General features: G+C 58.7%; 2 protein-coding genes across 33 annotated transcripts; one reads left to right on the top strand and one right to left on the bottom strand.

Moving 5' to 3' along the window:
• Positions 1 to 10,534: 10,534 nt before the first annotated feature.
• Positions 10,535 to 152,742, bottom strand: ABLIM2 (actin binding LIM protein family member 2). 25 transcript variants are annotated; one of them, XM_073238021.1, is made up of 22 exons: positions 129,787 to 129,911; positions 113,390 to 113,533; positions 104,010 to 104,193; positions 98,586 to 98,701; positions 92,671 to 92,797; positions 89,154 to 89,247; positions 79,067 to 79,154; positions 76,073 to 76,131; positions 68,045 to 68,122; positions 60,982 to 61,128; positions 58,806 to 58,838; positions 57,169 to 57,289; positions 55,405 to 55,503; positions 49,907 to 50,008; positions 49,398 to 49,451; positions 42,136 to 42,188; positions 41,280 to 41,421; positions 30,473 to 30,534; positions 24,744 to 24,798; positions 23,349 to 23,356; positions 23,062 to 23,142; positions 10,535 to 12,364 (listed from the first exon to the last, which is right to left on the bottom strand). In XM_073238021.1, the coding sequence occupies exons 1-22, from the start codon at positions 129,908 to 129,910 to the stop codon at positions 12,251 to 12,253; spliced, it is 2,085 nt and encodes a 694-aa protein (XP_073094122.1). In that variant the 5' UTR covers position 129,911; the 3' UTR covers positions 10,535 to 12,250. The 25 variants fall into 25 exon arrangements, 24 of the variants coding, with proteins under 24 accessions (XP_073094122.1, XP_073094105.1, XP_073094100.1 ...); XM_073238004.1 differs by lacking the exons at positions 10,535 to 12,364; positions 129,787 to 129,911 and adding exons at positions 43,148 to 43,267; positions 152,593 to 152,742 and having other exon boundaries at positions 23,237 to 23,356; XM_073237999.1 differs by lacking the exon at positions 10,535 to 12,364 and adding an exon at positions 43,148 to 43,267 and having other exon boundaries at positions 23,237 to 23,356.
• A 15,490-nt stretch (positions 152,743 to 168,232) lies between these two features.
• SH3TC1 (SH3 domain and tetratricopeptide repeats 1) lies at positions 168,233 to 215,293 on the top strand. 8 transcript variants are annotated; one of them, XM_017641969.3, is made up of 18 exons: positions 168,233 to 168,390; positions 188,139 to 188,323; positions 191,820 to 191,891; positions 194,163 to 194,290; positions 195,411 to 195,516; positions 196,322 to 196,468; positions 197,131 to 197,317; positions 198,115 to 198,191; positions 199,004 to 199,199; positions 200,924 to 201,057; positions 202,629 to 202,670; positions 204,410 to 206,074; positions 207,338 to 207,518; positions 208,585 to 208,735; positions 209,696 to 209,818; positions 210,526 to 210,676; positions 211,585 to 211,781; positions 214,918 to 215,293. In XM_017641969.3, the coding sequence occupies exons 2-18, from the start codon at positions 188,152 to 188,154 to the stop codon at positions 215,173 to 215,175; spliced, it is 3,987 nt and encodes a 1,328-aa protein (XP_017497458.3). In that variant the 5' UTR covers positions 168,233 to 168,390; positions 188,139 to 188,151; the 3' UTR covers positions 215,176 to 215,293. The 8 variants fall into 8 exon arrangements, with proteins under 8 accessions (XP_017497458.3, XP_017497463.3, XP_036848494.2 ...); XM_036992599.2 differs by lacking the exon at positions 168,233 to 168,390 and adding an exon at positions 181,743 to 181,901 and having other exon boundaries at positions 211,585 to 211,810; positions 214,918 to 215,056; XM_017641970.3 differs by lacking the exon at positions 168,233 to 168,390 and adding an exon at positions 181,744 to 181,901.
• The last annotated feature ends 16,044 nt before the right edge of the window (positions 215,294 to 231,337 follow it).

The raw sequence follows: 231,337 nt of genomic DNA, 5'->3' as shown, positions 1-231,337 counted from the left end.
TTGGGGATGTCCTCAGGGGTGAGGGAAGCAAAATCTCAGGAAGTGACATTCCTACAAAGGATGCCAACTCCCTGCTGTGGACGCATGCATGTGCTGCCCTCTACCTGGCACTTTTCTCCCTGTGCCTGGCCATTCCTACTGACCCTTCAAGTCTCTCCCTAAATGTTCACCTTCCCCAGAAAGGCTTTGTCACCCCACCACCACCAAGCACAACTGTGGCAGACACTCCCTGAGGGGGCCTCCCAATGAGTCATGCCCTGTACAATCCCCCGACACTTTAGTGCGAGGAGACCATGACAGCAGCTAGCCAATAGAATGTGACCGAGGAGATGGGATGTCATAGTCATGTTATATTACATAAAAATTCATCCTAACAGATGAGAGAGAGGTTCTGCTTAGACGCTTTGAAGAAGTCACCTGCCATGCTATAGAAGCCCACCTGGCACATAGAGATCACCTCCAGTTTTCTGGGTCCCTGGTCAGGCAAACCCACAGAAGTGAATTCTGGGATCGACCTGAATGAGTCAGAAGTGGATTCTTCCCCAGTTGAGCCTCCAGGTAAGGATGCAGCACAGTCAAAACATGGAGCGAAGGATGGTGAGCCCAGAGCAGAGACCTATCTGAGGTGAGCCAAATTCCAACTCATGGAAACTGAGTTAAAATGTGTGCACTGAGTTAAGCTGTTACATTTGTTGTTCTCATGAAACAATAAAAACTAATAAAAGGTCCCCTGGCCAATACACATGTAAATAGCACCTCCACCTCTTTCTGGTATTCATCACAATTATATATTTTTGTTTAAAATCTCTCTCTTGCCACAGGCATAAAAGCCCCATGAGAACAAAAGTGGAGCCTGTCTTGCTCATGTCTGTTCTCCAAATGCCCAGCACAGTTTTGTTCTATGGCAATTGGTCTGAGGTGGACCAGTCAGTCAGCTGGTTGGCTGACCCTACTGTCCTCCCCAGCCCCCTTTTCCCTGGCCATACTCCATTATAGACACACAATTCTTTTCTTACCCTCCCAGATTCCCTTAGAGCCTGGTGTGGCCATGTGACATCGTCCTGGCCAGTGAGACATAGTGGAAGTTGGCTGAAAGGTTTCCAGCAGTGCTGTCCTGGAGCCAGTTTGGGCCAGATCAAGAGAGCTGATTGTTCATTGTTCAGGAATTTCATGAGTCAGGTGTTACACAGTCATTACTTGAAATTTAAATTATATAAACTTACAATTAAGAGCTATATTTAAAACAAAGACAGTAAGTACTCAAAAATCATTGCTTCTTAGTTATTTTACTACAGTTCACAATTATCGGTGCTATTCAGGATTTTATATCTAATGTACCTGTGTGATAGAAATGCTATGTAATGGTGCTACTGGTGTCTCTTCCCATATCCACAGACAGCAGTCATGTTGGTAGCTTGAAATTAGATGTAGGAGAATTTATTCCACAGATATTGGCAACTGCTACAAGTCAGGACTTTCTTCCTTGGTTCCGTCCTCCAGAACACCCCTAATTGAAGATTTACCAGGACACCACTGGTTTCGAGGAAGATTTTCCTCTCTAGAAAAAGCTAATAGTGATTTTTCTCAGCAGCAAGGATCATTACCTTGAACACACGTGTGATATCTGGAGCTGTAACAGCTACCTTACAACTATGAACCAAGTCAGAGTCAGAGCAATTCTGACCCTTCCATCTTTGAGCCACTGAGTCAAATTAGGAATCATCTACCTCCAGATTCTCTATTAGGTAGGAAAAACAAATGCCTTATTAGTATAAGCCACTGTCAATTTTTCTGGTACTTATAGAATTTGTGGACGATGCATATAGGCATTCAGTGAATGTTTGTCAAATTAAACTCAACCTCACTCTCTTTCCTCATTGGTGGTCATCCAGTCTGGCTTGTCAACTAACAAGAAACGCCACACAATGAACCAGTCCAAGCACAGTTTCACAGCTCTGATTAGCAGAAAGTTTTCCCTATAAGCAACTGGAATTTGAGGACCTCTTGGAAGCTCAGAAAATAAGTCAAATCCCTCTTTGCCGCCACATTCCTTCTGATATAGAGAAAGTGCTCATTCAGTGGGAAAATAAATCAGGGTTTATTGATCCACAAAGTTGGACAACACCCTTTCCTGAACTAGTTTGTTAATGTGAAGGGCTACTTGGTGGGGTTAGTGATCTGAGACCTCTTCCCTTACTTTTCCACTAACAGGTCTCTTGAGGAAAAAAATTAATTATAAGCTATTTATATGCCAAGGTAAGCTGTATTTCCATGACACTTTTGACACAGTCTTCCTAGATTCTGGGGCCTAAAGGGAGCAAAGATCATCTATGGCAACTGGGTACATGTGGGGAATCTGGGCTCAGTTTAGGATATGATGTCAGTTCAGTGAAAGCCCACAGGGCTGTGCATTAGTCATCTATTGCTATGCGACAAATCACTCTAAAACCTAGTAGCTTAAAACAATTGTCATTTAGTATCTCACAGTTTTTATGTGGGTCAGCAATCGAGCACACTTTAATTGAATGCCTCTGGCTCAAAGCCTCTCATAAGGCTGCAGCGAAACTGGTGGCTGGGGTTGGGGTCTCATGCAAAGGGTTGAGTGATGGGTGCTCTGTTTCCAAGCTCCCTCAGGTAGCTGTTTGCAGGACACAGTTCCTCTGGCTCCTGGCACCCCCACAGTTGCTTACTGTGTGAACCTACACAGGGCAGCTTATAACCGGTAGCTGACTTTCCCCAGAGCAAGTGAGGAAGAGAATAACACAGACAGAAGCCACACATTTTTTTGTCACCCAACATCAGAGGTGATATTCCATCACTTTCACTGTCTTCTATGAGACGCAAGTCAGCAAGTCCAGCCCACACTCACGGGGAGTGCACCACACAAGGGTGGGGGTACCAGGAAGCAAGGGGCTCACTGGGGGGCATCTCAGAGGCTGCCTACCACAGCTACTGAAAGCCAAAGATTAAAAAAAAATCTTAAAAGCAGCCACAAAATATAATAGCCATTATCATATTCTGGGGGATAACAAGAATTACAGATGACTTCTTACCTGAAATAATGGAAGTGAAAAAACAATGCGATGACAGACTAATAATGTTGAAAGAAAGAACAAAACAGTTGGTCCATCTCTTTCAAAACCTACAACCACTTATGTACACCATCTTCAGTTTCCTTCATACACATGGAATATTAGGGAAAGAACCACTTCCGAGCTAGCCTCAAACGTGTCATTCCCCTGCTCTGTTTGGTGCCTTTGCAAAACACTCGTCTGTCAGGTTAATATGGTGGTGGGGTGCTTCCTGGAGAAAGCATAAATGTGAGGGTAAAAATAATAATCTTTGGAAACCCATTTCTAACACCTGTATGACCTTGTCAAATCTCTGAGCTTCTTTGATCCTCAGTAGGCACAACAGTAAAATATGTATCATATCTACCATGCTGAATTTTTTTGATAATTAAATGAGATAATATATGTTAATTGCCTAGCACCTAGAAGGTGCAAATTCCTTTCCTGCTCAAGCCCCCACCCAGGAAACTCCGACTCATTCTTCCAGACCCAGCTCAAATGTCACATCCTCTGTGAAGGGGTCTCAGCTCCCCAGGAAGACATCCTTACCTCCTCCACGATCTCACTGATGCCTGAACAACCCACCCTATATTATGATAGTTAACACCCCGCACTATCATGATCTAGTTCCAGATGTGTCTCCTATGCAGCAGTGAGCTCCTCCAGGGCAGGGCATGTTTGAGTCATACTCATCTCCCTGGTACCCACAGGGCACCCGGCTTCATGGTATGTGCTTGATGGATATTAGTTATTTGGTTGGAAACAATCTAGGGTTAAAACGAGGTGTCCAGACCTTGCACTTATACGGAGCATATTTCTACCCCAAAGTAAGCAGCATCTCAGCCTTCCTTTCCTCCTTCTTTCCTGTCACCATGGAAGAAGGGACTTCCACTCCCCCAAGAGTGACGCAATCGTCCCCACCACTGACCACTGCATAGAACAGCACCCTCTGGTCACTCGCCCCCCTTCTCTTGTTTAACGTTTCTGCCTTCATTTGTCCCCCCCCGACACACGTATTGTCTGCTTGCTTTACCACCTCAGAGAGAAAACAACTTTCAGATTTTTATCTATCTTCTTCCCAGAGCTGGGGGCCTGGGGCCTGGGCCACAGTTGATCAATTTTAAGAGTGATGAGTATAGGGATGTGATGGCCTTGCCCCAGAAGTGAAAGGGGGGCCCTCCCCACTCCCCATCCATAATAGGACTCTTCGGCCTATGGGAGAATATTTGAATCCAGAGAATGACCACGACCTCCAGCTGAAAGGCTGTCCTTCTGTCTTCTTTTCTAGGGGGAAGCATCTTGGAAGGTTCGTGGGACTACAAGGCCTTTGGTGCAGAGAGGGGACTGGGCCGTTCTGGCAGGCGGTGGGGGACCGGGGTGGCCTGGTCTCCAGAGGGCTTAGGACTTTGAGGGAGGATCCTACCTGGCTGGCAATACTTGGGGGACAGTACAGAAGTCTCCTCAAACACAGGGGGCCTCGCCATGCTGGGGGAAATGACTGCAAGCTGGCAAAGAGCTGGGGGAAGCATGCTCACCCTTGCAGCCCGGCAGGGGCCTGGAGCTAGAGGCTCAGGGCCGCTGGAAGAAGGCTGCCTCAAGTGAGGAGGGGCCAGAGGGGGCCTGGGGAGGAGGTCAATGGGTGTGGTGACTTCAGACACCGGACGGAGGCCTCCAGAGGGTCTCAGGAGAGAGCTGCAGGTCCCCACGTCCCCACGTCCTTCTGAGAGAAAGAGCTCTGTTGCCAGCACTTCTGGGACCATCAGTGGGGCTGCTCCCATGAGAAGAGGTCCCGCTGAATGACAGGAGCCACAGCCGACTGCCCACCCGCCCACGCCCCATGGCCCTGGACAGCGGTCAGATTCCATTTGCTCCTGATAAGGCCAGAGCAGTGGGGTGGCTCCAAGAACAGCATCTTTCTACCCCCAGCAGGTGAGGCAAGGGGTGAGGCAGGTCCCCAGAAGCAGACCTGGAAACCAGGACTGGGGACACGTTGTTTAAGTGGGACGGGTCCCAGGGAGCACCTGGCAGGGAAGGGAAGATCCAGGGAAGTAAGGCAAGGAGCTGAGGGAGTATGTCCATGAGCAGGCGGCTGCTGTGGGCAGCGGGGGCTCAGTCCCAGCAGCAGTGACCTCAGAGCTGCCCCACCGATGGGGGCCGACCCGGGAGCCGTACTGGTTGAGGGTGACTCCCTGACGTTCCCCATCCTCCGGCCTTTGCCCACGCCGTGTCCTTGGCCTGTGTTGCCTGCTGCACCCTTCCTCACCCTGGCCCTCACCGTGGCTTCCTGCTTATCCCTCTGGCCTCAGCGCCAATGGGACCTGGTGGGGGAAGCCTTCCCAGACACCACCAGCTCCCGGGGAGGCTCCTCCCCACGTGTGCCCACCATGTTCTGGCATCTCCACCTGCGCTGCCATAGCCTCTTCCTTCGACTGCCTTGCATCAGTCAGCTCAGCGCACGTAACAAAACACCGCCGCCTGGGGGCTTCAACAATGTCAATTTACTCCCTGTAGTTCTGGAGGTTGTGAAGTCCGAGGTCACAATGCCAGCAAATCTGGTTCCTGGTGAGAGCTCTGTGTGTGACCTGCACACGGCCCCTTCCTGCTGCGTCTTCATCTGGCCTCAGGCGTGTGCAAGGAGACTTTCATCCTCTTCTTATGAGGCACCAGCCCCTCGGATTAGGGACCCACCCTCATGACCTCACTTAGCCTTAATTACCTTCTTATAGGCCCCAACTCTGAGGGCAGCCGCCTTGGCAGGGTGGGTAGGGCTGTCACACGGGAATTGGGAGGGACACAGTTCAGTCCGAACACCTCTCGTCCGTGGGTTCACGGCCAGTTCTTGTGGTCAGGACAGTGTCTTCTTCATCTGCTTGGTCATGCCCAGCTCAGTAAGTATTTGTTGATGAATGGGGTTATCTAGACGGAAGGAAGTGTGGAAAGAGTTTGGGGAGGGCGTTAGGGTCGTGGAAGTCTTTACAGAGAAGATGGCATCTCAGGTGGGTATTGAAAGATGAGTAGGAGTTTCCTAGAAAGAGAGGCAGAGGAAAGAGCCTCTTCCAAGGGCATGGTGTTGGGGAGGGAGGCAAGCAGATGCTGCTCCAGAGGGAAGGAAGAGTCTGGGGGGGGGATCGGTGGCTAAGTGACACCCAGGACAGAGTCAGGGAACAGGCCAGAGAGGGCCCCCCAGGGCGGCCCGCCGGCGGGGCACGGCTCAGTCAAGTGTGCACCACAGAGTGCTGTGACCTGCCGAGCGCAGGATGGACCAGAGGGAGTGCCGCGGCACGTGCACATCAGAAGAGAGAGACTTTCAGGGTGTTGGGGCAGGAAGAGATGTTAGGCGGCCGGGCTTGCCCAGCGGAGCCATCAGAGAAGATGTGGGATGCTCCTCGGGCCTCACAATTCAGGCAGCAGAAAATGAAGCCTCTATTATTCATGGAGCCCAGTTCAGTAATAGCCTGGCAGCCCCGGTGGTCACCAGGGAGGCATCGATCACCTCTCTCATTTAATTTGCCAGAAGTGGTCTCACACCAGGGACATGCCCCTCTCAGCCTGTGGCACAGGAACCATGCCAGCTCCTGGATCAGGCAGCGTGGGGGGCTTGGTCATCTGACACCAGGGTTTCTCCCACTCTTAAAGGTGGGGGTTAGGGAAAGGGAGGCAGTGGGCAAGGGGCCCTAGCTTCTGGAATGATCCAGCTTTCACCTGTGTAATACATGGGCTTCTACTCTGGAGGGGCAGCCCGGGAACCAGGAAGAACAGCAGCAAGGAGCCAAGTAGAATGGAAAAATGGGGTGAGGGAGGGGCCTCGAAAGGAGCCGAACAGAGCTGGGATGACTGCGTTGGAGGAGGGAGGGGAGAGGTGGGCGGCGGGGAGGAGCACCCCCCAGGGCCGGCTGGGCCTCAGGGCAGCAGGACACTAGCTCCCACCTCCACCCGAGGCTGCACAATGGGGCGCACTCAGCGCCCTTGGGGCTGGCGGCCATCCGGGGACCCTCACAAACTCAAGTGACCCGAAGCAGCCTCAGTACCACCCAGCCAGGCCTCCCCACCTGGGATACTGCCCTCCACTGTCCACCCTGATCGGCATGGTGGTGCGCGTCCCACGCTGTCCTGGAGCACAGGTGTCCAGCTTTGTCCTGGTGGCCGACTTGGGGAGGGGGTGGTCCCTTTCCTCTTGTATGTGGGAGGGGCAGCCATGTGGGCCACAGCCAGATCCCTCTAGCCCTCCCACCTGCCCCTCCTGTTCCCCGGGAGGAGCCTAGGTCCGAGTTCGGTGTGGGGTCAGAGGCGGGCCATCCTTACAGATTCTCCTCATCTAAACAACACTGAGCAGTGTCCTCTGATGCGGTTGTCCCTGAAGCTCTGCGTCCCGGGGTTTGTGGTCTGGACGCGGCTCTGGACCCTTATCCCTTTCCTCATGTTGGTTCTCGACTGGCCTGGAACCCAGAGGGGAAGTGGGGTGGGCCTAAGGGGAGCCCAGACCACCGCCCAGAGAGCCCGGCCACTTAGGTGCCCGCCTTGCAGGTGACTCGGACCCTCCAGCCCCACCTCCTTCCCTGCTCACGCTTCTCCTCTCCACCCCGTGGCCTCTGCTGGCTCATGGCTCAGGCTGGGTGTGCCCACCCTCCTGACGACTAGAGTGTCTCACAGTCCAGCTCCTGAGAGAATTCTGGTTGGGTGGACGATCTCCAGAACAAAGCATCTCAGGTGGGCTGAGCCATTGCATGGGGTCACCAGGGAGTCTGCTTTGCAGATGCTCAGGCGCATCTTTAGTCCAATCATGACCTGTGCCTGGGGCAGTAGGCCATGGGTAGAATGATTTATGGGTAAAGCACCTTCAGGAAGGATACAAGACATAGCAAAGACTCGGGTGGATAGGGAGCCCGTGCAGGGCCTGCAGGCAGATGGGCATTGATAATAAGTGACAGGCTCACCTACAGGGGATGGGAGCCCAGGACATGAGGGCCTTTAAGCAACTCCCAGGATGAATCAGCAAAGGCACTGGGAGCTGAATGTGGGGCCAGGAGAACGATAGTGAGGCTTAGCTCAGAATTGGGAGTGCCCCCCAACAGTGCTGGCCTCCCCTCCCCTCGGACACATGGGTGCTCGTGCTTCCCAGACCCCTTTGCAGTTGGGCGGCGTCATGCGACTAGTTCTGGCCTTTCCCTCTCGTTCAGAGTAGGGAATTCTGAGGCTTTGCGTTGAGATTTAGGGAGCTGAGGACGCACAGCTACCCTGGGCAGAAGGGTCCAGCAAGGAGGCCTCTGTTTCTGCCATCTCCCTGCCCTGTTTGTCCCAGGGTTCCTGACACAGGCCTGAGCTGGGGCCAATTTGGAAGGCCAGTGCCACTGGCACGCTCTAAGGCCGGCATGGAGAACTGAGCCACACACACTTGGATTGGGGCTTTGGGGTGGACAGGTCCTGGGCACCGGAAGTTCAGGTGGCACACATAAGCCTGGAGGACAGGCACACTCCATCAGCCTGACAGTGCCAGGCGAAGGTGGGTGCCCAGCAGGTGTGCTCTAAACTGACCCTATACAGGGATCCCCCACTTTTTGAAAGTTGTGTACGCCACTTCACTTTTACAAAAGGACTACATTAATACTCGTTTTAGTTAACCAAAAGAAACCAGAGGATTTTCACTTTTACAAAGAAGGTCCGAAGGAGGAAGACCGTAGCGTCCAGTGCGGGTTTTGCAGCAAACCTTTACAGAAGCCGCGCACACCCGGGCAGGGAGAGCGGCCCGCCAAGCTCCTTCCCCAGGAGCCACGCTCAGTGTCAAGCTGCCAGAGCTTGGGTTTGTCTGGTGGTGGGGGAGTCAATGGCCAGAGAGAGGATCTGCTGACCCAGGAGAAGTAGGGGGCATGGAGGGCATTTCCTGAGGCGTCAGCAGAGGGAGAACTGCCGAGCCCAACTGTGAAGGGGGCAGAGGGCCTCGCTTTGAGCAGAAACAGGGGCTGGGAGGACAGAACATGGGTGGAAGCCCAAGGTCTGCTGCCTAAGGAACTCAGGAAGAACCTGCATGGTGGTGATGTGGGACAGACACCAGGGCCTGCGTGGAGGGCCGCAGAGGGCAGCTGCTGGAGTGTGGCAGGATCCGATCAATGCTTTCAAAGCATCACTCGGGTTGGTGGGTGGGAAATAGCCCATCCAGACGGGAGGGTGGGTCCAGGGGCTGGCCAGCTGTGCACCTGTGTCCCAGGGGCCTTGCTGATAGAGCCACCACCCTCTCTTGGCATTTTTGGTCTGGAAAATTCCATGACAGTGTCTGCAGAGGTGGAGAGATGCAGAGAGGTGCTTAGCAGAGGAACCAGGATTTCTGGCTGGTCATCCTTGGGGTTCGGGGAAGTGGGGCTGGTTTCTGACTTGCATAACTGGGTGTATATACAGCTGTGCCATTTACTAAGTTGCAGATCGGGTGCATGTGGACAGGCTTCCCAGGAGGACCCCAAGGTTCACAAGTCATTAATGTAACATTAGAGGTTGCTATGGGCTGAATGTGACCTCCAAATTCATATGTGGAAGCCCTACCCCCACTGTGAGGGTTTGGAGATGGGGCCCTGGCAGATGACTAGGTCATAAGGGGGCCCTCAGGATGGGGTCAGCGCTCTCATAAGAAGGTGAGACAGACGAGAGGTGACCTGTCCCTGCCACTGTGAGGACCCGAGAGAGGGCAGTTTCTCTAAGCCAGGATGTGGGCTCTCACCAGAACCCGACATGCCGGCACCTTGACCCTGGACTTGCAGACTCCGGAACTGTGAGAAGGAAGCGCCTGCTGTCTAAGCCCCCCTCGGTGTATCGTACTTGGTTGCAGCTGCCCGAGCAGACTAAAACAGACGTCATGAACCACTGAATCCCAGGGCAGCCCTGCTGATTGTAGGCGGGACAGACAGGGCCAGGGGGTGGGGCAGGGGAGCCTCCCACGGGAGAGCCCAGCGGGCACGCTCCTCCCTCAGCCGCGTGCTTCAGCCATGCCCAGCTACTGGCTTTCGAGCTGCGCCCCCTCGGAGGGTTTGCTCCTGCTGTTCCCGCAGACAGAATGCCCTTCCCTCCCCTAGCTTCTTCCTCCCCTGGCCCTGGGGACACGTCCTCATCTGCCAACACTTGGTTTGGGCCTGCCCTGCCCTCTAGGGTTCATTTTGGGACCCTGCTTCGGGCCCTCTCCAAAGGCAGTGGTCTGTCTCACTGTCACTGTCTCTCTGCTGGCTGGTGTCCCCAACCTGACCGCGGCTCCTGCCCTCACACCTCCCTCCCTGCCGTTGGCACCGGGGCCTGGCTGAGCTGTGCTTCCAAGCAAGCAGGGCTGCCTCTGAGAGGGTGTCCACGCTCCACATGCCAGCATGGGGCCTGCCCCACCAGCATCGCCCCTGCTCTGGGCACACATCTGGCGCTGTCACTTTTGGGGGACGCTCTCCCCAGGTGCTATCTGCAGAAATGACACACGTTTATAAGAAGTGGCTTCGTACTTTCACAAGTGATAATACATCATCCTTTATTTTTCCAGGCTTCCCTGGGATCTGACACGACATTGCGCTAATGAGAAAATGGGGGTTTCCAGTTGCTCAGGCTCAGATTGCTAAAAGGAAGGAAGCATATTAGGTGCTAAAAATTCCCCTTCCCTGGCCAAGCTGGGCTGCTGAGAAGCTGGGTGTGCACTGGGACTTGGCATGTTATGGGGCTGGAAGGAAACTGAGTAACATCTACTCACAGGTGGGAACACCCAGGACAGACAAAGGGATGCAGCCCCAGGGAAGGCTGGGAAACAAACAGCGGTGACACCTTTGCAGTGTTTCATCTGCCTCAGCGCATTTTACAAACATTCTGTGACCCGCATCAGACTTTAACCCACGCCTGATAATAGACACAGCTGCCCCTCGGCAGGGACCAGCCAGCCTTCTGCGGTGGGACACTCTGCTAGCTTCGCAGATCAGAAGAGGGTGGTGTCTCCTCTTCTTCTCTCTGCGAGTGTCTGGGTGTCCATCTCAGGACCATGCATGGACATGGCTCCTGGGCACGTTTGTGTTTTGGTGTGGGAAAGGCGGCGCCCCCAGCTACGCCACAAAGGGCACACCAAAGCTACGTCAGGCATCAGGCTGGGTGCGTGGGGATCCTTTATTCCGGGGCCCCAACCGTCAGAGGACGGTATTTTCTCTCTGAGACTTGGGAAGTAACAGTGAGGAAGATGGTAGTGGCTCTACTTCACGCATACTTGCAAACAGCGTCAGGTAGGGGGTCTGCTTTTAAACATACCTGTGTGACAGGTAAAAAAGAAAAAGAGCAAAAGCAAACGAGGAATCCTCTGTATCAGGAACACACCGGGAACCCAGACCGCACAGACGCGGACAGTGGGCAGTAAGGCTGGAGGCGCTCCCTTCAGCGAGACTGTAAAAGTAAGCTCTTCATATATGTCATCTTATGTTTAAGTAGGCTATGCTTTTTAATAAAATAAAAATTTCTGTGTTATTTTAAAGATATCATCTAGGCATCTAAGGGATGATTTGGAAGAAAATGCAGCGCATGGAGGGCCCTGAGGAAGGTGCCCTGTCAGGTGGACATTCGTCCCTAAGAACAGACTCGTCACCGATGGCTGCAAAAGTCGTGCCCCCCACACTTGGTGCAGCCCTGACGGCTCCACAGCACCCTCCCTGCCCTGGTGTGCAGGCATGTGCTGTGTGCAATGCTATGCCACCCAGGGCCAGTGGGTGGGTGGGGAAGGGACACTGGGACCCATGTGCCCATCCACCCATGATTGTGTCAGCATTTGTCATTGACAAGCCACCTCAAATCTCAAGTCCTGGTCACCTCTGTGCCCCAAGGACCTAGTGCGGGGACCAGGGCACTGAACAGAGCCTGGAAGATGGGCTGGGGGTACGTAAATGTTCCTCAGTCTCCTGGGACAGCTACTCTGCAGCATCTCACTGACGCCAAGCCACAGCAGGAAGGGAGCAGTGCAGCACAAGGCCGTCGGGGCCCCAGCTACGGGCAGGAGTGCTGCTGGCAGAGACCGCACCTGCCGCGGGACCACCTCCCGCCCCGGCCCAGCCCTCCCCAGGCGCCCACTGCCCACCCTGTGGCCGCAGAGGAGCCAGAGCCAGGTGCAACAGGAGGGGCGGGCACGGTTCCCACCAGGTGTCCACAGTTTGCTGCGGTTGCACATGGGGTCAGGCACACGGCAGCCATCAAAACAACAGAGCTTTCTTCTTGAGGTCATTCCTCTTCCAGAGCGCAAGGCGGTCGAACTCTTCCGTGCTCATCCCAAACACTTCCTGGAACTCCGCAGGCGACAGGTGTCTCTAGAAACGGAAGGAAACAGCAGAGGGGGCGCAGATGGCAACCTCGCAGCATGGCTGCAGCGCCTCCAGGTCGGCCCTCCACGTGGCCCGGGGCAGGGTCACCGCCGGGATGCGATGGCCTCCTGCAGCACGCCAGGCCCTCCGGTTCCCCAGATGCCCTCCGCATCCCCCTCACTCCCACTTTGCACCCGACCTAACTAAGCCCAGAAGAGACCCTCTGGGACCCGCAACGACCAGCAGCCGGGCTGGGGCAGAGCCCTGCCTCCTGACACTACACAGGCATCTTCCACTGCAGGCTCAGCTCACTAACTGCCCAGGACTGGGACTTCTGCCTGCCTAGGAGCATCTGAGGTTTCAGCAGATTTGCACATATTCACATCTATTGCTTCATTTAAATCCACGGCCACCATTTACAAGCAGGATGGTTTATGATGCCCCATTTCACAGATGAGGAAGTGGAGGGGTGGAAAGTGAGCAGAGAAGGCAGGCAGGGCCCAGGCCTGAGTTCACACCTTTCCTCTTGCCCAGCGTCTGCCGTGTGGTCATGAGTTAGTCTCTCCAAGCCCCTCTCCTCTCCTGGGACACAGTGCAGAGGCTGCACAGTGGGAGGCCGCAGGCACAGATGTCAGGGCCTCTGGGATGCCGGGGCCTCAGCCTCCTCACCTGTATGATGGGATCTTTCTAGTGTCTGCTGGCTGGAGTCGTGGGGATGACCACGCCAGGGCCGGTCAGCACTCAGGGCCGGGCCTGCCATGGGAGGGCAGCAGGTGCTGACCACAGTAACTAGGCTCTGGGCTGGAGCCGCCTCCACGGACCCTCCTCTAGTCCTTCAAGATGGGGCTGGAACAGGCACCAGCACCCGTGCCCACCAAGCCTTCTCAGGGAGGGTGCGGCCTTCCCCCGCTGCCGGGCAGCTGCTCTCCTCTGCTTGGCCTGGGGGGCGCCGAGGAGAGGAGGGAAAGGAGGTGGGTCTGTGGCACGAGGGGTCGGAGGACCTGGTTCAAATCTCCTGTCTGCCCCCTACTTACAAGGTGTGGCCTCTGTGCAGCTGTGTGGAAACTAGCTGGGCACTGCCTCCATAAGTTCAGGGCAACCTCATGCCCCAGAAATCCCAGCCCAGGCAGAACGGAGAGAACCGAAAACAGGGACTCAAACAGATACTCGCTCTGCCACACTCACAGCAGCGTTATTCACAACGGCACCAACGCAGAAACAACCCGCCCGTCCATCAGAGGATCAGCGGATCCGCAAATTGTGGTGGGTCCATGCAATAGAATGTCATTCAGCCACAAAAAGTGGTGAAATTCTGATGTTTTCTACAGTGCAGGTAAGCCCTGGAAACATGATGCAGAGTGGAAGATGCCAGCCACAGAAGGCCACATGCTATGTGACACCGTTTACAGGAAACATCCAGATCAGGTCAATCCATAGGGACTAACACAGATGGTGTCACCAGGGGTGGGAAGTGACTGCCAGTGGGTTTGGGGTCTCCTCTGGGGAGGTGAGAATGCTCTGGAACTAGACCAAGTAGGTGGTTGCCCTACATCGTGAATGTCCTAAATGCCACTGAATTGTATACTTTTAAATGGTTAAAATTGTGAATTCTATTTTATGTGAATTTTCCAACACAGAAAAGATTCTTGCAAAAAAAAAAACCTGTGGTTTCCTTGACTTCAAAACAAAACTACTCAAATACAGGTTTGTGATGATCAAGGGAGAAAATGAAGACATTCGGTAAACTGTGGAAAGTACACACAGCAATCACTACCATTTGTGTCTTTCACAAAAATCACCAGATCTGGGTGGCATCATGGGGTTCTGGAGCCCAGTGACTGGCATGATCTGGAGGAGGGAACCCCCGAGACCCCTGAGTCTCTTGCTGAGTCACTGAAGGCCCTGCTAATCGAATCGGGGCCTGGAGTCCTCAGCACACACGGACACGCACACCCCAAGCTAGTCTCTGCCAGGAAGAGGCCATCAGCTGCCTGCTGCCGTCCTGACCGTGCAAACAGGAAGAGGATCCTGGTCCTGCCGGTAATGGACGGTTCACCTACGGGACGCTGCCCTGGGCTTCCTGGTGCGCTCAGGCATCCACAGCCCAGCCCACAGAGCTTCAGACTGACCATCAGACAACAGCCCCCCTTCAGGAACTGAACCCGTCTCCCCAGTTACTGCGGATGGGCCAAGGCTCTGAGAGGGGGAGCTAGGAGGAGGATTGCTTCTGTCATTCAACTTAAACTGGTCGTGAGCCAGGACGGGCCAGAGGTGCAGGGTCCCTGGGGTGGGTGGAGTGGTGAGCAGGTGTGCCGGGGCGGAGCAGGAGCAGAAACCAGTGTGCGGGCTCCCTCACGGCCGGGCAGGGGGAGGGCTGGGGAAAGGCGCCCACAGGAGGTGGCAGAGAGTGGGAGGGCCCCCTCCCCTGAGAGGGACCCCCCCCCCAGCGAGACAGATCAGGCCCCAGGCGCTCCAGCACTCCCAGCCTGGGGTCAGGTGTTAAAGGGCCTCCAGGTTTGGCCATTCAAAAAAGGCAGGAGACTGGGGAGGGGACAATAACCACCATGCACTGCAAGCTGGGAAGGAGAGTAGGTGCCTGGGGGCCCCCCAGGGATGCCAGGGGACAATGGCAGCTAGGCAGCTGCCTCCAGGCTCCCCTTTGTGCCAGGAAGGGACTGCAGGGCTGTGGGGCTCTCCAGGGCCGGCATGGCCCTGGCTCTGCAGTCCCGTGCGGCAGATACTCCACCCTCAGGACCAAGGTGCACTGGCAGTTGAGACTGAAAAGCTGCATGGAAATCCAGGGCCAAGGGCCATGGGCACGCCCAAGCACAGGGACTCCTACATGGGAAACGTGGAGGGGCACCGGGAGGGGTGGAGGAGCTGGTCTGGAGCCTGCAGACAGGCCGTCAGTGTCCAGTGTCTGAGCACAGCCAGACCCAGCAAGGTGCTGACCGTCCTGGGAAGGCAACAGGGCCGGACCTGCAGCTTGATTCAAGGCTAGCCCTCTCCTTTTCTGCTTTGTGTGGGGTCTACAGAGCCCTGCTTAGGTTTGGGTAGGGAGGGCCAGAGGCCAGCCCCTGGGACCCTCCTGATGCCCCCTGGTCCTGTGTTCCTGCTGCACACAGGAATGCACCCCGACCCCCTTACCCCCTGCCCCATGCAAAAGTTCTTTTTGCTCCCTGCGTGCTTGCCATAGCGGGTGGGATGGGGCGGGACACAGTGGCCCCTGTTCCTTGAAGGCTCGCCAGGAGGAGGGGCGGCCCCACCCGCAGATACCTTCCAAGGCCAGACACAGCTGAACTTCCTGAAGCGCAGGAAGGAAGCCCCGGGCGTGGGGCCTTCGCGGGAGGTGGGCTGGCCTCATTCCGGGACAGCCTCACTCCTGGGGCACACCGGTCCCCCAAGGAGAGCCCTGGGAGGAGGCCCTTGGTGAGGCCCGGCAGGGGCCCCACATGCTTCAATGTGGGTCTGCTGCATGGAAGCTCCAGGGCAGCGCCGTACAAAGACCTCTGTCTGCTCAGACATAGGGGTTGCGGCCCTGCCTCCTCCCTGCCCAGCTGAGCCGAGTGACATGACCTCAGTTTCTGTGTCTATGGAACAGGACTAAGCATGCCTGTGACTTCCCCTGTTCTTCCTGTGCTGGAGAGCCGGCCCCTCCTCGTCCACCAAGGTTAAGACCTACCCACTCCTCAGACCTGGGATTGGGTCTTAGCTCCTCCAGGAAGCCCCTCCTGACTGCGCCCCTCTCCCCAGACTCCCGGAGCCCTCAAGGCTCCTTTCCATGGTGTAAATTCTCACAAGCTGCCAGCAAGATGTCCTTGGGTGCAGAGCTGGGAAGAGGTGCCCCGGAGCGCACCGGGAGGCTGGTTCTCCCATAAGGATACAGCAGATGTTTATGGCCTTGAGAACAGATTGTAGTAACAGGTAGAAGGGAGTTGGGAAGGGTGAGTTTTCCATATTTATTATCTTTGCTTTAAATATAACTTTTTTCAGTGTAAGTTTACATAATTTGGTCTTCAGTAATGTCTGGGCTTAACACAGGAGCAGGTCCAGCTGCCAGTGAACTCTAAGCAAGCTGTATTATAGGGGTTCCCTCAACGAGCCCGCAGGGCAGGGATGGGGACCCACTGGACCTGTGCACAGGAGCCAACAGGGGTGCTAGAGGGGACGTGGGTGGGCTGCAGGATTTCTGGGGAGAAGCGATGTGGAGGGCTGGCCTCCATGCCTGCTCCCAGGCCCTCCTGTACTTCCTGTGGGGCTCCAGCCGCTGGGGCACAGACCCACCCAGACCACCCCCACCCTTTAGAGTCTAGCTGGTGGGGAGCCACATCAGAAAGCAATTCATTCCGTTTGAGCTTCTGGGACCTGGGAGGCCTGGGAAGGCTTGGCCAACACCCTGTGATGCCTTTTATTGTAAAGCATTAACGGGATTTCCGCCAGCATCTTACAGCCTTAAGGTCGTTTCTGAGAGGAATGAATCTCTGACTTTGTCACCTGGGTCAAAGCAAAGGTCACCCAAAGACACAGCTCAGCAGTGACTAACCTCCAGCTTACAGCAAAAACTCGTAAAAGGATCAGTAGCCGACAGCCAAGAGGTGCCCGCGCAGGGCTGGGCAGCATGCTAGCTTCGCTCCATAGGGAGAGGAGGGCGGTGAGCGTGCAAGGCGCCCGGTGCTTGTGCAGTTAGCTCCTCTCTGCAGAGGCTGCAGACTGAGCCGTGGGCAGCGGCACATGCTGGCTGGAGGTCAAGGACTCCTCCGAAGGGCCGCAGCCTGCTGTGTGCCACCTGGGCCTTCAGGTGGGCAGGTGCCCTGGAGGAAGACCCCCACCTCTCGGTCCTGAGGCCCGGCCATCCAAGCTTCTGGTGGCAGAAACCCCAGCCCTTGGAGACATAGTTGGAGTGACCCCACCTCGGTAGAAACATACACTTGCATACACCTGGCCTCCAGGGTCCGGAAGCCCCACGGACACCCCAAGGCCCATGTGGGGACCCTGCTTAGGAACCCAAACCCCACTGCTCTTCTACGCTGACCGGGACAGCTACTGGTTCGAGGGGCTTTACCTCATCTGCCACCCTGTCCTGCCCTGAGAGCCTCCTTCCCATTTTACAGCCTGAGAAACCCAGGCTTGAGGAGGTCATGTGCCTCGGCTGAGGCCCCACGTCTGGAAAGCCATGGGGCTGGGCCCGGGAGCCAGGCTGGGGGGCCAGAGAGCCCTCGCAGGGCCCCTGCCACCTCCACTCAGCAGGGCCGCCCCACCCTGGCCCGGCACCCCCACACGGAGGCCTGCCCCAGCGGCCTCCCCGAGGGCCCTCACCTCAGCAAGTTCGGGGGGATCCTCAGATGCCCACCCTCTTCATCTGCCCGGCCCGCCCACCACTGCCAGGCCCGCTGCCCCAGTGGGGGCTAACTGGTGGGGCTTGGGCCCCAGACTTGCTAAGCCCGTGACTCCTGGGTCAGCGATGGGCCACTTTCCTCCCGAGGACGGGGTTCTGTGGCCTGGCTCTGCACGCACACCACTTCAGCCTGTGGGGGGCCGACCCCCCTGCAGAGGTGAGGCCCACTTAGCAGCAGGACCCTGGCATCACTGTCATGGCAGCATCGCCAGAATGACAACAGCCACTGCCGTTGGCAGAGTGCTGGCAGAGCTCTCCATGCAGCCACTCAGCCTGTCCTGAAGCCTGCGGGGTGGGGAGGGGACAGGGCCCATGAGGCCAAGTGACATGGTGTCAGGCGGCTGGATCCCCGTGTTCAGGTCACTGCACGCCTGTCCATCTCTCCTACCCTCACTAGGCTCCATGGGAGGAGGGGGTGGTGTTCCGGAACCTTCCAGGGTCTTTGCCACCCCGGGGACTGCAATGCTCTTTTCTCCACTCACACAGTGGCTCCTCTTCACCCTACAGGTCTCAGCTCGAATGTCCCCTCCTCCAGGGGCCCCTCCTGGATTGCCCTAGCTAAGTAGCGCCCTGCTGAGCTTGTCACCACCAACCTGTGTGACTCTCAGCTCCATGAGGGTGGATGCCAGCCTGTTTGCTCACCCAGGACTCCCACCCTCCCATCGGGATAATCCATGTTGTCTGTGTGCATCCCCAAATCTAAATCTGTGCTACCTCCCAGCCTCATCCCCCTCCAACTGTGCTGATCCCACCTGCCAGCCCTGCTCTCGATTTCCTGCCCATCGTCCACCCCTGCAATCCCTGCCATGTGGCCTGGCCTCCAAGGACTGCTCACGTTTGTCCTCTGTGCCTCTGCCCAAGACCCTAGGGTCCTGGGTTCTGGAGCAGACTGTCTCTCAGAGCCGGGCACGTGGCTGGGAACTTGCACCGGCTGGGTGAGCTTAAGCAAAGATGATTCTTTATCTTCAGGGTCCTCATTGTTCAGGCACATTCCGACGTGGACACTTACTGCTTGGGCAAACTCAGGCGTGCGTTTAGCCGCAGGGTCTGGGAACCACAGTCTGCTAGGAGAAACCACTGCCGCACCCCACTCCCAGTCAGCCCTGCCCCCCTGAGCACGCAGAGCACCCGGGAACTCGCAGGGTGCTGAACCGAGGGGGTCCTCTGGGTGAGCCCACACACTGTCACCAGGCCTCAGGGGAACAAGAAGCTCCTCTCTGCCTTTGCTGTGCACGGGCAGTTCAGCCGAGCCAGGCCATTTGGCCAACCACTAGTCCAGGAGCTGCCGTGAAGGCGGCTCACATCTACAATTCTTAACTTTAAGGAAAGATTACCTCAATAGTGGGGGCTTGGAGGCTCAGTACATTGGAGGGCTTAGGAGCAAACGCTGAGGTTTCCAGAGAGGAAGGCCTGCCTCAAGGAGTCGGCTCCTGCCTGGGTCTCCAGCCTGCCGGCCTGCCCCACGGATTTCAGACTTACCAACCCCCCCAGTTATGTGAGCCAGTTCCTTAAAATAAACCTCTTAATATACATCTATGTCTGTCTACCTGCTTCCCTATTTATCTCCTATTGGTTGTGTTTCTCCAGAAGACCCCGGCTGATACACTCTCTAGCCTAAGGAGTGGAATTTCCCCGTGCGTACATGGGGAAGCTGGGGACGGAAGAGGGGCTAGAGATTCCCTTTACAGACTGTGATTAGCCTGGGAAGACAGCATAGAACAGCGGCTCAGCAATGTCTCACAGGCCGCAGGCCTGGGACTGTCCCCTGGCTTCCCTGCCTCCGAGGCCTCCTCTGCTACAATCCCAGTGCCCTGTGCAAACCACGTGTGCTGACACATCCAGTGCTTGGAGAGGCTTGCACACAGTCAGGCAGGGTACATACTAGTTCAATAAACCAGACCTGATAAATCCTCAGACGTCCTACTTAGCCCAGTACTGGCATCATGAAGAGATCTCCGTGACCCTGTGGCTCAGCCTCGTGGCTGACGCTGCCTGTGCCCACACCAGCTCTCTCCAAGTCCCTGGCCACTGGGTGTGGCCACTCCATAGCCCCTGGCCCTGAGGAAGCTTTCTCTAGTCCGCAGACGCCCACATGGCTCTCCCAGAGCAGTTAAGGAGGTGGATGAAATAATGGAATTGCACACAAACACTGTGCCTGCCTGGGGCTCGCTCACTGGAGGGGCTCAGTGGCTACTGAACAGCTAAATAAATGCTCAACCACCCAGCAAGACGGACAGGGCAATGCCATTTGACAGCTGAGGACTCAGGCGCAGAGTGGCTGAGAAACTTGCCCACATCACATGGCCAGACATCACAGAGACGGATTCACACCCAGCTCTGCAGTTTGCTTTTCCTGGGTTTCTCTTCCTACCTGCCATCCCTCACCTTACATGTATCCGTCACACATACACACATGTGCATGCACACACACGCACGCACAGCACCCAATTAATTTTTACCCATTTTTAAATGCTCACAGACCCACATTCCTCCCTTGAGAGCTCTCCTCTTAGTGTAAAATTATACACGTTCATTTGGTTGCCAGCTGATGATGTCTGTCTCCATCAGGCTGAGCCTGGGAGGGCAGAGTTCATGCTGGTTTTTGCTCATGATGCATCCCCAGGACCCAGCTCGGTGCCCGGCACATATACAAATGAACGAAAGACTCAGGTAAGACCTTGGCAATCAGGATGGATGACAGGCCTTGAGCATCCGACAGAGCAGTCCTCCCAGGCCCTGGCCCTATGGAGCCATGACAGGCACCACCGAACATCCGCTCAAACCCACCCTGTCCTCTTGTCAGCTCACAGCAGACCAGCCTGCCTCGCGTGGGGCTTTGTAATGGGACTGAGCTCTAGCCACAGGGCATGAGGCACACAGTGTCTGCCCCTCCCTGGCCTGGCCTTCTGGACCCTCCCAGGTGTGGAACAAGGACACGGGACTACCATACAGCCATTTAAAAGGACAGGCAGATCCACATTAACTGTCATGGAAAATGTTCACATTAGATTTAAAAGAAAAAAGCAGATGTCAAACAGCATAAACCCCGTACGCCTACTTACTCAAAACAGGATTCATTTATCTCTGGGTATTTGTGCAAAATCAGATTTCCAGAAGCATGCACCCCACTTAGTGCTTACTTCTGTTAGCTCCGTGGGGGAATTCCGTGTGATGTTTATGCTCTTCATGTTTTTCTGGAGTTTTGCAAGAGTTATGAATTGTTTTCATATTAAAAATAAAGCACTCTCCCCTGAAATAAAAACCTCAGGGGCCCTTCCTCTCCTGCTGGGCCATGCCCCTCCTAAACCACCCCTGGCTCACATCCCAGCTCCAGCCCCAGAGAATGTGGGATGTGCCCCACGAGCGCTGACACTTTCATTTGCCCCCCGGCGTCACTGAGATGGAGGAAGAGAACGGTCACGGGAGACACCGCCCTGGGCGGGAGACTCCGTGACGAAGCCCATCACCAGTCATTAGAGAGCTTTTTTAGAAGGAAATATTTACATGTCTTAACACTTCATTTTTGCACATTTCATTCCGTATTGTGGCAAAAAGCGAGGGAGTCATTCACAGGGCACCCCGGCCCCAAGAGGGAAGCAGCAGGTCCCAACGGGCTCCCCGCCCCGGGCCGCCACTGCGCCAGGAGCCCCAGCGTCTTGTTCTGAGCTCCCGCCCACAGGGCCTGCACCCTTCAGGGCAGAAGATGCAAAAGGGGCCCTCTGCGCAGGGCCACTGGAAGTGCCCTGTGGTACAGCTGCCACATGGCCGCTGGGGACATGACTACCTAACTCACAGGATTCGACTTTGGCAGGAGCCCAGGAGAGCGTGCCCTGCGAGAGTGGGGACTGTCACATGCGAGGCTGCCCAGGACCTGTCTCCCGGACCTTGGGGCAGGCGCCCCAAAGCGTGAGGCAGCCCTGCTTGGTTCTGGGCCTGCTCTGTGGCCCACGGCCTCAGACTGCTTCCGTTCCCCTGGGCTCACACACCGGCTTCCCGGCCAGCACCTGCTGCTCCTGCCACACGGCCCGCACGCATCCTGACTGGTCAGGACTTCCTGCGGTCGTTCCTCTTCTGCGGGGTGAGGTCTCAATGCCCAACTCAACTGCCAGCCTCCCAAGCAGAGGCCTTGTGCCACTGGGCTCGGAGGCCCTTTGCGGGCAGCTGAGACCACCTGAGCTGAATGGATCTGGGGCAGCTCAGAGGAGGAGCTGCGCTGCACAGAGACGCCAAGCGTCCACCTGCAGGGCAGTATGGAGCTGAGGCCGGGGAGCGGCACGGTCCAGTCAGCCCCCAGAGCTCGTGCTCGGGTCTCCCCTTGAGGCCCTTACTCAGAAGTCCCTTGGCCTGGGAGACCCTTCCATGCTCCCCCTTCCCGGCTGGCGAGAGTCCTGTCCCTCTTCAGGACCAGCTCACTGCTTCCTCCCACCCCTACCCCCCACCCTGGCACTACCTGCCTGGGCCTCCTTCTGTCCCATCTGGGACAGCAGCTCTCGATAGATCTGCCCTGCCTCTGTTCCCACTTCCTCCTGGCAGCCCTCCTGAGCCCGAGGTCATGGCTGCTGCCCCTTGGCTACATCCGTGCCTCGCCTGCTCCCTTCCCAGCAGCCACCTGAGCCACCGCCCCCCTAGGCAGTCTGGCAGGCTCTGGCACCAGCTGGACTCACTATGCCTGGGATGCTCCTGGGGCATGGATGGGGCAGGGGGGCCCTGGGCCTTCAGGAGCCTCCGACACCCTCGCCCAGGGAAACAGTCACTGAAAGGCAGTAAAGCATTCACCATGGCGCTCAGGAGGTGAGCCATTGACTGGCCACTGAGTGCTTCGTCGTGACTGTAAGAACTAAGTATGGCATGTCGGCCACTGGGCCCTCGGCTGACAGCAGGCGCACAGTGAAGGTCTTCCAGTGCACACACACCCAAATACCTTCTTGGTGCTGGCGTCCTGTTGGGTCTTTCAAACACACACTTGCTTTGCACAGATCAGGTTATTGTTCTGTGTCAGTGAGAATGTGGTCAAACAAGGGGTTGTGAATGGTGACGATTTTCTCAGTATCGGGACTTAGTGTAAGAACAGACTTACACCCTCACTTAGGCCGCTCCTGCCCCGAGCCACGGCAGCCCGGCCGCTTTGCTGAAGCACAGCATCGCACTCTCGGGTGGAAACAAGGCGAGTCCTGCCTCTGAGCCCAACACTGGGCCCCGCGCTGTCCCCCACGGGGACACTCAGCAGAGCTGAGGCTGACACTGTGAAAGACGCACATGCACAGATCAGGTGCTGAGACGGATCCCCCGCCCCCAGAGCTCTTCTTACCTCCAGCCTTGTCCGGTCCACATCTTTGGGCAGTTTCACACGAATTCGGTTTGTGACAATGAGGGCATCATAAGGATAGATCTGTTGGGACAAGAGACCACACGCTCACCGTGGGAAGCAAGCGTGTGCTGCCATGAAGGAGCCGAGCCCAGGCCATCCGTGGAGAGGTACATACTTGCACTGGCAGCTGACACACACATTCATAGGGAAGCACAACAGAAGGAACTTTCAACCTGAGCAGGTACATACGGCGTGGAGGTCAGCGCGGGAGTGGGTGGCCCTCTTACCTTGTATTCTGTAAGAGAGAGCGGAGACATGGGTGGCTGTTTAGAAAGCACAAGAACGGTCCCAAAGGTGGAAGCCATCCCAGCCGGGTGCACCCCTCCCGCACCCCTGCTGTCAGTGGGCAGGGCTTCCCTCCTGTCCCCTCTGCTGCCTGCAATGGGGCTGCCGCAGGAGGGGCTCTAGGGGGCTCCAGGGGGAAAGAGCAGGACGCATGGTCAGGAGGCTGGAGGCCAGACTGGGAGCCGGACGCAGCACTACATTCCTTGGCTGGGGTTCTATCTCTGCTAGAGGTCTTGGCTGCCCTGAGGAAGCTGTCTGCCTTGGTTTACCCACCTGTGATGTGGGCACCCGGGCAGACATTCTGGGGGGCGCTGTGGAGATTGGCACCTTCATTGGGGTCTAACCCCACGTCTCTTACTGTCTTATTGGCTTAACTCTTTAGCTCTTCCTTTTAAATGAATGAGCTCTGCATGTTAACGTTTAAAAGATTTTCCTTCCAGATTAAAATTGTCTTGTTAAAAAACAGAACCATACGGAGAGGAGGACTTCCATGCAGAACCCACAGAAAGCGGAGTCTCGGAGCCGCGAGCTGGTCCAGGGAGGGAGAGCTGTGAGGGGCCTGAGGGATGGGGGGCTGGTCCCTGAATGTCCCTACGGACCGTGCAGGATCCTGGACATCACCGCTCTGAGCCTGGGGACTTGGCGACACCCTGATGCTCTTATATCCGGTGTGCACCCGCCCAGGAAGCAGGCTCCCCGGCATACTCAGGGGAATGGGGTGGTGAGCAAGCACTGACTGGCATGGCACAGCCTCAGGGCTGGCAGAGCCCTGATCAAGCGCTTGCTATGTGACTAGGGTCATTCCACTGTACCACCCTCCCAGTGGGCAACCTCCTGCTTTGGAGCCTAGAGGCCACACAGTCAGCAAGGGTGGGACATAGGATCTGACCCCACCTATTCAGCTCGGATCCCAGGGGCTTCTTGCTCATGATGCTGCCTCCCTTATTATAGCCAGAAATTTAACACTGGGTGTTCAGGGGTGGCTTCTGCCCTGGCAGGGGACAGCGATAAAACACAGATCTCTTCCCCAAGCGACCTGGAGCGACGAACACGTCAGGACAGGTTGGCTGTGCTCAAGGATGGGAGAGAGGGAGCCTATGGGGTAGGGGTAGGGGAGCAGGAGAAGTAGGAGGGAGGGAGGGAGAAGGGGAGCCTCCGGCGAGCTGGTCCTTGACAGACAAGGTGGGGAGAGGGGCACCCCCAGACCCCCCACTCCACGATGCTTAGAGCGTTTCGCCTTCTGGCCCCGGAGCAGGGGGATGCCAGAGTGAGACTGTGGGAACGTGTTAATGACCCCTGCCCCAGCCAGAGACCACGGGGGTCCCTGCTCCTTGTACCTCGCGTGCCCCAGCTGGCATCCAGGTCTGCTCCACAAGGGGCCAGATTGGCATTCTGGAAGAGAAAGAGAGAGGGCGGCAGGAGGCGGGTTGCAGGGGGGCAGGCAGTCAGGTGTCTCCTGCACAGCCTGGGTGGGGAGGCGTGCTCAGCATCACCGGCCTCCGAGGACACCTGGTTCTGGGTACCCACACTTGCTGGGACTCGTGGACTTCACCCTGGGCACCTGACACCTTCCAGGTTTCCACTGACCCTGACTGTCCAGGAACGTCCTACTCGCCTTTAAGATGGGCTCCTGGGTGCCTGGTCCCTCAGCCCTGTGGCTGGCACGGACCCAGCAGGCAGCTTGTTAGGTATGGGACCCAAGCGCGGTGTGAGGCCATCCCACGGGCAGGTGCTTGGGTGGGCCAGGGTCTGTCCAGCTTCTGACACAGGGCCCAGCATGTCATGAGCACCCCATACAGAGAGGCTGTGCCCGAGGATGACTTTCAGGTGGCGACATGCTGAGTGGACATGGATCTGAGCCCCACCCTGTCTCAGGTGCCTCCCTCGCCTGTTCACAGCATTCACAGCAAACGCCACTGTGTTAGTGCATCACAACTATTAATGTCTGGAATTCTCTTTCTCTTCTGCCTCCCTGAATAGAATAAAGTCATCCTGCAAACCTCTAGGGAGGGCCTGGGTCCCAAAGGCCCGTGCTGAGCCCCTGCAGGGGTTAGCTGCCCCATACCTCTACCCTCCAACTCCTGCACCTGGTGTTGGCACCAGGAACCAGGCCTTGTTGCAGCCGTGCCTCCGCTGCCCAGAGTGGGCCAGGCCCCTTGAGGGAAACGCTTTATTCACGCCTGTATTCTCAGCGCCTGGCCCAGGGGCCCACATAGGTGCTGCGCTCCTGGAAGCACTTCCAACACTGGGCCCAGGGATTAAACTTCAAGGGAGAGAGCTCTGCAGTCAAAGGGGGATCACGTCCTTCACCCTTAGTTTTGTTATGGGGAAAAGTGCTTTCAGCGCTGATTTATGGCCGCAGGTGTTAAGTGAGGAGCTGGTTGTAGTCCTGGAGAGTATGGGGGCAGAGAAAGGCCTCAGAAATAATGGAGCCCAAAGTCCTGCATCCTGAATAGGGGAAACTGAGGTCTGGAGAGGAGCCAGGACTGGGGGATGACTCGGGTAAGCACATGGTGGAAGGTCGGAGCCAATCTTTCTTTCAACTTCTGGTATTTGATCATCATGGACTTTTTTTTTTTTTGCATTACTTTGAATTTTTAAAAGCATTGCACCAAAATGTTCTCTATCTTGATTTTGAGCCTTTTGGTAAGTGCCCCCCTCGCCTCTCCTAGTCCCAGGCCTGGAGCCCTGAGCCAAGTGTCTTCGCAGCCACCCACCAATGCTTCACACACAGCCTTCACCCCTCACTTCACAGAATTCGCCTTAGGGGTTTTCAGCAGCAGTTTGTGGAGACACTTGCTCAGGACATGTCCTGAGTGCGCCAGAGTGCCCAGGGGCACTCGTCTGGTCGGGGAGCCTCCTCCTGTACCAACCAAGGCCAACCTGCCATCCACTGGCCATCGCCCACCTGGTCTGTATGTGAAGGAGAAATGTTGCCCCCTAGTGTCGACTGTCCTGCATCACAGGCCATCAAAACTCCCAGGCCCCCACCACCACCCTGGGTAAGCGGGAAACCAGCTTCCTCTGGTCAGCCAGACAAGACAAAATGCAGACTCCCAGGAGAGAGGGTGGGGCATCTTCCAGGTGGGGAGGGGGAGCTCTGGGTCAGTCCAGAGGAGGCAAAGAGCAGTCCACTCCTGGCCTTCTAGGTGCCAAGTAGGGCTGAGATCTTCAAGACCTCTGTGGTGCAAGGGAGCCTCGGATTACTGCCTCCGTGAGTGGGCGGAAAGGAAAGCTAAGTGGTCAGGGGATGCCCACAAAGGCAGTGCCAACAGGCACATCCCCGATGTTCCCCCTGCAGGTCTCAACAGAGACACCAGAGAATCTAAAGCAACCAATTATTTACTTCTTCCATTTGTTTGGCATTATTATGTGTTATATGCCAGCTACTCTACAGACACATTCTACAGTTTTCACTGCAACCCTAGAAGGTGGGCATTATTATCACCATTTTATGGATGAGGCTTAGCAAGGTTAAGCAACTTGCCTAAGATCACACAGCTAATACACAGAGCTGTAAACATTTTAACTGATGTGTTTCAGTTTTTAAAAACTGTACTGGAATTGCTAATAGTAGGAATGAAATTGTGGCCATTCATCACTGGCCATTGTTCTTTTTTCGCTAAGATCACATTGGAATGGAACGTGCTGCCTCACTCAGTGGCCAGGGATGTGGCAGGAAGAAGGGGTGGGAAGCTGCTGTTGTGATGATCACCCATGTGGGAGCCATGCTATAGAGCTCATGGGAAGATTTCATGTTTCAAGTGTTATTTGTCTTCACAATAACCTTAAGAGGTAAGGATAATTTTTAAAAATCTAGGAAACTGAGACTCAGAAAATATAAGTGTCCTGCTCAAAGACACAGACCCCGTTGGTGGCAGAGGAGGGATTTGAACTCAGGCTGACTGATGCTAATGCACATTCTTTCCAGCATTACTGTTGGAAAATATCAGGCTTCTTTAATTTTTAAAGGTTTTCTTTGTAGTCACATATGTAAACATTCTTTCAAATGCAATATGGACATGTGAAAACCTGATTCAAAAGATACGCATTTTCCTCATATACCTATTAAGTTAAGTTTGCTGTTTGCACTGTTCAATTGCTTTGTATACTTTTCATTATTTATTTTCATTAGATCTATATATCTGGTTTCAAAAGGCTCATATTCAAATTGCCGACCACATTTGTTGTATTTTATCATGGTCTCTGGCATTGCCATGTTGTTTGGTGCTTTTAAATTTATTAATGCTATACCTGCTTTATAACTCATGTTATCATGAACTAGTGTCTCCTCTTTATAATCTGACACTCTTTGTCTTCTAGTAGAAGAATTCAGTCTGTTCATATAGCATCAGGGGTTTTCACAACGGGACTCCTTCCAGGGGGCTAGCACAAGGCTCTGTCAGTGGCCAGTGGTCATTCTCTTAACAGACCAGGTGACAAACAAAGGATTAATACTGCCACTGCCTCATCCACAGGAAAGCAACACCTTGTTTAATCCATAGAGAGGTGGGAGCATCTACTTGAGTCAGGCTCTGTGGCAAGCTGGTTATCAGGACATTTTAACAAGTTCTGGGATGTACGGTGCTGGCCCCTTGTGATAAATTCCTCCTAGAGCAAGAGCCAGGAAAGCCTCTGCCTCCCCGGTGAGCTGGTTTCCTTCCTTTGGCCGATGAGAACCACACACCCGGTCCTGCTCGCCTCTGCCCCAGCTATCAGGAAGCTCAGAGCTACGCTTCGCGGGTTTTCTCATGCAACATTCTCCGTCTCTGATGCACTTATTCCCCCCCAGTTTCCTGCTCTCCTCCTTTGGGATTTGGTGGTGATGGGTTTTTTATTTCATTACATCTGTGCTTTTACTTTAGGCCACATAGACTCCTTTTTGGAAGTAGAAACAAACCAAGAAGCAATTTAAGAAGTGATCTGGGAGCTCTGCAGGCCACAGGTGAGAACGGGCAGGCACAGGCTCACTGGGGACCTCCAGGGTGGAGAGCAAAAGTCCAGGCGCAGAGGACAGTCACACTGAAACAGGCCGGCCATTGGAAAGGTCAGTTACCTGGCCTTCCCACTGAGAAAGAGGCATGGAACGACACAAGCATCTTAGAAAGAGTGAAAGAAAAATAGGAGGGAACCTTCACAAGGAGAAGAATCCCAAAGCAAATTCACCAGTGAGATTCCCCAGCCTCCCACGTGAGCGAGGTGAGGGGCTGACGTCTTCCCAGGATGATGAATTCTGTCCAGATCAGCTCCCAAAGCCTGTGCAGAAGTGTGCACGGACTTTCTAACACCCACCTCCCACCCCTTAGGCTAGCAGGAGAAGCGTTCATCCACAGAGAAACAGCTCCTAATTCTGCAGAGCTAGAGATTCTGCCCTAACTGGTTCTAGGAGAGGGAATGAAGATGTGTCCCTGCCAGGACACCTCGCCCAGCTGTTTCCAGACTCTGCCAGAGGGCAGAGCATCTGGAGGCCATGGCCTTCTCTGCAGGCGCTGAAGGGCCTCAACCCATGCCATTCCAGCATGTGAATCAGGAGGAGGACTTCCCTAGAGGACACACAACCCAGGCACCAGTGATGCAGGACTAGAAATGGAGATTTTCCCTTAACTGTCTTTCACACATTGAAGAAAAATCCCAGGACTTGATGAGGGCTGGAAAGCCTTGGCATGGTCCAGCCTCATGGACCACTGCCCTCATAGCCCTCGGAGTCAGAAAACAGCTGTCCCAGGTGAGCAGAGAACACTCTAGATGGTTTTCCCACTGCCCTCAGGACCCCTGAGTCCTGTAGACATTGTCCTGCTTGCCCCCTCACCCCTACAGCTATCCATGGAAGATGAGGGGTGGAGAAATCCTTAGAAGACAAGTCACAGAGGCATGGCACATGCATGCTCCCCGACTCAGCCCATTTGGTGTGGGAAGAGTGGTTAGTGGGACGGGGTTGGGGTTCATGAGAGCCAAACCATGCAGAGGCACCGGGGTCCAGGACAGACACGGCAGCCAGCCAGCCAGAGCCCAGAGCGCGGAGCACACCGGCTTCTGGTGGCAGTGTCCCTGTCCTTACATGTGCCCTTGTTGCCTGGGCTCTGATAGGTGCGCTGCCCTTGGGGAAGCTGTAGGAGGCTGTCCCGCATGTTACACACTTATCGCCAAGACCACTGCCGCGCAACCAAAGGGGGGCTCCGCCTCTGGGGCTTTTCTGGAGGTGTGGATGCCCTCAGTTCACGGCAAACTCCCTTGACCTGGGAAGAGGCTGCCTGGCCGTGGCGGGTCTACAGGAGCTGTGGGTGGGGGAGGGGCAGGGGGCCCTGGCGTTGTCACGGCCACCCCGCCCAGGGCCCAGGGTCCTCACTGGAGCCCGACCGAAGCTGTGTGAAGAGGGACACAAATGGGCAGCTCTCCATCAGGGCCTGGCCCCGCTTGGGAGATAAGTCAGGCACCAAACTATCTGGGCTCACATTTGGATTCCCAGGTCAGGAAAATGTGGGTGAGAAGGTCCCATCAGCCTTCATCTGGGGCAGCCAGAGAAAGCCAGCCGCTCTCTACAGACGCCGACAAGCAAGGCACTCCTGGCGCCCTCAGTGGTGATGACGGGACAGCCACGACCGCAGGCAGTGATGACGCCGCTCCTGGTGGCAGTGGGGACAATCCTAACAGTGAGGGGCCGATGGCACCCCAGGGAAGAACTGGGTTCTTGGCTCACATTGCTCCTCGAACACACCTATCTTTAGGGTCCTTAGTAGGTCACGGAACAAGGACGGAGGTCAGGAGGGGCCTTACAGAGGATGTGCCTATTCCAGGTGGCACCCTTCTCCCCTGCCACACACACAGGTCTCCGTGGGGGACCAGCGCAGGGCAGGAGGAAGGGGTTGCCCAGTTCTGGTCTGGCTCTGGTCTGCAGAAGCACAGGGTGGCCAGGCAGCCCCTGGGTGGAGCCGCAGGCAGAGGCAGGCGGGCGAGCAGGGTCCCCTGGGGACCCCTCCTGTGGGGGGCCAAGCTTTGGGAACCGCGCTCGGGCTCACAGCAGCCGCTGGTTAGTACACTGTGTGCTAGGGAGGCGTCGAGTACCTACCCGGTGGTCCAAGCCATTCTTTCCATGTCCTGGGAGAGGGTCAGATTTGGAATAGGGGAATCCTGAAACAGACACAGCACAGCTCTGTCAATCACGAAGGCAGGCTCGGCCAGGCGCCGTAGGAAGGGCTTGGCCCAGGCTGGTGGGGCTAGGTAGGGGACACACGGAGGGACCCTACAATCACGCCCCACCTCAGTCATGACCGCTGTCCCCAGGGCACTGACTGAGGAAGAGGCCAGGAGTGGGGTGACGTCCCTGGCCTCACCTATGACACCAGGAACCCCACTGGGCCTGCCCCTGCCCTGGGCACTGTGTTCCCTGACAGCCTCAGGCCCTGGCATCATCTGTTGCCCAGGCCAAGCTCGTCACCTGACAGGGCTGGAGAGCTGGGGGCAGAGTCAGGAAGGGACCCCTGTGCTCATCAGCTCTGCCCATTTCACAGACGGGGACTGTGGCCCAAGACGAGGGACCTGCCCAAGGTCACCCAGCCTGGGGATGCAAGAAGCAGCCTCCTGACATACAGTCCTGAGGTCCCTCCTAATGCACACACAGAGCCAGGCACCCTGGGGGACAGGAGGCTGCTGGGTTGGAAATCTGAGGACCCTCTGTGGGGACACAGCAGTTCCTTGTCAGCCAAAGATGCTGGAGCACTGGTTCTCAAAGTGGGTTCCTGACTAGCAGCACTGGTCTCACCTGGAACTTGCTGGAGAAGATTCTCAGACTCTACCGAGAGCTACTGCACCGGAATTCCGGGACTGGGGTCCAGGGCCCTGGGTTCTTAGAAGCTCTCCAGAATGTGCGGGTGGACGAAGGCTCTTGGGCATCAGGAACGGCAATGCCCCCACGTCCATCCTTAACCTGAAGAATAACCTTGGCCTTAATCTGGAGCCAGTGGTTCTCCAACTGGACACAATGTAGTCCTGGACTGTCCTTAAAGTCCCCTTGCTTGGGGTGCCACTACTGGTCTCAGGGTCCCACTTCACACGTGGTGTCTTAGAGATTTCTTCGACCTACCTTGAGCACCCATATCAGATGGTATCATAACTTACGCTTCAACCATCAAATGTGGTTTAAGAAATTCACGAAAAGGAGGTAGTCTGTTACATGCACCCCATTTTTACCCAGTCTGATGTTTTTTCCCTTCTGAGGTTCCAAGCTTGTTTCTCTCATCATCTCCTTTCTGTTTAGAAAACTTAGAGCAATTCTTTGGAGAATGCAAGTGAGAACTGCTCTTAGCCTTCCTCTGTCTGAGGATGTCTTCATTTCCCTTTCTTCCTGAAGGATATTTTCACCCAATATAGAATTCACTTCAACAGCAATTTTCTTTCAGCACAAGAAAAACATGTCACTTCTTTCTGGCCCCTGTGGTTTCTGATGAGAAATCCTGTCATTCCGATCAGTGTTCCCCGGTTGGCAGCCTGTCGCGACCCTTGGCTGCTTTCAAGAGCTTTTCCCCTCTGTCTTTAGATTTTAGAAGTTTGATTCCAATGTGTGTTGAAGTGGATTGCTTTGGACTTATTGGGGTTCACTCGGTTTCTTGAAGCTGTAAGTTCACGTCTTTTACCAAATTTGTTGAGTGTTTGCCATGATCTCTGAACACATCTTGAGACCCCCCCTTTTCCTTCTCTCCTCCTGGGACTCCAGAGGTACGATAGCGCCCCACAGTCTCTGAGGCTCTGTTGGTTTTTTCCTGCCATTTTTGTCTCCATGGTTTGGTTGGACAATTTTTGTCATTCTATCATCAAATTCAGTGATTCCCCTGTCATATTCTGCTATTCTGTTAGTGAACTGGTCCACTGAATATTTTTTATTTTGGTTATTTTTCAGTTCTGTAATTTCCATTTCATCATCTTTATAACTCCCATTTCTTTGGGGAGATTTTTCTTTTTTTCTCTTGTGGTTGTTTCAAGAGTATTTGTAATTGTTTGTTAAGGCATGTTTATGATGGCTGCCTCACAAGTCCTTGTCAGGAAACTCCAACATCTGATTCTTCTCACTGTTGTATCTGTTGTCTTCTCTCATTCAAACTGCTCTTGTCATGGTTCTTGGTGTGAGGAGTGATTCTCTTCTGTGTCTCCTGGACATTTTGGATATTATGTGGGAAGACTCTGGATCCTCGTGAGGTCTTCTGTTTTAGCAGCCACCACCTGTTCAGGTTTAGCATGTAGGGCTTGGCGTATCATGGGCTGCAGTTCTGATAACAACTTAGTTTTCAGGATGCCTGTTGAAGCGCCCTCCTGTCTGCCGGGTCCCCTGGAGCTGCCGGTGCTGCCTGGAGCGGATGTGCTTCTGTGCCTGCTCTGTGCCCCGAGGCTGGGGAGGGAGACACTGGCCATGGACAGAGGGGTTTCCCCAGGCCCGATCTTCAGGCTGCTGAGGGCCAGTGGGCCTCCTGTTGGATGTCTGCTCATGTGGCCAAGGGAGGGAAACTTCTACCTGGTCACTCTGTGTCACGGCATGGGAGGTAGGAGGCATGGGGTCCTGTGTTTTCCTCACGTCTCGGGGTCCTTAGCCAACCCACCTTCCTCTCTCCACCCTTCAGAGTTCTGTGATTGTCTGATGCATCATTTACAGTTTTTTAAGTTGTATGTACTTAGTGGGGAAGAGCAGAGAGAGAGGAATCTCCACCAACTCATCCTTAGGCTGCCATCTAGACCCATTAAAATTGGCCTCTCTTGGGGCAGGACTAGCCATCAGTAGATTTTAGGGATTCCAGTGATCCCAAATGCCAGGGTTAAGAACCACCAGTTTAACAATTCCCTTTACAGTCAGAGATTTTACTTGACCTTCACAAGCCTATTTTACAGGTGAGGAAGTTGAGGCCTGATGAGATTAAGTGATCCACCCATACAAGGTCTAACAGTTACTCATGAAGAGGATGAGACAAGAGCCCAGGGTTCTGGTTTTGGGAACCACTAACCCAGTCTGCTTTGGCAGCTATGCCCTAGGTGGGTTTGCAGGCATGGTTTGTCTACAGACCTTTGTGTCAGATGGCACTAGATGGCCTTAAGAGTGTGTGCATTAGAGAGAGAAAGCACACGGGGGGAAGGGGGTGTGCTGGGCCCGGGACAAGATGGCAACTGGGTAATCATGACCTCAAGTCTCATCAGGCCCTGTAAGCAATGGACACACACCCCCTCCTTCTGTCCACACTCAGTCTACCCAGGCTCCCCTGCCACCTGCTCCCAGAAACCCCCTGTGACAACCTTGAGCTGGCATTCCATCAGAACTGCTCTTGGGGCCATGAGCATGGTCTCTTGGGTCCGAACCTCTTCTGGGCTGGCTCGTCAGGGGTTAGACTGCCTGCTGCATGTGCACGGAAAGGCCCCTTGCGAGTGGACAATGCTGCACACAGCTGAAGACGTGTGGCTCATCATGACAGCGTCCAGGGGCACCTTGTGGGCAGATGGGCGGTCAGCAGTCCCAGGGGAAGATCTCAGTTTTACCAGAGCCATGGCTGGTTTTCAGTTTGCTGATGCACAGATAAATAACTTGGCCCTGTACAGGTTTGGGTCCCCTATCTGAGCCTCAAGGTCCCCGTGTGAGGAGGTAGAAAGCTGAAACCCCCTTCAGCCCCCGCAACTGTGAAACGGAGGCCCCTGGGTGGCTGAGCTTCAGGCCGCAGAAGCTAGTGAGAGGGGCTGCCAAGGGCTCACCATGGCCAGGCGTGCTTGCTGTTGGCCGTGTCCTGCTGTGACAGCGCCCAGGGGTCAGGCCACAGGATGCAGAGACGCCCACATGTGACCCCAAAGCCCAGATGCTTCCTGCTAGGAGGACCGGACCATCTCTACTTTGACAGGTGAGATGATTTCTCACAGAGAGAAGCTCGCTATTCTGCCTGAGGTCACACAGCAAGTGGCGAGCTGGGGTCAGGCCTGGAGGGACCAGCACCCTTTGTTCCCCTCCTGGACACTGTCGCTGACTTGTGTTAGTCCCAGCCACACTTGCCTTCCCCAAGCCCCAGCCCCCACCCCGCTAACAGGAGCAGGGCTGGATCCCACGAGAAGAAAGGGCTCTGCCCAGGGGAGACCTGGCCCCCCGCCGCTCTGACAAGCACACACCGAGAAGCTGCTGTGGGCACATGGGTAGGCAAGGTGGGTCCCCACTGGCCCCTGCTCCCCAGGAGCTGCTGGGCAGCGGGGAAGAAAGGCCGCAGGGCTGGGGGAGGGGAGACAGAGCATCCAGTTGTGGGGGGGTGTCTCCAGACTCCAAGGCAGAGTGGGAGGGGGACACAGGAGGCCCTCTCAGCTCTTTTCCACGAGCACCCGAGGGACCTGAGCTCTGCCCATGGCCTGTGGCCCTGCCCACTAATCGGAGGCCACACCCCATCCCGTCCCAGGGCGGGCATGTGTGCACGCCGGACCCAGCGGACACAAGGAGGTCTGCTCAAAGCGGAGTCCCCGGCCAGTCCCCAGGGAGTGGCAGCGGGCTCTGTGGAGCCTCACTCTCGCACCTGGGGGCGGTCTGTCCCAGTGAGGGCCCAACAGCGGCCTCTCCTGGGTCCAGTTCTGACACCCAGAGTGCCTGCCACCCTCTACAGGGGCAGGACATGAGCAGGGGCAGAGAATGCTCTCTCCTCCCAGCTAGAGACCAAGTCCCTGTGGAGAGGCCTGGCTGGTCATTTGCACGCAGCAGAGTCTGCGCCAGGGGACCTCCCAGCCACCTGCTGGAGGCCTTCCAGCAGCCCCGGGGCCTTCCCCCTGCAGGCCCTGGCCGCCCCCTTCGGGCTCCCCAGCCTCTCCCCTCGCCCCGGCTCTCTCCCTCCCTGGTGGCCCCTCTGGTTTTCCTCCCGCCTGAAGTGGCGCTGTCCCCACCTGCCCCCTCCCCCCTTTGCTCCGGTGTCTGGCAGAGATGGGAAACGAGGCAGACAGAGAGGAAGTGCGGTGGGGCCGGAGAAGCACGCCTGACCACCGGGCACACATGGGGGGACAGCCGGGTCTCAGGCCGCCCTGCGCTCTCCTGGGCTCCCAGCCCGCCCGCCGCCTCTGGGCAGCTCCCGACTCCACAGTAAGAGCCACCTTCCTTCCCGTCTCTGAATTAAGGTGCCTCTGCCCTCCTGAGCCAGAGGACCCGGGTGAGCCCTGATGCCATCCCCCGCGCCCATCCTCCCTAACCGCTCACGTAAGGTCCCGCTGGGCAGTCGAGGCCTCCCGTTCGTTTCCGCATTCCGCAGCCCCTTCTCCCTGGCTGGGGGCCGCCGGCCTGATTTCTACGAGGCTGCACGCCCTTCCTCAGACAGGCAAGATGGACGCCCCATCTCTCCGCTCACAGCCCTGCCCTGCTGACCCGGTCCTGGCCGACAGAGCACACGTGTCCGAGCATCGTGCAGGCACAGCTCAGCTCTGGCCAGAGCCTCTCCCGCCACCGCACTGGCTTCCCGAACGGCCACCTGCTTCCTGGTGCAGAATCGTGCTGCTTGGAAGCGCCCCCGCCCCTACACCCCTCCCACCCGCACACCCCCGAGGATGCTCCTCTGGGTACCTCGCAGGCGCTCGGGACACCGCCCTAGGATCCCCCCCCCCGCCCCCCCCCGATCTGTACTCCCCTGGGACATCTCCACCCACGAAACCTCCCTTGGACATTCCCCAAGGGCACCCCTCGGGACACCCTCCCCTAGACCCTGCTGGACATCCCCCAATGAACCCCCGGGACACCCCGCCCTCAACATACCCCCAGGAGCCCCTCCCCCAGCCTGGACGACAGCGATAACCTCCTACCGCCTTCCCTGCCCCCGCTCAGACCTGTTGCAGCGTAGATGGCAGTGCAAGGCTCTGCTGGGAGCCCCTTAGGACTGGCCTTCCGCTCGGAGGCCAGGCTGGAGCCTCCCAGGGCTTGTGCTCCGTGACCCCACACATCCCAGCCTTCACCCTTCTGCACAGGCCCGGGTGCAGCCACATTTCTGTCCTTGTGAGGAACAGCCCCAAATATCAGTATGTTCAAGCCTGCACCCCTTCAAGTCTCACTCAGGCCTGGCCTTCCTTCCCGGACGTTTGTGAGCTGGCCCCCAGCCGTCCTGCACTCCTGGCCCCCTGGGCCCCAGGCCTCCTGGCCCCCAGGCCTCCTGGCCCCCATCCCTCCTGACCACCTGGCCCCCAGCCGTCCTGCCCTCCTGGCTCCCCAGCTCTCCTGCCCTCCTGCCCTCCTGGCCCCCTGGGCCCTCAGCCCTCCTGACACCCTGGCCCCCAGCCCTCCTGGCCCCCTGGGCCCTCAGCCCACCTGGCCCCCTGGGCCCTCAGCCCTCCTGACCCCCTGGGCCCTCAGCCCTCCTGACACCCTGGGCCCTCAGCCCTCCTGCCCTCCTGGCCCCCAGCCTCCTGACCCCCTGGGCCCTCAGCCCTCCTGACACCCTGGCCCCCAGCCCTCCTGCCCTCCTGGCCCCCAGCCCTCCTGACCCCCTGGGCCCTCAGCCCTCCTGACCCCCTGGGCCCTCAGCCCTCCTGCCCTCCTGGCCCCCAGCCTCCTGACCCCCTGGGCCCTCAGCCCTCCTGACACCCTGGCCCCCAGCCCTCCTGCCCTCCTGGCCCCCAGCCCTCCTGACCCCCTGGGCCCTCAGCCCTCCTGACCCCCTGGGCCCTCAGCCCTCCTGCCCTCCTGGCCCTCAGCCCTCCTGATCCCCTGGGCCCCCAGCCCTCCTGAGCCCCTGGGCCCTCAGCCCTCCTGACCCCCTGGGCCCCCAGCCCTCCTGACCCCCTGGGCCCTCAGCCCTCCTGACCCCCTGGCCCCCAGCCCTCCTGGCCCCCTGGCCCCTGGCCTGCTGGGCGACAATGCAACTGACTCAGCCTCTGCCTATGTCCCTGCCCCACTACACCGAGGGAGCCTCAGGGCAGGGGTGCTGGGTGCTTGGCTCTCTGCCCCCACCCCGGCGCACAGAGTGGGTGTGCAGGCACATGGACTGCTGGTTGAGGGCTGGGCAGGCTGTGCCCTCTCCGCGGGCCTTGCCTCGCCTACTGTGAGTGAAGAAATAGCAGAGGAGCACCAGGGCCAGGAGAGGCCATTTCTGACCAGGCCTCACCCTCACACCTGGGAGACACTGGGGAGACCCAGAGGCAGTCCTGTTCCTGGCCCCAGACCAGGCCCCCGGGCAGCAGTGGGCAGCGAGCGGGCACAGCCTGTAACATCAGTCGTGGGAGTTCACAGGGAGGGACACACAGGCAACAGGACGTCTAGCTATAGCAGGGGTGGGGGCGCAGCCAGCGCCTGGGGCCACCCGTCTGTGCTGCTCAGTCCCACCCCACAGGCTGCCTCGCTGGACTGCAGCCCCCCATTCCTCCCATGTGCTGGGATTTGAGGACACGGCCCTTTCTAGGTATCATTGCATCCTCTGGGCAGGGTCTCCAGTAGCTGCAGGTTGTCTTATGTTGACACACCTCTGGCCACCCAGAAGGGGACGTGGGAGTTCTCCAAAGAGGAGACAGGACCTGAGGTGCAGACGGAACCCAGAGCAGCAGCGGGCTGGCCTACAGCTGGGGGGACCCCCATCACCTCGTATTCTTCTGAGGGGAGCCTGTCTCATCCCATGAGGCTCAAGACCCTCTTCTTTGGAACAAAAACTCAATGCCACCCCTTTCCTGCGCAGAAGTCAGGTTCGTCCGCAGCCTGACCTACTCCACATGCCATCCAGACAATGCCCCGCGTGTACCCTCAGGGAAAACAGTGCCTGTCAGCAAATGCCCATTCAACAGGACCCTCTTTGGAGAGGGTGGCAGTGCCCACTCAGAACCACTGCCACGGAGGAGAGGGATGTTACACAGGTTTGTCACCGCTGCTAGTCACCTGCCTCTTGGCTGGGGAGTGGGGGCTGGGCTGTATGCATCACCACCTCTCTGCTGCCTAGCACCATATCCAGCACATAGTAGGTGCTCAATAAATGCTTAGTGGTAGGATGGAATAATGACTGAATGATGAATTCAGTCCCAGGTGAGACATGCTGAAGGTGTCATGAGAGGGTGGGGTGGTGATGGTCCGTGAACCCACGGAGGACCCAGCGGTGGCAGGGCATGCATGCGCTCACTCCCGTAGGCACCTGCCTCCTGGCTTCCCATGTGCTTCTCCACAGCAGTGGCTGCTCTTGTGCTCTTGGTCTCCCCCTTGGCACCCCACACAGTGTCTGGCACACAGAGGGTGCTCAATAAATACCCGTTGAATTTAATGCAATTCAATTCAACAAACATTTATTGAGTGCCCACTGTGTTGACTGTCAACAATCCTGCCTCCTTGGAGGCACTACAGATGGACGCCCCAGGGAAGCAGGCAGCACACCTGGCCGTGTGCAAATGCCTTGTTCAGTAACAGCTGTTTGCAAATGGAACAGGTGTTGAAGGCCTCACGTTTGGGGGCTACATGGTGAGGTTTGAAAGAACCCCAAGGGAAGAGGGTACAGAACCCTCAGTTTATGAGCATTGCCAGTCCCACCCAGATTTCTCAGGAGGCTGGCAGAGAGCAAGGCAGCTGGGTCCTTGCCTCTGTGTCCAAGCTCACAGGGAACTGTGGCAACGTCATCAGGACAGAAATAAAGGCCCAGGGCAATGGTTAGACCCGGGGTCTGCCCCTGCGGAGGAGCTGCCGCCAGAGCACCAGCACACAGAGAGGGCGCAAGGGGCGTCACAGGCCTGGCAGCCAGGTGTCAGCCCAGGGAAGGTCACACTCACATGCACACGGCTTCTAGTTTGGAGGAATCTCCCTGGTAGGAGCGTGGGTTCCTGGCTCAGGCCACCCAATTCCTGCCAGCCAGGTGCGCCCTGGGTGAGGCAGCCCCATCTCCATCCATGCCCACACGCATAGCCTGGGTCATGCAGACGGTGGCAGGGGGCGTCCTGACAACGGGCCCTCGTGGGGGTGTGACGGGCCGATCAAAACCGCGGGCACAGCCTCGGGGCCTCACAGGGTCTGCCACCCATGGGGCACCTGGGACAAGCTCAGGGCACCCGGCCCAGCACACACATGTGCAGGTGACATGAGGAAGCAGCACACACATGTGCAGGTGACATGACCAGTCACATGGCAGGTCAGCCGCACGGCGAGGTCCCCAAGGGGGCCCATCTTCTCCCTGGGCTTCTCCCCTCACAGCACCCCCTCCTTCTTCAGCGTGAGCCACAGGCAGGCCACCAACAGAAGCAGTGATCCCTGGGGGCAGAAGGGGCCTCCTCTGAGGAGCGCCCAGGGTGGGCATGAGCCTGGCACCAGCCTTGCAAAGGAAGGTGCGCCCATCACCCAGCAAGGGAGGACGGAGCTGGAGAAGACCTCCCGGATGCCAGGCCCTCGTTCCCTGAGAGCTCGTGGGCACTGATGCCCCCAAGGCCTGGCAGGGCTGCTGGGCGCTACTGGGCATCTGCTACAGGTGCTCACCACCTTCCAAACACAACTGCTGTTAGGAGAAAGGGGTGTAAAGCAGCAAGGCCCACAGCCCAGGCCATGGCCCAGGGCCCCTGCACAAGCCCTTCCTGCACCCTGGGGGTAGTGGGAGCCTGGGAGCAGGGGGGACAGGCCGCCGCCGTCGGGGAGGAGCCGGCCCGCTGTCCTGAGACCAGCCCTGCAGCCCTGCCACTGCCCACGGGCGGGTCAGGCAGCCCGTGTCCCTTGCAGAGCAGAGCCCCTCTGGGAAGAGCACGCTGCCATCTTGGACGACACTTTGTGGATGCCGCTGGCTAGGCCTTCCCATGGTGGCAGCACCGCGCACTGCCCAGGGGCCCTGCCTTTAGAGACCTGTGTCCTGGGGGGCCGGAGGCGTGGTGGGTACAGACACCTCGTCTACTTGCAAAGCTCACACACGAAACCACACCTTTTCTTGGTTTAGAATCCTTCTTTAACAAATGACAATTTCCAAGCTCCTTCACTGTCTCCTCTCCCAACAGAACACTCTCAGCTTCCATTTGTAAGACAGTTTACAGCAATGAGAATGACGACGATGACTGGCAGTCTGCTGAGCAGGGCCCGGGCCGAGTGCTGGCTGCATACACGTGTCCCTAAACGACCTGGCCAGACAGCCAGCCAGAACAAGGCCCGGCGACAGGGGTTACTGCCTGGAGACACTCCGCCAGTCAGTAGGGCACCCAGATTGGACTCGGGTCCGACCCATGGCACAGCCAGCCTCCTTCCTCCACGTCTCACCCACGTCCATCCTGTCTTGGCCTCTGCTTCCAAGCCAAGCCTCCGGTTTGCCCGCAGAATGCCACCACAGCCTGCTGAGCCCCAGCGCCGCGGCCAGGATCTACTGAGTGCATCTGACCACAGCTGGCTGTTTGCACCGGCACTTTATAGCCTCTGGACATACAGACCATTACCTGGAGTTCGGCCCTACATCTGAAGGTCGCTCCTAGGTCAGGTGTCAGGACCCCCAGGGTCAGGCAGACATCATCTCTGGGTCCCATGTGCCCTAAGGTATAAAGTCCTGACCCCTGGTTCCTTGCTCAGGGTGAGCCCAGGGTGACGATGCTCTGTCGGCAGCTCCGAGTCTGGACTCCCCCCGGACCATGCTCACGTCCGCTCTGGAGGGAAACAGGCCCTCAACGTTCAGTCTGGCAGCCTGGAAGCCCTTCCTCCCAAAGACTCAGGAGGCTGATCTGGCCAATGCTGCCCTGGAGAGTTCTGGAGGTACGCTGGCATAGCCCCTTTGCAGGGCATGAGCTGGTGAACAGCAGACAGAGGGGATCAGCAGAGAGCAAGAGGCGCCCCCTCCTGCCTTGATCTTGGATGTTCTTTAACGGGCAAGGCTTAGGTCTCAGGGGATTGGCTCAAAGTTGTGGGGCCCCGTTGTTTTGTGGCTTTTTTTTGCCACATTTACAGCACCTTGCTCAAAAGAACCACTCACGTGAGTAAAAGTTGTCCCCTTGCATTGATTGGAGAGGGTCTCTGTCGGTGCCGCTACTGTGGGACAAAGACTGGCTGTCCAGGTCTGGAGAGTTAGTCCTAGTGTCTGCGTCCCCCTTCAGAATCAGCCAGCTGGTCTTCTGCTGAGGAAAAAAAAGTCATGTGAATTCTGGGCATCTACAATGGCATAGCCCCATTTTACAGATGAAGAGGTCAGAGGCCAAATGGCTTCCCACAGTGAGAGCCTGGTGAGCCAGCCTTGGGCTCTTCCCACACATGGAGCCTCCTAAAAGACAAGCAAAGCGGGCCGCGGCTCTGGAGCCAGCAGGCAGACTCGCCCCCGGGCCAAGGGCTGCCCACAGCCTGCTTTCATAATCAAGTGTTACGGGAACACAGCCCGGCCCATTCCTCCCTGCACCCTCTCCGGTTGCTTTCCAAGTGGAGGAGCTGCATCAGACGCCATACGGCTCCCAAAGCCTAAAGCTTTACTCTCTGGCCCTTTATGGAAATTGTCTGCCAAGCCTGTTCTAGACAATCAGCCCAGATGCCCCAGGAAGGGTCTTTATCTCCCTTTCGTCCTGGACATCCCCTCAGTCACAGAGCTTAGCCAGGTCACACGGGCACACACAAGGACAGTGGTGGTGGATTCTGGTGACAGAGGCGCTGGTCCTAAATGTCACAAGGAGGTGGGTGGAATCAGCTCTCATGTTTGGTCCCTGTTCCACGGCGCCTCGCAGGACCCCTAAGGAGCAGAATGTAAGGGGAGGAGCCTGACGTTTCAAACTGGAGAAACCCCCGCAAAACATGACTTCCTTCTGAACTGGGCCGTTCTAAGCAAGGGCTGTCCCCAGGATTACCTTCCTGTTATCTGGGTCGAAACTTCCATCCTCCCCGTCTGATCGCCTGGCGGCTGGAAGGGAAAAGGTCAGTTTGTCAGGGCGACTTGCCATTTACTCTGAGTTTCTGCATCGTCCCACTTTCAGGCATGCGCAGAAATGGAAGCCGTTACAGAGACAGCCAGCACCACACGTGTGTTTTCAGGGCTGAGGAAGAAGACAGGCCGGGGAAGCCTCCCACAGGAACACTGCCTGGGGATCAGCTGTGCATCCTGCACGTGACAGTCCCACAGTCCAGAGAGGTGTATGAAGTCACCTCCTTCAAGTTCCAGCCAAGCCCCCAGCAGAGTGATGGAGTCATGTGTTTAGACGCAGGCATGTGACATTTTGAAGAACACACTTTGCAGCTTCTAAGTTCGAGTCACAGAAGGTCTTTGTCACCCAGCCTCCTGTGTCACACTCAGCTAGGTGCTTCCAGACATTCTTGCTTATCTACCCACACAACCCATTTCACAGAGCAGGAAATAGAGGCCCAGAGAGGACATGCCTTGCTCAAGATCACAGGTGAGTGGGCGGCAGAGGCTGGCATTGGTACCCAGGGGGTCTGTCTCCAGAGCACTTCCAGTCTGCCCACCCCACGGCCTGCCACTCACAAAGCACAAACGGCTGGTGAGTCTCCACTGGAAAAGCCCATGAAGGGCCATGATGGGTACAACACACAACCAGAGACGGACTCTGTGGGGCCGAGCAGGCAAACGCTCATTCACCCAGCATTCTACCTGGAGCTGAGTAACAATGTGCCTGCATTCTCTGCTGGCTGTTTTTGGAGGGGGTGCCACCCAGCTGGGCTGGTATTATCTCCAAATAACTATCATCGAATGAATCATGGAATGGCATGCTTCCAATTCAGTATGTCCTGTGTTAACACACTGACCCCATGTGCGGGACAATTAAAGGAAAATGCCCAGGGTGTGGCCCCACCCACCACAGAGACCGAGGCCAAAGTAAGATACATCAAGGGGGGGCTCCTTACCTGCAGCCTGTGGGGGGCTCGGACCTTCTAGCCTTCCGGAGCACCCTGCCTTGTGCACCACCAGAGACAAGACTGACATCAGGCCCGAGAGCTTGGAAATTGGGGATTGGGCTACAGGACCTTGACAAGATGAGGCCACAATTGAAGACCGTTCTGGATACACTGACATTTTGTTACAACCCGACAGCATATGCTTCTCCCTCCTCCAGCAGAGAGAGAGATTTTCATTGTCAAAACAAAAGCCTTGTTCTCTGCATCCACAGAGGCAAATGAATGGTGAGCCTGCCCAAGGAGCTGGAAGGGGAGAGGTGGAGGGCCGGGGGCTCAGAGGCAAGTGCATGCCTGTAAATGTGGGCGCTCTTGTTGTCCAGACGCTGGCTGTGACCGGGCATGACTCGTGGTGGCTGCCCAGCAGCCCTGGGGACTATCAGGCATTGGCTACTTGGAGCTCTGAGGTCACTGCCATGGTCCAGCCCAGAGAAGGCCTGCAGGGGTGGCTCTGCTGGCACGAGAAAGTGCGCCACATCACAGAGCAGTTCTGGGAAGCCCAGAATGATCCACCACACTTGGGCTAAGTTACAAGCGCAAAACAACTAAGTGGCCCCAAACACAAGGCTCTCCGGAATGTTAAGTCCCAGCCTTTGGAGTTCAGGCCACAGGGACCAGAAGCCATCCTAGGCTCAAGGGCTTCATGCAGCCATAGACAACAGGTGGGCCGGACACACGCTGACCGCAGAGCTACCTCAGGGCTCCAGAAACAGCCCCACCATCTGACGGGGGGATTTTCTACGATGGTTTAGCAAACGCAACCAACTGTACCATACGTGCACAACTTAGCCAGATGCAAACCAAGGGCTTTCCCAGCCCACAAAACACATAATAGGTTCTCTCGAGAAATGAGACCACAGCAGGAAATGGAGCAATGTGGCACTTGGTGTTATTAGCAGTTGGCCTCCTTAGCAGCTCTGAGCCTCGGTTTCCTGATCTGTAAAATGGGTGAATGATGCCCACTCCTTCAAGTTTTGATAACATGAGATAACTTATCATAGATTCTGTAACATATCAGGGAGTTCAAATATGAAAAATTGGGAATAAGAAAGAGATTAAATTCGAGGCTACTTTGTAGCTTGCTATTTCAGAGTGTCCAGAAAAGAGAGATCAATTCAGAACCAGAAAAATCGAGTTGACTGTGATGTCTTTCCTATCACATGAGGCAGTTTCTTCCAAGCCCTGGAATATATTTGCCATGAGGAACCCTCTTGGGAAAGGCTAATGTCCTGTTCTTTGTGTCCCTGAGGGAACCTCTGTTAGAAGGGTCCTGCTGAGAGTGGGAGGTCTCTAATCTCCTTTCTGGGTACACGGCCAGCCTGCCTTCCCTCCTTCCCACACCCCATCTTATAATTCATTCGTATCTGAACATTGATGCCTTCATGTATGCATTCCTTTACCCATTTATCCATTTCCATTCATTTATTCATCCATCCCTTTAACTACCCCTGCATCTCTCCACTTCTTTCCTTATCCATCATCCATCCACCATCCAGTCATCAGCTCATCTTGCCGTTTATCCATCCAGCTATCCACCCAATGACCCACCCGTTCATCTGTCCCTTCCAGTGCACCCCTGCGCCCATTCATGCTTGCAGCCTCATGCACCTGTTCCTTCCTCCACCTACCCTCCCTTCTCCATTTAGTCTTTCGGCCTTTCATGATCTGGTGCCCAGTGTGCACACCTATTGTGTGGGATGCAGAGAAGCCTGCATCCCACAATACGAACTGGTCTTTCAGAAGCTCACAGGCTGGGCAGTGAGGCAGACAGGTGGATCAGATAGTTTCTGTACACATCACAGGGGCTTTGAGAGGACAGCAAGGTCAGCATAGCGGGCCTCCCCCAAAGGCGCATGTGATGAGCGCTTACTGGATACCCACTCGAGTGATCACCCAGCATCTGAAACTCCTCATCGGGCAGGCCCTGGGCAGAAGGCTCCATGAACATCTGCTAAGTGTGTTAATAGATAATAGATGCTATGAGCCCTCATTTTCCAGATGAAGAACCTCAGGCCACAGAGCTGCTACTTTGAGGCGTGTATGGTCCGAGCCTAAAGCCTGAGCTGGCATCACTTCACCCTCCTTGTCAATGTGTGGATTGTGAGACGCAGGCCTGTACCACGACTGCCTCCCACCACCATGCCCTGGGCACAAGCCTGTGCCCGGGAAGAGCTGATAGCGGACACGGAAGGGCAAAGCCTGCACCCGATGTGCCTTTGTCCCCCTCTGGGGCCCAAGGCGGCGACCTGCAGACCGCAGGGACACAGAGCTGGCGAATGAGGCGGACACGGCGCTGCCCTTGGCTTCTGAGGGAGGCCCCAGCAGCTCCTTGGTTGGTATTAACGCACCGACAGCTCTGACCTCCAAAGGTGCCTGGGCCCGCAGAGCTGTCAGGTGAGTGTGTGTGAGTGTACGTGAGGGACATGTCAGTGTGCACCGAGAACATGCCCACTGGAAGCTGGAAACCTGGGTTTAAGCCATGCTTGGCCTCTCACCAATTTCTTGGCCTGTGGCAAGTCCACTAGAATGTCAGGTCCACGGGGTCAAGGCTGTTGGTGACCCACGTACCCCCAGCACTGGGACAGGGCCCAGCACACAGTGGCTCCTCAAAGCCCTCCCGGGATCAATTAACGCAAGGCTCTTCACCTCAACACGGGGCTTCCTCACCTGTTACGGGCCACGATATCTGCTCACTTGTTACATCAGGACTAACAGTGACCCCCGAGCACAAAGGAGCAGGGCCTGGGGCTCACAGCCCTCTGGCAGGCGGGCCTCCCTTCCCGCCTTGCCTGCACCTGGGGCGGCCTCGGCCCTTCTCTGGCCTCAGAGGTCAAGTAGGTGTGTCTTTCCTTCACCCAGGCAGTTGCTCCGAAGCCTGGAGGGCACTGGCCTTGCACTCCCCTGTACTCCCCACCTGGGGGACTGGGTTGGAGGCATCTCCGTGAGAGTGGGGGGTCTCTAATGTTCTTTCTGGACACAGGGCCTGGCTGCCTTCCCATTCCTCCTGCCCCCGGGGAGGACCCCAAAACCAAACGGACTCAGCCACATGACAGTGGAATCCTAGAGAGACAAGTGAGAAATGATTGATTCTCGTTTTAGGCCATGACCAAAGAAATAACAACGAGGGGTGCCCCACGGGGTCCTGTCTGCTTTGGGTGGGCAGCCCTAGGAAGGAGAGGGCAGGCCCGAGTGTCTGCCTGTTGCAGTGGGCAGCAGGGCCCAGGGAGCTGAGGAACACCATCTCTTGCCTGCCAGGCTGGTGCCCGGCTCGCATGGCCTCTGAGGGCTCACGCCTGCTTAGACGAAACAACATTTGGTGAAACACAAGTTCTGCCCCTGCACCTGGACATCTACCTGGGAAATTTGGGGGAGGCGATGTTTTCCTCTGCAACTCATTTTAACCAGCGTAACGGCTGTGCAAAGGCCGCTCCCTCGCAGGCTCTGCCAACAGAAAGCAACAGTGTGGCCTCGCCGGACCCGCTCGGAACCCCGAGAGCATGGCAGCCTTCAGCCCCACGCCCTGGAGGAGCAGAAAAGCATTCGCTGCCCAGCTGCAGCTGGGAGCAGAGCGGCTGTGGCTGGAATCGGTCGCCGTGCAGAAGGGATGGAGTCTAACACTGAGCGCTTCCGGCCGTCGAGGCCCCACCAACATCCGCCCAAACCTTCCGGGTCCTCCCAGCCTGTCCTGCTTTTCACACCTGCTTCTGTCTCTGCAGGGAAGGGGCCCCTGACTGCTCCCCTTTCTTTTTATTTTCCATTCATTTCTTCTCTTTATTTTTAAAAGTCATGAACTCACAAGTGAGGACAGTTGGCACTCCCAGTACAGGAAGACACCACTGGGCGCTTCAGGCTGGGGGTGGAGGTGGGCGGGCCTTCTGTGAAGTGAGCTTGGCCATTGCCTGGCTGCGTTCCTGGCCTCGCCCGAGAAGCCTCATCGGTGACGATGCCAGCCTCGGGGTGTGCCAAATGCAACAAGCCGCCGTCTACCCCACGTGGGGCAATGACGGATCCTGGATGCGAACCATCCTCATCCTCAACACCAAGCTTGCCCACCACGGGCCCCGCTGCCCTGGCTGCCCTCACAGCTGCAGGCTCATTTCCCAAAAGTGGCTAATTTCTAAAAAAATTGCTATGAGTTGGAAATGGAGAGTTAAAAACTAAATACGTTAATTTAAAAAGTATAATTTTTTAACTCACTGAACATATTAAGCTTGATTAAATGATCCCTAACCTGGTACCATCTGCCGGAGTTTCAGGGGAGTCTGGAGATAAAGGGGCCACCTTCTGACGCCTGAGCCGGGCTCCTCTCTCCCCCTGGGTGAACGGATGTTCACTTTGCTGGGATACGGGTGACGTTGGAATGCACACACCCGTGCATGCGCACGCACACACACATGTGCACACACACACACACACACACACACCTGGCAGGATATCCTTTACCTGGATGGGGGAATGTCTTGTAAAATCAACACATCTCATATATGGAAACCACATGCGTCCTAACACAGCCATTATTTTCTGAGGTTTTCTAAGGACATCTGGCCAAGAACAGTGCACACCACATGCTGAACCCTCAGTTAAGGGCCCATCTACGTTCACAAAGGGACAGATATAATCCATGTTTATCCCTGGATTGTCCCGAATGCATGGCAGACAGCAAGTACTCTCTAAAGTTTATTTCATAAAAAAATCAATATGCCCCATTTTAGAGATGACAGATGGGTGTCGGTCACTGCTCGAGGCTCAGGCAAAAAGGAAGTCAGTTGCCTTTGGATAGGGAAGGACTCCATGTCCAGATTAAAATCCTCGACAGCAGCAACAAGATTCTCACTGGTGACAGAGAGATCGATCACGCACTGGACAATTCCGTCAGAGGACATGACGTAGGAAGCGCTTTGTCTGAGATCTGGCTACACACCAGTGAGCAATTTCATAATCTGATTTCCTACCTCTCCCCTTTCTAAGGGGCCGACCCTCTTATACTGCATGTAAATGACATGTTTAAGGTTAATAAAAGGCCAAGCTAGTCAATCACATGTGTGGGATGTGCACAGGACACATAGCCTTCCATGCAGGCTTGACCACGGTGCTGGGGTGGAGTGTGAGCTGACATGCTGCTCCTTCCTCAGCTGGGCCTCAGTTTCCCCGCTTGCAATACAAGTGAGCTGTCCTGGGTGACCTCTAAGGGCCCTGGAGGCCAACCGGCTCACCCCTCTCTGATCCCCCAGGAAGATCTGTGTTCTAAGCCTCTGTGGCTGAGAGGCAATGGTAAGGCAGAGCCTTCTGGAAACCTGAGAGTTTTAACAGTTTTTTTCTTTCTTGGGAAGATGAAGAAATATACAAAGCAAAGGATCTACTGCAATCAAGCAGAAAATAAAAAGCCTGTTGTCAGCACAGCTAGACCACTGATCTGTCAGTGAGGCATAGAGGACACACCTCTGCCGCACTCCGCCGAGCAGTGCCCAGGCGGTTTTCTTCGGGTACATCTGCACAGAACTTTAAATACGGGGATCCCTCTTCCTGTTTCTCTAGCAATTTGATGGGGATCCCCACCATGTGTACAGCACTTTACAGTTCAAAACGTGTGTCCACGCTCATTGCCGCATCAGGTCCTCACAACCAGCCAGGGAAACAGGCAGAGTGGAGGGGTTGGTCCTATTTTGCAGATGAGGAAACAGAGGCTCAGGATGGTGAAGCAACATGCCCCGAATCACCCAGAAGTTCTCTAAAGACCAGAGGGGAGGCGGAGCCCCCTGCCCCCTGTGCACCTGTCCGGGGCAGACTCGGGTGCAGCAGAGGCGGGAGGTCGCCTCCGAGAGGAAAAAGGCAGAGAGACCCTCTCGGCACCGATTTACGAATGCAAGAAATCTGTGTGACTGAAGGCCACATGGCTCCTCCTGTCACAGAAATCCCCCAAATACGGAGCTTAAATGCTCACAAAGGAATCAATGACTACTTCTGGTCTGTTCTGTATCCTAGTCTTCAGGCCGGGTCAGCCTGGGTCCAGCAGCCTCTGTCCCTAACCAGCCGTGCGGCCGTCGGCCCGGCTGCTCCCTTCACAGTGTGGGAACCAGCGCCTCTGGGGCGCCTTCCCCGCCGCGATCAGAGCACAGGGAAAGGAGGAGAAGAAGCGTCCAGAAGCTAACGGCATTGACAGGCATGCAGGCAAAACACAGCAGCAGAGGGGGTCCCACGGTACCGTGCTGTTTGTAGATGGGGGGTTTCCTATAGATGTTGTCTTTTACGCCAGTGTCTGGGGAGGAGAAAGAAAAAGAGGAGAGAGCAGCAGAGTGAGGGAGCCCGTCGTGATGGCCTCCCTTCTACAGCCTTTTTCACAGCAGCAATCCATCCCCGGACTTAGAAGCTCCAGAAAGGACCTGGCACCCCATGAGCAACCGATGCCCAGGCACCACACCTCTGCCAGGCCTGGCCCAGCGCAGACAGACGCCCATCGGAAGGGGACAGAGGGGGCGGATGGCCCCTCCAGGAAGCACAGCCTTCCCCAGGAGGGCGAAACCGTCTCTCTGCTGCCTGCGGGGCTTTGGGGGAAACTCAAACACATGCCTGTACGGGGATGTGCAAACCCCCCTGCTCATTTTTAAAGAATCTCAGGGTTTGCAAGGGGGAGTGGCGGGGGAATGGAGAGGCTCAGGAATCATGCCACCCCCGCCCAGGCAAGGCAGCCTCTCTGCGCACTCAGGTGCCTACCTGGGACATGGAAGTGGCGAGGAGCCTGCTGGTAGGTGGAGGGGGGCGGCTTGCTGTCCGAGAGCACGGAGAGGCTGGGGGTGCTCCGGCCACTTTCACTGCCTCCAGACGGAAGAGCACAGAGCAGAGAGAAGGGGGAAGGGGAAAGCAGAGTATTTCAAGCATGAAAGCTATTCCCAGGGAGCCCATCTCCCCGCCTGGGGGAGCCCCCCAGCCCCGCTGCCCAGGGAAGGGACTGTGGCCTCCACGGACTTTTCCAACTGAGCCCTATGACTTGGGAATCCAACCTCGTGTGAACCCTTCCCATGCCCCGCGGCAAAGAAGGGCAGTGTCGAGAGTGAAATGCTTGCCAGCTCCGGGCACGTATGAGGAAGGCTGGCCAGGCCTTCTGGGCGAGCCCCCCTCTCCCGGGGGTGCAGAGCTGGTCTGCTGCTCTGCCCTGGCAAAACACAAAGCCACCAAAACTAAGGCCTTGCTTCCTGAGTATTCTTGATAAAAAGATGCTGCTTTCTTAGAAAACCCACAAATACCCACTGAGAATAGGATTCAAGTGCCAGAATTCATCAAAACTGTCCTTAAAAGCCATGGAATAAAATTTTACAAACTACAGAATAAGAGAAAGTCAGTGTCAATCAGCTGCCACGTTCCTGAATAAAGCTTTTTATTTGGCAAGCTAAAGAAAATCCTCTGGTTCTGGCTTCAATTCCTTTTCCCATCTGGATTTATAATTTCTGTTTTGCAAACAAGGTTGGATTAGCAAGTCACGGATTTCGATGGCTGTGGGTACCCAGTGGCCTCCCCAGCCCCCACACACCCACCTAAGGAATGATACACACAGGACGCAATGGGCACCGGACAGTTTGGGTGATGTGACACAGCTCATTTTCGCAAGACACACCTCAGGTGTGGGCATTTCCTCTCCTGTTAGCTTCGGGAAGCCCCCCACTTAGGTGCCACTTGACAAAGGAAAATGGGCTCTCCTGACTCAGGATGACCCCCTCTGAGATGCAGCTGCCCACAGCAGCCCCCCTGAGGTGACAGTAATGAGACAGCATGTCCCCAGTGGGAGAGCATGGAGCTGGGCCTGGAAGTGGACCAGCCAGGGACTGCAGGGTGGGCTGATGAGGAAGGTGTCGGAGATGTGGGCCAGAGCGCTGGTGGGCTCAGCTCTTGCAGCCCACACCGGGCTGAGGCCACAGAGGGGCTGCTGACTCCAGCATCTTCCTAAGCCCAGGGTCCAGGTCACCTGTCGGCACTGAAGGACCTGCAGGTAGGGGACTGTCACCCTCACCGCGTGAACCCTGCTTTTCCCTTTGACAGCCCTCCAGTGTAGCAGAGAGCTTTCAGGAATTCCATGCCAGAAGAAGGGCTTTAAAAAAATGCATCCATACCAACTCTAGAACAGTCTAGGGCCGCGCACTTGGGGCATCATCACTATGTCAGGGTGCTCTCGGCACGGCCCATGGGTCCGAGAGGTAGCAAGCAGCTCATTTCTTTCTGCCTAGAATTCACTGGCCCTCATCCACCTGGCTTCCACCCAGGGGGCTGCAACTTCTGTTGAACACACTGCAGAACTCCTGACCCACTGACCCCGAGCCGACGGAGCAATGTCCTCCTACATCACAGGCAAGACTCTGTGTGTGTGTGCCTGTGACTTAGTCACCTTAGTCCCAGCCCCAAACTCCCCTGCTCACATTCTTCCTCCAGCCCCCACCCTTCCACACCTGCAGCCCGCTTTCCAATCCTCCCCACTTGTCCAGACCCCTCCTGGGTCAAGGCTGAGGTAAAAAGCCTTCCTGAGGGACACAGCCCACACTACCACTCACTTGCTGGACTCACCCTGCTTGTCCATGGTGTCACTTTGTCATAAGAAAACACAGTTAACACGGACCCCTCACAGGCCACTTGGAGTGCCCTGCCCACAGCGGCTCACAGAGTGCCCACGTCGGCCCTGCAGGGCTCCACCGCTGCGGCCGCCTCCTACGGGTCGGCCGGGGCTGGGAGGCACAGGGTCAGCACCCCGGAGAGGCTCGGCACGCTGCCCAGAGGCCCTGGCCACTGCCTGGGGGCCGGCGTCCCCTGAGGGCCTCAGCAGTAAAGGCCGCAAACTGCTGATGTCACCAGGGGTATGAGAAAACCCGAGGAGAGGCTGTCTGTGGATGACCCCGAAAAGGCACAGAGGCCCTGCTCATGCGGCTTGTGCTTCTCCGGGAGGCCGTCTGGGTTGGAGGTCAGCCTCCAGCCTCCCTGGGGAAAGGAGCTTCCAGCCTCCTTCACTGAGAGAGTGCATGGGAAGCCCTCAGCCTTTATAAAGGCTTCCTGCTAACAATTAGATGACTGGCTCCTTTTAGGCAGTGCAGAGCTTCCCCCGTGGGACGCTCCACGGCCACACTGCATCCCACGCTGGTAGGACCTTGATGCCACACCAGATTTGGATTTCATTTTGCCTGATGACCTTTTCCGTCCTGGCCCCATCCAGGACACCATCCAGCCGCCACGTGTCCCCAGGCCCTCCGGGCTGGGGGCCCCTCAGCCCGCCCTTGCTCTGCATGACCCTGGCAGGGTCTGAGGGTCTGTCAGGTGCCTGGTAGGATGTCCCCACGCTGGGGTTTGTCCGAACACTTCTCGAGGTCAGACAGGAATCACGGGCTCTTGGGAGGATGAGCACAGAGGTGAGTGTCCTTCTCTGGGCACAGCATGGGCACCGGTCATCACACGGCCTGCCGCCGTGCTGCCGGCCTCGACTCCCTGGCCGGAGTCCCGTTTGCCAGATTTCTCCCCCGTGAGGCCCCTCCTTCGCCTCCCATGCTGGCCTCCTCGGGGGGCGCTGCCCGCCCAGCCCAGGCCTTCGAGGGGAGGTAGGCTTCCCTCCTCGGGGACAGAGGACCTGCGCAAGTCACTGGGATCTCCTCTCTGTGGGAGCTTCGTCACTTCGCCCGCTTGTTTATCTGCTCGCTTACTGGGATCAGCATGAACTGGGGTTTGTTTTATGCTCTGGTTTACAGTCGGTACCACGTTGCTCATGTTACTGTTCCGCTGCCCGCTCTGCCTTGGGGGGCACTCCCCCTGCTGGGTCTTTCTGTGGTGCCGGGAAGCAGGGCCGGCTCTCAGCCCTGGGCAAGGGCCTGTTAGGATGACGACCGAGATGTCCACTAGTTTCACCTGTGCCACTCACTGCCCCATGCCACCCGAGCCACCAGCCACAACCACCCTGAGACATTAGGGCCAGATGAAGGGGCTCCCTTGCTGTGGCCTTGAGGGGACCCAGGGCCCAGTGTTGTGGCCCATGAACGAGGCCCGACTCGGCTCTGCCCCACGGAGCCTTGCCACCTCAGGCCAGCACCCCCTCTGAGCCTGGGTCTCCTCTCGGGGGGTTCTGGAAAGAGGCTGGGTGCTTGCAAGGTCACCAATGGCCCTGGAAGTCAGCCAGGGGGGAAGAGTGGGGGAGCTGGGGTCCCCTGCATCTGTCACCAGAGAGGAGGATGGGGGGTCTTTGTCTAACTGGTCGCTAAAGTGCAGGCAGGGACAAGGGCATGTGAAACATCAAAGTGGTTGGCCAGAGCTCGTATCCACCCAGGAGATCACACTGGGCACTGGGCCCCTGCCCCGGGGGTGCCCGATGACAGGCTACAACAGTTTCTAAACCCCATTTTGGCAGGGGGATGCAGCCTGTCTTTAGGGTCCTCCCTCACATGGGAAGGGGCCACGCCTCCTGCACAAGGGCAGCAGGCGGCCTTTCCCTTGGCTCCCTCCGCTGGCTGCCCTGGAGCAGGCATGCTGCAGGCCTGAGGCCACCACCCAAGGCCTGGCCCTTGACTGAGGACCTGCCCTGGCCTTGAGTCCCCTGGGAGTGGAGGGCGGAGACTCAGATGGACAGAGAAGAAGAGGGTCCCGGGGTCTGCTCTGCCCCAGGCCCCAGCCTGGGCTGGTCTCGGCTGAGAGGGCTCCCTACGCAGTCGGCCCAGATTGCCCAGGCCCTCTGGGGGGTGAGGGTAGATAGTAGCACCGTGGTGTTCCCCCCCTGTCTCCACCAGAGAACCCAGGCCCGACAGCCTCCCAAAGCAGGGTCCTGGCGGCAGGAGGTCAGCCCCCTCAGTGACCTGCTGGGACTCCCGCTCCACCTTGTGGTGAGTCTTCCGCCCTGCCCCAGGTGAGGGCTCACCAGGCCACATGATGCCCATGTGCCCACGGGTGTGTGCAAGGCCCTGCCGGCTGCTCCCCGACCTTGGGTTCCGCTGCTTTTCCAAAGATCAGTACGTCAGGAAGAGACATGAACTATAAGGGCAGGTCCATGGAGAGGCGAGGAACGAGGTCCTGTCAATCGGGGGACCCCCCTCGTGCACTGACAGGCACGGCACAGCCAGCCAGGTGATGGTGACATGCATGAGAGAGACGTAACAGTCCCAGCGGCCTTGCTGGGGACTACGGAAGGCTGGGATAGCCCAGCTGAGCTTGCCCCGCCTGGTCCCCTTGGGCTGGAAGCTTCTTCCAAGACGTCCTCCCCTTAGCCATTGTAAGGAACAGGGAACTGACTGCATCTTGCTGGGGATCAGCAAGAACATCGCCGCTGCCCCCTCTGATGCCCAGCTGTCTTTCTGTGCTGTGTCAGTCAGCTAGGGCCACGTAACAAGGACGGCAGATGGGGGCCTAAACACAGAGACCTGCCCCTCACAGTTCTGGAGGCCGCAAGTCCACGGCCGGGTCTGGCAGGGTTCGGTCTCTGGCAGGACCCTCCTCCCGGCTTGCGAACAGCTGCCCCGGCCTCGCGCGGCCTCCCCTCTGAGAGCGCACACGGGGATCTTCTGCTGTCTTTCCCTCTTCCTATAAGGCCACCAATCTTTTCAGGTCAGGACCCACCTTTATGATTTCATGTAACTAATAACCTACAGGCCCTGTCTCCAAATAGCCACACTGGTGGTCAGAGCTTCAACGTAGGACCTCTGGGGGACACGACTCAGAACGTAGCACACGGGAAAACGGGCTTGGCTGCTCTCCTGGTGCGATTCCCCGCACACACGTGTGCACGGCTGCGGGTGGTGGGCAGGTCTGCACGCTGGGAGGAGGCAGGAGTGGGAACCACGTACAGTGTGCTTCCTGCCCCTGCCACCATGGGCCTGAGGCCCTGGGCAGGTCCTGGCCTCCTCTGGGCCTTAGCTTACTTCCAATAATGGCTGCCAGCAGGCCCTGCACCCCACAGAGCTCACGTGGGAAGTACAACATGATGACTTAGGAAAGGCACTCGGAACAAAGCCCAAGGGTGGGTGTTGGGTGAACCCCTCTCCTGGCTGCTCACTCCTTTACAGAAAGGGTCACTAAGTTTTCCTCCCAGGAACATTTACACATCAACAGAAGGGCTGGGCTCACAAGACACACAGCAAGGGGCATGGGCATAAGACATGGGGCTCGGGGAAGCCATGCGGCCGACACAGGACAGCAAGACACAGACGCGCAGCTGGATGCCCTGCGAGCACCGCAGCCCACAGCACTGCATGCCTTACCTCGGAAGTAGGGGATGTAATGATGTCTGAACACGGATGTAGGGCTTGGGTGTTGGGACAGGGACAGGCAGCTACTGGTACCAACACTCACAGTACCAGCTGCGGGGCAACAGAGAGCACGTCAGAGTCTGCCCACGTGGCAGACTGGCCACAGAGCCACAAAACATTCCTAGGCCCCACTCTGCTAGGAACATTTCTGCTTCCCCTCTCGGGGAAGGCGCCCCTTTCTGAGGCACCTGGAGAGGTGTCACCAGACATGCACCAACCCGTCTGCTCCAGGCTCAGGGCAAGGACGCCGGGCCCTCGGGGGACAGGGTGGCAGTCCACCTGTCTGGGCGGCAATCGCTGGCCCCCTAAGCCCTGGGCATGCGGGGAGCTTCCTGGGATCAAGGAGCCAGGAGAAGAGGAGCTGGCCAGGTGGACAAGCCCAGGGGACCCAGATGCAGTGGTCAGAGCCCAAGGAAGGGGCCCTGGGAGGGCACGCGTGGGGCTGACCTCCTTCCTCCCGACTCGCTCGGCCACCTGCTTGCCTTGCTCACTACTCGCTCACCCGCCCGCTCACTCACCCACTGCTCACTCACTCACCCGCCTGCTCACTCACCCACCCACCACTCACTCACCTGCCCACTCACTCACCCACTCACCGCTCACTCACCCACCCACTCACTCACCCACTCACTCACCCACTCACTCACCCACCGCTCACCCACCCACTCACTCACCCACCCACTATTCACTCAGTCACCACTCACTCACTCACCCACCCACCGCTCACTCACCCACCGCTCACTCACTCACCCGCCCGCTCACCGGCTCACTCACTCACCGACTCACTCACTCACTCGCTCACCCACTCGCTCACCCACTCACTCACCCACCCACTCGCTCACTCACTCGCTCACCCACTCACTCACCCACTCCACTCACCCCTCCACTTTCCAAACACCTGTTGAGCAGGATGCACCAGGTGCATTGCAGGGAGTCAATGAAAATGACTTTTCAATCAAACAAGCCTTGATTTTCCCACAAAGCCTGCAGACGTAGGAGCTGGGGTCTGTGGATGTGAAATGGAAGCATGCGGTGGCCGGAGGGAGGGCAGCTTGGAAGAGTCCCTCTGAAAGGCCGCGTCTGTGTGGGACAGCCCCACGGCTCTGACACACCGAGGGCACCAAGGGGTTCCACAAGCTAAGGGAGTGCGCTACGCAGCTGCGTGCCAGGCGGGACAAGGAGGAACAGGGCAGAGAGGCCCCCTGGGGCTGTGCCCTGCTGGGAGGGGCGGGCAGGGGCCTTGCACCGCTCTTTGCGTAGGGCCGGCTGTCTTTGGGGCCACCCACCCAGCTACAGGTGGAGTGACAATGACATTCTGACTCTTTTTTGGCCATAGGTTTTGGCTTCACTGTTCAAAGCTTCCCGGGCCCCGCCAGCTGGGACCTGACTGGCTGCTGGTCTCCTGCCATTTTCCTCTTCTCTCATCCTGGCCTCTCTCGCCGCTGAAACATGACCCAGATCTGAGCACCATGCTGCCCTGGGTTCTCAGGAGGCCCCTCTACCCAACAGACAAGCCGGCCGCCTCTGCAGTTAACCAGCCCACCAGACATGAACGGGCCTGTCCCTGTGTCCCTAAACAGACAGGCTCCCCATCACCCACTGGCAATCCCACCCCCGTCAGTCATTTTTCTAGTTGGATGGATAAGACACAGATTCATAAGAGGAAATCAACAAGAAATACAGCTTTCGGGGAAGAGAAGCCTGGAGGCTAAGTACCTGGACGGCTGTAGTGCTGCGGCGACCGTGAGGTCGGGGTGTACCGGCCGAGGCTGACTGACCCGGTGGAGCTGGGGCTGGAGGTCCGGCACTGCTTGCAGGAGCGGTCATCCTGGTCCCCCTGGGAGGAAGACGGCCTGATGAACGCCGAGCGGGAGCAGTGCCCACCCCCCAGCCTCCACTCGGCATCTGCTCCCCTGACCCAAGGCTCACTCAACATGCCCCGTCATGAAACCCCCCGCCCATGCCAGGGCACATCTGAGGAGCCAGATGGGGCCTGGCCTGGTGCTGACACCCCCTGGCCAGAGCATGGTCCCCACGCCTGCCGGGTACCCAGGCAGTGTTCCTGCCGCACGCCCCCCATCGGCCCCTCCTTCGATCCACTCCTGCCCAAGCCTTCCCGGCCCAGGGCTCCTTGTGACACAGTCTGAGAACCACTGAGATTCTGCACTCTCCCCCAGCCTCCATCAGGGATCCCAGGTATGGGAGGTAGGAAGGCCCCCCTCCCAGGCCTGGAAGCCCAGGTGAGTCAGACCCACAGCAGTGACAACACGGACTCCATTCAAGCAGGATGGGCGGCTGCTTGGAGCGGTCAGAGCAGGCAGCAGGTGGCATGAGATGGCACAGCTCCACGGCATGGGGGATAGCAGGCTGCCAGGCCTGCCCCAGTTTGGCAAGCTGGCCTGTGTTGTGACAGAGCCCAGCCCAGCATCCCGCTGGGGGGCGGACACTGCTGCTCTGACCCCAAGGCCAGCCTGGGGGCTGGAAGTGCGAGAGTCTGGGCCTGGTGTTCATGGCTCCGCGGCTGTCTGGGCTTCCCCTCCGTCTCCTAGGGCTTGCTCCTCAGCCGCGCTGGCGGAGCCACTGTCCTTAAAGCCCGCCTGTGCACCACACCGCACTTTGCTCAGGGCAGCCCACCTGCTGATGTCACAGCTGCCAGGTCCCCAAGCCCCTCTGGCCTACGCCACCCACAGGGATGGGCACGCTCTCTCTAGGGGCGGCTGTCCAGTCTCCATCTCTAGGTGTCCTTGCACAGCCCCGCTGGCCAGTTTACACCCGACAGGTGTCCTGTCTTCTCACTCAGCCTGTCTGTAGGGCTCCCAGCCACGTGCAGGCTTAGAAGCTCAGCGCTAGTGGGCCACTTGCCCCATCTGGTTGTTCCTGGAGTCTGATGGGCAGCTATCTACATCACTGATAAAGTCTGACAAGTAGGAAAAAGAGCAGACTGCTAATTATTAATGCTACCTGATGGAGAAATGTTTTGGGTGTGTTTATCCACAAGGAGCAGGTGCTCCCCATACGTCCTGCTTGGAGGTATACAAGGTGGGCCCAGGTTAACCCAGGCTCTTTGATCCTTTCTCTAAAGGAAGCCATGACTCAGACCTCCAGAGACCTGCATCCCAGGGGTTCACAACTGCAGGCCGGTAGATGCACTAAGGAAGCATGCAGATGAGACACGATTATAAAAATAACCAACTCAGAGAAGCACACCCCAAGCCCCAGGGGCCTGTGGCCCCAGACCCTATGGTTAAGTGTCACAAGGCCCTGCTGGGGTGCCTGGTGATTATTTTTATAACCCAGGGGGCAGCACCATGAGCAAACAGGAGTGGGTTGGGGCCAGGGGGCATGGTGGTTACCTCAGTCGGCGTTGGCGAGAACAACCGAGGGGACTGTGGACACAACACAGAGGGGCCCGTTAGTGCTGGGCACTACGGCGGGAGAAGAGACGTGCTGGGCCCACACACGTGGCAGGGCCTCCCCCAAATCGGACACAGGATGCTGAAGGCCTCTTCTTGGAGAAAGATGGCCACTGGCACCCGAGAAAGAGGCTCCGGACAGCTTCAGGACCTGACTGCGGGTGGCCCACCCTGACGCCTCCTGCTCTCCCATGAAGGTGTTTTTCCAAGAGGAAGAGGGTCAGTCAGCGCGTGGGGGGGTGACATCCTGCAAGCCCACTACCCCAGCTTTCCCTGGGAGAGACAGGGAAGGGTCCCAGGGCAAGAGGGCCTTGGGTTTGGGGTGAGGGCTAGCTCTGCCGGGGCTGGCATTGGGGCCTGGGGAGCGGTGACCTGCCTCTCAAGCCATGCACCTCCTGTTACAGCGCCCCCCGCAGACATATCGCCAAGACTCAGCGGAGCCATTGCTGGCGAAGGGGCTCTGGAGACCGAGCCTGTCTGCCCCCCACACCCCGACAGGTACGTGGATGCTGGGAAGGTTCCGGAGGAGCCTGGGGGTCCAGGAAGCTTTCTCATGCTCATCTCCCTCTCCTGAGAATGGAAAGGGGAAGGTGTCCCCCATGTCACAGAAGGGGACACTGAGGCTCAGAAAGGTGAAGCCACACCTCTGTGCCTCCAGCACCTGCTCTTTTCTCTGCTAGATTCCATCACTGGGGGTAAATCGCTGGAAGGCCGTGGTCCTGAGAAGCAGGTGGCAGTGTCCAGCCTGAGGCCAGCGTCTGCCAGCTCAGTGCCCTGGCCCACCATCCTGGCACTTCCCAGTCCCTGCTCCCCTTGCCCACAGAAGGCCCCCACGGAGACCGCCACCAAACAGGCTCCCGCTGGGTGTGGCGGGGCCTGGGGAGGGGAGAGCCCTCGGGATCCCGTGAGATGTGGGCAGAAGAGGACCTCTGGGGCGTGGCAGGAGCTGGCATGGAGGCAGCCATGACCAGGGACAGCCACCTGGCCAGTCCCAGCTCTGCCCGGGGAGGTGCACAGCTCTGGGCCCCGCATGGCCTCCCAGCCGTGCCTTCTCACCTGTGTCCTGGGACAACCACTCCCAGCCTGCGGCCACCAGACATGGGCAAACAAAGTCCTGAGGGCAGGCCTGAGGGATGGCTGGGGACCAAGACCCCCTGGACACTCATCAGCTCTGCAAGGTGACCGCTGAGAATCTCTGTGCCCTGGGCTGCCCTGTGCCTAGGCAGGAGGTCTCAGAGTGGGCACTGACCAGGAACACACAGCCCTCACTTCCCACCACACCTCCCGCGGGACAGGAATCGACTGCGGTACACAAACGATGCACCATTGGAGGGGTGTGGCCTTGGAGACCCAGCTCAGGCTCCGCCCATGGGTGTGCCACGCTGCGCCGTGTTCACGTGCTGGCTGACATCCACGTGAGCATGGAAGCAGGACCGAGGGTGGCAACACCATGCACCCCCAGGTACACATGGCCCTTCCCAGCCCAGGGCCAGTGACATTCACAGAGGCCCTGCACACAATCCCCACAAGCCAGTCTGCACAGGTAATCACGGGCTCCTTCCAGGGTGGCTGGCCCATAGCCAGGAATACCGGGGCGGAGGGGGAACCTGGCCAGCCCTCTAGATCCGGCTCCATGTGTTAGAAGAAACCTGAGTGGGGTGAAGGAAGCAGCTTGCTGGCTGCTGAGCAGGGGATGCAGGGCCCTTCCCCCCTTCCTTGCCCTGCCCTTGGGCTCTGTAGCTGTGCCTGCAATGGGGGTCGCAGGTCAGCCGAGCCAGGGGGGCTTGCCCACACCCCGCCTGGAGCAAGGGGCCCTCGGCTCAGCCTCACTTCTGGAGAATCAAGCAGGATGGCCCAGGGGCAGGGGTGTGAAGGGAGGAGTCCTACCCTAGGGGAGTGCCTGTGCTGAGCCACTGTGCACAGCACACATCCTCCCGCATGGCCTGCTACCTGCGAGGGCTGGGCCAGAGCGGGCCCTAAAGGGGGCGTGCAGAAGGTTATCTGAGGGGAGGAAAAGTGGCCGAGGGTCCCAGACAGGCTGGAAGTGAGCAGGACCCGTGTGGCAGGCATGCCACCCACCCTGGGGCAGTGCTCTGGGGCCGCAGGCAGGCCATACCTCGCTGCAGCTCTGCCTGTCTGCCGCCGAGTGGCTGACGTAGGGCGAGTAGGAGATCATGTCGGGGCGGTCGATGTTATAGATGGCCTTGCTTTTAGGAAGGGCAGCCAAGTCTCTGTAGTCGAGGACCTCATCGCCCAGCTTCGCCTGGGAGGGGAGAGCAGCAGAGTCTGTTAGACCCACACCCCCACCACAGCGGCCCCAGACCCAGCGGCAGAAGGCACCCGGGGGGCCCTGTGGAGGGCGGTGGAGTCGTAGCACCCCGGAGCCAAGTCTGAGCAAGGCAGAGAGAAGGGGGCGAAGGCCTGGGGGCAGGGGTGCCTCGTGGTCAGACAGGCATAGTCCTGTGGGGCGGCCACGGAACAGCCACGTGGTCCTGAGGCCGTGTCTGCCCTGAGCTTTGACCTCCCTCTCTACAGAGGGAGGGGAATGGTCACAGAGGCTGGCTCTGGGGTCACAGAGCGGGAGCCTGTGAAGGGCTGGGCACAGAGTTGGCATGGTGACACTCAGCTTGTGGCATAAACACACACACGTATTTATGTGTACATACAAACACACACACACACACATGCATACACACATTTGCATACACAGGCACACATGCATGCAAATGCATGGATACAAACGCATGCCTAAACATACTCATATACATACATGTATGCATACACATAAGCACAACACAACCATTGTGAATACATGTAAACACACAACACATGCAACTATACCCATACATATACACATGCAAACACAAATACCTACATGTGTACACACACAAATTCATGTGCTCACGCATATAAAACACATGCATACATATGTATGCATACAAATTTACACATGGATGCACACAAATATATACTGTATACAAACACATAAAACACACGTGTCCATTTACACTAAATGCACACACATGTAAATGGCATACACATGCACACATACAAATGCACGCACAGGGCATACATACAGGTGTGCATACATGCGATGCCCAATATACACACATGCACTGCACACACACATGTGCTCACATACACACATGGGTATGTATGCACAAAGAAGGTGCTTAAGACTGGAGGTGTACACACTTGCACACTCACAAGTACCACTGCACACTAACACATGCTGGCAAACACCCTTGTACAACTGGTCGTGCACATTTGCAGGAATACCCCACACACATTCACACTCCTACACCCCCCACCCACTCTTTCTCACACACAGTCACACCTACACTCCCACACCCACCCATGCTAGTGCTCACACCCACCTATACCCACACGTTTGCCCATACACATTTATACACTCACACCTAATGCTCACATATACACACTCCCACGCACTGGCACACACATACACACACACAATCACAGCCACACAAACTGGTACATGCTCACACACACCCATACCCACACACTGGCACACATGCTCACACACACACTTCAGCACTTTTGAGCACTTCCAATATGGCAGAGAAGCACCTGATGTTTGGCAGGTCTACTGGAAGGTGACCAAGGAGGGACACAGGACTCCTGGGCACCAGAAAGCTCACTCGTGTGATGCTTCGGCACAGGGAGCACTGCACCGGCTCAGGTGAGGCCCGCCTGGCCACCAGCTCCCCTGCCTTACCTGCGCTGCCCCACCAGCCCCTCCACTGCAGCCTCAGGGCCTACCTGTGGGCAGTGGTGGCTCAGACAGGCCCCAGAGCCTCGCAGCCAAACTGGAGCCTGGGGGGAACCACCCACGCAGCTCTCAGCTGGCACAGTGGAGACGAGGTCCATCCCCCAGTACCAGCCTCAGTGCCTGCTTGGGCTGCACTGGGTGGCCCAGTCTAGGATCTCCAGGGACCACACACAAGTGCATCCCCAGCACCAAGTACAACAGCTCCTGGCAGGGTGGATGCCAAGGCTCCTGTCCTTCCTGGAGTGGACACGCATGGCACCTCCTTTCCCCTCCATGTGCCCCTCTGAGCAGCAATCTCAGGCTGGCATTGCCAGCCCAGGTCAATCATGCTGGCCGCCTCACCCGGCTCCAGCCCAGGCCTGGAGCCCCTCATCTGAACCCAACTCCCGCATCATTGGGTCAGGGTCAGTGTGGGCCCTGCCCTCCTCTCTGGCTGGCTCTTTGCAGCCCCACATGGCACGTTTCAGGCCTTCACTGCCAACATCTAGATCACGAAACCGCCTCCTGGGGCCTTCCTGCCAGCACTGTCTGTTGGCAAACTTCACCAGCTGCAGCTGCAGACATGATGTGAGCTCTTTCCTGGGACAGTGCGGGGCTGAGCCCTTTATTACCTGCTCACCAGCACTCACAGTGAGCCCGGGAAGGGGGCATTCACAGGAACTCCACTTTACCGACAAACCAGAGCCCAGAGAGGGTGGGGAATTTGCTCAGAGTCACACAGAGAGGGGGTACACAGGGTAGGAAGAGCCCCAGGCTATCTTCTCTGACTCCAGACCAAGCTCCCCACCACCCTCTCCTCTCTGCCAGGGCCATGTGGCTCCAGCTCAAACCTTCCAACAGCCCCTTCTGGGATGAGACATGCAAGCCCAAACTTAGCCTTGATGTCCTCAGCCTGTTCACCCTAAGGTGTCTCCTCCCTGTGCCCCAAGTGTGCCAGGCTCAGCCCCCACACTCCAGCTTTCCTGCATCCTCCAGGGCCCAGCAGCCCCAGCCTGCCTCTTCCAGGAAACTTTGCCTTATCACCCAACTTCAAGGCTCTCAGTCACTGGGTGCTCATGGGGCGAACCCTGCTATTTGCGATCTAGGTTGAGAGAGTGAGTGCCTGATGCCTCAGACCTGTAGCTGCTGTCTTTGAAACCCTGGGCCATGGTTGAATCCCAAGTCTGCCATGATGGCCCACCGGTCAGAATTTTTGAGCTGCTTCTCTCTGCCTTCAGGGGAAATCTGAACGTCAGCCCTGGGGATTTGGCCCCCGTGCATCTGCTATCCTAGTCCCCCCCTCTACCAATGCCACCTGCCACGCCGAACTCCTTATAGCTTCCCAGTCATGCAGAGCCCGAGGGTTTCACACATGCCCTTCCCAGGCCTCTTTGCCTGGCTCATCCTCTGTCCTTCCAGACTCAGCCCAGGCCCCCTTTCCAGATGTCCCTGCTTCACCCCTACCATCCGGGCGGGCTGCTTCTCTCCTGTACGTAAAGCACATGTGCCGATCGTGGCCCACGTCTCCCCTGCCCCTGGACTGGCAGCTCTTGCAGTCTGGGACCCCGTTTGATCTTCATGGAGTCCCTCTGCCTAACACCACGCTCAGCACAGCCATGGTCCTTGGAGCGCACTTGACCAGTTGAATTAAAATCAATCAGGCCTTTGCCAAGTTAGGTGGACCCTCTGGGCCTCCCTTCCCTCCTGTAAAACGGGAAGGCCACCTGCTTGCCCACCTGCAGGATTTCATGCAGATCACGTGAAGGGCCCCATAAGGTGACGCTGGGATGTAGGGTTGCAGAGGCTTGAGGCCACAGGTCACCAGCCTCACTGCAGTCACAGCACCCACCTGCCCGCCGCATTCTCAGCCCCCCAGCGCACGGGTCAGCAGGGCTGGCCCTGCCCTGGGTTACGCCCTGACAGCGGGGGTCAGGTAGGCAGCCTGGCGATGCCGGTTGCTGCTGCTGCAGAAAGAGGCCTGCGCCCACCCCACACAGGCGCCTAAGTGGCCCTGTTTCGGGCTTCTCACATCTGTCCCTTTGGCACGGCTCACAGATCCACTTCCTCCCATGCCACCTCCCTGGGGTGGTTGCCGGGACAACAGGCTGTGCTCTCCAACCGGCAGAAGGCCGCTGACTACCTGTGTACATGTCCCCTCCTGCATTTCTCTCTCCTATACTCAGTCCAGCATAATAAATAATAACAATAATGTGGCCACATATGACGCTACAGTTACAGTATAATCCTGCCAATGACAACCTGTTGCAGTCAAACAATGCTGTTCCTATGCTCGGCCCACTGCTGCTTTATTGTCATGGTGACAAAGGTCACAAAACAATGCAGTGTGACTTCATTTTGTTAAAAAATATACACACAGGGAAGAGACCTACGGGGCACACTCCAAACTATCAACAGCGGCTACTCTGGCTGGAAGGATAGCACATGTATTCATTTTCTCCTCTGCTTAGATCACTGTTTTTTTCCCAATAAATGTGAAGTACTTTTGTAATAAGTAAAAAAGGCAGTAAAAAGACTGCTTTCCAAACCCCACGATTTGTTGGGCACCTCCTAGTGCACGTTTTATGCTGGATACTAAGGATACTAAGCTGCACGAGGCAGGCCCCCACTCACCAGGAGCTCCCAGCCCACCGTGGATGGATTCCGTTCCATCCCCAGATATCGGGGGCGCATCTCTTGCTGACAGGGCAGTGGGCGGACGGGGGCACTGCATTTGAGGACAACCATCCCTCAGTGGGCAGGGTGCCACATCCTTTGGAGCACGCCGGGCTGGCGTCAGGGGGGGCACCACCCTCCTGAGGTCCTGTGTGTGCCCGGCACTGAGCAAGGAACCAGACACACAGTGGGGTGACAATGACGCCAGCAGAGAGATGAAAGGAAGAGCAGGCCAGGAGCCCTGAGACGAGAGGGCTTGCTTCACCAGACCCGCACCTCCCGGGGAATGGACGCCCGCGGATGTGCACTGCTGACTGGTGCTGGTCTGAGGGGCACAGCCAGGCGCTCTGGCCTATGGCCAGGCTGGGTGCTGGCCGCCCGTGTTGGAGCTGGACGCACCTGCCCCTGGACGGTGACGCACTCAAGTCTGCTCTGCTCTGAGCTGCATCTGAGGGGCGGGGGCGGCGACGCTGTCAGCTTGGGGGAGGCAGCAGGTGTGCTCCTCTGGGCCCCGTGTATCAAAGCCCCTCCACGTGTCAGACTAAGAACCGGCAGCTGAGATTCGGGAGACGGGATCAAACCGGTCTGCAAAGGCTTCTGCTTAAAGCTGGGGTGCAGCTTCTGCGTCTGGATTTGCTGAACAAGAAGTTTCTTTAAACTGAGACAGTGCATCCAATTGCAGCCTGCCTCAGTGGGACGCCCACGTGGCTGGTGGGCAACTTCTACTTCGGTGGGAGGCACATGCAGCTGGGGTAAACTTCATTGCCCACCGACATTCTGGGCCATTCCTTGGCAACCTGGTGCTCAGGGTCAGCCTGAGGGGAGGGACGCCCCCTGACGTGACCAAGGGATGAAGCCCTTGGCTGTGCCTAGAACTGCCTGGGGGAAGGAGGGACCCACCACAGCTGGTTTTCAGCACTGAGCAGATGGCTTCCCTGGAAAGGACCCAAGCTTTGTGGGGATGGAGACCTAGCCCCGGAGCCCAGCTGTACCACTTACTGTCCCATTAAAGTGACCGTGACAGCAGACACCAGTGTCACTGCTCACTGCACAGTCACTACAGCACCTAAGCACTTTACAAGCACCAGTTGGTTTAAAAAATAACAATTCATATTTAGTGACCAATTATGTCAACAGCAGCAGCCACCACCTGTGGAGCACCAACCTTGCTGGGCCCTGTGCCTAGCGCCTTACAGACATTAACTCGTTTAAGTGACAATAGTCGTAGTTATTGTTGTTCATGGCAATGACGGCATTACGGACTGCATTGTGTCCCCAGAAGTCCGTATTTCAAGGCTCTAACTCTCAGCACCTCAGAATGCGGCCGTATTTGGAGAAGGGTCCTTTACAAAGGTGATTAAGATAAAATGAAGTTCTTGGGGTGGGTTGTGATCCAATCTGACTGGTGTCCTTATAAGAAGAGGGGACTGGGCAACAGACACGCAGAAGGACAACCATGTGAGGACGCAGGGAACACAGCCATCTACACAGCAGGAGAGAGGCCTAATTAAAAACCTACTCTCCTGACCCCTCGTCTTGGACGTCTGGCCTCCAGACTGTGAGGAACACATTTCTGGGGTTTAAACCACCCATGTGTGGTACTCTGCTGGCGGCCCAGCAGACAAACCCAGACGTAGGAACGGCAGCCACAGTGAGCTTCCCAGGGCCTCCCGCGCCTAGGGCTGCACTCAGGCCGCCCGCGTGCCCCTCTGCAGCCATGGACGCAGGTGCTAGGGGCCTCCTATGGCACAGAAGAGCTCCAGGAGGCTCAGAGGGGCCACCTTGTCACCCAAGAGCACAGCGGGCCCACGACTTCACACTCCCCTTCTAAGCCTCCAAGCACCCACCCTCTGGGGGCTGTGCGGCCACTCACCCCCCAGACTTGTGACAGTCCCACTGCCCCAAGACTAGAGCCCTTGTTATTGTCACCAACAGAATGGGTCAGGAGTGCCTTTGCGGCCATCTAGCACAGTAGATTCAGGGCTGAAAAGAAGTGTCTAGAAAGGCAAATATAACCCCCACTGGGTTATAGAAAACTGAGACCCTGGCCAGGCAGGAGGGGTGGGAAGGGTAACATCCCCAGGTCACCAGCTGTTCCTCCCAGTGGCCGAGATACACCGTCCAGAGCTGGTCCTCTCCCCCCATCCCCACTTTGAGCCTTGGGGCTCTTTGTCAGACAATGAATTTTGGTACTTACACAAGTAAATTAGCAAATGAAAATAAAAATAACCCCCATTCCCAGTGCTACCACTCAGAGATAATTGCTAATTAACAATGGATTAAAATGTCCCTGGTCATTTCTATCCTTGTATGCATGTGGGCCTGCACACACACATGTGCATGCACACGTACACACACACAGCACTTGTACACACACCCACACACATGCACTCCTTTTATTGACAATGGGATCACATAACATACATCAGCCCTAACATTTTTCTAGAAACACGTTAGGGACACTTTCCATGGGAACAGGCACGGATCTACACTGTTATTCACAATGCCCGCCCAGTGCTGCATGTGCTCAAGTACTGTTTATTTAGCTCTAGCTGCTGGTCCATGTCGAGGGCTCCAAGACGCCCTCATAAAATCTGTACCGATCTCCATGCGCAGGGGTGAGAGCACGCTGGCCCCTGGAGGACTCCCCGGCCCCCCCAAGGGCTGAGCAATAGCCCCAGGCCCATGTGCCCTCCCCACTGCCCGTCTCCCCTTTTCATAGAAAGAACCAACTTACATAAATCACGCGGCTCGGAGACCCTGAGGTGCTTGAAGCAGGGACAGAAATGATGCTTTCGGAGGAGGTCCTGGTCTCCTGCGAGAGGAGGAGAGGATGGGAGAGTGAAGGGAGGACTATCAGCGCTGAGAACTCCCAGGGGCGGTCGCCACAAGCCACGCTCCACCTGGCTCACAGGATATTGTATTTTATTCGCAGGTTGAAAGTATTTTTGAAATGAACATGCAGGCTTGAATGAACCACTGGAAGAGCTATAACCAGATGGACACAGCAGGCGACACTGGCTACACGCACAGCAGTGACTGGCCGGAAAAGCTCCCCCTGCCGCGAGGCTTCCACATCATGGAAATCGTGGTTTTTGGAGGATCAGAGCGGTCACGCATCTTCAAATGATCCTGCGGCTTCGACAGCAGACGCCGTCTCTCCCACCCAGAATTTGCTGCTCAGAGATGTAATTTTCCACTGGAATATGGGGGGTGTAGCAGCTCCTTCTGCCAGCCTGGTCCTCTGTTGTCAGGCTTGGCAGGGGTCACATCTGTGACGTGCTTCTCCAACACCTGCTGTTTGGGGCCCCTCCTGCCCCCTTCCCTCCCCAACCACATCTCCTGCCCCCCACGAGGTGACAGATCCTCTGGCCACCTGTGTCCTCCGGTCCCCCATGTCAGGCCTGCCCCGTCTCTGCGTGGACACACTCCTATAGTCAGCATGACACCAGCAAGGACGGGACGACTCCGGGGCCAGACATGAGGCCACATGGAGCAGCAGAAGGGACAAACCTGAAAGGCCTAGGGGGCGGCACCCAGGTAAACCTGATCGGAAACCCGGTTCTGCGTCTAGAACGGACAGAGAAGAGGCAGAGGGCGTGACGGTCCTTGGGCAGCTCCTCACTCGCCCCTGGTCAGCACTGGCCTGGCCCTTCTCAATACCCCCTTAGCCTAAGTGCCCTGGCATCCTCTGGGGCTGAGTTTGGGGTTGCCGCCTCCACCTGGAGGCCCGCCTTGCTTCCCAGAGCCTCGCAGCCCCACACATGCTCACTGGACGGGGCGTCGACTCAGGGACCTGCCTGTGCCCTCAGCCTGGCCCCTGGTGCAGTCCTGAGTCAGCCACCCCTGGGGAAGATAAGTGTCACATGCTGCTGGCAGAGGAGATGACGCTACTCTAACGGCAGGTAACACACAGTCTGCTTTTCTCTCTCTCCCTGGGACTAGGTCACCTATTTTACCAGCCAACGATGATGTACAGATACATTTTATAAATTTGAAATGTCCATTGAGTCTCACGTTCTTTCTCTATAAAATGGAAAAACCTCCTGAAAGACTCTTTGCATTTCCAAAGATTCACTCGGAGATACAGCCTGTTAGGTGCTCAGCACTGATAAATCATCCTTTTATTTCAGTTCAAACTGGGCTGGTGACAGGAAGCCCCTTCTTTGCAAAGCAGACTATCAGCAGGCGTTTTAAAAACAAAGTTCCTAAGTGAGATCTGCGCAGAGGCAGGAGAACCGGCCCTCAGGCCCTGGGGAGGAGGCTCAGGCCCAGCGGGGCAGCGGCCCGGGGGGGCACCCAGGTCATCACCAGCGCCAATGGGACCGAGGGCCCTCAGCTGCTCTGCAGCATCCCTGGGTTTGTTCTGGCTCATTTAAGGCACCCGAGCAAGCAGCTGGTGGCTGCATGACCCGCCCTCTCTGTGCCCAGTCCCCAGCTCTGTGGAAAGGGGCACAGGGGCAGAGCGCCTCCTAGGCCCCTGAGCCCAGACAGGAGGGGGCTGCATCGAGGTCATTTCCCATAGGGTCAGGAGACAGGCTTTCTCTCACTTTCCCAATACCCAGACTCCAATTTGCCCAAAGGAGCCATACAGTCGGACTCAATACCCAGTTGTGTTGTCTGGGGCCTTGTCACACCCTCAGAGACAGAAGGCACCAGGCCACATGCCCAGCCCAGCCCTACCTCACAGCCTGGCCCTGCGGAAGCCTGTCTTTTAACAAGGACCAGGGTGTCTGGTTCTCACTGAGGTCACACTCAAGTCACATCAACACCATGGGCAGGGGGGCAGACAACCACTCCTTCCCATGCTAAAGCTGAGGCTCAGAGAGGCCTCCTGATTCGTCCAAGGTCACAGAGCTGAGGCGGCAGAGCCAGGCCCCAGAGTAAGCCTTGCCCAACCACCCTCGGCTGCCGCTGAGAAGGTTGTTAGGACATTCTTGCTCACATGTCTCTGCGTTTGGGCCTCTTGGGCATCTCCCCAAGCCTGTTATCTCCCTACTCAGAGGCCTGCTGAACACAGGCCCACTCGCTCCTTCCCAGAGGTAGCCACAGGGAGCAGCTTGGACCTCTGTGCCTGGGGTGGTGGGGTGGGCAGGACATTGCCTCTTGAAACCATGGAAACCTGCAGCCTGAGAGACCAGCCCCTAGTCCAGGCTCCCTCCCTCCCACCTCGTCACCGTCTCTGGCCATCTTCACCTCCAAGGAGCTGCTCCCCAGCCCCTCAGCAGGCAAGGGGCTGCCCCTTCTCACGGCTCTGAAATCCACGTCCAACCTGTGCACATCACTGGCTCCTTGGACCAGGACCCTGAATGCGAACAGGGCTGGCCCCGTGACACTTGCACACCACTGCCCAAGCCAGCTCCAGGAAGCCGGCCCCTGCCCACGCCGGCCCCCAGGCCCATCCAGCGGCCCATCCCTCTCTGTTCTGGGCAGGGCACTCTGCAATTTGGAGCCTGTCCATTCCATGTCTGTCTCCCCACCAGATGAGGGGGAGCTCCTCCAGGGAGGGAACCCGCCAGCCTTACTCACCTCTGGTCCCCAGCATCCAGCCTGCAAGGCACACAGTAAGTGATCAGTGTCTGTGTGCTGGATGACCACACGCTTCAGTGCGTAAGGATGTACCGCGATGGGCAGTTAGGGCCACAGCCTTCGCTGTCCCTGTCCTGGGGAGCGCCCGTCCCGGGGCTGGGGGGCTCCAACAGCCAAGAAATGAGCAGCCCCCGAGCTGGCCTCTCTTGCTGGATGGAGGCAACTCAGAGGCAGGGATGGAGCTGGCTCCCCGGGGGTCCTAGAGCCCACCCTGGGCCTGGCACGCAGGGGCACTTGCTAACTGACAGTCACTGGCCAGGTAATGGGGAGTCAGCCCTAGTCTGGGGCCTGCTTCGCGTCAGTACCCTCACCACCTGTGCTGCGCTCCTCAGGGGCTGGGGCCCACCCAGCTCACCCGGAGCTGACCCAGAGCCCACCTGCCCAGCTGGCCTGCCCAGCTGACTGGGGCTGGTGGGTTCAGCTGTCTTCCTGCCCCCCAGGCCAGGAGCAGCCAGCCTGGCGAGGAGAGCTATCTGTCTTCAAGGGAACCCGAGTGCCCAGGAAACGGCCTGTGCCAGCCCCATCCTCTCACCGCCTGGCCCGGCCCAGCCCAGGGTTTGTTCTATTTCTCAGGCAGAAAGAGACAGAGAGGCTTTGAGGGGCTGGGGTGGGGCTGGGACATGGCAGGGTGAAATGAGAGACAGGCAGGGGCTGGATCCCGTCAAGGGCATGGAGGGGCAGCCCCAAGCCAAGCCAGCCCCAGGGGGCAGCGCTGAGGGGACGGCTGTTCTCCGGCTGCCAGCTCAGCCCCGGAGCTTCTGTGGACACAGCCCAGGGAGCCCATCCCGGTGTGCGGCCCCGGGGAATGAGCTTCTCCTGCCTGGCCTGCCTATGTCCAGCACTCAGAAGGCCTCCCTTCTGCCAGGCCCGTGGCCCTCGGTCATCACAGGCCGGCTGTAGGCTGAGGGCAGAGCTCAGCTGCCTGCAGGTCCGGGGTCAGCTCCACAGCAGGCCCAGAACCCAGGAGCCAGCACTGGCCATCTGACTAGTCCCTGAGCAGGCGCCCATGGTCCCAGGTCCCCCTTTCCAGCCCTGGTCAGTCTCAGGTGGTGGGCCGATCCACCCGCACGCGCAGGTGTGGTCCGGAGGCCCTGGCGTGCGGGCTCCCTCCATCAGGCAGCACCCTGTGGCAGACCTTGGGGATGGGGCAGGGGGTCCCACAGACAAAGGTCAGGACCCTGTGCTCACTTCAGGGTCATGGATCGTGGCTGTGAGAGGGCAGGGGTGCTGTCGGGCTGCGCTCTGAGGCCCTGGGGAGCATGGGACAGATCACAGTGTGAACTGTGCGCAGTGTGAGAGCTCGATGGACAGCCCCCGTGTACCCGCCGCCTGGGGACACTGGCCACACACATGACAGACGGTGCACTCTGCCACCAGTCAGCAGACTGACGTCCTCAAGGACACCCACATCTGACCCCTCAGGCCCGTGAACGTGTCACCGTGTGTGGTCAAAGGGACTTTGGCAGATGGGATCAAGGAGCTTGAGACCGGAGTGGCCTGGCATGGTCAGGGCAGGCCCCTATCATTGCAGGGTCCTCAAGAGGAGGAGGGAGGGGGTTGGGGTGGTGTGGCGTGGGAGGGGCCTGAGCCGCGTGGGGCCACGAGCAGGAACGCAAGTGCGCCGGACACCAGAAAGGCCTGCGGGAACACAGCCCCGCCTGCCCGTTTTAGACCCTGACCTCCTCGGGAGCTGTAAGCTCAGGCTTTTAATTTGTGGTCATTCGTTACAGCGGCCACAGGAAATGAACGCAGCCCCAGCTTCCTCCCAGGCCTCTGCATCCCTGGGGCTGGGGGGACTGGCGGGGGATCTGTCCCCTTCCTCGCCTCTGCACACCCCCAGGCACAGGGCCCCGAGTGGGGACGCTGCCAGGCGAAGGCAGCAGCAACCCCAGCACTGAGCAGCGGGCGGGGGAGAGGAGCCTGGGTGGGCTGCTTCCACCCCTAGCCCCTGGGTTCTGTGATTCAAATGACAGTTCTGGGAATTCAGCCAGAATGGTGATGGCTGTCACCTGTGGCACTCGCGGAGTGTGGACCTAGCCACTGCAGCCCCAGAGGCCCTCCCCAGGACATAGGGCTTTGCCCCTCGCTTCCTTCTGCTCAATCATCAGGCCCTCAGCCTCTCTGCCACCCAGAACTGCCATTTGAGACTGAGAGGACCCTAGGGTGACAGAGGAGCAGCTGCAGGCAGTGACCCTGACAGGCAGCCAGCCCAAGGTCCCAGCAGCCACAGACCTGCCCCAGGCCCCAGGACCTTCACAGGGGGACTATTCCCAGCACAGCAGCCCCTGCTGCTTCCGGTGCCCTGGAGCAGGGACCCTGGCCCTCTAGCCCTTCGGGGAGCCCTCCCTCTCCACCCCCAGGCCTGAGGCTCGAACAGCGGCCATGCAAAGGTCTGTGCCCACCAGTGCTTGACACGGGGTCTCCAGGCTGAAAAGGCCTCGTCTTTTTGGGCATCAAAGGTGATCATATGAACCTAGATTAAATCAGAGGCCCCTGTGGACACTTGGATTGGACCCCAAGCAAAGCAGCCGGCACCATCGTAAAATACAGAAAACAAGATCACAAATGGAAGGAGGCGCTTGCCCTGAAGGGAGCACTGGGACGCACAGGGTGACATTCCAGCCCAGCCTCGTGGCCATGGAAAGGGCCTGAGCAATAGTGCACCCAATGCAAGAGGCTGTGGGGGCCAGGGGAGGCCTGGGGGCACGAAGGGGATGCCTGTCCCCCATGGACCAGGGTCCCTTTCCCCGTCCCTGTGGCCATCAGACATGACGTGCACGTGTGTCCACCATTCCCTCCTCTACCAGGGGCATCTTGGGGCAGGACTCATGACTGTCACCTCTGTGCCCCAAGAACAGGGCTTGGCACTGCCAGACCCATGGTGATGGTTGGCCAAGCGAGCAGTGGGGATGCCCAGGGAGTGGAGCATGAAAGCGGGGTTTTCAAACCCACCCAAAGAAATGGGGGACCTTCCTCGGCTGGGCTCTTTCAGAACAGGACTGACAGGTTTGCTGAACTGGGTGGGTCCCCCACCCTGAGGGCACAGGGATGAGGAGGCTCTCTACCAGCCAGCGCCCCTGCCTGGCTCAGAGGCCGGAGTCCATGGGCCTCCATCCAGCCCCACCAGAAATTCTAAAACCCTAAGCACACACAGCGTCTGGGGCTTCTGGGGAAGTGGTCAGTGGGGGCTGGCTGACCAGCTGTGCCCACACTGCAGGGCTAAGGGTGAGGGGGCTCCTGGGGCCCCCAGTCAGAGGAAAGTATGCTGCAAAGGCATAGCGCGGCCCCCAAGCCCCCCCCCACCATGGCGCAGAACTCGCCTGCACCCAAGTCCCTCTCACACCTGGCTGCTCTGCTCTGTCCCCTCCAGGCGGACACTTGCGCATGAGGGTCTTCAGGGCCCCCTGCAAACTGCCTCATGGTAGCCTGTTCCAGGGCGGCGGGGACGCCGGGAACACCCTGTGTGTGGGGGGGAGCAGAAGGCGGGAGTCGCTGTGGTCCTGGGGCTGCACAAGGCCTGAAGGGGTGTCCTGTGGGTCCCATAACACTGGCCCCACAGGGCTCTGCCCCCTCTGCATTGTCCTGGGGCCCAAAGGTCACAGCTCCTGGTGGGGTCCTGCTGAGGCAGTGCCTGCACAGGGTCTGGCACACATGATGCCTGGCAAAGCAAAGTGGCAGAGACATCCCCTCCGAAGGTCTCTGGTTCCCCAGGCTGCAGGTCACCCCTAGATGCCTTAGTGCAATGGTGCAACTAACAGTCAAATCTCTGTCATGTGCTGGGAGCCCAGCCAGGAGCCAGAAACTCGGAACAGAGGGCGCCTTCGCCCAGGCTCCAGGTGAAGCAAAGCCCACGGAGCTGGTGGGACCCCGAGGGATGCGGGGTGCAGGTGAGCTGTGAGCACAGAGGAGTGAGCCCTTTACCTGGCCGGGGCGGGAGGGTGTGGGGCAGGGGGGCAGTCAGCAAAGTCTTCAGCAGTTATGATCAATCTTAAAAGACCTGAAGTAAGAGTTTGCTGGGATGCAAGGGGACGCGAAGGTGTTCCCCGGAATAGGAACAGCATTTGCGGAAGTGCACGCTGCTGGGCAAGACACAGCAGCTGGGGGCATGGGGAGGGGCGAGGGGGCAGAGGGAGGAGCTCCTCCCCCGCTCACTGGGCAGCCCCCCAGCCTCCCCTGAGCTCCTGGCGCTTGCTGGCTCAGGCACAGGGACAGCAATGAGGAGGCAGGTGTGGACCTTGCCCTCCTGGGCCGACATTCCAGAGAGACGCAGAAATGGATGCCTAATCAAGCAAATGGGGGGCTTGGCACGAGCTGCCCAGCCTGCCCAGACCCTTCCTCCCCAGCCGGCCCATCAGGGCTGGTGCGGGGCCATCTTTCAGGCTCCCACTCATGTGTTCTGGGGGCCTTCCCTGGCCTTCCGGAGCAAAGCGGCTCTGCCCCCTGCTGCCCAACCACGTCCTGCGGGCTTTCTCAGGGCACCTGCCCCTCCAGCCTCATTTGCTTGATTAGGCCTCCATTTCTGCGTCTCTCTGGAATGGTGGCCCAGGAGGGCAAGGCCCACACCTGCCTCCTCACTGCCACCCCTCTGCCTGGCATCCCACTGGGCCTGAGGGGGAAGGCCTGGGACTTGCCTGGAGAGCTCCGGCCTTTGCCTGCATTTTGTGGGGAGATCTCTCACATCTGACAGGACGTGTTGGTTTAAGGAGAGGATTAGTCATACTTGACAGTAGGGGGCGGGGAGGAGGGGACGCGGGCTGGCCACAGCAGGACTGGCCATGGGATCTGGGGTGCTCTTGGGTCATGTCACCTGGAGAATGGAATCAACCATGCAGCAATCAGTTTACAGAGCCCCCAAAATGGTCTGGGGGACTGTTGGGAGACCTGCTAACTTCCAGTTGTCCTTAGCCTTTCTCGGCCATCAGTGTCCACTGGACAAATGAAGATGTCAGCAGGGCCAGGGAAGGAGGCCCCGAGATGCCCCTCGCCCCACCTACCATGTCCCTCGGCTGATCGACTTATTTCCACCTTAATACCCCTGAGGTCTCATGCTGCCTGCCCGCAGCCTGGTGGGACTGCCCCGTGAGCCTGCAGAGGCTGGTGAGCATTCTCTCAACTGTATGACAGTTGCCCAGAACTGTTAAAGAATCCATGGGAGGAAACAGTGAATCCCACTGACCTGGTTTTTGTCTTCAGTTCTGGCTGCTTGTCGACATGCCGGGTGCCAGGTGGAGGAACCTGTGGACAGATTCCCGGGGGAAGGGTTTATAGTGTGACTTCCAGAGATGCAGGGGGAGACACAGGGGTCATGGGGAGTGGGGGGATGGGGGAGCTGGTGGTCCACATGCAGACCCACATCAGCCCACCCATCCCCTGCACCCTGCGCAGGCAGATTGCACGTTTCGTTCCAGGGGGCTCACAGCCCAGTTGGGGGGACATGAAATAATCAGGAAAATGCACCACTGTGAACTAACTGCTCTTCCGGGGGCCTGACTGGGGCAGAGGAACCTGGGAGGGCACCTCGCCCATCCTGGGCAGCCAGATGAGGTTCTCAAGGGAGCGCTGTCTGGTGGCTCCTGGTTCAGATGCAGGAGAGGAGGGCTGTCCTGCGGCGCCCCCTTGCTCCTGCCTGCATGTGGGGGGCACAGCTGGGGCTGGAACTGGGGTGGGGGCAGCCCTGGGGTGTGGGCTTTGGGGGGCTCTTGGCTGGCAGGCCCTTAGGTGTGGGGTGAAGAGCAGGGCCCCCGGCCCCACCCTGTCACTAATTCCCTGGGTCTCTGAGCTTTCCGGTACCACAGTTTCTCCCCCTGCCAGCTCCACCTGGCCACCCACATCAGCAGCTGGAAGGACAGTAGCAAGGTTGCAGGTGCCCTGCAGGCCCTGCCCTTTCCCAGTTCAGACTCCCCAAGCCTCAGACTTCTCCCACCTGCAAACAGGACCAATCATAACGCCCCCGTGCCAGCCCCCTGGGAGGATTTATAAGCTCAAGCTGGCTAATGACAGACTGGAAGGGCTCTGCAGGGGCGGGGCGGGCCCACCAGGGGGCTGTGTCTCTCCCTCTCACCTGCCCCAAAGGGCCTGGCACATAGTAGGGGCTCTGACATATGTCTGGAAGGGAAGAGCTGCATCCCATTTCTGGTCTGAAAGCCTTCTAGGTCAGACGCATTGACACCTGGGAAGAAAGCTTATTACTGCCTCTCAGGGGGAACACATTGGTGCGGGGGGTGGGGGTGGGAGGGATGTATGTGTGTAAGATATTTATTTTTTAAAAATGGATTATGACTACAAAGGTAATAGGTGTTCTTATTAAAAATTAAAGAAACCTTAGAAAGTATAAATAAGAAAATTAAAATCCCCTATAATCTCTTATCTACTAGTATATTTGTATTTTTCATAGATGAGGATCAGGCTGTACATGCAGTTCTGTATCCTGTGAGTTTTGCTCAGAAATGTCTTGGACCTTTCCCCGTATAATTAACTATCCAGCACGTAACCACGAGGGCTGGGTGACGTCCCACTGTGCAGACGGACCAGGATTCACCGTCCGGCCCTTGCTTGCCGGCTCCAGTGTTTTATTTCCGAATGATGTGGTGAGGGCTTTGGGGCACGTAAGTTCTGGCACATTGCTCTTATTTAGTTGAAGATTTCCGATAAATGGAGTCCCGGCTCGAAGGATACGGACATTTTTAAGGCTCTTGTTGCAAACTGGCAATTTCCCAATTTCTGCTGCTACCAGCCGGGTAAGAAACCCAATTTGAATTCTTACGACATTGGGGGCATGCCCTCCTTTTTAAACTTTGTCAACACAATGGGGAAAAAAACAGCACTTAATCACTACTTTAATCTGGGTCTCCCTGATAATTGCCTGCGTCTAATGGAAAGTGTGTCCGGCTGGGGGTGAGCCCATGGTGGGAGTGGTGATGCCAGGGAAGGGCCAGTCCCGCAGCTCAGCAGAAGCCCTGCTCTTTGGAGGTCTGACTGCACAGGATTCACATGCCAAGCAACCCCTTCATGGGGCCCCAGCAACCAGGCAGACCAGACAGGAGGGCTCAGGGTGCCCAGGCAGGGTGGGGTCAGGGCCCCCAAAGAGGCCAGGGGCCTGGGACGCTGGCACTCCTGCCTGGAACTTGAAAGCTTCCCACCTAGTCCCGCTCCTCACTGCGCTGGCTAGGAAATCCGGGGCTGGGACAAGGGACGGGACTGGCTCCGACATCCTACAGAAAGCCACAGCAGGACCCCCTTTAGAAGTGGGGTGCCAGCCTCGGCCCAGAGCCATGAACAGCATCTTGATTCCTGAGACTGGGTCCCCCTCGATGGGGAGCTGCATCCCCACGCTACCCCAGTGCCTCTGTGCTTGGCATCAGGAGGGCCTGAAAGCATTACTTCCAGGGATGGGTGCCTCAGGCAGAGGCACCCCTCCCACCCAGACATCCTAGCAGCAGTGGGAGGGGTGCAAAGGGCCCCTTTCATGGGCTCTGAAGCAATGACTCAAGGAGCAAGAGGGGACAGTGGGGATGAGGTTGAACAGGCTGATGTCACTCCATGAGGGTCGGCCCCAGAAAGGGCAGCCTGTCTGACATGCAGCCCAAGAAAACAGCTGATGAGGTCACTACCCGGCCTGCCTGCAGGACAGCGTGGCCCTCCCAGCCGCCCGGCCCTGTGCAGCTCGCCTCCCGCCCCCGGAGACAGAGACATCGTTGAAAAGAAACTGTGGCTAAAGAGAAGAGGTCTCGGTACCAAAGCCACCCTCCCCTGACCCGTCCCGGGGAAGGTCCCAGCGGCATCGGCTCCCTCTCCCCAGTCCAGGCCCTCACCAGGCCCAGGGGCTCTGCCTCTGCACCGCACTGAGTCTGTTCCAGCAGAACAATAGCCCTGGACTGCTGAAGGTTCTCAGCCTTTATTACTATTTTTATAATTCTTAAAATGCATTCATTAGACAAAAATATTAATACTGAAATCACCTAAAATTACATTGGCTAGCTTAGCAGAATTCTAGATGGTGCAAAGAGAAAAGTCACCCCGAAATATTATTTTCAATATTTCTTCCTGCAACATCTTCCTAACTAGTGAGATAATGCCTGTGACCCAGCAGGTCATCACACCCAGCCCGTGGCAGGGGCCCGAGAGCTCGCCTCCTGCCCACGCGGACTGAGCGGCGCGCCTCTGTTCTTACCTTGAAGATACATTTCCTCGCCTTCCGCAAACATGCGGCCGCATCGCACACACAGCGCACACAGAGGGTGGTAGTGCTTCTCGCCCGCCTGTGGAAAGGACAAAGCAGAGGTGTGGCCACTTCAGGTGCGGACGGAGTCACTTAGCTTTGGGGCATGGCACGGCCCCTGCGGGGTAGGCAGCTGGCACCAGAGGGCGTGCTGTGCAGTGGACAGCCGGCAGCCCTCAGGGCTCAGGACCGGGCCAGGGACGGACCCTGCGCCAGTGCGTGCCCCCAGGCTGTGTGGCGTGCTGAGTGTGACAGCTGGCCTCTGCCTTCTGGGGGCCAAGTCTGGGAGCAGAGACTGGCCGGACGCCCCAACCTCCAGGACACAGGTGTGCCCGCCCAACCCCCGGGATCCCACAGAGTCCCATTCGTCTCTGTATCTGGGGGCGAGGAGAACAGGAACCGGGGAAGGACGGAGTTGACTTTATTTCCCAGGTGGGAGGGCTGGAGGAGTGTGGCGAAAAGTGATTGATCGTTTTCTTACGTATCTCTGTACTGCTGAACGTTCTCAATTAGCATTTACTATTTTTATGATTCTAAAAATCCATTAAATTAGATGAAAATATTAATACTGAAATGAGATAAAATTACATTGGCTGGGTTGGCTTAGTTCTACATGGTACGAAGAGAAAAATCTCCCCAAAATACTGTCTCCAGCATTTCTTCATCGTATTTTTAATCTGGGGGTAGGGAGGGCTGCTGTGGACCCTGACCCCGCATCCCGCTCTTCCTTGAAACAGGGAGAAATGCCATAGTCACTTCCTGCGCATGTACGGGGCTAAACATTCACAACGAGCCTCTCGCCTTTCTTTCCCTTACCACCTGCCACCTGGGGTGCCAACCAGGCCCGAGGTGACCCCTGTGTGTCAGGGACGAAGTCTCTGCATGGCAGCTCCTCTCCTGCATGGCGCCTGAGGTGCCCGCCCACGTCTTGGGGCCAAGAGATTCCTCCAGGGAAGCTCAGGGATGCTGGATCCCCGGTCCGGCCCCAGAACCTCCAGACCTCGGCACGAACGGCTCTCTCTGTCTGCGGTGCCTTCCCACTCCCACCCAGCCACCCGAAGGCTCTTCATCTCAAGTGCCCCCTCCTCTTGGAGGCCTCCCCCGGGTGCTCCCCTCCTCTGGGCCCCCACAGCCGCATTTCACAGGGTGTGGATGACTAGGGGTTGTTCTTCCCCCCAAACAGTGAGCACCGAGGGCAGAGCCTGACACGGGTGTTGCAGGAGCCGCTGGCTGTGGGGATCTGTCCTGGTAGCAGGTTGCATGCAGCACGGGCCCTGACACACTGGGGAAGGCAGCTGCCTCTGACTACTGGCATCTTGATGCCAAGGGCTCGGAGCAGCCCCCTTTTTCCGTGGTGCAGACGGGTCAGAACAGCCCTGTATCTTTAGAAGCAAAACCACCTGTCTTCAATGTGACAGCTGTCGAGGATTGACACATCGAAAACATTGTGACCTCTGGCCTGTCCCCCCGCCCACCTCATGCAGGCCACCCTTCCCACTGGGGAGTGGACACCCCCCATCACCTTCAGCAGCAGAAATTCTGCAATAGACATTTGGGGGAGACCCGTCCTGGAGGGAAAGCAGACCCACCGCCACTGAGTCCCTGCTTCCCTCCCTATGCGAAGTGCCTCCCCGCCTGGCACCCAGCAAACTCCCCCAGCCTCCAAAAATAACTGCAACGTGGTTACCGTTTCCACAGCTCCAGGAAAGAAGCCCTTTCACATACAGACTTGTCCTCACTGAGACAGCCCCATGAGCTACATCTTTCTCCTCATTTTCCATAAGGGGCACAGAGAGGTGGAGGAACCTGACAGAGGTCACACAGCAGGAAGGTGGGGGAGCCAGGATCAGAGCCCAGCGTTTGGCCCCTTGTAGCTTCTCAGCCCCCAGCTGACGGTCTGGCTCTGGGGGGCAGACCCCACCCTCACATGCTCCCCAGCCCCAGGCAATCAACATGGAGGCCACAGTCCACCGGAGGCCACAGTGCACTCCTGGCCCGGCTGTGACCTCAGGAGCAACAGCCTCACTGCTCTGTGTGTCCGGCTTCTCCCACTCACTCTAACTGCTCGGGGCCTGGGGTTGGGGGGCGCGTGAGGATGGGGGTCCACACCCCAAAGCCAGACCACCAGGCTGGAGGCTGAGAAGCTGCAATATTCACATTGTGGAAATCGATCAAGCTGCGAGCGTATGCACCATGCTTACATACCAATGAAAGGTTTCCCACGGGACGGACTAATGACCCAGACATGGAAGCTAAACCACAGAGTGCTTAGAAGACAACGCAGGGGCACATCTTCAGGATCCCAGACCCGGCAGTGGGTTCTTGGGTCCGACACTGAGAGCAGGAGCAACAACAGAAATAGAGACATTTTTTTCTCACAGCAATTAAACTATGTGCATCGAAGAACGCTCTCCAGAAAATGAAACCCTGCGGAATGGGAGAAAATACTTGAAAATCACAGATCTGATAAGGGTTAAGTGCTCCGAATACATACAGAACTCCTACAGCTCAACATCAACAGCAAAGAGGCACACAGTCCGATTAAAAAGTGGGCAAAGGACTTGAATAGACCTTTCTCCAAAAACATGGAGAATGACAAGTGTTGGTGTGGATGTGGAGAAATAGGAACTCCTGCGCACCGGTGGTGGGAACGTAACACGGTGCGGCCATTGTGGGGAATGGTTAGAGCCTCCAAGTGTTGAACACAGTTCCATACGACCAGCAGCTCCACGCCTCAGTACATAAGACTAATGAAGAGAAAGAACTCGAGAAATGGAAACACAGGTCCACCCAAAGAATGTCCATGTACATGAACTTTAGGGCAGCCTTATCCTCAATAGGCAGCGCTGGAAACCACCCAAACGCTCGTCAGTGGGGAGCGGATGAGCAAACCATGGTCTGTCCACATAGTGGAATATTATCCAGCCACGCAAAGGGTTGAAGTGCAGACGTGTGGGGCCCCCGTGATGTCTTGTGTCCTTATGAGACACCAGAACTCTCCACCACGTGAGGACCCGGGGAGAAGGGGGCTGTCAGCAGGCCGGGAAGAGGACCTCCCCAGGACCAAACAGGCTGGCACCTCGATCACGGACATGCAGCCTCCAGGGCCGTGAGAAATGACTATTGTTTATGCCATGCAGTCTGCAGTGTTTCTTACGCCAGCCTGGGCAGATGAGACAGGCTTACAGAGTCAAAGACAAAAGCGTCCTCCCCCTTGGGTCCTCCTGTACCGTCACCGCCATGATCTCTCCCAGCGGCAGCTGCAGCGGGGTTCCATGCATCAGAACACTGCTGTCCCCACCCGCCCCCGCTATTTCAGGGCCTCCCCCAGTTACTGTCCGAGAAGGGACAATGGCGCCTGGAGTTGTCATCCCAGCCACCCCAGCTCCTTGGCCTGGTGGGACTTGAGGTGGCTCAGATCTGAAAAGTACATTAAAAACCCATGAGATTTTGTAGGGCATGGCTTTAAAAAGGTGTCTCGTGCCTTCTGACAAGCGGCTGCACCCTTAATGAGACAGGACAAGGCTCATCAGGGAGGAAGCCTTCAAGGCCGGGAGCAAGAGGTGTTCCTCAGCCGCCACCCAGTCAGAGGGCAGGGTTCTGAGCAGCGCCCTTCAGACCTGCAGGGCGGGCCTGCAGCCGGAGCTGTGGCGTGTCTCTGGGCACCAGACATTCCCTTCCCACCCCTGCACAGAGGAGCTGCAGGCCCTTCCTCGCCTGGCTGGGAGGCACAGGAGCTGCCCTGGGCTGTCGGAGCCTGGCACACGGGAGGCAGGTCTCTGTGCCTCCCTAAAGCCATCTGTGGCTCTGCCACTCACTGGAGAGCTGGCTCCCCGGCCCTCCCACTGTGAGGGAGGGCCACCCGCACACCACACGGGCCCCTGACCCAGGCCCCCGACCCAGGCCAGCAGCTCCCAGTGCGCTCACGGTGTACTCATGGGCCCAATTTGAAGCTTTAGGAACTTCCTTGTTGAATGAGCGGAACCAAACCCAGATCTTAGAAGACGCGACCATCGGAATGCGGTGATGAAACAGATGTGCGGGGCAGCGAATCGAAGCTTTAGCAGGGGCAGCAGGGCTTTGGGGAGTTGGGGGCATCTGGCAGCCAGTGCAGAATGCCAAGGGGCCCTACAACCCAAGACCCCCAAGAGCAAGGCCCTGTGCGGTGTGCAGGCCCCAAGCCCTGGGCCTCACCCCAGAGAGTTTGGGGACATGGATAGTCTGTTTCACCCTTGGGTGCTCAGGCGCATGTCAGCCTGTCAAGGCTCTGAGAAGCCCTGCAGCAGGGATGCCTACTCAGCCCCCTGGCCCTGGCAGCTCACACCCGGATGGCAGGGAGCACCGCTACCCGATGCTGGCATCACAGGCCAGCACTGAAGGGTGAGGACCAGGACTCCCGTCAGCCAGGATGTGACATCAGGCTGAAGGCAGGTCACGGTGCGCGCGTGCCCGTGTGGGTGGGGGGTGGGGGTGCCTGCTGTGTCTCTGCATGCATTTGTGTGTGTGTGTGTGCGTGCACGTGACTTCCACATGCTAACAGTAGTCAGCCTGGGTGATGGCACTGACGAGGGACGCTTTCTTTGGTTTAGTCTCTGGTAAACAGGCATTCCTTCTGAATGTGCTTTTAGATTGACACATTCTGTAAGTTGTTTTACAAAAAGAGAAGCTGGGGCCATGGGAGCCGACCTCACCCATGTCCCAAGGACATGCTTTCAGTTGTCTGGAACATACGGCTCCTGTCCTCCTGGAGGCAGCAGCACCTGCACACAGAGGTAGGCGGCAAATGCCAAAGGAGGAGAGGAGGCGGCTTGGGGGGGTTGGGGCCCTAGGCGTAGGGGTCGGTCTGTCTGAGAGCAGAGCCCCTCCAGGGCAGGCAGGGGCCCCGTGCCTGTCATCTCGGTGACCGCAGCCCCCAGCCCAGGGTGGGGCAGTGTGGGCAGAGGGTCCACAGGTGAGTGGCGGGTGGAGAGGGACAGTGAGACAGGAAGCAGGGAAGTCGGGAGGGAAGGAGGGAGGGAGGGAGGAATTAATGAGCGGTCCCAGAGGGACCCTGGGCTTCTCGTTACCGTGGAGACGGGCAGAAGCACCCATCTGCCCCCAGCATCCCCCCAACCCTCACCTGTGCAGGGGAGCATCCGCTAAAACCGTGAGAATGAGACAGAGAACAAGGTGGGGCGGGGTGGCGGCAAGGACTGGACCAGGGACTCCCCCTGCTCAGCCCCCTCATCCAGCTCTGGTCCATTCGGTCTGGTTACGGGGCCAGCCCCTGGCAGTTCCCAGCCGCCTGCCAGCTCTCCACGTGGCGACTGCATCCAGAGGAGGCAGCACTGCCACAGAACCTCCCCAGGCATCCCCTGCGCCCTCGCCTCGTCCCCCACGCTCCCGGCCGGGCATCTCAGGGACAGCGGGGCAACAGGTACCAAGCCCCTCCCAGGTCTCCACTGGACCCCGAGGCTCTTCCACCTACAACCCAGCATGCAGCAGGCTTTTCAAGACAGATGCACCAAGACACGCAGGATGCAGGAAAAGATGTGGTACAGGATGCCACATACTTAGGAGTAGCTGCGGAAGGGGGAGGGAAAACACTCCATCACCGAATGCACATTTCATGGGCAGGCAGGCAGGCGCTGCTGGTGCCTGGCATTAAGATGGCACTCTGCCCGGCCGCCAGCAGACATGGCACAGACTGAGGGCTCCTGCTGGTGGGGAAGGGGGCCTGGGCTGCTCTCTGACTTGGGCTCTGAGGAGAGCAAAGCCCTGGGGCCGACCAGCATCTTAGCAGGCAAAACATGGTGGGGGGTGATGGGTGCCTTGGGGGTCTCACACCTGGCTGACCTGTCCCTGCTCCCAGCAAGCCTGCCCACCTGAAGCCCAGCATGGCCCCTTTGGGCCCCCCATTAACCCTCAGGAGTGCCTGGCCAGGCTTCCTACCTGCACAGGGTCCTGGCACCAGAGTCCAGTCTGCTGTGCCCCCACAGCCCCTCTCCAGTGCCTGCTCCCAGGACAGGCCGGCTGGAAGGGGGAGGGTGACCGTGGGGATGGACACGCTCAGCTTTCTGCCTGTGGTCTGGGTCTTTCTTCTTCAGCTCCTGCCACCTTCCACCTGCTGCTCCCCCAGGAGCCCTCTGCCCACCCCGCCGGGCAACGGCACGCTCTGGCCAAGCTCAGGCGGTGCCTCCTCGGCGGCAGCTCCCCTTCCACGGAGTGGGGCTCTCTCCGCCCGCCTGCAGCCGCCGCCTCGCCCCTGAGGGGGATGTTCAGAGCTTTGCAGAGGCTGCCGACTCAGCCGCGCCAGGGAGCACGGGGAACTTGCAGACAGAGGCGAAAACAAAAGCATCAATCTTTCCTGGGAGGCCCTTTATTCTCCACCTCAGATAAGGAAGAAAACCCCAGGCCTGGTTTTCTCCTGCTCCTTGCATGTAAGACGGCCCCTTTCTGACGGCAGCCAGCGAGCACCAAGAGGGGCCCCACTCCTAGGCACCAAAGTCCCGAATCCTGCATTTGTCCTGGCCTTACATACCAGACGTGTACACTGCAGACGGGGTCACCCTTGCCCGGCTGACCCCTCAAGGGGAGGCCTGGTGATGGACGAATGACAATAATGAGGACACCCCTGACCCCCACCGGTCACCACAGGGCCAGCACTGAGCTGGGGACACTGCCGGGTCTCGGTGAGGCCCCAAGGTTACCAGAGCGTCCTGTTATCAAGCGCAGGGCTTGCTCAGGGCCAGGAGGGGCAGGGCAGGCAGCGGGCTGGGGCGCGGTGTGTCCCCTGCCTCCGGGATGCAGGGAGCACGGCCGGTGCCCGGACGCAGGCCAGGCTGGACTCGCACCTGGAGCAGCAGCAGCTCCACCTGCCTGAGCCAAGATGTGCCAGTACGGTGATGTGCCAGTACGGTGCTCTGCCCGGCCTGAGGCGCACGCCCTCATCAGGGCACTGTGGCAGGCTGAGCCCTGCCCAGCACACGCTCCCCTGGGGGCACAGGTGCCGGGCGTGGGGCACCAGGTCGTGCCGCTCTCTGAGGGCTCGGGAGGTGTGAGGGGACCACGAGTGTGTGTACAGGTGAGGGGAGGCGTTGGTCGTTCCTGAACTTGGTGCTCGCCTGGCCGAGTTTTAGAGCCACCGACATTGCCGAGGAGAAGCACGGTTCAGAGACACAGGCGTGAGTCGGCAGGTACCTGGAGAGGGGAGAGGCCAGGTGCCGGCCGGGAGGAGCAGGCCCTGCAGCCCCAGCAGACAGCCCGGGAGCACGGTGCGTGGGGCCCTGAGGCTGGGAGGGAAGAGGGCGGGGTGGGCAGCAGAGGGAGGGGCTCGGGCGTGAGGGGGTGGGCCGCACAGAGGGAGACTTGGGCTGTTTAAAAGGTCACGGGGAGGATGCCCTCTGAGAGGGGCATGTGTATGCGGCGGGGGGAGGAAGGGAGGGGGGGGTCTGAGGCTCTGGAGAAGGCGGGAGGGATCTGACCCAGCACAGGTGGGGCCTGGGGGGCAGGGGCAGGGCCCAGCACGGGGGCGGGGCTGTGGGGAAGCCGGGCTGCGCCTGCCGGTGTCAGCAAGGACAGAGAGGGGAAGGGCACATGGACAGCCCGAGGACAGCCCCGAGTCATATCTGTCCCGTTCCCCCTGTCAGGTGGAAGATAAGGTCACCAGTGGGGAGCGAGGGCCGCAGCCTTGGAGTGGGGGGGAGGTCTGGGATAGCCTTTTGGGGGAACAGAGAGAAACACAGTTCGCGTGACAGAGCAGTGTGGCCTGACCCGTGTCTCCTCCGGAAGAACCACCCCTGATATTTACCCCACTGCGGGTACTGGGCGAGGATGCATCTCTGACCACATTCAAAGCATGTGGGTATAAATATTAATATGATCATTACCCAAGAAAATACAAGTCGCTCAGCAGACAAAATGCCCACAGTGTCACTGTGTGGCCCACCCACCAATCAGTCAGGAAACACGACAGGCTGGTAGGTTTAGGAAGGATAACTGAAATATAAGAACTCTGGCTAAAGATGACCAAAAATAAGACCCACCATCACCAGGGATGGAAGGAAGGCAAATCGAAGTGAGAGGCCGTGTTCTCACTTAGGAGGGTGGCACAGGATTTCATAAAGTTCACACCCACTGTGAGAGACGCGACACATCAGAACCCACCGATGAGAATAGCCTTTCTGGAAAGCAATTTCTAAGTTTAAAGAACACTCAAAAAGTTGGTAATTGTTGCCTCAGCTTCTACATTTCTGTGAAGAAATGGTTCTCAAGGAAAATTAGAAATGTAATTTTAAAAAAAGATGTTCATCTCAGTGTTATTTATTGCAGTAATCTGTCCAACAGTAACGGATAGGCTTCACAGATTCTGGAACAGTCCGGTGAGACACCACACACAGTGAAGCGTGCTCACGAGGACGGCCTGAACACTTGTGCCGTGAGAAAGGAGCCTGTCCGGGGCCACACCTGTGCGATTCTGGTCATACGAAATGTCCAGAACAGGGAAGACAGCACACAGACAGGGGGCCACCAAGGCTGGGGTGCAGGGGAGTGAAGGCTGGGCATCAGGTTCTTCTCCAGGTCAAGGCACCCCCTAAGGTGCACGTGGGCCCTTGCACAGGGGAGTGAAGACAGAAGGGCGCCGCATAGCACACTTGTAAAGGGTGAGTGTGAACTGTATTCCAATAAAGCTGCTTTTGAAAAGACCCATAACACAAAAAACAAAAACATGGGACTCTGTTAAATGGGAAACACCATGTGAGAAAATCAGGATGTAAAGCTGTAGAAACAGTTTGCTATCAACGGCGATGACATGGACAGAGACCCTGGGAGGAAACCTCCAAAAGGCTTGGCTAACTATGGCGGCATCAGTAGTGTCCCCACTGCTGTTTGCTGAGCCATGAGCTGTGGCCACATGTGTGCCCAACCTCTCAGCAGAGGAGGGCGGGACCCCACGCGGAGCCTGGGACGGGCCCCAGGTGGCCAGGAGGGCAGCCTGGCAGGACTGCCTCCTGCAATGGGTGTGAGCTGGGCCCCGTACACCGCTGTCCCTGCTGCCTGGGAGTCAATGTAACTTCCAAGAAAGCCCCTCGGCATCCAATGTGCAATTTGAAAGTTGGATTCTGAGCCCCATTACGTGCTGGGTGCTGCTGTGGGCGCGGCAGGGCCAGAGTCCTGGGAAATGCAGGGGTAGGCTTGTCTAGTCCCACCTGCTCCAGGCTGGCCTCCCAGCCTCTGGCCTCCTGGGCTGGGCAGCTGCTCTAGGGAGGAGGATCTTTGAAATGCAAATCTGATGGTATTCCCTGGCTCAAAGCCTTTGTCAAGGACGGAGGGTGGGGTGCGGGCTACAGCCTCACCCGCCCACCTATCCACCCACCCCAGCGGCTGCTCCCACCCTTGGCTGGGCCCCTGCTCTGTCCTTGAAGTCCTCTGGTCACCTGCACCCTCCCCCACAGGCTATGCGCACGCCCAGCGAAGGCCAGGTGGGTGGGGCTTGGTCCTGGGTGTCCCCTGGGATTTATCTTACCGACCGAATGTAGAACGGTGCATAACACACGCTGTTTTCACAAAGGAACACACCACGAACTGCCACGCAGATCAGAAACACACTGCCCGCCCCTCACCCCCCTCACCCCTGCTGCTCGGCCTGCCGGGCGGCCACTCAGGCTCCTGTGGGGGACACGGTCCTGCCTGCCCCACTCAGGACCCAGATTCTCCAGCTGGACACCAAAGGGCTGGGCTGAGGGTCTCGAGTCCTTCCTGAGAGAGAAGGTTATGGGGAGGGTTTCCTGGAGGAGGTGGCACTCACTGAACAGGTGAGGGAGGCTGAGGCAGGCATCCCTGGCAGAGATGGGAGGACGGGGAGGCAAAGGTTCGGGGTGTGGGTTTGTGCACACACACAAATGGGGGACCCCCAGGACCCCTCTGGGTCCCCACAGTAGCTCCCTGCGGGCAGGTCAGCCTCAGGAGGTGGAACAGGACTTGGCTCACAGGGCACAGTGCCCCGCACATGACCCCAGGCCTGCCCGGGCTGGTGCCTACTGCCCACGGGCCGCCTTACCTCCAGCACGTGCCCTGTGATGTACTTCTCACAGGCGTCACAGCGGATGCCAAACTGGGTGTGGTAGTCGGTCTCGCAGTAGGGCAGCCCGTTCCTGCAAAGAGACAGGCAGTCAGGATGGCGGGGGCTCACTGTGAGGACCCCCAGATCCAACAGCCCCTGACATGAGCGAGACCAGGACAAAGGGGAAAGGCCTGCCCCCTCCTACTCCAAATACTGATGCCAGCCTGACAGCTCACAGCACTTCCAGGCTCCGGCACGGCGTCCCCGGCCACGAGCCCCGGGAGAAACATCGTGACGCTCGTACCATTTCACAGGGGGAGAAGCTGAGGCATGGAGGGGGGCCGGCGGGGGAGGGAGGGGCTGGCGGCCGCTTCCAGAGGCTGCGCCAGGCCAGTAAAGCCACGCCTGGGAAATACAAGATGTTTCCAAGACATGGCTCTTCTGGCTCATTCTGTCCCACATTCAAGAACTGGGTGGGAAATAGCCCATTCATTCATCAGGGAGCTTTCTGCTCCTTCCAGCCCGGGGCCGATGTGGGCCTGAAAGACGGTATGACTAAGGTGCCCACGGCAGACGGCGGGCCTGAGGGGTGCGCTGGCGAGGGGTGCACACATCCCAGGTGGCAGGTGTGGTGGGGCGGGGTGCCCCGCATTGTTCCCAGGTGTGGCGACAGAGGCGTCCTGCGCACGAAGGACCAGGAAGGCCACCGGACGATGCGTCCGTTCTCCCCACGAGCATTTACGGTGTGGCCCCAACACGCCAGGTGCTGTTCCTGGTGCTGGGGCACTAGTGACGAGCGAAACATCACCCGGTGTTGCTCCTGAATACTTGGCAGCCTTGGGTGAAGTGCCGAAACACGAAGCTCCAGGAGGGAACCGGGAGGGAGAGCTAGTGTCGGGGCTGCTGACGGCATGCAGTGCAGCTGTGAGGTCTGACGCGGCGCCTGGCAGGGGCTAGGAGCTAATTTAAAAGTGACTGTAGGCATCGCCATGAGGTCAACACAACAGGACAGAAGGCAGTGAGGAGGGGATGGACAGCCCAGAGGGGGTGCAGGGTTTCTGGGTGGCCATGCTCCGTGTGGTGCTGGAGGGCAGCAGGGTGGTGGTGAGCAGACTTGCCACGCCCCCACTCTGTGAGCCTGGGCAGTCACCCAACCTCTCTGAGCCTCAGTCTCCCTGTCAGTAAAATGGGAGAAATAACAGTAAGGTCTAAACAAGAGAACGTGTGGCCAGCTTCTGGCACACAAAGGCACTTGCCAATCCGAGGCTGAGGCCACTGTCATTGCTAGCCACGGCTGTCCCCCTGCCCCAGGCCTGGCCCAGCAGAAGTCGGGTGTGTGGCACTCATGGGGGCACCGGCTACTCCAGGGCATGGCCCCTCCCAGCACTGCTGAGGTTGTTGGGCTAGTCCCAATCTGGTTTTTATTTTCACACAGCACCCAACAGAGGGTAAATTTCTCCAGCTGATGGGAGGCCGGAGCTAAGGGCACCCTCTTTTCTGCAGGAGGCAGGGATGCCTCCAGGAGGGGAAGGTGTGTGGGGTGACCAGGCCCTGGGGCCACGTGGCGGATCAGAGAGAAGGAGCCCTTCCTTAGGAGAGGAAGGTATAAATTGGGCCCTCAGGATCCACTCCCAAATGCCCCCACTCTTCCCCACGTACGGGTGTGTGCGCAGCAAACCCAGGAGTTTCAAAGCTAACGTGTCTATGGCAACCCCTGCGCGCCCCACTCTCAGCTCTGGGTGGCTCGGGAAGCTGCTCAGCCACCTCCACAGTGTGGGTGAGTGGCAGCGCTCTGGGCCCTGGCATGCTGTGTATTTAAAGGGCTCTGTCCCCCCACTGCCTTTGTGTGAGGACATCCCTTTCCTTACATGATGGGCAACAGGCCCTGGCCCGGGTGGGGAGCGGTGGCCAGAAACTCACCCAGCCTGATCCAGCCGGGATGGAGGCTCATCTTGGTTTGGGGACTTGTACTGAAAATGTTTTATTTTGAAATAATTGTACAGTCACATAAGAAACAACACAGAAACACCCACCCAGGTACCCCCAACAGTGATGTTGAGCACAAGTGGAGTCCAGATCAACCAGGACACTGAGACGGGGCTGTCCAGCCACCTGCTTTGGACTCCTCCACGGTGACACGCACTCTGTGTGCCTGTGTGCACGCGTGCGCATGTGCGTGTGTATGTGTTCCTCTTTTTCACTCCACACTGTTTTATTGCATGGAATTTTCTAGCCCACTCAGTTCCTGTAGTGGTTCTGTCCCCTCTGTGGCATGAAGACCTAGACAATCTTTGATGGACGTCATCAAAAAGCCCTGACAGGCAGGAAGGAGCCCGCCCTGTGCTCAGAGAGCCGTTCATCTTCATGCAGCCCTCAACTCTTCCCTGGCCCACGCTGTTGGGAGCTGACCAGTCTCAATGCCCTCATCTCTGGGATTAAATACAGCCCCTGACCCCGCCGCCTCCCAACAAACCAGCTTCTGCTGCTCAGGCTGCGATCTCCCAAGCCTCCCTCACACTGCCTCCTGGGAGCATGTGCTCTAACACCCCGACGCAAAGCAGCCATCACTGGGTCCTGACCACACGTCTGGGGACGCTGTCAGCCAGTGGGACAGCCCGGGGGCTCGGCACTGCATGGGATGCTGTCAGCCAGTGGGACAGCCCGGGGGCCTGGCACTGCACGGGACACTGTCAGCCAGTGGGACAGCCCGGGGGCCCGGCACTGCACGGGACGCTGTCAGCCAGTGGGACAGCCCGGGGGCCTGGCACTGCATGGGATGCTGTCAGCTAGTGGGACAGCCCGGGGGCCTGGCACTGCATGGGACGCTGTCAGCCAGTGGGTGCAGCCTAAGGGCCCGGCACTGCACGGGACACTGTCAGCCAGTGGGTGCAGCCTAAGGGCCCGGCACTGCACGGGACACTGTCAGCCAGTGGGTGCAGCCTAAGGGCCCGGCACTGCACGGGACTCTGTCAGCCAGTGGGACAGCCCGGGGGCCTGGCACTGCATGGGACGCTGTCAGCCAGTGGGTGCAGCCTAAGGCCTGGCACTGCACGGGACATTGTCAGCCAGTGGGTGCAGCCTGAGGGCCCCGCTCTGCAGAAGTGGAAATGTGGAGCTACGCTGCCACCCCTGTGACCACGGAGGTTGGTCAGCCCCCCTTCCCCGCTCCTGACATCAGATGTTGTCCACTTTGCATTCTGCAGGATATCCAGGTGCCAGCAATGGGGACAAATTCAGAGGGAGAGTGGCACCCAGGGGTGGGGGCAGGAGGCATCTGACAAAGTCAGAGATGGAGGTGGTGACATGGCTCCATCGGTCTTCAGACTCAGAGCTGCATGCGGGCTCTGTAAGCGGGGAAGCAAGCCTCGCAGGGGAGGCACCAGGCCGCGGCACAAGCACAGCCGGCTCTGGGCCAGGTTTCCTCGCCTGGCGGCGGGACAGGAGTGGCCAGCAGAAGGCCCATGAGGCAGGCAGAGGGGCTGCACAGAGACGGTTGGCTGCGGCCCCCACTCACCTGCTGATGTACTCCGCAGTCAGCTGCTTCCCGCACGCCTTGCACTTAAAACAGCCCAAATGCCAGTGTTTGTCCAAAGCCAGCAGGGACTGGCCATGTTTGATTTCTGTGCCGCAGCCCGCACAACCTGGAAGACACAGAAATGTGCCACCTCAGAGGGGTCTGAGCTTTCATTCCACTCTCACCACCCCATGGCCCTCCCGTGGCCATCGGGCAGCGTCCAGGACACAGGACACTCAGTCCCCCTGCCTGTGTTCCTGCTCCAGGTCTCAGCCCAGGCCCTGGCCGGCCCCCCACGTCGGCCCCTGGACTCCTCCCCCGGGTGGCTGGTGCTCCCCATCCTGTGGTCCCTGCTCTGACCCTGTGACCTGCCTCCGCACGCCCCCTCTGTTCCTCCCAGCCACACCCATCCCTGCTCAGTGCTTCTGGAGACCCAGGTCCTCGCCTCAGCACCTGCCACCAGGTCCCTCCGGCTGTGGGTGGCCACACTGGGGGATCCCACAGTCCAGGTCACATGTGTGAAGGGTGAGGGTGGAGCAGGCCAGGGAGCCTTTGGGGCACAGAGTGGTAGCACAGCCCGCCTGGGGTATTTGTATGTTCGAATGTGTGTATATGTGTGTCTGTGTGCGCATGAGCATGTCTGTGGGCATGCACGTGAGTGTGTGTCCCTGTGTGTGCCCATGTTGTGTCTGTATATATCTGGGTCCATGTGTGTGTCTGTGTGTGTTGGGGCTGGACAAGGACAGGGCCTTGGGAGCCCCTTGCAAGGTCCTGAAGGGCACAGACGAAGGGGGCATCTGGCGAACGGCCCCATGCCCACAGGGGCCTTGTACAACCCACAGGCCCAGCCGAAGGGCTCATGGGCTGGACAGGGACCCCAGGTTCCAACATGAAGGAGTGGGGCCCAGGGCCTGGCAGGCTTGGCTGCAGATCCCGGCCCCACGCGCAGGCCATGCTGGGCAACGCTTTCCCCGTCGAGCTGGTTTTCTCTCCAGAGGACAGTGGTGACCACATACACGACAGATGCACACAGAGGACTGGGCCACGCCCGCACAGCCAGGCGCCCGCACAGCCAGGCGCCCCGCACAGCCAGGCGCCCGCACAGCCAGGCGCCCCACACAGCCAGGCGCCCCACACAGCCAGGTGCCCCGCACAGCCAGGCGCCCCACACAGCCAGGCGCCCGCACAGCCAGGGCAAAGGGACAGGAGCCGCCTGGCTGCGGAGGAGGCTCAGACGCTGTGACACACGGTTTTGCCCCTCTCCTTGGCAGAGACCAGCATCATATTATCTTAAAAATAAAAAATATTTAAAACCCACAAAACTGTGGGTCAAACTGGCTTCCTAAATCATCACACCTCAAATCCACATGTTCCTTCAGAAAACACCGGAAAACCAGACTCAAGACCCTGGGCTGTGAGCAGCTTCCGCTCATCTCAGGACCCTGGGCCAAGCACGGGCTGAAGCCTTAGCGAATGAATACATGTGTGCGTGAAGGAATGAATGAAGGAGAGAAGGAAGGAAGGAACAGGGGCCAAGAGAAGGCCCTCCCGTTCAAGTTCAGGAGGCAGCCGAGCCCTCCCCAGCCCACCTCCGGTCCCCGCAGGGCAGAGACACGCTCCTGCACCCAGACCCGAGCGGGCAGGCAGCTCGCCGTGAGTGCCTCCGTGCAGAAAGGGGAGGTTCCCGTGGCCGGGATGCCCACCTGGCCCTGGTCGGCTGGCTCACTGCACACATGTGGGCAATGCGTTGTTTCTGACTCTATATAAAGAGCTCTGCCCAGTGCTCTGGGCGACACGATGGCATGGCTGCAAGGCTGCAGGAGAGCAGAGCAGAGGCTGGAGTGGTGGCAGCGCAGAGGACAGAGGCCCAGGGGATGGCTGTGCGGGCAGAGAGGCCCAGAGGCAGAGACCGGCTTGCTGCCTGCAGACTCGCTCTGAGTGAACAGGATTCTAGTGACTGACCTGCCACTGTGGGAATAAAGTTGGGTATAAACCCTTTCACCCCAAGAACATTCTACTGTCATTTCTTTGGTCACATTGAATCCACAGTGAACTTGTCTGGGGCTGAACCCATTGGCAAGACAGCCTCTCAGCACAGGGCAAGCCCCAGGGGTGCCCGGGCAATGCATGGGGACCCTTTTGACTGTCACGCCTCCAGGCAGCCCACACAGAGTCATGGGGGCTGAGTGTCAATCATGCCGAGGCTGAGCAACCCTGCTCTAGGCCGTGGTCTGCATCTCTGTGAACGGGCTAAGGAAGGGAGCACAGAGCGCACAGCGTGGCGCTGCGGTTGGAGGGGAGGCAGGGTAGGCGAGTGTTAGGGACACGGCCCTGGGAGCCAGGCTGCCCCTGCCGTCTGTGTGACTTCAGGAAAGTCACTGGACCTCTTTGTGCCCAAAGAATGGGGACACACTTCATGGGATGATAACAGCACCAACTTCACGCGGTTGTTACAAGCATAAGGAGAGCAAACATCCACGGGCCCAGAGCACGGAGGACACGTTTGATGAATGATGACATGCATGTGGGGCTGAACGCTCTATCACTACAGCTGCCACAGGGGAGGCTGGCAGGAGGCCCAGGGGCACGCAATGGGGGAAGGCCCCTGCTCTCTGCAGGACTCCTGCCCCAAGGGCAGTGTGCCCCCCAGGACAGGAGCCAGAGGCCCCTGAACATGCCCCAGAGGCTGCTGCAGGGCAGGGGGACCGACACCAGCCCGGCGCCTCCCTCAGGGCAGAGTCCCACTGATAGTGACCCCTGACGAGGCCAGAGCACAGCGCCATGCGGGCTGTCATGGGAACAGCAGTGTCTGGACATATCTGGGGCTCAGCATAGCTATGCACACTTGGCAAACAACAGCACAGAATCTTGTGTCACAAACCCTGCTGACTACAGTTGTCAACAAGGGGGATGTCCCAAGGAAGTATGCCCCCATCGCCAAGAGTCAAAGCTGGCATCTGCTCACCCGTACACCCTGGGCCTGATCTGCCGCCACAGCAAGGGGACAGGCTTACGCCTCTTCCCTGGCATGGCCCTTCTAGAAACTTCCACATAGTTTCCTGGTTTCCCCCATGTACTACCTCCTCCAATAGACAAGGTTATCGGGTCTCTGTCTCTGCCTCTCAGCGCTGCGGGACCCAGGATGTACTGGGCAGCCTCTCTGAACCCAGCTGTGAACTCGGGGTGGGGCTGCAGGGCCAGACCAGGTCTAACTGGGTCGGGAGCGGAGGAGGCCTCTGAGTCAAATCTGAGATTGACCTTTGAAAGTGAGGAGCTGACTGAGTTCTGAAACTTGGAAGTGCCTGGCCTGTTCTGGGCTTGGCCTGTGATTTCTCTAAGAGCCCGAGTGGAGCAAGAAGGGCAGCCGCTGGGAGAGAGAAGGGGCCGCTGCTCTGAGCCCTGACTGCAGCGTGGGAGTGGGGAGGCGCCCCGAGAGGGTGGGCTCCAGGGGCTGAGCCACAGTCACTGCACCCCACAAGCTGGACCTCACAAGGTGGCCACTGTACGCACCAGGATGGCTGGTATGGCTGCTGCCCTGCAGAGCCCCATTGCCTCTTTTGACCGGGCAGTCTGGCTGCCTCGCTCCCCAGGTGGCCGTGGGAGGCACAGAAGCTCCAGGGCCTCAGCCCCGGCCTCAGCTCTGGCACACACCAGGGGATGGGGGCCTCCCCTCCTGACCCCGAGGGGCCTCAGCTCCTGGCTCCCATGTGGCCCCAGTTTCCAGCTGTGACCCCATCCTCGCCCTGGCAGGGCTGGGCCCCAGCAGGGGTAGTGCGACGCGATGCCCAGAGAGAGGAGTGTCTCCTGTTACTAAGCAGCAGGCTCAGGGCCAGAGAGGAGAGGGAAGGCCAGGCCTGGACCCGGGCATGTCTCCCACCTAAATAGCCAGCCACTCACTGCGCCCTAGGCAAGGGCAGTGCGCCCCTTCCACCCTAGACACTCTACCGCAGAGGCATCCCCTGCCTGCCCACAGCCATGCAGACCTGCTGCTCAGGCTCATCGCCCAGCATCCCCTGCTGGCCGCCGCACTGCCTCACTCAGCAGCCTTCTGTGGCTCCTCGCTGCCTCCGGGATGCAGTGGGAACCCTTCCGCGTGGCTTTGAGATCTGGCTTCATTGCTGTCCCGTCCCCTCAGCAGCACCCCCGGCCACACACATGGGGCTGGAGACTGCCCCCAGCATGTCGCACATGCGTCCAGGCTTTGCTCCCCGTTCAGGTCTGTAAATGCCCACCTACTGGGACCTGTGTCTCAAGTTCCAGAACACAGGCCACCTCCTCTGAAGGCCTGTGGTCACAGCAGGGCGAGCTCCTCTGCTTTGGAGTTGGCCCAGACCTCAGCCTCACCTCTTCCTAGCTGGACACTGGGCCCAGCACATATCCAACTCCCACCGGACTCAGGGAGCCTCTGCACCTACGTAAGGAGGGGGTCCTGCTGGGCAGGGCTGCCCTGGGGACAAGAGGAGGCAGGAGCTGGGAAGGCCCTGCACACATCTGCATGGGGGCCATGAGCTGGGGATCAAAGTTTAACACTTCCTAAGCACAAAAAAGGTCCTAAGCTGGAGATTGTCACTGCATGCTGTAAGAAGGAGCAGGTTACATTACTAGGCCATCTGGAGGTCAAGGGAGCATTTTTTCTTTAAAAATGCAAATTTTGTATTTTAAAATAATTTATATTTGGAAAAGGCAAACCCTTTTCTCCCATGACACTTTAAAAAAATCTCAAAAAAATCTCATACAATGTCTGTGGTTGGGCATATTTCCCCTTTCAGTCTGGCTGCCAGGAAGCTCTGGACAAGCTGTTCAAACAAACCTCTCCCTTTTTTTATTCTGCTGTATAACTTTTGACTACTAGTCTAGATTTAACTGTAACAGTACTATTTGTGGAGCAAATTCTCAAAAATTCAATGAATCCAGACCTCAGAGGGAGAGGAAGTTTTGAATGACGGACTCTCAGCCGGCCCCCAAAGGGACAGCGTCACCAGCTAGTGCTGCTTCGAGCTTGGCTCCCCCAGGGATAAAGGCTCCACCTCATTTCAGAGAGTAAAAGTATTACCTGCCCCTGAAGCCAAAGCTGACCCTGGGAGGCTGGAGGTGCGATCCCCTCTGTAGGGGCGTCCTAGCTGACAAGGAGGGTAGGAGGAGGGTGTTCAGTAGGGGAGAGGAAATCAACTAGGGGCAAGGGGCCGGCTCTGGAAACCAGCACAGACTGCTCCTTGGTTCTGTGACGTGCGGCCCTGGCACCAGGGAACCAGTGACCGTGGCACACGGGATGGGCTCTGAAAACCTCGCTTCTGCAGCGGCAGGTCCCAGAGTGCTGGGCCCCTGCCCAGTCCCTGCGGTGCCTCTCTGGCCTCGAAGAGCCCCGAGCCTGCCCTCCAGCCCAGGTGGTGACCCTCCAACTGGCAGGTGTTCTGCAGGAGCCACCTCCTGCTGCTTCATCTAAAAGCATGTGCTGAGCACCCACTGCAGACACACCCTGGCCTAGCTCCTGGGCGGTGCAGCAGTTAGCCCGAGAGCCCTGGCCACAGCACCCTGAGTTCAAGGCTTGCTAATGGCTCTCCCACAGGGCTCGGGACCGTCTGCAAGGAGCTACAGGGAGCTGAGTGTGTGCTGCAGGGAGGGGACCAGGAGGAGGCCCGGCTTCCTAGAGGAGGCAGGCTAGAGTGGGCTGAGAGCGGGAGAGGAAGTGGGGTGTGAAAGCAGGAGTGACAATGGGGTGGCTGCTCGGCCTGTGCAAAGGCCCAGGGGCAGGAGTGCCGGGAGATGTCTGTCCCTCTTCCCTCCCTTTCCTTGTCATAAGACTCATTTCTGTCTCCTCTGCTTTGGGTCCCTGCCCCTTGCCCAGCCCCCTCCCAGGCTCTGCAGGCCCACCACCCAGCTCAGCCCCTGCCCCTCTGCCGCTGACACCCACTTACTCCAGAGGCCCTGGGTCAGGCACGCGCTGCCACCCACGGACTTGGGCAGGGAGCACTTCTGGCACATGCATTCCTTCCCGTTGAAGGTCACTCGGTCCCCAGGCGGAAACGGCACCCTGAAACAAGAGAGTGCATTAGCAGCCAGACCACCGTCCGCTGTTCTCTTGGCGGGGAGCCCCCCAAGGTGGCCTGCCACCGCCTCCCCCAGGACTCATGGAGACAAGTGCCATCTCTCCATCCGGGCACTGGTGCATCCCTGCTGTGCAACCTCAGGCAGGTCACTGACAACTTAGCCTCAGTTTCCTCACCGTACAAACAGGCAGAATCGCAGTGTGGGGTGCAGCACAGTGAGGCCGGCCCAGAGCCTGGCATAGGGCAGTCACTCAGCTGGTCCAAACCATGGCCTCCGCTGACCACCCAGGAAGCTTTGTCTGCATCGGTTCTATAGTAATGGCAGCAGCTACCACTTCTAGAACACCTGCTATGTGCCAGGTGACAGGCACTATGACTGATCCCTAAAATGCACACAGGACGTCTGTCCAAATTGGTGTTTGCTTCATATTTTCCCTAAAGGTGCAAAAACTGAAGTTCAGAGAGAATAGTTAACCTGTCCAAGGACACACAGCTGATGCATTTCAGAACCAGAGTCAAAGCAAGACCTGTCTGGCTCCAAAGCTCCATGGCTCACCCACTCGGGCTGTGGAGAAGGCAGTGCCCCTAAACGCATGCCGTGCAGACATCCGGGTCCTGCACGCTGGATCTTGCCTTTACTTAAGAGTTTGGCATGTTGGTCATCACGGATTCTTTTTGCATGGATTTCAATTTTTGAAAATATCATATTAAACTGTCATTTACCTTCACTGAGTTTTTGGCACCCCCTTCAATTCTGTATCTAAAGCGAGTGCCTCACTAGCCACACCCTTGTCTCAGCCCTGATGCAAGGTAAGGTTATTGGGCGGTTTGGGGGACAGGGGGCGGATGGAGGCTGGGTGGGGGCAGCAAAGGCCCAGCCCACGTCCGGCAGCCCCAAGGACTTCTCCTCGGGTGACCGAGAGAGAGGGAAGGCGGCTGCTACCTGGTGAGCTTGGGCCAGGCCACCTGTGAACCAGGGCTGGAAACATGACCTGAGTGTCCTGCCCATGTCCGCCCCTGCCACCTGCTGCCACTGAGCTCCCAGCAGCCCTGGGGCCACCTTTCCTGCCCCAGCTGAGCCTGGCTGGAGAACCTGCCCCCCAAGGCAGTAGCCTGCAGAATTGTCTGGACCAGGACATTCCCTTCCCCTGGTTAGACCATTGCTATCTCCCTTCCGCCTTCTTCAGGGCTGAAAACTATGCCTGGGACCATTGTTAATGAACAGGTCATTGTTAATGAAGAAGGGAGGGCTGGAGTGACCAGATGAATGACAAGGCCGAGCAGGGCCACCTCCCCAGCTTCGCAGCCATCTGATGCCATCTCTGTGTTAACTGTGTTAGTGCTGGGCCCTGCCTGCCTCCCTCTTAGTGTCCTGAAACTGGTCTGGTAATGGAAGTCTTGGGACACAGTGGGAGTCCCACACCACCCCTGGGTGCACACCGAGGACCGCTGACTGTGTGACCCAGAGCAAGTTACTTAACTTCTCTGAGTTCCTGGTTCGCACCTGTAAAATGGGACTAAAAACACCCGTGGCCCAGGATTGCTCCTCATCCTTCCACCCACCCATCCACGGGGCTTACTGTGTGGAAAGCTCTAGCATACTTCTTGGGAACAGGAGGGGTTGAATAAATGGAAGCTATTATTTTGTTCATTCAACTTTATTGAAGTGTGTTTTGATAAATGTACACACTCATGTAACCATCACCACAGTAATGACATGAGACATTTTGTCTGCTGCAGAAGGTTCCCCGCAGCTGTCTACAATCACCCCACCACCTCCACCCCGGCCCCGAGCAACCAGATGGGCATTCTGTCACCACGGATTCGTGTCGCCCTTTCTGGAGCTGCGCACGACTGGAACCACACAGGACGTCATCTTCAGCGTCTCGCTCGGCACCATGTTTCTGAGCTCCACTCACTTCGGTGCACACACCCAAGTACACTCCTGGGGCTGAGCGGGGTTCCATCACACGAGGGGGCACAACTGGTGTTCCGCTCACTGGTGAAGGCTATTTGCATTCTTTGCAGTTTGGGGTTGTTACAAACAAAGCTTCTAAGAATATCTGCGGACAAGTCTTTCTGTAGATGTGTGCCTTCACTTCTCTTGGGTAAATACCAAGAGTGGAATTACTGGGTCGTAAGTTAACTCTGTGTTTAACTATAAAAAGCCACCAAACCGCTTTCCGTAGAGGCCGCCCTGCTTGGCATTCCTGCAAGCAGTGTATGAGAGTTCCCTCTGCTTCGAATCCTCACCAGCACCTGACGTCACCCACCTCTGGTTTCAGCCGTTCTAGTGTGGCCGTCGAACGGTACTTCCATGTACTTTCATTCGCATTCCCCTGATGACTTAACGATGTTAAGCGCTGGTTCACGTGTTTATCGACGGCGCAGTGATGGATGAGAACACTGCGATATTCTTCTGTTTCGTTGTCGGGAATGTTTTTTCTATTGCTGTTTTTCTTCTTTCGATTTCTTATTCCGACTTTTCAGAAGTTTGGTTATGATGGACTTGGAAGGTTTCTGTTGTGTTTATTCTGCTTGTGGTTCATTGAGATTCTTGGATCCACGGTTTACATCAAATTTGGGGATTTTTCAAGCATCATTTCTTCAGTTTTTTTCGGTCTTCTCCTATTCCCTGTCCTCCCATCCCAAGCAAGACAGACGGATTGACCTACATGCCCGGATCACTGGGCCTGTTTTCATGTTCTTCAGCACTTTTCCTCTCTTCGCTTTAGTTCGAAGAGTTCCTGCTGTTCTGTCTTCCTGTTCACTAGTCTTTTCCTCTACAAATACCCAATCTACTGCTGACTCCTGTACAGGAATTTTCAGGTCTAGAAATTCCATTCGGTTTCTTTCCACAGCGCCCATGACACTCCTACTAATGTTCACATTTTCCTTTAAACACTTAAACGCGTTTGTTTCCCTTACTGTCTTAAAGTCGTGATCTGCTAATCTCACCGCTGCTCTCATTTCTGGAACTATCGCTACTGACCGATCTTCCCTGGCTTTGAGTCGCACTTTCCAGCTTCTTTGACCTGTAACATTTGGTAGGACGTTGGACATCGTCATTTATGTTGTTGAATGCTGTCTTTTTTTTATCTTCCTACAAGAGTCGGGCTGTTCTGGGCCCAGGCAGGTCAGCAAGGCCATGTGGAGGCTTGCTCGTGTACTTGCTTAAGGCAGGCTGGCAGCAGCCTCTGCTCTGGGTCTGTTCCGCCCCACTGAGGAGGCACGGCCCTTCTGGTGTCCGCACTGCACACCCGGGTGTTCAGCGGGGGGTCCCCACCCGGCCAGAACCTGGGTGTCTCCCAGCCCTGGGAGCTGTTTAGCCTGCAGCAGCCTGGTCACTCCCTGTCCCACCTCGTGAAATGTCGCGGCTTCCTACTCCGTCAAAGGCTCGACGGCTCCTCTACCCGGCTCTCTGATGTCGCTCTGCGAAGCCCCGTCCCCTCTGACAGGCTGCCCCTGCCTCCCAGGTCACTGTCTCCTGGCGCCGCGAAAGCACCGCTCTCCTGGGTCCCCTCTGCCTGTACTGCGCCGGGGAGCTGCCTCCAGGCCGAGAGCTGGGCTGCAAGGCCCTCCGCACTCCTCTCCTCCGTCTAGTCCTGAGCTGCCTGTTCTCCAAGGCCGGAAAACAGCTGTTCCATACATTTTGTCCAGCTTTTTAGTTGTTTTTAGTGGGTGGTAAGGCCAGTCCCAGTTGCTGCAGCATGACAGAGGTCTCTGCTATTATTTTTAAAATAGCAGATTACCTAGAGATGATCTTTCAAACCAACTGTGATGTGTCAGCCCTTGTCTCTAAGCTACATGCACAGAAATCAAACATTCAAGTAGCCCTTGGGGGAAATCTGACCCCCACACACTGTAATGACCCAGTGACTCTGTCATCAGCAATGTCCCCTGTCACTGTCCTTCTCTCTCAGCAGTCCCCGGACAGCGGCTTTGCTTTCTGACTGGTGCATGTGCTGTAACTACAGACAATGCTTTGGAAACAACACCCAAAAAGTCCCCTTTAAACTGGGTGTGGTGAGACACAGAGAACAGAGTAGAAAATAAACTCTGGGTTTTTTTTATATTCTTTGTTTTTAGAAATGGAACAACCCCCTAGGAGCCATGGGAGGGCGAGAGAGAGGGTACCCACATGGGAAAGCTGCCTCTGGCCTCTGTGCCCAGTGCCCAGAGATGCAGGGCAGAGAAGGGAGCTGCGTATGGCTGCCAGGGGCAGGATCTCAGTCTGTCTCCAGGGATCGTGTGCTGCGCCCCTGCTCTATGCCTGGCACTGGGACAGAGGGCTCAGCCCCAGCCTGTGCCTGCCCGGAGCCCACATCAGGCAGCTCCAGGGCCATGCTGGCACAGTACTGTGCGGGCCCGGGAGCAATGGGACAGGGTGCAGCAGGGGCCATGAGGCCCAGGGGGAGGCACTCTTGTTGCACTGCGGTGCTCCTAGCAGCTGAGCCCTGTGGGGTCTGAGCGGACGATCACCAGGTCACCAGTGCCCGCCCCACGCCTGGCCCGTGTACACTTTTAGAAAAGCCTGGATGAGTGAGTGAATGAACGAGTGGGTGAGTGAAGGAAAGGAGAAAGGAACCAGACCGGACTGTGAAGGTCCTCTCCCCCGGGCTGAGGAGCTTGGGCGCAGAAGGAGCGGCAGCAGAGGGAGGCGGGAACCCTGGTCCAGAGGCCGTGGCGAGACTCCAGGCCGGCAGGTTCCGAGGCCTCAGTGTGGGCAGGGGCTGGGCAGATGCTGGAAAGGAAGGGACCCTGGAAGGCACCCCTAGAAGGGGCTCATGCACCTGGTGGGTTGGGCGGTGGTGTCACCCACAGGCCCAGGGCAAGGGGAGAAAGGGGCAAGGTGTGCAGATGGGATGTGCCGGGATGGCTGAGTGGGTGGGCAGGCAGAGACCGAAGCACGGACCCTGCGGGCACCACTGTGAGGGAAGGAGCCTGAGGGGGATGTGGGCACAGAGAGGAGCTGGCCAAGGGCCCAGAGGAACAGGACAGACACCCTGCCCAGAAGCCACAGGAAGCCATGCGTTGGCGGCCTCAGAACCTGCTGGCCTCTACGACTCCCAGGAAGATGGCCCAGCTCTGTGCTGTGGGCAGGGAAAGGGCCTGCAGGGGCTGGGACTGGATGGCAGCCCTTGGTGCCCAGCCACCCAGTGCCCACCTGCCATTTCTTGGCTGGCACCCTCTCCCTTCCCCGGCTGTGACCCAATGGAGGGAGGGAGGGCGGCCGGGCAGGAGGCAGGCAGTGCCAGGGGTGGAAGTAGGGGACTGGCTGGCCTCACTCACCGGCAGGAGGCACACACGAAGCAGTTGGGGTGGTAGGTCTTGCCCAGGGCTGACACCACCTCACCCTCAATGAACTGGTCGCAGCTGAAGCAGCGGGTCCCGTACAGCCGCTGGTAATCCAACGTGCAGATGTACTCGCCCTGCCGCACGAAGAAGCCGCCCTCGGCCAGGTCACAGCCGCATGCTGGGGAGAGCGCATGGTCAGCAGAGTGGTAACCACCTCCTGGCTCTAACGGGCCCTGGAGGACGCCCCACACCCCACCTCTGACACAGGCCTAGGGGCAAACTCAGGGTGACTCACTGAACCCCTAGGGGGCCAGGCTCCAGACAGACCTGATCTCTGGCGCCTCAGCCTAGAGTTGAGTGGACTGTCTTATGGAAGCTTCCAGAAAGGGTCAACAACTTGGAACAAGCAGCAGCCCGAGCTAAGGGACCAGCGCAGCCTCCCTCTCTCACTGGGGCGCCCCCCGAGCCTCCCTGAGCCACCAGGGACGAGCACTGATGCCCCACACACCTGTCGGCTATGCCAGGTGATGAGGAAGGTGCTGAATACCTGAGCACCTACTATGAGCCAGGCAGTGTGGAGGACAGCTGCATCCCCGCGCTTGCCCCGCCGCGCACAGTGAGGCTTCCTGATCCCCACCCCACCCTGCTGCATCCCCACGTCCTTGATGTCTGTCTCCCACAGTGTGGACAACGCCAGAACCCCTGAGAGGCAGAACTCTGCAGGCACTCGAACACGAGTCCTTTGGTTCCCTGACCCTTAACAACACACGCCTCCTGCCCCAGGACGCTGGGCCTGGAGCCTGGAGGGTAGGAGAACTCAGCTGGCGGGGGACGGGGTGCCTTTCTTCAGGATAGCCTGCCAGTTGGTGTCCAGGCCCCCCGCCTGTTCACCCCATGCACTCCCCACCCAGCCCCAGGGGCCCGTGGGGGCCACACACAGCTTCAGAGGGGGCAGCCTATGCCTGCCCTGGCCGGCCCCAGTCCCTCCCTTCCGGAGGCCCAGAGGACCCCCTGCGGCCCCAGCGCCGGGTCCTTGTGCGTCACAGCCCCCAAGCCAGAGCCCTGAAACACCATGAAGCCCTCAGACAGTTCTGAATCAACACCTTAAAGTCTTCATCAAAACACTAACTGATTACAAAGGAAGTCATTTCTGCTGAATTCTAAGTATTGACCCATTTAAATCCAGCTGCCACGTTGCCCTTCGGCACATCCGCTGGAATGCTGGCACCTAAGCAAGACCGCCAACGTCCACTTACAAAGCCCACAGCCAAGTTCTCAGTAAAGGTGGAAAGTTCACGTGTGTCCCCTCTGTGCTGCAAGGTCCACTGCCACCCCACCGCCAAAAACGGAATGCAAATGTATTTTAAGACAGAAAGTGCCCTATCGTGCTGTCTAAAACAAAAAATTCCAGAGTCAATGTGGAAACTGATTTATTGGAAATTTCTTGTGGTCACAGGCTCTAAATATTTAAATATTCTGGATTGAGGTATTATTACAATAGGAGTACAACACACATGTTACACACGTTGGTAAGTTGTTACTAAATGTACCAAGTAAGTCCTCTCTGCACACAGCTCTTGGTGACAAGGATGGGGACCCGGGGGTTGCTCCTGGCAGCTTGCTGAGACCAGACTTTTGAACTGCGCCTTTGTTTGGCACCCAGGGAGTCTGGGGGGCGAGAGGCAGCCAGCAGCCTCCCCCGGCCACGGGTGCCCTCTCAGGAAGGCCAGGTTTCAGAACAGCATCCGTGGAAGTCCGTAGTCTGGAAGCTGCATCTCCGCAGTCTCCAGGGTGTCCGGTCAGCAGCAAGGCCTCCAGCTTGGGTGCCATCAGCGCTCAGGACCCGCCACCCACCCGCCACCTGGGGAGTCCAGGCAGCCACCCCTCAGCTCAGCTCCCATCTCCCACACAGGGGGAGGTCTCTCCTGGGTTCCCCGTCCCCCCAGCCCAGGCCACGTTCACAGGTGACAGCCCTGCCATGCATGGAATGTCATTCCATGTCTCCAGGGAGATGCCAGCTCTTCAGACAAGGTGAGACGCAAGCTGTGTGGCTGACAGCACAGATGCCAGAGCTGCCCAGATTTAGATCCCGCCTCCACGTGGGCACTGCTCTGGGTGCCGTGAGCAGGTTCCCTAACATCTCTGGGCCTCTGTCCCTGCACCTGGAACCAGGGCTGACCGAGAGCAGCAGCACAGAGGGGCCACGAGCTAGTATGGCGTGAGCCCCGACCGTGCAGGGCCTCCGTCCAGGCAGGGACTGTACTGGCTTCACTCTGAGAGGACAGAGGCTGGTACCAGGTCCCATGTGCTTCTCCACACCAGCCTGAGGGTAAAAAGCCCTCATATAACCTTGCACCCTGGGGCAGGCCAAGCAGACGTGCCCGCATGTGGAGAGAATAGACTAGCTGGTGCCTTCTGGGGGAATCGGTGCCTTTTTCGGTAAACGCTGCCTGTAGCAAGACAGCTGTGGAGCGGTAGGATGGCTCCCGGACACCCTCCGTGGGCTGCTTCTCCAGTCTTCGTGAGCACGTGTTGGTTGATTGTCCTTGAAGGAGAAAAATGTGAAGATGGATGTAGTGCCCGTTGAAACAATGCAGGTCTACGTCACGAAGGCCCCGGACAGCAGTCAGAACAGTTTTCCAGCCACACCTGCCGCAGGCTGGGCCCTGGCCAGTGCCATCTGCAGCAGCCCCAAGGGTGCTAAGGTCGAGGCCAGACAGTTAAAACCCAGACTTCTGCCTCCTAAAAATTAAGAGTCTAGCCTCACTAATAATTTAAAAAGTCCTAATCAACACAATATAGTATTACTATGTTTTATTTTGCTTATCAAATTAGCCAAGACTGATAAGGGAAGCAGGGCCATTGTGGGTGACCGAGGGTCGGCCCTTGGCGCTCACATAATATGGGCATTTATGAGGACCAGTCAGGAGGGCAGGCAGCAGTAGGAAGACAATTTCTGGAATACCATTTGGCACTGACTCTAAAGATTGTTAAAACCGCCCCTGCCCTTTGACCCAGCCATCTCTCTTCCAGCACATTATCCTGAGAAATAACTGGGAATATGCACTGAAGTTCAATTGCCCAGTGTTGACCTCAGCATCACTGCAAATGAGGTAAATAAATGCTGGGCTTTGGAGTCAGGCAGCCTGCATTTGAAGCCTCAATCCTGCCACTTTCCAGCTGTGTGACCTTGGGCATGTTACCTAAGCTCTCTGGGCCTCTGCATCCTCATCTGTAAAACAGAGAGAACCATACCCACGTCTCCTGGCTGTCCTAAGATACCAGTGTGGTACCCAGGGCTGGAATTGATGTAGGTGTTCAGCAGCAGGGGACGGCCAAGTTTCCTGTGGGCCTTGCAGTTGGAAGAATTGGGGCAGACCCTGAGAACTCACAGGAGGGACAAAGGGCTTCTGCGGTCAGTGACAGTGAAAAACCAGGATACACAAATGTGTATACAGCGTGACTTCAGATTCAAGAGGACTCAGACAGGGGACAAGATCGGAAGGAGGGATGCCAGAGCCCGGCCAGCGGTTCCTGGGGCCGCCTTCCCCTCTCCTGTGGTGGGGGAGGAAGAGGGACTCCAGGCATGCACCCCCATGTGCGGCAAGCTGGCCTGGGGGTCACGGGGCCATGCCAGCCCTGGTTCTGTCTTCAGCTCAGCCTCTGACCCTCCACATGTGACACAGGCCTGAGTCAGCGGATTCCCTCCCCTGGTGACCTCATGCAGCTCTGGCATGTGACCTGTGGTCCCTGGAGCATGGGTGGGGCTGTGCAGAACGTGTGTCCTGGGCCACGGACAAGGCCCACCTGTCCGGAGCTCTACTTTCGTTCTGGAAGCCCTGGTCAGTTTCTCATCGATGCCCCGGGAGCACCCCAAAAGGGGAAATGCTGGCATTTGCACATTCCATTGTCACCCCCAGTGCCCAGAACTGCTTTCCACGTGGCTACTCATAGTCCCCACATGGATATGTCCCTGTGCACAACTGCACCCACCGTTACCAAGTCACAGGCGGGGCTGGCGGCCCCCTCGCCAGGCACACAGCCTTCCTTCCCACTACCGTGGACCTGCACCGTCCCGCTGCTGCCCCCTCGGAGCGCGCCTGCTTCCCTGTGGTCCTGGGCTGTGGCCTCACCTGCCCATCATTTCAGAGTCAGGGCCTGAGTTCCCAGGGCATTATGGGCAGGGCTACCGAGCACCACAGCGCTCAAAGCACAGACTGAGGCCACACACGGGTCAAGAGGACCAGATTCAGTTTTCAAGGCAAATTTCAAGTTGTTGGTAAAAATGGCAGAGCCTTATTTTTTCTTGAAGGACCTACTCTGTGCCGGGTGTGTGACATGTTTACATCTTATGTGTATCCCCATTTTTTAGGGTGAAGATAGAGATGGTTGTTTTTCCAGATTTGTCCAGAAAAGGTGACGTGATCAGATGTCCTCAGGCTCTTGCCTCAGACGCCATGTGCCCGAGCCGCCCCCCCTCCCGCCCCGGCCCCTGTGTCAGCAGGGCGACCGTGGTCCGTGGAAACAGGACGGCCAGAGCGCTCCTCTGATCCTCTCCCGCGGCAGGCGGCCGGCCGAGGTCCTCACAAGGAGCTCCCCTCCCACCCCAGCCCTTACTGTCTGCTTCGGACACCCGCCCTGCTGCTCCCAGACCTGCCAGCCTCGCTCTACGCGTCAGTGGCACTGTCCTAGCTGATCTCTGGCTGCAACACTTCACTCACCTCCCTCAAGCCTTCTCTCAAAGGGCACCTTCTCTGTGAAGCCCACCCTGATTACCCCATTTGAAACAGTAACTCCTCCAGCACGCTGACCCACGCCTTCACCTGTCCCTGTCCTTTCCTAGCCCGTCACTTTCCAGCAGATGGTCAGATGTACCTACTCTACCCAGTGTTCCCTGTCTCCCTGTCCTAGACCGTGATCGCCACGAGGACGAGGGTGCCTGGTTCCGTTCACGGGCGCATCCCGACACGCCGAACCACTTGTTCAGAATCACATGGGGGCGCGCCTGTCTGCGCTGTCAGATCTGCTTTGGTGCATCTGGCGACGTGCCCACACAGGGGTGGATGCAGCTGGTGCTGGTGGACGTGCGACGCAGGTCCGGCCAGTGACTCACACTGGAAGTCTCTGGGGGGTCCCCGGGAAAGGGCCCCTTTGCCTGGTCAAACCCCTCCTCAGTCCCTTCCTGGGTCAGGCGCCGCTGACCGGGGAACTGATGCTTGGGGCTACAGCAGCCATCTTGGGACCCTGAGGCGCAGCCCTGCTGAGAAGCGCAGGACAAGGCGGGAGAGGGGGCAGCTGGGGGTAGAGAAGCGGAGACAGATTTCGGAGTGACCTTGGTGGGCTGTTAAATCAGCTGAGTCTGGGGGTGAGGGGCCACCTGCAGGCTTCATGTCCAGATGATACATGTCAGTGCTGTTTAAGACATTGTGAGTAGGTCTCTTCATTCATCCCAAAGCCCCTGCAGGGTTCACAGACAGCATTTTCAAAGAGCCTGGAGAGAAGCTAGGACCACCTAATCCTCAGGCAAACACATCTTTTGTTAAAGCGGCAGGAAATCTCAGGGGCTCCATGTCCTTCTTCAGCCCGGGCAGCAGAGGTGCCACTCAAGGAGGGCAGGGTCCCCACTGCATCCGCAGGGCCGACAAGGCGCCCGTCAGACAGTGAGACTCAGTCCCTGGCTGTGGCGGAGGGTGTGGAACTGTAGGTCCCAGGCTCCGGACCCCCCACCACGACGGCAACCTGCTCAGCAGCCGCCAGGGACCAAGGCTGAGTCCAGGCGCCCACCTGTCTCCTCTCTCCCACCAAGACTGGTGAGGAAGGTGCTTCAGCTACTCCCAATCTGCTCAGGAGGCTGAACCTCCGAGGACACCACGGGGAGGGCGCACCGGGGGCAGCTCCCCTCCTACACACCAGGCGATGGGCTGATGGGCTGATTCTAGGATCTCATTAGTGCCCTTTGCTGCATTCCTAAGGTCTGCTCCCACAGACAATCCTTTTAATCACAGTGGGCCTTTCCCTTTGTCTTTTAAAATAAGCTTGTAGAAACAGCCCCCTAATGGATTTTGCTTTTCTGAAATGTAGCAAATGCGTTTTTGTGCAGAGAAGAAAAAATTGAACCATTGAACTGTACGAATCCCACACTGGCCTGAGCAGCTCTGATAAGGAAAGACCTCACTGGCACCGACTCAGCCTAATTCTAGGGCCCAAGAGGGCGGCATAGACTCACCGGCAGAGCCAGGTGGGTGGCCTCTTGTTTACGGAAATGCTAAGTTTGCCATTCTCACACCCACAGGGTCTGCTCTGTCTCCTCCCGGAAAACACGCTTCCTGGGTCATGCCCCTCCCTTCGTCTCCCCCCAAACTCTCCACAAGCCACTGTCCTGGGGGCACCCTGAGGCCCATTATCAGGCCCCTGGTAGCCTCCTTCAGGGTGGCAGTACACACCCAGGAGGGCAGGGTGCTCTGGAGAGAACTCCCCAGGGCTGAGCCAGGCTGTGGGTGCTATGGGAACCCTGGACCCAGGAGATTGTGGGGGCACCAGGTCACCCCAGTGATGCCCCTGCCAGCTGCCCAGGCCCATGCGTGCAGCTGCAGCCCCTTGGGGATGCAGGCGGGGGTTGGGCTCAGACCCAGGGTCCCAGGGCACTCCTACCCCTGCCAGAAATGGCACAGCCCCCGAGGGGTCCCAGGGTTGGCTGCACTGGCAGCCTCACCATCCTCCCCAAGTCACTGGCCCATGCCAGATCCCCCAGAACGCCCCTGTTGCACTCTGACCGCCTCCAGGTCCAGGAGGCATCGGGGCCATTTCTGGAGCACTCCGCCTGGAGGCAGAGGAGGCCTGGCTAGGGGTTTTGTTAGGCAGAAAGGAGTGAGATGAAAAGAGGGTGGGCCCAGCAAGAATGCAGGGAGTTGACCAGAGGAGCCCAGAGCCAGCAGGGACCCAGAGCTGACACCCTTGCAGTGTGCGCTCATCCTGCGTGCTCTGAGTCAGGGAGGGCCTAGAGACTTGCTCTAGCCAATGGAACGCAGGTGTGACAGGGCAGGGACACGGGACAGGCATCATGAGTAATTTTCCTAAAAGTGGTGAGAGGAACAGGAGAGGCTTATCTTAAATCTATGATTCCATTTTAAAAGCAGAGAGTTGAGAAGTTAGATTCCTAACATACTCTTTGGTAATCAGCCAGATCTTCGGGGAGGGCAGGCAGACCTAACTGGTAAATCCCCAGGGCTTGGGGGTAACCACTACCTTGGAGAAGAACAGGATCAGTAAATTCCTTGTGTTAAGTTTATCTTAGAGAATTATCTAGAGGACTGACCGTGGATAATGACATACGGTCTCTCACCAGAGACGGACATCATGAGACCGCGTGACAAGCCTACGGCCCCCCATCCCTTTACCTTTATCCCATTCTTGAAAGCCTTAAAAGAGAATCCTAGGCCCTTAGGTGTGCCTCTTCTCTGAGGTCACCCACACTCTCCTTTCTTTGAGTGGCACCTTTTTGCCTTAAATAAACGTTCCTTTACCTTCACTCTAGCCCACTCCTCCTCTGGAGTATATTTGAATAAAATTTTCATTTTGCTTCACTCCTGTGTCTCTACCCTTCAATTCTCTGCTGCGGTGGGGACAGGGGCCGAGGAGAATGAACTTGACCCTCAACAGTTTTCACGTTTTCTCTTCAAACAGGAGGACTCAAAATCCAGTCTTCACCCAGAGACCGAGACCGTGGTGTGGCCATAGGCCAAGCAGCTCCGGGGTGGGCGGCCCCCCTGCAGTCTCGCTCTCCCTGCCGCTTCTGCCCCCACGGAAGGCACCTCCACGGAGCCCTGGGACGGAAGCGCCTCACCCAGGGGCCACACGCAGGCCCGCGGTCCAGCCCTGACCGAGCTCCTGCAGCGCCAGGCCTCAGCTGCCCCTCCCCAGGGGATAGCCACACGTCCCTCCTGGGGCTCTTGCACTCAGCAGTCAAACCCTGGCCCTCCCCACGGTCCAGACTGCCCCCCGCCCCACACTGCGTGCTCGCGGCCCCTGCGTCCTGGAAGGGCTGCCTCCCCCACGGACCTATCACCGAGTAGGAGCCTGAACACCATCTCCTCTGTGCAGCCCTCTCTGGAAGCTTCCGGATCCTTCCCTGACCCCACCCCACACCCTGCCCTTGGTTTTTACTGCTAAAATGACCAGAGGGTCCAGTGCGGGTTTTGAAGCGAGGCTTCACAAGGGCTGCGCACACCCGGGCAGGGAGGGGGGGCCCCGCCAAGCTCCTTCCCCAGGAAGGATGCTCAGCATCAAGCCCCAAGGGCTCTGAGCTGTCTGTGAGCATCGTCCTTCAGCCCCATTATTTTGTTCATCTTGGTGAGACGTGTCCTCTGGTATCAGAAAGCCTTGAAGGGGTGATTTTGAGGGTCTGAGAACCCAAAACGCTTTCCATATGAATCGGCGGTGAGCGCCTCTCCCCTCTTCACTCCGCACCCTTTGGCCCACAAGGTGTTGAACACCCGGCGTCTGGACAGCGGGGGGCGCTGTACTATCTCCCCAGTCAGAGCTGAATCATGCCCTCTTACTCCTTAACACTTCCAGGCCCACCCACCAGGCTGATACAGGAGGGGTTCCTGAGACCTCGGGGAAGTGAGGGGCAAGAGCCGACACCGGCTTGACAGGGCCACGGAATAGCTACAAAAATCACATCACTTCATCATCTATATGTGGCGTATTTCCCGCTGTGTTTGCCCATAAAGAAGCAGACCCTCAAGGCTCCTGGGTCCCAGGGGTCCCTGGGTTATTACGGCCAATGCCGTGTGCCTCTCTGGTGGCCGTGGAGGACACAGTACCCACAGGAGAGCAGGTCTTGAGGACTCTGTGCTTACAGAGACGTGCCATTAACAGAACTCCTTTAAAACTACAAATTTTGGGGGTTTGGATACTGTCTCAAATTGGCTTGATTTGCCCCCCTTACCCCAAATTCTAGTCTTCATACATTTTTAGGAAACTAAATGTAAATACACACCTGTGCACCTGCCCATTGCATCCACACCGCCCACAGTGAGCCCTGGCCTCCTGGTTTTGGGGCCCGGGTGGCCACTCTGCTCTGGCCACTGGATCTGAATCCTCGGACGCTGGGCACAGTGTCCCAACCCTGGGGCCTGGACCCCATTCTCCATCCCGCCCCACTTCCATGGCGCACCCGCAAGGGACACAGGCCGTAATGAAGAGGTCACAAGCTGTATGACGATTCTGGACCGAGGTTTCCCAGGATCCCAGTTAACAAGCTTCCCAGAGACTCCAGGGCTCAGAACCCCAGCTGGGAGGCCTGGGTTGGAGGCCACACCTCGGGGCTGTCCCTGCGACCACTGTAGCCCAGACCGAGGACAGACACTCACCTTTGCAGATGAAGCACTTGATGTGGAAATACTTGTTCTGGACCCTCAGCACCTCCCCCTTGCACACATTCCCACAGGTGTCACACAGGATCGCCGTGCTGGGCGGCTTCTCCAGGGGGCTGTGACCAGCCTGGGGCTCCGACACTGTCAGGACAAGAGAAGCCACATTAAAGGGCGGCTGTGCCGGGCAGAGGGCGAGCAAACCAGCCAGGTGCAAAGGCGCCCCCGCACCCAGCACAAGTCCCAGAAGACATCGCGGGACAGGCTCATCTTCTCCTCAGGGACCAGTGAGAAGAGGATGATGGACAGGCCGGCTGGCCAACCCCCAGTAAGGGCTCCTGTCTGTGCCAGCCCCAGTCGGTGTGCGAACTTGTCCCCATCCCTGTATGCACAGCAGCAGTGACAGGGAGCTCACAACCCCCTCCCGAAGGGCGGCTCCCTGCTGCCCTGACCCGGCACCGCTCTGGCCCTCAAGGGGCCTCGTCAGCTGGGCCCCTGGTGAGCACAGCAGACCCAGGGACACAACCCTGGTCTTCCTGTGAGCCTGCTTCAAGTTCCCTCTGTGTCCCAGGGACACTGACCTCCTAAAGCCAGCACTGCCCGGGGTTTTTATGGAGGCACTACTAACCCTGGCGGGATGGGTCAGGGCAGATGGTGAAAGGGCCCGACCGTGGGGCCCTTGGGGTCTGGGTGGGGCCCATGCACATCCTCCGACAGCCTGGTGGAGGCCAGCGTGCAGGACGCTGGGGCCCACAGTGGATCCACACCTTGAGGAGCACCAGCCCAGTGGTACTGACAGTGGGCTAACGACAGTGACAAATCCAAGGGGCAGAGCTGGGGGGGTGGAGACGCAGGGCTGGGGGACCAGCTCTCCCCAGTGGGGTCACTTCAGTGCAAGTAGGACCTGGTTAGATGGTGGCGTTGGGGGTAGCGTGGGGCTCTGCCAGGCAGAGGACATGGCCGATGCGGGGCCCAGGCAGGCTGGGGCCGCTTCCATCCCAAGACCAACCCAAGAAAGCCATACCTGCCCCTAGTCTGTCACCAGGATGTCCCTCCTAGTGACCCCCAGCCTCCGTCAGGCACACCGGCCCCCTGCCCTCCTCCAGGAAGGCTCCCGCTCCTCTGCCTGGCTTTGAATCTCTGCTGAATGCGGGTGGCAGGTGACAGTGGCTGACCCACCCCCATGCAGCTCCTAGTAAACAGCCTTTGTCTTTCTCCTGTGTGTGTATGTGTGTTCATGTGCATATGTGTGTGTTGCAGTGGGGGGACGGGGAGGGGTCTTCACTATTTCCGCATCTCCTAATGCTACCCTCCTTTCTCATCTGGCCTGAGGATGAGACAAGGATGGGGTGCAGGTGGTGCATCTTGGGGACCCCAGGTGGCAGGGAAGGTGGGCAGGGAGGGTGGAAGGCAGTGAAGGGTGTGTTACTGAGCTGGTCACCCGGGGCCCTGCAGGGAACCAGGCAGTATGCGTCCCAGGTGGTACTCAGGAGGTAGGGAGGCCGGGGCCTGATCCTGTCTCCTGCCCCCTGCCCCCTGGGTGAGGGTTGCCCCACAGGCCGAGCTCCCTGCCCTGCTTTTCTGGGCCACGTGGTCTGGGCTGAGTGAAGCTCCCAGGATTAGTGGGGGCCTGACGCACAGAAGCTGGGAGCTGAAGCGCCTGAGGTGGGAAGTTGGCAGGTTCAGGTGAGGTGCCCACTTGGCAGCAACGGAGCCCAAGGTGGGCCCAGGGGATGTGCACAGCCCAGAAAGCACCTGCCATACTTTACTGGAGGGTAAAGGGTATTCGCACACACACACACACACAACCACACACATTTTTGCAACCGTTTAAGGCTAGCCTTGACGGAGCCCCAGGCCTGGAAGGTCTCTCCCCCTGAACACGGGGAGGTGGGCGGCAGACAGAGGGGGCCCGTCTCCATCGTGTCCAGCCTATCCGGCCCCGGCCCAGAGCCCCTGACCTGCCCCTAGTGTGAAGTTGGACAGGGCACGGCACAGAGGAGGACCTGGGCCACTCTGGGGACAGCAGGCCTGAGGGGGAGAGTTCTGGACACCCCAAGGGTAGTGGGGTGCCAGCAGTCTGGGGGCAAGAAGCCACACTGCCTGTGGAGGCAGGTGCAGGAAAGGAGTGGCAGGAAAGCTGGTGTGGCCTCGCGCTGGGCACACAGGCCCGGTGTCTGCGCCTGCCTCGCGTTTCCACAGTCAGGAAACCTAACAGCGGACGGGACAGTGCAGAATCCAGCAAGTACCCCATGAGCTCCGTGTGCCGGCCTGAGAGCTGGGGTGCCATTTCCTGCTCTGGGCTGAATGTCCCCAGGAGGCTTGCACCTGCTGCTGCTACTTTTTCCTGTAGAATAACTGCAGAAACTTTTTCTAGTATTTAGCAGTGATATCATTACTTCACTATTGATAAAATTTGGGGCAGCAGGCAGAGAACAAGGGCTCCCTAGGCTTGAACTTAAAATTCCCTGAGCAGGATGACCCACGGGAGCCTGGGCTTGAAACCTGTGCGGGGCCTGGGGCCACCCAGGCTCACGTGAGGCTGACAGGCGGCGGAGCCACGTGGTCCACAGCAGAGGTTAAATCAAGATCGGGGGGCAGGGTGGGGGGTGGGGAGGGACACACAGATCGTCACCACTGTCGTCTTCTCTCTGTCAGACACACAAAGAACGATACGCTGTCATCTCTCCACGGGCAGAGAAGGCAAGTGGGGGGTGCACAAACCTAGTGTGGGGGAAATGTCGCGCCGACCACACTGGGGACCCCGTCAGGGCCCGGGGAGCGCATGGCCGTGCAGCCCCAGCTCCCCTCCTCCGCGCTGCGGCCGGGAGCTCCCAGCCTCCCGTGCGCCCACTGCGCGCCCATCCGCCCTCTGCCCACAGCTCCTGCACGGGGGGGGGGGGGGGGGGGGGCATGTCGGGGTAACGGGCAAAAACGTTTCCGTAGCAGGTGGCAGGCCCCACACGTTCAATGCACAATAGCTACTGTCATTTCCAAGAGGACACAACCTGACATCACCGGTTCCCTGGTCGGTCCGGGGGACGCTACTCTTAAGGCAAGGCTTTGCTGGGAGGCCCCAGCTGCACCCAACTGGACTGTCCGCGCTCAGGGTGGTGGTGCTGCCCTCTGGCGGTAGTAAGTGGACACTGTACCATGGGGACAGGCCTGTGTCCCGGGCAGGCGTGGCCTCCAGTACCTGCAGGTGTTCCCTCCAGCCCACGTCTGTCCGCTTGCCCTTGGGGTCGCATCTGTGAATCCTGCGGGTGGCACGGGCCTTTTCCCCCCCCAAGATGAGCTCATCCTTGCACCTCCTGCAGCTGCCCTATTGCAAGGAGATGCCTTTCCCTGCAGGTCAGCTCTGCAGACCGGAGCTCGTGCGAGGTGTGCTTTCGCAGCAGCCTGCGAAGTGCGTCCCTGCTGCCACTGAGCGTACTGAGGCCTGGAGAGGCAGCCCAGCCGGTACGCGCCCCGCAAGGAAATCCGGACCTGCGCAGTGCCCTGGGGTTTCTCCACGTGACCCCTAGAGAGAGATGGGCTGTTCTGGCCAGGCTCCCTGCAGAGGTCCTTAAATGCATGTGACTAAGTGGTTATGAAGTAGCTGGTCCGGAGCGCTGCACCATTGCAACTATTTGATGGTATAAAAAAAGCAAAGCTCTGGAGACAGTGAAAATACCAGTGGTTTGTCAGGGGTTCTGGGGGAAGGATGAACCGATGGAGCGCAGGAGAGTTTTAGGGCAGGGAGCCTGCTCCGTATCATTCCGTAATGGGGGCTACATGTCATTATGCACTTGTTCAAATCCACAGAATGTACCCCACCAAGGGTGGCCCCCGATGTGAGCTACAGACTGTGATAATGATTCATCAAAATTGGTCATCGATCATAACAAATGTACCACCCCAATACAAAATGTTAATAATGGGGGAAATGGGGACTTGGCGCGGGCGTACAGGGGGCGCTCTACTTACTGCTCAATGTTTCCGTAGACTGAAAACTACTCTAAGCAATGAAGTCTGGGAAAAATTTTAAAGACAGAAGTGCCACACACGGAGTGGAGCCACAGGTGCACAGGTTCACTTCGCCGCACTTCCAAGATCGGCTCTGACATTGGACTGAACACGTCCTCAACCGTGATAGTGACATAAACCACGAATTCAAGTCACACAAGGGCTGTGACTCTAACCCCTCCGTGATAATGAAATCCCAGCGCCGGGGAGCCTCACACGAATAGAAAGAATATTCCTGGTAAAAACAACACAAGGAGGGAGGTGGCTTGCCCGCTCTGACCGAGGGCCAGCAGCCCGTGATCCCTGCAGGCCACAGTCCTGTTCTGTCACCAGAAACGGTCTGGAGGAGCCACGTGCTGTGAGGAGCTGGGACGGGAGCCGGTTTGGACCCGTGTCCAGGGAGGCAGTGGTATCTTGGAGAGCCGACAAACTCCAAGAAGCCGCAGCATTCACATCTGTAAGTTGTAGGAACTTTTCAGACTCCACTAAAGTGGGGAAAGAAAACACCTGCCATGCCTGACAGGTGTTGGTGAATGACAGCTGCCGGCGTGGGTATTTCCAGGCCTCAGAGGCGGACCCGCCCCTGAGGGTGAGAGAGAGCAGGGCAGGGCCACCAGAAAGGGGACCGGGAGTCCCCAGAAGGCCACATGCTGGGGGAACATGCTTCCGCTGTACTGACCCACCAGACACATCAATTCTCCTCTCCACTCCACTGGTGCAGACCCAACCAGGGTGACTTCCTTCTTTGTTCCTAGAAGTTTGCCAACCTGACATCATTCAAGATGCTACAACCAAACATCCCACATTTCCCCAGTCAGCAGACCTGGAAGGCAGCTGTGGCACCACTGGGCCCGCGTGCCCTGTGCTGTCTCCGTCCCCTTCCATGTGGTCCTCATCAGTGCAGGTGACAGTGAGGGCCCGGCCCCTCCTGCTCAAAGCACCCAGCCCGATCTGCAGGTGCCCTAAGCCGAGGAAGCCACTGCAAGTCCCCGGGACTTCGTTCTGAAGTCAGCACTGCCAGGCGCTTGGCCAAAGGTCACTCAGTGCCAAATACTAAACAACAAAGCTATTCTAATCATTGCCGGCTGGTTCATTCACTCACACGCCCAGCAGGCGTCAGAGGACCTACTGGTGCCCAGAGCCCACGGGGACATTTCCTTGTTGGGTACATCCCATATCCCAGGGGAATGGTCTCTCACCCCCACTTTGCAGATGAGGATGCTGAGGCTCAGATATGGGGCCTACAGAAGGGCTGGTTGGGCCCCTGCTCAGGTGTGCCTGACGCCCTGCCCAGTGCCTTAGCCACCTGCTGGTCTGAAAGCCAGGTGCTTGGTAACTCGACCAGCAGAGGAACAGAGGGGCTTTCCGGCATCGGGGGAGATGGCTGTGCACACTCACCACCATGCCGGTGTGGCAGGCAGCAGGAGGGGGCCACCCCGTGCTGAGGGGGCTCAGGCAGGGCCAGACGCCCCTCTTGTCCCAGGGACTCCCCCCTCGCATCCCAGGCAGCCAGGCGAGTATCACTGTGATCCTTGGGGATTTGCCCAACTCTTCATTTTTGCTGTCTTACTGGCTCCGCATTTTATTATGTCCCTTCTCCAAAGGCCCAGTTAACACACTGGACCCCAGCAGGCATTCCTGGCTTGGTGAAAAACCACAGGCCACATCTGTCTTGCTTTCTAAGCTTTGCCCTGGAGATAAATCCACCTTGACATCAGGAGTGGGAGCCCCCAGGCACTCGGGGTTCTAACTGGAACCCCACCACATCAGCCATGATGATTCTGCAGGGCTCTCCATTCTGCTGTTTGTATGATGCAAACAACTAACTTGGGCTACCAAATTTTATGATTATGTTCATTCCACGAGCCTCAGAAGACCACACGTGCACATCCACTCCAGAGACTCAAATACACCCAGAAGGGGGCCCAGGGTGAGCGGTCTTGCCCTCCCTCTCGGCTGTGACTTCTAACTGTAACAGTGGGCGAGAGCTGTGGAGGGAGGCACAGGATTGTGGGCAGGCACAGCAGGGGGGGCTTCTAGGAAGAGGGGGCATGAGGTGGGCAGGCACCTTCTGGGACTTCAGTGAGCGTGCGTCACCATGCTCATCTCCGTCACAGCACTGGCTTGCCCTGTGCACAGGCCCATGTGCCTCTCCTGGCCTGGAAGCCCGGCTGGGGCCGGGGGCCAGGTCTGAGAACGTGTGCCTCTAGGGGAGACCCAGGCCTGGACAGGAGGTGGCAAGCACTCCCCACCTGCCTGCAAGCATCCTTTCAACTAGCACGCCTGCCGGGACAGGTGCTTCTTAGGCTGCTTTCCCAACTATGAAGTCACTGGCACAAAGGCACGTGCACCTTGATTTCACACGTCCTGCCAGACCACTCTCCCGACCCAAAGCCCAGTGCTTTCAGGGCCCGCCTCCCCTGCCCTCGGAACACTCTCCTTATGGTGTGTGTCTCTGCTGAGGAACAGGTTCAGGCCTCTCCTGCTGCCCACCCTGAGCGTTCTATGTTGCAAAATCACAGCAAATGACTCCCTTCCTAACCTACTTGAGGGCTGACTGCTAATTATAACCATGAACCAGGAAGCTGCTCTCTGGAGCCGGTAGGTCCTCACCAAGGCCCTCTGCAGGTGTGTCTCAGGCTGTCCCCACCAGCCACGGTGGCGGTCCTGTCTGACTCTCCAAGCACATCATGCCTCCAATCCTCGGTCCAGCAGAGGGGTGCCCACGCCCTGCCAAGCTCTGGGCTGGCATGGGGCGTAGGGAAAAGCCCAGTCCCTGCCCAGGGAGCTCACACTCCAGGGCACAGAGATGGGGCAGACGTGAACGCCCCCCACGGGAGGCTCACCGCACCAGACGCCTGAATTCAGGGCACAGGGATGCCCCCGGGGCCCCACCCCCACCCCCACCCCCACCCCCACCCATTTCAATAATTATGGGATCCAACAGCAGGAACCCTGCTGGATGTCACCCGGCGGCCTCTGAGCCCCCACCTGTGTGGCCCCCGGTTTCTCCCCTGAGCTGAATGTGCCCCTCACCTTCACCCCCGGCCTGCCCCAGACTGCAGCCCCCAGGGCCAGCGAGCAGCTCTAAGAATTAGACGCGGGGCTTGAGCCCGAATGTTTTCAGACGCAACCGAGTATGTAAAATGCCCAATATTCCCAAACCAGCCAGCCTCCACAGAACCTGGCAGCACCCGTCAGCCCCAGACCGTGACCCTGGGGAATGGTGGTCTGTTACGCGGCCACGGAAGGCAAATGCCACAACCGGGACCCCCCAAGCCCCTCCCCATTTCTGAACGTGGCCCTTCTGCCACCCTCCGCACACGGCCTGCCCAGGGCTCACCCCAGACCTCTCCAGGGGCGGTACCACCACTCCCTCCAGAGCTGAGATCCTACACGGAGGTGCTGGCTATTTTGACCCAGGAAAGGAAATCCCCGAAGTCTGGTGTAACCTTGCCTGGAATTCTCGCAGCCTGGAGCCAACTGGGGAGACAGATATTCTCATGCCCATTTTGTAGAGGCAGAAACCGAGCTCAGGGGGCTGAACCAACCAGCTCAAAGCCCCACGGCCAGGAGGGCCAGGGCCAGGATGCAAGCCCAGGTCCACCCTCCGCTGCCAACTCACCCTGCCCTTGGGGCGCCTGCGGCCCGTGTCCAGCCCCCTGCCTCCGCCCGCTGCAGGCCCCGCCCACTGCCGCCCCCGCAACGCGGCTCCGCCCACTGCGGCCCTGCCCACCAGAGCCTCCCACTCTGGGGTCTGCGGCCCTGCCTGGGCTCTGCCCACCTCCCCTGCTCCCTTGAGAAGGCTGTTCCTCCCAGGCTGGGATGGCGGTGCTCCCCACAGACACACCAGCGGCTCTGAGCTCCCTCTACACAGGGACAAGTTCGTTACTCTCTGGGCCTGTCTGCTCCAGATACTACCAGGGACATCTCAGTGAACTCCGCCCCCCATAGCATCTCACCTACAGCCCCCATGCGCATCCTGGGCCCAGCTGGTCACCTGGGGAAGAGATGTCAGTTAGACTGTGCCGGCTGCCCCTGCCCCGGTGACCAAAGGCAGAGCTCAGGTTCCCCCACAGCCAGACATGATGACCTCACAGCAGCCAGGACGAGAAGCCACTGTGGCTTCTCCAAGAAGCTGTCCCTTGCCCAGGTACGGGGGGTGACGGGGAGTCGGCTCCGCCAGCTCTGGGCCAAGGGCCCTGGGCAGGCCACTCAACCGGAGCCTCACCTGTCATCTGCACAGGGCGGACCCAGCTGCACCTCACTGCCAGTGATGGGTGCGTGTTAGAGGGGACCGTGCAGGCAGGGTGTGGGACACCACGCACACAGCACGAGTCCCGCATACTGTCCCGGGAGCCCAGGGAGTCCTTGGGCACAGACCTGATGGACAGGGGTTCTCAGGAGGCGTGGGCACACACGTGCCCTGGTGCACGTGTCCAGAGGCCCCTGTGGCCCTGGGCAGGAGCTGGCTCTGGGGGCTCGCCCTCCAGTGCCAGGCAGGCCCTGTCTTGCAGAACCTGGGGCAGCACCCCCAGCAGAGCCGTGTCTGATCTGAGCTGGTCTCTAAGGTCCCAAGCATCTGAGAAGCTCCCTGTGTGGCCCCACAGGAGGGTGTCCCCGTGAGCCCCAGTGAGCTCCCAGCAACAGGCAGCCAGGAATACAGCCCCTGGGGCAAGCTCTCCGAGCTGACGAGGTGCTGGGTTAGGGAGGGCGACCCTCTGCTCAGGGCCCCTGCCCTGCGCAGTAGGCGCCCACAGCTCCACTGCCCACAGACCCAGCGAATCCCATGAGAGCACAGCCACGTGAATGCCAACATGGCAGATGAGGGCATCTGCCTGTCGTCCCCCCAGGCCACCGACCGCCACCTTGAACAAGCCATGCCACCCAAAATGGACAGTGAACCTCTGGCCTTGAGATGGTTGTCTGGGCTTCCCAGTTGGGGACGCCGTGGGAGGCTCCTGTCTGCTCTCTGTGGACCCCTGGAGATTGGCGCTGGGCAGGGAATGGATGACGTAACTCCAGCCATCCTGCTCATGCCCACCATCCCCACATGATGGAGGGTCACCCTGCCAGTAGTGGGGCCTCCTCACAGGGGTACCCATGCTGGAGTCCCTTCCAGCAGGTCAGCAGCCTGGGGACTGCCACACAGTTAGCCCCCCCGAGACCCAGGGACCGATAGGTCAGGGAAGGATCTCCAAGTCCCATGGCTCTTCCTGTCCCGAGGCAGAGCACATTCAGACAAAGTCACCCTCAGCCATAAACAGGCTCAGGCCACACACGCAGGACCGCGGGGCACCCTCGCCGAGCCTGCAAGGAGCCTTTTCTTTGCGGTGCCGGCACGTCATCCCCCTTCTGCTTACACAGAGTGTGCAAGCAAGCAAACTGGGGTCCTCGGAGCCCATCTCTGACAGGCTACAGCAGGTCCCCCAAATTCTTCTGCTGGAGTCCTAACCCCCACACTTCAGAACATGACCTCATTTGAAGAGAGGGTCTTCACCGAGGTGGTCAAGTAAAGTGAGGTCCTGAGGTGGGCCCCCTCGGGCATGCCCGTCCTTTACATGGGGAATCGGCACAGGGATGCGCAGGGCAGGAGGAGGCGTGAGGACACGGGGAGGGCAGCCCCTGGCAAGCCAGAGAGGCTTTCCCTACGGCCTCAGAGGGAGCCCTTCCTGCCCACACCTCCACCCCAGCCTGCTAGCCTCCAGGACGGTGACAGTGCCTGTCGTTTAAGGACCCCTGTCTGCAGTACTTTGCTACTGCAGCCCCAGAGACGAATCCCTCATCTCTGAGGGTGGAAGGACCTGGGGGGTCCAGGCCTGGGGTGTCCCCACTCGCTGCCCCTCCTCTGAGCTGTTTGCCATCTGCAGAGTGACAAGGTGTCCCATACGGGCTTTTTGAGAATGGTGACATGGCAGAGCTGATGGGTGATCGGGGCTCGGCAGGGGTCTGTGTGTGCATGGGGCCTGGGGGACAGGGGTGAGGACAGAATGGCAGTGAGCGGCCTCCAGAGCACTGGCTGGTCATGGCACTCTCAGCAGACCTCAGCACAAGCTCCTGCCAATTCCAGGGCCCCCATGCTTCCAGCAGCTGGTCCCAGAGCCCTCGCTGCCTGTCCCCGAGGGTGTTATTTCATCTCCGGAAGAGCGAGTACTTCCTGACTGGAGGGGCGTCTGAGGATCTCATGGGTGGCATTCCAGAAGGTCTGGGCTTAGCAGGCATATGGGCCCATCCTCCCCACACATACAGCAGCCATGCTGGGTGGGCCCGGCCAGGTCACACAGAAGTCTGTGGCCGGACCAGAACCAGGACAGACGCTTACTCTGTCACCGTCCTGGAGGCTAGCAGGCTGGGGTGGAGGTGTAGGCAAGGAGGGCTCCCTCTGAGGCTGGAGAGAAAGCCTCTCTGGCTTGCCAGGGTGTGCCCCCCTGCCCGTGTCCTCACGCCTCCACCTGCCCTGCGCGTCCCTGTGTTGATTCCCCGTTTAAAGGACGGGCACACTGTAGAGGGCCCACCAGTGCTTGTCCCCCAGGTCACATTGCCATGGGCCAGGGCAGCCACTGCTGGACCACAGGTGGCCTCAGCTGGGTCTCCAATATATGCCCAGGGTCCAGCACACAGCTGATGCCTATAAATACTCCTTATATCCAATGGGAACAGGAAACGCATTTGGTGACTCAAAGCACAGCACAGTGCATCGCCTGGGCGATAATTAATGTGTGACGACCTCATCTTTCAGTTCCTGTGCCCGGGATAAGTGTCAGGCCCTGCTCTTGGAGACTTCAATCAATGACCAAGTCACAAAACTGGAAATGGGTGAACAGCACGGCCGGGATTTGAACCCAGGCCACAGAACCCAAGCCCCAGCTGTCAGCTCCCACCAAGAGGGTCGTGAGGGCCAAGTTAATCCTGCCAGAGCCCCTCACTCACCAGGCCGCCTGCCTGGGATGCCACCGTGGGGGCCCATGAGGCTGGGGGCCTGCCAGTATGCCCTGGTGCACACGGCCAGCTTAGGGTCACCAGCTGTCCCCCTCCTGCCCAGGGCTCTGAAGGTGGGGCTTCACTGCCCCGCTGTGTACCGCCAGCAAGTCCGAACGGCCTGGGAAAGCCCCTGGCTTTGGGTCTGACAAGGATGGCCATGGTAGGGGGTCTGAGGGGCCAAGCACTCCCCCCGGACCACCCCTCCCACCCCGTGTCCCAGGAGGACACTGTCCCCTTGCACAGGCCTGTTCTGCACCTGCCCTCTCTAATTATCCTCTCATCCCACACAACCGGGGACTGTCCTGTCTGGACCATTTTAGAGATGGGGATCCACAGGTTCCAGGACATGAAGCGACTTGCTCAGGCTGGAGGTCAGGATGCTGTAGGCGGAGACAGGGCCAGGATAGAGGAGGACCTGCCCCTGGGGGGGGCAAGAGGGCCTGGGACACGCCCAGGTAGGTGCCATCCTCCTGACAGCCGTGCCTGCCTCCAGGGTGTCCCTGCTGGGCACACCTCCTTACCGTTTGCTCCCAGCAGCCCGGACTGGGCACCCTCACAGTGTGTCTCAGACACCCACCAACCTGCCCTCAGGACCCAGCTGCGTTCAGGGAGGGCCCTTCTCTGCCTGAGCCTGGAATCAAGCACCCTGTCTTCCTTCCTGCCAGCTGGCAGTCTTGCTTGGGGTCTTCAATCCCTGCCCAACCCCCACCCAGCACCTGACCTGGTGGCCGCACACTTCTGGCCCCACAGGCACTTGCACGGCGCATGGAGACCCTTTCCCAACTCATGAAGTGTCTCGTTGTGCTGGAGCCTATAACCCCCACAGGGAAATGCTGGCTCTGCTCCAAGATTCAACTTAAAATCTCCCAACCTGCTCCTCAGGGTCCTGTGCTGTGGCTCCTCTGTCCTTGGCACATGTCGGGATTCCAGACCAGCAGGGCGGCTGAGTCCTAGAACCGTCACATTTTCACAGACCGTGACCATCAAGGGCCCTTTAGTGATCTGCACTGCTAATGATGGGGTCTCAGTATGGGCCTGAACATCCTTGCCACAGAATCCTCAACCATGCCAGACACCAGACCACCAGGCCACCAGGCTGGGAGGGTGGCTGTGTGGACAAAGGCTGAATCTGTGGAGGGAGGGGGAGCCTGCAGCATGGCCTGGCCAGGCTTCCAGGGCCCTGTTCCTGCCTCTGACGGGCAACCCGCACCTCTGCCCCTCTGAGCCATCACTCCCCCTTCTGCAGGACTGCGAGGCCCGGGGAGGGTAATCGCGGGTGCATCGGTTTGGGGCCAGCCTGTGGCTTTGGAGAAGGCCCTGGGAACAGTCTGTCCCCACTGTCTCCCTGAGACACCCACGTTTCCCTCTTTTGTGCTGCCTGTGGGCACTGCGAGCCAAGCCCACCTTCCTGTTCCAAATCCCACACCTGTCAACGCATCAATGAGCAGAGAGAGTTTGAGAATGTGCATGACAGTGACACCACTAACACAAGGCACCCCACTAGCCTGTAACTGTCGGGCTCCCAGCACATGCCCAGGCCTCCGGCGGCACCTCAAGGGTATCAATGGGCATGTCTCCCAAAGGGAAACATGTGGGCTTCAGGTACAAAGATTCCTCCTTCCTGGAGACACAGGCAGTTCCACCCCACTTGCAGGCATTCTGCAGGGTGCCGTCATGATGGGGCATCTCCACCCGGGCTCAGCTGGACGTGGCACAGCTATGGCTGGGATAGAGGCCCTGCTATCATTCTTGGCTCTAAAAGCAAATGAGAAAACAGGTGGTGCCAGCATAGGTGGGCTCAGGGTGGACACAAGGACAGCTGGGCAGATGTCCCCATCCCTATGTGGGCACCTTGACTCCAGTCCTGCCACCAGCGTGCATGAAAGGCCTTACCGCCCCCATGCTGCAGGTAAGGAAACTGAGGCTCAGAGATGGTTGGGAACTTGGCAAGATCACGCAGCCTGTACCTGGTGGGGTGGGGAAGGCCCAGTCTCTGTGTAAGAGGACCGGTGTTCTGTTTCTTCTGGCCTTTCCCCTTCCCCTCCTGGCTCCCCACATGTGCATCCAGGGAAGGCTGGTGCTGGCAGAAGCATGTCCTGGTGTCCAATCAAAACTGGGCATCTGGAGTGCTGGCCCGGGGCAGAGGGAAGCCGAGCCAGGCAGCAAGAGCACACACGGGCCGTGTCCGCCGCACCAGGGCGACACGCATGGGCACACTCAAGCCCTGCTCCCAACCCTGGGCTCCAGCGGGCTTTTCATATCTATTTGTACCAACAGGGCCCAGCACACAGACCAGTGTCCACAGGCCATATTTGGCCTCTAAACTCAGGAAGGCCAGGGCTCACTGATGCCTGTCCCACAGGCCGTCTGCGGTGACAGGTCCTGGCTCAATGCGAACAGGCCAAGAGGTACGGCCTTCTGGGGCCAGACAGTGCTGCACGGGAGCCCAGCCTGGGGCCACTGCCTGCCTCCTGAGACAAGGCTTCCTCTGGTTTTAATGACAGAAATAGTTCCTTATGATTATAGGAGTAACACTTCATTATTAAAAACCCAAGCAGTATATAAAGGCTGAAGAAAAATTAAAATCCTCTGCTAATCTCCTACCCTGACATGGCCCTCCCCCCGTTAGCATCTCAGTGGTCTTTCCACTGTGCAGTTCGGTATACACAGCAAAAATAACGCACCTATATACATATTCACACACATGCCCATGATATGATATGACAGAACATGATATAATAGAGCATGATTCTTTTCATGGGAATGTGCTCCCTCTAAAACAATATCCTGAGCACCTCCACAGAACCTACCCAGCTCTGCAGAAGGCGTCAGTAAACAGCAGCTCTTTCAAGATATAATTCACATACCATACAATTCACCTATTTAAAACATAACAATTGCATGATTTTCAGCACATTGATGGAGCTGTGTGTCAGTCACCACAATCAGTATTAGGACTTTCGCCCAAAAGGAAGTCCCCTGCCCATTATGTCACTCCCCACTCCCCCGTCCGCCAGCCCCTGGCATCGGATAATCTACTTCTTGTCTCCAGATTTGCCAGTTCTGGACATTTCACATAAATAGAACATGCAATATGTCATCTCCTGTGATGCTTCTGACACTGAGCATCATGCTTTCAAGGTTTGTCCACATTTTAGCATGTGTCAGCACTTCATTCCTTTTTATGGCCAAGTAATATTCCCTTATGGGACCACACCACATGTATCCATTTCTCAGCTGAAGACTTCGGGTTGTCTCTACTTCTTGGCTACTAGGAATAAGCTCCTGTCAGCACTCAAGCACAAGCCCTTTGCATGGACACGGGTCCATTTCTCTTAGGGACACACCGAGGAGGGAATGGCTGGCTCACATGGTAACACTGTGCTTGACGATCTGAAGGCCGGCCAGGCTGGCTTCCTGATCAGCCGAATCATTTTTCACTCCCACCAGCAGGACTGAGGGGTCCAAATCACCGCATCCTTGTCAACACTGGTTATTGCCTTTTTGATTGTAGCCATCCTAGCAGGTGTGATGTATCTCATTGTGGATTTGCATTTCCTTGATGGCTAATGTTTAGCATCTTTTTATGGGCTTGTTCACTTTTTGTAAATCTTTTTTGGAGAAATGTCTATTCAGATCTTTTGTTCACTTAATTGGATTGTCTTATATGATTGAGTTATGAGAGCTGTTTATATATTCTTGATACAAGTCCCCGATCAGACATGGTTGAGATACTGTCTCTCATTCTGTGAGTTATTTCATTTCTTCATAGTGTTCTTTGCAGCACAAAAGTGCTGAATTTTGATGAAATCTAGTTTATATCTGTTTTGGTTTTTGCTTGTGTTCTTGGTGTCATTTCTAAGAAACCATTGCCTAATCCAAGATCACAAAGATTTATCCCTATGTTTATGTTTTCTTCTAAGAGTTTTATAGTTTTAGTTTTATCCCTTACCGTAATTCTACATAAAAAGAATCACATTTCCCTTACTGTTATGTTTATCACAAGATGCCATTTCTTCACCTGTGAATCAGGAACGATGGTGCTCATTTACTGGATTTATGTCATTTTCAATGTCCCTACTGTTTGCATTCCCCCTCAGCGTTACTGCGCACCACCTGGTAAGAACACCCAGGGTGGGAAGGACATGGTGTACTCGGCTGAGCGGGGAGACCCACCCAGCCCCGGCATGGAAATTCCATTTGAGAAGTGGACGGAGTCACATGTCTCAGCTCTTAGAATTGCTGGTATTTTCAGAGCAATCCAGTACACCGACCAGGCCAGAGGGATGTTCTCTGACCCCAAGCCAACTGGTGCTCTAAGGTCAGCTACCCCAGGAAGTCCCCCAGGGGTGTAGCTGGCTAGCCGGAGGGCCCCCACAGCTACCGGCTTTGGGGAAACACATGTCCAGTGTCTGCTGTGCTCACCCACACACCCTGGGAGGCAGGAGCCATAACTGGCCCCTCTGTACAGGTGGCTGAGGCCCCCAGGAGTGGTTACGTGCCCCGACCAGGACACAGTGAGATGAGGCCAGAGCCAGGGCTGGAAGCTCACTGTCTGGCTTCTAGGCCATTGTGGCTGCCACAGCCAAGGGCTCCCCCCTCCCACAGAAGGCCTGGGGTGTGCAGCCCGCTGGGGAGACATGGATGACGTGGGGATGAGAGGTGCTGTCCCAGCTGTCCAGACGTGAGACGACCACTGAGCACTGAACCCAGTGCCGGACGAAGCCAGGACCCGGGGTGCATTTCGGGATGGAGGTGAGGAGCTGCAGGGTGAGGGCCCAGGACAGAGCCCCCACACACTCAGGCTCAGCCAGCATTCTGGGCCCAACAGCTCTTTTCTGGGGGGCCATCCTGTGTGTTGGGGGATGTTGGGCAGCTGGCCTGGTCTCCACCCGCCAGGCACCTGGAGCACGCCCTCCCGGGGTCGTGACAGTCAAACTGCCTCCCAGCATTGCCAGATGTCCCTTGAAGAGCAAGACCAGCCTGGTGGAGAATCCCTGCCCTGGAGGAAGGAATGGGGGAGACGGCAGGTGCCGCGGCTGCGGCCCCAGGACTCCTGGCCAGACAGCGGGGTCGGAGGGCCCTGGAGCTCACTCTTGCCTCTGATGCCCACCACTGTGTAATGTTGGACCAGAACCTCCCCTTCCCTGAGCCTCAGCAGATCACCTGTTAAACTGGGTCTGTCCACAGGGACATGGTCAAGAGTCCGTAAGAAAGCCCCCGAAGCTGGACCCATGTGGGCGCTCGTGAGCGCCGATTCCTCACTACAGTCATAAACGGCAGCTCAGTGAGGCGGCCCCCTTCATGTCAGACCCCCACAGCTTACCTGTAGGACTCAAGACTTCCAGCTAGAGAAACCAGCCTTCCTCCCTGCCAGAAGGTCTCAGCTAAAAGGCAGTTTGGGGCTTTACCTGTCTCCCCTCCGGGTACCCCCATGGAGCACGGCCTCCTCGTGAAACGTGGGCACTGTGGGGCTGCGGACAGCAGCTGGATGAGTGGGAGAGGCTCTGTGGCCGGCGTGGATCTGGACAGCATGTCAGAGGGTCACGTGGTAGCCACCACCCTCACGCCCGAGGGCGCCAGGCCCATTCCCTTCCCAGCTCACTGAAATAGACTCCCACCACGCTCCAGAGATGCACCTGTTTCCCAGGCATCAGGGAAGGGACTTTGAAAAGCTGCGTGGGGCACTGGGCAGGTGCTGGGGAGGGCCAGCCCCACTCACTGCCAGCGTGTGCCAGGGGCAGCAGGAGAGAGCTTACCCGCCCCCTGGGGCCCGGTGTGGTCGCAGCTGCAGCCCGTGCCAGGGCCCTGGGGCTGCCTAGCAACCCCAAAAACACATGCAAAGCTTCATGACACATTCAGGCTCTCAGTCTGGAGGCCGGAAGCTCCAAATTAAGGTGTGGGCACAGCTGCCCCCTCCAGGGCACCAGGGACAGCTCCTTCCTGTATCTTCCAGCTCCTGGGGGCTCAGGCACTCCTGGCCTTGTGTTGGCATCGATCCAGTCTCTGCCACTGCCTTTACATGGCTGCCTCCTGTGTGCCCATACGGACCGTTCTCTTATCAGGACACCAAAGTTGAGATTCAGGGCAACCCCCCAACTCAGGATGACCTCATCTCCATCCCTATCTTAATTACATCCACAAAGACTCTTACTCCACATGAGGTCACAAGCTAAGCTTCTGGGTGGGCATGAATACTGGGGGGACCTACTTAGCCCAAGACATAGCCCCAGTGTGCCAGAGGGGAGACTGAGGCTTGTGAAACTAAGGTAACTGATGGGAGGCCCCTGGGCATGAACGGCAGCACTGGGCCCCTGCCCAGACCTGGCTACTGCGTGGCCCCATGGCATCCCCTGTTCTCCAAGGTGCCGCTCTGCTAGTTTCAGCTTTAAGATCTCCGAGATAGAAACTTATCTGACTGGCCAGCCGTGTAGCACAAGGTGCTGCCTGGACCCAGCTTGTGGCTGCAGAGAACGCACAGGCACTGTCCTGGTCAGTGGTGTGCAGGATGTATGCAAACCCAGTCCTTAGAAAACCAGGCCAGGATCCCGCAGGAAAGAGACTTTGGGCCACACCCCAAAACACAAGTCACATTTCACACTGCTCGGCCCGTGGAGTGGCCCTGCGTGGGCCGAGTGACCCCTCAAAAGCACCCAGAGAAAATACCCTATGCCATTGGCTCTAAAGCGGGTGCGGGCAGCCGGGGGCCAGAGTGGGGGCTCCCTCACCCAGCATGCCTGATCTCACCCTCATTAGTCATGCTGGCCCGAAGCCTCGATCTCAGGGCCTAAGTGGCAAGCGAGTCCCGTTCATTGGGTCTGTAGTCGGTGCCCTGCGGCTCCTTGCCCAGCTCAGGGCAGAACAGTGAGGACAGTGACAACACCCGGCTGAGGGCTCAGCAAGTCCACTGGCTGCCTCAGACCTGAGGCAGGAGCTGCCGCGGCCCTACTTCCCCAAGAGGAAACTGAGGCAGAGACACAGGCAGGACGGAACCAGCTCTGGTAAGCACAGGGGTTGTAGGTACTGAGCCTGAGAGTTGGGTGGAGGTTGAGGGGCCCATGGGGTGTGACAGGTGCCCTGGTTCCCCTGGGCAGTGGGCACTCTGGGGACCTGAGGGGGGAGCCCTGGAGGAGAGCCCCACAGGGACACAGAGGCCAAGGAGCAGCTGGTCACGCACACCAGGCAGAGGGGGCAGTCTGTGTGAGGTCAGAGAGGGCAGGCCTTGCTCCGAGGAGGTGCGCGACCTGCCCCAGCAGAAAGCTTCCCAGGAAGTCACGGAGAGGCAGACCAGCACCCAGAAAACCGTGAGCCTCGAGGTCAACAGCATCCGGGACGTGTGCTTGGAGCTGGTTCTCTGTCACTGGCCAGTGGCTTCCAGACTGTTCCGACCTCAGCACACAGAAAGCAACATGCAGGTCAGACGTGGCCCTGCACGCACAGGTGTGCATACCCGTGGGGTGACTGAGGTTTGAGCTCTCTCTGTATCCTCACCCCCCTCAAGGCAGCTGGGCGAGGGGGTGTCTTCCTGTCCCATAACTTTGTTCGCTCACATGGCAAACACGTGATAGTTGTGGCCATCGGCACGTTTGTGGGGGTCATGCGGTGGGCTGGTTCTGAGTCTTGGCTTCACACGCCTCCGCCAGCCCCTGTTCTGCTCCTGCCTTTATAGGAACGGAACCATCCGGGCCCATCTGATGACCCAGGAGGATGGTGCCATGTGTAGCAGAGCCCCGGCCAGCCCGACTGCCGCTGAGGACTGGCTTGTTTATTCCAGCGTCTGAACTTCCTGCGGCTGCTGTGACCGACTTCCAGCTTCCGGAGACTGTGCTTCCTGCCTGTGGCTGCGTCACCCCAACTCCATCCCCTTGGTCACCTTGCCTTCTTCTCTGTGGCTGTCCGTGACCTCCTCTGCCTCCCCTTCCCATTGTGATTGCATTTGGGGCTCACTCAGATAATCCAGGATCACCTCCCCATCTCAGCATCCTTACCTCAACCCCATCTGCAAAGACTCTTTCTTCCAAATAAGGCCGCGGATGACACCATGTATTTCAGAAAGGCCAGTTTCCAGTGTGCCGCACACAGTGACAGTTTATATGGTACCTAAAGATGTAACGCGTTTTTTTCACTAACCAGTACTTTCCCTTATTACTGGTGAGGAACTCTGCTATCTCTCCAATCCATTCAGCTTTTTACATAACAAATGCTGCTGTGACCCACTGAACTGATTTGCATGCCCGCAAATGGGTCGCCACCCACAGCGTAGAAAGTTCCACCCCACCTTCTACACCTGTGCCCCTGCCAGGGCGGGGGACCCGAGTGAAGCCGTGATGACTGAGAGAAGCGTGCTCTTCTGCACACCGAGGGTGCCTGGAGGACCCTCCGGCTCTAAGCCACGGTCCTGCTGCGCCTCGAGAGGGCCCACCCTCCAGCCGCCCGCCGCCCTGCACAGCCCGAGCCCCACTGGCAGCCTGGCTCATCAGGCGGTGTGGGGGCCTCTGACCAGAGGGGAAGTGGTGACAGTCCCAGAGGGCTTCAGTCTGTCTGCTGCCTCCCCAAGGCCCTGCGCAGGCCCACCCCGCTCCCGGCCCTGGCTCCCGGCTCAGCCCCCGCTGCACGTGCCAGCCTGGTTCCCCACCCAGCTGGTTCACCCATCATGGTGCCAGGAGCAGGCGTGCTTACTCACACCTTCATTTGCTGTGTTACTCGAAAAGGGAGAAACAAATGGGATCAAGGGCTTGCGAGCTTTGTGGCACATAGTACAGACGTTCAAGGTGACTTTGAAGCAAGGGAGCATCAACACCTTTTCCAGGGCATAAAACCTGAGGCCTGGAGAGATGGAGACATCACCCGGTGCCTGGGCAAGGATTCTTAAGGTACAGTCCTGGCCTATCCTGAGCACTCAACACTCAGCACCAGCGGCATGCTGGACACCTCCACCTGGAAGCCCCCACGCCTCGCAGTTGGAAAAGAGGATGCCTCTCATTGCATCCGTCCTCAGCCATGGCTCCGCACCAGCCAGCAGCCCCTCACAGCACACACCAACACCCTCTCTCAGCTGCTCCCCTTCCGCAGCTCAGCAGGTGCGTCTGCACCGGCCCCCTTGCTCAGCTGCTGGGTCACTGGCACAGAGGCTTTGCCTCTCTGAGCCCACATCCTTGTCTGTGAAAGGAGGATGCCTACTACCTGGGCTGCAGGGACACCAATGAGATGTGACAGTGAAAGCACCTGGCACTGCCTGGCACCTTCCCAGCTCTGACTGCATTAGCATCCCATGTGGCTTAGCAACTGACCACAGCTGGGGTCTTAAGCGACAGAAGCAGGTCTCTCACTCCTGGGAGCCTTAAGCCCCGCACAGCGGTGTCAGCAAGGCCAGGCCCGCGCTACCATGTGTGGGGAGCCCTTCCCTGCTCCCCTGGCTTCTGCCGAGGGCTGGTTATCCTTGGCTTCCTCCAACCTCTGCCTCTGCTGTCACTCCTCCTCCACTGCGTGTGTGTGTCTGTCTCTCTCCTCTTACAGGGACACTGGTCGGTCTGGACTGGGGCCCACCCTAGTCCACTATGATCTCACCTTAACTAGCATGATCTGAATGAGCCTGTTTCCAGATAAGGTCACATTCACAGGGACAGGGCTGGGCCTTCAGCATCTCTGTGGAGAACACAAGCCACAGAGAATACTGATTTTCCCGTGTTTATCAAAACCAAGGTGGTCTTGGAGCAGCCGGCACAGAGGCCACCCTCCCACATCGTGCTTTATCCTCTGTGCCTCCGACAGCATCCCTCGCCTGCCCATCCCCAGCTTCTCTTCCAGCGGAGACCCCATCCCACCCTCATCAGTGTCCCTCCGCCTGCCATGCTAATCTCCAGGTCCCCAGCACTGAGCACCATCTCCAGGGACTCACACGGCCTCCCAGGCTGAAACCTAACACCTTGCTCCGGAGCTCAGCACCCAGCCTGGCTCAGCACCCAGCCTGGCTAGGACCACCGCCCTCCGGTCCCACCCTCCTGTACCTGCCCACCCCCTTTGGTCCTCTGCCCCTCCACCTGTGCTTGGGAACGTGTTGACCCACGCCAAGTGTCCACCTATGGCGTCTGCAGGGCCATTTGTGATGCACATGTCCCTGACATGGCACTTCCAGGGACCCCTGAGGTAAAGAACACACAGGGACCCCCAAGGTATTAACCAGGCACTGGCTGCAGTGGGGACCACCCAGATGTACGAGGCTCAGGCCGGTGGGCAGATGTCTCATCGTGCGACAGAGGATGTGTGCAGCTGGACGCCGGGGCCATCACCTGCCCCAGTGTGGGGGCCTGCTGGGTGCTAAGTAACAGCCAGGTGCCAGGCCTCATCCCGCACGGGGCCAGGGGATTAGCAGGGTCCAGGGAGCCAGGGGAACCAACTAACTGCATCTGCCTCGTGGTCAGTGTCATGAAGGAGAGAAGCAGGAGCAGCCGTGGCCGCCGCTGTGGCTGAAGTGGGGAAGGCATCTGCCGCCGTCGGGGGATCTGGGCCTCCAGAGGGAGGAGGTGGGTCGGAGCTGGACTCTGAAGGCAGAGAAAAGGCTTCCGCGGGTCCTCCAGGGGGGTCGGCAAGTGTGGGGACCACAGCGCTGGCAGGAGCCGGAAGCAGGAGGCCCGGGGGGCCACCTGCCACGCCGGGACAGGCGTTCCGACCCTCTGCTGGGGCCTCAGGGGGCCCCAGAGCAAGCCAGGCAAGCCGGGAAAAGCAGCCAGTGGGGAAGGTGGGTCGGATATGACTGAGCTCCTGTCTCCCTGTTCAGAAGCTGTCCTGTGCCCACCTGCCCATGACCTCCTGGAGCCCCACCCCGCCAGGGACGCCAGCCTGCACCAACACCACAGCGATCTGCCTCCCTGCCTGACAAAATGCAGTCCACACACCCATCCGCTGCCGGAGTCAATACAGACAAGCCACGGATTGGAAAACAAGCAAAGGGGGGAACAGGAAATTCACAGAGACACAAATGGCCCCGAAACACAGCAACTGCTCTGGACGCCCTGGTACCCGGGAGGTGGGGCAAAGCAGGGCACTGCTCCTCCCATCCGGCCGCACATGTGGGAAGACAGACACTGTCCTGTGCTGGGCCGGAAGGGGCCAGATCGAGGGCCCCTCCTACCCCCTTTGCCAAGGCATGAATTGGGACAGCCTCTGCAGAGAGGGGCTCGGCAGGAGATATTCCACTTAGCAAATCCCACTTCCAGGAATATCTCTGGCAGATCTGCACAGGCGCGCAAAGGCACACATGCAGGAATTGTCATCCCCACTGGGTGTGCACAGGGTGCACTAAGATCTGAGTGCACACGGGACCAATGGGCCATGTGCCTCCTGAGGAGGACGGAGGTCACAGTGGCAGCCTCCTTCCAAAAATTCTCAGCCCACATCCTGCCGCCAAAAAACAGACCAACTCAGATTGTGAGATGATCTGCAAGGCGACAGGTCTGGACTCTGCAAAAGTGCCTATGGCACAAAAGAAAAACGGAGGGAAGAACATTCTAGAATACAGGAGACTAAAGACAGAAACATGCTAACCGGCTGTGGAGCGTGATCCTAGACTGGACCCCGGAGGAGAAAGGTTTGGAAGGCGTACATCATCAGGGCGCTGGGTAACGCAGGACGGCAGACCTCTTCTCGCAGGCGTAGGCCAGGGCCGCGGGCAGGACACCATGTCCGGATGAACTGACCGCTCTGGCTCAGAGAACAGAGGAAGAAAAGCGGCCTGGGGGGACCGTCAGTGCCCGACTCACCCGGGTGCAGGCCCTACAAGCCAGTCACCGCACTGCTCTTTCCCCAACTTTTCTAAACGCTTACAATTTTTTCTAAAGAAAGAGTTGGGGAAACACTGACAGAGAAGAAAGCAGCGCGGAGCCAGAGACCGGCAGCTTCGCTTTCCCGGATCCAGGAGACAGACTGACTGAGAATACCTGGCTGCGCACCCGAGGAAATGCTCTCCTCTCCTGGGCCTCAGTTTCCCCATCTGTTGCCAAAGTTGGCAAACGCTGGTTTGCACACCCCCCAAAACACACCTCTGGCTCCTGCAGCAGGCATGGGGAGTCCATCCCCCTATACTCTGAGCTCCCAGGGCAGAGCTGAGCCCTGAGCATCCCGCCTGGCCCAGCCCAGGGCAGGGCAGAGAGGGGACCCACTCAGTGCTCAATGAGCAAATGAATGGGCATAGGCAATCAGACACTCTAGACAAGGTGGTGACGTGGGTACCAAATGCGGCGCTCCCATCACCCAGCACCTACTGCAGAGGCTGGATCGCTGGAAAGTTGTCACCCAGCTGGCCTGTTTCCTCACCTGCACATTGGGGACACAGGAGCAGCCATGTCACAGGGCTGTGGTGAGGGGCAGATGAGGCACCCTCTCGGACCTGGGGTGCAGGGCCTGCCTGTGGCTGGTCCTGAGGTCGGCGGCACAGAGCTGCTGACGGGACCATTAAAAGCGGACTGTGCACTTACACACCTGTGTTCACAGTGGCACCAGTCCCGACAGACAAAGGTGAGAGCAGCCCAGTGTCCCCCAGGGCGTGAATGGAGAAACAAGTGCAGGGTGTCCCCGTGACACGACGTTACTCGGCCTGAAGAGGAAGGGGTCTCTGCCTCCAGCAGAACGTGGATGAGCCCTGAGGCTGTGACGCTGGGTCCTCCGCAGGCACAAAGGACAGATCCTGTGTGACTCCACTCATACGAGGTCCCCGGAGTGGTCACACTCGCAGAGAGGAGAGCAGGGTGGTGGGCCCAGGGCAGGGGAGGGGAGGCAGTTCATGTTTAATGGGGACGGAGCTCCAGTTTGGGGAGATGGAGAAGTTCTGGGGGTGGATGGTGGGGATGGCTGCCCAGCAATGTGAATGTACTTGATGCCACTGAACTGGACACTAAAAATGGTGAAAATGGTAAATTTTGTGTTGTGTATATGTGACCACAATAAAAAACAAAATGTGCCGACAGAGGCCCCCTCTGCCCAGGGCAACAACACTCCACATCAGAAAGCTGGGGGCAGCAGGGTCTGCGAGCAGGCAGTGGAGGGTCCTTGCTAGCCACGCCCCACCAGGGCTTTGTGGATGGGGGCCCGTCACCCACCAGAGTCCCCGCATCACCAGACAGTGGGTGATCGGAGGAGGCCTTGCCAACAACGGCCACCCTGAGTCATACTCACAGGACCAAGGGAAGTGGGGGAAGGTGGACACTCTCCAGTCAGCGTGGCCAGGTCACACCTCACTGCCCAGGCAGGTGCCCCTTGCTGTGGCCCGGGCCCAGCTGCTGCCCTCCACAGCACCGTACTGCCCGGCTCAGGCCTCAGGGCACCCCAGCTGCTCTGCACTCATGCAGACGCTTTCCAGGTCCGGGGTCGATGCTCTGGACTACTGACCCTGACACAGGCCAGGCATTCAGGCCCCAGGGGAAAGGGGACCCCAAGAAGGGGAAGCGCCTGTGCAAAGGTGCAGGGTGGGGAAGAGCATGGCCCGCTAGGGGGACCTCCAAGAGCTCAGCATGGCCTGGGCCCAGGGGGCATGTGGAGGTGACCAGCGGTGGGGTTAGGGGTGGGCAGATCTCAGCCCTACAGCCAAGCAAAGGTGTCCGTGCCATGCAAGGTGGACTCAGAGACCAACCCAACGAGGTCCTACCCCTAAACACCTCTCACTGGATGTAAAGTGGCATGTGGCTGCAGAGAACAGCAGGGTAGCTCCTCCAGAAATGGAGTTGAATCACCACTTCGCCAGGCGAGGCTATGTCTGGTGTGTCCCCAGAGAAACGACAGTGGGACTCACACAGGTATCTGCACACCCATGTCCATGTCTGTAGTGGTGTTTTCACAGCAGAGGTGGGAGCAGTCCAGGTGTCTGTCAGTGGATGGCTGGGTAAGCGAAATGCGGTCCATCCATACAGTGGACTATTATTCAGCCTTGAAAAGGAAATCCTGGCGCAGCCTGTGGCGGGGATGACCTTGAGAACTCTGAGCCAGTCCAAAGGTGAATCCTGTGTGACTCCACCTGCATGAGGCCCCCCGAGCGCCATACTTAGAGAGACAGAAGGTAGACCAGAGGGGCCAGGGCTCGGGGCTGGGGAGGGGCCAGGGCATTATTTAATGGGGACAGAGTCTCAGTTTGGAAAGATGGAGAAAGTCCTGGAGATGATGGTGCAAAGGCTTCACAACAATATGAACATACTTAACACTACTCAGCTGTACATTTAAAAATGGCTAAAATGGTGTATTTTATGTCAGGCATATTTTACCACAACCAAAAAAAAAAAAATACAAAAATACAAAAAACAAAAAAAACACTCCCCACCTAGTGAAGGAAAGAGAGCATGTGGTCCAACCACAGAAAACCCACTCCACAGAATCACACGGGCCGCTCATCAATCAGCTGTAGAAGAAATAAAAGGTCGTGGGGGAAACTCCATGAGATGGAGCTCCAGGTGAGGGCGCCGCACAGGACCTGAGCCCCCGAGGGGCAGCGTCCACGCCGAGGGGAAGGCCTGCGCCACTCCCACGTGCTCAGTCTCAGAAGGCCTCCTCTGCTCGCGGCTCTTGGGAAAATGGATGCGTGTCCTGTCTGCCGCTGCCCCAACTCCTACTGACAATAATGATGTAACAAAATTGGTTCTAGGCTGGACCAGTGAAAGTGACAGCCCTAAGAGGGGTTCAGTCCCCTCGGTGAGGTCCTCAGTGGTCAGGGGTGGCTCCCAGATGCACGGGGGGAGGAAGAGGCAGAGGCCAGGACGGAGGTGTGGGTGCCCACAGGTACGTGTGGCCAGCCTGTCAGTTCGGTGGGGAGGCCGAGCAGCGCAGCGCTTCGAGGGACCGGTAAACTCCAAGTTGGTGCAGTTACGGCCTGGGTTTGTGGACGGCATCTAAGTCTCTTTTCTCATGAAAATGAGTGGCAATGTCTGCTCCCTGTGGGCACAGCTGCCCCAAGGTCATCACACCTGGTCACAAGCTCAGCTGGGTGTCATCTGGGTCCCCAGCTCCTCCCTGCACGGCCCTGGCCATCTGCACACCAGCTCCAATCCCAGCAGGTGGGAAGGGCCCAGGCGGGGGCCAGGACCCTGGAGCCCTGTGTATTCCTGAGGACTCTGGGAGAACTCAAAGAGGGCCGCTCGTGGAGTCCCCAGACAGGAGTGCCCAGAGACCCAAGCAGCGGAAGGTGGACTCTCACAGCAATCCCTGCCAGCCCAGGCCCCAGGCTTGCCCTGCGGTTAACAGGCAGCCCCTCTTCCTCCTGGGCAAGACCACAGGCAGAGGGGGCCTCACTCAGAGCCGCCCCTGCAATTCATTTTCCCTCACCAGAAGCTCGTGGGTGCCCAGGGAGACGGCCTTTGCCAAACACTAATACAATTCGGGCCTGTTTGTTCAAGCAGAGGCCAGTGATGGATGTCTGAATAAGTCAGTGTCCACAGAAGCCATGGAGAGGGTGAATCCGCTGTGCTAGTATTCGGAGCACCTCTATACGCAGGGCTGTGTGCAGGAGACCTATTCGTGAGGGTGATTTTGAGTTTTAAGTAAAAGGAGAATTTGCAACAACGTGCTGACTGCATGGCTTACCAAGCTTTGTCCAGGGTTCCCACCTTGAAATTTCTTTTGTTCACATGCTTGGGGTGACGGGTTCTACATGAACATTGTGCCTGCACACTGGTGGTTCGAAGGTGTTGGACACAGAGTGGAGGAAGACCTGACTGGGAGCTTCTACTCACTGGCTCCAAGCAGAAGGCAGGACAATCACCCCGCACCAACCACAGGCCCTGCTTGGAGGGAGAGAGGCCCCCAGCGCCTCTGCTGGAGCAGGACCCCAGGACGGTGCAAGGCGTGGGAGCTATTGAGGTGGCCGGGGAAGGTCCACACCTCCTCAAGCCACAGATCCCGGCCGCTGGCGCCCCTGCTCTCTGCATTGCTGTGGCCCCAAGAGCCCGGCCTGCAGTGGGAAATAAAAGGTTCTATTCCTGGAGTAACCCTCTTTCTCAGAACTGGGACGCTGAGGGCCAGGCTGCAGCCCGGTCTGGGTACTGGCCTGAAACCCTCCCTGAGTCTCTGGGTCTCGCTTGTTTATGTGGCACTGAAGCCCAGCCGCGGTGACGGTCTGCTCCCGGGCCGGACCACACTTCCAGAGGGCGGGACCCCATGGGCCTTAGGCCGCTGCCCCAATATCGCCCTTTAGGGTCGGCACAGGGAGCCCCTGAGGCCAGGCAGAGCACCCCAGCCATTTGCAATGGCCCCCACCACAGACACAGTGGGCACGCATCCCTGTCACCTGGCCTCACAGGTCACACTCCCGCTCCCAGGAGCTGAAGAGACACATATTTAACAAGCCATATGAAGCCTGGAAAAAGGCCACTCTGCTTTTCTTAAGTGAGATGACCAACAGGCTGATGTGTCCTCATCATGTACTGTCCACCTTTCTCATCAGGCTGGCCAGGAGCTTGCAGAGGAACGAGCTGAGGCAGGGTCACCTCCAGCACCTGGTCAGGGGACCGACACACTCCAGTGAAGCCATCACCTGGCCCACCCCCTACCCAACCCTGCGGATGCTGGGCTGGTTGGCTGCCCACTAGAGGGAGCGGCTGCCCAGAGACGCAGGGTGGGGCCTGCCTTTGGGGCAGGGAGAGGGGCTTCTGTGATGGGGCGTCCTTCCTGGGGTCAGCCACCCCAGGAAGGAACCAGGAACCTGTCGGGAGAGGGGCAGGGAAAAGCCCCCACCTCCTGCAGATGCCACAGCTAGGAGGCAGGCTGAGGCCCAGCTGTCCACCATCCCTCAAATCCAGAGCAAAGTCCTACTGAGATCTCCCACTGGACTGCAGGGGCACCCACAGAGTCAGGGGAAACGGGGACACGAAGGCTCAGAGCAGGGCATCAATGGGGGAGCAGCCCATGCCCATAGGGTGGGAACAAAAGCGGTCCTCAAGACCCCAATCCCCAGCAAGATGCTCTTGCCAGGGTGCCCACCTTGGAGGCTGAGGGATTTTTTTAAGTAAAAAAAAGGATCATTTCTTTCTAAGTCTCTTTCAGAATCCTCCCCACCCCCACCCCCCATGGCTCCTCGGTGATGACATTGCCCAGTCATGCCCGGCCAGCGGCTACAGGGCAGGAGCCCAGCCTCCGGGCAAGGTGAAGCGTGAGGAGAATCTCAACCATGCAAACGCTCGAGGCCATGGGCTGGAAGCTGACCCACATTTAACGGCAGATTACGGAGGGAGGAGGGTACAGGATCTGCAAAGAGGCTGCCGGCATCCACACGACCCTTGGGCTGCTCAGGGCAGGTTTCTCAATGTCACCCAGCCTCATGTCCCCACCAGTAAAATGGGCAGCCGTGGTAACTACCCTGCAGGGTCAGGGTCAGAGGACTACTGCAGACTTGTCCCGGGCTATCACTATACTGCTGTTCTTTATCACCTGCAAGACCCCTTTATCAGTTCGGAAGAACCCAGCGGGGAGATGCATGTTCTCAAGGGAGGCGACACTCGAGGGCTCTCCCAGAGCCAGGCGGGCGGTCTGAACCCTGCCTCCCCCTTCACCAGCCCTGTGACCTTGGGCAACTCACCCTCCCTCTCAACTCCCTGTGTCCTTGTCTGAGACTTGGGGGATTAATCCCCACCCACAGGGATTTGTGGCCTTGGAGATGGAGCCTGCCCAACCTCTCTACCATGTCCATAGCTACTAGATGCTCCATCAACGGCACTCCACTCGCTGATTTTTATCAGACAAATCAATCACTCCCTTGAGCTCCAACCAGGATGGGGTGTGGGGTTCCTGAGGTTGCCAGCACACACCCAGGATATATTTAGCTCTCTGCTGGAGCCCTGCCTGCTACAGACATTCCAGCTGAGGACGTGGAATTTCAGACCAGCTCCTCATTCCTCCTCAGCAACTGTGCAATTTGCTCCAGACGAGAGCTCCTTCTCGCTTGTAACTATGGACTAAATTATCACAAGAGCTCACACACACACACACACTACACACGTTGAATTCCTATGCTTGTAACGTGTTGATGCCGTTCACAGCCCTAGTGCCACAGTGAAAGTGTATTCCCAAAATAGAGAATGCCATCCCTGGAGCAAGAGCTGGCTGGGTGCCCGCGAGCAGACAGCTGCTCTCAAATCAAACCTCCTGGAGCAAAATCCTGTCTCTTGCAAATCCTTAACATGAATCAGCAAGAAAAAATAAAATAGCAAAGCGCCAGGAAAAAAGGAAAAGTTGCCCACAACCCTATTGGCATTTTGATCTATTTCTCCTAGTGTGTTTTCTCTGCATGTTTTGTAGAGATGAAACCATGTATAAAATTTTGTATCTTGTTTCATTTATCATCAATACTGATACCAGTACTTTATAATTCCTTCAAAATTATTTTGACAACTGCATAGTATCCCATCCTTTATGAGCAGTTCTTGAAGTGTGGTCTAGGGAACCCTGAGGATACCCAAGACCCCAATCTGTAGGGTCAAAAGAATTTTTATAATAAGGTTAAGATGTTATTTTCTTTTTCATTTCTGTTTTTATTTATGTTTTCTCCCAAGTATAAAATGGAGCTTTTCAGAAGCTCCATGACGCATGACATCACCACTGAGTGAATACAGACCAGACCTGAGGTCCAGCTGTCCACTATGAAGCCAGACAGTAATGAGATTTGCAGAACTGTAAAGCAGTGCCATTCTGTTCACTAGAAAATACTGTGTTCATATACAAAGAGCTACTATTCAATGAATTAACAAATGTTTTAGAATTTTACCCATTGTAATTTCAATAAATATAATTTATTGAATTATATAATTACAATTACCCATTGTAATTATCAATAAATATAATCCACTTCAACATAAGCTCTTTGGGGTCCTCAATAATTTCGAGTTGAAGGGGTCCTGCACCCTAAAAGTTTGAGAACCACGGCTATGGAGAGATGGTAACTCACTCCCCCAGCGTTCTGCGGCTGGTCCTCTTTGCTGCAGTGTGCAAGCCCTTCAGTGAGAGACTGTAGGCACAAATCCACATGTCTGTTTTAGAGCCTTTCTCCAGAAAAGACTCCCGGAATCAGCATCTCTATCAAAGGGCATGAGTGTATTTAACGCCCGATGCATTTGCCTAATTGTCCCCTAAAGATGGTACAAACTGATGCTCCAGTCAGCAATCTGTGACACTATTTGGCTCACAGAATTTGGGATGTTTACATTTAGTGAAGAGTACCATTTTTTATCCTATTAGAAGTCATCCTCTCAAACCCTCAGCTATTCTAGAGACCCTTATGAGGAGGGAAGTGGTGTCAGTCCCAGACGCGGAATGCTCCGGAAGCCGCCTGGGGTGGGCTGAATGGTTCCTTCCCACCTCCCCCCAGATACTCACATCCAGTCCCCAGGACCAGTGAATGAGGCCTTATGTGGTTTAAAAAAAAAGGGGGTTTGGTCTTTGCAGATGTGATGAAGGTAAGGATCTTGAGATGAGGGTTATCCTGGCTTATGCAGATGGGCCCTACCTGCAGCCATAGGTAGTCCCTATGGGAGGGAGGCCTGGCACACGCAAAGAGCAGTGCGAAGGCGGGGCACAGGGGGTGGTTTGGAGGTGCTGCTCTTGAAGACTGAGCAACGTGGCCACAAGCAAGGGAGTGCTGGTTGCGCCGGAGCCGGGAGAGGCAAGGAGCCCTTCTCCACAGGCTCCGGGGAAGGAGGCCTGCCGACACCTGGACTTCAGCCCAGTGACAGTGGCCTCGGATTGCTGGCGCGCAGAATGGTGAGAGGACACGCTCCTGCTGTTTGAAGCCTCACGATGTGTGGTACTTGTCAGCGGCCACCTCCTTTTAGGGGTGCACAGGCCCACCTAGTCAGAAGTGGGGTGGCCACGTGCTGTGTGCCCTGGCGGGGTGTCCAGAGCCGGGGGCATGGCCCACTGCCCGGGACAGGGGAGGCTGAGTGAGCCGCACTGCCCTGCAGGAGATCTGCTTCAAACGCTGGCCCCTCTCAGCCCCTCCTCCCCCACAGCCGCCCTCACTCGCTCATCCACAGCCTGCAGGAGCAGGAGGCCCAGGCGCACGGCACCCCAAAACCACACAGCAACATAGCCCTGCAGTTCTGGAGCCATCTTCAATCCGCATATCTGGAGGCTTAAAGCAACAGAAATGTGCACTCTTACAGGTCTGGGTCAGAGTGTGAACGGGTCTTCAGGGCGGGCTGCCTCCGGAGGCTCCAAGGGAAAAGCCATGCCTGGCCTTTCCAGCTTCTAGAGACGCCTGTGCCCTTGGCCCGTGGCCCCTCTTCCATGTCCAAGGCCGGCAGGGTGGCAGCGTCCCTCCACTCGCCTCTGCTTCCATCGTCTCACCATCTCACCAGCTTCTCTTCTCTGATCCTCATGCCGCCTTCGTATGAGGACCCCTGTGATCACAAGGCGTCCACTAGGGTAGCCTCCCATTGCAAGATCTCTAACTGAATTCCGTCTGCAGCCCCTCTTGCCATAAGGAGCCCTACCCACAGCTTCCGGGGATAAGCACAGGGACATCTTCACCCCTACCCCCGTCTGAGGTGAGGCAGTTCAGAGAGGGGCAGTGCCTGGCTCTGGGTCACACAGCTGCCAGGAGCAGACCGAGTCCTCGGCTGGAAGCCCCTGTTCCATCTGCTGCCCACCAGCTCTGAGGAGGGAGGGCCGGGAAATCCCTGAAGGAGTGGAGGGAAGGGTCACAGTTCCGGAGGCCCGGTGGGACCTGGGAAGACTGAGGAGGAGGAGGACCCCCAGGATTCGGGGAAGAGGTGGGGCGGGTGCAGGAAAGCAGCGGGGAGATGCAGGCAAGGGGCCTTGCAGACCTCTAGCAAGGCCAGCGTCTAAGGAGAGCTCCTCCTGGCGTGCGGTGGGCCCGGGCCCCAGAGGCCCGCAGGGGCTGCCCACCACCCAGACACCCCCGACCATCCCTCCTCCCCAGCCCACCCTCCTTTCTCTCTCACTTGTGCTTCCTGGGACCTCCTCCCAGGCAGGCCCCCTGTACCCAAGTCCTTGTCCCTCGGGGGCCTAGACAGACAGTTGCCAGGCAAAGGGGCGAGCTCACCCCGAAGCACCTGAAACCCCGCTGCCAAACAAGTAGGGGCCTTGCGACTCTTCCTCTCTGGAACTTCATGCCCAGCTGCAGTGCCAACTGGGACCTTGGAGACATCATTTTCTAGTAAGATCCTGGGGCTGCTGGGGTCCCAGGAGAAGCAGAGGGTTAGAGAGAGGCGGGGCCGTGAGCCCTCCACGCAGAGGGACGGCCATCGGAGGAGGCAGAGCGTGAAGTAAAGTAGGGGCTGCGCGCCATCCAGCATTCGTCTCCCACTGGACAGACATTCATGGAACAGCTGTCACAAGACACCTGGGTGGGCCCCTCAGAGAGCAAGCCTGGGCCTGGCCCTGCCCTGAGGACAGACCCCCAGCAGGGACAGGAGCCCAGTGTGCTGTGCAAGCAGTGACACTGTGGGCTGGATGCATATCACTGGATCATCTCCCCGGTCTCCCCGTCCTATGCATGAAGAAGCCGTAGCTCTAGGTGTACAGCGAGTGCTACGTGCAGGAGGCAGGACCGTAGCACGGAGGGAGGCTGGCCCAGCACCGCGCAGCTACCACCACGCTCTGAGCCAGGTCTGACAACCAGAACACCACACCCCATGAGGATGATACTACAGCCCGCACTGGCAGCTCTCTGGGGACTGGGCTGCTCCTGCAACAGGCCCTGGGCGGGAGGTGTAAACAGGACTGGGGCAGGCCGGCAGGGGAGGGAGCGGAAGCAGGAATAGAGGGAGCTGTTCTGTAAGCCCCTGATGGGGTAAGCGATGTCACATGGACCCTGCAAGGCCAAGTTCAGGTGTGACCCGGCTTCTGAGAGTGACAGCTGGGAGGAAGACCCATCCACTCACTTCCTGGTACCACTGTACCCCAGGCCCTTGACATAGCCCACGAGCAATCCTGAAAATGGGTGCTACTATCTCCACTGTACAGGTGGGGAAGCTGAGGCAAAGGGCAATTAAGCAACCTGATTGCAGGGACACAACTAGCTGGGAATGGAGCCCAGGTGTGCTTATGCCCAAAGCCACCGGCTATATTTTCCAAGGCTTCAAGACTGTTTCCCTGGTTGCTGAGATGCCTCTGCCAAGGCAAAATGAAATCCCCAAGTACATCATTTTGCAACAGAGCCTGCTTAGTATATACTTGGCTCACCAGCAAGCCTGATGTGGGCAGGAGACGCCCAGGACCAGCCCCAGTGCCAGCAGGACTTGCTGTTGGCTGAATCAAGGAAAAGCAAATGTCACAGAATTCAAAGCACACCTTCCACCTGCCCAACTCGTTCCCGCTGACACAGAGGCCGTAGCAGCCCTCCTGGCACTGGCTCCATGCAGACAAACACAGACGCCCCTTCCCCAGCAGGCCGTGGAGAAGCCCCTGCGCATCACAGGGCCTCAGTGCAGAGGGCAAAGGACCGAGAGACTGTCAGAGGAGCTCTGCACAGGAGCGGGGAGCCGTGCTGCCCTGATACGATGGCTCAGCCTCAGACCCAGGTGACCTCTCTGGGGACAGTGTAGGAACCCGTGTTGTTGGAAGGAAGCAGGTCACACCCCCGAAGATGGCAGTGGCCTGTTTTTACAGATGGGTACACCGAGGCAAGAGAGAGGAGATGGCTCACCCGAGGTCCAGGTGGGGTGCTGAGAGTCCAGGGAGCTCAGACACCCTGGATGGGGCTGGCTGGTGCCGATGGGCAGGGCTGGGCACTGCAGGAGGGGCCTGCGGTGGCTGTGCTCACTGATTCCAGAGGGACAGACAGCGCAGGGAGGGCCCCAGGACCAGGCAGAGCGGAGAGTAGTATTCAGGTCAAGGCTACAGGGAACCTCATGGACCTGAAATGGTGGCACTGTCATTGTTCGAGCTGACTGGGGGGGGATCCCCTGGGGCCATGCCATCACCCCAGCAGGACACCCCACAGGAGGCAGAGGAAAGAGCCTGCACTCTGGGAGCAGAGATGGGCCTCCCTGTGCAGCAGGCAGCACACCTGGGAGGTGGGACGGTGCTTCCCGGCCCAGGTGACGGGCTATGCACATACCCCGCTATGAGGCACTGTCACAATGCCCAAATGCGTCAGGCTTCATCCATCCCAAACACTCAGCCACATGTTATGGGGCAGTAAGTTGCCCACCGAAGCCGACTAATGCCTGCAGTGGGGGAGGGGGGGAAGACAGCAGACAGAGCCCACCCAGTCAGCACATAGAGCATCTGGGCACATGGAGGTTCAAACCCAGCTCGGCCATTTACAAACGGTGAGACTCATGCAACGGTCGGGCCCTCAGCACCTGTGTCCCCATCTATAAGGGGGAACACCCCAGCAGCCCTGAGAGGTGCTGTGTGGATCTCAGGAGCGTCTGGATGGGCACAGTGCCCGGGGGAGCACACATCACCATGGCTGCCGTGACACTGAAGGAGGGTGCTGCCCGACACCCTAGCGACCTCGGCAATGGAAACATCCCTGAGTAAACAGAGCCGCCCCACTCAGGTTGCCTGCACACCTGGAGCCCCAAGGCCCACTATGCCGCAGCCGCCGCTGGCACCCTGCTGCTAGGCCCTCCATGCTGGCAGGCCCATGTGACCATCACTAGAAAACAGGAACCGCCATCTGAACACCGCCCAAGTTTTCCTATCAGAACTGTTGAACTGCTTTTCCAAGCCCCTCCCACGTGCCAGGCGTGTGCTCCTTCAGTCCCTAGCAAGACCCTGGGGGAGGCGGAAACAGAGCACAGAGGTCTGAGGAGAGGTGACACTAGCGGGTGGCAGAGCTGGGATTTGAGCCTGAGACCCAAGTTCTGAGGCAGTCTTACCACGTCCTGCCAAGGCCAGGACAGAGGTGGGGTGCAGGGAAACTGTGTCTGTGGGGAGCATGCCATCCAGGCTGTGGGGTCAGGCTGCTGTCGGCCACTGCGGCTGGCCTGGCTGAGGACCAGGGGCAGGACAGACCCCTCCCCAGCCCGGATCCCTTCCTGCCCTCTCCTTTCATTGCCAGGACATGCCCATTTCCTGGCTCCAGCTCCCAGCTCTCCCAGGCCCCAGAGGAGGCTGTGAATGCTCAGGGTGTCAGCCGAGCAACTTCTCCCTGTGAGGGTCACATTCCCTTTCTGGGACAGTAAGGCCGGACTTTCCAAGAGATCACCCAAGGCAGGACTTGATTCTAGAATATATGCCATGTGTCCCCAGACTGGCTCATTAGTACAGACCATGAAGAATCAGAGGGTCTCAGGGGGCAGTCAGGAGGTAACCTTGAACGTGAGGGACAAAGAGCTCTGGGCTCATGGATGCATGCCCTGAGCCAGAGAGGACCAACGGGCCACGGCCGTCCTCCTCAGATGCCATTTCAGATGAATTTCTGGGTCAGGACAACCTGTCTTCTGCTGCCCCTAATTCAGATGGAGTCATGCAGGGAAACCTGGCCCCAGTGCCTCTGCCTGTGTGAACCTCCAAAGTGCTGCCTGCTGGGGGGCCTTTGCTCCAAGCCAAAGGGCAGTGGCCTGTGGGGAATGGAATCATCTGGACCTCTCACTGAGTCACAGACGACCTCGTCAGAGCGTGCCCTCCTTAGACCGGGGAGGTCTTTCTCCTCTTCACTGGAGTTTACATGGTGTAAGAAAAGCATGTACAGTGAGAAAACCTGGAAAAGCCACAAAAAGTATAAAGATGCAGATGGGAACCTGGCTTCTCCTTTCTACAGGAGAGGAGGGCCACTGCTGATGTTGCCACATATTTTCTTATAGGTCTTTCTCCTTCCTTTTTTTGGCAGAGTTGAGGTCACATATAATACAGGATTTTTGCCTTCAGCTATTTCTAAATTAAACTTGTTTTCTTAAGTATTTTCTCCTAACAGCAAAATTTCATGTGCTCTTAACTAGAGTGCAGCCCCCCCACCGGGTGGAAGGGGTTTCAGGGGGATCTGGGGCTTCGCTTGTTCTTGTGCATTGCTGAATCCAGGGCCCAGAGCAGCGCACAGCGCATGGGAGGCATTTGTGAACATTTGTTGACCGAATATATGACGACATATGTGAATATTTGTTGACTGAATGTATGACGGCAGGGCCGACTAATGTCGCACCACGCTGCTCTGAATTTAGGGGCCTCTAACTTGCTGCTGTTCGTCATAACGCTCAGGTGAGCATCTCTGTGGCTACGTCAGGGTCCGATGAAGTATGCACCTCACTGTTCCAAACTCTGCCAAGCAGAACTGGGGGCCGGAGCTCAGGTCTTGGTGCTGCCACACACTCTGACCCTGGACAGTTGTTTTTCCTTCTTTGGGCCTTGGTTTCCCCTCTGTGCGATGGGTGAGTTTGCACGGAGCATCCTCAGGTCCCTCATAGCTCCGTGAACCTAACCCGCAGCCACGGGAACAGAGGACAGTGGAGCCAGGCCCCAGGCCCCCCACCCGGCGGTGCTTCCCTGTGAAGGAATGAACTGTGTCCCCCCAATTCATATCCTGAAGTCTTAGCCCCCAGCACTCAGAATGTGGCTGTCTTTGGAGATGGAGTACTTACAGAAGGAGTCAAAATAAAATGAGGCCACTAGGGCAGGCCCAGATCCCATCTGACTGCTGTCCTTATGAGAAGGGGAAACCGGACACATGCACACAGAGGGACAACCACGTGAGGACACGGGGGGACCACCTGCAAGGTAAGGAGGCCTCAGGAGCGGCCGGCCTGCCCGCGCTTTGACGGCGGACTTCCAGCCTGCAGAGGCGCAGGAAGGTAAATGTCTGTTGTTTGAGCCACCCTGTCCCTGGCAGACTAATACAACCCCTGGCCTCAGGGCTGGAGGATTCCAACAGCCACCCAGGGAGGACATCTAGGCTCAGAGAGGGTATGTCCTGCTCAAGGACCCAGTGCCTGTCAGTGGCAGAGCTGGCACTGGAGCCCCTGACAGCTGACGCACATTCCTCCACCCCACTGCTGTGACCACATAGGCTGTGATGTTATGAAGCCACCACCATGCTGACATCATCCACTGGGCCCCACTGTACATAGGCTGGCACTGTGCACGGAGCTAAGGCACGCCCTCCATGCAGTGGGTAAACTGAGGCATGCGAACCCTACTGCTGGTGTGCTGGATTCGGATCCAACCCTGTGTGACACAGAAAGCCACTTCCTACAATTTCCCTGGCCACCCAAAGTCAGTAAGTGACGAAACAAGCCATCAGCTGCTCCTGTGCCATCTCAAAGCCGCCCATCTGTGCTGCCATACTGGAAGAGATGGTGCCTGCAGCCCATGGCACCAAAGCGAGGTGGGCCCCTCACCTGGGGGCATCATCCAGGCTGCCTTGGGCTTTGGCCATCAGGCCCATGTGAGCAGCTAGAGATGGGACCCAGTGATGCCCGGCCACGCCTGTGGCGCTGAGCTTCAGCCTGGTGCCAGCCTTCTGTGTGGAGGGCTGTCAGGTGACCTTGCCCTTGCTGACAATGGAAGCCCGACCTGCCACATGCGCACAGTGACCCGACATTATGGCCAAGGGCAGGCACAAGGGACCACTGCTCCCCCCACAACAGGTGTGGGTGAAATAATGGGTTGGGCACAGGTCTGGGGCATGAGCCGCAGGTAGACAAGAGACCATGTCCACTGCCAGTTCCAAAGCGCTGGAGTACCTCAGGAAGACCGAGGTAAGCCTGACCGCCTAGCATGACCATCACAGGCTACTGAGGACTCACTATGCATGTGACTTCTCACTTGACTCCCATCCTCTCCAGACAATACTGCTTCTACACGTCAGGAGGCAAGCCCAGGAAGGTGCCATGATTTACCCCAAACCACCACTGTCCACTACCAGGCAGACACTACGGGTCAAACCTCAGTCCCCTTGCTCTTTTGAACCATGATCCCCCACTCTCCCTGGGGCCCACATACCTCTTTTCTCAAGACAACCAGATACAGGGAGGGGAGAAAATGCCAGCCCTCTGGCCAGGACCCTCCCTGGTTATAGGAGACACCAGGGGTATCAATTACGGTCACAGAAAGCCTAAAATTACCCTGTACACACCCTGCCATCACCCCCACCTGCCCTCAGAGAAATGTCTCTGGAGGTTCTGCCAAGCGTCAGGGTGCCCTGCTCTCCAGCCACCCCCAGATAACAGGTTGGCCATTTCAAAAATCTTCCAGAGAATCCTGCCTCCCACCGCCTGCCATTTGCTCTCAGCCACCCTCTCAACGCCCACTGCCAGTGTGGTTCCTCCTTCCCTGGCTGGGCAGTGGAGGGGACTGACTCCCCGGAAGCTTAGCTTTCCCTCAAGCCCAGGGCACACAGTAAGCACCCACTCCCCTCCCGGGCTGAGCACCCCGGGGAAGCAGCTGTCCCCACTGATCTCTGCACCGTGGCCACAGGCCACACTGCGGTCTGTGGCCAGACAGGCTCAGGGGAAAGAGCACAGAAGTCAGGGTCGAATCCCCGCCCAGCTGCGTGAGTCTAGCAAGTGATCCGAGCCTGGTGAGCCTCGGTTGCACCCTGAAAAATGGGGGGAGGCCGCTCGCTGCCAGGGAATGTATTGGACGGGCCCTGCGCCCTGTGCCGGCCGCCAGAACACTCTCGAAACGGGGCTTCTCAGGTTATGCTCCAAATTCTCGTCCCCTGGGTCTCAGTTTCCCCGGGCGCACTAGGCGCGGCTGGCTTGTGGCGCTGTGGGATTTTCCAGCGCCACCCAGAGGCGGTCAGATCCGGTGGGTGCGGCAGGAGAGGCCCCGGTGGGGATGCGCAGGGCTGAGGGGCCGCGGAGGACGAGCGGGGACACGGGTGGGTAGCACACACTTGCGGGCTCCGCGCCCCCAAATCTGCCGCGGGCGAGCCCTGGACGCCTGGGGTTGCCTGACGCGCCCGACTCAGGCGCTGCGGGAGCCGCGGGAGGGCAACGCCCCCTGCAGCAGAGCCCCCGGTGTCATCACACCGCCTGCCGCGGCCGCGCGCCCCTCGCCCGGACTCCTCGCCTAGGGCAGCCAGAGACCCCAGACCCCACTCGGACGCAATGGAGTGGCGCCTTCCAGACGGCCCAGCGCATCCTCCCCCAGCCCGTGCTGCAGAGCTGCACGCGCCCCAGCGCTGGGCCGGGAGGCCGCGCGCCGGGCCCTCGGGACGCCAAGACCCTGGAGCAGAAGTTGGGCGGAGCCGCCGGGCGATTTTCCCCTATGCTGCAGGTGCAGCCCCAGAGAGCCCCCAGCCCTTGTGCGCCGCCAACTCGCCCCGTCCCCACACTCACCTGCACTCATCGCAGCGGCAGCGCGACGGCGGCATCCGACGCCACGGCAGCCCACCGACGCCGACTGCAGGTGCCGCGCCCGCCGCCAGCGGGTCCGCGGCCCCCACGCTCCGCCGGCGCCCGCCCGCAGCGCCGCAGCCCAGCGGCTCACGGCCAAACCCCGCCCCGCCGCCCCGCCCCAGAGGCCCGCCCCGCCCCCTTCGCGCAGCGGACGGGGCGCACCCTGGGTAGTGTAGGCACCGCGCCCCCGCCGCTCGGCCTTCGCGCCCAGCCGCCTCACGGAAGGACTACAAGTCCCAGCAGGCCGCGCGGCCTACGCACGCTCACGCGGGGGACACCGCTGCGGCCTTTCGCCGCTGCTCCAGGGTCTCGGCTGAGCTGTCATCGCTGCCTGGCTGCCGGTGACCAAGGGAAAAGCGAACTTGTTGCAGCTCCCGTTGAGTCGTACGGCTGCAGGGGGACTTGAAGATATTCTGGGCCAACCCCTGCCTTTCCCAGTTTGCAGAGAGGGAAACATGAGGCGAGGCGCTACAGGATCGCCCGCCTCCCCTGCCGGGACTCCAGGTGCACCCGCGCTTTACGGACCCTCACGCGAGCAGGGGCACGGCCCACCCCGTCGCAGTCCCGGCCCTATCCCCCCAGTGACAGACTGCCCTCGGCGACCGTCCCAAGCGCAGGGCTTGGGTCTGGGTGCAGGAGAGGGAGGGCTAGGGGTGGATGTCAAGAAATTAACGGGAGCAGGCGGACCCCACGTTGCCTGGTACTGACAAAATGGGGCTGCAGGGAGTGCAGAGGGCCTGAACGGAGCAACATTCAGGAGGCAGAATCTCTGGGACGTGACGCTGATGGTCAAGGACGTCTGACTTGGGCCAATGCTATTTGGAGATGCTGTCAGCAAGGGAAAGACGCTGGCCACAGAAAACTTAGGCTCTGATTGGAATGCTGAGGCAGGAGCAGATCTGCCCTGGCCCTCAGCAGCGCCCATCTACCCCAAGGAGCGGCCAGGAGCAGAGGCCAGAGGCCAGCAGAACCAGCCATGGACAAGGCCGGTTGCTCCCAGCGCTGCACACCCTAGAAACCCAGGAGGCCTGGCTGGGTGGCTGGGCCTGCAGCTGCAGGGCCCCAGAGCCTGCCCACCGAGGCCTTTTGCCGAGAACACATGTGATGCAAGACAAGGAGCGCAGCAAGGGGTCGCATGCCTTGTTTCCGACCTGGCTTCCCCTCTCAGCTGGGCCCCCTTAAGCAAGTCCGGTCCCTCCTGCAGGCATCAGGGCCCTGTCTGTGAAGTGACCGAGTGAAGGATCCAGGTGAAGGCAAAATCAGTGTTTAGCACTGGACAGTAGCAGGTCCCACCTTTTAGGATGGTTCAGAGGGTCACATGAGCTAATGCGTGCCCTGGCTCTGGCATGAGCTGGGACCAGCAGGTGTCTGCCATCATCATGCTATCATTCTCAGTGCCTCGCACTGACTGGGCCTGGTGCAGAGTGGTACTCCACAAAGTACATAAGGGGGAGGAGGATGGGGGAAGGGAGAGGGTGGGCACACTCCTGCCACCACTTGCCCTCTCCAGGAAGCTCTCCATCAAGCCCTGTTTCCTCCTAGCAGAAGCATCAGCCGCTCTGTGTCTCCAAAGGCTTGTAGGAGCCTCTCAGGGCATGCGATTTCCTCCATATAGCCTGGTGAGGATGGCAGGGAGACCACCACCACACCGGTTGGCCAAGGGAGAAACCAAGGTCTGGATGGGCACTTGCCCCTGAGTCCCTGTGAGTCAGAGGGTGGACTTGGGTAGCCCCAGAGTTCAGCCTGCCGGCTGACTGCCCCAGCTCCATTTAGCCCCATCTCTTCTAAGCGTCCTCACCACTTACTATGGGATGTGGACCATTTGGTGATGGAGGCTGCAGAATATGCAGAGGCCACTCTCAGAACCAACTGGACCCAGGGTTAAGCTGTCCTAGCCAAACTGCTCTCCTGTAGACAGATTATATAATTTTGCAGTTCCACTCCTGGTGACCCAAAGGTGATTATAAAACAGAAAAGTAATAAACACAGTATGTGCTTTCATAAATGTTAGAAATGCAAAAGCATCTGCTCAGTTAAAAAAGCACAATTCTTCATGCTGTGTCCCTGGGGAATACTTTCCTACCCAGCCTGTGCCCGCCGAGGCTCCCTAACAAAGGAGTCCAGTGACCTGGGGTAATAAGGACTCATCTTTCCTTTCATGATCAGCCCCCACGAAAGCACAGGCACCTGCCACTGCTTCACAGGCCTGCAGATAGCTTCATACTAGGATCATTCGTCCTGAAAATGGCTCTTGCCCCTTGGGGAGCATGAAGGTTCTAGGGAGGGCAGAAAGCGGGCCCGGTGCTGACCACACTGGGTCAGGTGGAGATTTTCGTAGGGTTTCTGGAGGCAGGCCCAACGGTCTGGGAGGGACAGGGGCCAGCAGCCTGTGGGTGAGGGGGCTGCTTACATGGGCAGGAGAACCTGGATGGAGGGGTTCTGGCTAACCCCTGGGGGGCAACCTGTGCTCAGTTGGAGGCTGAGAGTATGAAGTTGTGCCTAAGAAGAATGCCCAAGGTCAAGCCTGGTGACGGAGCGGTCACAGCTTGGGGCTGCTCTGTGCCAGAGGACCCTCCCTCACCGCCACCATCCTCCTCCTCCCCATTTCACAGATGGGGAAGGGAGGTTTTATTTTACCCGAATGCCAATCTTTCTGGAGGAGAAGAGCTAGGATACACACCCAGGTCCTTCTGAAGAGAGAGCCCGTGGGCCTCAGCACAGCGCCCCTCCTAGATCTGCCACCACCTCCAGGAGGCACTGGGGAAGGCCACGGGATGAGGCTGCGGTCCTGGCCCAGAGGACCTACCCACTGAATCCAAATCATGCCAGGCCTCTGGCCCCTTGGCTTTTTGGAATGGCCGTCCCCTCACCCGGATATCTCAGGCTCTCCCTCTGGATGTCACTGGAGAGTCCCTCCATGGACAGGCCCCCTGACTAAGCCAGGGGCCACCTCCGCTCCCTGAGGCTAATCACTGTCTTGCCATTTGTCGCCTGCCCGACTCCCTCACCAGACATCAGGCCTCCCAGGCAAGGCCGGGTCAGGCCCATCTCGGGGTCTCCAGCACAGCGGAGAGTAGCCACTGAACTGCAGGATCAGCATGCACCCCGCTGTGGCTCCTTTTGATGCCTCTCAGACAGCCCTGAGCCCCTGCCCAACATGCCTGCCCTGGCCCTGGGACAGCAAAGGCTTCCCACAAATGGCTCCTACAGAGAGCAGCAAGGTGTGACTGGGCTCACCTGGGGCCCGGCCGAGAGACGTGTCCACCTGAAAACCCAGCTGTGGCAAAGCCCTGCCGGCCGAAGGCTCGGGGTGGCCAGCTGAGGCAGACAGCATCCCCAGGCCTGGGGTGACCCTGGGCACCTCCAAGCCTTCTCTCTCCAAAGCTGCAGGAGTCTTTGTCCATCATCTCCAAATACAGCCTGGGAATCGATTTGCTTCTCAGCCAAGTAGAGAAACAAATGAAATATGATTTCATCAGGGGATCTTGCCAACCACTCAATAATGTAAAACTATGCCATGTGAAGCCAGGAGTAAGAATAACAGGAGACTCACAGCTTGGAGCCTTGCTCACTCAAAAGCAGGTCCACACACCTGGATTATTCGGGCCCAGCCTCGCCATCACACACCTACAGTCCACTGAGCTCTCTGGGCAGGATAGAAAGGGGGGAACACACTGGTGTGGGTACATGCACATTGATTATCAGCTGAGTCTCTTCCATATTTTCCACTGTGCAGTTAATTCTAAGTGGTTTTAGACTCGGCAACATTTTGCCATCACTGAAAAATCATGAGAGATGGTTCATTACAAGTGATGGAATGAAGGAGAAAATTGGGGCCTGATTTTGGAAATGACTCAGACTGTACAATTCTTGGATTTTTGGCTAGTGATCAAAAAGCTTTTCCTCTAATTAAATTCTGTGTGGCAGAAAAAGACAAGCAGAGTCAGGAGCATGTGAGAGAAATAGAGAACGGAAGAGAAGAGCTAGCTCAGAGGTGAGGTCATGCATTTATCGAGCACCTACTGCATACCAGGCCCCGTGCTGGAAACAAGAGATGAAGAATGGCTGGTCCAGACCCCAGGAGGAACTCGAAGGTGCAGGTGTATGACTCCTAGGGCTGCGTAACAAAGCACCACACACGGGGGGCTTAAACCACAGATCTTTATTCTCTCAGTGTTCTGGAGGCCAGACGTCTGAAGTTAGGGTGCCATGCTTCCCCAGAAATTCTAGGACAGGATTGTTCCTGGCATTTCTCCTGGCTTCTGGGGGCTCCCAGAAGTCCTTGGCTTCCAGGGTGTCTTGCCAATGAGTTTCAGACCTGTACAAGTTCACTGTGGATTCAGTGAGACCGAGGAATGACAATGGAATGTTCTTGGGGTAAAGGGTTTATACCCAACTTTATTCCCACAGTGGTAGGTCAGTCACTAGAATCCATCCACTCAGAGCAAGTCTGCTGCAGCAAGCCGGCCTCTGCCTCTGGGCTTCTCTGTCCCTGCAGCAGTCTCAGTCCCTGTCCTCGGCGCTGCCACCACCCCAGCCTCTGCTCTCCTGCAGCCCTGCAGCCATACCACTGCATCGCCCAGAGTGCTGGGTGGAGCTTTTCATACAGAATCAATAAGAACGTATTGCCCACACGTGTGCAGTGAGCCAGCCGACCAGGGCCAGGTGGGAATCCTGGCCACAGGAGCCCTCACTTTACCCACACTCCACCCCTCCAGGATTCTCGCCTCTCGGTCTGGGCGCCCTAAATCTTCTGCAATGGTCCCTGCGCGAGGAAGCTGGAGCATCGTAACCAAATTCCATAATAACATAGTACAATATACAAATAACAAAAATTACGGCAAATTATAATGACCCTCAAGCCTGAGGAGATCCACTGCCACCAAGTGGTCATCCCGGCTGTACGCAAACCAGTTCCACTCGAGTGAGTTACCAGAGGACCACGGGTGGGCCTTACGACACCCGCCTTCTCCAGACTCTCAGCAGGAGGTCCTGCAGACACACGGCCCGTCCTCCTGCGTCATCTCTGGCTGCTGCCCCGTCCCCAGTTCAGTTGCTGCCGCAGCTCCAGGAAGAGTCTGTCTGACTTCCCGTCCAGTTTCCGTCTGTCTGCTCCTGCCTTTATCCCGTAAGCCCACGTCTGGGTCCTCGTGACCTTCACGGGGCCCCTTACATTCTCCCTCCGAGTAGCAGGCCGCGTCTCCCTCTGTGCCTTCAGTGCTTGAGCCCAAGGACAGGAGTGGGGCACGGGGCGCTCCCCGACCTGGGGAGGGGGCTGCGCCTCTCCTGGAGGAGCCCGCGGCTGCCGAGGCTTTGTTTTCTTTCAGGCTTTCCCCCAGCTTTCCACCTGGTGGGGTCTCCACCGAGGGGGGCCGATGCCTCCGGCCCGGCAGCAGGGCCTCCACCCCCACCTGTCCCCCACTGCACCCTTCACCTGCCCCACGGCACCTGGCGGCCTGCGCTCTCGGGCTGCTCCTGCTCAGGCCACTGCTCCTTCTCGTGTGCTTCCTCTCGGGCCACCACGATGTCCTTCGCCACGTCCACACGCCTCACAGTGACCCCATCTCAGTCACCAACCAATGTTTTACCTCCTCAGCGGCACCTCGCAGCTCACGTTCTCAGCGGCCTCCTCTCGTGCTTCCTGCAGGAGGGCGTCCCTCTCCCTACGGCCTTTCCCAGCGCTGTGCGGAGGAAACTGGCCATGGTTCCCGCCACCTCACGGGCGCTCTGCTTCCTTAGGGACCTAGTATTGCGTACCAAGGGCCACTCCTGCTGCCTCAGGCGTCACCTCCACCCCTTCCCAGCCTTGGGGTGGGGCCCAGTCCTCCAGGAGGCAAGCCACGTTGGACCACACGTCCACTGGGGGACACTTGGGTGTACCCCCATCCACGGGGGCAGCCGTGGACACACTCTCCTACGAGGCAGTCATTCTGTTCCTAGGTCAACGGTGAATCCTGCCAAGGTCGCCAACTGTCTTGCCAATGGGTTTCAGCCTTGGGCAAGTTCACTATGGATTCAGTGAGACCAAGCATTGACAATGGAACCTTCTTGGGGTGAAAGGGTTTATACCCAACTTTTTTCCCACGGTGGCAGGTCAGTCACTAGAATCCTGTCCACTCAGAGCCAGTCTGCAGGCAGCAAGCCGGCCTCTGCCTCTGGGCCTCTCCGCCCCCGCAGCCGTCTCAGTTTCTGTCCTCGGCGTTGCCACCACTCCAGCCTCTGCTGTCCTGCAGCCGTGCCCCCCTGTTGCCCAGAGCACTGGGCAGAGCTCTTTATAGAGAGTCAATAGCAACGTATTGCCCACGTGCGTGTAGTGAGCCAGCCAACCAGGGCCAGGTGAGAATCCTGGGCACAGGAACCTTCCCTTTATCCACATGCCCTAGCAGGGCCTGGGAGGAGAGTTTCAGGTCTAAGGGCTCCCAAGTGAGAGAAGGAAACTGACGCCCAGGAGAACCAGGTCCCCAGAAGCCTGATCCACTGGATACCCCCAGCCTCTTAACCCTGATTTCCCGTGTCCCCACCTGCTGATAACAATGTGGGAGAACTTCCCAGCAGGGGGCTCAGAAGGCAGCCATCCCTAACACAGACTGGTCGTCTCCTGGGTGGAGGGCAGAGGCTGGGCTGACGCCGGACACAGGTGTCTGATGACCAGCCCCTGGCGGTCTGCCAGAATAGTTTTCAGGCTATGACCAGGTCATCAGGAGCGGACAGCAGGACTGCTCAATGGCAATGCAAACACCGCTGCCAGGAGAGCGCTAGGAAGTACATGTCTGGTGCCTCCACATTAAACAAAGAACAAACGCGAAGCCCCCAGACTGACCCGGCCCATTCACCCCTGCATTCTCAGTCACCTTTCTCCAAAGAAGGGTCTATGCTGTCTACACGGCCTCACCTCCCATTCACTCAAAAACCACTCAGCTGTGCCTGTCACCTCACATTTCCGTGCGATTGTTCTCGGTCATACACTGGGGACCTCTGCGTGGTTCCATCCAGTGGGCAAATCTCTGTCTTTAGCTGACTTGCTGTCTCTGTGGGTTCCGCACGAGCCACCTTTCCTGAGCAGTCCTGGTCGTCTGCTGCTCGGACCCATGGTCCCCATCACAGGCTGCTCCCTTCCTGTCCCCCTCCATACTCTGCCCTCCCCCCAGGTGAACACCTGCAGCCCTCACAGGGAGGGGTCCCCCTGGATGCTGCGGTAGTCGTCAGCTTCACATGCCAGCTCGGCAAGGCTGCAGTTTCCAGGTAACCGACCAGATGCTCCCCTGATTGTGCCGTGAGGTTATTTGGTAGCTGTGGTTAACATCTATTATCGGTGGGCTCCGGGTAAAGCAGATCACCTCCACAACGGGTGCCGCCTTACCCCGTCCGCTAAAGACCTTAGAGTGAAGCTGAGTTTCTCAGGGAAGAAATTCTGCCTCAAGACAGCGGCCGCTGCTCCTGGCTGAGTTTCCCGCCTGCCATCCTGCCCTAGAGATTCTGTGCTTGCCAGCCCACAGTCCCCTGAGCTAATCCCTTGAAATAAACCCCTACCTGCCTACCTATCCACCCACCCACCTACTTACCTACCTATCTGTCCATCTAGCCTTCTGTTCATTCTGCCACCCATCCATCCTGCCATTGGGCGATCCATCCACCCATCCATCCACCCATCCACCCATCCACCCATCCATCCACCCACCCATCCATCCGTCCATCCATCCACCATCCATCCATCCGTCCGTCCATCCATCCACCCATCCATCCACCCACCCATCCATCCACCCACCCATCCACCCATCCACCCATCCACCCACCCATCCACCCACCCATCCACCCACCCATCCATCTACCCATCCATCCATCCACCCATCCATCCACCCACCTATCCATCCGTCCATCCATCCACCATCCATCCATCCGTCCGTCCATCCATCCACCATCCATCCATCAATCCATCCATCCACCCACCCATCCATCCACCCATCTACCCACCCATCCATCTACCCATCCATCCATCCATCCGTCCATCCACCATCCATGCGTCCATCCATCCACCATCCATCCGTCCATCCGTCCATCCATCCACCATCCATCCATCCATCCATCCATCCACCCATCCATCCATCCACCCACCCACCCATCCATCCACCCATCCACCCACTCATCCATCCACCCATCTACCCACCCATCCATCTACCCATCCATCCATCCGTCCATCCATCCATCCATCCACCCATCCATCCATCCGTCCATCCATCCACCATCCATCCATCCATCCGTCCATCCATCCACCATCCATCCATCCATCCATCCATCCGTCCATCCATCCGTCCATCCATCCACTCATCCATCCACCATCCACCCATCCATCCACCCACCCACCCATCCACCCACCCACCCATCCATCCATCCATCCATCCATCCATCCATCCATCCATCCATCCGTCCATCCATCCATCCATCCACTCCTTCATGCATCCGTCCTCTATTCATCCCTGTACATCATGTTTCTCAGGAGAACCAGGCTGACAGCACCTGTAAATCTGGGGCTGCTCTGGACTCCCAGGCACCTAACTGCAGGCTCCTAGCTGAGCTTGGTGTTCAGCAACTCCCACCTGTTCCCAGCATCAGAAATAGCAGCTCCAGCCACCCTGTTGCTCCCTGACACTCTCATATCTTTCTGGGGGCTTCCCTCCTTGCCCTGGCACCCCTCCCTGCCTCCAAGTCCTCCCACTTACACCCAGCCTTCTGCAGGACCCTGGTCCAGGCCTTCTCTCACCTGGGCAGTCACGGCTACCTCCTCCTGGTCTTTCTGTTCCTACTCCCGCCCCTCAGTCCCTTTCCCTGCATCTGAGGCATCCACTCAACCTGAGCAGATCGGCCCTGGTGGCGCCCATGCTTGCACCCTCCATGGTGGCCTTCTGATGCTTTCATTGTAACACCCTCAGGACACCCTCCATGCCTGGCCCTGCCGCTTCCTGGCCAGCCCGTCTCTCCCCCAGTCTTCCTTGACCCCAGCTCCCCTGGACTCCTTCAGACCCTAGGACTTGGCCAGCTCACTCCTGCCTCAGCCCTCCCTCATCTGACCCTTAGCTGGATCCTCTGACCCCGCTGGTCCCCATTCCTTTGGATCTCAGCTTATTGCTTTACTCAGAGAGGCTCTCAGGGTCCGCACCCCATCTGAATTAGATACCCCTGCCCTAATCTCTCTCCCACCCTTTACCCTCCCTTAATCCCACCTATCACATATAATTGTGTGCATACACATGTGTGTTGTGTGTGCATTTATGCACATGTGTGCATGAGTGTGTGTGTGCATGTGTTTGTGTGCGGAACCCCTGTCCTTCCACCAGCTGCAAGCTCTGTGAGGGCAGGGGTGTGTGTATCTTGTTTATCATATTCATAGTCCCAAATGCAATGTTGGCACATAGTAGGTGATCAATAAATACTTTCTGAGTGAATGAGGAGCCAAAGCTCATAAAAGCAGAGAGGGTGCAGGTGCAGGAGCTACGACAGCTCAGGTGTCACCAAGGCAGGCTGGTGACAGGGAAATGACAGGGCTTTTGTCTATCATCATGGAAGGCAGAGAGGGAGAGGGCCCTGCTCTCTTCTTGAAGGGTGGTGTGCCTAATTCCCTCTGGGGTGGTCCCTTTGCCTCGGGCCCAGCACACAGTAGGCGCGCAGGGCTGGTCTGGGTCCTAGAGAGTCAGGGAAGCCCGTCCTGCCCATCCACAGCCTGAGGGGTGGTGGGGAGCCGGCCTGCCTGTGCCAGTCCCATCCTTTCTAAGAAGCTGCTCCCAGGGGCTTGTTAACCTGGATTTCCCCCCAGCTCTTACCCAGCCATGCCAGAGCTGCCAGCAGCTGCCCAGTGGCAAGGGGGCCATGCTTGGCCCCTCAGAGGCTGAGGGCAGAGGCACCAGGCAGTCTGGCAAGGCAGACCCGGGGGGCTGGGCCAGAGCGAGGGAAAGCGGCCAGCCCAGCCCCGGGGGTCCTCTCTCCCCTGGGTCCCTAGGAGAGGAGGCGCTCGGGACTGCTGCAGACCCAGGCCACAGCCAGCTGGGCCCCTGCCTAGCTGTGCGACCCACACAGTGTCTGGATTCCTAGAGTCTGGGTGTCCTCGTCCATAAAATGGGGGTGACAAGGTGGTTGAGGGGTGAATAAGGTAGAAAAGGGAAATGAGAGAGCTGAGAAGCACAGGAGGGCCTGTCCTTGGGAGCAGGACCTGGAGGTTTGTGCTGATTGATTGATTCAAGACAGGCTGGGACTCAGACAAAAAGGAGGGCCAGGGAACCCGGGGAGGCCTGGGCGGGCTCCTAGGGCAGCAGAGATGGGAGGGGAGAGGCGTCTGGGCTGTGCGTGGCCCACCTCACTGCTGGGGACGCCCAGGCTCAGAGGGGGGAGCCGCCTGCCTCCGTCGTGCAGCTGCCGGCAGCAGGGCCGCGACCACCACCAGGACCTAGAGATTTCTAATCCCTGCTGCTCTTCAGTGAATTGTAGGGACCAGTGGGGCCTGGCAGAGCATTTTATGAGATCATGCTCATCTTTGTCCTTCCAGAAAAGCAGGTCCCACTTGTCATTTGCTCTCCAAGGTGCAAACAGACCCGAGGCCTTTCTGCATCTCCTTCTTCAGAGGAGGAGCCAGGCTCTCCAGGGGCCTGGGGGGCAGGGAGAGCCCCAGGGCAGCACGTAGTTCCTGAGCGCTGTCCCTGCTTTGCCCCGTGGTCCCGCTTTAGATCCTGTCCACAGCCCCTGAGGTCGCTGCCTCCGAGGCATGGACAGCGGCCCTCCCTGAAGTCAGCCCGAAGCCATCAAGCGACAGAGTGAACAGATGCACAGCTCCATGTCCTTGGGCCACACCCTGGTCTGAAGCACCTTGTGCCTCCCCGTGTGTCATCACAGAAAGCCCTCCAGGGCGAGGGGCAGTGGACCCACACTCTCAGGGGCTTAGAGGAACAAACATTTGTTATCACTCGGCTGGCGGCTCAGGGGCTCCCCTGAGGCTGCCCTCAGGGAGTTGACCGGGTCTGTGGTCTCATCAGAAGGTTCACTGCAGAGGACCACTTCTCAGCTTGCCCACCTGTGAGCCCCACTGTGAGATGGTGACACTGAGGTTAGCAAGATTATATGTCTGACCCAAGAAAATACCACCTGAAGTGTCTGCTAAGGGGCAGCGTCACCTGTCCGGGTGGGAACAGAGCTTGCAGTTTCCACGGAAAGGGCACCTGCTCTGCTTTGATGACAGCTGCCACCGCTGCAGGCCTGCGATGCTCGGCGGGCACAGCTGTGCTGAGTCCCAGCATGCGGCCTCTGCATGCATTTCTGCCCTGACGCCCAGATGTTACTTAAGCTGGGACGGGCATCGCCCAGGACTGCCTTCTGGGTGTCTGGTGCGGGCAGGACTCAAGCCGGGTCTGCCGGCCCAAAGTCCTCATCCTTTCTCCTCCGCTATTGGTCTCTCCTTTGAGCAGCACACAGCTGAGAGCTGGTGTGGGGCCCCTGCCTTGGCCGGGCCAGCCAAGCACCCTGTCATCCCAAGCACTGCACACCCCCGGTGGCCCCAAGTCCTGCCTGTGGGGTCCCAGCCTGACCATGTCCAAGCTGGCCCACTCACCAGCTGTGTGACCCGGGCTCCCTCGGGTCCCTCTTGGCTCCTCACTCTGAGAGGACGAGGCCAGAATGCTCGCCTCCCACTCTGGCTGCTTTGCTGATCAGGTGAGGTGACCTGCGTGAGCAGTGACTGCAGTGAGCACGGGCTGGGGACAATGCCGGGTCACTGTAAGTGACCAGTGCACGCTGTCCATCATTGAATTATTGATGTTATTGTGTGAGTGGAGAGAACCAGGTAAAGCCCAGCTCACCACTTCCTGGGCAAGCCATGTGCCTCTCGGCCAGGGGGAGCATTACGGGAGCACAGCTGCAGGGCACTCCCACTGAGGCTGCCCTTGGGGTCTTAGGTCCGCTCCTATCCCAGAGCTTGTGATTGACCGTGGGTGAGGTGGGGGTGGGGGTGGGGGCTTTGTGCGCCACCTCCACGTTCCACTAGAGGGCAGTGGTGGGGTGGGAGTTCCACCTCCAGGCTTGCCCCAGCGTGGGGAATGTGGTGCCCAGCAGGCAGCTGGTCTGACGTCTGTGCCCACATGGGGAAACTGAGGCCCGGTGGGGGAGGGACTTGCTGAAAGCCAATCGGGGAAAGAACTGCCTCCAGGCTCATCCACATGCTTGTTTGCAATGGGAGACACCACAAACAGGTGACAGCACCTTAAAGAATTGAAGACTGGTGGAAGGGGTGATGGGGGTCCCAAGCCCGGGGCCACTGAGGTGGTGGCCCCTGGAGCACAAGTTCACAAGTTTTGAGGGTCTATAAACTTGCTCAGAAATGCTTAATTTATAAACTTGCACCCCAAAGATGGTTTTTATCACACTAACTGCCCTTTTTCTGATTACAGAAATACTCATCTTCTGATCATAAAAGTGACACGATCCAGAAAAAGCATGATGAATATTCAGTCTCCTCACCTCATCACCTTGATGGCCACAGTGAACATGCTTGCATTCTGTCCATTTTTTTCTTCTAAAGAGCATTTTTAGAAGCAAATGTGGGCCCCCTTGGGGAGGATGTTGAGAACGTCATCAGGGAATCGCTGTTTATCCGCCCCTGATGTCGCCAGCACTTGCCCCGGGCCTTCCCGCTGCACCCGGCCAGAGGGAGCCGCGGCTGCCCCACTGCCGCGTGGCGAGGTCAGCCCCCATGACCCGGCCAGGAGAACCAAGCTCACGGCCGTGTGGCCTTGGGACAGCACCCTCCGGGTCACACGTAAAGCTGCCATTATTGTTGTGGGACCACACCTGCCCCCCGCCTGTGGCGGGGCCCTTTCTTTGCCCCGATTGTGTCTTGCTCTGGCTGCAGGTGCTCTGCGTACCCCAGGAGACAGGCCAAGTGCCGTCCATTTAATGCGCAGCGTTTGCTCCCCTGCCGTGCAGATCTCAGCTTTTCCACACGCGTTCATCTTCTAGGACCTTGGAGCTTCTCCTGGGTCCTCTCCACTCTGACGCGGCCGCACCTGCCCCTCAGGGCCACCTCTCTCCTTCACTGCGTCACATGCCCTGGGGACCTCACCATGGTGGGAAGCTCACCCCGAAAACAGCCTGTCCATCCAGCCATGGTCCCTGCAGGGGCTGACGGGGTGGCCTGGCCAGCCTTTTGGGGTTGCGGCTGGTGAAAGGAAGGTGCACGGGGCTTAATTTTGCTTTTTAAGCAAGATCTCTAAAGTGGTCTTTAAAGGGCAAGGCAATAACTTAAGAGCTTAGGGGATCTGTGTGATTTTAAGTGAGTTCTGGGCTCGAAAGCACCAGCAGGGCGAGAAGGTGTGCCCGTCTCACCGCATCAAGGAAGCTCTCGTGCCTCCTGGGCCGATCCTGAGCCCGTCAAAATCAGGCTAAAGGAGGCAGATGAGAGGTTTTCTGTATTGTTGAGAGAATTCTCACCTAAAGGGGGAGGAGAGGCCTCGTGCCATGTCCCAGATGTGGCTCATACCCTCAGCCAGGACTGCGCGTGGGGGGCAGAGGGGCAGGATCCCGGCCTGGCAGTGGGGTAGTGCCCTGCGGCATAACCACGGCCCAGCCACTCAGCTGGCAAACGGGGAGCCAGGCCCAAGAGAGGAGTACATTTTCTGCAGTCGAGCTCGGATACAAAATGCAGGCCCCAGCCCAGCTCAGCCATGAGAGATCCCGCCAGGCTAGAGGAGGGCAGGAGACCCGGCCCCCAGCACAAAGACCCTCCATGCCTTGGAGACGTCAACAGTGCGAAATCCCATGGCGGGACCCCAGCCTGGCGACTTCAGAGTGAGAGTCTGCCACGCTGATGAGTGGCTTGGGGTCTTGGTCTCCATACTTGGAAACAGGACACTCTGCAGACCTGGCTCTGTGGCTAAAGCCCTTGAAATCAGAGGGTGTTGGGAAGCCTGAGGGAGGTTCCCTGGCCCTGCAGGCCTTCAGTCTGGGGGACAGCCCCTTGAGGACAGTGGCTGGGACCTAAGCAACTGTAAGCCCCCAGGCCGGCCTCGCCTGGTCTAGTGACCAGTATACTCCCCCTCTGGGGCACTGGCTGGGACCCTGCAGGCCAGCTAGCCTGAGGCACTGTGCCAGAGCTTGCAGGGCCTCAAGTGTTCTGAGATGCTGGGCAGGTTCTCCGGGACCAAGCCGCCGCCAGGACTCAGCTCCTGGGGCCCCACTAGGCCCAGGGAAAGGGATCGCAGCCCAGTCCTTGCAGGGTATCACTGGTGAAGCAGTGGAGCCCCCTGTGTGGCCACGGGCTTTGAAGAGCTCATCCCCCACAAAGGGTCAGGAGCCCCTTAACCATTGCTGAATGGTCCCAGTGGTAATGCTGCCCTGTGCAGGTAGGCCTCCTAGATTTTCCAGAACAGCCAGATGTCTGGTTTTATTGTGGCCTTTCAAGTGTTGAAAGCAAATTCAGTTTTAAGCCACTTACCAGTGGCTGAGGGCAGCAGATGGCTGGTGACAGTCACGGGAACGTGCGCTTCAAGCTGGAGCCTCCTCCTTGCAGAATCCCCAGCCCTGGGACAGTGCTGGACACATGCACAAGTGTGGGAGGGTTTGTGGGAAGGAAGCCCAGGTCTCTAGAGCGGAGGGGCAGTGTCAGGGACTGCAGAGGACCCCCGTCATCAGACACCTGCCGGTGTGGAAGCAGGCTCCACACTCTCACAATTAAAAGCAAAGGAAATGTCAGAAAACTTCGTATTTCATTCAGTCCTCCAGCCACACAGGTAACCAGGACGAGTGGGCAGCTCCTGACAAGCCTCGAGGCCCGGCTCAGGCCCCACAGCCCAGCATGTCCTGCCTTCAGCAGAGGCAGCCCTTTCCCCTGGTGGATCAGGGGTCTGCAGAGGGCGGGGCAGCAGTATCTGTTCCAGGCCCCAGGGGACTCTGCCCGCCTGATTGATCATCGCCAAGTAGAAGCACTATGCCATGAGCGCTTAGCCTTGCCTGGTGACAAAGGTCACTTGGGAACTTGTCACAGATCCAGATTTCTGACTCTTGCCCCCAGGGATCCTAACCTGATATGTCTGGAGCAGATAACTAAGGACACCCCCAAGTGACTCATCATGAGAAAATTTGGGAACCAGTGTCTCTGGAGACAGGAGAGACCCTGCCCACCTTTGCTGACAGCTGCTGGCCTCGCACCATTCCCGGCACACAGTAGGTGCTCATAAATGTTTGCTGAACTCCCCAACCAGCTGCCCTCAAGGCCCAGCCACAGAAACCAAGCCCCGGGGTGAGTAACACACCCTGCTCAGCCCAGCTAAGGGGCAGCCCCAGCAGCTGTGCAAGAGCCCAGTTCCCCTCTCCCTGAGGTTCCCAAGGCCCCCGCACACCAAGCCCAGGCTGGGAGCCAGGCTCCTGCACTTTGCCAGCCCAGCAGGCCACAGCTCCTCCCCTCGCAGCCCGGGAATGCTGACCCAGGCCTGCAGACACTCTGATAAGAAGGAGGAAGGTCAGTGAGGAGACCCAGCCCCTGCCCAGAGGGCGGGCCGGCGTGGCAGCCAATGACCTGGGCTTAGTGCTCAGGCCACCTGACTGGGGCCTGGAGGGCTGGCCTGGCTGAACATGTGTTCCTTCCTGCCTAGGCTGCCGCGTGCCAGGGAGCGTCTGGAGGGACCGGCCCAGCAACAAGGTGGCAGTGCAGGGGAGGCCCTGGGGCCTCCCTCCTTCCTCTCCACGCAGCGTCTGCCCCCTGGCAGGGTAAGTTCTAGACCACTGCATCCTGTCTGCACCAGGAGCTGTTCCTGCACTGCACCCGCCAGCCCCACACTCTGGGTCCCTGTCACGACAGGTGGAGCCAGAGGATGCTGTGCATGGGGGCTGCACCCCAAACCTGGCCTGGCCGGGGAGCAGTAGGGGAGATGCCACTTCAGGCTGGGATTCAGGTGGCTGAGGAAGGGCCCTCCTGGTCTGAGGAAGGGGCTGAGAGAAGGGCCAGTGAAGCTGGGCCTTGTCAAGGTGGAGGCTGTGAGGCTGGCACACGCCTCCCTCAGCTGGGGGCAGGAGCCTTCGTGAGAGCCCAGGAGGCAGAGGCTGTGGGAGTTCTGATCCTGGCTGGGTCCTGGGAGCAAGTGATTGCACCCCTCTGAGCCTCAGTGTCCCTGTCTGCAAGATGAGCACGTTTGTGCTGGGGGCCAGCCCAGTGCCCACACGTGGCCTTTGGCTGTGGTCCCCGGTGAACTTGGAGGAGAGCTGGGCTGGGGGCCTGGGGGCTGGTGTTGCCTCCGTAATGCTGCCCTGTCCCCCCTGGATCTGGACACCTGGAGTCTCTGCCCCTACTCTTTCCCTAGTGCCCCAGGGCCAAAGTCCCTGCAGCCCTGGGGGCAACCCCTCCCTCCCTCTGGGTTGGGCCCAGGAGGGGGTGTTGGATGAGGAAGGGGCTGTGCAGAGGGGGATGGGGGCCTGACGTGGAAGGAGCAAAGGAGAGCTCCACCCCCTCAGTCCTGGAGCCCTCGCTGTGGGCTTTGCACAGGCTGGCCTGGCGAGGAGGGGCTGCTCTGCGGCCCCAGGCAAGGACACCCTGCGTCTCTCTGAGCCTCAGTTTCTCTACATGTATAGTGAGCTGGTGGCGCTCCCTCCCTCTCCTCTGGGCCTTCAGGGAATGGTCACAAGCCCCAGGGGGCCCTGGGCAGAATTCTGTTTATGGCCTCTCAGGAGCCTGGTGGGCAGGTCCTCACCCCTGACCTACAGGCGGGAACAGAGGTGGAGGGGAGACGCCACCGGAGATCCCCGCAGGCGGTGGCTGGAGCTGGGGCGCCCTTCCAATGGCCCAATTCGGTTTATCCGGTGCTTCAAGGTCGATAATGAAGCCAGGCTCTGCCCAGTGCATCTTCTTCGTGCAGCTTCGCCTCCCACGCTGGCCTCTCGGGGGGCGCTGCCGGCCCAGCCCAGGCCTGCGGAAGTCATTGGGAACTTCTCTGTGAGAGGTTTGTTTCTTTGCCCTCATTTATTTATTTGCTCGATTATTTATTTATATCAGACTCACAGATATTTATTTTACACTTTGAGTTATAATCAAATGCTAATCAATTTTGTGTTGTTGGACTTTTCCTGCCTTTGGCCGTCGGGGGTCTCTCAGTTGGCCCCCTGTCCCAGGGACATGCCCCATCACTGTGGGAGTTCATCCGTCATTCATTCACCCCCCGCACTTTCCCGGCACTACAAGCCAGAAGCGTCTTGTATACATATTTCCAGTCCTAAAATCAGCCACTTCTCCAAGTCCTGATTCCCTTTGTTGGAGAATGGTCTTAGAAACCAAGATCTGCACTCAGGGTGTGCTTATTGCTATACCTGGATGTCTTTTCTTTAGGACCTTTCAGAGCATGGAAATATGTATCTACTAACATATATTCATATACTAAATATGTATATACTAACCAGTGTATGCATGCCTATTTGTAAGCATACTCCCCAGTGTATGTACATATATCTATAAGTTAGTATACAGTGTATCTAACCTGTGCATGCACACACACACATCTATAAATTCTTCTGTATGTCACACAGGTATCTATATAAATGAAACTGGGGTTCACAGTGATGTCCTCAGCTCTGATCTATCACCCCATGGTTTCAGGCCCCTCTCCCTGGTTTCTTGTAACTCCCACTCTAGCAGTGAGAAAAACCGCCTTTCACCACCCACCATCCACTGACTTCATTGCTCAAATTCCAGCTGCTCAGCACATGGTTAGAAGTACAAGCACATGCACCCGGGCCCCTGGGAGCACAGCGCTCTCAGCTGCAGCCGGGGCACGTGCGCGGCCCGTTGGCTTTGGTCCGTTGGCTTTGGTCCGACAGGCCCCACACATCGCCAAAGCTCCTTAGGTGCCACCTGCTGCTCCCACTTCAGGGAGGCTCATATATCTGTGACACAGCTCGCTCTACGTCACACTCTGCACCCCTCCTGGGAGTCCTCTGTCCTAGAAACTTTTTTACTTGTATACATTGAGGTTCATATTTGTGCTATGAAGTTTAATGTCTCTGGACAAATGCATGTTGTCATGGGTCTGCCATCACAGGGTCACACAGGAGTTTCCCCTAAAAAAATCCCCTGATCCTCCTACTCAACCCACCACTGCTAATTCTAAACCCTTCAATTTCTTTTCACAACTGCCAGCAGATATGAATGTATTCTCGCCCTCCTTAGGACGCAGGGCAGCATGACGTGTGCCACTGCGTCCGGCTTCTCTTCCACTTGCTGTGCCTCAGAGCTCTCTCGTCGTTGGTGTGCAGGGCGCGTCCCCGTCCTCTGTCACACGTGCGCGCTAGCAGGTGCCCGGCTGGAGCGTGATTTATGGGACACCTGGGTTATTTCCAAGGTGTCACTGTTGTAAAGATTGTCTGCTGCCTGTAGGCTGCGATCTCAGGAGTGGGCGGGCACCTGCAGGGTGAGTCCCAGAGGCGGGCTGCTGTCAGAGGACGGAGGGAAGTGTGGATTCGGGGGCCTTGGTTGGCAGCCTGCCCTCCCGTCAGCCCAGCACTCCAGGCCCTCCAAGGGTGTACGGACAGATGCTGGCTGCTAGCTCACCGGGGAGGTGACGAAAGGTTTTGAGATCATTTTGCACTTCCGGTGAGGGAGAGATGGAGCATCAGCTCAGATATTTAAGGCAATAGATGGGAGCTGTCTGCTCCTGGTCCTCACAGCTTCCACAGTTGGTCATCTCCTCTGGTGTTGAGTAGGGGTCAACTTCTCAGAGGCACTTAACTAAAAATGACTGTTGGTAGACGGACCAGGGTCCTCCCGACTCGGAACCCTGCTCAAACGTCATCACCTCCAGGAAGCCTTCCCTTACTACCCGACAGAGTGGATCTCCTCCCTTGTCACCCCCACTGCACTACCTTGCCTGTGTTACCCAGCCAATTTCAGTTTGTCTGATGGTTTTCTCATGGTAATACTGGGGTAGAAGAGCGCAGAGGGAAAGTACCATCCCACTATGGTGTATCCAGGGCAACCGCCTATCGCTGCTGACAGTCCCTCCATCATGTGGTTGAGGTGGCGTCGGGTCCACCGTAAAACTACCGTTCACCGCCATTTCCATCCAGTGCTCCCCAGACGGCAGCCACCTTGCGCGGCCCACAGCTGAGGAGGGGCGCACGGGCGCCCCACCTGAGGGCGGAGTAGCCGTGCACATGATTGGGAAGATTAGTCTCTTTGTTATTCAATCATTTATTTATATTAATATGGGCTTGTGGATATTTATTTTATACTTTGGGTTATGATCTAGTCCTACTTTATTTTCTTGCTCAAATTGGAATAACTCCTTCGGCCGGTTCTTGTGTCCCTTTGCCATAGTGGCGTCACTGTGTGGAATGTCCACGGATGCCGCGTCCTCCCTTCTGGCACCGTAGGTGCTCCAGGCTTCTTGTGTTTCAAGCCGGGAAATGCATTTCCCTCGGAGCTCACGTGCCGAGGCCTGGTTCGCGGCCCCCGCTGCAGGCAGCTTCCGCAGCCCTCCCCGGGCAGACCTGGGGCTGTTCGTGTCCCCACCTGTCTGCCGGTCCTCTGTCCCGGTCACTCCAGCTCTGCGTCTTGTCCGCATCTGTTTTGTCAGCTGTCGCTTCCACGAGGCTGGCAGCCCTGGAGGACGGGGCTGTGTGATTCCGCAGGTCCCTGTGCCAGCACTGGGCCAGGCACAGAGCAGAGCTGGCAAGGGTGCAGCTGAGTGACGCTGCCAGCACCCCGCTCTTGCCCCCACTGAATAACAAGGGTAACAATCACCCTCCTTTGTGAGAGCCTCTTCTCCACGTTGGTCGGGTGCTGAGCCAGGATAGACGGTTGAGACAAGAGCCCAGGGCCTGTGCTTTCCACTGCCATGTACACCTTAGCATGTACGGAGCAGGGTCCGCCTGGGATAAACAGCAGTGGGCGTGTGCGGTGGCTGGACCACAGAGCTGCCCTTTGTGAACGCAGGAGAGCTGTGCCAAGGAGAAGGAGGTGGGGGATATGCCCATCCTGCCACTGGTGAAGGGAGGCCCCTGGCTCCCCCCAGTGCTGGCATCAAAGCCATGGGTGCTCTGGCCCTACCCCTGAGACAGGCGTGAAGCCTTATACCTGGGTGCTGGGCCTGTGAAGGGCACAGGGGTAAATGTCAGCCTAAGGGGCTGCTGCCCAGAGCACAAAGGGCCTGTCAAGGCTGTGACCCTGTCCCCAGCCCTTCAGCATTCAGGCCAGAGGGACAGGCACCATTCACACACCCCCTCGGGGCTCCCAGAGGGGTCAGGAGGTCACTGGAGCCCATGCCCAGATTGAGGCCTGAGTGATTCCCTCCTGACCAGTTGCCCCCCTAGAGAGCTGGGAGGACAGCGCGCAGCAGGGCAGTGGGCAGAAAGGGGAGGGTCAGCGTCCCGCACGGTTCTGCCTGATCAGAGGTGCTGGTCACTCGGGGGTCTGCCCCTAATGCGCATCCGGGATCCTGTGCACATGGGCTTCCGGGCAAGGTCCCGTGGGGTCTGGGGAGCTCACTCTCCCATTGCTGGTGCTGCTGTTTGTTAGTCATTCAGCAAACACTTTCAGAGCTCCCCATCAGTGCCCTTGAGGAGCTCACAGTCGTGGGGTCCTCTGTGCTCACTGAGTGGCATCCTAGACAGAGACCCTGTCACAGCACAGACGTGCTCGGGGCCCTTCGGAGCTGGGGAAGGGCTGGCATGTCTGCAGTCAGCAAAGGCTTAGAAGGAGGCAGTGTGTGATGGAAACCTGCAGGAGATTGGCAGGTGTCAGGGTCAGAGCCTGGAGGAGTGATGGGCAAATGCAGGGGGCACGGGGGCACCGTGGTCAGAGAGCCTGAGGCATGGGGCAGGGGGGCGGCGGGAGGGCTTTGAGGCAAACAGGTGGGAGGACAGCCAAGGGCCAGGTGCCGAGTAGCCGGTGGTGACGTTGCTGAGTAGGGAAAGGTGGTGGAGGGGTGGGTGGCAGTGGGGCCGCTGTCCCAGGCCCCCTGAGGAGCATCCGAGGTGGCCCCCTGACCTGGGCAAGAGGGGCAGCGGGCCAGGAGGGGCGCTGGAAGGAGGGTGTGACCAGCTGGGCAGAAAGAAGGCCACGGTTGGATTGGTGGAGGATGGAGCTGGTGGCCTGGATGAGGACAGGGTAGTTGCCCCGTGGGCTTTGCCAGAAGGAAGCAGAGACAGGAGCTGAAGGAATACACTCCCTGAGCCTCCGTGCCCGGGGACTGACAGCGTGGCCCGTGTGCGTGGCCCCAGGGAATGCTGGGAATCTGTGGAATTCCCACCCGGCCTGCAGCACCCTGGGCCCAGTTTCCAGGAAAATGGGCTTTGGCAGGCAGGTTGTGCTGGGCTGGGTTAATGTCTGTGTGGGCCAAGTTCAGGATCTGCCCCCACCCCCACTCCCCCATCCCCCCGCCATGTGCCTGGGCTCCGGAGAATGTCCAGAATTCCAGCCAGGGTCCCACACCCAGAGTCAGGAATGTGGGTGCTCTAGGGAGTGAAGGCTGATGGGATTAGGGTGTCCCTGGGGTCTCATCTATAAGGTGGGGTTGCCTTCCCAGGCTCCCAGAAAATCGGCAGGTGTGGAGCCCACCTGTGTGCCACAGACTGGACCTTCTACTCCAGCCTCCTCCACACCCCCACTTCTTGGTCACCCCGTTACTCACAGCCACACGGTCCCGGGGGTGGGATGAGCTGGTCCCACTGTGGGAGAAACCGGAGTGCTTCTGAGGCTTGGTGTCCCCTAGCTGTGTGGCCTCCCAGGGCCTTGTCCCTCCTTTTGCCAAGGAGGGGCCTGTGTGGCAGGACCTGCAGGGCCACCCTGAGGTTGGGCAAGGAGGACGTGGCCGCCCGGCCTGCCCCCATGCAGTGCGCCTTTGTGACCGGCCTTCTCCGAGAGCCTAGTGTGCATTATTTGGGGTGTTCAGGAGGGAGTGCCACATACTGGCAGATCACCTCCCTGACGGCCCCAGAGGAGGGAGCACTGTTTGGAGGAGTACCTGGCACAAATATCCCAGGCACCTGGCCAGCTCCTGGGCCAGCCCAGCCAGGCGGGCCAAAGTCGGCGATTCCCGGACACCGGATGGACCGAGTCCGAGGCCAGGCGGGGTGGGCGTCTTCAGTCCCAGGCGCGGGAACTGCTGACTGCTTCCTGCGCAGCCTGAGACCCGCCCGGGGCGCCGCCAGTCACCTGCAAAGCCGGCTCTCTCTGGATATCCTTGTTTTGCAAAGGGCAGTTCCTGAAGTCCCGGGGCCCAGCGCTCTGCTCATCTTTGGTCGGGGCCAGTTTCAGCCGCCAAGGCCAGAAATAACAAACACAGACAGAGCCTTGCTGAGCACAGGCCCTTTCCCAGCTCCTCCTGCGTGTCCGGGGGGCAGCCGGCTGCCCGGCTCCAAGCCAGCAGCTTCTATCTCTGTCCTGGGATTGCATCTGTCCTCGGACTGGGGTGTGCAGAGGTCTCCCAGGGAGGGTGTCTCCAGGGGGCTCCTTCCTGCTCCCCAGACCTGGGTGGGCTCCAGAATGTGCCTCGGCAGGTGTGTGCTGGCGTCTGTCCTCTTGTCTCCCTGGGAAATGGCTTCAAGCTGGGTCACATCTGCATCTTACAGATGTGGAGCCAGAGATCAGGAAAGATGATGGGGCGCTGCCTGGTGGGCCCGAGGCTCCTGCCTGCGACCTTGGGTCTCGGTTCCCCCATTTGTAAGCCTGCAGGATGCACTTCGCAAGCCGATCAGCCGCCTTCCTTTGGAACGCATCTCCTGCACTCTTAAGTGTTGGTCCTCGTTGTACTCGGTCATTCAACCACTGTCTGCGGTCGTTCTCACAGCAGCATGGGGAGGGAGGCAGGACACAGCCGCATGTATCATGTCCTGAGCCGGCTTCAAGCACAAGACGGTCTTCAACTGTCCGGCCGTCAGTGCCCATTCCATGTTCCCTGGCTCCCCGGCTTCCACCCACCCCTGCTGAGATGCGCTCCTTATCTGGAGCCTTTATCCATTTCGGTTGCAGTGTGGCAGTGTGTCAGGGATGGCTTGGTGCTGACTCCTTCCTGCACTGGTGGAGATCCTGAGAAGCTTCTCCACCAAGCCCCCAGCCACCCATTCTCTAGAGTAGGGCCCACACACCTAAGGCCCAATCCAGCCCCTGTTTTGTAAATAAGGCTTTAATGGCACAGCCACACCCACTCATCTCTATGCCTTGGTCTGCTTTCAAGCCCTGAAGGGCAGGGTTGTGGCACAGGCCCACCAATGGCCCTATTTTCTCCGGCCCCTCACAGAAAGCGGCGGCTGCCCCCTGCTCTGGAATTACCTACGTGGCACTGCGCATCTTATTTCTACTGCTCGGGGCTGCTGGACAGAACAGAAGCCTGGCACAGAGTGCAGCTGTGTATCCTCCACCCTCCAGGGCTTCTGTGCTCCTGGGAGTCACACCTACGGCCTGCTCTGGATTAGCCCCGGGCGCAAGTGTGACCCGTCCTCTCCTTGGTATCCCCTGTCTGCAGTCACCCGAAAGGGTTAGCAAGCTGGAGCGGGGCTGTCCCCGCAAAGGCCAGTGGAGCCGAAGTGCCTCCTGGCTGGCCCTGTGCCCAGGAAGACCTTTACACCCCCTTTGCCTAATACCTCTTCCTCCAAAGACTTGGCCCAGGAGCCTCCACCCCTTGGAAGCCTTCCTTGCTTTTGCCTTCCTCTCCTTTTTCTGTCAGGCTTCCCTCTGACGCTGCAAAGATCAAGCTGTCATCCAATCCGCCCCCTGGTCTGTGAGCCCCACCTCATGGATGGGGACCTGGAAGTAGAGCTGAGATGGTGGGGCCATGATCTCTGGTGGCAGGGCAGCTCTGCTGAAATTCAGTGTGAAAAAATGAAAAATCAAAATCAAAAACAAAAACAAAGAGCAGAGCTTCCTCGAGGGGGAGTGTGGGATTCGCCAAGAAGCCAGACCACCTGCAGGGGGGCCATCAGGGTCCCGGCCAGGCTGGAGGAGGCCTGGGTCTCCCTCCCAGCCTTGAGATTCTGCGCTGACGTGGTCTTTGCGAGACTGTGATTGCTGCTGTCTGTCTCGGGAGCTGAAGAGCGGGAAGTAAGCAGAGGGTGGAAGGCTGGCACCCCTCAGACCCTGCCTCCCGGCTCTGGGTTGCAGCCAGGGGCTTGGTCCCCACTGAGCCTGGGTCAGTGGCTGGTCCCGGAGTCTGGCAGAAGCTGTCCTGGGGCCCCTTGGTCCACTGAGTCCCTTGGAGGAGGGCTTCTCCACCTGTAAAGGCGGGGCGGTCATGGCAGATTTAGGGTGGGAGCAAAGCCACCTCAGACCCTCAGAGACAGGTGATTACAGGGGGGCCCTGAGAAGCTGCAGCGGGGTCCCCGGGGGGCTGGGGTGCAGACTTTCCCATAGGAAGGACACAGAACAGTTTCCGGCATGTTCTGGAGCCACCTGGCATAATCCTTTCACCTTGAAGGGGGGCTTTGAGCATCTTTGAGAGGCCTGGAGGGGAGTGAGTCACAGCACGTGTGTGAGAAGAGGAGATGAGGCCCAGGGCTGTGTGCTTGAGCTCCACAGTCCCCGCAGCCCACGAGGAGGCCCTGCTGGGGGTCCCCACACTGAGGCTCGCTGGGTCTCCGTTTCCTGTGCGACACAAGGCCTCACAGAGGACACGGGCCCCCAGCCTCCTGCCCTGACTGCGGGCTCCAGGCCCTAGGCACGTCCTGCCCTCCCTCCTCTGGGCAAGGGTGCTCTCCCAGGTGAGTTGGCTGTGCGTGTGGCTCCTACTTGAGCTAGAAAATGGTCCCTTGCACTTTGTGTGCTTAGACTGCAGAGTAGCCCAAGGGCAGGACACAAAGCTGTGGCGTGGCCCAAAATGTGCCTGTTCCTCTCTCGGGAAGCACCTCCCTCAGATCGCTCTCTGTCCAACTGTACTGAGGCTTCCCACCTGGAGCAGCTCAGAAAGGAAGGGAAGGGCCGGCGGAGGGGGCAGGCGGCAAGGAGCAAGGTGCTGAGGGTCATGGAGTGCTGGGCTGGGGCCTGCAGGGCACACGTCCGGTCATGCCTCTGAACCTTACAGTCAGTTAAATAGCCGCCCATCCCAGTGATCGGGAAAGGGACAGAGGCCAGTCATTGCTCTTCGGATCATCACCTGAGTAATTAAAGTCAGGTTTGGTGTTGAAGGCAAAAGGGTTTCGTTACCTAGAAAAGTGCAGCCTTGGGCAGGACTGGCTTTCCTGGGGCTCCTGAGAATCTGGTGCTTTTCCTGGCTGCTAGTCCCTCACCTTAGAGAGTCAGGGCATCTGCTTTGGTACTGTACAGAACTGGGACCACTGGGACCCAGGCAGGTGCTGATGCCTGGCTATGTGGCCCTGGGCAGGCCCCGTCTCCTCCAAGCCCACCTGCTACTCAGTGGGGTCATCCCTGTATGTACCCTGGGAGGGCCGTAATCTCTGCATGCAGCATCTTCTTGGCAAGTAACAATTGGGATGTAGTACAAGCATGCCAGGGATCTGAGCTGTTGAGCTGGGGGCCACTGAGACATCCCCAAGCCCAACTCTACCCGTGGCAAGGGAGGAAACCACGGCCCAGGGGGTAACAGGTTTCTCCGGAGGGACTCAAAGGCCAGGCTGGGCTGGGGTGTCAACTGACTCCTGAGCAGGGCTGCCCCATGCCCAGCCTCTGGGTGAGGGGACCCCAGATTGGAAAGCTTCTTCCTCTGGAAGGCTGTTAGGGTATGCTGTGCAGAATTGGGGCACTCGTCCCGATCAGGGGTGCCTCGTGCAGATTCGAAGGATGCTGGGCCTAGTCGGGGAGGCTCTTGGAAACCCCCCTGGCCTTGGGCCAAGAGCACAGCTGCAGAGACAAACAGGATACAGGGTCTTGGGCTGCAGCAGGGACAATGGCCAGGAGAGGAAATGTGACCAGAGCCTTTTATGGACATGGACATGGAGCCTGTCTGGGGCCTATTTCAACACAGTTTCCAGAAAAACAAAGGGAGAAGTAGCCAAGTGCATCTTGTTCTGTACCATGAGGGCTTCTGGACAGCAGGCTGGAGAACTGGGGGCCCCACATCACAGACACAAGACTGAGGCCAGTGGGAGCTGAGGGTGTCCCCCAGGGTGCTTTGTGAGTCAGAGAAGAGGGTCTCTGCACCTGTGCACAGCGTTATCCTGCAGCCCCGGGCCTCACCGGGCAGTGGGGCAGGCCAGCCCCGGGCTGTGTGCAGGCGTGCGGCGGTGTGGGCGGTGGGGCCAGCGGACTGGGGAGGTGCTGGCCTTCTGGGTGTGTTTCTCTTTCCCCTCTTGCCTGGAGAGCTGCAAACCCTGCTCCTAGTGGGCTGAGGCCATGGCAAAGGACTGGGCACTGGCATTTGTGACACAAGTGGACATTCAAGTATGGTTGTGGCAACGGGCAGTGCTTGGCCTGGTAGAAAATTCCAGCAACAGCTTTCATCCTCATGATAGCCTTAAACTAGGCCTGAGAGTGAGTCCAACCCCACCAGGGCCTCTCTGAGCAAACTAGAATGCTGAGGCCGTGTGCCCAGCACAGTGGAGCTGCCCTTTGAGGCGGTGTCCAGGGGTGGGTGCATCGGCTGGCCCAGCTCCTACCCCATGTGGCAGCCCTGGAGATAATGGGCCTGGAGAAGGGGAGTCGAAAGGCTAGAAGGGGCAGCAGGGTCAGGGCTGATGTTGGCCCATCTGTGTGCAGCCAGGTCCTGGTACCAGCGCAAAGGGGGCTGGGACACCCGGGCCGGGACGCGAGGAGCACACCCTACAGGAAGGTACAGGGACAGTCCAGCTTTCACGGAGCACAGGACCCTTTGCCAGGGGCGGGGCATTGCTGGTTCCAAGGCCTAAGAAGGTAGTAGTGGGGGTGGAGGTCGCTGACAGAGGCTCCTGCCCACTGGGCCGGGCAGGATGGCAGCCCAGCTGGGGCAGATGTGCATGGAGGAGCAGGTGTCGTGGCAAGTGGGTGCTGAGGACCCGCAGCTGAGGGGGTTTTCCAAACAGGGCACCTGGACCTGTTTAGGTCTCCCTGAGGCCCAAGGGGTGCCGGAGGGCACGGGGCTGAGAGGATTGCAGGTTGCTGTGGCCAGGAAGGTGGGTGTGGGCGGTCACTGAGCAGGCCATCTGGCCTGCCTCACACCCCCGGGCACCTCGGTGCACAGGCTGGGTGGTAGTCCTCTCAGGGTAGGTCCCCAGAAACTTATCGGGAGCTTGTTTCAGAAAAGGGTCTTTACACAGGCGATGAAGGTACAGATCCCAAGATGGACTGTCCCGGGTCATCCCCTGGGCCCTAAACACACTGTTGGGTGTCTTTAGAGAAGAGGAGCCGGTGAAGGCCGAGGCCCGGGCGGGGCAAACGCAGGAAGAGGCAGGAGCGCCCTTCCTGGGCCTCCAGGGGGTGGCCCTGCCCACACGGGGGCTTAGGATCCTGCTTCTGGACCGTGAGAATCAGGCTCTGTTTCAGGCGCACAGGCTGTGGGGCTTTGTCAGGGTGGCCCCAGGACACAGCGACCCATCACAGACCCCCTCCAAAGAGAGGCCGCTGTTCCCACTCCGTGGAGGGGACAGCTGGGCTTGGGGAGGCCTCCCCTCCCAGTGGGGCAGAAAAGCCCTGTGCTCCTGGTTGGCTGGGACACGTGAGGCAGCATGAAATTCACCCTTGCTTCTCAGGCTGCGGCCATGGGGACTTTGAAACTTCTGCCCCAGAGCCTCAGCACCCCCTGTGGGGTCTCCGTGCAGAGGGCATGCGGCTGGGAGTGCCAGTGGGGAGCCGGAGTGCTGGGCCCCTGAGGTGAGCTCCGCCCTGTAGGGCTCAGGCCTCACGCAGGCCCTAGGTGGGGAGCCGGCCACCACGCAGTGGAACGTGCTCACCGCATCTACAGATGCTCCCTCGCACCTGGGCTCTGGCCCCGCTGTGACTTTGGGGTCTGTGTGCCCAGGGGCAGGAGCAGACAGAGAAAGGACAGCCGGGGTGGAGTGTGGGGGGCAGGCCATGGGGCAGGGGTGATGCTGCCCAGAAGTAGCTGGGCCTGGAGCCGCGTCCCTCAGCCTGGTGACATTGCCCCCACAGGACAAACATCTAGATATGTGTTCAGTTGTTGCAGCTAGGGTCAAGGGGTCAGGGTTCAGGGGGTCAGGGGGTCTACTGGCATCTAGTTGGTTGGGATGCAACATTGCCAGAATCCTACAGGGCACGTGGCAGCCCTCCCCATGCCAAGGAGCCATCGCCCCAAACGCCGGTAGTGCCTCCACTAGAAGCCGGGGCCTGGAGCGCATCTTCTATCGTCCCAGGCCTTGGGCATGTCACATGACCTCCCCGAGCGTCAGTTTCCCTACCTGTAAAACAGGCACATTGCCACATGACATAGAGATTTTTCCTGGTTTAAAACAGGCGATGCGTGAAAGCCCAGCCTCCCCCAGGCACGGGATGGCGGAGAAAGTCACCCTCCTGTTCTCAACTCCTCGGGCTGGGCTGGCCAGCAGGCGGGGCCGGCCCCACCTCGGCGAGGGCCTGAGGGCCGACCCTCTGCTCCTGCTTCTTGTCCAGGCCCCTAGGGCACCCAGCCCCAGCTCGCCAGAGAGCACGGCTCAGATGACCTGCCCTCTGACCCAGGTCTGGCCTGGGATGAGCAGAAAGACAGGGAGGAAGATAAACATGTGGGCCGACCTGCTGTGCCCACGACATGTTTGGATTGCGCGGGCCAAGCAGGATGGCACCTGAGCGGAGGGAGGGGCTGCACATGTGTGTATGCACGTGAGCACATGTGTACCTCTGCATGCAGCATGCATGTGTCTGTGTGCTCATGTACGTTATGTGTGTATGTCTTTGCTGTGCATGTGCACACCGTGTGCACGCATGTGTGCACAGTAAGTGGAAGAGGAACGGAGCAGTGCTGAGGGTGGCAGGGCCGCAGCGCCGGCAGCTGGGGGACGTCCTCAATCCCAGGTGTCAGGCAGGAGCTGGGGTGTCCCCTGGCTTCCACCTCAGAGCCGGGGGCTGGGTAGCGGGCTGGCGGGACAGGGCCTGGAGCTGGTCCAGGAAGGAGCTGATGATCAACTGGCCGCGGCGTCCTGGGGCTGCCTCTGCCACGGCCGAGGCGCAGGGAGGAAGTGGGGCAGGAAGCAGGGGGCGGGGGTGGCGTGGAGCAGTCAGCCGGGCTGTGGGCGGCCGCCGCCCGCTCTGGCTTCCTGAGACAGTCCACACCGCCAGCCAGCCAGGAGCCGGGAGCAGCCACCTGGTGCCTGCCGTCCTGCAGCCGGCGGGGGGGCTGCCTCTGAGGAGCGGGGCGCAGGTATGGGGCGCTGGGATGGGGGGTGTGGGCTGGCCCACCAGGGTTTGTGCACACAGCCGGGTGTTCTACTGCTGCATGTAGAAATCACCTCTGGCCGTTCACTTTCTTGAAAACTTCTCTGACATTGTGGAATTGTGGGGTGGCTGTGCGGAGTGGTGGTGACTGTAGGGAGCCCACGTCTGCCGCGGCACCGCTGCTCTCTGGTCTCTCCCGACCTCACCGACACGCAGGCACTTAGCTGGTGCGTCCCGAGGGTCTGGACGAGCCCAGGAAGTCCGGCCAGCAATAAGGGATTACAGCTCTAGGGAGGCTCACTTGGGACACCAGCCTGGTTGGTGCCACACCGAGCAGACACCACAAGTGTCTGGGTGGGGCTGCATCTCTGACCCTGCCACACTGAGGTCACCAACCCAGGCCTCTTTCCATTAACATAATGGGTACCTTGACCAGGGGTACCAACCAGAAAGTTCTAGGGGAGGATGCAGACCCAGGCCTTCTGGCATCAGGTCTTGCCCTGGGCACGTGGTCCTGGCACACCACTGAGACCCTCGCCTGTCCTCTAGGGACCCCTCCAGGAGTCCCAGGACCCCCAGCCCTGTCTGCGGGAGTGTCCAACTCACAGAAATGATGGATGGCAAAGTGACGTCAGAGGAGTAAGGGTGATGGCCGTTGTCGGAATCGGGGGCAGCCTGCAGGAGGGCGGGCTGCTTGGGCGTGACCTCTCTGTGCCCCATCTGGGGGCGCGGCAGCTGGGTTCATGCTTGGAGGCAGGGTGGGGGCTGAAATTCTGTACTCAGGCCAGCAGGGCTCAGACCACGCCTGTGCCCCCAGCTAGCCCATCACCGCAGCAGCACACTGAGCCTCTGCTTGCCCATCTGGGAAATGGCACAGTGACACCTCCTGCAGGTTGCCAAGAGGATTCAGCGAGGATGCTCAGGTGGCACCCAGGTGGTGGCTGTTATGTTGCCAACACCATTGTTGAAATGATGACTCCTCCCATGTTGGGCAGTGTACCATGTAATGCGCCACACACAATGCCACAACACGGGGGAGGTTCACCTGCCTCGCAGCAGAGAGAGTCACACCGTGGGGTTCCTGGGTGAACTAGTGCCCTGGAGCGGCCATAACCAAGGACACGCTAGGGACCAACAGCAACAGAAATGCACCCTTTCCCAGATCTGGGGGTGAGTCTGAAATTAAGGTGTCACCAGAGCCACCTCCCTCTGGGGGCTCCAGGGAGGGTCCTTCCTGTCTCTTCCAGCTCCTGGGGGCTCCAGCGCTCCTGGGCTTGTGGACACATTATCCCAATCTGTGCCTCCATCATTGTGTGGCCTCCCCCTTTGGGTCTGTGTGTCCCCCTCTTCCTATAGCGACACCAATCCTTGAGTTTAGGATCACCCTAATCCAATATGACCTCATTTACCTGCATCTGCAAAGACCCTATTTCCAAATAAGGTCACTTCCGGGGTTCCAGGTGGATATAAATTTGGGGAAACACGATTCACCCAAGCACAGGGTGTACCCTCCACTTCTCAGTGAAGTGGGCAATGTCTGCACGGGCCCCCAAAGAATCTGCTCAGGACAAGCCCAGGGCGAGTTTCGGCCAGACCTCTCCATAGCCATTCAGGGCTGGGGTGGTGCCGTCTCCACACTTCGGTGAGCCCCCCTTTAGTGAATGCCAGCAGTCACCCAGGAGCGCTGTCCGTTTCGCCCGCTGACCTCTGTGTGAGGCAGCTGTCTCCATTCCCCATCTCCGTGAGTAACGGGGGGCCAGGACCTGTCCCCCAGCCCACTGACCCCATATTTCCATGTTCTGGTGCCAGTTCCCCGGCCCTGTGGCTGTGCCTGCGGCTCATTGCTGACCCCTGGGTATTCCCCACAACAAGGGAGGACAAAGGGGGGAGGAAGAGCCTCTGAGGGCCCACAGGACAGCTGGCAGTGCCGCGAGCCCGTCTCCTGAGCGGCCGCTTTGGCAGGAGGGGAGGACAGCCTGTGCTGCCAGGGAGGCCATCTTACAGACCAGCCCCTGGGTTGAGATGGAGCCCACATCCTCATCGCCGGCTGTGCCTAGGCATCCCACGCTTACAATTGTCACCGCAGCCCCGCCTGCTCAGGCGGCCAGTCACACTGAGCCGCAGGAAGGTCCCCGAATCGTCCCTGAGCTGGCTCAGTGCAGGACTGTGAGCCCCAGATGCAGGCACAGCCAGGCTGGTCCTGAGCAGGGGGAGGCCGGTGGTTAAGAGCTGGATGCCCGGATGTGGCACCGTCCTGCAGGCGGGGACCCGGAACCTGCTCCTGAAAGATGAGGCGGCGGAGAGCAGGGAGGGCGGGAGACCCCCACAAACAAGAGCCAGGTGCTCTGCTGGGATGCTTCGTGCCTCAGAAGGGCGGCTGCAGCCGGGCCTCCACCGCCCTGTGGCCGGGCAGCGTGCAGGCACTGAGGGGCGGGGTGGCACTGTGGCAAAGGGCAGAGGGAAGGGCACTCTGAGGTCAGGCTTGGCTGGGGCTGGGGAGGGCACTGCGTCCTGAGGGATGCTGAGGGTCTTCGGGCACGGTGAGACTGCGCCCTGGGAGGCGGGAGCAGGGGGCATGAGGTACAAAATGACGTGTGACCCGCTTACAAAGTCTGGGCTGAGATTCTGCAGGACACGTCCTGCAATCTGCCTGCTTCCTCCTTTGGAAAGAGGCCTCAAGCCCGCCCCCCCACCCTGGGGCTCAGCTGCTTCCGGCTATGGGGGCCGGATGCCTAGGAGGGGTCCAGGGGGCCTGGGGGCCCTGGGGTTAGGCGAACCCCCACCCACCCACCCTCAGGGGTGGCTGGGGGTGGGAATCAGGTCACAGGTGAGCCCTGGGCGCAGGGCAGCAGGGAGGGGACTGCCTGCCGCGGCTTCACAGCTCTGGATGTCACCTCGGCAGCCCTGCCAGGCTCTGCCTGCCCGGGGGAGAGCAGACAGCCCACCTTTCCCCTTTCCACGTTCAGGCCATTTGGGAAGGAGGGCATATGAGGGCTCCGGAGCGCCCAGGCTCCGTGTGCCTGCCTATGCGGCCCGCGGGCCCTGCCTGCTCTGTCTCTGCTGTTAACTCTGTGCGTCCCAGTTGCAGAAGTATTGTGTCCCCAGAGGGAACAAGTCACGACAAGGAGCTGAAAGGGCCTTCTAGGGTCCTGGTAGGGATCCCCCTCGCCATTTGAAGGGAAGAAGTAGAGGCCCAGAGCAGAGGGCCAGGCCAAGGCCCTGCGGGCTGAGGCTCCCCCGAGTCAACATCCACGGACCGGCAGGTGACTCCCTGCACCGCCATCTGAGCCACTACCATACGCGTGATGCCTGAGGGACGCCCGCTGGGCCCCAGGGCAGAGGCTCTGGGGACAAGAGGACCGGCGACTGGGCTGGGTGCATCAGGTGCTAGTGGCTCCCAAAGCCCTCAGGTCCTGGAAGGAAGGTGGGAGGGGCCCTGGCCGCTGGCACCCCCTCGTCCTGCCTGTGGATTGGGAAGAGCCTGTGGGGGCAGGGATGGGCCTCCCCTGGGTCCGGAGGTCTGGAGCCTGGTAGCAGGTCTGGGACCCAGTCGTTACTCTGCAGCTGCCCAGCCCCATGGCTACTGCAAGCCCCCCATGCTTTGCCCTGTCAGTGATGACCCCTTGGGAGTTGGGGTTAACTGACCAAGAGGGTGCCTGGCCCTGCCCAGCCGCACATGGTCGCCTCTCCACTGTCCCATTCTCTCTACACACTGCACAGACTAATGGTTGCTACCCCCCCCGGGAGGCCCTCCTGACTGTCTAACCCCTTCCCTCCATCTCCGGGGTTGGGAGAGCTCTCTCCCCTTCACAGAATTCACCACAGCATCATGACTGCCCACTTTGTGTACAGATCCCTAGCACAGCAGGCCCGGGTCATCTGCCCTCTGTTCCTGCAGCCCAGCATGCAGCTGGCCACAGGGGCTGGCCGTGGTTATGCAAACAACCAAAGACTTTAGTGTGCGGTCCAGCCCTCCATCCTGCAGTGGGTGAGGAAGGGGTCTCGGCCTGGCTGGCGCACAGCTGCAGCAAGCTCAGGGCAAGGCCAGCTCTCAGAGGAGAGCGGTGCCCAAGGGGCAGAAGCACCCAGGGGCCCCCCTGGATCACCCACCTGGGGCTTCCTCACACGACGCTAAATGCCTCAAGGGAATGGGAGCAGCGTCTCATGACAGCCTCTTGCCACTCAGTCATGGTCCCCCTGGCTGGGTGCTGCACCGGGCACGTAGGAGGCACCCGGAGGCCCGAGAACAGACAGAGGAAGCCAGCCACCGATGTGAGTGTGTGTGCGTGTGCGTGTGAATGCACACAAATTAATGTGAGGGCGTGTGGGGGGAGAGTTGCCCACCCCCTTGGGTCCTGTTCTCCCTGTCTGTAAGCCGGGGAGATGCGCCTTCCCCACGGGCTGCCTGGAACCGGCTGAGGCACCGGTATGCGCAGATGGTGACAAACATTGTGCTGGAGGCCGTCTGAGAACACAGGCCTGCGCTGTCCTGCCGCTGTCCGGCTGTCTGTGCCCCTGTGCAGGCCTCTGGCCTGGCTGCTCTTGGGCTGGAACCTGGAAAGAGGGTGGGGAGGGGGGCCTAGAAGGGGTCCTCAAAATGGCTCTGAAAGTCATACATGCTGGTCAAATGAAGGGCCAGCTACCCCTTGTTTTGTTTTTGGTGAAAATTTGAGGCAAGTAAATAAACCCCCAGGCCCAAGAGACCCCACCGCCTCTCTCTCCTCTTCGGTGCTTTCTGCACACACATAGGGTGAACTTCGCAGAGCGGAGCAGCCCCACGCCAGGGTTAGGCCACTTCGGTGTCTCCCTGTGCTTCCCAAGAGCTCGGTGCTGCGGACCCCACGGCAGCTGTCACAACCGGGGCCCCATGTCCTGTGCCCGGACCGCGGTCCCTATCGCCGTCTCTGGCCCGTTCCCCCACCGCAGTTGCTGGCAGAGCTGGGCGACGGGGACTCGTAGCCCTGGCATGTCTGGTCTGCTGCTCGGTGCTCTGTTCCCCAGCATCTGCCACGAAAGGGGGCAGCCCAGGAGGCAGACAAGCCTGGCTTCTCACCTGCAGTTTTGTCCCCAGAGCGGGTCAGAGGCGTGGCTTTCCTGCCTGTGTGCACGTGCACAGGGGATTCCCACTGGCCTGCTCTGGGTTGTGGGTTGAAACCGTACAGCTCAACGTCAGTGAACAGTGAGGCCCAAGCGAGGGACTTCCCTTGCGTGTGTGTCCTAGCTTCGTTCTTGCTGACCTTCCACACGAGCAGGGCCACTCCTTGTCCCCGAGGCAGAGGCTGAGCCCAGACGTGGCTGATGCCTGTGGCTGAGGGTGGGGGTCTGCCTCTGTGCGCCTCAGCCGTGCTCAAGGCCACACAACCCACCTGCCTGGCACCTCATGTGTTCCGTGCCTGGAAGGGGACTCTGTGCTCTTCTGAGTCCTTTGTCACCTGGAGGTGACAAAGCCTGTGACTCCAGGAGCACGGTCTGTCTGGTTGTAACAGCCCAGGAAGGCGTGAGGCACAATGACCGGCTCCTGCTGGGGGGGCCGCTGGCACCCAGGCTGGGGAGCAATCGCTGGTTCCCCTCGGCCACTTCCTCCTTCCCTGCCCCCAGCCTGCTTCCTTCCCAGGGCAGCCTGGGACCTGGCCCACTTCCTGCCTAAAGGGACGGCCTTCTGGGTACCCTCATAGGGCCAGGCCTCTTTTGGCGGGAGGGACGGAGCCAAGGAGGGGCAGGAGCTCCTGGGGACGGGAGGCCTGCATGACATGGGCCTGAGCAGCCATCTCTCGGGGATGGGGAGTCCCTGGGGAGGGTTCAGCCCAGCCCTGCCCGGCGGGACGTGGGGTGGGCTTATCTCAAATCCAGTGCCGAAGGACACCCGCTTATTCCTGCCCCCATGCGTCCCTCTTGCACATCCGCCCAGGTACCTGCAGTGACACCTTGAGCAGCCACCACATGTCAGGCTCTGGGCTATTTCCTTGGGGTCTGCTGAGGGGTAAACATGGGCACCCCACCTGCTCATAGGGACTTCCAATCTCATGGGCCAGGTGGGCGTTGTGGGCACCCAAAGGGGCTTGTGCTGGCCAGAGAGGAGGCGACCGAAAGCCATGCTCTGTAAAGATGTGCCAGGTCCGCCAGGCAGAAGGGAGGCGGTCTCTCCTGACCCCAAATCTGGTGGCAGTGTCTGTCCTTGGGAGAGGCTGTCACTGCTGACCCCCACCCTGTCTTCTCTCCACAGAGGCCGGCTGGGCATGAAGGGGGCAGCAGAGGCGGTCTCTGAGGAGCCGGGCCTGATGGCGAGGGGTCCTGAGGGGCCCTTGGGAGGCAGCAGCGGTGGCCACCAAGTCCAGAGAGGGGCTGGGAGCTCGTCGGTCGGCTGGGAGCGAGCAGGGCCTGAGGAGGCCGGGGGTCCGGTCAGAGGCGGTGAGTTGCTGCCCCAGGTCCACCCCACTGTCTGCCTGCCTGAGGACATGGCCGTGTCTGCCTGGCCAGCGTGTGTGTGGAGAGAGCACTATGTCCAGTGAGTTACTGGTCAGAGAGGGGGGCCCGACTCATGTTTGTCCAGGGGCACGTCAGTGATTGCAGAACGGGCGGAGGAAGAGGAAGGGGTTGGAAATTCTAGAACACCTGCCCCGCCAGTTTATGCCTCTCACAAGCCTGTGTATTCCCAGAGTCCTGCTTCGCCCTCAGGATGAAACCCCCCGGACTGCTCAGGGTAGGGCACCAGTGAGTGGTCAGGCCAGGCCTGGGGCCAGGCGGTGAGGAGCAGCAGCTGATGTGGGTGGAGTTGTCTCCCACCCCTCAGGCCCCTGCATTTCTGATCCATTCTGATCTTGATTGGCGCAGGGCCACTGCCCAGCTTGGGCCCCAGAGTCCCCGCTTAGGAACCGGGGGGTGGCCTAGGTCATCTCCAGGGCTCCGGAGGAGAGGAGGGAAGGAGGCAGAGACCGCGGTGTGCCCAGGCCCCTCCCGGAGCTGGGGACGGCCTGTGGCCCCCGACTTCATCCTCAGCTCGCCCGCCTTCCTCCCAGTCACCCAGCTGCCCCCTGGGGCGCTAGAGCTTGGCGCACAGGAGACGCTCAATAACTATTCGATTGACCCATGAATGATTGATGCTTTGGGAGGATGGAGATAGAACCTCACTCACGGTACCTGGCCCAGAGCCTGGCACGGTCCATGCTCGGCGGGTTGAGGAATTTTGTACCTGTTATCCTGGTCCTTCTGGGTGTGGGCAGAGAAGGGGAGGGCCAGGGTGGGCCCTCCCGGCTGCCAACCCACAGTGAGAAGTGGCCCTGCCATCAGTCACCTGCCTGGCCTGGAGGGGAGCCCAGAGGAACCGTGGGGGCTTGGGGTGGGGAGCTCACTGCCGGCATGGACCCCAGCTCCCCGGAGACGGGGAAGAAGGAGCCGGGCCTCCTGGGCATGTGCGGGCCGGCCCAGCCTCCCAGTGACCCCCAGCCCGGGGAGGGGGTGACCGCGTCTCATGCTGCACCCGAACAGGAAGCATTTGCCCTTATTTCCAGGTGCCTCCTGCCCCAGCCCCTCTGCCCCAGGGTCCTGTGGGGAGGATCCATGAACCCAGGCCGGGGGCAGTGCCCTCCCCTCCCAGGAGGTGCCCCGGCTGAGGCAGGGTCGCCGTGTCCACGTGGGGCTCCTTCACCTTTGCCTTGTCTTTTGGCGACTTCGGACCAATGACTATATTTTTCTCAGCTGTTTAAGAGTAAATTGCAGGTAATTTATCTCCAAATACTTCGGCATGTGTGTCTCCTAAACCAGGATATAACCTTCCACAACCACAGCGCCGAGAGGTTCCACTGTTACCCCCTGGTTTAAATAACACTGTCATCCAATCCGCAGACCTTACTCAGATCTTGCCATCTGTCCCAATAACGTCCTTTCTAGCAAAAGGACACCCGGGCTCGCGCCAGTGCTCGCTGCCGCATCTCCGGGGTGCCTGTAATCTAGAGGTTGATGTTCGGAAGAACACAGGCCAGTTATTCTGCAGAACGCCCCTCAGTGTGGCGTGGCCGACGTGTCTTCACCTGCACAGTCAGGTACTGGGAGCAGGAACACCCGGAGGCGCGTGTCTCAGAGCAGCGTAGCGGGAGGTGTGACGGACGCCGGTTCATCTCCACATGGTGACGGGCATTTTGAGCACTTGGGTAAGGGGAGGGTTGACAGGTCCATCTCCCCAAAGTTAGACTGTTCCTTTGTCACTAGCAAGTAGCCTGTGGGAAGACATCTTGAGACTACGGACGGCCCTCTGCCTCCTCACACTCGTAAAGCACTGGTGTGACCTTCCACGGAGGTTCTGGACAGAAGGCACAGTCGCTATGATGGTTGATGGTTGCTGAACGGTGCCTTTCTAGTCTTCATGCCATCTACATTCATTAAGAGACTTTCTACTGTAAGGGAGCGCTGCCTCTGTCCGCAGTGACATTGAATAATTAAATACAAATTCCTTGTTTTCTGTGTGGGCTCACGGATCTGAACTTCATTTCCTGGACGTTATTTATGTTGTTGAGACCGCTCCAGTTTGGTCTTCTGACAAGCTCCCATCGTTCCACGAGCTCATCGTGCTTTCTGGGGCCGCAGGCCACTCAGGTCTGGTCCTGCACTCTCCCTACCTGAGCCCTGAAATCAGCCATTTGTCCAGGGGCCTTGGCTTCAGAATTGAAAGATGGGGCTTAACGCCAAGATCTTAGCGCCTTCTTCGACTTTGAGAGGCATCTCTGGGCCCCCACGGCAGGCCTGGCTCTGGGGCAGTCCTGGGACACAGAGCAGGCAAGGCCTGCGTGTGAGCCGCACAGGCAGTGGTACGCACGGGGTTGGTGCAGTGCATGGAGGCGGTCAGCAGACGCTGGCCGGGAGAGAGTGAAACCGAGCGCCATAGTGACGCAGGTCCAGGGATGAGCCGCGTCCTGCCCATGGCTGTGAGCAGAAGGTCTGGAAGGCGGGGAAACAGCTGTGTGGAAATTCAGCACCCTCTGCCAAACCACAGGCTTTTCCAAACCATATCCTCTCTGTCCTAAGACCCGACGGCTCCTCCCGTGTTACAGACAAGGAAGCTGAGTAGCCCAGCAGCGAGGTGCCCGAGCCAAGATGTGGACGGGAGCCGGGGTGGGGGAACAGCCAGCCAAGGACTGAGCAGCCACTCAGGGTTCAGGAGCCCATTGTCTGCTCTTGTTCCTGTGTGAGACCCCCAGCCCTGCACTTTGGGGCATCTCACTAACCCTCACCAGGCAGTGAGCCACATTCCACCAGCCTCACCAGGCCCAAAGAGCGCGAGTCACCCAGTGAGTGGCTGGTGCAGCCGAGGCAGGTGCGGCTCTATCCATGCCAGACTCTGGGTTCCTCCTGGGCTGTCACCTCCCCTCTGTAGTCAGCAGAATAATGACCCCCCAGAAGCCCACATCCTAAACCCCAGAATTTATGGCAAAAGTGGCTCTGCAGGTGAGATTAAGGGTCTTGAGAGGGGGAGGTCACCTGGGGTGAGAATCAGAGGGATTGCGAGATGTTGCCCTGCATCCTGGGGTTGGAGGAGGGGCCACGAGCCAAGGAACAGGCGCCTCTAGAAGCTGGAGAGGTCAGGGCACCTGTCCTCCCCGGGGGCTTCCAGGGGGAACCAGCCCTGTCCACACCTTGATTTTAGCCAGTGAGACTGTAGACTGCAGAAGGCAAGATAATACACTCCTGCTGTTTCAGAAGCCACCAAGCTGGGGGCGATGTGTCACAGCAGGAGGAGACCCAGGCCTCTGTCCAGGCTGGGCTTCTGCAACCCTGGGGGACAGGAGCTCATGGGAATGGCGGTTTGCAGGGTCGGGGTGCACCCCTTCCAGAAATACCTGGGGAGTGTGGTGCCCGCCTAACTGAGAGTGGCCGGTTCTCACCCTGATCTCACAAACCTGCTCTGTTACAGATGCCACTCCTCTGTGCACCTCTCCGCCGGCTGTGGGGACCCCTCCAGGCCAGATGGGAGCCTACCCCACAGGTAGACGTCTTCAGGTGCTACGGGGTTGGATCTGGACTGGGGGTGTGAACATGGGAACCCTGGGCATCCCCATCCCTCCACCCCAACTGTCCCATGGACTTTGAGCTCAGGAATGTCCAAACCAAAGTGGACATTCTCAAAGTGTGGCCCCGGACTTCCTGCCTTGAGATCACAGTGGGGTTGGGGAGGGACTCGTCCAATGCAGATGCCAGGTGCAGCTCTCCAGTTCCCATCCAGCCGGTCAGCATGGGGCCCAGGGGTCTGCACTTGCACTTGGAGCGAGAAACCTGGTGTCTGCCTGCGTTTGCCAAGGCCTCCCTTGGCCTCTGTGTGCATCTGCCCAGAGAAGGGGACATGGCCCTGGATGCCAAAGGCAGGGAAGTGAGACCCCATGAGTGCAGCATGGAGGGGTCACAGGCGGGACATGGGATCAGACCAGAGAGCCCACTGTGTTCCAGAGATCTCAGAGGGAGGCGGCAGGCCCTGGGAGAGGCATCCAGGCTTCTGGGAGGGGGCTCTGAGGACAGGTGGTTTTCCAGAGGGCATGGAAGGTGGGGGGCAGCCTGAGTGGTGGTGGTGCATGCTCAGGCTGGGGAGGCGGTAAGGTCCCCCTTCTGCTGGGGACCCCATTGCTGGCCCCTGGCTGTGGTGGGCATGGAGACCCCAGTGCTGTTGTCGGTTCACCTCTGCCTTGACGCCGCTTACCCTCCCTCCTTCTTTCTGGGCGGTCAGCGCCGCTTGTGGCCCCTGCGTGTGTGGTGGCCGTGGCACGGTGGGCAATGCAGCAGATCCTTCTGGGTCTGAAAACGCAACCACGCCCTTTTATGGGAGTAGGAGGGGCCTGTGGCAGAGCTGGCTGTGAGATACTGGGCCAAGCTTATGCCTGATCCCAGAGTCCAGAGATGTCCATGTGCCCTGCCCCTGGCCCTGCCGCACAGGAGAGCTGGGGTGTTTTCTCCAAGGTCCCTGGGCTGGGAAGTTCTAAGGCAGGTGCAAGGCTTGTTCAAAGGGTGTGGGGAATCTCTCCCCGCCTCCCCTCCCCCTAGCCTTCCGTCCTCCCCCATCACTCCCCTCTTCTCCTTCCTCCTCTCCTCCTCTGGAGCAGCCCATGCTCTGGGACCCCTGTTGCATGGCCAGGAGGCCTTTTGGGGGAACTGGGATGGGTATGTGTGGCAGGTATCTGAGCTGAGATCTGAATCATAGGGCAGCCAGCCAGGCCAGAACTTGGTCTGGAAGAGTGTACGTCAAGTGGAGAATATGGTACATGCAAAGGCCCTGGGGTGTGTGTGGAATGCCTCCGTGTCTCAGGGCAGCAGAGAGAAGGCCACAGGCTGGAGGAGAGGAGGACAGGTGGGGAGGGGGAGCAGGGCCAGAGGCTCAGGCTGTGCCAGTGGAAGCCCACAGCAGCTGCCCACAGTAGCCACATGTGGTGATTTGTATATAAATTTAACTTAAATTAAATAAAAAATCGAGTTCCTTGGCTACACTGGCCACATTTCAAGGACTAAGCAGTGTCCTGGCTAGTAGCCACTGTGCAGGACAGTGTAGAGAAAACACGTATGTTGAGGCAGAAAGCTCCAGCGATGGCACTGCCCCAGAGGGCTGGAAAGGGTGTGCAGTCAGCCAGGGCTCATTGTCAGGGGCCTCTCTGGCTCTCCGTGGACCAGAGGACTGTCTGGAGGGAGGCCCAGGGCGTAGACAACTGCCCAGGTCAGGCCTTGGGGCTGGGGCAGTGAAGAGGGGCTCGCAGGGGGGCCATCCGGTGGGTGATGGAGGGCGGTGTCTTGGTCTGAGCAGGTGAGGATGGGGGCCCTTCTGGAGATGGATTAAAATGGGGAGGAGCCCATTTAGGGGGCAGGATTGAGAGTTCTAGGGTGTCTGCTAGATGCCAGATGCCCCTGTCTGGAATTTGGGGTGGTGGAGAGGCCAGGGCTGAAGGTCATGGTGACCTGGGACCATTGCTGAATGCTCCTTGCTGGCCTGTCCTGGGCTGTACCACGAGGCCCCTTCCTCCTGTCACTGTAGGATATAGGAGGCATGTGACCTACTCACCATGACAGAAACCGGGGCTCAGGGGAGGCAAGCAACTGCAGAATTTTCATAGGAGCTGCCTGGCGTGGCGACTGACCGTGACCCGGGAGACCCAGTGAGCCCAGGGCCCCAGGCCTCTGCACTCGGTCTGCAGGCTGGAGGCTCAGGGGACGGAGGTCCCCCCGCAGGACTCCCAGCCTGAGCCCCGCGAACTGCCTGACCTTGACCTGCCCCTTCCAGACCTGACCCTGCAGCTGCTGGCTGTGCGGAGGAGGAGTGGGCTCCCGGACCCCCGACTGCAGCAGGCCCTGCAGGGCCAGCTCCGCCTGCTGGAGAACGACAGCCGGGAGGTGGCCCGTGCTCTCGGGGTGAGATAGCCCCTTGGGGGCCAGGGGAGGTGGGTGGGAGGGGCCTGGGTGAGCAGAGGTGTCGAGGCTCCACGCTCGAGAATGGGACAGAGGAGGAGGGTCCGTGGCGGCCAGGTGTCGGGGGACCAAGGACGAGGGCTGGGGAGGCCGCCCTGACCGCACCTTGTGGCTGTGCCGTGACTTTCCCTCACCTACTCTTCTGGGGGTCTGGCTCCAGGGACCACTGACCACACTCTGCAGTCCCAGCCACACATAGGCCACCATGTTCCCAGTGTCACCCCCAGCCACCCTGCCAAGATTTCAAGAGCATCTTTTGTAGGGTGTGAAAAGGACTGGTAGGAGTCCAGCTCACTTTCAGCTTGATTTTTAAGGATCCCGACCCTGCTGGCGTCTGCACCAATGAGTGGCCTGCTGACGGGCCCCGTGGCAGGGGTACTGGGACTGAGGGCTGGGCGGTCACCACCTGGCCTTGCCTGGCCTTGGCTGATGCCCCTTAGCTTCCATGAGCCGGGCTTCCTCAGTACATGCCAGAGATCCTTAGAGTGATGGCCCTGCGGAGTGGATGTGAGGGTCCTGCAGACAGCATGCCAGTGCTCAATGGCGGGGCTGCCCTTTGATGCCGGGCAAGGTAGCACAGTGGCTCTGAGGCTGAGTGCGGCTCATGGAGGGTCAGACCTCAGATGGCGGCCATTCTGCTCTGTCATGTGGAGATGGCACTAGTGCCCCTTCCCTCCCCAACAAACAAGCTTCGTGAGCTGTAAGGGCTCTGGCGTCAGCTGGTGTTATTTGTAATGCCCGTCCCACCAGGAGCGTTCATGGGACAGAGGTCAGAGGGGTGGACGTGAGGGAGCAGGGACGGGGTTGTGGAGGGCAAGAGGCCGGAGCTGCAGGGCTCTGAGCTCTGGGAAGGAGCAGTGCTTGGTCCAGGCACTGGGGAGCCGCTGCTGACCTAGGAGCAGGGCAGGAGCAGCTTTGGGCTGTAAGGCAGTCAGCTCCATGCTTGCTGCCCCTGCCAGGGTCACTTCTGCAGAATATTCCCGCTGTGTGGCTTTGCCCGCCTGATGGTCAGATGCCCCAAAGCTGCTGGGCTCGTCTCTGATTCCTGTTTCTTTGCCATAAGGAGTTATCAGCCAGGCTGCTGTCCATCCACAGTGACCGGCATCGGATCGTGGTGACGTTTAAGACTTTCGAAGAAATCTGGAAGTTCTCCACCTACCACGCTCTTGGTAAAGCTGTGGGCCTCCCGGAACTGGCTGTGGGAACCCCCCCTGGGGGACACCTGTCACCACCAAGCACTTCATGTCACAAATCAGGGCTTTAATATAGGTCAGTTCACAATGGCTCGCCCAGTGAAACATGGGCCCTAGGGTGCTCACCTGTCCTCAGGGAGATGGTGACAGGCTGCTGCAGAGGCACGCGGGCCGAGCTCCCAGGTCCTTCCCAGCACGTGCTACCTGCTCACCTAACCAGACCCGAGTGGAGCTGAGCTCAGACCGGCCAAGCACAGACCAGAAAATGTTATTTCTCCCCGGACTGAAGTGCTTCCTTTCCAAACTGCTCCCCTCGCCACCGGGAGGCATGTGCGGGGTCTCACCGCATCCCCGGGGCACCCCGCTTAGCATCCACGGTTCAAGTACCAAGGGAGCAGAAAATCAGAATCATAGCAACGATTTCCTATGCGCCGTGAGGAGGGCCCATGCCGGCCCCCTTGTGTGCCCAGTCTCTGAATTGTCTTGTCCCATCTCCTGGATGAAGAGACTGAGGGTCGTTGAGGCAGAAACCAGTCTTATCTGAATGTTCTGCATCACAGGGAGATCAAATAAGCTGTCCGTGGTCACGGCCAGTCTGCTCGCAGCCCAGAGCATCAGACCTGTGGCCTACCTGGGTGTGGGTGCGACTGGGAACCCCAGAGAAGGGCAGGCTCTTTCCCTGGAGCTGGTCAGTGCAGGGTTTGGCCAGCCCCGGGCTGGGGGCGCTCTCCTGCCTGCTTCCGGAGCCTGCTGGCGACCAGGGCCTGTCTGGTGCCCCTAGGCTTCACTCATCACTGCCTGGAAAACCTGCTTGTGGACCAGGCCTTCTGGCTGCTCCTGCCCGACGAGGATGAGGAGGCGGCCATCCAAGTCCACGTGGATGAGGAGGCCTTACAGCTGACGCACAAGAACCTCCTTGCCCAGGAAGGTGAGGGCTGCGTGGTGACACTCACTGGCCAGCTCTAGGCTGTGCAGGGCCCTGGGGCTGTGGGCACAGAAGGGCTCTGGAGCTGGCATGCATGTAGGGGCACTGGGGCTTCGGGCAAGGAGGGGTCCCTCATAGTGAAATGCCTGGGCTCCATTACTTCACTGTGAAGACGCTGGTCAGCCCCCAAAGCAATAGCAGAAAAGGGATCTCTGGAGGGCTGCCCCTTGCTGCATTCCTATCTTGCTAGTGGCCTCCTAGCTGGGCTCCAAGTCTGCAGCAAAGGGCACATAAAGCCAGCTGGCCTGCCCCAGCCACCGTGAGGAAGAGAAGTGGCCTGCTGAGGGCGCACACCTGGTGGGGATCCAAGCAGGAAGGGCTCCTGGGGCTGCATGTCTGGTCCTCAGCACAGGCGGGAGACCCGAGGCTGAGAGGGGCCTGCAGGACAAGTCCAGGCAGCCCTAGGACTCCAGCCTGGCAGGCCTCCCATCGGGGCCCTTGGGCACCCAGTGTCTGGGAGCAGCTGTCTCTGTGGGTGGTTCTCGGCAGGGCCCTCCTGCAGGCGCCGCCTTCACACGGGGTGGGGAACAGGGTGCCCCACTGGGCCAGGGTACAGCTGCCTTGGTGGCCAGCCACGCCAAATGACCCTCTCTGTCACTTTGAAGGTCCTTTCTTTGTCCTGTGTCCTGACTACCACGTGAGAGTGACAACTGGCCTCCAGGGTGCAGCAAGGGGTCCTCAGGCCCCCAGCCAGGCTTTGGGGGTCCCGCAGGGGGTGGCAGCCCCGGCAGCGGACTCTTTGGCCCCCTGCCCCAGCACACCCTCCGAGGAACCTTTGATTGCGTTTCATCAGTAGGTACCGACATCTGTTTCTCTGCCTCCTGCGGGTCCTGCGCGCTGTCTGGCTCCTGGAGACTCTCCCAGGCCCTGGGCCAAGGGCGGTGGATGGAGTGCCAGACTGACCCAGCCACCGCCCTGTTCTGCTCTTTCCTGGTGTGCAGCCGTGGCAGCTGTCAGCCTCAGCGCTGCCACCTGCACAGCACCTCCCTGGCAGGGCTGTCCTGGGATCAGGTGGCAGGGGGGCATGCAGCATGGAGCCCTTGCTGCATATTCCGGCTCCTTCTGAATAGCTTTTGTGGGAGCAACATAACAGACACCACGGGGAGGACGCAAGCAGGGATCTGCACAAATAGAAAACAGATAGCACCAAGGGCAGTCAGGGACTGGGAGCATGTAAACTCCTGTTCACATCCTGGATGTGGGACTTAATCTTAGCTTGGAGCTTCCTGGCAGCCAAGGCAAAGAGAGAAATCTGACCTCCTGACATTCAGTGTCCATGGAATAACCAGCAGTGGCTCAGTTGCTCTCCTGGGCTAGTACAGAAGGTCTTCCAGGCCTGCAGAAGGAAAGGAGGCACCTGGGCTGGGGGTGTGGAGCTCCCTGGAGTCAGTGCCACACCCCTGGGCCTGAAGGCTGCACACCCAGGCAGGTGTGAGTGTGTGTGTGTGTGTGTGTGTGTGTGTGTGTGTGTGTGTGTGGTGAGAGCAGGTGTTGGAAATCACTTAGGTTCCTGGGGGCTGCTGATTTGTCCAGTCTCCACACAGTTTCAATCTTCCCCAAGTCTGAAGTCCTGTCCTGCTGCACTCTAGGTGGGCTCTTAGGGTCCCCTGGGACCCCACCGATGACTCCATGGGGGGATTCATGCCACCAGACAGCCCGCTGATGGGTAAATATTTCCACTGGCCTTTCTTCCCTGAGAAAGAGGTGGGTGAGAAGGGGAAATCACCAGCATTCTAGAAGCTTCGGTGCTCTGAATCCTCCCCAAACCAGAAAAAGTAGCCAGAGTCCTCTTGAGCTCTTGAGGTGATAACTGAGGCTCAGAGAGGCCCATCAGCTGGTCCAGACTCACACAGCACACAGCAAAGCTGGGCTGGGGTCCCTGGCCTGTCCACCTCCAAGTTGCCCTGGAGTGTGGCTTCCACACACCATTGAACAAGCACACTCTTTCTGGCCACCTGAGCAAGGACCCTTGGTCAAGGCTGGCCAGGCTCTGCTGAATCTGCCGCATGCACGGCTGGAGGGCCTTGTGGCACAGGTCTCCCTGTGAGAAGACGGTTTGGACCATTAGCTTAGGCTCCTGGCCGTGCTTTCTGCCCTGGGCCAAGCTGGCTGGTGTTTGCACAGCTCTGCATACCTGGTCACTGGAAGGAGGGACAGGAGGAGCTTATGTTTACAGCTGCATTTGCCTTGGCCAGGCCTGGCCAGAGACAGATGGAGGAAAGAGCCATAGCCTTGGCGGCCAAAGGCCCCGGGGAGAGGTTAATCAATGTCTCCTGACCTCAGGTTCTCATCCTCCACATGGGGATAAACACCCCCTCCAAAGGCCACGTAGATGTCCAGCCCCTCGAGACTGGTGGTCAAGCTCCACTGCAACCCCCAACAGGCACTAGATGATGCCCACAGCAGGACTGTGCCCCCTGCCTGAGGGCCACCCGTCTGCCCACCCCCAGCACTGACCCCAGGGCCTCCTTCCTGCAGCTGTGGGCCTGGCCTCGGCAGCGGCAGACTGCCAGGGCTCGGGGCCCGAAGAGGTGACCTTCCGACGCGGCGACCGCATCCAGATCCTGGGCGCACAGGTGCCCGGCCTGCCCTGGTGCGTGGGTCGGCACGTGGCCTCGGGCCAGGTCGGGTTTGTCCGGACGAGTCTCCTCAGTGCGCAGGGCCGAGTGTCTGAGTGAGTGGCCGAGGCCCCGCCCCTTCCCCACACCCCACTTCGGCCCCTGTGAGCCCAGCCGCGGTTTCCCTGACTCCCAGGTGACGAACCTGGGTGTTGTCTCCTCCCTCTGCTCCCCTGTCCCCCCGCTGGGCCCAGGCCAGGCTGCCTTTCCGTCGTCTCCAGGGTGACTTCAGCCTCCTGTCTGGACCCGTGTCCTTTAGCTGCCGGGGTACCGCCATGACAAACCCTACAGACTGGGGGCTTAAAGCAATAGACATTGATGCACCCACGCTCTGGAGGCCAGGAGTCTAAATCAAGGGGTGGGCTGGGCCAGGCCCCCTCTGGGGGCTCCAGGGGAGGCCCCCTCCTGCCCCATCCTGCTCCTGGGGGCCCCGGGAGCTCCTGGGCTTGTGGTACCTCACTTAGTCTCTGCCTCCATGTTCGCATGGCTGCTTGCTGTGTATCTGTGTCCCTTCTCTTCCTATAAGGACACTGGTCACTGGACTTAGGGCCACCTACTCTAGGGTGGCCTTATCTTAACAAATCACATCTGCAAAGACTTTCTTGAATAGGTTACCTTCTGAAGCTCCAGGTGGGCATGAATCTAGGGGGACACTAGTCAACCCAGGATGCCATGCCACCCTCTCCCCCAAAGCCCTTCAAAGGCCCCACAGCCCAGGCCTGGTGACCACTAATTTCAAAGGCCGCCACTGTCATCAGCTGCCCCTGAGTCTAACTGTGCGGGTGGGTTCATCCCTTCAGAAATGACCCTGGGCCATGGTGTGCGCGCTATGTGAGATGTCCCCTCCGTCTTGGCCCTCCCATTTTCCCGGGGCTCTCACTGGCCCCCAAGTCCCATCTCCAGTGGCCCACCCCACGGAACACTCTTCCTGGCAGTGTTCCCTCCCCATGTGAGCCCTCCAGGCCCCTGCGCCCACCTGGAGAATCCTGCGGGTCCCCACTGCCTGGCCCCTGGCCTCGGGGTAGTGGTCGGCAAGCACGTCTGTGGCCGTCGTCTGGGGGAGTATGTTCCCCTGGGCTGGAACCCTGCCGAGGATCCCAGAGAATGTGGGTGTGGCAGCCCCGGACTTCACCTCCGCAGTGGTCCTCAGGGGCTCCCCCAGCACTCACTCCCTGTCCTGCTCTCGTCTGGCACTGCCACAGACCAGACCTCGGAGGCCGCGGGCATCCTGGCACGCTCCACCCGTCATCCTGTTTCCCAGGTTGGCGTGTTGGCTGCTTCCATGCCTCTTGCTCCTGTCCATCAGAGGCAGTTTGAAGCTGGCTGGGCCTGTGCTGAGAGTGGCAGCTTTCCCAGAGGGGCTCCCTGTTTATCCCCGCTGGCTTCCCAGAGCCCTGTGTTCATGTGGGGAGCTGCGGGAAGCACCAGCATGGGTTGTACGAGCAGCTATGGGAGCCTGCAGTGGGGAGGGGTCGAGTCAGCCTGTGGCTAGCATGGCCAGCCTCACAGCAAGGGGCATTTGAGGTGGGGCTTTGAAGGTTGCTCAGGAGCTCACTGTCCTAGGCTGCTGTGACCCCTGCATCTATTGTAGCCTTTCATGCTGCTGGGTGTCTGCATCTGGCCAGAAGAGGCACCCTGGAGGGCAGGATCTACTTTGTATCTTGGTGTCTGTCTTCATCACTGGGCACAAAGTTCATTGTGCAGGACTGCCTGTCAAGTGGGGGAGTGGGAGTGGGTCTTACTTTAGAAACACTCTATCTTAGCACTTTATTTTCTCCAGGTTGGAAAATGTGGTTTTTCTCAATGAGGAAGAAAGGTCATTCTTCAGGAAGGAAGGACACTTTACTGAGGAGGATGCCAGGCAGCTCCTGACGAGGGTGTCTGGCACAGACGCCTGCACGGTGTACAGCCTGGGTAGGTGTGAGGGGCGCTGTGGGTGAGGAGCTGCTCCTGCCACCCCTCACGCTGCCTGGGGGACATCCTAGGACTTGCAGCCGATTATTTTGGACATTTTCTTGGGGCAGATTCCCTGGCGCTAAGTGTCTTTGCCATAGGGTGGAGCCGGCTGGTATTCCATCGACCCCATGAGGCTGCCTGCCCGTCGTCTCCGGGTCATGGGCTTTTACTGTCTAGCCAGGGGCATGTGGGACCGTCCTGGCTTCCATCCCCCACCCACATTCAGCCCCTCCCCTCGGGGAATGCTCACTGCCCCCCTGGTTGGCAATAGGGACTGTGGAACCTGGGTACGAAGCAGTGGTCTCCCGCGGCTGCTCTGCTAGGGACACCGAGGGCTGCAGGCAGGCCTGACACAAACAGGAGCTGTTCCTATTTCTCCACAACACCCCTGTCCTTGGCAAGGGATTTCCTGCAGGGCTTCAGCGCAAAGCGTGGATGAGGGGGGTCTGACTCACAGTGGGGAAGGGGACTGCGGCGGAGAGCGGTGTTGGACGAGCCTGCTGGGCAACTGCAGTGGGTCACGGGGTGTGACTCTGCAGCCCATTCCTAGGGAACACACGTGCGTACACACCTCCCACACATATACACGTACATGCACACATGGATATGCACACACACAAATGCACACCCATACCCCCTACATACATATATAAACACACGTGTGCACACACACATATGTACACACATATACAAAGACAGTTACACGGATATGCACATGCATACATATACATACACACCCACATAAATGTACACACATCCCCACACATACATATGTACGCACACACATACACGCACGCATCTGCTTGCTGACGTGCATGGAAGACCTTTTGCACCCACAGTGGATTTAAACTTTCTAGAGCCCACAGATCAGTTTCCCTTCCTGAACAGGGAAACCTAAATTTGACCTTAGCAGATCGAGGCTTTAACCAGCCTGGTGTACAATTTACTCTCCTTCTAGGAAGGGCTATTGAGACCCTTCACTTGGGGGGATGTTTTTGGGGTACTCTCTCTGCAGGATGCTTCATGGCTCCTGGGGGTGGTGATGTGGTACCAGGGTCGACAGTGCTTTTTTCTTTACACATCTTGTTACATCTCTGTCCTCCTCTGGTTTCCATGGCAACCCAGCACCCTTAGTGTCAGCCCATTTTCAGGGGGTGGGCCTGAGGCTTAGGAGAGGACCTGGCCCTGGCAGGAGGAGCGTAGGAGCGCCTGAGGGGCAGGACGCCAAGCCAGATCTGCTGCCCTGCTCCCTGGGAGAGCCGGTGAAGTGAGGGGGTGGCCCTTGTGGGGAGCATGTCCCCTGTCTCCAGAGTGGTAGCAGCAGACACCAGTGGCCTCAGGTGGGAGGATGGAGTCCTGCACGGGGCCTGGGTGGGGCACTCCTGGAGGACATGGCTTCTCTGCACCTGAGCGGCAGGACCTCCAAGCCCCCCAGGCCCTCAAAGGTGCTGGTGTCAGGAGTGTCCTGGGGGCCCTAGACCTGGAGGGTGCTGGCCGGAGGGTGACGCATCTTTTCTCTCCATTTTCAGACAGGTTAGAAGAAGCTGAGTTTAAGCAGCCAGAAGAACAAGGTAGGCTCTTTCCACAGGACACAAGGTTCCTCTGGTTCTGGCTCTGGGGCCTCGGGGATGACACCGGGCCGAGTGGGCAGGGTGGGTGCTGGCTCGGTCACTCCTCTGTTGGGGAGCTGGTGGGTGGGGAGTCCACCCTGGAGAGGAGGTTGGATGAGGAGAAGGTGAAGCTCCCCTCCATGGCAGCAGTGGGCCCCCAGCCACCCTGCACTGGCCCCAGCTAAGGTGGGGTGCCCCTCAGGCCCATGCCTGACCATGGGTTCCTTTCACTAAACCTGGAGCAGCTAAAATTCACCCATGTTCTGCTTTGGATGGGAAGTAGGGGGTTGATGTGGGAGCCTTACGCTGGAGAAGCCCCTCGAGGTCTTCTCCTTCCCTGGGGGGCTGCAGGGAGGCCCCCTCCTTCTCTCTCCGCACCCCCATCTCCTCTCCCCACAGAGGACAGACATCAGGGAGACCCTGAGGCGCACTTGCCTGGGGGGCCTTTGGGATTCCCTGGCCACGGGATGGACCCAAGTGCAAACACAGAAAAGCCACTTTGGGGTGTGGAGGAGGAGGCCAGGCCCCTGGGACCCAGGGCCACTCCAGGGCCCCCTCTCCCAGGCCTGTGCAGGGCGAGAAAAAGGCAGAGCTGCAGGCTGGCCTCAGGGGAGGGATCGCGCACTCTCCGCAAGCCCCCGGGGCCCGGTGGGAGCATGGCTCTCCCTGAGGCCAGGGCAGCAGCGGCAGCACACGTCAGAGAAGATGTTTTCCTAGCCCACCTCATGGATGGTCAGGTCAGACATTTGCCACTGAACCACATTCATTTCATTTTTTCCCCTAGACTTCACAGACTAATAGACAGTTTTGAGCCTGTTATTTACAAGTGAGCTTGGGACAGAGGTGTCTTTAGAGCCTGGTTCTTTCCTTCCAAATGACTTCCACTTGAAGCCTGGGCTTTTCCAACAGGAAATGTAGCGTGTTTGCTCCTCACGCTGGACGTCCCTGTGGGTACTGACTCTGTCCAGAGCAGCATCCCTGCAGGCAGGCGTTTCCGGGCAGCAGGGATGGCAGATTCTCCAGCACCTGTCCTTTGGTCTGCTCTTTAGAGACCCTGGGCCCCAGGTTCGCAAACCAGCCAGAGTGAGGGTGGAGACCCCGGGGTCTGGGCACCTCCCAGTCTTTCCTGTGGAGAACGGCCCCCGTGCCAGAGCCCGGCAGGTGGACGCAAACAGGAGCTTCCCCTCTGCGGCTGGCCTTGCTGATGCCCGAGGAGGCTCTCGCCCTCAGGCTGATTGGCGGTGCTGACCGGCTCTAATGATTAGTGGAGATTCCTGCTCCTCCTGACCCAAGAGCTCCAAATGCTGGCAGAATCGCACGTACGCAGTCGTAGCAGCGAGTGCGACCGTGTCCGACTGAGGGGCTCTTGGTTCTTTCTGAAGGGAAAAGGAATCTCCGAGTGATCACCGAGCCACAGTGCGGAGTTCCTGAAACCGTGCTTCCCAATGGGAAGCCAAGAAAAGGAGGGCTACTTGGTAAAAAGCTTGGCCCCACTGATCTGTCTTCTCCCCGTGGCCATAATTACCCACTTGCCTGTGTGCCCTGCAACAGGTCTGGGTATTTCACGTGAGCCAGACGCTCGGTGCAGCCAGTGTCTGCAAAGCACCATGACAGAGGGACAGAGGCTCAGGGAGGGACGTTCCTGCCCAGTCTGGACTCAGATCAAACTCTAATCCATCTGGGGATTTGGTGACTTGCAGAAATGCCTCCGCCTTGCCTGAACCCAGAGCCACATGAGACCCTGAAGAAGGTGAAGAAAGTTCTAGAACAATGCAAGTCTTGCCAGGGCTGTGCCAAGGAGCCAGTGTCCTGGGGTCTCTCCGGGGCATCCAGTGCTGCAAGCTCGCCAGACACGGAGGAGCCCTCCTTCTGCCTGGACTCCAGAGACGACTGGGCAGACCCGGAGGCCCTGGGCTCTCTGCTGCTATTCCTGGATGCACCTGGGTACAAGGCCTGCTTCCGAGGCCTGTACGACATCTCTTTGCCGGGGCTGAGCAGTGTGTTCTGCGGCTTCACGGATGAGGAGGAGCTAGCCGGGCACCTGGCGCAGGCCCGGGGGGTGGCCAAGAAGGCCGGCTTCCCCATGGCCCTTGCCAGGCTCTGCTTCCTGCTGGGGCGGCTGTGTGTGCGGAAGCTCAAGCTGTCCCAGGCCCGGGTGTACTTTGAGGAAGCCCTGGGGGCCCTCGGGGGCCACTTCGGTGACCTCTTCCTGGTGGTAGCCGTGTATGCCAACCTGGCAGCCGTTCACCTGAAGCAGAAGAACAGGGACAGGTGTGCCCAGGTGGTGCCCAAAGCCTCGGCCCTGCTCCTGGGGACGCCCAGCCACGTCTGCAGCACCGAGGCAGAGGCAGAGCTCCTGAAGCATGCGCTCCGGCGGGCCATCGGCAGTCGGAGCCCACAGGCTGAGGCCCGGGCCTGCTTCCTGCTGGCCCAGCACCACACCCGCCTCAGGCAGCCCGACGAGGCCCTGCCCTTCCTGGAGAGGCTGCTGCTTCTGCAGGGGGCCTTCGGGTCCCCAGAGGCCTCGTGGCCCGCAGATGGCTACCTACTCCTGGCGGACATCTACAGCCGGAAGTGCCTGCCGCACCTGGCGCTGAGCTGTGTCCAGGTGGGCTCACGGCAGGCTCGGGGCTCCCTGGGCAGCTCGCTCAGGAGCGTGGCCCTGGTCCTGCGGAACACACCACGGGTCCACCGCCTCCCCTCCCAGATCGCGCACCACCTCAGGCAGGCACTGGCCTCCCTGGCCTCAAGCACAGGGCAGGTGCTGCGCGGCCCCCTCTGTGCCAGCCTGGCCCAGCTGTACAACCAGCACGGGCAGCACGGCAGGGCCATCGCCTTCATGATGCGGGCGGTGGAGGCTGACGCTGAGACCGGAGGCTGCCTGGCTGTGGACCACCTGCTGGCCCTGGCCTGGTTGCACGTGCTTCACAGGCAGAGCCCGCTGGCCCTGGACATCCTGGAGTCTGTCCTGGACATGGCAGTGGCCAGCATGGACCAGGAGGGCATGATTGCCAACATGGCGGCCGTGGCCCTGAAGAGGATGGGCAGAATCCGCCCGGCGGCTGAGGGCTACCACCGCGCCCTGCGCATCGCCAGGAGCCTAGGCCGGCTGCGGAACCAGGCGGTGGTCCAGGCCAATCTCGGGGCCCTGTGCCTGCAGGTGGGTGCCCGCAGGCTGGCCCAGCACTACTTCCTGGAGGCCGTGAAGCTCTTCTCGAGACTGCCCACCCGGGAGTGTGGCCAGGACTTCATCCACGTGCTCCTGCAGCTGGGGCTGCTGTGCACCCACAGGGCCCTCGCCCGGCAGGGCAAGTGCTACTACGAGTGGGCCTTTCTGGTCGCCGTGCAGACGGACCACCTGGAGAGTAAGTGCCAGCCCGGCCCCGGCCCCATCCCGCCTGAGGGTCTGAGTCAGGGCACCCTGCTTCCTGGAAAGAAAACATGTTTTCTTTCCATCTCCTTTCAGAGCACACCTGGGGTTTGCGATTCAGAGGCAGGGGGTTGTTTTTCCACCGCGATGCATGCTGAGTGGTGCAAACCTGCAGCTGTCTGTAGGCGTCTCTGAGACGCTGTGGACAGCTCTCGTGGGAGCTCACCGGGCTGTGTGTGGCTCACCACAGACAGGCCCCTGTGGCCCTTGCGGGAAGCCGCCAAGCGTGGGAAACAGACTCCCAGGTCACAAGAGCCACAAAAGGGGGCACTCAGCATGACAGGCCACTCCTGACCTGACTCATGGCTCAGGAAGTCTGGGGTCTGAGGTTTGAGGAGAGTCTAGTGGAGCACGGGATCGGGGGCTGGCAGAAGGAGCAGCTTCTACAAAGGCCCTGGGGTCAGTGAGCGGGGCTATGCAAGAAGATACGAAGTCTGAGTGGGGGCCCGGGTGGGCAGTGGGAAGCTGGGTGTCCTTCTGTTCTTGACTGGATCGCACCCAGTGTCGTTGGAGGACGTTCCTCCTATTACGTCAGTCCTCCTGCACTTGCTGAGAACTGCTCTGGGACCTGGCTGACGCTCTGGCCTGGAGAGCCCTCCATCCGCGTGACGAGCGCGTGTCCCGCGGTGGCTGGGGCCTGTTCCCTAGACGTCTTTCAGGCCTCGTTGGTTCGTGGTGTTGTTGAGATCTGCTCCCTTGTGGGCTCTGGACCACTTCTAACGGGGAAAGCTCTCTGCTGTTCTCAGCCCCCTGCTTTCACAAGAAGCAGGTGGATCCTGGCTTTGTGAAAGGACGCTGGCTACGAAGTGCCGGGAGCAGGAGCTGAATCCCGTCCCCACCACAGGCTGTGTGCTCCAGGCGTGGTGCCCAGCGTTGACTCAGTCTACCCACCTGGACCGTGGGGATGCCAGTGCTCCCAGCCTCATCAGCTCTGCCAAGAGGAGTTTGTGAAGCAGAAACAGGCAGCCTGGGGCTGTGGGAGAGCCTGGCCAGGGCCCCCAGTTATAAAAACGAGGGGTGCCATCTCGAGCATCTGTGACATGCTGTGTGACCTTGAGCAGGCCACTAGCTCAGTTTCCCCGACTGAGATGACCCCAGCTCACAGAGGCACAGAAGAGGCAGGCCTCCCGCAGGGCCTCAGGACCCTGCAAACATCCCTGTGAGGAGTATCGGTTCGTCTTGTTTGTCCTCCCTCCAGGCCAGCTGCATGCCGTCGAGCGGCTGTGTCACTTCTACAGCACCGTCATGCCCAGCGAGGCCCAGTGTGTCGCCTACCATGAGTTCCAGCTCTCGCTGGCCCGCAGGGTGGCTGACAAGGTGCTGGAGGGGCAGCTCCTGGAGACCATCAGCCGTCTCTACCTGTCCCTGGGCACTGAGCGGTGAGGCCTGGCGCTGCGGGGCGGGAGCGGGCCGCAGGGATGCTCGGCCGCGGCCCCGGGGCAGCCTGTCCTTGGGCACCACTTCATTACTGTGTCAGATCAACTGCGCTGGCAGGCCTGGGGGCTGACCTGAGTGGTGCTCATGACACGTGTGTCCCAAGACACGTGTCCCGAGGCCCCGCCAACACACCTTCCCAGGGAGGCACAGCATGCATCCTGGATCCTTCTTGCCATGGTGGCTTTTATGAGCTGACCTTTGCCTGCCCTGAGTCTTTGCCCACTGGCCCAACTCTGGACCAGGTGGCCTGGTCCTCGTCTCTCCCCTCAGATGTGAGGACAGTGGCCACATGTGCCCAGAGCACTGTCCCTCCTGCTTCCCCTGGGCAGGGCGGGGTGGCATGTCCCATGTAAAGCCGACCCTGGGCACCCTGACCAGGCCGTAAGGACAGCCAGCCAGGCCATGCAGCCTGCAGCACACGGGGGTCACCAATGGCGCGCTCCCCGGGTGGGGCCTCCCTGGTGGGCAGGGAAGGAGCTGGCTTCCACAGGGCTTGGGACACAGGCTAGTCTTGGCCTCCACCCCTCAGCCTCAGGCCTCGGTTTCAAAGTGGGGTCCCAGGATCGACATCATGGGTGGAAGCTTGTTGGAAATGCACATTCTCAGGCCCCACCCCAGATCTGCTGAGTCAGAACACCCGGAGCAGGGCCCCAGGACTTGTATTTTAACAAAGTGACCTCTGGGTGGCTCTAATGCACAGTGGAGCCTGGGAACTACCGGCCTAAATAATCTTTAAATATCCGCCCGGTACTAATGTTCCCTGTGGTGTCTGCAGAGGTGTGTGCCTGCTTTGGGGAGGCGGGGAGACGGAGTAGCATGCTTCTCCTGTTTCCCCCAGAGAGTCTCCTTTGTTTCTGTCTATCGGTAGTGTCTCCATCTGGCTCCCCCATTAGTCAGGAGAGGGCCGGGTCTGCTCTGACCCCCAGCTCCCAGGCCCTTTGTCACTGGACTGTCACCGGGAGGAGCCACACGGCAGGGCTTGTCCTGAGCGTCCCTGTCTGATTTCAGGGCCTACAGATCTGCGCTCGAGTACACCAAGCGCAGCCTGGGGATCTTCATCGACCTCCAGAGGAAGGAGAAGGAGGCGTCCGCATGGCTGCAGGCGGGCAAGATCTACTACATCCTCCGGGAGAACGAGCTGGTGGACGTGTACCTCCAGGTGTGGGCGCCAGGCCCGGGCACCCCTGCCTCCGCAGCCCCACCCCCAAAGCATGTGGAGCCCCTGCCGCCTGCCAGAGGCCCATGCCACCCCCTGCCCCAGGCCCTGGGGCCCCACTGCCCACGGCAAGCTGAGCTCCTGGAGGCCAGAGACTTGTGCCCCTCGCCATGCCCACCCCCATGCAGGTGCACAGCAAACATTCAATAAATGTGCAAATAATGTGCCCTCTCATTTGACACCCAGAAGAACTTGCATCAACAGCATCTCCTTAAAAGATGCGTTTATCACAGAAGCTCCATTTTTAGATGTTTTCCTAAATATGATGTAATTTGGAACAAATTGAGAGGCTCACGAGTCTTGTGAGTTTTCTCATTTTTGAGCACCTGCTGTGCACCTCCCTGGGTCAGAGGCTAAGGAGCCCGGATCAGGAGCTTATGGCTGAGATGGGGACAGGCACGTCAATAAACGGCCCAGACTCGGGGCCACGGGCTGCTGTGGGCATGTGACTGGGCAGAGGAGCCAGGAGGGGAACTCCCCTCTGCCCGGGGTACCAGAGGCTGGTGTGAGTTGCAGGCTGACTGGGAGCGAGTGCCACCTGGAGAGGAGGGTGTTCCCAGCAGCAGGAGTCACAGGTGCAAAGGCCCAGGGGTGCATGGGAGAGTGGCAAGCTCTGGGGCCTGCAAGCAGCAGCTGTGGCTGGGATGTGGGCAGAGCTAGTCCACTCAGCCATTCCCCCAGCTAGTGTCTGGTGAGCACCTATCGTGAGCCAGCACAGATGCACAGAGAAGCCTGGGTCCTCTGGTGGGGGCGGCAGGCAGACATGTGCTAGCTAAGGACTCCAGGGGAAGTCAGTGGAGGCGGAGGGCCAGGATGTGGAGCCCGGGGAAGCCAGCTGGGGAGCATGGCCCCGCCCCCTGCCGGGGCTCTGGGAGTCTCAGGAGGGCTTCTGCTTCCCCACAGGTGGCACAGAATGCTGCCCTGTACACAGGGGACCCCAACCTGGGGCTGGAGCTGTTTGAAGCCGCAGGAGACATCTTCTTCAACGGGACCTGGGAGCGGGAGAAAGCCGTGTCCTTCTACCGGGTGAGTGGGTTGCAGGGTATTTGCGGGTGGGCCTTGGGTGGGGGGCCCTGCATGGGGGAGACACAGGTGTGGGGCAGCAGAGGCCTCCCTCCTGGAGGCAGGACCGCCCATGCACATGCTTAGTTTCCTGGTGGTTTTCCTGGGATGATCCGACCTGGCAGGGACAGGGGAAGCAAGAGCCATTTGAGGGGAGAGGCAGCTTCAGACCTACAGCCAATCTCAGCACTGGATTCGAGTCCTGTCGCCATTTTTTAGGTGAAGGAGGTGAGGCTCAGAGGTGTGTCGGAGGGCACACGGCATGTAGCAGGAGGACCAGGGCAGGGCCCAGGCCCACACGTGCCTCCCGGAGGGCGGCTTCCCCCACCCCGTCAGCCCGGATCCCGCCTGCAGCCCAGCCCTAGGGTCGGATGAGCACAGAGGGGTGCTGGACCCTCCCGCTCAGGCCCTCAGGGTCCAGGAGTGGGGGCTGGTCTGAGGTTACTCAGTGTGGACAGATGGGTCCCACCCCAACTTTCTCATGGCCCAGTGGGCCTGGGGTACCAGGACTTCTCTGAGCTGACTTTCCTTTAAGTGGGCAGAACTGAATAAAGGTAGTGGGATGACAGGGGCCGTGGGAAGCTCCCAGGACACATCTGGGGCTCCCGGAGGGGCCTGGGCCTGGGCCTGCCTCTGCAGGAGAAGGTCTGACCCATCACCTGTGTGAGCAGGATCGGGCGCTGCCCCTGGCCGTGACAACAGGGAACCGGGAGGCTGAGCTTCGGCTGTGCAACAAGCTGGTGGTACTGCTGGCCGAGCTGGAGGTACCCCAGGAGGGCCTGGAGTTCGGCCACATGGCCTTGGCACTCAGCATCGCCCTGGGTAAGCCCCATGCCCCTGGCCCCACGAGGGTCTCCGACCTCAGGAGACCTGTGGGCTCCTCTGCCCTGCAGGCCACCCCCTCCTGAGCAGGCAGGCGAGATGAGCACAGCAGATGTGCCCAGGCCCTGCCCCAGGGATGGCTTGGGGGCTCAGGGGGTGCCCCACTCACTGCGCAGCTGGACTGCCTTTGCCAGCTCCATGGCTTCCTCTGTCTCTTTCCCTTGCTGACCACAAGGGCCAGCCAGCATGCCCTGCATTCTGGACACTCCAGGCTTCTCACCAGTCCCTGGACATGCCAGGCGGGCCCACCCATGCCTATCTGCAGTGTCGTTCCCCTTGTCCTTCCCCGCATGCAGCCAGCCTCCAGCATTGTCTGGCTGATGAAATCCCAACCCCCTTCCGGAAGCCTGTCCCCCAGGGCTGGGCCCACTGTGTGTAGCACCTCCTGTTGCACAGGCACACAGTGGGTGCACAGCAGAGTGTGCATGTGGGCCCCACAGCATGCATCCTGGAAGGGGGGGTCCTGGAGGCAGCCCAGTCGGGCAGCTCCCCCAGGATGGGGTGCAGCTGAAGATACACCAGGGAGGGTCACACGTCACGTCTGCAGGCTGCCCAGAGTCTGGTGCCTGCAAGCACACAGACTGGATGAGCTTTGGGGTCCCCACTCAGAAGCAGCAGACAAACACCCCAGTCCAGGTGGCCACATGCCCACATGGGCATGGACTTCCCCATGTCCCTGAGGGGCACAAAGAGCAGGCATTATTAGGTCCATTTTACAGGCGGGAAAAGTGAGTCTTGGGATGGGAAGGGACTGGCTGGAGCTCTGGGACGGTGTTGGCCTGGGCGTCCCCCACCCCCGTGACCCCCACAGCCATGTCCTCGCACGTGCTCCCTCCCCGTGTGCCCAGGGGACCAGCTGAACGAGCGAGTGGCCTGCCACCGGCTGGCTGCCCTGCACCACCGGCTGGGCCACAGCGAGCTGGCTGAGCACTTCTACCTCAAGGCTCTGTCTCTCTGCAACTCGCTGCTGGAGTTCGACGAGGAGACCCTGTATTACGTGAAGGTGTACGTGGTGCTTGGAGACATCATCTTCTACGACCTGAAGGTGGGTGGGGGCGGCTGACATGCGAACAGGTGAGAGCAACCATTGGGTAAAGGACAGACAGAAGGGAGTGTAATCAGGGGACTGCCTGGAGGAGGTGGCTACAAAGCTGAGTCTTTATAGTCAAGCTGGGGTTAGCCACCAAAAAGTGGAGAGGTCACAAGGACATTCTGAGGGGCATGAGAAGGAGAGGGGCATCACTGTTATCTCCAGAGAACCACACTGCAAGGAGCAACCCAAATACTGGCACCTCCTCCAGGAAGCCTGCCAGTCTGTGCAGAGCTCTTCCTTCCTGGAATTCCGAGAAATGTTTAATCCTCACGTCAGCTGGGTGGGGCAGGTACTGTTATCATCCTGCTTCAGAGAGGGAGGGTGGGCTTGGGGATGGGGTGTGACTTAACCCTGGGTTGTATAATGGGGACACAACTCCCGGAAGCCTGGCTGAGTCCCTGTTGGAGTGGAGGGCCTCGAGCTGGGACTTTCCCATCTATCTCTGAGCCCTGCAGCGGACACAGATGAGGACCTGGAGACATCTCCACCGCTCCCCCCATGGGCAGACGCCCCCGGGCCCGGCTGGGGCTTAGCTCTGCCCCTGCACCGTACCTGCTGTGTTGGCTGTGGGAGGGCACTGCGGCCCAGGGGCTGAGTTCTCCCCATCGCTCCTGTCCCCCAGCAAATGTCATCTAGGAGCTGGGGCAGCCCTGGGAGACCCCCACCCAGTCAGTACCCAGCAACAACCTGCCTGGGGCCGTGCTGGCTGTGCACTGGCGACACCTGGTGGCCATAGTTGGTCACTGTGGCCTCCTGCTATGTCAGATCAGGCAGTTCTGGGGAGCCCACCGGCAGCGCTGAACACGGTAACTGAGCCTCACTGCGGTCTAGTCTGCGTACCACAGACTCAGGGAGATCCAGGCTGTGTGAGATCCAGGCTCTGTGTGGTTGTTTCTTGGCATGTGTTTGCTGTTTTGGAGGAGCAGGGCCCCCACAGGACAAGGAGGAATACGGCTAGGCACGGTCAGCTCATTGGTGTAGGATCAGGAACTGTGAGGCAGGGCTCCGGTGCCTGGGACCCTGGGACGTGTGACCCTCTGGCCCTGAGACCCGGCATGCTCCGGTGTCTGTGCCCATCCTCCCGGGCTGGGCTCTGGGCCAGGCCCGCCTCTATGTGCAGGGCTGTGGAGCCTGGTGGTGGAGCAGGGGTGAGGCCGGCCTCACCTGAGCTGTGCATACCCAGAGCCCTCTGCTGTCTGTGACACGCACCCTGACCTGTGGGTGGTCTGACGATGGGGGCACATGGAGCTCACCCCACCCCAAGTGTTCCAGGTGACTGATGGCCACGCAGCTCCACACAGGAAGGGCAAGCAGGCTGGGGAAGCAAACAGACCCACCTGAGATGGGGAATAGAAGCCAGCCCAAGGGCAGCTCCCGGCCTGGAGGTGCCCGATCTCCTCCCAGGCAGAACACACACTCACCTCTGACCCTGGGAAGGGGCCCCAGGGACGGGGGCCTTCTCTGTTCCCAGTCACATGGGGCAGGAAGGAAACGGCTGGGCTGCAGCTGAGAGGCCAAGGTCCCTGGGCCTGGGCGGCTGACCTCAGGGTTCAGAGAACACCTCTGCCTCCTTCCAAACGCTCTTCCCGGGCCGCCCTACTGCCCGCAGCCTCGCATGACTGCTCTCAACACCAGGCCCGACTTCACAGACGAGCCCTTGCATTCCATCAGGCTGACTTTACATCTTCCTCCACCTGCCCAGGAGAGAAAGAGGCTCCTTCCTGCCCTGCCTGTGACCAGGGGCTGCCCTGCACAGGACAAGGATGGGCAGGAGAAAGAGTGGTCTGACTGTGCCTAAGAGCATTGTCCTGGAGGTGGGAGACAGCAGGGATCTTGGCTAATGGTCTCTGAAAACAGGGTCATCTTTAACCTGGGTGTGGGTATCAGAACCAAAAGAACCCTTGGAATAGAATGGATTTGGGTGTGAATCCTGGGTCTGCTGCCCACTAGATGCTTCATGCACATGTGCACACAAGCATGTGAATATATCCCTGCCAACTGTCCACTTTGGTCAGGTCTTTCTGTTTAGTTGGTATGTCACCTCCTCCAGGAAGCCCTCCTATCCCACCTGGGGCTGTGTCTGGTGTTGCCTGGGGTTCCCATATGCCGCTGAGCTTTCCTCTGCCACCAGTGTGGCCCAGAACAGCTTTCCTCTGCCACCGTTGTGTCCAGAACAAGCCATAGCTCCCAGGCCACACAGGGTCCAGCCCTGGTGGGGGCGGGGAGTGTTTGCCGAGCTGCTTGCCACGCGTTTCTGCTTTTCCCCCATCTGGGAGGCTGTGAGAACGCAGTGAGGAGCCTGGGCTGGTGAATCGGGGCTCTGTCCTCTGTCCTGGGGGCTGCCACGGGCAGGGGAGGGCGGGCCAGGCTCGGGTGCAAAGCAGTCCCTCAGGAGCCTCCGCGTGGAGGTGTCCTCAGGAGCGGCTGCGGGAGGCCAGAGTGGTGGGGGCCGGCTGACTGGGGGCAGACTGACCTGCGGACGTGGGGTCTGAGCCAAGCTGCACCCTCAGAGGGAGTGTGTGTCTGGGGGCGTCTCGCCCTGACGTTGCCGGGAAGGCCTGAGAGAGGCTCCTAGGAGGTGCTCTGTGCTGAGGCTGCCCGGCGGGGCCCAGACGTGCTGGTGTCAGCATGGACACGGGGCTGGACACTGATGTGCCACGGTGGCCCTGGCGAAGGTGGGCCCTGCAGGGGGTCTCAGAGCAGCCATCAGACCCCTCCTCAGCTCCAGGGGAAGCACAGATGCCCTGGGGTTGGGGGGAGAGTGGGAGGAGGCCACGAGGTGTGCGGCCCTGGCTCCAGGGAGGGAAGGGGCCTGGAGTGCAGGCAGGGCCGGGGGCTGGCCAGAATGCCAGGCCAGGCCCACACAGACCCCAGAGGGCCCCCACACATGAGCCAAGTCCAGAGGTGCCAAGTGCAGGAGCCTTGACCCAGGCAGAGCGGGCAGCCTGGTGCCCTGCCGTTGGGCACGGTGGCCTCCCACCTGTCACAGGCCGCAGCCTGCAGGGTAAAGTGCTGTGGACAGAGGTGACAGCATGGCCGTGGGGAGGAGCGCCCTCCTTTCCAGATTAAATGCTGGTCTCACCTTCAGGACCCGTTTGACGCGGCTGGGTACTACCAGCTGGCACTGGCGGCGGCCGTGGACCTGGGCAACAAGAAGGCCCAGATGAAAATCTACACACGCCTGGCCACCATCTACCACAACTTCCTCCTGGACCGCGAGAAGTCCCTCTTCTTCTACCAAAAGGCCAGGACCTTTGCCGCTGAGCTCAACATACGCAGGGCCACCCTGATCCCCGAGCGGTGCTGTGGGCGGGCACCCTGGCTGGCCCCTGGCCACCCGCCCTGAGTCCCTGTCCTCATGGGAGTGGGCTCCCCGTCTGTCCTGGTGTCTCCAGGTGGCTCACTGTCTGGGAAATGGAGGCACACAGTGGGGGTCACGCAGCAATAAACACTTTTTGCAGTAACCTCCTGATGTCTGCAAGCCCCCTTCCCTAGTCCACCTCCTGGGGAGTGCCCAGGGACCAGGCCTCATGCCCGCAGCCCTCTGCTGCTGCACTGGGCCTCGGGTACGAGCTGGGAGGACCGTGAGTCCAGCAGACCCAGGCCAGGTGCCCCTGCTGTCACTCAAGCCCCAGTTGCCTGTCAAAGTGGGAAGCAGTCGTGGGATTCCCCAGACCCCTTTTCCTTCTCTGGACCCTCATGGTGTGTGAGCACCTTTCATCCTCCAACCAGCCTCAGGGGTGGGACTGTTGTGGTCTCTATTTATAATTTTAAAAACTGTAGGAGGCACAGAGAGGTTAGGTGCTTTGCCTGCAATCACACAGCAGACAGGAGGGGCAGAGCTTCATAGCCCAACATGGTAACCACTGACCACCTGCCAGCTGCCTCAAGGGATGTGCCCCCGTTAGGACCCAAGGTGGGTCCTGGAAGGTGTTGGCACAGCGCTGTTCTGTACCTCTCCACCCCTCGTCTGTGTCCTGAGTTGATGGAAAGCAGGGAGGGTGTCCCAAGGGCTCCCCCCCAATGTCCTCTGGCCCAGCCTGGCCAGCCCCACCTGCAGCCCCTAGTCAGCGCGGCAGGACACATGGTGGCAGGGCCACCAGCCCCACAAGGACAGCAAGCCCCCAACCCACCTGTCCCAGCAGCCAGGGGCCAGGATCCCAGGCATGGCGGAAATCATCTTGATTTACAGGCAGAGAAACTGAGGCTCAGAGGAACCCAGTGGTTCTCACCCACATGGCACTAAAAGGCCTTTTTCTTTAGTTTGTTTTGTTGATGAGTTGAAATTCACACAACATAAAACTCACCACTTAAAGGGAACAATTCAGTGGTTTTGCGTATTGAGCAGCGAGCGTCCTGCAACCGTCACCTCTGTGTAGCTCAAAAACACTTCATCTCCCCCAAGTCCTCCTGCACCCGCAAAGCAGTCACTTCTGGTCCCCCTTCCCAAGGCCCGTATTTCACAGAAGGGAAACCAAGGCCTGGGGGACGGCCTTCTGCGGCCAGGAGAGCCCCGAAGGCCCTGGGTGGGAGGAAGGGGGCGCCCTCCTCCCTTCCTCTGCTCCGGAAAGCCCTGCGGAGGCGACCTGCAGACCCCGCCCCAGGCCTCTCTGCCAGGGGGCAGCAGAGAGCCGCCCAGAACGGGGGCCGTGGCGGGGAATCAGGGTTCGAGGAGCAGATCCCAGCCAAGCCGCACACTTCTAACCTTGAGCCCTCGCCGCCCTCTCTGTGGGCCGGGGCCGGGAAGCCAGGAGGAGGCCGCACGTGAAGACCCGACCCAAGGCCTGGCACAGTGACCCGAGGACACAAGCCTCTGAGGTCACCGACCTGCTGGGCAGCACCCGGGCCATGCCTGCAGCCACTCCAAGGGGGCACCTGCCTCGGAGGGCAGGGACCTGGGAACCCATGCCTTCCCTGACCTTCCACAAGGTCATCCCCTCCCCTGCTGGGACCCCTCAGCCCTCTGGCAGCAGACCTGGAGGTCAGGGGAGGTCCTGCTTAGAGGCCGCGGGCTTTGGGCTGAGCTCATTTCTCTCAGCCGCAGGTTGGTCACAACCTAAACAAAGTTGCTAACCGCTGTATGGGGGGGATGCAGAGAGGATTCGAGAAGCAGAGGGCGCAGCTGCACGCCGAGCCAGGGCTGAGAGTCGCCTGTTCCCTTGAATGGTTCTTATTGCTGTGGAAGAGGGCCAACAACCGCAGGCTACAGAACACTGAACCAGGGCTTGAGTCACTCTGGTCAAATTCCTTACTTCTCAGACCCTCAGTCTCTTCTTCATCTGCAGAAACAAACAAACCCCACCTCAACGTTCTGAGAATGAAGAGAGAACGTGGGTCGGGCCCAGAGCTGACGCCCTTGTGTGCAGCCAAGACCAGGAGCACGCGGGTGGGGGCCAGGGCTCGGCTGGCTCTGCTCCTTTGGAGGCCAGGCCTGGGCCACAGTCCCCCGCCCCCAGCCTTCCAGCAGAGATGGGCATGTGCACTCAGCCCTGGGCACCAAGTGGGCACACAACCCAGAAGTCCCACTGCCCTGGTTTTAGAAGGAGGTACCTGGGTCTACACTGGGTCCATTCAGTCCCCCTTCCCATGCAGGTTCACTGTGCACCTACTGTGTGCAGGCTTCATCAACCACTATGGGACAAGTGCAGAACTAAACCAAGTGGGCCTGGAGGGACAAATGGCCCCTCCAGGAGGAGCTCCTGGGGCTGGGAATGGAATCACATCCCTTGCTAGTTCCCTGAAGACTCCTCCACGCACCTCCCCAAACAGAGAGGCAAAGCAGCCTGCCCAGGGGCACACAGCCCCACCTCCTGCCTGTGCTGTCCCCACCGTCCCTGGAGACACCCTTCTCGGCATCAGCATCATCCAAGGAGCAAACGTTGACCCAAATGTGGGTTGGCCACTAGCTTTGTGTGAGGAAACCAAGGCTCAGAGAGGAGTAGGACTACCCCAATGACACACAGCATCTGTCCTCATCATCACCTCCCAGCTACAGGCGACAGGAGCTGCAAGGAGGGGTGTGCCTCAGCGTGAGACTGAGTTCTCCAGAGACGGGAGAGCTCACCGTGGGGAGAAGTGGGCTCCCTGTCAGCACAGGGGTTCAAGCAGGACACAGAAGGGTTCCCTCTAGCACAGAGAGGCATGTCTAAGCAGCCCTCAGAATCTGCTGGGGGCATTAAGGTGCCCCTGGACTCCAGCCTGCACTAACTGTGATCCCAGCTGCATGCGGTCAGCTTGGGCACCCTGTCTGGGCCGGGAAGGGGGGCTGTCGGCCACGGGCTGTGCGGCTCCTGGCACCGGTCTGCTGGCAGCTGGGTGGGAATCTGCAAGTTTAAGGGTGGGTGTCTAGCCAATGGGTTTCAGCCCCGGGCAAGTTCACTATGGATTCAGTGGGACCAAAGAAAACGACAGTAAAACGTTCTTAGGGTGCAAAAGTTGGGTATAATCCTGTTTCCAGGTGGCAGGGCAGTCTCTAGAATCCTATGCACTCGGAGCGAGTCTGCACGCAGCAAGCCGGTCTCCGCCTCTGGGTCTCTCAGCCCGCACAGCCGTCCTGCACAGTTGTCCTCTGGGTCTCTGTCCTCAGCGCTGCCACCACTCCAGCCTCTGCTCTCCTGCAGCCTTGCAGCCCTGCCACCGTGTCACCCAGAGCACTGGGCGGAGCTCTTTATATAGAGTCAGCAGCAACATATTGCCCACAGGTGTGCAGTGAGCTAGCCGACCAGGGCCAGGTGAGAATCCTGGCCACAGGAACTTCCATTTTATCCACGCTCCACCCCTCTGGGATTCTCTCCTCTCAATCTATGTGCCCTCAATCCTCTGCAATGGTCCCTGGGCAAGAAAGCTGGAGCGCTGTAACCAAATTCCATAATAACAACAGAGGTTATGACAATATACAAATAACAAAAATTACAACAAATAATAATAACCCTCAAGCCTGAGGAGATCCACTGCCACCAGGTGGTCATCCCGGCTGTATGCAAACCAGTTCCACTCAAGTGAGTTACCAGAGGACCACGGGTGGGCCTCACGACACTCGCCTCCTCCAGGCTCTCAGCAGGAGGTCCTGCAGACACTCGGGCCCGTCCTCCTGCTTTGTCTCTGCCTCTGCTCCGTCCCCAGCCGCCGGAACCGCTGCTCCGGGCTCAGCTGTTGCCACAGCTCCAGGCGTCCAGTTTCTCTCTGTCCGCTCCTGCCTTTTCGAACAAGCTTCAGAGGTCCCTTTAAATTCTCCCTCCGAGAAGCAGACCGCATTTCCCTTTGTGCTTGAGCCTGAGGATGCGAGCAGAGCGTGGAGGGCTCCACGGCCCGAGGAGGGGCTGCACCTCTCCTGGGGGAGCCCGCGGTCGCAGAGTCCTTCCGGCTTCCCACCAGCTTTCAGCCGGGCGGGGTCTCCCCCCAGGAGGGGCCGATGTCTCCCCCCAGGAGGGGCCGACGCCTCCGGCACCGGCAGGGCCTCCACGCCCACCTGTCCGTCAGACCTCCGCTCCTCCGCTCCCCGCCCCGGGGCTCGCGGCTCCACTACTTCTCTTACCCCGCGGCACCTGGCGGCCTGCGCTCTTGGGCCGCTGCTTGTCCAGCCGCTGCTGCTTCTCGGCCACTTCCTTTCGGGGCAGCACGACATCTTTACTATTTTCACAGCACTTTGTAGTGACGCCATTTCAGTCAGCAACAAATTTTCTTTCTTTGGGATGGACCCCAGTCCTCCACCCCTGCCCAGGACCACATGTCCACTGGGAGAAACTCGGGGTGTCTGCCGGTCTGTAGGGGCAGCTGCTGAAACACCCCTCCCATGAGGGCAGCCTGTCCCTTTCCCTTGGTCACCAGTGATCCCTGCTGACTTCGCCGATTGTCTTGCCAATGGGTTTCAGCCCCAGGCAAGTTCACCATAGATTCAATGAGTGTGGATAAAGTGAAGGTGCCTGTGGGCAGGATTCTCACCTGGCCCTGGCTGGCTAGCTCACTACACATGTGTGAGCAGTGTGTTGTTATTGACTGTATATTGTGCTCTGGGCGACACAGTGACAACGGCTGCAGGAAAGCAGAGCAGAGGACAGAGGCCCAGAGGCAGAGACCGGCTTGCTGCCTAGAGACTTGCTCTGAGTGGATGAGACTTTAATGATTGACCTGCCACTGTGGAAATAAAGTTGGGTATAACCCTTTCACTCCAAAAACGCTCTACTGTAATTTCTTTGGTCACATTGAATCCATAGCGAACTTGCCTGGGCCTGAAACCCATTGGCAAGACATTGTGACCAAAGAAAATGACAGTAAAATGTTCCTGGGACGAAAGGGTTTACACCCAACTTTATTTCCGTGGTGGCGGGTCAGTCACTAGAATCTCATGCACTCAGAGTGAGTCTGCAGGCAGCCAGCCAGTCTCTGCCCCTGGGCCTCTCTGCACAGTTGTCCTGCACAGCCGTCCTCTAGGCCTCTGTCCTCGGCGCTGCCACCACTCCAGTCTCACCTCTGCTCTCCTGCAGCCCTGCCACCGTGTCGTGCCCAGAACACTGGGCGGAGCTCTTTATATAGAGTCAATAGCAACGTATTGCCCACACGTGTGCAGTGAGCCAGCTGACTAGGGCCAGGTGGGAATCCTGGCCACAGAAACCTCCACTGTATCCACAGTGGGAAACAGGTTCAAGTCCAGGCTTTGCCTCTCTGGGATCATGTGACCCTGGGCACCCAGCACAAGGCACCATTCCGGTGCCAGTATATGCCTGCCTTCTGTGAGCCTCAGGTTTCTCTGTAAAAAGGGCAATGAGATGTTCCGTGCAGCCTGCTGAGATGAACAACGGCCTATGAAACAGCCAGCCCCGCCCCGGAGTTTATTAGGGTCCCCAGGGCTGACGTGAGCATAGGAACAGAGCCTGTGATGTGCTTCCCCCCGGGGAGAGCAGGGTTCCCGTCAGTCTTCTCTGCCTTCTGTGTGATCCCACCCACTGAGAGGAACCGTGAACGTGGGCTGCGCCCCCACAGCCAGGTCCTGCCACCTGGCAAACGAGTGGTCTTGCCGATGTAATTAAGGCCAATCAGTTGACTTGGAGTTACTCAAACGGGAAATTATCCTGAGTGGGCCCACCTGTACCCCTGCCCCCTGCCCACCATCCACCTTCCCCCCCACCTACCTGCCCACCTGCCCCTTTGACCCCTACCCCCTGCCCCCTGCCCACCTTCCCCCTGCCCACCTCTCCACCTGCCCACCTGCCTTTTGCCCCCCTTCCTGCCTGCCCCCTACACCCCTGCCCACCTACCCCCTGTGCCCCTTCTCACCTGCCTCCCTGCCCTCTGCCTGCCCTGCCCACCTGCCCAGGCCCCCAAGGCTGCCCAGGTCCTGCTCCTGCCCCACTCATTGGGGAGGGAGGAAGGGAGGGAGGGAAGGGAGGGTGTTGGGACCTAGGTTCTCAGCCACCCTCCAGCTGTGGGACCCAATCAGCCCAGGCCACAGGGCCCTCCCTCACTGCACAGAGGGCCGTCTTCGGGGGCAGGCCTGGCTTCCTGGGCAGGAGGGGTCAGCAGGGCACTCCTCACCCCCAGGGGCAGTGGGGTCCAGGGGCATCGTCCTTGTCCGTGAGGCTGTGCTTGCCTGGCCAGCCCAGATCCCCAGCCAGAACCACACACAAGATTTCACAATCTCTCTGGCTTTGGGCTGGGTTCGCACAACATCCCAGGAAGAGGGAGTGAAGGACTAGGGGTGTCTCCAGGAAATGGGGAGGCCCTCCCAGAACACAAGGCTGAGCTCGGCATCTGGAGGGCTCTAGTGAGCTGTCTGCAGGGTCAGGGGGCTCTCCAAAGAAGCGTTTCACTGGGGGGGCAGCAAGACCTGGAAGCCTGAGGGAGGGAGACCCAGATGTCTTGCTCTGGGACAGGCCCCACCCCTGGGGGAGGGCAGTAGGGGCGGGCAGTTCCCTCCCTGGGGCTGGGCAGCCCCAAGAGCAGGCCCCTCTCCTCACCTTCCATCACCACCTCCCCCCTGGGGGCAGCCACTGCACATGTGTCGCTTGAACTGCCAACCGCTTCCCAGGCCCAAGGTCCCAGGCCAGCAGGGAGGCCGGACTGCTGTGCCAGATGGTCACCACCTCACCCAATCCAGCCAACACTGTGGGGCAGGTCCAGAGAGGACCCCAGGGCAGCCTGAGATGCAGGAAAAGCATTCCACATTCCTTCCTGCCCACCCCGGGTAAATAGTCTCAGCAAACGGGGAGCAGACCCCTCAGTCCCAGGGCCTTAACACCAGAACCCACGGTGCCCCCGGGGAAGTTCAGGGGCAAGGCCAGGCTGCCCCCTACCACTTCTAGTCAACAGGATGCTGAAGGTCCCAGAAAGCACAGCCAGACAAGGACAAAGGAACTGGCCCCAAGGGCTTCATAGAGAAAGGGGCAACGCACCCCACAGGGCACTGCCTGGAAGGAAACCCCAGGAGAGATGGGGGCCTCACCCCAGGACGGCCTCAGGCAGCTTTTAGGGTTGGTAAGAAGGCAGGTTTGCTATGAAAAGAGCGAACAAAGGTCGATTCCATTCCTACAGACAACAGAGGGTTAGGAAAATGCGATTTTAAAAACCATACAATTTAGAATATCAAGAAAACATACAAATATCTAGGAATAAACCGACCCAACTATTTACTGTGCTCGTGGGTGGGAAAGCTCGGCATGGTAAAGATGTCAGTTTTCTTCTAATTGACGGACAGCTTCGTGGCAATGCCAAAAACAATTCCCACAGGGAATGCCACAACCCGATTCTAAGACTTACCTGGAAGAACAAAGGCCAGGAATCACTAAAACTCTCCTAAGGAAAGGGGAAGTCTGTGCAGGGGGCCCTGCGCTCTCAGATCGAATGGTTTACTGCAAAATCATTGAATGAGCACTAGGTAGCACTGGGACAGGGATGACCGCATAAACAAGAAAAACAACGGAAAGCCAAGAAGTGGGCTCCCAAGCGCATGGATGCCGGCGCACAGATGCACAGTGTGGGGCAGGGTCCCTCGGGAAGCAGGGCGGGACCCTCAGCTGCCCGCCTTCCCCACGGCCTCCTCACCCCGGGCCCATCACGACAAAAACCAAAATACAGTGAGCAGAAATGACAGGAACCTCTTTAAAAAAAAGAGAGAGAATATTTTCATGAGCCAGGGTGGGGAAGAATTTCTCCAACAGGACACAAATAGCACAGAAGATTGATAAGTCGGAATATATTTAACTTATAAATTGCTGTGCAGACAAGACCCCCAGGACAAAATTAAAAGACAAGCTGCAAGCTCATAGAAGGTACTGGCTCTGCATGGACGCAAAGCGACAGTGACAGTGCATGTGCGTGTGCATGCATGTGTGCTTTATGAAATACACATGGTATGTATGTGCATAGAACATGTAATAATTATGGCTTTGTATATGTATATAAAGTCTCCAAACATCATGTATGACCATACACACAATTACTTTTATTTGTATGGTTATTTTACTGTTTAAAAATGGAAGTACATATAATAAAATTCACAAACCATAGTGCACAGCCGATGAGCTTTCGCATGTGCACACACTCATGTCACCATCACCCAGACCACGAGAGCAGACACTCTCGGTAAGTGTTTCCCCTTCAGGTATGTCACCGTCACCGTGCCCCTCTCCCTTATGGCCACCACCAGTCTGTTCTCTGCTGAACAGTTATTTTAAATGGAGGATGAAATAGAAGCTGACGATGTCTGGAAGTGGGAAGCAAGCTGGCCAGTTGTCTGCAAAACGGGGCAGCCGCTCCAGCAGATGGCACCATGCAGACCAGGGCGCAGGGAGGCACCGGCTCACCCCCAAGCTCAGGAAGCACGGCCAGGGCACAGAACACGAGCTGCCATATGCGGCCGCCTCACAGAGCCCATGGCGTTGCCTACAAACCATAGATGTGGCCCCCATCCTGCCCAGGGTGTGCACGCCTGAGTTCCCAGCGAGTCTCCACCAGGCCCTGGGAGACACGCACTGAAACCCCCTTTGTCGGGGGCCACATGGAGAAGATAAATGGATACAGGGCTTTTCCCTCAGCCCCCAAGAGGTGGAGATGCCAGCCCAAGCACTGGATCCCGACTGGCTCTGACCAATAAACATTAGCACAGGGCACAAGCAGAGGCTTGGAAGCTCGAGGGCACTGCGGTGTGGCTGCTCAGAACTCTAAGTCCTGCATGAGAGTACAGGCAAGGCCGAGGGCCCAGGCGCCCTCCCTGACCACCAGCCCGTGGGAGAGCTCAGCGGCCACCAGCCCAGCTGGCCCTGTCCAAGCTGCCCAGTGGCCCAGGGACTCAGGAGCTCCATAAAATAGTGTTTGTTCAGGCCCACTAAGGGTTAGGTGGTTTGTTACACAGCAAAAGCTGACAGATACAATAAAAGGCAGAAAACCTCCTTACTGTCCCAGGGGGAAAAGAGGTGCACGGTGGTCTCACAGTGAGGAGCCACCCGCAGCGGACAGGAGGTGTGCTCTCTTGAAGGGCCGCTTCCCGTGGTGTCGGCCCTCCCAGCCAGGCCCATCTCAGGCTACCCATGAGGTCCCTGAAGGCTGTTTTGGGAGGGAAGGCTAGTGCTGGCCTCCTGAGCCTGCAGCTCCAGGTGTCCCCTGCCCCCCCTTCCCCCCAAGGGACAACACATAAAATCCAACGGGTTTTGGGTTTAACTCCGGGACGGCTCAGCTTGACTGGTTCAGAGCGAAGCCTGGAGGACTGAGAACAGTTTCACAATTACGAACCAGATTAGCAGATGGGTAACAGTGCCAGGAAAAGCAGCGTCCTTTTAAAAAATGGGTCAGGGGAGTACATGCCTACCAGAATGGCCCAAATCCGGACCCCTGGCGGCCGCGGAGCAGCAGGAACCCTCGCTGACGGTGGCAGGAATGCAGACACTGCAGCCGTGCGAGAAGGCGGTTGGGCGGCTTCTTACAAAGCTAAACACATTCTTCCCATTCTGTCCTGCAATCCCGCTCCTTGGTGTGTACCCAGAGGAGATGAAAACTTACATCCACACAGAAACCTGCACATGGATGTTTCTTGTGGTTTTATTCATAATGGACAAAAACTAGAGCAACCGAGGTGTCCTTCAGAAGGTAGATGGACAAACAAGCCATGGTCCTTCCAGATGGTGGAGTATCATTCAGCCCTAAAATGGGATGGGCGATCAAGCCAGGAAAAGACGTGGAGGAACCTTAAATGCACACCTCTGAGGGAAAGAACCAACCTGGTAGGGCCACACGCTCTGTGGTTCCACCTAGATGATGTTATAGGAAAAGCAAAACCATAGACACGGTAACAAGAGCAGCAGTTTCTGGGGTGATGAGCGGAGGGACGAACAGGCCGAGCACGGAGGCCTCTTAAGGCCGGGAAGCTGCTCTGTGTGCCGCGGTCACGGCGCACACCTGGCAGGACGCACGTGTCCAGGCCACAGGACGCACAGCACCCAGAGTGGCCCCGATGTGAGCCGTGGGCTCTGGGGAAGATGACGGGACAACCCTGGGTCACTGATGGTGACAAAGGTGCCCTCATGTGGGGGGTGATACCAAGGGGAGGCCGTGCATGGGTAGGCGCAGGGGGCATAAGGGAAATCTCTGTACCTTCCCCTCAGTTTTCCTGTGAAAGTAAAGGTGCTCTAAAAAATAAAGTCTGCTTTTTAAAAAATAGATAAGGGGTTTGCTGAAGACAGGCAGTGGGCGGGGGGAGGTCAGAGAGGGCGCTGAGTTCTGAGGGGCCCCCGTACCCTGTCATTCAAAAATGAAAGCCCACTCTGAGGGGTGAGGGGAGGCGCTTTGGCTGGAAAGGCGCTTTGGGAGGACCCTTCTGCTCTGGGGTCACCCAACTCACTTGGGGGGATTGGAGCAGGGCAGGACAAGAACGTGGTCCAGCGTGGCTCCAGCGGTGGCCAGTCTAAGGGTCCCAGCCCTTCTGGGGGACAAGGGAGTGTCGACAGGGCTCTGGGAGGCCCAGGGCTGGCCATCCCCTGGGGAGCGTGTGCAGGCTGCCCTCTGGCCAGGTACCTCCTCACACAGGCTGTCAGCAGGGGGGGATGGCGCTCAGGACTCCCAGGACTGGGGGCTCAGGACCCCTCAGACAGCAGGCCCTCCAGTAGCCCTGAGAACCGAGGAACAGGGAGAGGGGCATCTCAAGTTGGCCCAAAGTGATTGAGTCCCTGAATGGAAACAAGGTGTCTGCGGCCGCAGGGCCCTGAGTTGCTTGTTAGTTGGCCCCGTGTGGGGACCTGGCATCGGTCTTTCGAAGCTCCCAGAGGGAGAACCCCAGTCCTTGCGGCCCGCCCAGAGTGGGGTGCCCTCATCCCCGTGGGAGGTCTTCAGGGTTCACCCAAAGCACGTCCTTCTCCTCTGCGGGCCACCAGGTCCTGGGGGGCCCTTCTGGAAAAGGCGGGTGGGTGGGGGGCAGGAGAAACCCACCAGGTGGACGCAGGGTCTGGTCTGGGAGTCAGTGTCGTTCTTTGAACTTCTCGTTCGATTACTCTGGTGTAAGACTGCGCTTCCTGTGAAGCTATGAAGAATGACCACAAACTGGGAGGCTTAAAACAACCTAAATCCATCCTCTTGGAGCTCTGGAGGCCGGACGTCTGAAATCGGGGTGCCGGCAGGCCTCCTCCTGGGGAAGCTCTGGGAGAAGGGCTCCTCGCCTCCCCCGGCCCTGGCGGCGGCCAGCGCTCCTTGGCTGGTGGCCGCCTCGCTCGGCCCTCGGGCGACGTCTCCGCCCCCGCTGCTCCTCTGCACGTCGGTGTGTGTCAGTCGCCCGTGGCCTCCCTGCCGCAGGGACACTGGGACTGCGGGGGGGCCACACAGGTCATCCAGGATAACCCCCATCTCAAGATCCTTATTTTAACCACTTCTGCAAAGTCCTTTTTTTGTCATATGAAGTCACAGTCACGGGATCCGAGATTAGAGCCTGGACACTTCGGGGCCGCCATCCTGCTGCCCGCCCCTGTCACGGGCAGGTCAGTCCTACAGACGGTGCTAGAGGGCAGGCTGAGGGCCCCAGAGGGAGGGAAGTGGGCTGGCCTGTAGCCTGGGGGGAGACTCCAGCCTCGGGGAAGCAGCAGTCCCTGGGGAAGCAGGTTCTCTGCGGGCGCCACTGGCCGTGCGGGAGGCGGAAACCCTAGCGGGAACTCCAGGGGCCGTGTGTGCCTATCTCCTGCCCTGGCGGGCTGCTTTGTGTTAGACGAGCTGGGTCTCTGCCTTGGAGGGGTGGGCCTGGAGAGCGGAGGCAGAGAGATGGGGAGAAGCACAGAAGTGACAGGGCTGGAGCCCCGCCCAGTCTGCCCGGCCCACTGTCCCCACTGCCCTGCCCGAGGGCACTGACCTTGACCTCTGACTCAGAAATCAGCCTCCCTGAGAAAGGGACAGACAGATGCTCGGGGCTGTTTAGGGGCACCTGGGGGATGCTCTTCCATAAAAGCCATCAGAGCCCCCTTCTGCTCACCTGGCCATTTGGGCAGTCCCTCCCAGCACACGAGGGACCCAGTACAGTGACGGCACGTGTCCAAGGCCACGCAGCCCGGAGGCCCTGCCACTGCTCAGAGCTACATGGTCACCGGCAAGTCAACTCCCCTGGAGCCTGGATTTCCTCATCTATAAAATGGGGATAATGGTGTTGTTTTGGGGTTACCATGAAGGTCATGTAGGGTGTCTTTGTACTAAGTGTCAGCCCTCAGTAGATGGCGCTGTTATTGATGGGGTCAGCCACACGCACTGGGCAACAATCTACCCCTCACAGCCCTCCGCATATGCTCCCTCTCCTGCCTGGTGGGCTCCTACTCACCCTTCAGGACCCACTGTGAATGGCCCCTCTGTAAAGCATTTCCTGGCCGGCCACACCATCTCCTCACTGGGTCCCCACCTCACTGTGGAACACGCTTCCCAGTAGCTTGTCGTCCCTGTTTATCAGCTGGGCTCCTGCTTGCTGTGAGGCCCTGGAGGCCGGGGGTGGGGGGTCTCCATCCGTGCCACAGCCAGCACTGGGCTGGCTCCCAGGAAGCTCAGCTGTGCCTGTTGAGTGAATAAGCGGGGAAGGCATGTGTGTGTGAGATCTCCTGACTGAAGGTGGTCCCAGACAGTCGGGAAGCATGCTGAGGTCTTCCCCAGGGGCTGGGGTTCGGAGAGGGTCCCAGCTTCCCTGGAACCTGGCAGCAGGTGTGCCCCTCAAGGCTGGGCAAGGGCTCTGGGCCCGCACGGAGGACTAGAGACTGCTCTCAGCTGCATGCTCCCCTCCTCAGAAGTCCCTTAAGGCCCCCTCCCCTGGGCTGCACTTTTGGCCAGTAGTTATTGTCGGATATTTCCCGCCAAGGACCCGAGGATGGCCTGGTGACTGGGTGCTGGACGTCCTGCTCCTGAGCACTTTGCCAGGATGCTTCCGTTCACGGTGCTTTTCACAAATGCATGTTTGCCAGTCCCTGCTCTGAACCACCACTGTGGGTGGGCAGGTGTGGCCCTGGCATTTTCCAGACAAAGTGCATGCTCTGACCACCGGACCACAGCCCCTTCTGGTGGCCAAGACCCAGAGGGGAAGTGGGTCAGGAAGGGCAGAACCTGGACCCCCCTTTGCAGCTCCTGGCTTCCCACTAACAGCCAGGGTGGCGTTTCCACGGCAACCCCAGGGTGATCAGCAGGTGGCTGGAGGCGCTCGGCCTTAGTGGGAGGCAAGCTGGGGCTGGAGGCTGGGCAGAGCCTGCCGGGGTGCCCACCACAGACACCCTGCCCTGCACCCGTGTTTGTCTTAATGCCTCAATTGCCTCGTTAATGGTCTGCTTATTTTATGTTGTCTGAGAGCCCTTGGCCTTAGCTGGGGGGAAAAACTGGGGGTTGGGGTCATAAAGTGTAGGGCAAGTATTATCTGCCTGCTGGTCAGGGTGTGGAGATGACTGGCAGTGTGATGGAGGGGTACCTGGTCGTGGCTGGAGCTCAGAGACGTCTGTGTTTTGACTGCTCCTTGTGCGGGTCCCCAAACCCTGACATTCAACCTCCCCACTCCCACGGGGGCTCTTCCAGTAAGAAGAGGCCAGCACGCCCTGCCCGGCACTGACCCCGCAGAAGGCGGATGTGGGGAAGGCCCGCTGGTCTACCTCTAGGTGGACGGAGATGCCCTCTGGCCATGGGACGGGCACTCCCGGGGGTGGTGACTGAGGGCCAGGTGGGGGCACGCCGCCAGGTGGGGTGGGAGGTGGCAGAGCCTTGGTGCTGCTCACTTGCTCTGTGATTCAGGCCCCCTGGGCCTCAGTTTCCCCACCTGGGCAGTAGAGAAGGAGGCTTTCTCAGGCCCTGTCAAGCTCTGCTCCTCTGGTCTGCAGTGACGAATGGGAAAGCCACTTTTCTTCCTTGGGTCTCATTGGTGGCCCCCGCGTTCCGGGAGCCGGAAGTCAGCACTGAGACCCCACCTGGGCCCAGCTGGGTGCAGCCAGTTCCCCCTCTCCAGCCCCTTCCCTCTGGAAAGAATCCTAGGACCGCAAGTCTGGGAAGAACTCTCATCCTGGCCCTGAGAACAGCCCCAGGGAGCAGAACTGCCTGCTGGGCAACACTGGGACTGGTGCGTCGACACGGACACACACCCAGACAGAGCACACAAGCACGCTCGGCCTGCACATACACCATGCCACAGATGTATCTGCACCCACACAGCAACATACACACTCACGTGCAAGCCCACACCGCACACACATGCACACCGTGCCCATGCACATACATGCACCTGCACACTGACACACACGAGGTACACATGCTCACACTGCTCCAAAATGACTATTAAAGTTATACTCTTGATATGTGTCAATGTAGAGAAAGGCCATCAGTATAAGAAAAATGTCCCAGAGTCCTACCACCATGGTGCATTTCAGAGAATTTCCTTCCAGATTTGAGAGGAGGATGTAGACATACATCTGTCCTAACTTTTATAAAATGGCATCATCAGCCCCTCTTGGGCTATAAACTCTTCTCACCTCCGAGGCTCCTGAAGGCCGCCTGTGCCCAGGGGACACAGCTTCCTCAAACAACCCACTGGGCGGCAGCCAGGTCACGTCGGATAGCCAGTGCCGTAGCAGCGCAGCGGGAAGCGCCACAGCTGAACATTCACGCAAAGCTCTGCTCATTTCCTCAGGCTGGGTTTCCGGGAGCCTTGGGTGGTGGCTATGAGAAGCATCTCTGCACAAGAACCTGCCACCTGCCTGTCTGTCCAGCTCTCCCTGGCCCCCACCCTGACAGGTGCCTGGCCCAGGGTCTGACCACAGAGGTCCCCTAACGGGGTGGACAGGTAGGAAACTTGTCTCTAGAACCCCTCTCGGTTCTGTACAAGTGACCACATGCCAACCACAGAGATGCCACTGCTTGTATGTGAGGCGGGTGCGTGCCGAGCAACTATCCCCCTGGCCTGGACTGTGGCATGAAGGCCTGCCCCGCTGGGCAGGAGTCCCAGAGGGCCTGCTCATGGAAACATCGGCTTACGAGGTCATCCTTCCAGTGGATTCCATGGGCAATCCCTGCCTCTGGTGCGGCTGCAGGGGCTGCTCACAGAACACAGCTCTGGGTGCTTGGGGGTGTGACCCCAGCCAGGGCATGGCTGCGTGCCCAGGAGCAGGGACCAGGGGAGGGCCCGGGAGGCTGGACGTGGGCCAGAACCACTGGTAGCAGGTCCTGCTCTGTGCCCTGACCAGCCCAGGGACCCCAGGATAGCATCTAACTGCCTGGGTCCCAAAGGGCAACTGTGGGCTGAGGATGGGACCCCGAGCTGTGCCTCTAGGGGTGGTGGTGAGTGGGAGGAAGTGGCCCGCACTGAGGGGACACGTGGGCAGAGGCTCAGAGGTGGGAGCTGGCAGGGGCGTCAGGGAGGCCCCAGAATCAGGATGGCCAAGGCTGACTTTGGTTATAGCAGGAAGCCCTTTACTGCCAGAAAAGGAGGGTTGATTTATTTTTAATTATGGTAAAATATATATGACGTAAAATTTACCGTTTAAACCATTTTTAGGTATACAGTTTAGTACATTAAGTGCATTTACACTCACTTAACTCGACCTCTGGCCCCGTGCCCTCTTGAACTCCCCCACCTCCCTAACTGCCCCTTCTCCGTCCCCTGTGTCACCCCTCCTTATCTGCTGTGATGGGCTGTCATGTCCCCCCAAATCCACATAGGGAGGCCCTCACACCCAGCACCTCGGAGTAAGGCTGCATTTGGAGATGAGGCCTTAGAGAGGTGATTAGGGTAACATGAGGTCAGAGGGTGGGCCCTGGACCAGTCTGACTGTGTCCTTGTGAGAAAAGGAGATCAGGACACAGACGCGCACCGAGGGATGACCACGTGAGGCCCCAGGGAGGAGACGATGTCGTCCTTGCAGTGGATTCCATGGGCAGTCCCTCACCCGAGGAGGGGCTCGGAGAACCCACCTGCCCGCCTGGCACCTCGGCTTCCCCGCCGCCTCCAGGCCGGGAGAGGGCAGGTGTGCTGTGTGAGCTGCCATCGTGCCATCGGTGGCGTTTTGAATGGCAGCCTGAGCTCACACACAGGC

Source organism: Manis javanica, chromosome 5, assembly GCF_040802235.1.
Source record: "Manis javanica isolate MJ-LG chromosome 5, MJ_LKY, whole genome shotgun sequence".
NCBI lineage: Eukaryota > Metazoa > Chordata > Mammalia > Pholidota > Manidae > Manis > Manis javanica.
Note: the sequence above shows the minus strand (reverse complement) of the source record. Positions and strands in the feature narration are given on the sequence as shown.

Excerpts from the sequence above, each read along its gene's own strand:
- ABLIM2 (XM_073237999.1), bottom strand. The coding sequence starts at position 129,910 with ATGCTGTCCAGATCCACGCCGGCCACAGAGCCTCTCCCACTCATCCAG. Across the intron at positions 76,132-79,066 it reads CGAGGAAATGTATCTTCAAG|GTTCCTCCACCTGGCACCCG; the intron begins GTAAGAACAGAG and ends ATCTGTCCACAG. Across the intron at positions 57,290-58,805 it reads TCTCGCCAACGCCGACTGAG|GGGGACCAGGATGACCGCTC; the intron begins GTAACCACCATG and ends TCTTCCTCCCAG.
- SH3TC1 (XM_017641969.3), top strand. The coding sequence starts at position 188,152 with ATGAAGGGGGCAGCAGAGGCGGTCTCTGAGGAGCCGGGCCTGATGGCG. Across the intron at positions 191,892-194,162 it reads GATGGGAGCCTACCCCACAG|ACCTGACCCTGCAGCTGCTG; the intron begins GTAGACGTCTTC and ends TGCCCCTTCCAG. Across the intron at positions 207,519-208,584 it reads CTGTCCCTGGGCACTGAGCG|GGCCTACAGATCTGCGCTCG; the intron begins GTGAGGCCTGGC and ends GTCTGATTTCAG.